Source organism: Anser anser (assembly GCF_964211835.1).
Source record: "Anser anser genome assembly, chromosome: 6".
NCBI classification, from domain to species: domain Eukaryota; kingdom Metazoa; phylum Chordata; class Aves; order Anseriformes; family Anatidae; genus Anser; species Anser anser.
In genome coordinates, this window is record NC_139726.1 from 24,716,333 (window position 1) to 24,937,675 (window position 221,343).

Here is a 221,343-nt window from a genome sequence, read left to right on the forward strand (position 1 = left end):
CGTCTTGTGCTTGGATCCGTACAGGCAGCCACTGCCAACAAGAAGCCCTGTTCATTTCAGACATTTCTGTTGCTCTGTTAGCAGGGCTGTGGTCTAGACTTTAGATCACCTATAAACCATTTAAGTATATGGACGATATAAAAGTTACAAAATCAGATTTTTAATTACCAGAAGTCCTTTGGAATAGGCACACAAAGAGTGTTCAGCTGCAGAAAATAATAGTCAAACTGACAAACCTTTGGATTCCTCTGTTCTCTAAAGCAACCATTAGAGGCCAGCCCAAGTTACTCCTCTCAAACACTGCTTCCCTCCCAGAGCTGGAGTGTGCTGGATACTTCCCAGATCACAACTGCAAACACACAGCATCTCTGCTTCTCTTTCAGAGCAGGACACAGGTACACAGTTTTAAACATTTGCAGCAGCTAATCTGCAGCACAGCAAAATAAGAAGCGAACAAAAGCCTAGAGTCTTTCTGTTGTAGTTGGTAAATAAAACATCGCATTTGGGTTTAATCCAGATTATGCCTCAAAACATTCACCCTTAAATAGATTTCAATTTTTTTTTCTATTCTGTATATTCATTATTATCCTTATTTTTATCTGTGACCACTATGCTTTTTTTTTTTTTTTTAAATTACATTTTCAGGCTTCTCTGACAGAGCAGGGCCCCAGAAGTCATTAATAAACTACAATATCCCAAGTGCTGAGCTGCTGCAAAATCTTGTAAAAATATAACCTGCATTTCTGATTTCAGGTTTAAATGCAAGAAGACAGACTTTCCTCAAAGCTTTGCAAAAATCTCTTAAGACTCTCCATTTAAAGAATCTACAAAGAAGTTCTAAAATGTGCAAAACAGTTTGTTGCAGTAAAAGGATTCAACTTTTAATATAATATTCATATTTTCATTGACTATTTTATTAGCAATAACTATCACCAATAATAAATTATATATATAGTAGTTAAGTATAACAATGTTATATCCAACCACAAGGAAACTAAACAACCTAATAAAAACATATGATGATTTTTATATTATTAAATGAAAAAATTAGCTCTTCTTGTTGGTAATGGAAACAGGTAGCATACAATTATTTTCCAAACAATTCAAATGTAGGAATCATGCTTTCTTTTTTATTCTATTTACACATAACAAAGCAGAACATGCACTCGCTTGCCAAAGAGTTTCACATGTATTTTACTGGGGAGGGAAATTATTTCACCATGGTTTTGAAAGCTCAGGTGTCTGTAAGCCATTCTGTTGAACATCTACTTTCTTTTATTGATCTAGAAGCTTTTGGTTGTTCAGAGAAAGCAGGAGGCTGCAAAAATGTTAGCATAGGGAAACAGCAGGTGTGGTCACAGTACTTATGAACTGCATAAAAAAAATAAGCTTACTGTTGGCTCAATCTTGATTTTGCCATTTCTTAAAAATAGCTATGAATGACAATACACAGAAGCATCATGTAGGGTTTTTTATTATTTTATTTTTTATAAGAAGAATAAAAATAAGTAGCTTTACAGTAAGAGAGCTGCAGTGGTGGAACCTTGTGCACAGGAGAGAGGAAAATGTTCTAATCAGCTTGACGTATGCTCCCATCCCTGGTAGAGCAGCAGGGTGATAATCCTTTCCTGTGCAGCACAGGAAGATATCAGTTTCAATCTGGACCTCAATATGAGAGGTATAATGGCAATTCAGAGCCTGGCGCTGATAATTAGGGAGCTGGAGGGACTGATTTTATAAGGAAATAGCATTGATTAAAATTTGCATTTGGAGCACTTTCCCACAAAGGATCACAACTGCTGTGCTAGTGTTAGACCTGCATTTTCAAAAGCAAGCATGAATGGGCTGCCGTACTCCAATGGACTCTGGTACTCAACAGCTTTTCTGAGCAGGTGTCGAACAAAGGCAAAGCCTGCTGAACACCCTTGTGCTAAATAGTCCATGAAGAAGTGGAGGGGATGTAGTTGAAGCAGGAGACACATTACTTCTATTTGTGAAAACACTCAGACAGCCCCTTGCCTTTGTTTCCAGCCAGGTGCTCCAGATTTAAACAGCTCAAGGGCTTAAATATAGGACAGGAGTTGAAGGATCACTAGGGTTGTATAGGCACTACTGGTACTTCGGCAATCTACCTTGGAACCACTAGCAGAAAAAAAACAAAATAAAACATGCTTTCTACCACTACTTCCCCCAAAACCTCAGCCAGAAAATTAAATAAACTTGGACTCAATATGAATGGTGTGGCAATAGATGAAAGCAAGCAGAGAGAAAGAAATGGCTATGAAAGGCTTGAGTGAACCCAGAAGGAACTGCAATTCAAAGGGTAGTTGCATCAGCCACTGGCTGCAGCATCACATCCACCACTAAAAGTACATGATGCAACTGAAGAGAAGAATATTGCAGAAAGTGTGATTACATATAAGATATATCCACACCCTTAAAAAGGGGAGTGAAAGCCACAGAGAAGTTTCCATGATTTTACCAAAAAGCTATTGGAAAGACAAACTCGTCTACAAGAAGGATGAACTTGAGAAGGAGCTGATGAAAATCCATAGAGAGGTTTTATTTGGGATTCCTAATAGTGTCATCATAACACTGTGCACTGATAAGTGCCTGAACTTTTGAAAAAAAAAAAAGGGGGGGGGAGGGGGAAGGGAGGAAAATAATTCCTTTTGGGAGCAGCCAAGCTTCTGACACATTTGTGCCCCCTTGGTTTCTCCTACATGTGATCTCCTCCGGACACCAGTAAATACCCCCAGTACCTTCCCATCTTCCTACCCTTTCTATGCAGAGAGTTGGAGTAGAAATGTTAAGATTAGTGTAAGTGGAACATAGATAGGAGTGCCTGGAACAAAGAGCAGGAAAGGATGTGCTGGTAGCACCCAGATGAGCAGGTCTTCAGGATCCAAGCACCTTCTAAACATACCCAAGTTAGTAGGCAAAGGGGAGTGAGTAAATCCTGATGACTCACAGAGATGGGACAGGATGGAGAGGCTGATGACTTTCAGCTCCTAAAGGGTGTATAAAGAAAAAAAAAAAATCAACACATGGATCTCATTGAGAAAAATGGAGAAACTGCAGGAAAAACTCAGCAGACTAATCTGCTCTGCTAGCAGAAGCAAGGAAGCAGTATCTGCTACAAAAATTAGAAAGGGATTATAGAGTCTTTATACTGGTTTCCACCGCTTTTTCTGTGGAATAAGTAATTTGTGTTAGTGGAAATGAAGACATTGCAAAGCATGATAAAATAACCTTGGAGGAGCAGTTTTCTTCAGTGAGATGGGTCTTTATGCCTATACGGCTATAGGTGACTAAGGCACAAGCACATATAAAGAACATCTAGCATATATAAAGAGTGTGTGTTGCCTCTGCTGACAAATATACATTGCTTTTATTTTGAAACATTCATGTAGGTCATTGCTCCAGTGAAATATATATTTCAATAATAATTTTCAATTCTCTCAGGTTCTCATCATTTAACTATTGTTAATTATTTGGCAATTATGCTGATGAAAGGTTAAAAATGATCGCAGAGCCATTTCTTCAGTCAGGGAAAGGAGAAATGGTTTAAAATTAAATCCTTGCAGTTGGTGCTTAATGGTAATGACATGCTATTTTTATATTATTTGAAGTAACAGATGATTACTTAGTAACTTCGACACTGGAAAATGGGCTAGAAAAGTATGGTGATCTAAATAACAGACAAGCATTCTCTGATGTGAAATTAGCACACGGTAGAGGCCATTACAGAAGTACAACTTTACTTGTTATGAAGGTCATCAGGACCTTTGCAATGTGAGGTTCATAGTTCTCTGCCAGAGTCCAAATCTAAAGTATGCAGAGACTATAGATTGACTTCAAAATCATAACCAAACTACCAGTAACTTCCATTAAGCTGCAGGTTTTTCTCCTGTTTTTTGAAATTTAGCATAGTTCAAAGAACTTAACTATGATATACAAATCCCTCACCAGTCATTTCAAGTTACAAAAATGAAAATACAGTCTATTTCATTTCTCCTACAAGCAGTTGCTGATATCCAGGGTAGACACAGTGGCCTACATTTCATGCTTTCTTCCATTCTTTAAAGGAAATTTGGAACAAATGAGTAAGGCCTTACGTCCGTAAAATGAGTAACTCCAGAGTATTTCAGAACAAGAGCAAGAAAGCATGTAAAAGATGTTAGAGGTCCCTGTGAAGAACATCATGCCACGCCCCCGTGCTTGGCCCAAGGAAGGCGCAGCATGAACATCTCTGCTATCTCCATCCCTCACCCCATGGAGGGAGAGAGGGAGGGACGGAGGGAGGGAGGGGATGCTGCCTCCTCACACAAACTGATCTTTGGCTGCGAGTCACTTGTTATCCTCCTGGTGCCTCACAGTAGACGGTATGAAGTCATCACTAAAATGCAAGCCAATGTTTTAAGGACTGCAGAGACATTTAATGTAATGGTGGGTGCTGTAAACAACTGCTAGGCAATTGATGACCTCCTGTTTATTAGAAATAGCTAAAGCACTTGTTCAGGCTGTAATAAGAAGGGAGGTGTTGACATATATAATTTAAACAAGAACAAATTTGAAGATTCAGTGATGCCCTGCAGCCTAGGGAAGTACATAGCAGCATAAGGAACTTCTCCCACTTTTCTGAGCATTTACTAGTGCTTAATATCCAAATCTGAACCACAAAATATTTCAGAAAATACTACACTTACGAAGATGGGGGAACACAACCCCTGTCAGGTTTTTCCTGACAGAAAAAAAAAAAAAAAAAAGGACTAGATTGATATTTTAGGAGTTTCAAGTAAAGACCATATAACATATACCCTAAAACCTATATAAAACTTATATAAAACAAAGGGAGCTAAATATTCCCACTTGTAATTGACAGATGAACTCAAATATTAGAACAGTATTTCATGGAAGGGGGAAGGAGGAAGTGGGAACCAGGCAACGGTGTAACACAACCAGTAGCCACTCCTCCCCAGAAGTGCAAGCAGACTGTAAAATCCTTCTCTTTGGTTTCTGGTGCTGGGTCCTGCAGCTCTTTCTGTCATTTTATAGTAACACCTCGGTCATGTTATAGTTGTCAGGAGAGGGGATGGTGTTGCCCACACTGCTGGGGAGCAAGGCCACAGCTCCTGAAGCTCTGTGGGTTCAAACAGGTTGTCCTGTACTGATTGTGCTGGTGTTTACCTCGGCTGCCCATGGCCCCAGAAGGCCTTTGCAGTTCCAAATTCGTGTAAGTAGTCACTGCAGCTCTGCTAATGGCGCCTGCTCCTCAGCCCCTTCTGCTCTCTAGCCAGACTGTGCACAGGGCTTAGCTAACCAAAGGAGACATTAAACGGACTTCCTGTCTTGCCTCGTCAGCCGACACCTTTTGCTCACTAAGTCATATTTACGTGAGCTAAGTTGTCCGGACTTATGCTCAGTATTGCAGCTACACAATTTCTCTTGCATTATTCTATGCCTGTTTATTACACAGAGAAGTATCTCACCTGTACCATCAGCAGCAAGCTGCATGTCTTGGAGCCCACCCTTTGTTCCTGTCCTGCCACCAGATGTCGATGTCTTCCTCCTCCTCCTCCAGAGTAAGGGCAACTCTGCCCTTTAGGCCACAGCCATCAGGATTGCATTTGTCTAAAATGAGAGAAGATTACAGCTGATCTTCCTGGCTCTTTCTTGAAACAGCAAAATAAGAAATAAAATAAATGGCTTGACTGAAACCTTGTAGGAACATAAATTGCAGCGTAAAATAAAAAGTCAGTTTGGTCATAATAGTAGGCAGAACTTATCATTACATTTCATTTCTTTTAATGGACACTTTCTGCTGTATTTACAGGAACAGGGCAATTCTTTTTAAGCTGAATTGTGTGTGTATTCCAGTATGATTTAAACCGGTCATGGCTTCGGGGTATATATATTTGAACTGCACCACACCCTTCCTTTTCTGTTGTTTTCATGTCTGCAGTGACCAAATTGTGATCTATAACTCTTTCCAGTGTGATTATAGCACGTCTCCTTGTTTCAAAAGGACAAGTATGTCAGCTAACACAAAATTTCTCAAATCTCTGACAGGTACTTTTTCAGTTCTCTCCTTCTTCTCAATGTTCATCAACTCTGAAGACATAAACAGCTCTTTCCCTCATTCTTGCTGGCACTCAAAAAAAATGTCCATTTTCACTTTAGAAATCATTCTCACCTGTAGGGATTTTTTGTTTTTACTTTTTGTGGGACTTTTTTGGTTGGTTGGTTGGTTTTGAGATATGGCATCATTAGAATGGGAGTACTTTACCATTTTTATTAGCAACTTATCTGGGAGACATTGTACATCCATAGTGGCTGGTAAGCAGCACTGTTCTGGGATCATCTAAAGCACACAGCTGTATGCAGCAGTTCCTGCTGGGGTTTTTACATTATTGAATTTATCTGTGTAAACCTATGCTAGAAGCCATCTTCCAAACAAGTCCTCACCAACAGTACATGCCAGTAGTCTTTGAGGGTGAGATAACGTCCTAAAACTTACCACATTTATAAAAGCATACAAAGGAACAAACCCATAATTTGGGGAAAAATAACCCTGTTGAGTCCAATCTTGTTTTGGCTCTTTGTTATCTTAAACTTGGCATATAAGTGTCCCTGAATGTCCTCAGACCTTCCAGATTAGCACCACTGGAAAGTAGGAGAGCGTGAAGGCAGTCAGTAGCAAAATCCCCTTTCCCTACACCCTCACACTGGCCAGAGGCAGGTAGGAATAGCTCTGAAATTATCCTCTCAGCCCCAAATTATTGTCTAAACACAAACTGCTGGTCAGCACTTTGAAAGAGGTGCTATGTGCTGAGAGTAGCTTTTAATCTCTTTCTGCCTGCATACATCGTTCAAACAGCAATTTCAGCTTGTCTCCTAACATATAAAGCTTGACAGACTTTACAGAATAGAGTGGTGCTGAACTATTTCAAATGCCCACAGAACTTCAGTTATCCCTCTTGCTCTTCTGCAATGATGAATGCTGTTGAAAACAGAGAGGCACTGGTACGGCTAGAGCAGGCAGGCACCTACTGCATGCCTGCAGGCAGGAGCAGCATCACCAATGATGTGCTGACCGCAGGGTCCAATCAATAATCCATGGCAAAAGCATCACAACCTATACAATATATCAGGGGATTTGACAGCTGGCAAGTGGCATTGCTAGCAGTGGGATGCGTCGATGCAGATCTGATTTTGGAAAACTTTGGAATGTTTGGAGGTTTATTTTTCAAAGCCTCTATTACGTATCCACACAATAGAAATTACAGAATTTTTTAAATGCAGTCATTTGTATTGCTCCATCTCCATAAAAACATATTTTCCCCCAAAGTTGAAACAGTGGAAATGAAATGTGTTCTGATCTCTAGTTGAAAGTGAACATTAACATACATTGTATTACCATTGAAAGGATTAAAAATGTACATAATAATTTCTACAATTTGCAAAGAGTAAATTAACATGTGTCAGAAGACTTGTTAAGCCATATCTGTTAAATAAAGATATTCTCTTTCTCCTCTGCCTAATTTCTATTCCTCTATGATCCAGTCTTTCCCACTGTTGCACAAGTCTTCCTTCTTTCACTCCTATTCCTCTTTTTGTCCACATCTTTTCCTCAAATATCTGCTGTCATCATCATCACATATATTCTTCCCTGACACTACATTTTTTCTCCTTTATTTCTCTGCTTCCCAAACCTCAGAGTTGTGTCACCTCTTTCTCAAGTCCCTTTAAAAATATTTCCTTCTTTGCCAGCTACCTTTGGGCCTCACCTAAATCTCACTGCTTAGGCAGCAGTTCTTTCTTAGGTGGTAGAGAGGTACTGCATGCTGGCAAGTTGAACTCATGTATACAAACAAAGAAAACTCCAATTACAATCTTCAGTTGTAACAGATAATTTAAACGTCACACTAATTAGGTTTTAAGGACTGGTTCCTGACAAGTGCAAAGAATCCTTCTGGACGTCCCTTCAATCACTTAGCATTTGCTTACAGTCTCCTTACAGTGCTCAGAATTTTCTCTGGTAAGTGCATCATCTCTCTGAAACTACTGGCATTTCTACAAATACATTTGGTCATGGAATGACAGCCGCAAGCAATGCAGATAACACTCAATTAGTAGGAAACTGCAAATAATGTGCTTGTCAGACACCTCCCAGTCCTGTTCCCTTTCACTGAATGTTCAGGCCAGGGAATATATTTTTGCCTCCTCTACTTTTCTGTGATTTGCATTTTCATTTGCTAAGAGTATTAAAATGTCTTATTTATCTTGGACTGCAGCATCAAGATCTTTGTGCATCTCATTCCCTGCAGAAATTTCCCAGGCAAGTATTTCCCCACTGCACCTATTTGTTAAACAAAGGCAAAAGATTTCTCCAATGAAAAAAAAAAAAAGAGGGGGGGGGGTGCAGACTGTCCTCAGAGAAAGCCAAAATCCTTCTGAAGAATAATTAACGTTCTGGATACAATTCAACAGAACGCCATTGTGTGTGTGAGCATGTGTTAACAAAAACCAGAAGCTTCACAGCATATAAGCCCTCTCTTAGCTGATTGGAATAACCAGAAAAAGACCGGTTCAGTGCATTTCAGGGTCTTTAGCATATATCTTTAAGCTCTCAGCCAGAATTTCTGGAACCACTTATATATCCTCTGAGAGCCCTTAAAAATTATTCCCCTCTTCCAAGCATTGGATTCTTGAAGGGTGGGGAGCGTGAGCGAGAGACATTATTATTAGAGAAACACAGCTTCAGCCTGAACACTGCCGTTGGCAATGTGTTTCAGATGATACATAATATATTCCCTTAAGCTAGTATTAGAGGTAGGTCATTATTTTGATACCTCTCTTGTAGCAGGAATACAAGCAGCCAGCCACCACTTCGGAGCAGAGGTGAGGTGCTCATAATGTGGGACACTCCACAAGGGCTCGCAGAGAGGGAGGACTCTGAACTGAACCCTACGTTTAAGTTCAGCTTAACTATCTAAACTAATTTTTAATTTGCTTCCTGTTATGTTGGCTCAAAATCATCAGTGGGGGAGTGCTGATCTGAAAGCTGATGCAAATGAAGCTTTCTGATTGCTGACTTTTCCCTGTGTGCCAATATTCTCTGTGGTTTTACCCCATTAGGAGCTTGGGTAAATAGTTTATGCAGATGGGTTAGCTCCCTGCCCATTATTTTCCCATTCACCTAGAGATGAAATTCCTAAAGATTCAGGCCATGGGGCTTAAACGTGATTTTATGAAATAATATTTTTCTATTCTAGAATAATACCTGTCATAAGGAAAAACAAAACAAAAAAATTACAGGAGTTAACATTACCACAGCCACATCCCAGTGTTTTTTAAAATCTCATTATCATTCCAGACTTACCACAGTGTTGGTGATACTTCACAGAGGTGCAAAGTTCTTCAGCTGAGTCACTGTTATCAGATGTTATGTTCACTATGAAAACGAAGAAGTTTCTGTTGATTCAAGGTCAGGCAAGTCCTACCTCTTGCTGCCTGGCCCAGAAAGTGCTTTTAAGATTTACACTGGTCTGCTGAAGTTACTTATGACTGAGCACACTTTCTTCAATTTCCTCTGGCATATATACGTACTTACTTTCCTTCCCCTGCTTCAGCATCTCCATGAGACATGAACCTGCTCCTCAGCATCCACCCCACCTTGGTCCATATCACCAGCTTTCTGTGTAAAGAACCACGATCACCTGGGGCATCCTGGGCTGACAAAACATACTCTTATTCCCCCATTGCTTTGCTCCTTTTAGAGGCATACCTGTGACAGTGTTCTTTTTTTTTTTTTTAAAGAAAAAACACAAGTAAACAAAAAACACCTAGATGATTCTGGTGATTCTATTTAGTGTCCTTCTGTGCCACATGATTCTTTTTTAGATCTTTTCCACTCATATTTTTTCAATCCAATTTTGACTCTGTAGCTTCTTCCCTCAACATAAGGCATGAGCTTTAAGTTGTAAGCCTGTCTTAAGTTCACTCATTGTAGGGATTTTTCTACCAGGGCACACTCTTTTTCAGCTGTTACATTATGTACATTCTCTTTCCTTCTCCACAAACACATTGAGATTACTAGTTGCTTTGTCTAATCTTACCTTTTCCTATCCACTCAGCTCTATAATCAAAGGTGTCTGAGAAACAACTGATCTGACTCCAGAAGCAGGGTATATTTGATTAGTTAGTGCTATGCAGTTATAGCTGACTCATCCAGAGCGAGTCTGGGGGATTTACGGGCTCAGTTCAGCCTGTTGAAGTTTGTACCACACCATCTTGCACGATATATGGGTAAGTCCTCCCTCCCCCATACAGTACTGCAATGATAGCTGTGCCTTGAAGTCCTTTACTTGGACAGCAGACCCTTCTCTCTGCTCCAGTGTGAGCATTGCTTTTCTGTAGTTGTCTCAAAAGGGTAACCATCTTCATTTTTATTTTTTTATGCTATTAAAATTTGGACTGATATATCTGGAAGGCCACCTGGTTCTCACTCCAAGATCAGCATTAAGGGGTGCTTTTCCTTGGAAATATTCTTCACTGAGTTTATTAAAAGTGTTGGCTACCACTAGCTATTAATTGGGGCAGAAAGATGTACCAATACACTAATCTGAGCAGTAGGAATTAATGGGAATATGAGTCCTCTGCTTAGTAGAGTTATCATAATGGGAGCAATTCTAATCCCTCTTGAGCAAAACTGGATTTAAGCCAGTTTAACCAATACACAAAAGACTCTGTAACTAATTAGCAGGTCTTTGTAGAATCCAGACCCCAATAAATATTAATGTGATGTCCTAAAGAACAAGCATTATATTCCTGAATCATACATTTATTAAGTCAAGATTTGACCTTTTTGGAGATTACACGGGCAAACTCCTTCACTCTCTGCAAACACAGGCAAAAATCAATCTCCTGCAAGTATACGCTAAAAAAATCCAAATGCCACATCCTACATTTAATGGACACATCTGATTAAAATGAATACAATAAATAAATACATAAATGGAAACCTCCTAATCCAGCTACAGTAAATGAAACATTAACACAATACACACATCTTTAAAATGCCATGCATTAATGTTGAGTAATGTCAACTATTACAACTATTTTGTTCCTCCCACGCTAAGAGGAGAGTCTATCTATACATAATTACTGCTAAAAAGAATCTACATGGAAAGCTTGCTGCAGGTACAAAGTCAAACATGTCAGAATTAGTAAATGCTAAAATGAAGTCTATCAGTAGTGCAATCATTCTCTATTATGTATGCATTCTGGTATTTTCCTCCCAAATGAATGATCAATGTGATTTTAGCTTTTATTCTTTTTGTGCACCAGCACAGTGCTCTGACGCAGAGGAGGAAAAGATGGCAGAGGCAGCTGCTGTCCCCCACATGGACCAGTTGGGAAACAACCACTTGCCACCCCATGGGCCACAGATTGAAGTGCTGGTGGTGAATGGGGGAATTTTGCTTGGTATGGGGCCTCCTCGAGCTCAAACAGGTCTGTAGTGCTCAGAGAAGTGATTTCAGAAAGGACAGCCATGATACTCAAGTAGCAGATGGGCTACCTACAAGGAGCTGTGCAAAAGAGTTGGTGGGACTTCATTTTGCCGCGTTAGCCACCTACACTGCATTCCCATAAAACTTTGGAGAACACTGTAGGCTAATCCAGTTCCCTCCAAAAGCCTTTTTCTACAGTCAGCTGATATAATGAATACATGGCTGGAAACATCTGGGATAAGAAGCATCCTCTTTTATCAGGCCATCATTATTTTCAAAATTACATTGATGTTACTGAAAAATATTTTTTTACTCAAAAACTAAAGAGCATCATAGTAACAGATACGCCTATTGCACATCTGCAGCAGTACTGCAAGAGTTACTTAGCAACCAGTAAGATTTTTCTTTCCTGACAGGACAGAAAAAAAAGAAAAAACATGTAGAGGAAGAGAAAAATTGGAAGCAAATTGAGTTGAATAAAAAAAAAAGGAAATACTGTATTAACATTCAGCACACATAAGGATCTGGGTATGCTTCTGCTGTATGAACCAGCAATTGCTGCACAGCATTAACTCAACCTATGCGTTTAAAATCAAGGACCAATCTAGTTTAGATTTTCCTATCATTAAGAAGCATTATCTACCATCTTCTGACTATATTCTCTTACCTATATCATATTACAGGCGGAAAGAGGCAGAAAAAAGACAAGTGTCACGATGACTGAAATTTCCATAGGCAAGCACAGCTCCTTGCACTGCCCAGGGAAGGCAGCCTCACCTGGAGCAGAGTTCTGCGGGCAGCAAGAACCACCCCGAACCTGGCTGTGCCTTCTGCTGAGCTGGAAACTGGCTGTTGCATACGGAAGAGGAGAAGCACATCTGTGCACCCTGCCCTAGCTGGCTGGCAGGTGTTAAAAACCGCTGGGGCAGATAGATGGACAGAAACACACACATACACCCCTCCCTTGAGTGGGTCATCCTCCTTCCTCACTGCTCCCTACCACCTCAGGCAGAATTTAAAAGCTGCTTTGATTCACTTCAAACAGTGAAGATTTAATGTACATTCTGGCATGGAGCAAACTTAATGAAATTTCTATACATTAACTGATCAAATATAATTTTTTTTTTTGGCCTGGCTTTTATGATTTAGGAAGGAACAAATCATAGTCTGAAGGAAATTACAGACTTAATTACTGAAAGTAATGGTGCTATGAATAAGCATTTAGATTCTCAGCAGGAGGTAATTACATTTATGATAGTTTTGAAAATTTAGCACTGCAGCTTTCTCTATAACACAGCAGGGTTTCATCAGGATGCTATTATATATATATTACCTTCCAAGGCAATAAGAGTCTTAAGTATAAAATACCAGAGACCAACATTCCCTTCGGTACTTAATTATTACATTGTTTTTTATGTTACATTTGAGCAAAGATATTAGCAGTTAGTATTTATTGAACATTTTCTATGGAAAATGTTGATCAAAATAGAGTAGTATTTACCTGATATTTCCCACTGAAATACTTTTTGTCAATAAAAACTAAAAACTCAGTGGGTTTTTGTTTTCATATTTGCTTGCAGGTAAAACCATTTCAGGACAAAGTCCCTCCAAACTCTGTTAATATATATATCTATATATATTTTTCCCCACTAAAAACACTAGAAAAAAATCCAACCTGTTCTTCCACAGCATTAGATGTGGTGCAGGTCTGCCACCATAACATTTTACATTTCTGTTAAACAAGTCAAATTCAAGAGAAATTAAAGGATTTTTGCAAACCATCAAAGGAAGAGAAGGGGTTGTGCACTGGGGCCTTGTTAATCTGAGTTTTCAGTTAAGCATCCACCTTTTTAAAAGGCACAACAGAAGGGCCATGGTGAGTGGTGGCCACCAAGACCACAATTGCAGCATCTCTTTACTGAAGCCTGTTTCACCCTGAATTCTTGTATTTGGTATCCCTTACTTGTACAGCAAATGTTGTTGTTGTTGGTTTGTTTTGCACAGTGTTTGACCTTCCTCAAGCAGGCCACTTTCTTTTTACAGCACAAGAGGAATTGTGGCTGTCAGAGCTAGGCACACCAGTTTCAGCAGACCTGAGATGACTGTAGGCTTTGTGAAGGGCATGGAGGCACCATAAGGAGCAGATAAGACACTGGAGCTGCTTCTCTGCTCTGACCATTGAGCGAGACAACTCATGCGAAGGAAACCTGCCCTACAGTAACTCAGCTTTCAGCATGCTGGGCAATTTCTGCAATCCAAGCATTTTGTGCACTTGCACAATGCTACCTTGCCTTGCCTGGACACCCCCATGAGCTTCTTCCTGAGCAACAAACTCATCAATGGGGTTTGTGGGCTCCCAGTACATCCATGCAGAGCATCCGTGACACACCACATCTCCAGTTTCTGCAGGAGAAGATTCCCCTCTTGCTGCTTCCAAACATTCCCAGGCAAGGAAGTATTTTATTGTCTAACGATGAGCAGTGGAAGAGCTGGCTTCGTTTTGGCTCTCTGCAACCATCCTGATGTACATTTTCACCTGCGCTTGGTAGAAGGATCTGCTCGACTAGGAAGTACCAGTATCAGTGCCTGCTTGCTGCTCTTAGCCTAGTCTGTCACTGTCAAAAGAGACTCTCCTTGCCTCTGAATGTGATAAATCACAGATTTCTTTGCAGTTTGTCCGTGAAGGCAAGGGAAGCCATACAAACTTGCGGTGAAGTGGGAAGTTCTGACTTACAGCAAGCAGAGGAGTCAAACAGGACTGCAAAAGCTTAACTGAAGATATGAGAATTTTAAGAGGCTCACATGGGTATCAATGCATAGCCTTCTTTTTTTTTCAGTCTTTTGAACACTGCAAGAATTGCCACTTTGTCAGCATAGGTCTGAAAAGCTACTGCACGTTCTCTGTGGCCATGGCAAACATGAAATTGTTGCTGCCAGCCTGAACAAGACAGTTCAACTCCTCCACTGCAGAAGCAGCAGCAGGCAGATTGAATTTCCATAGTGATCGTAGTCCTGTAGACTTCTTGACACTTGAGAGAGAGACCTTTCTTATGATTGTTTCTTTATTCATATTACACCTTCACTGTCCTTCCAGTAGGATAGTCACAGGAATGTTTTATTTTAAAGAATTTCTAGTTTCTCTTTTTGTTACTTGCAGCTAAATTAAGTTTTCTGTATGAATCCTGGAAGGCCTGAAATTCAACCGTATGCAATTCAAAGAAAATGGAAATAGACATCCATGTAAACAGGTAAAGGAGTATCAGCATCCTGGTGTGGACCAGGTGCTCTTCCTGGGCTCATGGAGCACACCAGAGGCTTGCAGTTCCAGGCTGGGATTCTGCCAGACATGTTTAAACCCAAGATTAAAGGGGGAAGGAAAATCAGCTACGTGTAAAGTGAGAAGTTCATTATCTCTTCTTTCCCTCTATGTGCCTCACTCCAAACCTTTAATTAAGGGAAGGATACGATAGTTTTTTAAACTCCCCTATTTTAGACCTGCTTCTTCACCTTCAGTGATTCATCACATTAGAGAGACTTGCTTATAGAGCAAGTAACTCAGAGAACAGCTAAATTAGCTAAACAGGCTGGCCTCTGTCATCAGGAAGGAATGAAAGTGACCTTTTGAAGCATGGGACCAGGCTCATAGTTACCTGTGGCCATACTGAGGCGGCTGCACCATGCTGCAGGGAATGCAGGACAAAACGTGGCTCCTCTTTGAACAGTGTGGGTGGACTACTCATGCATTAACTCCTGCTTCTTGGGAAGCTTGTTGCTTGTAAACCCCACTAAGAGTGTTCAGAACAGAATGATGGCAAGAAAACAGACCAAAACAGGCTTATTTGGGCTCCTTCAGGAAAAAAAAAAAAGTTCTCTGTGAGGTCCTCAGTAGGAAGACAGACCTTTAAGCCTATCACCTACACAAACATCTGTATTCAAGCAGCAGCCAAAGCTAGTTTCTAGGCACCAGAACAGTCCTGTCTCCCCCAGTCAAGCCAATCTATTTCTGTGCTATTTGCTTCTGATGCCAAAAGAAAAAAAAAAAAAAACAAAAAAAAACAAGATAAGCAAATGATATTGCAGCCTGCTAGTGTAAGTTACCAACTAAAAGTATAAAAATTTGGTAGAGCTTTTCTACCCAGGAAGTATATACATTCAAAAACAATGATGCGATTTCAGCTTCATTAAGTCAAGAAACCTGAAATTGAACGTGAATTATCACAGTGAGAGATGTGTCCAAACAGCTTGATTTGGACCAAAACCCAAACAAGTAACTGAAATGAGACTATTTCCCAAAGAATCAGCAGAAGGACAACTCTTGAGCTGTGTTATCAGATGTGCTGTTTAATTTCTAACAAGCACTGACTGCACTTCAAACCAAAACAGGCTGCAAGAACCAACTTTTCATATAGCACGAAGGCTTGCAAGTGTTCAGGCAGAGGTCTGTCCACAGGACTAACTATCTTAGGTTTTAGTTTTCAAAAAGTCTTTAGAACGAGAATCACTCTTTAGATTGATCAGGCACCAAAACAGTAGAATCGATACTGATTAAAAATAATAATAAAAAAATGCACCAAAACAATAGAATCAATACTGATTAAAAAAAAAAAAATCCATAAAGTCCCATTTTTTAATCCTCCATTCACTCTGTGACTGTGGTCAGAGTGAATAGAACTCTAGGTTGCAGTGAAACCCCAGAAACTCAAGGGTTGATTAGGCATTTTTTTTCCCCCTGGCCTGCCTGATAACTTCTTTGCTTTTCTACTGCAGTGCCACAAGATATATATATATATGCACACACAAAGAAATCTGACAACATAGCGTTACTATCTATGAAAGACAGTGTACTGATCGAACTGCTTTCTGCAACAGGCACTGTGCCTGGGTGAAGTATTAGAGATCTCATGTCAGTTCAACTCAAAGAAACACGACTTGCTTAACTACTCTTTAAATATGCATTATAAAAACGCAGAAGCTCTACCTTGCTTAGTAAATATCCATCTTTAGATGTAATAAAGCTCTTGATAGAAAATTGTTCCTGTTACCTGTAAGTGACAGTCCCTACCTGCAAATGAAGGCCTGTTTGGAAAGGTAGCAAGGGAACAGCAGAGGATCTGGTCTTCAAAAACTCAAGTATTGAAATAAATCCAATTTTGAAACCTAACACCAGCCTTGAAAGATAAGAGATCCTCTTCAGAGCTGAAAAATAAAAAAAAAATGATAAATGCTAAAAATGGTTCACAGTTTCAGTGAGGAAGACACATCTTGAGACAAGTGAGTGAGGGTTCACAGGAGGGCATCATGTGGGAGATACAATCCTTTGCTATTTTTTTCTTTAAAAGCACAGTGCTGGAAGGCTTAGTGAGTGAGCTTTTTAAACAAGTGAGTGCAAGGTGCTGGGTCAGAGAAAACATCTACCCAGGCTAAGGACCAGCATCTCTTAAAGTAACCTGAACAATTGCAGAAAAAGTCCAAGAGTGAATGACACCTAAAAGCAAGTGGCACCAATGTGAACTAAGGGGTAAAGATGACAAGATCTGATCACTCTAGAAGCCATGGAAAGAACACATCCCCAAAAGCTGGATGGGCAAAAGCAGACTGATCTTTCTGTGGAAGAGAGATGCAGACATAGCACAATAGCTACATGCTAACAACAGAATGGGAATGCCATTTCTATTACTATTATTCTCTGTTTGTCGTATTCATTTTTCCTCCACTTTTTTTTTTGTCTTCCCATATACCTAAACTATAGGCTTTCTGGGGCGAGATCATCATTTCTGATATGCATGAGCAATAACAAGCACAGTAGATGCCTGATTGCTGGCTAACATGACTTGCAATACAAATACCCAGCAAGAAATGCTGGGGTAGATTAAGAGTTACCTATCAGCACATAAAAGATAATAATGGATGTTTGAGTCTTGCACAGAAGTTTTGCTTACCCAGCACTATACATTAAAAACAAGACTTACTATGTTAGCATTGAACCTATTTTCAACCATTTTTATATGTTTTGCTTAACTTAAACCACATTTCTTACCTGTTTAAGCTTGGCTAGAGCCAAAGTATTCATCCTTTCACTTGAGAGGCTGATGAAGACCTTTGTCCCTGCTAGACTCAGATGCTTTGTTACAGGCACAAAGAAACATCTCCTTGAAGGTGTTTTAACTGCCATCAGTGCCTGTGAAGGTGAGAACTGTGGACTCATAAGGAAGTTCTGAGCTCCAGACATGAACGTTTCTCTCAAAGTTAAACTGCATGAAAAATACGTACCCAGGGTTTCAAAGAAGTAAAATGTCTGGAAGAGGACGCTTTTAATTGACTGTCCATTCCTCTTACTTATCATAACAACATTTCACTGTATCTGGGACAGATACTGCATTTCTCAAAGCAAAAGTGACTTTTGGAAACTCTTTGTTGTACAGCCAGGTGGGATTGCTGATGAACCCCATGGTCTTCTTGGAAAAACATCAGCTCCAGCAGCTACTCTTCTAGTGTTGTTCTCAGTTTTGCTGTTAGTATTCAAGGGATAGTTAAGTTCCCTGCATTCCAGATAGCCTTTTCAGTCAGTGCAAAAAACTGTGTAACAAATTTCTTTTCTTTGCAAGGTTGACATTTATAAAGACTTCACAATTTAGTTCAGAGCCATTCCATTTAGTAGACTGGTGATTTAAGCCTTCCATGGCAAATGAATCATAAATGCTGAAATCTAGCTCAACTTTAGTTTTACTGTTGTGATAGGCATCTGCACTGAACAATCTATAAATAAAAGAATGTGAGAGACTATACATCATAAATATTTATTTCCCAGTTTATGTTTCCCTATCCATCAGATAGACCTGTGACTGAGGCTGAAAGTGTATTTGTGACTAACACTTCTAGCAGCTGCAAAATGAGCAGTGGGGACGTCTCATTGTCTTTATTAATTTAGAGGTAGTGGGAAAGTGGGACCAAGTTTCTTAAAACTGTGTCCCAGTGGCTTTCCTGACACATTTCACAACATGAGCTAGCCAGCTGTTCTCATTGCCTCTGGAGACAAAATGAAGATGGCTTTTGATATCAGTGTGACTTCTGTCTCTGTCAGAGAGCCACCCCCACAAGTGAAGAGCCACTCAGCAGTTGCTGCCCACAAGCCCACATCCATTCTGCACTGCCAGGTACGTGGCAGGAAAAGCAACAGAAAGACTACAAGAGGTAATGTTTAGTTCTCTGAAGTCTTGAATAACTAAGATTTTCCAAGAAAAAGTGTATCCTTGATGGAAATGCATTCACCTACTACGAAGGCCACAAGCCCTTGTCATTATGCAAGCAGTTGACACTGTAAAATCATTAACTCTAGAGCCTTTGAGGGAAAAAGGAACAAATATTTCACTCAGTGCTCTCAGTTTCTGCTTTTTGCTGCAGAGTATTTTTAACAGCATTAATTATTGTTTGGTACTTGCACTTGAAGTGTTCTCTATGAGTCAGGCTACAAGTTAACTCACACTAAATAATAATACAGAAGCAGCCAATTAGTAAAAGTGCATCAAAGCTCTCTGTAATACAACTGCACTAGTGGCTGATATAGGACTTTTGATTTAATTACTGGGTCTAAGATGTCAAATGATTGAACAAACCAGCAAATCAATGAACCGTGCATATACAGACTATTAAAATCTGTAGTGGCAAGGGATCTTAAAGCACCAGTCAACACATTACTCTGCAGTGAGTCATTTTTGGCAAAAGTTTGCTGAGAGGTTATGAAATCTCTGATGTAGGTTTTGAGAACAAAGCCTAAGCAATCAATGCCAATGCTTACTCACCCAAACTATGAGAACTTTTTCCCCTGATGTCTAAATCTTCCTTCCTCAAATTTAAACTTGTTACCTGTCCTGCTAGCCTCAGTCAAAATGAAGAGCACTTTCTTCCCTCCCTTTCTGCTGCAGCCTGTTACAGACTCTACCTGTAAGCGCAGAGGGTGCAGGGGCTGGAGTGAAGGGACCCCCTTCCTGTGTGGTGCACACAGCTCCCACCGCGAGTGGCAGCAGGTCTGGGTGGGATCTGCACCACGTCCAGTGATGTAAAGAGCTAAATCAGCCCTGGAGCCACAAATCACTGCAAATCCCATCCCTGCTACCCAAGCCTCTGCAGGGGCTCTTGTTTATTCCATAGATGAGAGCACTGGAATCCAGGATTGCTGTCATTGAGGCTTGATCAGGTATTGACCTTAAATATGACTCTAAATTGGAAATACATGCTTAATTCTCCCCTTACTTGTAAGCAAAAATAACTCTTGCTTTGGCTAGAGCTTGTTCAACTTGCCTAAGATAGAGCTTGGCCACTTGTGCACAGTCTTCGCTTGCATGTTGTGAGTATATTGATATTTTATTTCTTCTTCACAAACTTTAGTTTGACCTATTTAAATTATACAATTTGGAAAAACAAACCCACAAACATTAGCAAGACAAATTATAAATAAGACAAAAGAACACCTCATATCTGGCTTTTAAAGCTTGGGAGTATTGCTCTAACAGGAGGAAAATTACTGAGAAGTTGCTGGGGGCAGAAAATGTTTGAAAGGTTACTGCTTGCTTTCTTTTCTAGCAGAGTCCTGAAAGTGGAGCAAATGCTGACCTCTAACTGTGGTACTGCAAAGTGAAAATAAGGACATTCTGACAGAAAAATGGAGCTGTGTGTGTCAGTGTGCAAGTCATATTATTACCAGTGCCCTCAGATAATTAGATATTTCAATTTAGAGACCCATAATTTAGATGAAGAGTCTAACTTCTTAAAACAAACAGATTGAACAAGAACAAACAGACAAAAAAAAAAGCCTAGCACACAATTTAAGGTAACAGAAAATATGGAATGGGGAAAGAGTCAACCATGAAATTTTCAGAGATATAAAAGAGAAAAACAACTTAAATTTCACTTCTCCATGAAGTATAAGCTATTACATTTCTTAAATGAATGTTCAATCAACTGAGGAATCTCAAACTGATAGCTCTGTTGTGCCCTTAGCCCTAAGGATAGCAGGCTGAATGCAACCCCAGCGTTTCCATTTACAGGACACATGACAAGAGATGGAGAGGATGATACTCATGGCAGTGTTACAACAGCCTCCATTTCCATGTAAACATCTCCCTATCTATGCAATCTATTAGCAGACATCACATGGGAACTAGGAGCTAAAGTGAAACTTCTGAGGTGATTTCAGAGCTGTTTCTATCAAGCAAACAGAAAATAGCATACAAATGCAGTGTGCAAAAGAGACAAGCTACCGAAAGGTGCCAAAAGCCTTTACAGTGAAAGAAGTTGTTCTTTGTGAGGTAGGATAGAAAACTGGAGTGTTTGGCAGGTGTGTAACAATGGTGGCAGACTTCCCTACAGAATTCATTCACAAAACACAAAGATTATTTTTGAAGAATAAAGAACACAAAAAAAGCATTAACACATGTCTTCAGTAAAAAGGGTTTTCTCAGGGATCATACCTGGGAATGGAACTGCTGGCATAGTGCCCTAATAGCCTCACAGATGCAGCCTGGCAATAGAAGAAGTGAAGGGGAGCATCCCCCAGCTCACTGGGGCTGCCTGCGGAGGCCGTGGTCTCCTCCCCAGCACTGCACCGCAGGCTTGGGGCTGGCTCCCTCCCCTGCTGCAAGGCATGCACTGGCACTGGTAAGCCTTGCAACTTCTACTCTGAACAGGGGTTTTTCCTCACCAGATTCACTTCATGAAGCGTTATCTAGAACACCCTATTTATTACCCTGAAGCTCGTATTCCCGGTTATATTGCATGAGCAATGCTTGAAGTCACTTGAATGGTATCCAAGGAGACAACTTTACCCAGCTAAACTAATTGGTCATATCTTATTGCTATCTGCACTTGCTTCTAAATAGACAGTAACTGATCCCAGAGAGCCCATTACAGTTTCTTTATACAGAATATTTTATAAAGATACGCAACACATTTATTAGAGCTGGTTTTGCTACTAAAAATAATGTCGTTAAACTTCTCTACCCCATTCACAACACATTATTTTCCACTTCTTGCTGTCAGGCTCCGGCTCACATTATGCTCCCACTGGATCTCGTTTTCCTTTAGTGTCAGTGACCCCGATGTCACCCGTGTCCTCCCTGCCGCATTATCCCCGTTTGCCACCAGGTGTCATCAAACCTCCCACCAGCACCGTGGCTCTGCTTACTGTGGGATTTGGGAATTTTGGGGGGGAAAAAGTGAAATCCTCATTAGCTGCCAACGCATTCACACAACAGTAAGAGGGCCACATTTCTGATTTCCCCACTCCTTTCTCTGTTTTGCTAATGTTTGTATCAGAGCAACAAGATGCAAACAGCACCCTCCAAACATGCACGATGCAGGTGGTTAGCATCGGCTCACCTAGCATTTGTTATGATTTTCTCCAAAGCCTGTCTGGACACACAGCACTCACCAGCAAGCCTGGAAAAAGTCGTGTTTGTGTCCGTCTGTCCTGGCATTTCAACAAGGTGTCAGAGCATCTACATCTGCATCTACAAGGTGGAAAAAGGTGTGAATTGAAGAGGCACCAGAAGGGACATATTTATTCAGGTTTCACTTTAAAAGAAAACAAAACAAACAAAATAAGAACCCCACAACTCTTTGTATATGTCCTCCACCTCTACCTCCCCAAATCTTTGCATTTTCAACAAAACCTTTAAGTGTTGCTTCTACCAGTCACAGTCTAAGTGTCCCTTTCTGTCATTTGTCCAGTTCTTCATTTCTATCCTTGTTTGAGATGCAGGGGATTTTATTTTTTAAGCCATCTGGACCAGAAGCTTGAATAAATTACAGGCAGTCACCAGGGCTGTTAATCAGATCCCTGGTACAAAACCATTACCTGCCAAGTGTAGAAATAAACCTACCCTGAAATCCCACAGGGATGGTAGTACTTGCTGCATACTTGGGGGAGAAAGGACCCAGCCCAAGGTGTGCACATCATCTATCAGCAAATTACAGCAAATACAGAAAATTACACATTGCAATAAAGAATTGTGTCACCAAAGCTTCCAGTATCTTTCCAAAAAGCAAATCAGATCCAGTACGTAAATAAATTATGTATTTCCCAGTCTGTTACTTTGTTTCAGCTCACTCAAGACAAAACCTTTTCATTGATCTACCTTTCCTGCCAGGCCTTCTTTTTAGATTTGTACCTTTCGAGAGAGCTGGACTGGACTGGATGTTACCCAGTGCCTTTCAGCTCAGCTGCCTCCTGCCCAGGTCAGCACAGATTTTGTTTTCTTCCTGGATCTGAGGGAAGCACCCATGTCTTCACTTGTAGTTATTCTTCTGTGAGGCAGTTTGCAGGGTCTCTTTCACTTATTTAATAATAGGTAATTTCACTTATTTAATAACAGGTAGAAAGAAAATAAATTAAACAAGGATAAGGAAAATTGCAACCTAGAAACCCTCTCCTTCTTTCCGTGCCTGTGATGCCCAGAATTGCTCACAGAGAAGGCAAACACACCAAGGAAGAATGATTTTGGGCGAGTTTCCAATATCTACAGAAGTCCAGGCAATTCTGGCTTTGTCCTGTGCAAGACTTACATGAAAATCAGGCTTTGCAGGATTCTACAGAATGAACCTTCTGTTAAATATAACCCATAGATTTCACACAGAACTGGTTATTATTAATATCACATCTATTTGACCTAGATTCAGTAGAGTGCAAAGTGCTACATTTAACTTTTACAGTAAAAAAATAATTAAATTGAAGAATCAGTCACCAGGCAATTTCCTATTCAGTTCATTTAAAGTCAGATTCTTGCTGCCTTAGAGAACATGAGTTATACTACTTTAAGTTTTCTTTATGGACCAAGATCAGAAGTGTTGTGAAATTAGGCATAATTGGGTACTGGCTGATGAGTCTGAATTGGCATATAGCATACATATTGAGACAGATGCACACATTTACATCCTCTTTGAGACTCAAGAACACAACAGGCAGGAAGTGCTACCAGATGTTATGGATAGCTCAAAAGATTGGGCCTCAGTGGACACATACCTGCTTCTTTCCTACTTGGGCAAACACTCAAGGCCTGGAGTTGGCAGAGGGATCATTGGGCTGCTTCCAAAGGATATGTCTGCTGCTATGCAGGACCTGCTGTGTTAGATGTGGTCTGCAATGGGTGACTAACTTTTGCAATCGCAGTGTTTCCATTTCAGCTGTGTTGCACCTCTCTAGGGTGCTTTCTTTAAAAAAAAAAAAAAGTCTGGGGTGTAACAAGTGTTGTACAGGCTGCTTCAAATTTTATTCCTCTTCAATCATCAACTCTATGAGTTATGTTAAGAATTTGTGTTGAAAACCTATAATAATCTAATTAGGGATGTTATTTCATCTTACATCTAACTAATTCTCCAGTTACAGGTTCTCTAGGTTTGCACCCCCCCCTTTTTTTTTTTCCAAATTGCAGTAATTACATTCAGCTCAGAACATTTTCAACAGAAATTCAACAGAAATTCTTAGTATTATGAAGTATAAAAATTTCATATTTTCATCATGAAATATATGTATCTCCATTGTTCAGAGACTTTAGCCCAGTGTAGTTTGGATCCAGATTAAGATATATAATTACAAAATTAAGGATTTGCATTTTTTTTTTTTTTTTAAGTTTTTGGTCCATGACTGATGAAGTATGGAAGTTTTTAATGTCTTTACAAGATACCATTACAAGATGTAACTTTTTACTCTATACCGTAGTTTTGAAGTGTCTTGTTAAGTTCTGTGGAAAATGATTCTGTTGACTTGCAACAGTAAACTGAAGTAAAAAAGTGTTTTGTTTACTTATTGTTTTAATGCTGCTAGAAAGAAGAAGATCCTTCTTATTAATTAGGAATTAATAAATAGATAATATCACCATCACTAACCTATGCAAGCCAAATATCATGCCTTCTTAAAAGTACACAGAAACAAGTACATGAATCACACTGGTCTCCTGTTATGTCAAGCTACAAATAACCTTGAAAACTGGATTTTTCTCTTTATAATACCTGCACATACTTCCCAGAGATCAGGTTCTGCATGGCTCCACATTCTCCACCAGAAGGAAACAGCCCCATGCAGGCTAGCTGTAGAGTCACAAGTTTTGGAATAATTTCCAAAGTTCATAAAAGCCAAATATTCAAGGTTTCCAGGAGTCATGACTCAGCTGGTTAAAGAGACTGGTTTCACCCTTTCCTCCTTGCCATTATAAAGCCACCTCCAAAGACAATAATAATTTTAAAAAGTGATGTGATCTCCATTTAGCTCTTCTAGCTCTTCCATTTAATAACAAATAGTGGGTGAGGCTAATTTCCCATCAGTAGAGTGACCTGGCAGCTGGTTTCACAGGCTGTTTTGATTCAGTCCTAGTAGAAATGCCCATGGTTTCCCCTTTGCAAAGAATCACCAGCTGTTTTTAAGGCTGTGGTGTTTCTTTCCATCAGCAGACAGTAATAAAAACTCTCTGTATCACAATTATATATGAATGAGATACTCACAGAGTTGAAATTTTTCTTATTTTAAATGAAATTAGAAAGAAAGTAGGTGATCTGTTGAAATGTATTGTTGTAAGAATTGCTTGTTGGAAGCCTCCAGACAGGTAGGTTAGCATTGAGTAAAGTCCTCTCCTTGATGGCCCACTTTATAAAATCTATCAAACAACTTTTTGGTTTAATTCTTTAATTAGATATTCTTTAAATCACAACACAGAAGTGCATTGCAAATCACAACTGAATTCTTGATTACTCAGAGTGTAAAACAAACATTGGCGATGTGAAAACACACCTTCACAAGCACATTTTCCTCCTTAAATGTGTGAGTGCGTTGGACCTCTTTGCAGCTCACAAACCACACCAGTGCTGTGAGAGCTCCCTTTCCAGTTGTGTCCCACCCTGCCCACTCTCATTTTTAGAAGGAACTCTGGTTGCCTCTTGGCTGGGGGAAGGAGGCAGGAGGCCCAGACACAAGAAGGGCATTTCTGCTATAGGGAAGGAGCAAGGCATAGGCTCCGGTGCTCCAAAGGATCAACTTTTTCAGGTACGAAAGGGGATTGCTATAGCCTTGTCTTGGTGGCAGACAGGCAACAGGAGGCAGACCTCTCGTCCCTCTTACGTCATCCAAACCCCTACTATTTTGTGTTTGGCAAGAGGTAGGCTCATCCTGTTCAACCATGTCAGCCCTCTGAGCAGCTCCTGTGAAGTCAGGCAGTGAAGACCCATTTTTCACTCAGCCTCTGCAGAAGATGTTAGAGAAGATTTTAAAATTAGAATTGCTTGTGAAAACCTGATCTGGCACAGTTGAAACCAAGAATTAACTTTGAATGAAGCTGCCACCTACCTTCCTGAGGAGATAATATATCCGAAAAAAGGAAGAGTTTGCAGGCGTCACTGGACCTTTAAAGCAAGCATCAGATCTGGCACAAAATGGGCTTAATGCAGTCAAGGCTGACAGAGCTTAGATGAAATGAGAAGGGTCATGGCTATATTGTCCTCTATTCTTAGGTGTTCTTATGTGCTAAAATTGACATCACAAAATCTGCTGCCAGTTTTAATCTCCCTGAAGTTGTGGTGGTTCTTTATTTATTTATTGGGGTGGGGGCGGGGGGCGGAGGTGCATACTGGGAGGTAAGGGAGAGATGGGAGGTGGGTTTTTGCTTCTGTAAGTGGGCTGTAGGGAGGATTTTGAAGATGGACTGTTCGGTGACTTTGTTATTTAGGGGCCTACTTTCAAGATCAAAAGCAGAATGGAACAAAACCTCATGACTGGCTAGAAAATGAACATGGATTTCAGTCACAAATTGAAGGATGGAGCTTTGCTGGGAGACATGAGAGCTGATACTCAGGAGAAACAAGTGACGCAATTTGATGTGGTCAAGAAAGGAGCTGGAGAGAGGATCAAAGAGTCAGCTGATGCAATCAGAAGGCTAGGCAAGATGCTGCTGCAATAGCTTGAGACATAAGATGGTGAGAGCTTGGCTGGCAGAAACTGGTCCTTGAACAGTGGGAAAAACCTCCCTCTTACAGCTGGAGTGGAGGAAGTGTCTGAACAGAAAAATGACTTGGATGGATTGCTCAGTGGAGAAGGCTTAACCAAAAATGGCATCTTCTTATGAGCATGAGAGTTACTGAAGGAAACACAAAATCCTGAGGAAAAGAAACGGAAATATTTCTTGCTTAAGAAGAACCATTTTGGGGTCTGCAACACAGGAGGGGGGGGGGCTCATTGCCAGAAATATCCTGAAAAACAGGCATCAGATTTAGTGGTCTGACAATACCAACAGGTTGCTGTCCATGTTGAGCATTTATATCTGCCAAAATTACGTTGTACAGCTTAAGTGTAAACTGCAGTCTCTGAAGAAGAAGCCTGTGTGCCCTGGTAACACTGGCTGCACCTAGCCCAGGGAAGGAGATCACAGCAGCTAACACCTCCTGACTAATGCATCTTCCAACACCACTGCAGATAAACAATTTAATGTAAGACTGACCTGAACTTGGCAGCACCCTTCCTGTTGCAAGAGACTTCACCAAGGTAGACGTGGCCATCCTGCCACTTGTGCTGCCCGTGTTGTGTGGCTGCAAGCCTGTCTATGCCTGTTCCTCTCCTCAGTACAGCTGGTGGAGAGGGGCTTCTGTGCAAGTGGAAGCGGTATCTGGTTTCTCGTTTAACAAAGACACAGCAGAGCCCTGCACATACCCAGCCTCAAGTAAAGGGGATAGCCCGATTTTGCCCCTTCACACAACATATGAAAATGTCTTATGTTGATGGGATTTTTTTTACTACTGTTTACTTCAATTTCGTAGGAATCACTGTACCTTCCACCTAAGCTGTGATGTTAACACATCACCTTTGCCATTACATTGCATGTAACTTAGACAAATATAACTAGGTGGCTAAGGTGTGAACTCCAACTTCCATTTTTGTTCCATTTTCATCTGGTTTGCACAATAAAATCACAATATTTGGCTACATTTACTTCAAGGGGAAGAAAAGAATCAGTTCTGTTTATATGGTTATACAGCTCTGGATTTGTTTTCAGAGAGAACATTTCTGAGAAGTGCATTTACATTAAAAAGCACATCTATGTCCTGCAGATTTTGCTGACCAGAAACTCCAGACACAGAAAGCTGTCTCTAGCTTCTGTAGCCTTTCTGTTGCAATTCAGAATCTTATCTGCATAATTCAAAATATTACCTGCATAAACCTGTGCATATTCATCGGGTTCAGCTAGCTGTAGCCTTACTGCCTGTTGCAGTGTCCTATTATAATCTATCCTCTTGCTGCTACTTTGCTACATTGCCAACACATCCTTTAATAGTCCATGTCTAAAAATCATGATTAATTTTTATATAAATCTTTTATTATTAGGTCTGATAGAGTGTGAAAGAAATATGCAATTAAAATCCAAAACATTCCCTTGCTCCAGAACACACTTATCCAGAGCTAAATGCAGAACCAGTTAGTCCTGGTGCTTGATGCAATAATGGAAGTTGCTTGGCTGCAAACACATGAAGTGATCAAAACTGGCAAGAAATTTTTCAGCAAAACATATTTCAGGTTAAAGTGTTTCATATCATCTAAACAATTGATGCTCTGTGAAAACATATTTGTTTTAGCAAAACTTACCAGGCCCCAAAACACACCATGTTGCAATTACTGCAATATCCCTTCTTCTAGACTGAAAAATACAACCTCAGACCCACCAAAACCTAGCCACAAAACTGCAGAAAAAGTAATTTCCCCACCCTGCCACTTTCACTCTTACCTTTCCACTTACATCCTCCTTTAAGCTCCCCTTTTTCATCCCGTTGCAGATAAGATGCTTTTCTTCATTTTGTCAGCATTTCATAGCCAGTCCCACTGTGCTGTGAATGCTCAGTATATTCAGCACCACAAAGTTCAAGGGTTTGTGACCTGCTGCACTCTGAGCTTCCCCAGGGATGGACATGGCAATAACCTGCCTGGGCATCATGGTCCACTTCTACTGTGAAAATTTGTTACTTATATACAGCCAGAACATCCCTTCCTGATGCTTGTGACTATCATCACCTCTCACCCTTTATGGGCTGCTCCAAGAAACCTCTGTCTCGCTTCTCTGCAACCACCAACTGGACACCTGGGGACAGCAGCCAGAACTGCCATCCCCAGCAAACCCATCTCACCTCACTCTCTTGTAAGCCACACGTGCGTATCCTAACCATTGTCCTAACCTTTTATACTTGCTCCTATTTGGCAACATCTGTCTTGTGACAGGAGCCCCAAACTGGACAATGACACCAGGCGCAGCTTCAAAAGTAACCAAAAGGAGAGTTGCCATGTCCCTTAACCAGCCGGCTATGGTTTTGCTAACGCAGCACAGTTTTCAGTTAAGCCCTGCTGCCACAAGGGTGCAGTGCAGACTTGTGTTCAAGTTGTCCACCACAAAATTTGGGTGTACCCCCACCCTGTCCTGCAAAGCTCTTCTGTGGTGAAGGGTCCCCGGGCTGCAGTATTGCAGGGGTAAAGCTTTCTCTGATGGAGGACCTGGCGTTTGTCTGGAACCTGTCCAACCGTTCCTCCAGCTTGCACAGATCCCTCTGGACGGCAGCCTTCCCTCCCAGCCCTCTGCCTGGGAGAGCCTGCACCCCTCTGCGGTACGACCCACACATTTGCTGAGTGCTCTCCATCCCGTTGCACAGGTTGCTGACGAGCATGTTGTGCCTTCCTGAAGGCGAAGTAGTGGCATCCCCATCTCTCCCCTCAACAGTCATCTCATCACGGACAACATCAGGCTGCCCCGGCATGATTTTGCCTTTGGTAAACCCATGTCAGCTAGTCCCAAACTATTTGTCTTCATAGGCGTGGATCCTTGGATACTCCTTGCTGAACTTTTGAAGACAAGTATAACATTTTGTGGTCACTGGGGACCTCCCTCAATGGCAACCTGTCAAAGGCGACAGGCTGGATACAGCCTGCTCCATGCCTCATGCTCAGCACTAGTTTGCTCTTGGCATTCTGCAGCACGTGCAGGTTCACTGGGTCTGCACAGTGCCTAGCACCACACTGCAGCAATACAGATAAATATGACTAGGATGCTAAACCAAAGAGAAACATTTGTAAGTCAATCTTACTTTAATCCCCAAACATTACATCTAAGAATTTAAAATACTTAAATATATACACTTTCACCTGAAATGCTGCTCTTTTCAATAAATACTTGGGAATGCTTAGGATGCCACTTGAAACAACAATAATAAGAAAAAAAAAAAGAAAAACAGTTTAAAAATGTACTAGACATAGTAAGAAAATCCTCATGACCACTGTGACCAGAAGGTGACAGCTGTGGAGATTTACTCTCCAACCAAGCATGAATAAACAGTACAGTACCTCACTTATTCAAGGTGACATGTACAAAAGATATATGGTGGGGCCCACTGGTTTGCGGCCAGGTGCATAAAGATAGTGAAATACTTTCTGCAGAGCTTAAAACAACCATGTCCTTTTTAGATACAAAGGTGACAAATTCTTTGCAAAACTTCTGAGCAAAAAATTTATAGGTCAAGAGTAAAGGTGTAAAAATAAGGTAATCTTTTTTAAATGAAAGAATCTCTTCTTACAGGAAATGTTTATTAGGTCATCAGCACGTGGACTTTAATTCCCAGTGTAATGTTATCATAGGGGTTCAGGTGGTGATATGCACAGAGTAGTGCGTACACTAGCTTCTGTCTTCTTCTGCCATCTGACCAAACTGAGAAGGAAAGATTTTTGTTAGTTTTCTGAGCTGCAGAAATGAGAGGCACACAAGTATCCTGCAGCGGTCACAAACGATCTTATTTCTATTATTTGTCTTAAAAGCATTTATCTGTATAGGCTACTGGACACACCCTCTATTTGATAGCCCTTCCAGAAATCTTTTGCAATACAGGGACTGTGGTTCAGCCACATGCGTCAGCAGCAAAGAAACCCATCTGATGTGCCTGTGCCTGGTCTGAATCCTCTGTCTGTTGCAGGAAGATGGCAGTGCCAGGTGACAATCCCTGGCTGACACAGTGCCCACTGTAAGCCTTATTCTGGTGGCACAAACTTGACTTCGTGCACAGGAACAACTTGCAAGGCAGAGGTGGAGCAAGCACCCAGCACCAGTGCCCCTTCACACTGTGGCCGTTCCTGCAGTGAACAGACCTGAAGTAACAGACCTATGAGGGGATCAGACCCTTTTAACCGAAAAAATCAGCTCGTGGTTTGTGCATTCCGTGTATTTATTCAAAATGGCAACTGCACTGTAAATACACGTTTCAGAACTGTTCTTTGTTAAAACAAATAAATAAATAAACATAGCCAGCTACCTGTGAAATTTCACCTCAGGAGAAAACATCCTAATGGATCAAAAAAGCAGCTGATGGTCTTTGTACAGGTATGACAAAATCTTCTCATTTAGAGCTCATTTCCAAAATTCAAGATCTCAGCAGGCATAAGGGGAGGGTTTGCCATTTATCTTCTAATTATTATCTCAAATGCTCAATCCTGTGTGTCATGGACAACACTTTAGTGGCAAAAGGAGCTACAGTACACAAAATGTAAGTTAACACAGCAAAGAGTACAAAGGGCTTTGAATATGGCTCTGAACACAAGTCCTCCTTGGGTCACAGTTGCAGTCTTTCAGCTCTTTGTGTGGCACAGGTTAAATAATTCCACTCATTGCTGGATGATGTGACAGGGCGTTTCATTCCCAGTGACCTAAATATTCCTCTCATGAAGGATATTATTGGAAACAATCAATTGTACAACAAATCTGCATATCACTGCCTAGTCCCCTCCTTAGCACAGGTTTTCTGTATTTTAGATGGGAACATTTTAAATGGCAGAAACTTGTAATTATTTTCAATTTCTCATCAACAATAGTAAGTTATAAAAAGCAGGCAAAATAGTGTTTTAATTCATGGACAACATCTGTTTCCTGAACATCCAACTAAAATGCATGCTGCTGTAAACATACCTCGTGTCCAACAGAAGTCAGCTCCTCGTGCAAGGCACTCCTCTGGAAGCGCCGAGTGGTTGAACCTGACTCCATCCGAGCATGAGTTACAAAATCAGACACAAACAGGTGCACGTGGAGGAGTGTTTCCGTACCGCCTTGTAATTCTCACTGACTACAGGATTAATACAGCCATGGCTGCTTCCCCAGAGGACGGTAAAAGCCTGGGCTCCCTTTCCTATCCATTTGTAGGTTATTCTCCAGCCAGTTATCCTCTCATACCACAGTTGACTGCTCCACTGAATAATGGAAATTGGGCAGAATTACATTTGCAGAAAATGCTCTCTAATATGTTGCAACTATGAGGTATATGTTGGTTGTAAACTCTGTATTGCAAAGTACCTGACATTTTTACTCCTTGGCCTTTGTGGACTTGCAGTGATACTGTCGGGCCAATAGTTAAGTCTTTTTACTCTTGAACTCCTTACTTTTCACTTTGTAGTTACGAAGGAAGGATTTTTACAGGGCAGATGAAGCTTTTCAGCAGCGAAAAGGATCATTTCAAAGCTTCCCCAAACACCTGTCTTCAACAGCCTGCTGCAGCAAGCAGCTGCCTGCTCTGCCCATGCTTCAGAGCAAGTCCTGGCTGCAAAGCAACCTGCTCGCAGCCTCAGGTATGCCCAGGCTGGCTTTAAAGTTAATCCTTAACCTCATCAAGAGATGGCATAACCATGTCACAGTACATTGGTGGTGCAATAATAAAAGCCATAATCACCAACCTGGCTCTCCTGCCTCTTTCTCCAACCCTCAGATGTACTGAATGTTTACAGTCTTACTGCAAAAAAGCCCCAGAAAAGGCTGTAACAGGATGTAGCAAAGCAAAGAAATTAAGACACTAGGGAAGTAAATACAGGTTCTGTAATTATACTTTATTGCAACTCCAGTGCTTTGCTTGCTCCTAAAGACTCCTTTAGCTAAATTTGTTTGTTCCAAGTGTTTTCTTCTGTACCAACAAATAAACACAAAAAGCATGTATATTTTCCTTATTATTTTATTGAAAAGATACATTTAAAAAAATACACAGACATTTTACTATTATGGATTGCAGATAAAGATGCTCTAAAAGTTAATTCTATATATTTTTTGTTCCTTTCTTCCATGTTTTCCCCCATTGTCACATAATGACTTCAGTCTGAGTACTGCATATTGAGATCACCTTTATAAAAGGGTTGGGGAGGTAAGAAGAGAGGAGGGGCATTACTGCAATATATTCAGTAAACAGATAAGACAGTCAATTATAAATATTTCATGTTCTGTACATTATTGCATTAGGGAGCCACAACATTATGCAGCATCGTTACAAAGGAAACTAGTTAGAAATGAAGAAAGAGGATATTTACGTACAAATACATGGATCCATTGTCTTCTTGAACAATGCATGTGAGCTGTGGTAATGTGCAACTGAAAAGCTTTTTTTTTTTTCTCTTTAAACATTGCTTAGCAACACCAGTGAGGAAAAAAAAATAAGTTAAATGAAAGTAGCAAACAAGTAGTAATCTTAACTATATGTTATATGGCTTTCTAGTTTTAATCTCTCTAAATAAAGTGTGACACAAAAGAATTAAAAAACAAAACAAAACAAAAACCTTCAGCGCTGCATTGCTTTCAAACATCTGCACAGAAACGAAAAATCTTAAAATCAGATGTGATACATCTTTAGTACTACACAAGATACACCAGTACTGGGGCCTAGGACAGTATACAATCCCTGTCAACAAGAGCACGTTGAAAAGAAAAGGACACAGTTCGTTTTTGAGATGTTACCCACGATCAAGCACTTGGCTGATCTATCTTTTTCCACACTAGATTATATCCCATTGGTTTCCAGAGAGCTATTTACACAAGTGTGAGTGAGGAAGACCCTAGTTTTCAAGTCTGCCAGGAAAATATTTTACGTTCCTTGTTTCCAAGGTGCGTCATACACATTGCAAAAAATAATAATTAATAGATACATGAATCTTTAATGATATAATTTTATGAGCATTTAATTTTTAGTAAATCACTGTCTATTTGGATTAAAAGAGAGAGAGAGAGACTGAGAAAGAGAGCTGTCTAGACTCCAAATGCAGTACCATCAGTGATGACTTTTATGGTGCGGTTGGTTGAGGTGTCACGCCAAATGGCATTTCAAAAGAGAAAGACCCCTTGCTCGCTTTTCTTTCACCCTTTCTACTGGCCATAGGTATCTCCTGTTTACGTCGATCAAATCAGTACGGTGCAAAAAGTATCGAGGCAGGTGTTGCACGGATGGGACCGTGGCCCGGCCGGAGGAGAGCTGGGGGTATCGCCGGTGCCTGGAAGAGGGAAGCGGAGGGACGGGGAGGGAGGGACAGAGCGGATGACACTGCCGCAGCCGCCGCCAGCGGAGAGGAAAGAAATGCAGGTGCCAGAGGCTTGATCATGTCCTTCTGGAATGCAAGTTTTGCCTGGAATAAAGCAAACAAAAAAGGTAGCGAAGTACATTTCTCCCCACGACCATTCATAGGGGAAGAACGAACCCTGATGCACAGAGCCTGGTGTCGGCTGCTCAGGGGTGTCACCCACACTGCCCTCTTGCTCTTGAGGCAATTAAAGCAACTAAACTATATTCCACAGCACGCAAATCTCAAGAGTAGGGCAGTCAGGCAGGTTCAGAAGGGAGCATAATTTGCAAGTGAGCAACAATAAATTACATAAATCATTACTGTGTGAAAATATATACATATATATATATAAACACAACTAAGACTTCAATGTAAAAAGTCAAGTTTTTCACTTGCAAAAATAAATTGTAGAAAAGTCTAGTGGTCAGACTGGGAAGCTGATATTAGTTCAGCCATCTTTTTACCTGCTGATGCAGAGCTGTTCTTATCAATACCCACACCCACACACACGTTTTAAGATCAATACCCCATAAAATTTTTCTGAAAAAAACCTATCACTCAGCTTAGCTTGTGGTGAAACTTATCACTCAGAACTACCTTGTGGTGAAAAAACTAACCAGAAACATATACAACACAGTTTCACTGAAAATGGTAGGTATCATAATCACATACATGTTTGTGGGGCAAAGATGCTCACATCCTTCCTTTGTTAGTGGAGGCCTTTGCATACCCGATACATTATAAAATGGTGCACACAAATGGGGAAGGTTATTGAATAGGGAGACTCACAAAAAGCCCTCAGCATTTTCATTTGCCTCTATACAATTAGAGAGACCCATTAGTAGCTCAGCTTTTAAAGGCTTTTGAGTGCTTACTCTTGCACACACACATTTGCATGTCTCTTTTTCCAGCCTATGACTTGTTTTTGCACCATAGATGGCATGCACTTTCCCCTAATGAATAAAATACAGGCTGAGTCACGAGCAAATAAACATACAATACGTGTTGTGCTGCAGCCAGCCTGAACTTGAGCTGCATTGGACTGGCAGAGCCAGCTTGGGGAATTCTTGGAAATGCAGGTGGGTGTGAGAGGGGAACAGCAGGGGGCACAGAGGGAGGCGAGGTGCTTTGATAGTCAGTGACAGACACTGCCCAAGCATGCTGATAGGCAATCGATTCTCCTAAAGAACCAATGACTCTTTTGCAGCAACATAATACATCTGCTCAGCCCTCTGCTTTGCTGCATAGAGAGAATGAGCATTAGTATTTTTATATCTTAACATCATACGTCCTTTTCCCTGACTGCATCCATCATAACTGAGAGTTATCTCAGGTGCCTGGAAAGACAGAATATATATGTTTCAGACTTCAAGAAATGCACCAATGCAACAGAGCTGATACCTTTCCACAGGGCATGTGGTTCACATTCCACATCCCACTGATTATTCCCTCCTTCCTAGCAGTAAATAACACTCCCAGAGTTGTCTGCATGCCTTTGATGGGGCAGACAGCATACATAACTATCTTCAAATCTGATCGCAGCACAGACTCAGCCTGCAGGGGGAGAAGCTCTGTGCAAGTGTCAGGTCTGTCATGCTCCTGTCTCTGTGTGGTGGGAGTCCCCAAGGTCACAAATTCACACAGACAGTGATGAGAAATAAAAATACTTACTGCTAAAATACTCGGGCTGCGCTGCAGTTTGTTGTAAGGACTATATTTAGGTTTCATGGGCTTTCCTGCAACTCTGTCCTTATGCCTTCGGCTGGAAATGTGCTGAAATAAATATCCTCACATTTAATTAACTGGTTAAACATTTTTCAACTTTGAGTTTCAGATTGATTTATCAGCAGGGTATGCCTAAGCCCCTGTTTGTAAGATAAAGTAGGTTCTTTAGAGAGAGCAAAGATGAGTTTTGCTAAATTAAACATAACCATTTGGAGCACATCAAACAGAGAATGAGAAACTAATCAAATACAGCAAATTCTGTGATCCAAGACAGGCTCTGCAAATTATTGGTATTTTGGTTAGTACTTCCGTTTTCTACCTGAGGAGCTTTGAACTAGGCCGAGCTGTAATCACTAGGTCATAAGGATATTCAGACATAGGAGGCGAACTTCAGTCTCTCTGATGCTGTTCAGTTGCATAAATAATTCAATATTAACTGAAGGAAGAACCAGTACCCAGGGATATGTGTACACCATGCAATTTAATACTGTCTTAGAGATAACTGAAATAACTGTGAAGGAGAGCACACGTTCACACAGCACAGCACAGTCCAGTTGGAGATCCCAGTTTGGGCATCAGAAACAACAAATTTGTATTGCATTGCTCTGAACCCAGGGTTCATTGGCTTGGTCAGGGCAGAGCTGCATCTTCATGCAGCTATGCTGATATTGCAGCACTAATGATAACGTTGCTCCACACAGTTGAGACATATCCCTGGTATTACCCTCCCACTGACTGTCCTAAACCAATAGATTCAAGTCACATTGTCCCTCTTGGATTCAAAGATTATTAAAAAATATCCCAACAGATTAAACCAGAACCAAAATAGAAATTCAAAGAGCCTCGGCCCAGGATTTCTGGTTGTTAGGGGACCAAAGTCCAAACCTCTTGAGCCACAGAAAACTTTTAAACTAGATCTACTGTGCTATTCATTGATACTGACATTTTGTCCACCTCTGTTTACAACTCCCAAGTCACCCCTCCCCCCCCCCCCCCTTTTTTTTCCCCAGTTGTAACAATTAGGTGAATTCAGTGGATATTTAGAAATATTTGTGGGCTGATGGAAAAGAAATACTTCATAAAAGTTCATTTTATGGCAAAACATCTTCACACAGATCTGTATCCCACCTATAATATTGCAACATAACTAACAACAGATTTAAGCCTCAGACACACACAAACTACCTGCTTAAGCTGAATTTCTGAATTAACATGGACATCGCAGATTTCACAATGAAATGTCTTGTTCTGCAGTCCTGAGCCTTTATTGCCGTTCTGAACCTTCAGCCGGGATCCAGGTCTAGGGTAAGACTTAATGGGGCCAGCACCATTTCGAGCCTCGACCATTGTCTTGTGCTTGGAGCCTAATGGGCACGCAGATTGAAGATGAATTAATGATCAGCATCATACAACCTTGTCCATTAGCCATGGCACTTCTTGTAACACATTTATTTTCAAGACAGAATAGTCAGAACTACCACAGATCAGGATTAACAAAGACCTTGCTTTTGGTCAGCATTGTTCCCACTTCCTCAATCCAAGGGGAAGCACAACAGACGAAGCATTTGTACAGAAAGGAGTTGCAGGGACACTGGGCTGCTGCTCCTGTTTAGGGGCAGCGTGTGGCTGCATGGCCTGGTGTTTGCCAAAACCCTTCTGACAAAATCCAGAAGCTAGTGGATCACAGCAGGAAAAGGGCATTAGCCAAGAGAAAAACCAGAGGGATCATTCAAAATCTGTGAATTTGTGACTAAGCCAGCAGCCACAATACAGATGGATGATATGTGGAAGAAAAGAGACTGCATGACATATTGGCTCTGTTACTTGGATTAAATTTTTTCCCTGGACTTACCCAGGGCCAGAATTCAACCTTTGGCTTTAAATGTGGGAACTGATAAACAATCAATGAGGAAATACTTATCTTAAAGATTTCCCCTGAATCCATAGTATTTTGGAGGTCCTGGTCACCCTGAAACTTGAGGTGTAAAGAAAGACTATACTAACCAGAGACAGGAGTTTTCTGGATTAATCTCTTTGACAATACTTTTATGCACAGGCCATCATGGCAATTTCTCTAGTACAGGTGCCTCGGAAATAAATCTATACTAACTTCTGCTGAAGTGGAGGAAGGCAGATTTAAGAGCAGCACATATTTCTAAAAATTTTAATAATTAAAACAGAATGGTGACTGTGGAACCATCCAGGAAGGTGTAAAATGAGAGACTGTACAGGCACACAATTATTACCACAGCTTGTCATCAGAGGTGGTGGAAGTGATGGAGACTGCAATAAGTATCCTCGATTTGGAAGAAGAAGGCTGCTTTGGCCATTTCAAAAATGGATTACAGCTGTAAAACCAGCTTCAATGGTTTGTTAACAAGCTTTACATCACCAGCACATCACAGAGCAGCCAGAGTACATTAGGGATTGCTGCTTGTGGCCTTTTAAAAGATTTATGAGAGGAATGAGGAGAGCATAGCTGATTCTCAATAATCCAAAGATTCTAGGACATCTAGGAAATTTAAGGAGCCCACACTAAAAATCGCAAAAATATCAAATAACAAAAGTTACTAAAAATTGTGCCAGCAAAAAGCAGACACCAGAGACAGACAGCTCAAATATGAAAGAGATAGATAGATAACTGACATTTTAGAAACCTTGGTGCTACAGAAACCACAATGGAGATATCATGGAATATGATAAAGTAACATGAACTGTAGGGATATTGTCAGCTAAAAGCTTACAGAGTACTTGACAGACAGTTCTAAAATTTATAGAGAGCTTTACTAAAATATCAAGCATCACACATCAAATTGCCATTAACACAAAAGTTTTAGCAACTTGCCATTGTAAGTTTTAACTAAAAGACTCTTCAGTGAATTCTGGCTACCACAGTATCAGAAAAACAGCTTGTTACATTGTTACATTTTTTGGAAATTAACACAAAACTCACTCACATTGTGTACCTACTCACCTGTATTGTGCGCTTCTAGTTGTGACAGGGAATTTACAGCCACTTTGCATAATGAACAGTAAAGTAGTTTTTTGGCCTTTTCCTCTTCTGACTCAGACACTGTGCTAGGAGCCCCATTTGTGCTCTTGGAGGATGACGCAGGTGTTACAGGTGCCGCTGCCGCCGCCCCAGGCTTTGGAAGAAAAGCACCCACTTCTGTACTGGAATTCTGACTTGCACTACTGGGTTTTGCTTTCCCTTTGTCTTCTAAAAGAAGCAAAATATCTGTCAAATATGCTGCGCACAAACAATCATAGAGCAATAGTCCTGTGGTTTTAGTGAAGCTAACACAACAGGGGCCTAAGTCATCCAATTTTATACAGGACAGCAGCATCCTTGAAGTCTTGTTAAAATCCAACCACAAAATGTGTGTAATGACTTTCCTGCTTTTAAGTTTACCATTACCAATGACTTCAACAAAGTCATGCCAGCTGCTGTTGCTGTCATGCTGCAGCTCTGGCCAGCTGAAAGGAGCCCAAGAAAGCTCAAAGGCAGCCAGGGTTAAAGACTGAAGAGTGCTTAGAAACACGTGAGGCTTTGTACTGGGGATTACAAAAATACTCCTGAAAAGCAATATATTGCCTTTGGAATGGCTCGAATTTCTCAAAGTCACTGGGAGGACACTAAAAGGCTCCTGCACTGTCTTGACATATGATATCCTTCCTTTCAGCTAGGGTTGAGTATGGTGCTACGCTATACACATGAGCACAGCTGTTAATATTTTTAGATTTTTCCAAGAACAATTCCCCACACATCCAGAGATCTGATGGCTCCGATGTGCATTCAGCAAATTCCTTTATCACTTCACAACCATGAATCAATAATCTGTGCTCTTATGAGACAGGTAGGCATGTATTACTTCATTTTACAGATGGTAATCACAAGGCAGAGAGATTAAATGTCTTAAATGTGCCTAAAGAGGAACTTTGAACCAGAGCCAATATTCAAATTGTCCTTGCCTATGTGTTGTCTACAAGAACTCATTGCATTTTAAACTATTCAGTTGCAGTCCTCCTGACCACAAGCTGTACTGGTACCAGCTCACTTATAAAGTACAGTGGATGAGAGGGGGAAAAGTGCAGTGTTGCTGGTATGAGCAGCTCTGACAAAATGGACACATGAAATGAAAGCCTCAGACTGGGACCTGTTGTCACTCTGAACAAACTGCCACCATCAGTGGAACAAAAGATCACAAAGTTTCAATTCTATTAAATAACACTGGCATCTGCTAATTTGCATTTTAAAGATATATTTTTTTTAATATATAGAAAAGGACTGTAGATCTAATTTTATTAAAGACCAACCAATATCAGCCTAGACATTGAGATTAATGCAATATCAAAGGCCAGCTCTACATTTAGGATTAATCATAGTTCCATCACTTGCAGCACAAGCCCAGATAGGACATGATACAAAACATATAGGGTAAAGTGCGTAAAGTAATATGTATATGATGATGCAGACTAGCATCTTCTCAAAATTAACGTTTCTTTCTTGTTTTATCAGAACAAATTAGAAACTCATATAGCTACATTTACATTGTATTTTTTTCATACACATCATTTATACTTTATACTTCAAAACATTTAATCTGTAGTGAGGAATACCACAAATTTATCAGTACTGTCATTTCTCTAAGTCCACAAGATGACTGTTCCCTCTACTTCAGAGAAGAAAATCTGGAGAGGGATGAGAAGAGCATTTCTTATTCATTCACCCACAGCAATTAATATTTAAATGGCTTTGTATAACTAAAGTAATGTCCTTAGTCGTTCTTTATGACCACTGCTAGATTCTGCCTTGACTTACATGACAGTTTCTTCTGGTTAAGATGTGACATTTTCATGTCCTTCAGATTCAAAAGAACACTAAAGTATTAAGTAACTGCAACAGGAACGAATGTCTAAGTACAATCACATAACAGCGACCTCTTCAAAATTACTTATATCGCATCTGAAACCTGTGGCATAGTTTAAAATGTGTTGAACTAATTTAAAAGCTAGGTTCTATTTTGAACACTCAGTTATTTTTAAATACGGCTCCTTGAAATATATGTTTACAGCTACCAGACTCTGTTGTAACATCACTCTGTGCATCACCGCAATGCTGCGTTACCAAGAATTCTGAAAACAGGATTGTACCCCCTACAACAAGAAATTGAGAGCGCATGTGAACCACGAACAGGCATTTTGATACTCAAAATGCACGGGTTTTGGCATATTTCCCAGAAGTGCATTGCATTACATCAATTTTAAATTGTTAAAAAACAGCAGAAAGGAAATTCTAATAAAAGAATTGATTATTTTTTAAAACAGCTATAAAAATACTTTGAAATTACACAATATGAAATATATAGGACATAAAATGATCAAGTATGAAGCCTGCTATTAGGACTGAATATATGATAAAGCCAGATTCTGAAAGTATTTTGATTGATAATGTATGACAAAAGAAAGTGATGTTAAATCACAGTTCATAGACTATTCAATTTTAATGTCACTATAGTAATCAGTTACATCTGCAAAAACCTCAAACAGCATATGACTTGTGAGTGTTCATAAAACAGAGGGTTTTGATAAATTACATCTGCTAACATGCTAAATTAAAGAGTTTTCAGTATGGAAAGTTCTCAGCAGTGCTAATATCTACAGGGAAAGTGTTCTGAACTGCTGCCATTTGTGAGTTCACATTACAGGATAATAAACTTCTTGTTGTTGTTCTATGTGATACACTGCCAGACTGCAAGAGGTATCATGTCCAAATGCGTGGGGGCCTGAATCAAGCAGAGGAAGGTTCCTTGGTATTTTGCCTTTCAGGCCATAAAAGAAAAATACACCTGCAGAACCACAAGCCTTATGTTAGTGTATATATAGACTATACTTCTGCTTGGTCTGTTTTATGTTGTTTCCCATGTTTTTTTTTTGTTTTTTTTTTTGATGTAAGCATACATACTTGGTGCTTTTGAAACACTCCCTGGAGACTGAGATGGGCTTGCTCTGGACAGAGGAGCCCAGCAGAGAGGGGTGGCCCTCACTACTGCCCCACATGCAGGCACTGCACAGGTTTCTTCTGCCCACAGCCCCCAGCCTCCCTGTGCAACCCCTCTGTTGCACAGAGGAACAGATTTGCAGTTGTGGATTTTGCAATTAAGTGCCTGTAAAATAGGATCCTAAACAATGGAGAAAGATCCATTTTACATAGGTCACCAGTCACCGTCAGAGAGTGACAGCTTTCCATTGCTGAATTTAAAAGCTGATTGAAAAATGCTAGATTTCATTTCCCACTTCTCCTCACTTCGCCAGCCACCATTAAGGGATATTTAGTTCTGAGGCTCAAATGCCAGCTGATGTAGTACGTCAATATTTAAAATACTCCCAAGGTTTACAGTGTTTTCACTCTTCATAATACAAAGCAATTCTAGAGTACATAATGCGTAACGGGATGACAAGAAAACTTCTGGAAAACTAGAGAGAAGTTAGCAGCATCCAGCTGGGCAAAATTCTGCCAGTGTCTCGGCTTTTGGAAAGAACTAGAGTTCACATAGTAATTCTTTCATTTGGAGAGCTTCCTGACACTGATCAGCTCCACGTGGCTGTGTGTTTACAAGGAGAGATACATGCCTCTATTTAAGTTGATGTTTCCTTCCACTGTTGTAAGTGCTTAATGCAGTGGCTTAATCTTCAAAAGTTGTTGTAATTGGAAGGTTATTAGACAGTTTAACTCCCACAGAAAGTACAGTGAGCTAAGTGCATATTTATCACTGCAGTGGGTCAAGAATTGCCTTTTTTTTTTTTTTTTCTGCCTTCTAAATCAGAAAATTGCACTTCCCCAAATGGGCTTTGGATAATAGCTTATTGTTTTCAGTCTACAGAATTCAAAACACCATTACCTACAGTTTTGTTTGAGACAAATGCCTACCAAGTATTCAACTGTGCAAAGCACAGGAAATGCAGATCATATGTATATAGAAAGCAGGACGATCACCATCCTACAGCTCCGCAGAAGGGAACTGGAATCAGAAGACCCAGACAGTGTCAGTCTCCTCCCAGCAAGCTGCAGCTGTGATTCAGTCTGACCCAGGGTCAACTTGAAATGCCCACATCGCAACTCACATGCAAGGAGTCCATCGAAAATCTAATTCATACTGTTGCACTGTACTGGACTATGTTCGTTTTCCACACAGAAGGCCATATTTCATCCGTGTTAAATTTCTGTCTGCCTTTTAATTAAGTCTGCCTTTTCCTCAGGACTCCAGAGAAATAAATCAGTGGTTCATTTCGAGCTCTTACTAAAGCCTGAATTTATTTTGAAATAGAGCCCAAGGAAAAAATAAAGCAAGCTAATTAAGTATTGCTTTGGGCTCAGTAATACCAATGCTCTTGTTGCCTACTTACATTGTTTCAATTCTGCTTTGAAGTTGTTTTCATATATTTGTGGTTGTTTGCCTCATGTCTGCATCAGCACCATGTTAAAATTCAAAACTTATATATTTATTTAGTAGTACCTCGTTTTGGCTTTACGTATCCAAGTTAGAAAACAGCTTAGGATAACATCTGACAGCCATAAATCTAACTGGTTCTAGCTCCCTGCCAGCCCAAGTGATGTACCGCCCTGTGTAGTTCATGCGTCTCTCACTACTGTTGCTGTCACGTAGCTCAAGAAGGGGCAAAGCCGCTGCCATACACCTTCTTCCCTGTGACACTCAACCTGCATTTCATTTGTGCAGTTGTATCCTCTCCTGGTTCCTAATAATGGCACATCAATGCTCCATCCCCACGCACAGACTGACCATCAGTGCAAGCCATACAGAAAGCAACACAACTTTTTTCCCCTAACCATTTCATCATTTCATTAAGCAGTTTGGTTAACAAGGTACTTTTAAGAGAATTCACTTTGCTTACTTTGTAATTTGTCAAGTGTTTATAATTTTATAATATATATATTTGTACTTTAGAAATTTGTATTTTAAAATGATCTCTTACCATACTAAAAAGTACCAATAGGTCTTGCTTTTTACAGCAAGGAAATCACTTTTTTTTTTTTCTCTAGAGTGTGCGATGATTTCCATACACATTAGACAGAAGTCTTCACTTGGAATTTATGATGAAAATATAGGTGCTGTTTTTAATGGAAAAATAAATTAAAATTCATGTTTCTTAATTCAGATTCCTAATAAAAATAAAAACAAGCAGAATTATAAAACTCATGTATAAACCTAGAAATCTAAATGATATAGGTTTTCTGTATCGATGATAGCTATTTCTACTTACATCCTACAACATGCCTACCTACAGTTTTTATCACTGAAGATGCACAAAGTATATCTGCAATAAACTTCTGCTTCACAACAGCTTGTTCAAATAGCAACTGAAATAAAATTTACAGGTTATCCAAGATTTAGATTATGTATGGGAGACACCTGCAGGAGCCCTATCCATCACATATGCCAAAAGCTTTTAGGTAGAGAGTTCTGCTACAATCCTACATTTTCTGCCTGTACTTAAATAAATCTGCTCAGAAGTAATAATATATTATTTACTGAGAATACATTTCTCTGTGTGTGTGTATGTATGCTTCACGCCTATCTTTGTTACTTGGTCATACCTGGCATCCCCCAGCTGAGCAGCAGCCCTACACAAACTACTTACAACCAAAACACAGTACACCAGTTGTAAAGTGGCCACTGCTGCTCTACACAGCCCTGCACCAGAGCTCTTTTGAGGAATTTGCTAATTTCTCATCCCACAAATTGAGATTTGATTTTATAAAAGATTATATTATTATTATACAGATTTCACCTTCTCATACAACAAAACATACTTCCAGCCTGGAAAAGAGCATAATGGAAAAAATGTTTCTGGCAGTCTAGATATTTTTGATTCTCTTTTATAAAAGTAAGAAAATAGTAAATACTTGAAATACTTATGGTCCCTTTCATCTTGAAGAACCTAAAAGAAAGAGTTGTGCAATTTCCAGCCTCAAGTGGCTATGTTAGGAGACACACATGGAACAAACTAAAGCACAACTTGATCACTGAGTGGTTATCAATGCCGTGCTACCAGAGAACAGATGATGCATGGTTAAGTGCAAAGCCTCTGGCAGTATCAGCCTTATTTACAGCTCAGTGCTCCACCACATCCCTGCTGAAGGAACAGCTTTTAAGAACTTGGATAGCTTGATGATTCTTAACACCTTAAATTAATTTCTGACTATGGAGTTTCCTATGGTAACAATAACAAAAGTGATTTCTGAAAGGAAGGGTTTGTGTTTTATTTATGGTTTTCACATCTTTGAATAGCTTTATGTTGTCACTAGAAATGAGGTGCAAAGAGGTACGACAGCCCTGAGTTCACATGGGCTGTGTGACTGGGCACCGGTATTAACCTGAAGTGCTTATATTTTAGACTATTTGAGACTTTGAGGTAAAGCAGGCATATCTCCCAAACCAGCAGAGCTGTACTGAGGGAAAACAGCTTTCAGGTTCTCCCTGTAATTTCAACAGCTCCAAATGTGACTATGACTATTGGGCTGCATTAAACAACCTTTGAAGCATTCAGTGATTGCAGAATGGGACAAGGAGATCAATCACATTGTCAGACTGTTGTATAAAAATTCTTTCCCTTATCAAGTGCATACCAAAGGTAAACTAAATTATATTAATTACATCCATTTACAATCCAAGAATTTTTGCTGAAAAACTAATAATTGTTGTTAAATTGGTCTCAATAAAGACAGAGTAAAAATGTATTTATTGAAAGATAAAATTCTAACTCAGTTAAAACTTGATATTTTAGATGTGACATGTGACACAAAACTAAGTGAAACTTAGTTTCTTCCTACTCTCCTTTATAAAGCCACTGACAATGCTGAAAAGAAGCCAGTTAGTTGGTATTACTGCAGCTTTTCATTTGACCTTGCTGTTCTAAGCTTTCTGCACGTAACAGCAAGATGGTCCCCAGACCAAATGATCTGCAGTTTAAGAGCAGAGATCACAGCTGCAGACAGACATATATGAAATCACAGGAGACAGAACAGGTCACCAATGTACGCATTGGTGTGGCAGCCAAACTTTTCATAAGCTTTCTTCTGTTTTTCACTCCATCACAGAAAAAAAAAAAAATCACAGGTGACAGTAACAAAAGTAAGTTTGGCAGCTGTTTGGAGGAAGATCTTCACAAACAGAAGGACCAGAAAAGGTGCAAAGCTGGTCACAATGGCTGAGGGGTGGCAAGTGCAAGTCAGCACCTTAAAAGCACACTACAACAGAGAAACAATGCATGGAGAGCTTTGAAAGTGAAGGATTTGAAGAATTTGGAGAGAGAAAATCAGTAGCTTTAGTTCAGGGGATAAAATGGTGAAATAACATAGAAAAGCTACTGCTCTCCTGCCACTGAGAGTCCAGGAGTATCCCTGCAGCATCGCTTCTGAACATACCTGGCTTTGACCTAGCTGCATTTGTCAAAGACAAAGAAAATGATGCCACTATGAAAATGGTAAATTATGAAAAATGTTAGTAAGAAATAGTACAGGGAAGAAAGAACTAGATGTTAAAAGCTGCACATAGAAATACCGTAACAAAATTCACTGTATTTAAGACAAAAATACAGAAGTAGAGAGAAGTAGAGAGATAACAATCAAAGACGTTGCAAGGCTGTCTGAAATTCATAAAAGAGATGTTAGAAAACCATGAGAAAATAAAATCAATGTGGGGAAGGCTTATTTAGCCACATTGTACTTGAAGGATATACAAATCCTAGGATCTACCCTGGCACATAGGTCTGGAGCAGAAGACGACAATTCACAAGTTATCATACTGGAAACAATATTTAATTATATTTAGCTTAGTTCTGTTTGCCCTGAAACAAGATATGGAGGGAGAAGAGGATCAATGACTGAATTAACAGGAGGACAAGAAGGGCCTTTCTCAATCTATCAGCAGAAAAACTCTACTGAATAGAAATGCAGACAATAGTTCCAGTAAAATAAAAAGCAAGCATCAAACCATTGTTCTTCACAGAAAGTCTTATCTTCTGCTGGCTCACACTGTTATAAAGGAATAAAGGATGCATTTAAACAATTATTTATCCTTTTCATGAAGAAAAAGATGAACACTGAGTAATATATGCCATGAAGACAATAGAAGGAAAGCAATTAAGTCACTGGTGGTCACAACCTTTACAGCATTTGCAAGTGCTCCATCCTGCAGCTCATCATCACTCAAAAAAAAAAAAAAAGCACAAAGAGCATTAGATTATTTCTTGACACTCATTAAGACAGAGTTAGCTAACTTTGATAAGGGATTTTTAAATCTTTTTTGTTTTATCTCCACATTTGCTGAATAATGAGACTCTAATGGCTGTCAGACAAAATACCTACTTTCTCACCAGTTGTGCAATCTACTGAGAAATGAGGCTAAAAAACCCGTAGGGCTCTGTTCTAGAAAAATTCCGCTGCAAACCTACATGCAAATCAGACAGCACAGAGTATCCATTAACCCTCTGGTTACCTTTAGTTTTTGTAAAATGCTCTTCCTTGTACCTCAGGCCTGTCTGAAAAAAAATGGCTAGGTTTTATATAATGAAAGGTACTTACATGAAATAAATGGTTGACACATTCTAAAGAACACCAATTTTATTTCCATACAAAGATGAGAAACAAATGGAAGCTATAAATATAAAGCTTTTCATCTGAAGCACAAATGTGCACTGAAATAAGCTACAACATATTTTGTTGAGATACTGAAGCTACATCAGGAAACGTCTGGATGGCTCTGCAATATTGAGTGAGCTCTGTAGCTAGCCTGATTATTTGATTAACTGCATCATTACTCTCCAACTGGCTGAACTGAAGTATCATTTTAATTTCAGAAGTATTGCTTGCTTGGCTATGGTACAACAGTGATGTTGATACTTAATTTCTTAGATATTTTATTTCTGAATTGGCATAGCAAAGACTCTAGGGAATTCTTTTACAAAGGAACCTGTCTCTTTTTCAGAGTACAAAATAAATTTGCAACTAATTGGATTAAATGTTATAAAGGTTTGTTTTAGAAAATTTGGATGCTCCTAATTCTCATGAAAGTGGATTGCTGAGAATCAGAAAATACTCAGAAGTCCACATGGTTCTGCCACTGCAAAATCTTGACCTGCAATATTTATTTCTGCACCTACCTGTACAACTTCTTCAACAGAGAACACCTGCTGTTCCAACTACTTGGTGCCTTTGAGATGACACTACAGTGTCACCTACAGTTTTTAGTCAATTATTTGCATACTTGCAGACATTTTTCCATACATAAAAAACTTATATTGAAGTAACTGTGCAAAAGTTATGGATCAACAAGGAAGACTCACATTTCAAACATTTCTCAGTTAAAGCAGTATTCTTAAAGTGTGAATATCCCATAGTTTTGCATTCTTCAGTACTGTTGCTCTGACTTGGTAAATTTATTTTAAAACTATCTTAACCTTTCATGTTTTCTAGGGTATGCCAGTCTGTACTGGCTGGAATGGAAATAAATTAAAACAGACTCAGAAACTATTATATAGTTTGGGTAAAGTTTGAAATATAGTATATGACGTGATATTAAAAAAGCGACTTTTACCCAGGGGAGAAAAAAAAAAAAAGAAAAAAAAAGTTTTACCTGGTAAAAAATTTACCTTATCTTTCTCTAACACCAGAAACCTATTGTGTTTTGTAAATATTTTATACTCCCATTACAGACTGCCACACTTATTTTACTAATGCAGGAATGCAAGTTTTCCATAGTACTTTATTGTCTTTTACACCTTTTAATACTGTAGGTATATTTAGAAAAAATAATATTCAAAGATTATAACAAACAGTATATTCTACCCAGACATCCTTCACTTCTTAAAAATGCTTTGGGTCATCTCCTCAACCATAAAATTAATGTTATGTCCACCATCTATGAATCTGAAATACATTACTAGAAACACATTGTACTTGCAGCTTGTGCTTAAATAATCTTAAAATTCTACCCACAGCTGCTAAAGTGCTTTGGAACTCAATACAAAATTTATGGGTGTCTAAATAAATTAATCAAGAAGAACGGACATTCTGCATGCAGGTATGTTCTCATGGGCCTGTGTCTGAACTACTGACTCACTACTTGCCTGGGCAGATCTGCCATTGAAGCCAACTATGAAACACTCATCTTCATTTCAGCTAAATGACATCTATAATTGTGCATTCTCACTGATTTCAGTGGCAGGTTTGCCTGAAGACTGCAAGTATGTAGTCATGTCCTCAAGATTTGACCAAAAAATTGCATATAACTTGCCTAGCAGACATGCAAGTTGATTTACTCTCCTTGAAAAGAAAAAAAAAAAAAAAAAAAAAAAAGATAAGGAAATAAAACACAACCTATTGACCATATATACATTTTTATGCTATATGAAATGTAGCATGTTTCTCACACCAATTCAATAATGCAGCAGCTGTAGAATTAAGGTTGGAAGGATAATAAAAGAAGTTTTCAAAAGACCTATTTAACTGTCTGATGTGCCAGCCAGGGATATTTTTGCTTTTGTTTTCAATTCTGGATTTCTGAACAATTTTGTATCAAAACCAACTCATCAACTTCATGGTCTCAGTTGTCTGTCACGCCCTAGCAACAAGCATTTTTTTTGAGCATTGTATTCTAAATGCTGCCTACTTTTATGTTGCATAAAAAAATAAGTATGACAAATATAAAGATGAGTAAAAACCACATTTACCAAAAAAAATCTGGACACATTATTGATGTATGGAAGTTGCTACTAGACTAGACTGGCTTGTAGTCTTAGAGGTCTTTTCCTTTACTTAAATAGTTGGTGAAAAAATACAGGAAAAAAAAAAAGGCCACCAGTAAAACTATTTTCCTCCCTTGTAAGTTCATGTTTTCCAGGATAAAAAGGTTCAAAAATAGAACATTTACTTCATTTAGAGGCTAAACCAAAGCATCCTGAAGAAACAGTATTGGGTCTTACCCATTGTTTTACATTTGGAGACTAAAGTCACTCAAAGCCTGAGAGAAAAGAAAGACCTTTAATTCTCAAATTTTAGAGACTTGACACAACCTCCAACTTTGGCACAACTAGACAGACAAAACTCCATTCAACTACTAACTGCATGAGTAATCGTCAGCATTCTGTTATTTATTCTCTGATTATGTGGGAAAGCTAAATGTCTGGCATCAGATGAACAGTCTAACTTCTTCAGCAATATCTTTCTTCAGTAAGCTTTGGGGAACTATTAGATGTCTAATTTAAGTCCTACTGAGAGTAAGAGAACTTCCACTGATTTGAATTTCTTAGTCATCTAGAAACAAACCTCATTCTTAGATCCCAAATGATTTTTTTTCTTAGGCAAATAATACTGTCATTCGCCATCAGAATAACTATCTTGAGGTGACAAAGAAGGATATATCATTTCTCTCTTTTGGAATTTTTACAAAATCTCATTCCAAAACCTTCGCTTTTTAAGATTCTTCTGGATCATCTTTCTTTCTACTAGAAAATTGCAAAGCAGATGACTGACATTGGTATCTCAATCTTACACTCGCTTTTTGCTAGCTGCTTCTTTTACTCTCGTTTTCCCTCCTTCTCCACTTCCATACCTGAAGACTTGAGAACTCTTGTAATATGTTACATAACCAATTATGAATAAAGAATGATGTCATACATACTATTTCTGCTAGGTTAGGGTCATTGTGCCACCTCTAGCATCCTCTATGGAAATATATATTTAATCATTTGCTAGTATATTGTGACATTCCATATTTATCTTATCATTCAATTATCATCCAAAAAAAATTTGGATATTCAATAGGCACATCATTAGCAGAACAAACAAGAAAAACAGATGCCCGATATAACAAGAAAAGAGTTGCCAAGGGATTCAATGTACATAAGTGGATTCTTTAAATGACTGTATACATATAGCTAAAAACAAACAAACAAAAAAGTAGCTGAGAACATCCCTGGGCTCTGCTCCAATGACCAGTTGTATCTGTAGTCACTCTTGCTTAGCCCAATGCCTATCTTTACCTCTACACAAAGTAAGAAAAAATTGCATAATTTTAAAGATGTTAATGAAAAAATATGCAAAAAAATTCCGTTTTTTGTAACTGGAATAATTTATAGTAGTATACTGCCTTAGTGATTTAGGGCACATGAACGTTCTGGCACACAGCAAAGCACACAGAGTAGTATTTAATCTTACAGTATACTTTTAATGCAAAGCTTCTGCTTTTAAATAACTACAGGAGAAAAAGCTTACCATTTCTTCAAAACAATCTTCTGCTTGCATGTATTTCTGATTTATATAATGACTGGAGAAAGAAAAGATTGACCTTTTCAATTTGAACAGAAATTGGAGCAGCTCAACAATGTAATTGTGTCAGTCACAGAACTTAGTTTTTCAGTTAATTTCACCTATAATCAGTTTGCAGTAGAGGTGCAGAATTTGATCTGTGCTAGTTAATATTATAGGCAGACTGAAGAAACACCTGAAGAACTCCTTGGAGCTCCTGGAAGTCATCAACACCAAACCATGCAGAACGACTGCTTTCCCATTTAGCTTGTAAGAAGACACACATGGAAAGATGAGGCTTGAAAATCCCATTTTGAAAAAGTATGACCAGTAAGAGTGACAGGGAAGAAAGTGTTTCAAAAATTCAAACCTAATAAAATGGTTTCTTGTTAATAGACTTTGATTTTCTAATAATCCTTTTGATTAAACTTTCATCCTACGTGCATAAACCAAATAGCAACGTCCTGAAGTAGGTGCTGAAATAACCCACCAGAACATGCCCAGAGACTATTCTCTACTAAATCCAGTATCAACATTACATGTGCTACTGACAGTATATTTAACATATCAATACTGATAATAAAATGTTCATGTAAATGCATGCATGGTACTTGCACATGAAACAACAGCATACATGTGATGAATTTATGAGAATTCCTGAATTCCGTTTTAGATTATCCACCACAAAAGCACGGTGGTCAAGCAGCAGATTCTATGTTGTGCCTTTATATCTATTTTGGGGATGGAGTTTCAACAGGTGGCAGTATAGAGCAATATAGAGCATTTTTCTGAGGTTTGTGAAATGTTTAATGAAAAGAGGACAAAACCTACCATCCTCAGAGAGCTTCACAGAAAAATACCCCTGGAATGACTCTCCTTGGTGGGTGAATCTGACTGAATTTATCTCTTAGAGCTGACCATAAACTAACTTCTTTAACATAAATACGCCCGTGCTTAGCTATCTGAATACACAAACACAGATGCATTATTATTTTGTAGCATATAATTTCAGTAGAATTCTTTATGTAAGCATAAATGTGAAAAACTGATGAGGTTTTTCAGTAGCTTTTGATGGAGACTGGACATAATGACAATCATCTCAGAGAGGCATAAGAAAAAACCTCTAAATATGACTTGTTAATGTTGATGTACAGCAAGCCAAACAAATCATTGTCACGTTCCTCTCCTTCTATAGCCTCTTTTCCACCAAATTCAACTTCATCACAATATAAGCAGTATAGACTTTGAGGTCTGGATGACTTGGGAACATTACAAAGGATTAAATAATAAATACCCTAGAAACATCCCAAGTGTTGAAGTTCTTATAATGACATCTCTATAACAATAGCCTAGAATCCCCCAGAACAGATATACTACAGATAGCTGTGGAAGCTGTATTATCTCCTTGCTCTTTTTATAAGATTATTGTGATTTAAAACAAACAAAGAAAAAGTTTATTCCTTTAAAATAAAGTCATGAATTAAAAATAAATATTAAGGGTTTTTTTCAGAATTGGGTATCATTTTTAGGATACTCCAAGTACAGAGATGTATATGGAAAAGTTTAGTCTGGCAACTCAAGCAACATGACGAAGGGAGTGTCCTGATGGTAGGCTTGTGAAATATGAACTAAGCCATCCCATGGGACATTACATCTCATTCATAGTTGATGAATAAATAGCACTGGTAGTTGGGACGCTGAAGAAATCCAATGCATCGTAATGTGCCTGAGTAAATGTGATTCAACATGTTGCACTCTACTAAGGAATAAAAGGAATAAAATATACAGGTTTATTTTCAAAGTGCCCACAGAAAGCCCTCAATGAACTAAAATCACTGGCAAGACCTCGAGGTCAAATTTATTTTTATTTTTTTTTTTTTGTCTAATAAAGCTTGTAGCTACTGGTCCTATCTAACAGGCTAACTTGTTACCATATGTCTACATGACAAAGTAGTACTTACGTCTATCAATTTGTCTAGGTTGTTTTGAAAATCTGAGCTAGCCCACTTGGGCAGCAGACACTGTACCATGCTTTAGCATGCTATAATAACTGGAGTAACTCCTAAAAGACCCAGCTGGATCAAGAAACTGGCAAACGAGGTTTCCAGTCACATCCCTTTCTTGCTGTCCTCGCCATACACAACAGACCAGCACAGGACTGCTCATATGCTGGAATATCATCAGCACGACACTGAACTGCTCATTTAGCTACTCTGAGATGCAATTACAGAACAAAATTGTAGTAAGAGGGGCCAGAATTTGAAACAGGATCTAGAATTTAGCCTGACTAGGTGCCTGATGTTGCAGATGTACCAGCTGAACAAAAAGGACTTTTCATAAAACATCCAAAGGGTCCATTTGTAACAAGTCCCAGGTAGCAGAGCCTGCTGATCTTATATGAACAAGATCTGAACTTGAAATGCCCACATATATATATATATATATACATATATATACACACACACACATATATATATAATTTCACAAACAGCTCTCACTGAAAAGGAAAGAGATCATATACAGAATGGCTCAAAGACAAAAAAGGCTTTATTTTTAAATTCTGAAACCTGTTTTTGACTTTTTAGTAGGTTATAACACTTGCATTTCATTCTTGATTTTCATATCAAAACAGAATTCAAAGAAAGTGATCCTGCATCGTCTGCTTCATTTTGAACAATTTATTTTGATTTAGAAGTGTAATCAAAGAATTCCTCTTCATTTGATGAGTAAATAGTGACATTTTAGTCCATTTATTATCATAAGCATTCCTGAGGGACTCATCACTGTAAGCATCTAGAATATGCTAGACTGGAATCACAGACACCCATCTTCTGTTGCATTCTCAGACCTATATTTAAAATGCACTCTGCATATTCTAAACTGTGCTATGTACTTGTTGCTACCCCCGCCCTTTTCTAAAGGGATGCATTTCACTGGAAATACCTATGTCCACACGTGTGTACATTACATTAACACAACATTTTTCAGCCTAAAGGACTTGACAAACTACTGAACAGTGCAGACTTTATAAAAAGTTTCTCCCTCATACACATATATTTCTGCTTGAAGCCATCCTTAAAATCCTGGGTCCCACAGGGAGGGAAGGTAATCTTTGCCCCACATGAAAGAGCAGTTCACAGGCTTGTTAATGCTGCCATCCTGTAACTATCTCTCAAAGCAGCCACGAAAAAGCTTGCAGTATCACAGCACTCATCTTCTAGCATATGAAGCTGTTCCATAGCTGTTACTATACTTGCCTGGGGTGTTCAGATAAACTGGGAGACAAGTTTGGAAAGGATACCCTATGGACATCTCCTGTTTGAAAGTACCCATCAGGACAAGTAGGCATAGCCTAATAAGAGGTATGGGAACAACCACACTGCACCCATGCCTTTTCCTTTTTCTCTGCTGAAACAGTGAACAGGATAAAACAGTGGTACATCAAAGTAGTAGTAAACAAGTATTTTCTAAATGGTGAAGAGTTTTGTGCTTAGAAAATCAGATCACATAACAGTCTGAACACACCTGAATGCAAAACTTGTGCAATCCAACCCATCAGTATATCCACTTACCTGAGGCTGCAGCAGATTCTGCATTACAGTACTATGGCTTTATCACTACATTTGCTGATGATCAATTTACAGAAGTTATTTCTGAATCATATTGTATTAATAACAGCAGTAAAGATCTCTTTCACACACACTAGGAATCGTCATACTCAGACCAAGTTCCAGAGTTTCCCCTGCCCATCTCTCTGCAGGAGCTCACATTTTCCTGAAAACTCCTCAAAATACCTTAAACATTAATTTAATTGTTGTAGCTCTAACAGCAGCCACACTTCTCAAATTGAAAGGAACAGCTGTAGAGAGACCACTGCATCATAAGATGTGAAAAATAAAGACTGGATGAACTGGGGTCTTGTGTTTGATAGATTCATCACACCAGATGAGCTAACACTGAAATTATTTTTCTGGTTACTACTGCTCCTGAAAAACAGCATGACATCTAAAATATTTATGTCTGCCCCACAGAACAGGTGGCTCTGTAGCAAACTTGACATTTTATTTCAATATATAGTATCTGCTCTGTCTGGAGAGCTTTGGGTCAGATGCCAACAAGTCACTCAAAATGATAGCACATCAAAAAAGCTGTGTCCTTTTATTAGCAGACCTATGTAATGTAATAGTAAATTCAGTTTATCAGTGTACTGTGATACTCCCTACCCATTCTGCGTTAATACCAGCAGAAGTGCAACAGGTAATAAAGGAACACTGGAACTTAAGTCTCTTCACTTCTTAGCTTCTTATTCTCCTCTTCCATACTCAGTGAACGGACACCAGGAACGACATTTCTTGATGAACATTTCTGAGGAACTTAGCAATGCTTCAAAATACAACAGTTAAAACAGTTTCACAAGTGGTGGGATTTAATTCCCTTCCTTGATTCCATTTAGCTCCCATCTTCTTCCTGTACTTATAATGCACTTTTTTCAGGCCTATGCCACACCCAAACGACTCAAACTGAAATCCCCCAGCTGAAGGCAAATGTAGTGCCAGGCCAGCCAGTAAGACAAGCAAAACAGAGCTCACTGCAGCTTCTCTCAGGATGGAGTATATGTTAAGTCTTCTATCCTACCCAGTTGCCAGTTTTCACCATACTTCTGCGAGTTTCTTTAACACCCCTTCATCTCATGAACTTTTTTACATGAGGCAATAGAGTCAAAGTTGTGAAGACTCTGCAGAGCATGACAAAGATAAGAATAGATGATATGACTAAGTTTCACTTCCTTAGGAAATCAGGATGAAAATACCATGGCCACAAACAGAAATTAAACTCTTAGTATTAGATATTATTTTTGTTTTTAAGAAAAACTGAAATATACCTATACAGTGAATATTTGGCAATAATCCATTTCTCAAAGAATGAAAGCTGTGTTAGAACATTCAGAAATAAATGAACGGAAAAACACACACACAAAACAAAAAACACCACCAACAAGAACAAAATACAACCACCATGGCATTGATTCCCAGCAGCAACATAGTGATTCTTCTTGCTGAAATAAGCATTATGTTAAAGAGCTAAACATGTTCAAGAACACTTTCCCTTACAGAGGCTATTGTTCATGTGCAGCTAAACAAAATTATGGTTTGGTTTCTTGTCCATAGCTCACTAAAAATTCCTGTCTCCAAGCCATTCCCCATCTCTGCTACCAGCACTCCATTTGGATGTGGAGAGTTTGTCACTCCAGGTTCAGCGTTTTGTCCTCCTAAACATCCCACCTGCAGCCTTATAAAGAGCAGCAATAGGCTTTGAGCAGCCCGCCCTTCCCAGGCAACTCTGCTGTTCCCCAGGCTGGAAGAAAACATATAACTAAATCACCACAGAAATTTATTTTGAATGTAGAAACACTTGCAGTGGTATAGTCCAACAGACACAGATGGTAATCTGTTTAATTTGTGTTGAGTAATTAATAACATGTAACAACATACTGTCAAAACAGGGGCAATATAACAATATCAGGAGCAGGTTTCTCTTGTTGCTTAGATTATTTTATCCTCTCTCAAAAACTGAAAATAGAGGAGTAAATGATTTTAGATATATTGCACAGAGAAGAAGAAAATTAAGTCAGGGATAGATCTTACAGACTGGCCTAAGAAACACATGAGACAGCCCTAGACTTAGAGAAAACAGTTGAAAAGGAAAACAATAGAGTTGGTAAAGATACTGCAACTTGTGTTACTTGGCCATCAGCCTTTGGCACAAGCAGGGCAAGCAGTGCATAACACAACTACACAGCAGGCATTCCTACACAACAGTTAATTCCTCTGAAGTTTTAACTAAAATCTTCTTATTAAACAGTTGTCTGAGGTTTTAGTGTACATCTGGAATGGTAAGCTGTTTTAACTAAAGCTATTTTTGGTGTTTCAGAGTGTAAAATATTTATCAAATGTTTTAAATCTCTTCCTATTCAATAGTGCACATTTTATTTAGAGCAGACGGTACCTTGCAACTGTTTTATAGTAACTTGGCTTGTTCCCCTGAACACATATCATTGCTATCTCACTCAAATCAACGTGTGATTTTCTAGGTGAATCAATGCAAAATTTAGCTCATTGTTAAGGAACCAAATGCAGTTTTGCTGCTGTGGGGAGAACAGGACAACAAATACCCATGGGTGTGGAAATAGTTTTGTTCTCTTCTTTCTTTCTCTCTCTCTCTCTTTTTTATTTTTTATTTTTTGGTCAGAGAACTGTCTGTGCCAATCATCCTATGGCATCCGAGTCAAGCTCAGCTCTTGTGAAGATAAATGGATGCCAAGGAAGCAGCAAGTTTATCACAACCAGATATCAGACCAACATTTGGGTAACCCACAGTAGGTGCTTTCTCCTGGATGACAAGTACAGTATTTCAGACTGTCAGCAAGTTCAGGAAATTCTCCTGTTTCACTCAGTAACACAACACTGACAGAGCAGAAAGTGACTCAACTCTACTGCAATTAGTGTTAGTGATCTTCCTCAAATTACTGACATGGGGGAAAAAAAAAAAAAGTGATGTTAAAGAACTAATGAGCTGTGGAAATCAGGAAATATCTGTGCCATAAGGCTTCACTACATTTCCATGGGTGTGTTTCTCATTGGAGCAGTATTATTCTATTCAGAAAGGAAAAAATTCTTGGAGAGATTTCTTGTACCTCAGCTAGAAATGTACATCTATTGCTATTGTCACATGAACAACATAGCTTATAGGAATAAATTTGATAAGAGGGTCTTAACAGTTTAATAAGAAACACCAGACTTTAGTGTTCAGAGACACCACATATCACAGATGTGGGGAAAAAAAACCTTTGACAGCATCAAAAACAATTCTGTAAAAGAGAACATAGCAAATAGTTTAGAAAAGACAAGTCATGGATCAGTATCATGCAATCAGATTCTCTCATACAAACACCAAAAAGTAGAAAATAAAGAATGTATAGAACAAAAAGTTTTCATTGACCTGATTTGTCAGAGATGTTGGCTGTGACTGGCGTAGAGCAGCTTGTGTTAGCCTTTGCGCTGTCCTTGGAAGACCCAACTTTTGGTTTATTTTTCGTTGCCTCTAGTGCTTTGACCTTCTTGGCATGTTTACTTCCTTTGTAGTGGGCCTCGGCCTGGCTCTACAAAGGAGAACAAATCAGGCTCACTTTTTTCTGTACTTCTGTATAACACAATGGACGACAAGGCAGAAAAGTGACACTTTCAATAGTAGGCACCATGTTATTCCACTTGAAAAATTTTAGTAGCTTTATACCAGTAGTTTTCCTAGATGTAATTTCTCATATATTCAGATGACAGGATTTTAATGAACAGTTTGTGTTTTCACTAACTAGGAAAAAGAGGCCTCAGGATTAAATAAAGCTCTGCCACTTCTAATGTCATTCTTTGCTTCCATGCTGCTTAAAGATTTAAAGAGCTATACAAATGTAAACAACACCAATTGAGAAAGATGCTACTCAATTTTCATGTACTGTTCCCTAGTCTTTATTGCTTTTAGTGTGTAGATGTAGATGTACCATGCTGTAACATGATTAAATAATCCATTTTTTAACTTCTGTTTGATCTAGTACAAAAGTCAAAGTATTTCCATCATTACACTAACAGCAATTGAAACAGTCATTAATAACAATATGACTTCACTATTAGATCAAGCAGAAAGGGATAAAAAGAAGAAACACCATACTTATAAACTTCAATAGACCCAAGTGAGACACAAGAAATGAAATATTTATCAGTCTTGATTGTTTTATAAATTGCCTTGCATATTTTTTTTTCCAAAGACTAAGAAAATTGGAACCCGAAGGACAGGAAGTAGGTAAGCTGATATTTATTATTTTCTCTCTACTGAAGTGTTGTATATATATAATGTATTCTTCCAGGCTGCCCAAACAGAACAGCAGAAATATGTACTAAGATGCAATGTTTACTTCTCCTTTGTCATCAAACTATCTATAGAAACTAGGTCAGTGTTTTTGAAGCTGCACAGCTAAAGCTAGACATATACATAAATGCTTGTTTTTTCAGTGATTTTAATCCCCTATTATTCTTCCTGACTGTATATTACCATCTACCTTGACAAGTCAGGCCACTTCATTAGGTGCAAACTAAGGAACTACATGCTTAAGCCAAACCCAAAAGTTTGGAAATTTCTGCAAATGACTTTTCAACACTTTTCTCATTTGCTAAGAAATTAATTCACTAAAAATGGATAAAGAACACAGTTTCATACAAAGCCTAATTTATTTTCATAACATTTTACATATTGCTATAACATTTTACATATTACTATTTAGCAATAAGTTTGTATTTTTACTATTTCCAAACAAGGTTTATTCAATGATTTGAGACATACTACTATGTGCCTCTATTGAAGGTTACATATTAACTATAAAAGTTAATATTGTAGTTCATTTCAATGTAAAATGGTCAGAGAAAGCATGCTACATGTAAAAAGATGACCACACCTTGGCACCTGGCATATAACAACATCAGTGCAAGGAAACTTTTACTATGTTCATGCAAAAACACATTCTCACTATGTTATTTAGTTCATTGTGTTAAATGAAACAAATTACATGCTTTATAAAAAGCAACTATGGAATCCAAACTTCTTAGAGATTATAAAGAGTGCTGTCATAATGAGGAAATTGTCGTAAGGTCAGCAGAAATAGGCATTACAATACAGTCATCTTGGGACAGCATGTTATATATATATATATATTTTACACAAAGGAGTGAACGAACAGCAGAAACAGCTAAACAGCTGGAATAGACCATAGAACAGACAATTTTGTGGAGTCTTCACAAAAATTATATGCACCATTAAAAGTGATGGAGAATTGCAGTTAAAACATAGGAGTTAAGTTCTTACATACTGAACCTTTGTGATTATATACCCTGTGAAACACAGTGCTTTCTAACTCAAAAGGACAGTGACATGTTGTGGCTGCATTTTTTTTTTCAGTAGGTTTCAGTAAGCAAGCATTCAGTAAGAAAAGCTCCTATATAAGTTTTACTTTGAATTCCTTTGAAATTGAGATTTCTAATCTTCATTAAAAACCAGTAAAGGTTCTACTCATCAGTTGCTATTAAACTATGTGACAATTTAGAAATCTTTGAACTATTAACATATGTACAAGCACAATTTATATATTATAAAGAAAAACTACATGGCTATACCACTACTACTACGTGCACTACTTAAAGGGACACTTCTCAACTTCTGGGTTGGAGCTCCTCGGCTCCTAATGAGGTAGAGGAGTACAAATTGTTTGTATACTGTTCCATCAATGTGCCTTAAGCATGAACAGGAGCAAAGTACCATCACCCTGTCTCTTTCCACCCTTGCTGAGCTTTGTTCATTTCTCTTCAGTTTGCTGTTGCCACATGATGCACTAGAAGGAGTGTCAAACACCAAAAAAATTACATCAACTATTCATGTTTTGCACATATGCACATGCTTGTACATATGTACAGAAATTGAAGCTAAAAATTGAGGTGTATGTAAACCCTTTTCATTCTGATACTTGCAACTTTAGAAAAAAAACAGTAAGTACAAGATTTTCCACTCGAGTGCTCTCAAGTTGATGATGTCCCTTTAAATACCCAAACTCTATGCTCCGTGCATGTGTGTGCTGTTGGTAGGATTATATACTCCCTGAGACCAAAGCTACAACATAGGAGACATAGGTGCACTCAAGAGAAAGGCTTAGTAAGTCAAATCCTTGATAATAAGCCTTTCTGCTGATATTTGCAATAACAGTGACAGCAATATCAGTCAGAACCTACTACAGTCTTTGATTCCCTTCATTCAATCCTCATATAGTGTACATGAGACCTGTTGAAAACAAACAAGCCCAAGCAGAATTAAAATTAAGATTTCCTCAAACACAAGTGAAACCTCATGGAATGTGGTGAATGGTTTCACTTTTGATTTAAATTTCATAATTATCATATTTACATCATCAGTTTCATAGCTGTATATTATAAGGACCGAAGGTACTGCAGTGGCCATCTAAATCTAGCTTCTGAAAACACCAGCCTTTCTTTCCCAGAACTTTTTGAACAAGCCGATCATCCTCCAGGGTGGGGCAGGGAGTCAATCTCTGTTTTAAAGTTGCTAGGGATGAAATAACTACCTCAGCTAAATTGTTTCAATAGTTCACCTCATCAGTTAAGTACACGCTATTTATTTCTACACTGAAGTTGTGTATTCTCAAATTCCAGTGGCTGGATTTTGTTAAACCTTTGGGTCTTAGGCTTTTTAAACACATGTGCATGTGCATTTCCATGGCGCTGTGCATGGTAACACACAGATACTTTTTTCAAATGTGCAGTTAGAAGAGCATCCCTTGAGGTACTGAAGCAATATTTTCTAACCCCTCCAGAGGCACCTGAAGTTCAGAGCTTGCTTATTATCCACTGTGAGATGAATCATTGGATTTCCATTGCTTTTTGGTAACTAAAATGCAGAATCAACATGAAATGGTGTTTCCTGTTACTGAATTACAGAATTTATTGCTCTTCGGAGTTTTCTGGAGTCACAGTAAACACAAGAAAAGGAGAGACATGGGAATCCGAAGTTGGAAAGCAAGTTCTGATTATTTCTGGTATCAATTATTCTAATTATTAATGTCCTGGGCATTACTAATCCTAGTTTTATAACATATTTGCACAGCTACCACATTATAGGCAAACTTAATTGCTCAACGTCCCATTTAAAACTTGTTTCTGGCACAATACAGCAATATATTACAGGCTACAACCTTCTGTAACATGCGACTGAAATATTAAACATATCTTTGGAAAAAGCCATGACATTTATTTATTTATTTTCAGTTAAGACAAGAAGCTGAACTTTTATTTTCATTTGATTTGACAATCCAGAAGTTCTGCACACGCAAGTTTTAAAAGACACATGCTGTATAAAAGAAAGGTAACTTAAAAATTTTAATGATAAAAAAAGAGCAAAATTATAAGTTACTATTACATTCTTTGGAATAGAATATTTTAAATAGATAATGAATGTACATTTTTGATCAACATTAACACTAAACTAATAACTAACTCATGCAAATTCTGTATAATCAAAACTATATTTGTGAAATAAAAAATGTTGAAAACAACAGAAGTGTTATTTAGTTTCTGAAAACAAGAGCTCTAAAATTAGGAAAAGTCAAAATAAAATAACCTTAATGGATCTCACTGCAGTCATGTATTATGATGCTTTTTAATTGCATAATAATTTATTACTATATATAGGGCTGCATTTACTGTATAGATGAATCAATGAAGTAGAACAATTATGTTGATGTCATTGTGCCACAATTCAATATTATTGGAATATTTATTTTTTCATTTAAAAAGATCATTACATTTGTTCCTTATATTATCAAAACTAAATGTCACCATTGAACTTGCATTACTATTATTATTTTAAATGAAATGCTTGCTAGGTCAAGAAGGGCAGGGTTTTTTGTTTGTTTAGTTTTTGATTTTGTCTGTTTGGTTTTTGTTTTTTGAAAAAATAAAATAAAATATTTCGTATGAAAGAACTCTCAATCTAAAATGAAAATCTAATTTTCACTTGTTTCTAAAGCTGTATGTGGTCTACTAGCTTTATATATAAACATTTCTACATTTTAAAATTGAATCCTCCTCATTATTAGAAATTATAGGAAGCCATCGGGTACTGGCTAGGAAGTTTAATGAACAAGAGGATTTTCAAGCTACAATAAATGTGGAATTAAATAACAGAATGCAAAATATGTCTTTGTACTGACACAGGCCAAATTCCACAAAAATGTTCATGCATCTGTCTTGCATTAATATTTGATCAACAGAATGCCTATTATAAGACACTAAACAAATGTCTGTTTTTAGAATATCATTGCTCAGTGAAAAAGATGTGTTTTGAGTTCCTTTGCAAATAGCTTAGAATATACTCAACAAGGACAAAAATACGCAGTTTTCGCCTGTGTTTTTTTCAAATTTCTGTACCTTAAAATATTTGCCTGTCCACTCTTTAAGCAATATTGATTATCTCCATTCAAACCCTTTAAATAGTATGCAAAAACGAACAAATCGTTAAAACTTTTTTTTTTTTTTTTTTTTTTTTTACCAAGTTTACAAGGCTAAAACACTAGCTGTAAAGGTTAATGACTTGGTTGTAAGGACAAGCTCTTCCTCTCAAAAATATATTCCCTTGAGACATACAAATCATCCAAATGTCACATTTTACTCAGAATCTGAAGTTACTTGTGAATTGCTGCTTTCAGCTATCAATTATTAAGTTTAAAATCTAAGCATCACGACATTCATCTTCGAGACTACATACATTTGCTATGATGTATTGCCTTATATACTAGATTGCATCAAATAGAACATCAACAATGCAAATCTTCATCTTCTACACCTAAACATGCTTTCTAAGAAAGTGTGACTGTCATTAGCAAATAATATCTCCAGTAGCTTTACTTTGCATAAACTTAAATATATGTGTATATATAGAGAGATGTATATAGAGAAAGATAAAGATAACCAGGAAACACACAGATCATATAGATTCATTGAGAGCCATATTACCTTCAAGAACCCTTTAAAATTCTGCTAAGTACAAAAGTACAAAATGCAGTACAAAAGATGACAGAAAATTACACCTGTCTGGAGCAGTGACTGACAGTATATTTGAAATCAGCGCTATTCATTTTGACAGTTCACAACTGACTGAGTTTGAGAATCTATTTGCTGTGTGAATGACTAATTAACTGAATTTATTACTACATAGAGAAGAAATATTAACCTACCAGATCTCTTCAATGACAACCTGATGCACCTGAAATGGTGTTGAAAAAATTTCTCATCTGATATTAAAAATAGATGTAATTGAAGAAATCTGTAACACTGAAGTATTCATGCTTTTGTTACACCAAAGCTGTGTTATTTTTAAAATTATATCTCCAAAACCTAATTGCTCCAAATAGTAAGGTAGGTTACTACTGAAACAGACATGGAGAAAATGCAAAAGCTGTGAAAATCTGCCATGTCATAAGAAAGCAACTAGTCAAACTTAGTTTAAAGCTCTGTTAAATAGCTGTTTTTGAACAGAACTTTCAGCACATTATAACCCTGCACTCTGTAATCATGCAATATTTCTGTCATGTTGAAGCTAACAACTTTCATCATTTTGTCATTTCTGTCTTCAAAACAGAAAATTACCTTCACGAGTTCCTGAGATTTATGCTTTTAATTACCTCCTTTTTGCTTCACTACTCTTCAAACCCAAAGAATCAATATAAATAGTTTATTTATAGGAAAAATGTAAAACATTTGACAAAAGATGATGACAATTCTGCAGATTTTTATTTGATGCTATTGATTATTTTATGTGTTATCTTTTTGACAGTACAACTAATCCATTCAAATTTGCAAAGTTAACATTTGGTAACAGTAGCCTAAATTTTTTTTTTTTTAAGAAGATCACTGTCATCACATCATTTTTATTAGCTATAAAAGCATTCAATAAGGTGACTGTCAGCATCTCTTAATGCCCAACTGTTACATCTGCTTTTTCTGATCCGCCCACAAGGTGTTTTTTCCTTGGTTTCTGAGTCTTTGCAGGCAATAACAAAAAGCAACACTGATTTAGAGCCATCAATCAGAGAGCACAACATGTTATACAAACACATGTTTATGTTGATGAAATGATATCTTATCAACGAGGTGTTAACCTAACTGGCTGCATCACAGCCAGGAACCTTTCTACAAGAAAGGGAAAGTGTGCATTGAGGGAAGCACATACTTCTTTTAGATGTGATCAACAGATGACAAAACTTTTTCAAAAGGAAAACAACAACAACAAAAACAGCAAACAAACAAACCATGTGGACTGCTACTGTAACATATTTATGAATTTTGAGTACAGATGGTGAGGAAAGGGACTGGATTAGCACTGACAGTATTAGCTAGTGCCCAAGCTCATAAGACTCTGTGGACTATTAATACAAATAACAAGGGAGAAGAGAGCAGGGGGAAGCTTCTTGATTTCTATACACAGAGAAAAACAATTTTGCCAAAGCCTAACAGGTATCCTTGCAAGCATGACTTACTTTTCTCTTACTGCTGCAATTTGCAGTGCCAGACACTAGAACAGAGCATAACAGAAAACTCAGGTACAGTCTGGCCAAAGCTCCACAGCTGCTGAAGGGACTTACTGCCACACAGCAGCTGCGGGAGATGCTGCAGACTTGTCTGGTGGCCAAAGGGAAGAGGAAGAATGAGCCAAGAGTAGGCAGAGAAGAAATCTATGGAGGACAGTAAACAGCCATCTTTCCCTTGCCCTGTTGCCTCTGGACCTTTTATAGGTACCATAAAGATACAGCAAACCTTATTCAAACTGCTTTTTTTTTTCTGCCAGAATGTCTGCAATATAAATAATTAATATCAACAAACCAGACCTATGAGGTTAATATGAAAACTTATTTAGCAAAGCTTATCTATAGTCTATATAGATATACCACAGGTTTGGAAAGAATCCCAGAATTCTTAAAAGGGAAAGAAAATAAAAGAAAACAAACAAACAAAACAAAACAAATTTTTTTCAAAGGTTAAGATACATTTTGCTTGCTCTTGGCGGAATAGTTTCATCCCTTGCTCTGGTGGCCTTTACATGAGAGTAAGATCTGACTCACCACCACAATCTGTTCCATGAAGAGGACTCTTTCTCTTCTGCTGGATGGTGTCTGGTGGTAGTAAATGTAAATGAAATATTTCACAATTTTTCTGAGCTGGATTATTAACACAAAACCAGAACTTGAACTTTACTCAAATACTGTATTTTGCTGAGTGGGAACGCATACTGTTTCATCATCGTATAGAAATTAAACAATAAAAATGGTGTTAACAAAGGTTTTAATGCAAAGATGGAAACACCTATGTCTATTATAATATACTGAAGTGAATCCAACTGCAACAATTAATAAATGTTATTTTATTTTATTTTAAACAGTTTTCTAAAAAAGGCACATTCATCTGCATAACAGAATAAAGTTCATGCAGGCAGAAATCTATATCTCAATTCTGACTACTCTGATTAATCAGTCTCATCAACTACCAATCCTCACATTGATATCCCTTTTAAATTGATATTTCTAACTTAATCCAATGCCATTTGACTTCCAGTACTGACCATCGTAAAAGTTTGTTTCGGAAAAAGCTCCCTGCTCTATTTTGTCCTCACTTTTTTTCTCAGTTCACTTCCCTTCATGGTTGACAACCCTACTAACTTCCTTTACTTCTTTTTTTCTTTTTCTTCCCTGGAATCATACTCTTTAGGTCAATTAACTTTCTGCTACTTCTTTAAATGCTACTCTCATAACTAAATTCTGATCCCCACCTCCACTGAAAAAGGGAAAAAAAAAAAAAAGCACAGTTAACAAGCTGAAAATTTTAGAACAGATTTTAAAGTTTCTAACAAAAAAAGCTCTCTACACTTAAAGTGTGACACTCTGCTGTCCCCTCATCTGTGTGAAATTAATTTACATTTCCCCTCAAATTACAGGTCTCTCTTTCCACATCAGCTCTGTTTTTATAAAATAAAATAAAATAAAAACTATTCAAGCAAAATATTTGATTTTGTCAAATACCATTCCATTCTATTTTAGTTTCCTTATTTTCACTTTTATGAAAATCATATCAAACCCAAATATATTAGCCAGTCCCCAGTTAAAGTAGCTCAAAACGTATCTGGAAATGTTTCTCTACATGAATTATTAAATAATTCATGACGAAGAATTCATAATGCATTCAGAAAATTTGATGTGTTCTTGTATTTTACTTTTGCAAATTTTCTTTGAAATATATTAGAGTAAAGCTTAACTACCAGACACACTGTTAGGCCCACTGTGCCATGCGAGTGTCTTGTGCTGCAATACAGTTTTAACTGTCTGGTTTTAACAAAAGAACTTTAAGTACTACTTTTATACTGTGTGACAAATACCTGGGCATCTCTCTACAAAAACTGCATTTGCAAACAACTTGTTATGTTCTCTGAAGGAATAATACTGAGTGCCTGAATGTATACCAACAGAAAAACAGGTATGTAAATTTGATTCTCTTTAATTGAGAAAGACGTGGTGTTCCTTAACTCAATCGTCTGCCCACTGGCAAAGTTAACAGCATTAATTTCTAAAGGTTCATTTGGGAAATGTTCATGATTAGTATTAGTGCATTTGCATAAGTGCTGTACAAGTAAAACCTATAGCCTCTGCCTTCTAGTAATGGTACATAGCAGGGATGATGGAAAAAAGGACAAAGGGGACATAGAGTCACACTGACAGTCATTGGTAACATACAGAATCTTCCTTAAATTAATTATATATTCAAGCTATAGCATCTTTCTAGAAAAGATGAACTACATTTGTTTTTCATATTTTCTACACAAACCATGCCTACCAAGTCTCTTCATACTATTAGGTGTTCATTCACGTTTTCTTCACAAGCTTACACAAGCAAAATAGCATAAGTAGTGAGCAACCAAGGATTTATCCTTGTTCTGCTTTTACTAAACCAGTCTTACAGTGTAACATACCCTTTTGTTTCCTCTGTAAGTCTAAAACCTATCAATTATTCTATTTATAAATCATTGGAACTAAACTCTTTGGTTTTCAACTCTGTAGGTAAACAGTTAACAGTTTGGACTCACCTCAATCATTTCATAAGTACCCTTTCAACAATTTACCATATGCCAAATAAAAATTGCATATATTGTTCCTGCATAATTAATAAATTATGATGGGCATAAGTAGTAGAAACTGGAGTCAGGTTCTTGATGTAATGTTCTTATTATCAAGGCCCTGTTATACAAATGATTTGTAACAGAGCTTAATTAAAAAAATAATGCTGACCACCTTGCAACCTTTTTCCTATTTTTCCTTGCAACCTATTCTCCTAGTCTTGCTATTTAGGCTTTGCTTCTTTGAAACAAAAAGAAAAACAATGCATGATTGTTTTGCATGAAAAACAATGCATGTTTGAAAAACAATGCATGATTAACAACAAAAAGAAATCCAATATGACTATGGAGAAGAAACAAGATGAGGGACAGAAGTACCACTGACAGAGGTCACTTTTGACCTCTGAAATCTGCTATTCCAAAGTCAAAATATGATCTTCTGAAGAGGTTTAAAGATCATAAATATTTTCTTTGCTAACCAAATTAATATCCTGTTTCAGAAAAGAACAGGGGAAAGAATAACCTCACCCCTCACTCCCCCCTCCAAACCCCATATGGTTGTTCCCTAAATTACCTTTTGAGATTTATGAAGCAGAGACAAGATACAGAAGAGAATATCTTGAAGAGATATATTTATTTCCCACATGTATTGACAGATTAAACTCCAATGCATAGAAAGAGTATAGTTGGAAGAGTATGAGTCAAAATTCATTTCGGTTTTGAAGGAGGATAAACTGGTCAGACTAAAACTACACTAAGTTTGCATGCAGATCTTTTCCTTTGGCTTTGCTTTTAAAAAATGTTTTAAAATTACAGAAGATTGGAAGATCCTAAAGAATTCAGTTAGAAACCCTCTAGCAAACTGAAAACTCCCAGAAAATTTTGCTTCTCAAAATAAAGAAAACATCGCTTCAACATTAGGTATGTTTACTCCTGGAGTGAAGACAACTTATTTTAAAATGTGTTCCATCCCTGATATTAGACTTTATCCTCCTGCAGATAGCTGCAAATCCCTGCTTCTGTTTCTGATGTCAGGACACTCTTTCTTAACAAAGCTAAACTAACAAACACACTAACAGATGAAAAGAAATCTGAAACCTTTGCAATTTACTGTGTTAATTTAATGGGAGGCTGAAAAACAAAAAATTGACTAAGTCAGAAATATTTTGGTCTATTGATCCAGACCAGTGAGTACCCACAATGTGAAAAAAACATTACAGGCAAGGAAACCAATTTTCTTCTCACAGACAAATATCCACTACTCATGCAGTAGATAGAGCACTACTGGAATCAGGTCAGGAGCTTCAAACACCATGCAGCTGAAATTCATTTAGGAGGAAAAAAAAGAGTAAGAAAACTACTTAATAGCTATTTTTTGTCATTTTTATTTCATTTGCTTGCATAATTTAGGTCAAAGGAAGTTCAAAGGAACAAAATGCCCATCAACTACAAGGAGCACGCCAGCCTTGTAGAGCTAGAGGAAGGAATTGTAACTATGAAGTGGATGAACTGCAAATTTCATTCTGCAGTGTGCTACGCTCAAGAGTTTGATGCAAGTTATCATAATTTGATGCCACCAGAAAGGGTTTCAAAACATTCCTATAATGTTGCACGGTGGAACAGATCCTCTGAAAGATTCAACAGATACTATGGTCACAAATATCTGACTGCCTTCTCCCCTGTCCCCAGACACATTATAGACTGTAAAGACTGTTCTACACCCCAAATAAAATTTCACATTATAAAAGTACCAAAAAGAAAAACACAAGCAAAGGGCCCAGGTTTTTATTTTTATGAAGGAGGTTACAAGCTAAGAAGGAACTATGCATCATCATTTCAAGGCGTAACAGCCACAAGAAAATACTTGTATTTTACATTACATGCATGTAAAAAAAATCCATCAAGAGATTACAAAAGAGTCTCCAGAGCTGATTGGAAAGGGCATTATCTCTGAAATTATGACAATGCAGATTATCACAGGCTGTGAGGGAGGAATAATATTTAAATAAAATAAAATCTCACACAAGAAAAAAAAAAAGGCAACACACACATAGATGAATAACTCTCAAGGTTAGAAGACTGAACCTGGAGAAAAGGTTTAAAATCTTATGTAAGCTTCCCAGGAGAAACTGAATAATGTCATGAAAGGCTAGACAGCTTTTACAGTAGAAGTGCTATTCTATGAAAACTCGTTATCCAAATATTGCTGTATGCTCTGGTTATGAAATATTTTTGAAACTTTAAGTATTTTCTAGTACTAATAACACTACTAGAGTCTCAGCACATTCTAAAATCAAATTTCCAGGTTGCTTATGAATGCCCCGGTAAAACAAACTGCTGTAGAAAATAAGGAACTGCTTTTTATCACTACCAGCAGCATGGTCGTGATGCCTCATCCATTCTTAAAACCATCCATTGCAATAGGATTTTATCTTCTAGTAGCTAGAACAGGGCATTTTGAGCATGTTTAGAAAGAAAGGAGTATGACAGAGTATGAATACAGCCACCCCAGAAGAGGGAACAAGGCTATAATCTGACATGCTCTTGTGATGTCACCATTTGAAGCAGAATACAATATGCACTTTTTGTTCTACCTTGTGAGCAAGTCTAGATAGGAAAAATTGCTCAGTTGGCAGATGTACAAAATGATACACTATTTCATCTCTTTTTTGTTTTGTGCCACTGAGCTGTGATTCAAGCTATCTGCCTTGATATACTATTGTCCATCCAAACGTCACTGTAGACGAAATGAACAACTCCTCTAGGGACAGGACCCACCAGCAAGAGGGACCCTGACCTCAGAAAGAGAGGGAAGAGAAGAAACAGGCTGAGCCACCTTCTCTGTGACAAAAGAAGGCTCAACTCAGAAGCAGAACTTTATTGGTTTCTTGTTTTAATCAGTTAAAGTAGGTATTTGGACCAACAATCAGAGCAAAAAGATTTTTTAAACTTAAACCTTAACCTTAAAGAGAAATGACAAGTGAACTAAATAAATATATAAATAAATAAAAAGACTTTTGAAATCTGTTAAGTAGATATTACCACTTCAAAGAAAGTTTAATAAGCTTGTGAAACGATGACAGATTTTTGATTCAGAAATCAATTTGAAGGTAAGACTGCAATGCTTCAAAATCCTTGCCAGCCTAGACAAGAAAGTCAAACTGGGGAAATCACATTACAAGTCACTTCAAAATAGAATAGTAGAGGCAAGAGCAAGAAAAGCAGAGCAAAAAGTACCAATGCTTTATTGTGAAACTCCAGTAGCACCAACCACTCAGTAGCCTTGAGGAGCTGTCTTCAAACTATTTTAGACTGAAATTATGATAGCAAAATATTTAATATTCATGCATCACTTAAGTAATAGTTCTTACACTTGAGAGCAACAAAATATCTGAGAACTTTTTGGTTTTAATAGCTTAATAACATTAACAAAGTTTCTAGGAACAAATATATACTTTTAAACTGTCAAAAGTCGTAGTTTCATTACACTTTAAAAAAACAACTTTTAACATTCTTGGATTTCTTTAGTTTTCAAGCTGCTTGGGAAAAACTAACTGGATATATTATTAAGCATACCAGTCAATATACACTTTTGGAGTGCCCTTTCTTTCTTTTGAATTACACTTCAGGAAACAGTTTCCTTGAACCTTATCATACTTAAAAGACAGCTAGAGGTAAACAAACAAACAAAAACGTTACTGGAAAAGGTGCCCAAAACCTGAAAGAGTTCAAAGCCAGGTTGGATAGGACTTTGAACAACCTGGTTTAGTGGGAGGTTTGGGGGTTTGGAACCTGTTGATCTTTAAGGTCCTTTCCAACCCAAACTATTCTATGATTCTATGAAACCTGGAGACATTATCAGAAAGGATGTAGGAACAATAGGAAGAAGGTATTTCTTTTAAAAGAAAAGTGGGTATGACATTAAGATAACACATAGTTTGTCTGCTCCTTCTTGAAGGTTACTGGATTATCAAATAGGGTATTGTCAATGGATGTGATGATGTATATCATGCAGTCTTTATATCTGGAAATACAGAGGTGCTGTTTCAGTGTATGTTTGACTGAAAATCATGCCTAAAGATTTACTGTTTGGAACTTGAGAAAAAAGTACAGCCTAGTCCTCAAATCCAAGAACAAAGGTGCGTGGTAGCAGTCGGCACCAGTCACTCAGCTGGTCTGTTTGCCTTGGCAGTATCACTCTCAATCAATTAGTTAAGGTTATGTGTGAAGACCACTACTTTCCAGACACTTTCAAGAAAAATGAAGAACAATGTACCACTACAGACTTCCACTCTGAGTGGGCAAGGTATCACCCCATCAGGTTGAGCAGCATGTATGCAGAACTATAATGACTTACTTTGGAAAAAAAAAAAAAAAAAAAAAAAAAGAGGCTTGGATTAATTATACAAATTGTGACCAAATAGAAAAGGCAAGGGGTGGGGTGGAAGGGATGAAAACAGCCAATACTCACATCAGAGTTAAAGCGAAGCTGGCAGACATTACAGGAAATGACTTGTTTCTTCTTTGGGGGAACGGACACTCCAAAGGTATGGTTTATGACTGCTTTTTGCACAGGATCCATCTGGAGAACAAACAACAATCCATTTATAACTTCTCAGGGCAATATACAGTAAAGAAAAAAAAAGTAACTTTCTACTGGAAGCCTATTCTTTACTTTTTTGAGATAAACAAGGGGAGATAATATTTCAGTCCTCATAATAATTAGATTTAACACAGGTTGGGGATTTTGTAGCCTGCCAGAGCTTATAAAAACAACAACAGGCAGCTCCATCACTGCTGCCACCCCCAGGCTACCAAATAACCTCTCCCCAAATCCTACACATCCTCCACATTCTCAGGGCCTGATAGTCACATCTGAATTGCAAAGAGGCCCCAAAAGCCTCCCCATGTTACCCAGTGATTCAACAGACGTTATGAAAAAACAATTTTGCCCTCTAACAAATCCGTGTCATTTGTCTCTATTTGTTTTTCTGTTCAGTGATAGATATCATCAGTTATTTGGAATATATTATCTCCTGGAGATTTCTTTGTCAGAGAAAGTCCTTTGCAGGCTCCATTAGAAACATCATTTGCTTAGAAAATGATCACAATCTCCAAACATTTCTATGCAGAACTGGTGAGTGACAGAGTCTTTGGTAAGACTGCACCAGGAAAAAGTAACCAAAGTTACCACAGTTCAAAAAACATTTTGACACCCTGAAAAACTGGAGATAAGTAAAGCACTGAATATAATCCTAAATTTGATCATTTTCACAATTTGGAAATGATTACATCTCTGCTAAATACCAGGACCACTGCTGAACACTAGTTGAGAATATCCTCAAGACTGCAGAGAGCTCTGTTAACTATACCGGCATGGGGGAACAGCACTGGAAGTTAAAGAACGGTAATAACTGCTACTGCATTAAGGTCTCAATTAAGCATAATGTCTTGTTCATGATGCAGTATAGATAAAGATTAAAATGAATTTTTTGATTCAAAGATTCAATCATTTTTTCAATTTGTATAAAATAGTATATCTGGAGTGATCTCACAGCTGACACTGCTCTGAGCAGGAAGTTGGACCAGGTGACCTCTGATGTCCCTTCCAACCTCCATCATCCTATGAGCACTTGTGCATGTGTGGTCTTACATTTTTAAATTAAGATACGAAATAGAGTCTGAAAAGGAAAGGAGGAAAATGGCCATCTACAAGAAAAGATAAATGCTTATTTCCCAACCTTGTCTTTAAATCAGCACAAGAGAAAATAGTTCAATTTGCTTGAAAGTTACATTTTTCTGAAGCTTGTTTTGCAGTCACAGTGATGATTTTTCCTTTACAGTACTATTTTAAGAAATGAAACCTGGCTGTTTAATCTTGGATGATACACATCACATATCTGACAGCAAACTGACTTATAAAAGGAAAAAAGGAAGTTGAAGTTAATGATTTATTAATTAAAGAATTATAATTTCAAGTTAGCTGCTTCCAGAGTTTCTAAACCTGAGAATAAAGATTGCAATTTTTCCTTGGAACAAAACCATGCTTCCAGAGAAACCTGCATTAACAAGGATTTTTTCTGCATATATGCACATCTACAAACAAAAATGTAAGAAAAACCTTTTGCATCATATCTGCCTAAAAATAGATTCTCTAATAATCCATTACCTAACATTCAACTCCTACTAAACAATTTTATTTTTTTGGGGCTAAGGCTACAGTGGTTTCTTGCTAGATTCCTCTTAAACCAAATGCGTGGTTTTGTAGATGTTATTGCTATCTAATTTTTTGGAGATAATACAATTTTTAATCAGCTTTTGCCATTAAATTCTGGACTTCATTGCCACAGTGGTACTATGTTAAGACAAACAGCTACAAAAGTAAAAATATCATTTAGAATGAAATAGTGAATTATTAAATGACACCACAGTGTTGCTACAATGAATGCGATAAAGTCTAAAATAAAAACTGAAATAAACATCCTTATTTCGTGTTTCCTTATGGACTACAGTAACAGTTCAAAGTTTAACAGTTTAAAATAAAACAAAAACCCTGTTTCTGACTTGTTTCATTTACTGCATTCCCCCGCATAATATAGCACAATTATACATGCAGATTAAAAATTTTTCATCATTCATTTTATAATAGATATGTTATTTGATACACATTATCACATTTATAATATATTAAAAGATTGCTGTATCATTAGGGAACAGCATTTTTTTTAAAAAATGGCACATGTTTTACTTCTCAACTTAACTACTAATTGCTAGATCAGGTAATCTAGAACAAAAAAGTAATGCTGAAAAGTACCTCAACCATTTGAAGTGTCTGAGTTCAGTGAGAAGTAATAGCAAAAATACCTACTAGTGTCTGCAGTCCCATTTAAAAAAAAAAAAAAAGGAAAAAAAGAAAAGAAAAGAAAAAGAAGCAATGCTCAACGATTCCTCTGTGTGTTCCAGATAGCAATCCACAGTGCTAACATTAGCAGTCATCAGTTCAAAAACATACAAGGCAGACTATGCACAGAGTCCCAGTTTCAGACAGATGCAGCAGCCCAAAAACAAACTCTCACAAATAACACAGCTCGTGCTGCCTCCAGAAAGTACCACTAGGGCTCCCCTGGGAGCAGCCACTGATCCTTCCCCAAACCAGAGCCCCACATGTAGTCGCAATTAGAATTCAAGAAGCACAACCTATTAACAATTAACAGGTTTTAAATATATCAGAAACTAGGGTGGATTACAGCATGCTGGAAAAAAAAAATAGTATCTCTCTGTTGGAAGATTAATGCTGCAGGGTAAACTGATCTCAGATTACTAAACAAAATTATCCTCTTCGTTGCAGGGAGGGAGGGAGTGGGGAAGAGGGAGCAAATTATTTATTGAGGTATGTATTAGGAAATGATGCAGCACACTGAGCAGTTGGGAGCACCGGTATTTAAAAAACAGTTCTATAAAAAAATAGTAACTAAATAGCTATCACAAATTCAAATAAAAACTTGCACTATGCTGTTTATGCTAAAGAATAAGTGAATAAATAATTGGCTCTAGTATCCATAAACAAGTTTAACAACCTTTTAGTCTTGCTCTCTTAGTTCAGTTCATTTAATAAAAAGTTAAATTAAAAAACATCTTTCCAACAAAGTTGGATATACTATTGTTTTGCAATGAGTCTGCCTAAAACCATCTGAACTATTACAATGTGCAAGGATTACTATTACAATGAGCAAGGAATCTGTACTGGTTTCAGCAGTAATCTCCTACTAGTACTTCTTTTTTTCCAGTTTCAGAATATGTAAATGTAAGAGACATCTACAACCACTGAGGTTGGTGACAATGACTTTTGAAGCACTTCCAAAATGCTAATGCAGCAACAGACAATCGAAAAGCATAGAAGAACATAGTAGCTAACCTCTACTGCACCTCCACCTCATTTTGCCCCCTGCAAACAGCCGTATGCAGTCATTAAGAGAAGAACAAGAGCAGCACAAACATACATGGCGTTTCCCTCAAATATATCATTTGCATTTGTCCCCGTACTTTTTCCTATCAAATTTTGCAGAACCAAGTATGTTTTATGTGTATTTGATAAATCCCAGTGACCTTCTCTTCAATATGCTTTCCCAGACACTCCCTAAACATTAGAAAACTCCACACTTTGCACTGAGCTCCATTCCCTACAACCTGCTGTGTCAAGAAACAATTTTTCTTCTTTAAGCCTGGCTCCATACAACTCATTTTTCTAAGGCCTGTACCACATACAAAATTGTATCTGTGTTGCTTGATCATTCTGCACATAGACGTTGTCCCATTCCTTGGGGCATCCTTGCTGCCCTTCTCAATTCTAACAAATTGGTACAAATTCTATCTAACTTTTCAAAATGCTTCATACATTACTCAGGGTGGATCAGAGCTGATCTCTGAGCAGATGTTTTTCACAGAATTCCATATCAAAAACCCAAGTTCCCACTCCCAAGTGAGAATAGCCAACTCATAGCACATTATTTTGCATGTGAAGTTTTGTGAACTTTTCCTTCCATGTACATCACTGTATATTTATCTAGATGGAATTTCACCAGACATTTCTTGTGTACATTCTCAGTCTCATTACAATCTTTCACTTTTTTTTTTTTTTAATCTTTGTTCTTACTACCTTGAAAAGCAATTTCCCCATTAGAAAACTTCCTCAACTCAATGCTTAAGTACCTTTTTGGCTTGCAGTAATCCTCTTATGCCAGGTTACTCAGTTTTCTTCAAAATCTTTGCTAAGGAGCTTTGTGAAAAATCCTTTGGTAATTCAAAATGTCTCAGTCAAAACATCCTTACTCACATGTTTGTTGACCCCTTTTGAACATGCTTGTAAAGAAGGTTTCCCCTTTAAAAAGGGGATTTGTAATTTATGATTACAATTTCCAGATAGTTTACAGTATGAAGTGTCCTCTCATACTATTCTTACTAAGGTTCCTATTAATTTGCTTGGCAAAAATATGTCATCTAATAGCTTACATTTTCCACAGAATGGATTTTAAGAACTTGCATTACATTTCACACGATTCAGCCCTCGGGTACAAAAGCATATACGAGCTGTTACACACTATCATCGGTAATTCATTTTATCCTTGAGTTCTGTTATAACACTTGCTAACAGAAACTCTCCCTGCCCTATTTTTTTTTTTTTCATGGTACCACAGATTCTTCTTTTGTGCCCTTTGGGAAGCAATCCAGACTATACTAAGAGACATCAAAATAGGCACAAGAAGGAGGGGAAAAAATTGAGCAAGGGCATCAGGAGAACTTCTTCCATTAAACTGAAGTTCTTGTTATTTTAACATGTCTCTACACATAGCAGACAGCACAAACAACATCTTGTAAGCCTCAGAAATAACTGTACTGATCCTGATAAGAGGTAAGCTACTGCAAACAGAAAGGCTAGGTATCATTTCTGAGCCTTTTGATTGAATAAGTTGACACTACATTGCAAGAAGAGCTGCTTTTTGTGATATTGCAAACCCAGAATACTTTCATTATTTTTTGCTCAGGTGCAATCTCCAATTTAAAAGCTTGGATAAACCTAGATGTTATCTGAGCTGAAGCTTTTGGTGCTTGCCTAGTATCTAGTTAATAACAACGCAAGCTGCTGATAAAGTAGCAAGGCTAAATTGCTGGTTAGACATCTACACTTGTGATGGTCCATTGATCTACATTTGCCATTTCTACCTAATGACCTACTCTCTAAGCTTTCAGTCTGTTCCTGATCTATTTAGCTATTAATACATGGTAAGCAAGTGTCATACATACTATTGCCACCACTCCAATGAAAATCTACACCCAAAAGCTATCTTCTCATAACAGCAGCAATAAAGCCTCCGTTTCATGGCAGTGGAACTCAAGGATCTCCAAATCAAAGTTTAAAACTGTGACTGGGAATTTATGCCCTCCACTCAGTTACCTTCTATCATGACAACTCTCAGGTCAAATCTAAAGTTGTCTGTTAGAAAAACATTTGTAAACAGAATATTGATAGGTGGCTATGAGAAATTTAATGAAGTATCACTTAAGAAACTTCTGTACAAACACTGACAGTGGCCCTAAGGCATACTGTGCTGTTTTACTCTGACAAAATAAAATTTTTAACCGTATGTGGAACAAACTGATAATACAATCCAGTGCTTCCCTCTGGCAATCAAGGGGAGCAAACAGTGACATATATAAATTACCAATGCAGGGCAGCATCTAAACTAAATTCTGGGATTTTTCTAAACTGCTGGGCTACCCTCCTTATGAGTGTGCCTTTAAAAAAATATTATAAGCAAGTACCTAGGCAAACAGCAACAAACATCCTGCAGATCAGATCTTCCCAACATCCTTCTTGATCATGAAGCTGTGCTGACATGGGCTCATTCTGTACTTGAGCTCAAACTGTCAGGAAAGCTGAGCATGCTGCTATCATGGAGAGTGGTGATATGCTGAAGTTTAGCATTAATTCTGCCATATACACACAGCCTTCTACCACAACGGTACATATAACGATGACCAAAGCAGTTATGGAAGTGAATAGCCATACTCAACAGAGCACATAGTTAAAATGTCCAGCACAAAATCAGAAAATTCAGCACTGCGATGCAACATTTGACATGATTAGCAATCCCAGACTGTCAATAATCTGTTCTCTCCATGTTTGTGATGCTTTTGTCACAAGAGAGAACATATTTCTCATTGGGCTAATGCGAAGAGTAATATACTGTTCAAGTGGACACTACACTGTTTCACATTTCCTTCGTTATTTTGCATTACCAGGAACACCTGCTAAGGCACACCTCTTACTTTTCTTGAGGGAACTCTGTCAACAGTGCCCATGTATCAGCCCTGCTCAGCTAGCACAGAGCACATCCCCAGAGATGTACTTCTATACGGTGAACATAGAATCACAGAATATCCCGAGTTGGAAGGGACCCATAAGGATCATCAAGTCCAACTCCTGGCACCGCACAGGTCTGCCCAAAAGTTTAGACCATGTGACTAAGGGCGCAGTCCAATCTCTTCTTAAATTCAGACAGGCTTGGTGCAGTGACTGCTTCACTGGGGAGCCTGTTCCAGTGTGCGACCACCCTCTAGATCATGTTGTTTCAATAAAACCTTTATTCACATGAATAACTCTCAGGGTTCTGACACTGCTTCAGAGTGTTGTCCAAGACAGAAAATGCAATAACATGCAGGTCTCCAACCCCAACCTCCCCACATTTCTATCTCAATGCTCATCGCAATGTTCTGGGGTTCAAAAAATCAGACAGATGTAAATGGCTAGTAGGTGAGCCAGGGGAGAGCTCTTTCCAGATTGTCTGCAGCTGTGTCAAAGATTTGAGCAAATATTTAAATTAGAATAGAAAGAATAACGAACTTGTGACATTATAGTTTTTTGCCATAATCCTGTGGTCTGAGGATTGCTCTAATCATACTTTGTTGTTTAACTACCTCTCTTTGTACTTGCACATCATGCATATATATATACATATACATATAGCATGAAATTTGGATCTTACTGAAGTCAAACCCAACCATATGCAGGCTGCATTGAGTCCATAACTTTATCATGAGTGTCTTTGGAGCAGCATCTCTCTGTTTTGTTCTTTTTAAAATTCTGAGTAGGTGCCTTTTCCTAAGCTCAGAAATACATAAGCCTGGACTTCTTGCATTCACTGAGACAAGGCAGGCTGCAGGGACTAATATCTCCCTTCCCTCCCACATGGTTCCCAAAATACAGGAACAGCATTGTACTCTGAACACAAATGTCCCTGAATACAACTCATCACTGTGTTTGCCTCTTCCCCTCTCGATCAATTTGGCAGCAAGCTCCAGCTTCCCCAAGGAAAAGAGTGGCTGTGATAGCCGTGACCTCCGCACACTACTACTAGTGAGGGAAATCAGCCTGAAGACATTTTAAAGCAAAACAAAAATCTTGTTGTAATTCAGTTGCTAACATGTCAGACACTACAGATACCCAGAAAGAGTTGTTGAAATAACAGTGAGTACTTAAAAATTAAAAAATAAATAAAAAGGAAAGAGAAAGCTTTGGAGTTTACGTTTCAACATCCTTTTTAGTACAAGACGACCAAAAGCGCATTCAGAGCTGGGAACAACCTTTTATGTGTTAAAAGAGATGAAATATTAATAAATACAGCTTCATCATTTTCCTTGTAGAGGTTACTGTTGAGCTAATTTCATTTTTGAAAATTCTACATTATTTCTGCCAACATAGCTGCAGGGCTGGAACCCTTGGCTTGAGACATTGATTTTCTGTCTCCTGCCAGCGGCAGTTAGGCTCTCCTCCCTGCTTTACGTCCACTCCTACGGCATAATGCAGAGTCCCTTAGTGTACTACCGTCTTGCTTGTTCCCCTTTTGAAGTCCAGCCTGTACTGGAAAATGAAAAGGGGTGATTCTCTCTCTGTGCCTGTATCCGCAATCACACAAAATACTGAAAGCAACATCTACAGCAATTTACAGATTTGTTTTAGGTTAGAAGAAACCATTACATCTGATTTCCTGAGAAATGCATGACAGTTTCTCACACACTGGAGAGCTTCAGTCCTTCCTATTACAAAGTCTGATAATGTGTGGTCAACCAGAACCTAATTTTTTTTTTTTTTTTGGGCGGGAAGGGGGGAACATGACCTTGATTTAAAAGTTTCCAACTAAGATAAATTTACAACATCACTGGGGAAGCAATGCTAATGATCAACTATTCCCACAGCTAACATCCACACCGTGCTGTGTCTGTTACAAACCACTCAATCTAGTTGTGCCTCACTCAATTAGATTAAAGGGCACCCTAATGTCTGAATGTGTAGGCACTTGTATACACTGCAATCAGATCAGCTCTTAACCTTCTCTTGGATAAATCAAATAAGCTGAATTCCTTAAGCCTCTCATTATAAAAGCCTTGATTCATTCGATAGTTTTTCCTCTGACTCCTCTTCAGATTTTCAATATGCCATTGAAGTATAGGCACTAGAAGTGACAACAGTATGCTCAAATACACTCTCTCTTTACCTACTTAATTAAATCTTACTTCTTTTAACAAGAAATGCATTCATCTTCTTTCCTCAGCATCAACTTGGGAAGCATAGCCCTACATCTTTACTGACAGGCCCATTTATTCATCTTGTAGGCTAGCACAAACAATTTTGCTGTATTTTGACCTAGTCAGGGTGGCGGAGCAGGCTGAAACACCACCAACTCTGGGAGTCGGAGCAGAGGCTGCTTTCAGTTGGGGTTTCATTTAGAAAGTCTAATTCACAAGAACTTGTCTGACTGAGCTCAGGAGGCCAAGTATGAATCCTGGCCTTCTCAGCAAAATTTTCTCTCTCCTAAACCAGTGCAAAATAGTTGCTTAGAATAACATAAACAAAAGTAAAAATGTTCTACATTGTCCAACTGAATTAAAACCAGGGATTTCCTGATCTTTTGCTCTTCTGTTAACCCTGTCTTTGCATTTCTTTGGCTTAAATCAAGAAAATCAAATATTAAATAAATAAATAAGTCATGTAATTATTTTAATCTCTCCCTTCCCTTCTCCCTATATAATATGATATGATTAAGCATAGAGATCAAAAGAGAATTGAAAAAAACATATTTTCATTCTCTTTTTACTATCATTTTTTTTCAGTGCTAGGACTATTCCCTCTTATTCCCTCTGCCCTTTCTTCCTTTCACCCATGGATATATTTATTGTACATTAAAAATAAATTCTGGTTTAGAAAACAATCATTAGGAGAGCCTTAAAAAAACTGTTCTAAAAATTAAATTCCACTGCTGTTTTAGAAATTGTTGTAATTAAAAAATAAAAATAAAAAATTATTATTAAAATATTTGATGTCTATAGAAAGACAACCCAACAAAACAAAGAATTGGTAAGGCACCACAGTAAAAACTTCTGAATTTGGTCTCGGTTTCTTATAAGGCTTATCCACAAGTGAGGATACAGGTACATAAAAGGACTGAGTTTGCAAATGTGAACACCAAATTATGCTGCTGGCATCATTTAAACAGAGGATGCCTCCGTTTAAAATAGGTTAAACTTATGGTAAAAAAAAAATGGTTAAATTTCCTGCTCTGGACAGGAGTGGAGATTCTTGTAGTTGAAGTAAATAAACAGAAAGCTGCTCAGCATGTTTTGGGACAAAAGCAGGGACAAAAGAGAATTCCCCCCCATATGCAAATGGGAAACAAGGAAAAAAGTAAATACCTGAGGTTTAATGCTTTGTTTTATACTAAACTGAACCAGCTAAAAGAAATCAGCAGCTTCATTTTCAATGCATTCAGATTACTCCTTTACCACCATACAAGCCTTTGCATCTGTAAGATGAGTTTTGAGGACTATGACAGACCAAAATTGAGAAAAAGAACAAAGTACAACCCCACTGGCTAAAGCAATACTTAAGTGATATTACAATTTCCCTTCCATTTGTGATTCTAGTGGCTCCAAAGTTTAACTGTACTTGTATTATTCCTCTCAAAAATGTGGAGAAAAAAAAAAAAGGCTGAAAGGTCTAAATAACATGTTTACAACTCTTCAAAATCCTCTGATGGAAAACGCTATATAACTGGTATTTATTATTAAGGCTGCTGTTATTCAGAACACTTGGCTGTGTTAAGCTAAATGAAAAACACTACCAGCAACATCTTCCTTTCAGATGCAGAAAAAAATAAAAACATACTACTGTATGAGACATGCTGGAAATCAAACCAATAGCATACCCTGAGAGCACAGCTCTTCTTTTTACACTGTCTATTACCATCTGACAATAAAATAATACAAATAGGTAAACTAATATGAAAATTACCTTTCAGTAGAATCCTGACAAAAGATTCAAGCCTAGGAGGTAGTGGTCAGAAAAACTTACATAATGTGTGGGGTGAGCAAGATTCCTAATTCTTGCTTTCATCTTTGAGAATGCCTTTAGACCTCACCCTTTTCTTTTTGAGGGTCTGCTTTAAGTTTTGCTGGCAGTTCTCTTGTTCCCAGCCTGTTCCAGAACACCAATATCACATGCACATAAGAGGTATCCTCGTAGGTAGATATGAATTTCTTCCACACTTCTGAACCATGTTAAGAGAAGTTAGAGCCAAATTCATGGCCTCAATCAATTCTTTGAACAGGAAAGAATAAGGACACAGGAAGCCTAGTCTTCTAAAATGAATTAGCTTAGTTACCTTTCACATACTAAAAATATGTATCTAAAAATTGATAAATTATATGTATATATGCATTTTAACATAAATGTATAAAATAGCTGAATATAAATTAGAATCAAGTCAGAACTGAAAATTTCTTATGTTAGCTGACAACTGTCATCTACTCTCCCCAGTAACGAATAAAGCTTTCTTCACACAAAAAAACACAATAATGTGTCTGTTTTCTTAATCTTATCAGTACCACACACTACACAAACAATTTTTAAAATGCTTTTGATTAAAATAAAAGAACAACGCTGTATTTGCATAAGAGTCTCTAAAAGAGAAATCCATTTCTAACCAAACCTGCCCTGAAAATTAACGCAGAATCAAAATCTGATTGTTTGTATTTGTTTGTAAATCTAAGTAAATGAGATACAGAGTAGGCAAAAGGAAAAACTGGTCTTTTCTAATACATCTCATTCTCTTTCCATAGCATTAAGTTGGGGTACCATATGAAGTTTGTACGTATCCACTATGGGATCAGACAGATTGTGTATGGAGAAGACCACGTTGAAAGCCACAGCTCTTGAAATGAGCCCTGCTCAGGTAGTTGAAATGGCTTGGTCAGGGCCTCAGACCTGCGTACCATCAGCTTTCAGGAATGCCAACAAAAGACAGCTTTCACACTATGACTCTAAATTGCCATACACTATTCTTAAATTGCTGTAAAACTGAGTGCATTTAAATTAAAAGACCGGCAGCTATACCCACATTCAGAAAGAGAGAGTACAACAGCCATTAATTCTTGGCTAATTCTTGTCATTTATTAATTAATCACTTCTGTAATTCTTACTTTTTCATGGTGGGATGCAAGCAAGCTGTAAGTGAGGGCAGGAATGCTGAGCAGGTACAGCCAGCATGCCACACGAGCAGGTGCTTCTGCATTCAGCTGACACATCAAGAATCGAGACTTTTCTAAAGGTGCTGTGGATTCTTTCTTAGGACAAGAGAACTTGCAATTAGAAACTACTGAAATCTCTGTAAGCACAGTGGTGAAACACACGCTCCCCGTTTGTCTTAGACTGCAATTTTGCAACTGCCTGGTGTGAGAGGAGACATTTGCCTCACAGTCCATCTTTCTGTGGTCTAATGTCTGAAATATTTATGGTTAATAATCTTCTTCCTTTAAACATCTTCCTTGTGTCATGAAGACACTACTAACTTAAGAAAGCAATTCAATGAAGATAAAGGCTTTTTGGCTACACCGTGTGCTGACAAGGAGAAGGAATACGTACTCTGGAAGTGTCAGGGAGACTAATTCCCAGCTTTCTGTAAAGACAGATGAAACAGGCAGCCAAGGAATTGATCTTCTGAAGGACTCAGGAAATGCTAGAATTTGTATGCAGAAACTGTAGTTCTTTAAGGAATTAGGCTGGTGACCTAATTACTTGTATGGACAATAACAGAAACAGTGGAACAATTCAGGAACCATTTTTCAAAAACCACACCATCAACACTGAACGCCAGTAAAGCGGTAGGAGAAGGCCAGCGTGCTGGGGGACATCTGCTTCTTGCTGGTGTGTGGCAATGCATTCGCTCCTTAGAGACAAGGCTTCCTATCTGGCTGCTGAACTGGGAAGTTAAAGAACCAAGCTTATCCATCCAGATCCTGCTAGAGAAAATGCAAGGTAATGGGAATCTTCAAACAATTATTAATGTTTGAGGAGAATCACCTTTAAAGACAGTCTATTATTTTAGATAAGATTTTTTTTCCCGAGAATAACATGCATTAGAGACTAGAAACAAGTCAAAAAATATTTATTTAGACTCTTATTTAGCAGAGAGTTGCTCTTTGAAGAGATTTCTGACAGGAGCTAAGGAACCTACATCTTTAAACTGAAATACCACAAACTGTAAAACCTGTCAAAGAGTGAGTGACAACTCCCTGCTTTTGGCAGCACTACTCCCTCCAGCGTCTCCCCCCCACCCCCCTTTCCACATACAGACTTGGTGTATCTTACCAGGTGTGTGCTTCCAGCTCAATCTTTTTTGAAAGTTTCAACAGAAATAGCTCAAGTACTTTGTGGGAAAAATACAATGCTTTGAATAAACATTTTTCAGGGCCTCCAAAGACTAAGAAGAATCTTTCCAGAAATTCATACCACAGTTGAAAGAGGTTTCTGATGATTTGCATCAGAGCCATAGAAGGACAAGGAGAAATCCCTGGCTTGCTGTAAAAAGACTAAGGACACAAAGGGAAGGGGCAGACACTGCCAGAGGAAAACTGTGTCACAGCAGCAAGAATTAACCCAGGAACACAGCAGCAGCAGCCTGTGCTTCCACAGTTCAGGCTTTATTATGGGGTTCCTGAACATCTTTTCTCTTGTGTAAATAACTCGGAAAACATGTATTAGTCTTTCTTTTTTTTTTTTTTTTTTTTTCCCTCTGCCATTCATAAAAGGTATCCCTCAATTTCTCATATTGTAGTTTGGATGATTTTGGCTATGATCTGGAAAACGTGCACTGTACAGACTACAGAATAACTGAAGGTAAAGGAGGAGCACTTCTAAGTTCTCCACGAAGGACCAGAGGAAAACCTGAGGAGCTTTGTGTGCCTGCACTAACTATAAAAAAGGGCACATAAGAGGCCTGTTAAAAAAATCTTGCCTTTTTTCTTTTTTTAAGAAAAAAAAAATCAAAACATAACCAATCCAGACCAAACCAAGCATCCAGCTACTCCACAAAGCACTGCTTTTAAATTATTTACTTCAATTTCTTTCCTGTGTTGTTAGGTAATGAGATCAAGGTATTGCTCTTATGAAACGTCACCTGTTCTCAGGAGCAGAATATTTCTGAGGGAGATGAACAGAGCAGGTTCCGTTCCCTTGGCACTGCACAGAAGGGAGAAGGGGAAATGAGAGCACAAGGACAGGCTGCATGGGACAGGGGACAGTAGGTAATGGCCTGGCACCATCCAGTTGGCTGCACCTGGAATCCGCTCCTCCTGTATACAAGCCTGAGCTCCAGTGTGTACTTTGGCATGGCAGCAGAGCGCTAAGTGGCTGAAATTCAGATCCTGCGAAGGAAACAGAAAGCTCCTGCACTGCAGTGCAGTGCCAAAAGCAGGAGAGGCTCTTGGCACGCAGGATGAGTAGCGGGCGATATAAGGCACAGCGCTCTGATCTGCTTGATTAGGGGGCCCTTCAAATTTGAGGGAGAGCAAACGAGAACTAGAGAGGTAGCAACTAAAAATGAGGGACATAATTGAAAATGCAGAAGAGGAAAGAGCAAATTAGTCCCTGCCGGTAGTCTTCTTGGGTACAGGCCAGAGATACTTAGTCCAGGCAAGGCTAATGATGGAGAAAAGACAGAGATATCTGACTACGTTACCAGTCAGCTCCTCTTTCCCTTCCTGTAGCCTATTCCAGCTGGCTCACCTTCCCTGGCAAATGTAAAATACTTCTGGTCTGCTTTGCAAGGGGAGATCTGAACTCTAATGCAAAGACTCAGCATAACCTACTGGAAGAGAAATAGACTCTGAGGCAGCAACCAGGCCACATTAACCCATGAGTCCTCTAAACTATGAAGGCACAAACCAGCATTTAGAAACCAATTGTGGTCTAGTTAGATGGAAAATATCTCACTAATGTGAATGCTACAAGAGATACTATAATCTTTGATTACCCCTGAGGCCATAACAAACTTGGAAGGAAGCATATGAATTGCTGATTATTTTCTATGATGATAGAATCTCAGAAATTGCTGATACTGCTTTTGTGCAGACCGACGGGTCCCTGGCCGCACCACTTCAACTAAATTTGAATGAAGCAGTGCTGCTCTCATTTCAGGACAAGGTAGAATGTGCCGGAGTTTTCAGGGCTATTTTTTTTTTTCCTAGGGACTATACATCTCTTATAGGGAGATACAGGCAGTGATCATTCAGTTTGCTTTGTAAAATAAAACTTTGCTTTCATCCATTTTAGCTCATGCATAGATATAACCTTCTGTGATGTGACCACAAAGCATATTTTCCTCATACAGTCCACAGAACGGATGACATAATAAAATGCATCAAGAATGTGCAGAGAAAGACTGGAACAGAAGATGAAGCTCTGTGGTGAAAGTCAGTAGTGTAAAATACAAGATTGCATTATAATAGATGCACAATGGGGACCTAATTAAAACTGTGTGGTAATCTTACCTTTGATTTTCACTAACGTTATATACTTGACTTTGAAGTCTCACAGATCTTAACATGTAATCAACGTGCAAGATGTTACATGTTAAGGAATCATTAGTCTTTTTTGCATGTTAAAGACCATCTGTATTTAAACAATACCTTTTTGCACAGCTTCCGTTCCAAATTAGAGGTACCAATTTGGGAACCTCCTGGATCCCACTCTGCTATAAATAAAAAATATTCTAAGTCATACTAGCCAAAAATTTGATTCAAGCTATGCATTTCATGCAGAGGGGTACAAGTAACTGAGCAAGAGTTTACAGAACGTGATGCCAGGACTAACATGCTGTCCCCATTGGATCTGTTGCTGCAGCACTTCTGAGAGCGCTCCTGTCCTTCCATGCACCAGCCCATGTTCAGGCTGTGACAGCCTGATCACACTTGTCCTAATCTGACAAAACTATTTGCCGGTGCTCCAAAAAGCCCAGGAAAGAACAGAGTACCTGTTCTGCAACACTTTGCTGCTTGGAGTCCTTTATTCTGCACTCAGAAGATCCCTTTCTGGCTGATGCATTGAAATAAAAAAAAAGCTCCCTTCTCCTAAGGAACAAAGAAAAATTCATTTGGAGCATGAATTGCTAAGTGTTATACACACATCCGCATTATTTTTAGAACTACTGCTGATTTATGAGAAACAGAAGGGAGGCATCTTAAACTAAATCACAGAATTCTGTCAAGAAAATAAGATATACATAGGGTATTCTTTCCTTTTAAAAAATCCGGGTCTGCTCAGCATTTTATCTGAAAGTACCCCATGTGGAGAGGAGCATGTGATCAGAAAATGTTCACAAAGAAAATGGGAACACTGATGTTTCATCCATAGCACCACAGATGTTTTCAGAATTGAAAACTGTTAAAGTTAACTATATAAAAGGAGGATTTACCCCAGATTTTAAATATATTTCCATAAATAAAGGAAGTTATTTTGGAAACACGGTAGGGGGTGTTCCTTTAAACATGTTTCTATTTAATATAATTTACCTTATTCTTCATGACCTGATAGTTGCAGTATCAAGCTCTTCAGCAGAAACTTTTCTTTTTCAGGCCATTGAAATTAAGTTAGAAATCACCTCCTGACAGGGTTTAGAAAAAACACCTCTGCATCTGGCTGCAACTGAAAAATAAACAGGTTGATGCAGAGAAGTTTTCTCTCGAGACCACATTTCTTTATTCCACCTTCAGTGAACAGTGGCCCTGGCATGTGCTGGCGGTCCTCTCAGTCCTACCAAAGGCAAAGAGATTCAGAGCTGCATGCCAGAGGTGTCACTGTCCACAGCCCTTGACAAGTCCTCTTGTGAGTGATTAATTTGTAAGGCAAATGATGGTGTGTATGTGCATGTGTGTGGCAAAAGCTCTTCCAATACTCTGGTACTGCACAAGAAGAAAAATTAAGGAACTTTTGAAGACGCATACATCATGGGTGAACTGATTTTTGGTTGTGTTTACTCAAATTTGATCTTCTGGAAAAGGATTTTGACTTTATTATATTTATTTATTTACACATCTCCCCTCCCTCCCCCCATTTGTATTTACTTGGATAAAAAGGAAAAAAAATAAAAGCATAGAAATCTACATTTACAAAGGTTGTGCTAAGTTAAAAAGAAGGGAAATGTATGACAACTGGCGTTCACTGTGCCTGTCAGAAGATAACCATGAATGATTTAGTTTTCCAATGAGTTATAAAGTCCATTATAAAAGGCTATTAAGGAAAATCAATATGTACAAGATAAATGGTAAAGCCTGTGAATTAGAAATAGTGTAGTGCTGAAATACTGTTCCTCCAAAAGGAGAGTTTAAGAATGTGGTGTCTGTGGTGCATGACAGTGTGATTTTGGATAATTATCAAGAATTCCAAGGGAGGAATAGAAGATATATGCCAATGACCCCAGGCTTCTCTTTTAATAAAACTCATAGAAGTTTGGAGAGAAGTGGCAGGTGTGAAGGATAAACACTCTGGCAATTAGGCAAATAGAATGTAACCTAGATAAATGTAAGCTAGTGTACATAGGCAAAAACAGTCTAAATATCCAAATTAATCTGCCTCTAGAGGCTACAGAAGCTCAGAAATTCAATAAAAACACCAGCAAGCAAATAATGGTTGACTACAACCAGAGCATCCCTAAAGAAAAGGTTCTCCAAGACTTTATGTACACTTCTGTGAAAAAGCTCAGCTATAATACCAGTGCAATTGGAAAACAGACAAATCAGTAACAAAATTTTCAAATGCATTAGACAAAGGAAAATGAATATGAATTGCATCATGCCCAGGAGATGAGAATGACACACTGCTGTCTTAAACTGTATTGAGTTTTGACTCCTGCACTTCAAAAATACCTGGATTTTTATCTTTTCTCTCTTTGTACACAAGTATGTTTATGTACCCCCCAGATCTGTACACATGAATAACCTCACATCTCCCACAAACACACAATTTTTACATGCCTGTTTTGTAATGAATTAGTAATATTTGCTATAGTTTATAAAATAAGTTGGGCTGCTGACATTTGAAAGAAGCTGGCTGATATGTTACCTCATAACCATCCCACAGCACCACGTGCTCAAACCACAAGGCCTGTCAGCAAAATTTATTTGCAAGTCAGGAAGAAGAATAAATCCTCTTGCTGTATTAACTTCAGGCAGAAGGCAAATTTGCAAAGGAAATGTTTGGTGGTGGCTCAGCTGATCGCTGCCTGCTGGCAGTGACAGTGCTCCCCTTCCCATCCCTCCACAACAACAGTGACTACCATGATGCTCTATAGTTCAGGCAATGGTCATGGATGAGCAAAGCATATTTACTGACTCAGCAGAAATGAACCGGGGCAGTTTTCTTCCTGTTGCTATTAACTTACTGTTTGTCGACTTGTTCTATGCTGAATTAACTCCACAATCAAAACTGAGTGGCAGCATGTAAAATACTAGTTTCAGTGCACTCAACATGTTTAAGTCAGTGGAGGATCTAGGCCTTACCTGCCAGTCCGGTTTTTCCATTAGCTTTTTTTTTTTTTTTTTTTTACTGCTCATGGAAATGTATACGCCCAGGTAAACACCCAAAACTATTCCATTGCTCATTAAAGCTCTACCATGGGGCTTTTTCTGTGTGCAAACAACACCCCCACAGACCAAGTTAAAAAAAAAAAAAAAAAGATGGGGCCCATTTGCAGCAAGAAGGTTGGGTAACAGCCTGAGACTTTCACACGAGGGAACAGTAACCATCACAGCACAGACAAACAGGGTTCTACTAAAACTAGGTTTGTTTCAATACTGGATGTTAGAACTGGCTTGGAAAGCATTACAGTGAAACTAAATGCAGAAGCACCTTTACTTACTGTGTTAAAATTTGGGAAGAATCCAACAGCAGAGCTGCTGTCCACGGGGAAGGGCATAAAGGGTTTGATATCCAGGGAGGGCTGCATCATCAAGGCAGGTGTGCGCACAAGGGTGGGAAGCGTAGTAGTGCCTGCCAAGAGCAAACAAAACCAGGAATTCATAGTATTCTCCTTTTCACGTTACACACAGCATAGCTATCTGTTGCTGACACAACCGCCAAGAACAAATAATGCACAGAGGTAATAAAGTGGCTCTGCAGGAGTTAATATCATTAAAAGAAACCTATTTCCACACACTAGAGATGAGGCAGAGCACTTCCCTATGGCCATGCATACTCGGAAGCTGAAGAGGAGACATATGGTATATAAATCACCCTGGCAGGTAGAATAAATCCTCCTAAAGCTGAAGAATTCTTCTGTGCCAAAAAGGCCAGGATGGGCGCCCATGGAAGTCAGATGCTTTTGCAATTCATGGTTGCCTATTAGATCAGCTAGCGCAGGCAGTACATGCAAGCTGAAATCCAGAGGTCTGTTTCCAAATAGTGAGCTGCGTGTTTGTTTCTTCTTCTTCTGGTGGCTTCTGTAACTATTAGGTGCTGCACAAACATCATTTCATATAATATATATATATATTTAATTCCTTCTGTTTTACAGTGCAACACAAATATTAGAAAACGGACAACAGATAATCAGCTGGCACACACACGAACTCTCTACATGCAATGCAAATCAACATTTTCTTAATTGGAGCACAGATCTTTCTCCCAAAAAGTGGGCTTTCCAGAAATGCACGTACTGGAATTGTTGCTGTATACACTTGAGAATCACTCCCCAACAAGATCCCAAAGGAATGTGAAGGCACAGATGTCCAAACATTCATTTATAACTAGCTGTTTGCCCTATCCACACGATAGCATGCCTAGCACACTGCTCCCAGCTATGCCTGTGGGAGTATTTTTTTCCCCCTGAAATCATAAAAAAAAAAGATTTCAAACAATATTTCCCTGCACTGAAATCAAAAATTAACTAAAAAACAAACAACAACAAAACTCAGATGCTCCTTCCTGGGTTGAATAAATAATTCAACACAGACTTGAGCAGGCACTGGAACACAAGTGTCCCATGTCTTTACAGGAGGGTGAGTCATTCTCTGCCTCTCCTCTAGGTCCCTTCTGCCAGAATTTCTCCATCATTACTTCCCTCTCCTGCTCACCAGTGGCCAGCACATCAGCCAGGAGTGTAACAGTTCTCTTGGGAGCTTCTTTGGTCTCAAGCAGAGCTGACACAGTAACTAAGCTTTTTTCTCATAGAAGTTGTCTGAGCTTTTTAAACTCAGTCAGGAGGGGAAAAAAGGAGCAAAGTAAACCAAGCAGTTTTCCCTCTCTTCTCCCACAAAATCAAATAATTTGCATCTGCTTGCAAGATGCCAGACAATCCACATGGACTGCTTAAGTACCAGTCTTCCATTAAATATCTCCCTTTCTTGCTGTTAAGGACATGCAAAATTCCAGGCAGAGAAATTTTCCTCCTTTTTCATCTCATTGCCTCCACAGACATGACTTCAAACCTGTAGTTTCTTCTTTCTATAGTATCTGAGAGGAAAGCAGAGTTCAGAAGCCAGATGGGGCTGCATGAATTTATTGGATAGCCAAACACTTACAACTAGCCCTGAGCTCAAATTTTGTAGACATTGGAGACACAGTCAATTTGATCACAGCTGCAGCATAGTAAACATTGTATTATGGCCTAGCAGATGAGTAACAGGCTATAATCTATTCTCTGTTTCTTCTACAGGCAAAGGGTGAGGATAGCAGAAAGATGGGTCATTGACAACTATGGAGAGAAAACTGTTGGACACCATCCCAACTGAGCTGCACAACTTGAACGGAAAAATATGCTTGAGATACACTATTCCAGAATATTTTCTCTCTTCTCCTACCCTGATACTTTCATAAATGCTAGTTTTTTTCAAATCTTTAAGTCAGTTAAACCCTGCATTCTGCATGAGCCTGTGTAATTCACTGACACTTGTACTTAATTAAGTCAAAGCTTATTCAAATGGAGTCACAAATGTCAAAAAGCTAAAGGCTGTCTAACATGCCCATAGTTTCGACTCCATATCCATAATGAAAAAAAAAAAAAAAAGCATCAACAGGAAAGCAGCATCTCAGAGGATTTACCCAAAGAAAATATCTTTGACTGCAAAAATAATGATTATTTCTACTCGCTGATTCTGAAACAGTACCTTTACATAATTTAGATTTCAGAATTGTACTCCAACAGCAGCTACACTGTATTCAATTACCTAAACTCTGTAAAATGCCATCATCATCAAACTTCTACAAGTTTCTCTTTGAAGTTCAGAAGCAATTAAAGATGCATGGAGTTAAAAAAGACCTGTCCTCTCTTTGCATATATACACTTCAATTAAGCTATGAAGCTAAACATGAAGCAATGAAGCTAAATATGGTTACATCTTTTAACTAAATTTTACAGAAAAAAAAGAGAACAGAATACAGTTAAATTGTGACTGGCATTTAAAATCAGAACTAAGCGAGGTTTCTGATGCTATATATAACTGAGGTATAGAAAACATTTGGCATAAAAATTTTAAAAATTAAAAAACTATTAGCATCCTCTGCTAAATAATGCAATCTTCATTGTACGCCTCAACTGAGTACAGATCATTTAAAATACATCTGAAATCTGCCCACAGTTTAGCAGCCCATGGTGTTTCTGCTGCCAGCATAATACATGACCACTAGATTAGGATACGTTCAGAGCCCCTGTGGAACAGAAAACATACACACCTACCAGATTAATTAGTGTAAGCATTAATAATAAACTTGTTCGCTTCTGTTTTGCTGTTTACTACTCCTACTATTGCCAACCATATACCAGTAGTCCTGTTTGACTGAAGTTCGATTTTCAGACCCGCATCTGAAAGCCTCTGGAAGAGTGATCAGGTAAGGATGACCCGAACTACAGGAGGAAGCACTTCAGGACAATGATCTGATCCAACAGAACAGGGCATACTTTTCCACTGGCATTTCTTCCAAAGGTCAAATAGATTTTTGCCATCCCTACACCAGGTCTGTATGCAGACCTGAGCTAAGCAGGAATACTGGCATAAGAAAGATGTAGCTGACAAGCTTCATTATCATCATAAATTTAACAGATGTTTACCATTTCATTAGCATTTTAATGATAAAGACAATTTACCATGTCAAACACAGTTTGTTTTAAACTACTTGTGAGTCTGGCATAAATATAACTGATCTTTCTTGTAAATTCATTTGCTGATTTCAAATTTGTAATTTCTAACCTTTTTTTTTTTTAAAAAAAAAAAGACAAAAAACTTCATTTGTGACTACCACTGTGGGAGATACCTAAGCACAGGGGATGAAAGCAACAGACTGCCAAAATGATGCACCAAACCTCAACTGATCTGCTTTATTGTTGTCTAAGAGAGGGAAAGCAAACTCATCTGATCCAAAATGTCTCATTTTATAAAAAAAAATTTCTTCCTCCTACACGTCTCAAAAGCAAGTCCCTGTGTAACATGTTCTGTTTCTCTTTACCACATACACATGGCTTCACGCACTCTGAAACTCAGTGGGACACTGAAGGTTTTACAAAGGTTAGGCTTTGTCATCTTTATCCAAACTTGATCCGTGTCTAACAAAAAAGGCACATAATTAAGCAATGAAATCAATATTTTGGAGGAGGCATTTGTTAAGTTTTGTGCCGGTCTCTCCCATGGCAGCACCAGCGAAAGATGAGTTACAGCCAGCCTGGCAGGTGGCAAAGGGGGTCCACGAGTCTCCAGCAACTCCCCTGCTCTTCTTTTCCTGCTCCACAGAAAAGCTGCAGAAGGCATAACTGGCAAGATCACAGTTGAGGCAGAGGCAAACACAGCTAGCTTCTGCCACCGGTCATCCCTCTCAAGAGAGGTGTCAAGTCCAGTGAAATCCAAGCACACAACTGCTCCCTTTGCACCCCCCGAAAACTACTTGTGAAAATATTACCTCTGATTTTCTCTTGAAGACCATTTTCTATCACATACAAACACACAAAAACATGTAACGCCTGCACATTAATTCCTCTGATTTGTGTCAGTATTAGACTATTACACATATGCACACATACAAAATCATAAATCACTCATCTAAGACATTTTGTGAACAATTTCAGCATATTTAAATAAACAAATTACACTTTTCAAACTTGAAAGCATGGTCTTGGAAAGCTTTCACTAAAGGTCACTGTAGAGAAATCTAGGGCCATATTCAATTCCTTCCCATTTTTAATTACTTAAAGATGTTAATACAACACTATGGTCCTCAGATCCAAGGAAGAAGTCCACAGTCAACACAGGAGCAAGTGGAAGAGTAACCGAAGTGCTATCAGGACTGAATTAAAGTATCCTGTCAAAAAATTTCTGTGGACTGGACAATCTGCATCCACTTCACATTGCATGTGGTCATCTTTGTTTAACTTGTGCCCAACACAGTATTGGGTAAAACATCAAAGGCGCCTCATCTGAGTTATTAACACCCACCACCACTTACACCAGTTACACCGAAGAAGTTTCAGTTTAGGGACAGGACATGCTGGCTTTCTCATCCTTGAATTGTCTGACCATTTTTGGCTATAAGGAGCCATCACCCTCTAGAGCAACGTTTAGTTGTCTCACCCAGTCAGGGAACCGTAGCAACATGTGAACAACTGATGGGATGGGTGAGTTCTGGGGTTTCTCCTCCCTTGACCTTTTTAGCGAAGCATTTTTCAGACACTGCTTGAGCCAAAAGTATCCCTTCTGGGGGTGGGGGTGACAACTTGTCCCTTTTGTTTTGCACGTTGGCTGAATTCATTATGGATTGCAACCACAGTATGCACAGTCACCCTGCCTTTATACTTCACACTGTCATCTCAATTTACAGCTTTTTCCTTCAAAGTTCCAGAAGACTTAAGGCCGAGCAGGACATGTTTGAAATGTTTCATGGAACAATTCTGAGAGAATTCTGCATGCATTCACCCATAACCTTTATCTGGGTCTCTACAGCTTTCAGTTCAATTTATTAATTTTGTCAGTGGAAGCTTTGAACGTTGTCAGAAATATTTATTTCAGCATGTGCCTCAAAAACCATTTTATAAACAGGTTAGAGACAAAAGTAGTACCTAGGCTTTCATAACAAATAAAACTCTCTTCAGCTCTATTGCCTGTGCCGTTAAAAAAAAAAAAAAAAAGCCAAGCCTACACTTGCTTTTATGCACCTTTATGGGAAAATTGGTATAATTACATAATATTTCAAAAAAGAAAGTAACACCTAACTACAGGAAAGCACCCCATTAAAAAAAAAAAAAATCAATAGGTATCTTGCCAAGGATCCAATGTCTCCATTTCATCATGCCCCAGACCTAGCTACATTCAATACCATTATTTTTTTTCACCATAAATGAGAGGCAAAATCAGTCACTTGAATGTTACTGTATTTTTTAGTTTTGGTATTCGTACGACATCTGTCACCACAGCACCTACCATATCTCTCTATATTGAACAATAAAATACTAGTCTTTTTTCCTTCTCAAAGTTTACATGATTTAGGAATCTTCTAATATTGCTTGTTGTATATTGCTATACATGGGCATTACAGAATGTCATGTGCTCCTCTTCACGCATAAGATAATCTGCTAAAAAAAAAGTGGATTCCAAGTAAAATACTCCTGAGTTTCTGAAAAGCAGGTGCTAATATCAAAATGCTTAAGGTAAAAGCTATTCTAGGATGCCATTAATATTCATGAAGTTTACGACATTCTCACCTCTTAAATACAAAACAATGTGAAAAAATATTGCATTTCAATCATTTTTTAGAGAATTCAATCAGCAAAACATTGATTCCTTATAGTATAAAATTATGATAAATTAGATTTATGATATCCATAGAGATTCCATTGGGTTGAAAGTAAAGTAGTAAAGAAGAGAGAAGGCCACTCCTTCAGCAGCTTCCCTAACAGCAAAGTAACATGATCCTAAAATATGTTCTCTATCCAGACAATGTAACTTGTTTTCAAAAATACCTTGAAACAAAACCCCAGTATGTATGAGATATGACACAACCCCCAGTTGACAATAGGAAAAATGCTAAAAACTTCTGTGTCCCCAGGGCACCATGCAGACTAATTCATTAATGAATGAGGATGCAGGCCCTTTGAGGGTTGATATGGTTATCACCAGAGCTAGTTACTTACACATCTTTTAAAACTTGGAATGCACTGAATTCATACCTCAAATGTTATTCAGAAACCAAAGAACCAATCAGACCTTCCACTGACATATTAACTGATTTAAACAGAACAAATGATACACCCCCATCCAAGTCTGACAACTAAAAATGGGTACAATCCTCAAAGATGTGTGGTTTTTTTTGTTGTTTGTTTGTTTTTTTCAGAAGCCACAAGGAGAGACAGCAAGAACTGGTATAGAGCTTACAGCTATTCAACAGCATTAAGCAAGAAGCACTCTGCATAAGCATCTTAACACAAGTTATCAGAAAGGATTAGCCCAGGCCTGTGTTGCAAAGCAACATATGCATACAAAATGACATGTCAAATATTTTCACTCCAGTCTGCGTTTATTTTTTCAGTGGTTGCTTCAAAAAAGCCAGAGGCATTTGACGCAACTTCACTGCAATGTACAAATAACCTATATAATGCACAGTTTAAGATCTTTGTGCTCAAGTATGACCTATCTAAGAAACATGTCAGATGATGAAAATAATTCTGTCCCTACAAATTAAAATGTGATTTACAGTATGCTTTAAGTTACTATTTCCATTATCATCTAGAAATAAATGTATTATTAAGACAAGCTAACAGAATTCCATATTCTCCTTTTGTATAAAATCAGATACCGTGAAATGAAGTATTTCTGCTTTTCAAATACATGTAGGATTCCACTGACTAGGTCAATACCAAAAATTAATTGAAACTTGATGCTGCTGAAATGAATGGAATTTCTGCCATTTCATCAATCCAAAAAGTCAACCATTACTTACTTACCTAGCGTTGATGATTATATATAGCTTATTTACAATCAGAAAGAAAAGAAGTATAGCTATATATTGCATGTATTTCTTAAAAGGATTCTAAAATAAAAACATAAATCTGACTGACTTGGAATCACTGATTTCTGTGATTTGTTAATATTCCTTCTCCAATGTTTTATGCAGACTAAATATTGTAAATACTATACATAAGCTTGATATGAAGGCAATCATAGAAAAGCTGGTATTTAAAATCTCTACTGTAATAATAATAATAATAATAAATAGAAATACATTAATATTTATTCTCCTAATCTCAACATCTAGTACACCAAAATCATGGAGAACAAATAGCGATGTTTATCAATAGTAGGGGGTGGGAGCATAGAGGGATAACTATAGAAAACTGTAATTTCATTATTCTAGAGACATGTAGATCAAAACATTGATCAAGAAATTCTTACTCTCCTTGCAGTTGTACTGCATTTCTAGTAGTTTGAAATAACTAGAATCCCTGTAGGTTTTATATATAAGATAGCACAAAGATGGAATATGCAGAGTAGTCCAATAATTAGAAATTGAACAGACTACCTTACATTTTCCTTAAATAACTTACAATTACCTGCTCCTAACTTTTGGGAGAGCTCCATCCCTCCCCAGGTTTACAGAATGTGACCCACACTAGCGTTCTTTCTCCTTTTGCCTCCAGTCTTCCCTGTATTCTTGCAGCTGAGAAAGGAAACACTAGTGCAATACCCAGCTTAAATTTTACAGCACTTGTGTTACATTGCTCCACACACTTTTTGCAATATTTATATTCCCAAGTCAAATGAACTCTAGAAGTATTATACTAGTATTAATACATGTCTGTTCGGACTGGCCCCTTCTCCAGCTTAAGCAATTAGGTAAAATAAGGACCATTCTTCACTGATATTCAGAAGAAACATTCTAGCTGCAGCAGAACCACAATTTGTTATTATGTATAGGCAGTATGGAAATATTTGTCATTAGTAACTTAAAAGAGCTAATTTTCTTTTTATAATTTTCTAAACCAAACAAGATGATTTGTTTGACTGAAAAGCGGAGTGGCTTGTTACATCTTAACACTATCTAGTTCAGTAAGTTGGATTTTACTCTAAACAAACAATGACAACTATTAATAAATGCAATACTCCTGTCTGCATTAAAGTCAGCTAGAGTTTTGCAGTCCACTCCAGCTTGTTTTTCTTGGAAACTCCTGGCTTGTTCAGACCTCTCCCTCTGGTACCCACGGCCTGAGCAACTCTGCCCTCTCCTCTGTTCCTACCTGGTTCTGGGAAATGCTACTTTGGAGTGGTTTTCTCTTTTGAAGTTGTCCAAGTATGACAGAAAAAATAATAATAATAATAAAAAAAAAGCTGTTTCTTTTTCAGCTCTCTTGCCATTTATACAAACAGAGATCTTTCTGAAATCCTAAGGATCTCTTTTGTTGTTTTACTCAAATCATTTGCCCCCCTTGCATTTTCCACTCTCCCAACACAAAGGTGCAGTAAGAGAGCACTATTTGCTTTTATGCTGTCATCCCTAATGAAAAGAAAAAATATCACCACCAGCCTACTGAAGCCACAATCTTGTCCAGAGCATGGGACAACTTACATCCCATGCTTGTTTTTATTGTTGTTTACTTTGTTTTGTCTTAAATGCGTGTTCTTGGGTGCTGGGCATTGAATTGGTTAGTGTCCCAGGATGAAGCACAGTAACTATCTCAGGATCTCAACACAGTAACTAACCTGTGCCAACAGTTTATTACCATGCCAGTACAAGCACAAGTGCTTTTTCCCCTTTAGAGAACTGCTGTATAATGATGAGCAACCTCTTAAAATAAGTATCTTAATCTAGAAAATGGAAAAATTATTAGGGGAGAGTATAAAAGTATCCTTTGATTTAACACAATATTTCCTTACAAACTGAAGTGTCCCTCCTAAGGAACAGCTGTAAAAAAAGACTCAATTTACACTACCTTAAAAGTTCCATAATACTGGGGATAGAACCTGGTTGCAGTTTGCTTTCTAGAGAGTGAATTTCCCCTACACTTCTCATATGATACGATGTTTCTCAATACCTAGCCCTTTTATCCCAAATTCTGACACCACTGAGCTCATCATCTAATTCTTAGTGAGGCTCAACACAGCCTTTCCTTCAGGACGTCCTGAGTTGCTATCCACTAACAAGTGTATCAAAGGGAATGCTGATGGGTGACCATTTTGCTAATGCTCACATAAAGCCATCACACCTTATCTTGTACATTTGGAGCATTTATGTCTGCAGTTGGCTTCTTTCTCCTTATTCCACTTCAATACCCCAACACAGCAGCTTGGCAACAGTGTACACAAAGTTAAAAGGGAGTCTAGACCCAGAGGCAACCTCACAGATGTGTCTAACCATTTAACCAATTAGACAATTATCAACTCTCTTAAAAGTCATCATGGCTCAGATAATTTCATGCTTCATTTGCTTTTCCCACTTTCTACACAGTCACCTCTAGAAAACTCGGTTACCCAAGTTGTTTCTAGTTTTCCTTTTCTAAGATCTTCTTTTGGCATTGCTCCCTAAATGTCCATCAGGTAAAAGATTGTATCAACAGGTAATACAGATTTTTGAAAGTGCTCTACTGAAACTGTCTGCCATGGAAACCAGGTTCACTGATGAATAAAATTTAGCTTTCTGTCCAATAAAAAATTGTCAATGTTTCAGAAAATAAAAGTGCTATAGATCACCAGTGCCTTAGAGTATTCAGAAGCTGCAGCGTTTAGCTAAGACCACACAACCATGAATCATTTTAGCAAAACAAAAGCATAAAACAGACCATGCAGTCCCAGTTCCCACTGCTAATCGGTGTCATGACACTTACCTTAGTACCCAGGGCTACAGTCCACCTCCACCGCAGCATTTAAACATACACACAGCATGAGACTCAGAAATAAATAATCCTTTCATTTCAACATGGTGCATTTGTGATGTTGGGTGCTATGAGACAGTGGGCAACCAACAAGTCCAAACAAATCAGGGCTGCTGTAATTGTGTGCTTAGCTTTAATTCCCCTTGAGGACAGTGTTTGCAACATGACTCCAGAGGGAGGGCAGCCTACTATTGACATCACCACATCAAATATAACCTGAAAGACTGACAAACTGTGTTTCAGTGGCACCTTTCCTGTTATTATTCTTGTAATTAAAGTTAGAGGTTACTGTTTTAGACGGCTAGCTGGCTGCTACAGAGCTGTATCTTTTAAATAGGTTCTTTTTATTTTATATTTTTATTTTTAAAAGAGATAGTGTCTGTTTGAATTTTTGAAAAAGTTAATAAAAGGGGACCTTGGAGTGCAGGGTTACAGAGATTCTGCAGGGTCATGAGATTCAGAACAACAGAGTCCTCAAATCCTGGCTCTGCGAATTAAGGAGTACTGCTTTACGTATTTTCAAAGTTGGGATTGATGAATAAGTAAAAATTTGAAAATCTATAAAATTATAATACATGGTATGTACCCTCCCTTACATGGGAAGGAATGAAGGCAATAGATTTAAAACTAACAGATCTGGTAGCACAGATCACCACACTGGTAACGTTATGGAACATTGATTAACGACTGGCATTCAACTAGAAACATTTTCTGCTTTTGGAAGTAGCAGTGCACCAGCTCTGCCAGCGATATATCATAAAGAGTTTCAATGCTGTTATGTTTTCAAAGATTGCATGACATGAACTTGGGCAACCCTACCCTTACCTGCATTCACAGTCAAAGAAAAAAATAATGTGTATTTAACAGAATGTTCTGTAAAATTAAATTGAGATTGGACCAAAGAAAAAAACTTTAACAATATATTCATTGACTTTCAACAGAACTTCAGATAGTGTAACTCTGGAAAAAAAAAGTCACCCCTAACTTCTCAAAGAATAGTATCACTTTAATATCACATTTCATAAATTAAATCTAATTAATCAAATAATCTGAAAATAAACAAACAGAAGATAATAGTTGATGTGAAAACAGCATGAAAGCAGTTTTATGAAAACTTCCATGCAGCCTGCATCTACTTTCCATGACCACACTTGAGCAGACTGGGCAGCCCCACCACCCCTCCATTCCCAACTCTTCCCTTGGGCCAGCACAGCGAGTCAGACCACCTGGAAACAAACCAGCAACAAAACAACAACAGAGAAATTTGCTTTCAACCAGACCCATGAACTGATTAAACTGAATCCACGATAGTGCAATGGAGAGTACTGAGATGGGGGTGTACGAAAAATAAGTGTTGTGACCAGTGATGCTTCTCACTCCTACCCAGACTCACCTGAACTGTCCCTCAGCTTCCTGGCAGCATAGCAGATAAATTTAATGCCTGCCAAACTGTTTCTGGTTCTCTCTCTCAGGACAGCAACTGTCGAACGTGGCATTGTTAACTCATAATCAGCTTGTGATATGCAGCAATCCTTTTCTGCATTCACAGAGCAGCGATCCCTGCTTGTGTGCCCTATTGCTTATTACTCAGATCCTGTTCTCCTTTGTATGCTTTGCCACAAATTCACTTGTCTGCATTTTCAAAGGGAAGATAACACATTAGTTCTTAAACTCAGTTTGGTCCTTCTCCTCTTTTAAAAACACTGTGACCCATCTGGTCTCTTTTAATGCTCTGGGACTTCCTCTTCTCTTCACAAGTGGTAAGAGCTCCAGGATTTCCATTAGCGCAAATGTCCCTGTACAGCATTTGTCAGATCCAGCATTTTGAAGATCCCAGTTCATCAAAACACCAACTCGTTCTTACATTGCAATCTCCCCCTTTCATTTAACTTCCCCCCTTCACTTATTAAGATGACCATCATGTTAAAACAATTGATCTTTCTAACACCAATAATGCAAAAATGGCACCACGCAATCCCAGCTTCTTGACTTCCTGACATCCACATAATAACAATCCAGCTTTTTCCCTGGTGTTTTGTAAGCATTGTAAGTGCATTTACAGAAAAACTTCTTAAAGTTTGATGCTTATTTCAGTCTCATTTCTTGCTCTTTTTTTTTTTAATTTTGTCCTATACATTCATATTACTCTTTCTTCATCATCCTTTGTAATTTGAACTACTTTTCATTTCCTATCTATACATACAGTCTTTGTGCTTGAGTACACAAAGAGCTTATATTTTAGTAAAATTATCTTTGCTGCACTTCCTGATAATTTGCACTTGTGCTCTTATTAGGATGTCTTTAAAGGAACTTGCAAACTCTCACAGTAAGTTTGATAAAAGAAATAGTCGGATAAGTGAATCTTGAAGAAAAAAAAAAAACAATCCTCTGTGCAAAATTCCTTTCACTACCAGTCATTTCAGATACAACATTATTTCTTTTAATAAATAGACATAGTAGTATTTTGGTGCATAACTTAACAGGAAAGAAAATTAGGTAAGATGTCTATTCTGTTCTTATGCCTATTAAGAATATAACTCCCTCTTATCTCTAAAACATATTTTCACTACCTTAAAATGTAATATTTTACTCTGATTTTAAAAGCAGCAAGCCTTATTTAACATTTAGTTTCCTCAGTGCTAATAAACTGGACAGATCTAAGCAGCATACAGGCTTTGGCCTGCCTCCTGGAATGGCTAGAAATATTTGCCTTGTCCATTCTCTTTTTAACCCCCTGACTATTTACCGAAGTAAAGATCAAGCCTACGATTCTGAGAAGTAAGAATGAAGCAATGCACACTCTTACATGCATTTTTCTCTGTTCTGAACTTTACTTTGCCTGTATTAAGAAATAGACCACGTTCCAAATCACTGGTCTTTAAATTCATGTTTGAACCTTTTCCTTAATTCTCTTGAGTGCCATGCACATTTTCTCTTGCTTCATACTTAGTTCTTGGCAAGACTGAAGTAATGGAGGCTTTGCTGACTGAAAGGCAATACACATTAGACACAGAAGAAAAAAAAATCTATAACATATCTCTGCTCTTTTCCTTTTAATTACATATATTTGCTATTGAGAAATACAGAGGGAAGTAAAACTACTTGTGTACCTGGAGGTATAATGTGCAATGTACAAAACTCCAGCAAATGGTCCAAACTTGCATGCGTTACCCTGTTGTGAATCCATCATCGTTCCTTTTAAGTCCCCAGAGTCACTGGAATTAGCAGCAATACAGGAGTGAAATTTGGCCTATTAACTTGAGCAGGAGGAGCTCTCTGTAGACACACCAGCTGACAGGCCAGATGCTATACCTAGCATTTCGCAGTGCAAAGGAGTAACAAGAGGAGGTACTAGGGTATTTGTTAGCGCACTTATACATTAACAAAAACCGCTACATGCTATTCATTGGCTAATACTTCCTAAGCTGCTGCACAAAGAAACCCAGCAAATACGTGGGATACATGAACACCGAATGGAAAAAGGGAAACAGCTATGATACCACAGAGATCACAGCATCTGCAGCAGGAGTACCACAGCAACAAGCCATGCACAACGACCTGTAGCCTGGGGAGACGATCACAGCTTACACCCCTCTATCTACCGCTACATATTCTGTACCACATGCTGCAGCTTCCTCACCACACTCTCTTTCCATTGCTTTGCAAACATCCTGAATCACAAGACCTTCTTGCACTAATAATTGCCACAGTAGCATGCTAAACTGGGCAAGAGAAGTTTGCAAAGGTAGAGATGAAAGACTGGTTCCTTAGTTAAGGCCCAGGTTTATACATTCCTGTGGATACAGCAATCATGGTTTCACAGTTGCCTGCATTCCAGAATGGGTTTAAAATATGCTGTATATTTCTGCAATAGAACAGCCTTTCAGAGTGAAACCATACTCCAGAATACACTCACTGCTGTATAATCTAGGGAATCGAACCAATCTAAACCGAGTCACTAATTCAGGAGCCGGGGTTGATTAAGGTAATTAAGAATTAGGCTCTGAACTTGCATTTTCAGAAGTACTCACTGGAGGTCAATCACCTACAGAAAGAGCCCGTACTTTTAACATGGTTACCCCCAACAGATAGCATGAGTAATCTCCCTCTGCCTCCACTGGTGGTAAGTACACCCTTAGCATTTGTGTCGTTTTCCAGAATTTTCAAAACCATTCTCTGGAAGGATTTGATATTAGAGTCTGCTTGAAACTTGTCCATAACTATAGTATATGCTTTTGAGCACAGGAAGAAATCAGGCAACTAAATTTACCATTAATCTGCTTTTATGTACTCTAATCAGAAAGATTGGGATGGCATAAGTTGCTTCAAAATGGAAAAAATGTCCTTAGGTATTTAAGAAATTATAGCCAGAGTGCAGAAGAGAACAGGAAAGAGAAGAATAAACCCTTTTTTTTTTTTTCTCAGTAGTAGAATGTTTACAATAAAGACAAGTAATCTACATCTACCCCTTTAAGTAACACATAATAAGATTTTTACCTTTTTTGTTTTAATTGTAGGTCTATTTCACTAGAAGTTTTGCAAAGACAATTTCTATCTTACAGCTTACTGCCAACACAGCAATGACTACCTCTACAACACTTTTTCCCAGGACATGAATTTCAAACATCTTCTATTAAACAACACTTCTGAAAATTACACAAAACAAAAATGAGTCATGCAAAGTGAAACTTAATCCTCAGATGTCTTTTCTATAATAGAAAAACAGAAATGTATGTAGCATATTTTAAAGCCCTTATGAAACACACATTTGAATAGAGATCAGTGACCAATACCTCAATTAAAAAGAAAGAAACAAAAACCCCTTGTGTTTAAACAACAGTGCAGCCAGAACAGGGAAATAAAATAAATAAAAAAAAAAAACTCACCATTTTTTTCCCCCCAGATTTAACACCATTGATTTCAACAATGAACATAGCCATCATTTTACAACAAAACTTAAGGAAAAATGTCTTCTGGCATATTTTAAATTCATTTCCAATATTAACTGTGAAATGTTCATCTTATGGGGTAGGATCTCACAGTATTTAATCTTGGCATCCATGATGAAGTAAAGGCAGAATGAACTCAAGCTGGAAATAAGAAGAACTTCTAAGAGCAGCTGGACTCCAGTGTGGTCAGAAGAAGAAAACTTCAACAAGATTTGAGATTGTAAACCACTATGCCTACATTAACAGGGGTATGGACAGGATGAGCTTTGTCCAGTATTTCCATTTCTGTATGTGCATATTCAATCATAACAGTAGAGTAAATCTGTAAATCAATCTAAGACCACCTGGTCTTCATATGCAGGGATAGGTACAGATCATAGATTGATAAATCAATCTATTAGGCAGCTGTGCAGAACAAAATAAGACAGACAAAAAACTACAGAAAAGAAAAATATCTGGACATTCTATGTGAAATGTTTTTTATTATTATTATTTATTTGTTTGTTTGTTTTTCTAAAGATAACCTTGGTTATGTAGCAAGAAATATGAAAAGGTACACACAGTAAAAACATTTGATATGTTTCCAAATAATACTTGAGTTGCAAGAGTGAGGGACTAACCTGCCAGAGTAACAATTAAGGATAATGAGGGAAAAGCCCAGTTCCCTCTTCTGCATAAAACTATCATGTGTGAAGCCTAATAACCTGACCACAGCATGAGGGACAAAGCTCAAAGAATCAATATACATTTTCCATGAAGCAAAAAATTATTGGTCCCTTACTGACAATGCTTACTGTGTTAAGCAGCGGGTACCTTTCAAATTGAAAAGGATTTACAAATTGAAGAGACTGATATAAGAAGCAAGCTGTGGAAAGTCTAGCATATATAAAGAGTTACATATGTATGTGCTAGTAACAATACACAACAGACAGAGAGGCAAGGGGGGACACTGGGTATCAGAAAGACTAGTAAAGAATTTTGGAAAGGTTTGAAAAATAGAACTGAAATAAAAGGACACACATACACACGGGTTTGAACATTGGGGAAAGTTTCTCAACACCAAGATTACTCTCAGTGACATTTAATGTTCATGGTGGCACTCTCTGAGCTGAACCAGACCGTGGAAGTAACCTCCCAAGAGAATTTTGGAGTCTCAGCAGCACACACATCAGTATCAAGACAATAAAATAGTGTTATACATAAAGCAGAAGCAAAGCTATATGGACAACTAAAGGATTAAATGACCACCAAAGGATACAGAGACTGCAGACATTAAAGACAAATTACAATAAAGATATTTACAGCCAGTGTCATATACTTTTCTTTTTTTTGAAGTATAAACATGGCCTTGATTGATTTCAAGGAGACGGTGTCTTTCAGAGATAGTTTTATCACAAATTCTAGGTAATAGATAGATACAACAAAATTTAACAGAAGCAAACAAAAACACAAACATATCCTACAAGTTGCATCAGTGATGTCCCAAGTGCAGTGGATTTTATCCTGTGCAGACCACAGCACAAAAGTGGGTCCTTCCCGCACAAACAGGATTGTCAAAATCTTAACATCATAACATGAAAGCATATAGAAATACCTACTTTTTTTAGTTGTACATAAAAAAAGAAACTTTAATGTAATGTTTAATGTCATGCATTTATTTTGTATCTGAAATTTGCGTTTTTGTTTTCCTGTTGTACTTGCACTTTCTTGCATTTTAAATTGAGAGAACAGTATAAACACTAATAGAATCACTCTTAGAGTGATATATCAATTCCCGCAGAAAATTAAAGCGAACAAAAACTTTTCACATCTAGACTTCTGTCAAATATGGTTGTTGACAACTGAATAGTTTAATAGTGCCCAACACACTACTTGCAAATTCTGGGAAAAGAAGGTTGCTAAGATTCCCTCTCACTCTGAAGGTGGAATTTTCCACTTTATAAAATACTATTTTTGTCAAAGCAATTTGTACAGAGTCCTGCTACCACCATACATGAAATGGAAAGTTCCACAGCTGTAATGAAACTGGGAACTTTTGTTCATGGAACACTTTTATTTTCATATTTTCATTAAGGACAAACGTGTCATAGTCAAGAACAGGGTTTCTTATCTGTGCAATAAATATAAAGAAATTACAGTTTTATTCACAAATATAAGTTGCATCTGATTTTAAATGTTATTTTTCCATAAGACATTTCTAGCAAAGTTCATGATAACACATCGTAAGCACAGCTGCTCATTGCCTTATACCCACTGTAACAATTTGTTTGCATGCAAGTTGCTGAGAGCTGAATCAGAGAAAAGCACAGACAGCTTGCATTTAGGGACATTAGGGTTTGTGCAAGTTACAAAGAAATACATTTATTAATTTATTTTTTTTTATTTATTTATTTTTCCCGGGGTGACTAGCGACTTTCAGCCATTATTACTAGATACATCAACAATCACTGCAAAATAGGACTAGACAGAATATAAAGAAGTCATCCAATCCATCTGAATAAAATGACACCTTTTGATAATCTGGCAAGAATTCTGCTTAAATCTATGGCATCTGCTCTACAGTATTTGAAAATCTCCTTACTATAAAAAGTACTCAAAACACAGGGAAAATAAGTAAAGGTAAGAAAAAAGCTGACAGAAGAAAAAAGTCTGCTACTGGCTCCATGGTATTTAGTGTGATTCCTGTGCACGTGCGCAGCTCAAAAAGAGTTAAAATCAGATCTTTGAGACAGATCTTAGTGAACTCTAAAGAGATATCCATTAAAAACTACAAAAATCCATAAGATGTCTCACATTTAAAAGAATGGTCAGCAGGATTACTTGCTACTTACTTTGCAAATATTACATAATGACAAGCATCAAGATCTTGCTTACAGACTGGAACTTCAATTACTTGCTAGAAAATTTGGAGAAAAATAATCAGAGTGATTATTTTTATTAATTATACAGATTAATTGATGGAGTTATAACAACTGTTTAGGCATTTCAGTGTTCATCCTTTGAGAGCAACTAGATTAAAAATGTAGTCAGGCATTGGAATAGGTTGCCCAGGGAGGTGGTGGAAGCACCGTCCCTGGGGGTGTTTAAGGAAAGGTTGGACATGGAGCTCAGGGACATGGTTTAGTGGGTAATGTTGGTGTCTGGGGGGTAGTTGGACCAGATGATCTTGAAGGCCTTTTCCAAACTTAATAATGTTTCTGTGATTCTAGATATTGAGAGATCTGTTCTAATACCAGTGAAAGCAATTTAGCAATGTGGTCCATCTTTCCTTGAAAGTCTGGAATTCCACTTCTCAAAGTTTTGCTCACACAAGAAGTTAGTTTCAAAATTATACATACATTTTTGACTTGCAAAAAAATATTCCACTGGTGATAAATCGCAGAAAAATGAATTGTATGCAACCTTTAGTTTTCAGAAGTGTTTATAGAAATGGATTTAGGAAAAATAGCAGCTTTGTTTTATAGGTTAAGCAACTTTCTTAGGGAATCAGATTTAACAGAGAACTTATCAGAAGGGAAATACTCCCTGGAAGATTCAAACAAAGAGGATAGGATGGTAACAGGATAAAAAATGTCACTGTAAGACAAGGTACAGAACTAAGCCTGAAGTGATAATGATTTAAAGCAGGCACTGCTTGGCTTGGGGCCAGCCTGGAGTCAGCTGGTGGCCTTCAATTCCTCCTGGCGTACACAAGACAGACATGCAGGTGTATTTGCCACTATTACATATGTAGTTGTCTTTCTCAGGAAACGAAACAGGTATAGAGAAGCCTCTACTACTTAGGTTATTGCTGCTCTGCAAATGGAGACTGTCAATCTCTAGTGTTGCTGTTATCTTGTCTCTCATGAAAATAAAGTTAATTTTTCTAATTGACTACAGTCCCACACTTCCATCAGCTCATATTAATTAATCTCATCAAAAACACGAGAGCACATTTGCCTACATTTATTTCAGTCTCATTTAGATTCCCTCCATTCTGCCTTGTTTCTTTTACTGCTGAAGAGACAGATGAACATACCTGCCAAAGGAATGAGGAGGTGGCAGCTCTTTACCCTGATGTCCAACCTCCAAAGTTTAAAAGTGAAAATGACAGAAACCTTGCCACTTCTGAACGTCCTTGCAATGCCGTTCAGCTGACAGTCAAGGACTATATAGGTTAGTGTTTCACTTTAATTAAGAGTTTTATGAAAGTCTAATATAACTGGTAACTTCAAAATACGTGTTATTTAATTTGAATTATATACATGCTTCAGGTTTATCTACAAACTTTCAAAACCAGAGGTCTGTTCAGAAAGTTTTTGCAACTGAGACAAATGAAAACAAATAAGGAAACTGAGCTTGTTGAGTGGAAGATGAGGCACAAGCAGCCCTGAAAGTTTTGTTTTAAGAGTATCCCCTCTCTCACCCCCACTACACCCCCCCTCCAAAAAAAAAAAAAAGAAAGCAAGAAAACCTTTTTCTGTTCATAAGGCAAGGAGACAGTGAGAGCTGGACATGTTTCTTAATGCAAACAAGCAAAAGTATTTGAATAAAACAAAGCTAAAAAAAAATACTGTATGCCTTTATTAAGGAGGGACAGAAACAGGTGTAACTGAAGCCATGAGTAACCGAGGACCACATGAATATCTGTCCAGTTCTCTGAAGTCTAAAAAAGACATCAGATGGTGTTTTGTGCTCTTGTTACTGAATGAAGCTGTTCTGTTTATCTGTGTGAAATGAGGGCTTGTGTGATGCTGTCAAGTCAGGCTCCGAAAAACACCTGGTTGCAATCTCCACTTTCCATCTTTCCTGTAGAGTAGAAAAGCCTTCTTTGATAACAGACAGCTCAAATCAAGAGCCCTGGATACAAGAAATGAAGTGACACCTTTACAAAATACAGTGCGCTAACATGACATATTAACTGGAGAAAGTAGCATTTAAATTCAGCTAATTTAAGACTCCAGAAGGTATTTTGGTACATGCTGTATTGATGGCATATATTTATATTAAGAGGCAGAATTTCCACAGTACATCTCATCACCAATAGTTTAAAGAGAATTGTCAAATATTGGACAAAAATTACTTAAAAGAATAGTTTTATTTTCATTAACTCATCCATCATTACTTTTGTTTATGAACAGATCTCCTCATTCAGTACCTCTCAGCTACATAAAAACTACTTTAATTCCAATTCTCTCAGCTCTAACATCAAGCATCTTTCTTAAAATCATTTGCCTCTCACAGCTGGTTTCCAGCACTAGTCTCAGTCTGATTTACTTAAGGCTTTTTCTCCAAGAATGATTTTCAATTCTACATGTCAGTAAAACATCCAAGCTCCTGGGACCATGGGGCTGAGATCAAAAAGTGGTAATAACTCCTCCTAGTCCCCTTTTATTTTATTTATCTGCAAGAAAAGCATTGCCTTTTCTTTTTTACATGCTTCCTTTTTCAGATCAACACTGAAACTAGATGAGAACATTAACCTTTAGCTTTTACCCTCTTTAGGAGCTTTGTTCTCTATTCCATTGACAAACTGAGCAGAAACCTTGAGCTCTCCTCTTGAGGTGGCACATATTGTATATACAATGAGCACGCAACTCATGCCATTACAGAAGGCAAACCACAGTTTCCTGTTGAATTTTGAAACAGTACCTCATGCATAATTTATAAAATCTGCTGATTGCATCAACCTTACTTTCTGATATGCTTTCTGCTTGAAAATGTCACATGCAATACTTCTGTCATAGGTGCAATATCTATTACTGGCTGTATGTGACCCTGCACTGGCATCCATTTTGTTGTTATCAACAATCACTTGAACATTACAGATATTTATTTTTATTTTTTTTTGGCTGATAACATCACCTACTTCTTTGTTGTTACTCTTAAAGTTGCCATGGAAACAAAAGAACAGCTGAATAGCAATTTTAATGCTTGAGAAATGCTTATTCTTTAGTAATAGGATGCTACTTGCCGGTATGGACTCTCAGGGTTTAATGGAAACTATTATAAATAGTAACTTTTGAATCAAAGCCTTGCTCAAAAAAAAAAAAAGACAAAAGCCAAAAAAGAGACTTGTGTTTCTTCCTACCCACCTCAGTTCTAGTAATAATGAACTGATGTAGAGGAGATGATCTCCCTGCTGTGACACAAGGCATCAGCACGGGAGAGTCCTGCTCCCTATCCTGAAGGAGACAACAGTTGCTGCACAGAGAAACAATGCTTACCTTTTCTCTCCAAGTGTCTCTATGTTGCAAGTAACCTCAAAATGGAAAAGAATAAGGAAGTTCCATACTTCATCTTCCTCACCAACTCAGGTAAATTGCTGCTCCATCCCAGAAACACAACACGAGCTATGAAAAAATCAAGGATCCTCTCTTTGAATTAATTCTCTTAGCCACACAGTTCTCCTCTTTCTCTAGCACAATCCTTCCTACACAGAGTAGGAAGCTCAAACTAACAGCTGAGTCCTGCTGCTGTCTGCCCATAATCCACGAACTCACATAACCGTAAATATTGCCACTGATGGGAACTGAGCGCGCTCAGCCCCTGGATACTCGGCGCATTTCAGATTCCTGTCCTGGATGTCCAATTCCTCTCATCTCCCTGCAGCTCCTGAGCAGACAGAACACAAGGGATCAGCATGAGTATCACCTGAAGCCTCTTCTACCTTAAATCCTGTTGTTAATCAGTCAGAGAATTTGTAGAGATATTTATAAGCAGCAGAACATGACTGGTTTGGTACAGAGACAACATGCAATACAGCAGCGTCTTGCTCTGCAAAGCCAACCAGTAGGCAACATGCAGCTGTCAGGGACAGCTGAATGAATATTTTCCTACGCAAGAGCTTTTCCCTTACCCTGCTGACAGTTAGCACTTGGCACTGCTGCCCCTCTCCCAAGACCTCAACAGCAACAAGAAAACAAACCCTGCCCCCAGGGACTGCAGGCTGATCCTCTCCCAGCAGCAGGAGCAGCTTTGGCTCCTCGAGCTTTGGCCCCATGAAGACTGAGGACCTTCCCTTGGTGTGCAGGATAATAGTCAGGAGGAAATATTCTAGCAAGGGAGCAAGTGCTAGAGGAGACAATGATGAGGAAGACTGGGATGAAAAATGTTTATCTTTCTTCACCAGACATCCCTGCAGAAAGATGGCTGCACACCCTTTCCCAGTCACTGAATCATCTCTGCCTTCCCTGCCTTTGTTGCCCACAGCCCTGACTCCACACTTGTTGCTCCTCTAGTTTTTACAGAAACCTTCCTGTAAAAACCCACAGAAAACCCACAGCTTTCAACAATGCCGTCTCTATGTCAAGATGCATTCTGTTGACACCTGGAAGATCACTTCACACTGAGGATTATGATACTTTACCTGGGTTGGACAAAATCTGCTTTAGCTAAGAAGCCTTGAATTGACTTTGGAGCTCAGGGAAGCAAAAGCATTAAATGTTAAAACATGAAAGAACATGCAGGCTCTGAGAGCAGAGGGCTGTTTCTCTTGCTTGGGAATTTCCAGCTGAGTGAGAACCTTCTATTGATAAACTGGATTAAACACAGATTGATTCTAGTTTTACAAATTCTCTGATTAAAGGTGTTTAAAGTGGAAATAAAATTCTGAAATAACACTGCTTTTTAGTTCTTTTGAGCCAATACTTTTTTTATTACTTTAGGGGGAAGAGGAGAGACAATGAGGAAATAAATTCTTCTCACAGTTGTTTAACATCTCAGACACTTGCCTGTAATGCTAAGATCTAAGGGACATGATGCAAATGATCACAACAACAAAGAGGAATGAAAACATTAAGAGCAACTTTATCAAAAAGAGAGTGAGACCACACTCCACATACACTCCTGGCCCACTCCATTTCAGTTTCATTATTCCAGCCTCAGTTTTGCCTAAGCAGATCCTTGTTCTAATCAAGGAGAGATTGCACAGCCTACACAGGCCACCTTTGCAGACACCCAGTGAGAAAGGAACTCTGTTCTTATAATAGGCTGTTCAGAGGCATCAACAGCCCAAGGACAGAGTGCAGGTCTGCTCTGGGAGAGCTCCCAGGGGAGCACGACCTGGGTATCAACCCACCAACACCGCAGCAGCTGCTGGTTCCCAAGGGGCCTGAGCGATCACACCGGTCTTGGGCTCCAGGCAGAAAAATAGAGCCCAGCACATCACATCTAACAGGACCAATCCCACACCTCTCAAAGTCAGAGATGGAGCCAGAAGATAAATCTGCTAACAAAATGATGTGGTTTCTGGTCTGATGGAAGGGAAAGAAGTTCACTCACCATGAAACAAGGTAAAATTCAAAAAGAGGAAAGACTGGCAGCCTCAGCTTAATCCTATTAGCATTTTTATCAAATATGTTTGGAATTGTTCCCATCTTGGTAGAAGATATTCTCTGAAACACGATTTAAAGAAATGCGTGATGGTGCACGAAATAAAAGGGCTTCAATTTAAAGGGTTATATGGAAAGACCATGCTATTATGAGGAAGACTTTCAGCAAAGTTTGTTCAGTGAAAAAAATCCAGATGGAATTCAAAAAGAAATAAAAGAGGAAACTGATAACTTTAGGGTCACATTGTATTTGAGGACTGACATATATTCAGAAATTATGAGGAACATGAGAGAATGAGCATTTAAAGTATAATAGCTATTCACATAATCTGTGAGACACGCTGGTCTAGCATCTATGTGAAGTCTAGCTTAATTCAGTTCGTTTAAGGAAACTGGGAACACGGGGGGGCATAACTTACTCAAAGTGAGAGGTGTTCTTTCACCTCAGACATGACAACTACGTATGAAAAAAGAAAATCAATGCCCTGAGATAAATTATAGACAGTTACCTTGTAGTGGTAGAGGTTTGCCTAAGATTTCAGCTCCTATATTTGTATTTTAAGTATCTTAAAGCAGGACAATGACTGGGTTAGCTTGGGGTGTGGGAGAAGGGTACTCAGACTACTCAAGTGCAGAGGAAGAAAAGCATTTAAGACAAAACAAGTGGAGGTCAAATGCATGAAGTATTAGAAAGGATCCAATCAAACTATGAGAATGAAGAACAGTGCAGAAATTGGCAAACAAAGATCATTGGGAAACTTCTAGCAATAAAGACAAAGAGGAATTAACTGTTTTCTTGCCATATTAGTTTAGTACTTTCTATCTGGGCCTTAATCAATGAAATGAGTGACTCCATGGTGTGCAGGTACAGACCTGGGAAGCCTTTCTGTCCAGAGGTTTGGCAGAGAGGAGCCACACTGCTGCTCACAACAAGGGGCTCTGGGCAGAAGCTGGTAAAGTGATTAGAGCATCCATGCAATGGCCTCGCAGCAGCTCACATGAAGAAACTGCTGCCCTTCCAGTCAGTCCACCTCTCCCTTTGTTTCTCATGGTGCAATCACTCCAGATGCAGTTTAATGGGAGTTTGCATATTTTCTCAGAGGTCAGCATCGGGTACTGGGTTATTTATGTTCCTGGTTCCTTAGGGCATGACAGTATCAAGAGGGTTTTCAAAATTCTTATGAAAGGTTTTAAAATTCCACCTGGATTTTTATTCATAATTGGCAGTATTATATAATTTTTAAGTACAGAATGACTCAGAATTGGATATAAAATACTGACTTTATGACAACTTTGTTATGCTTCTTAATATTTCTTACACTTTCCTTGCTCTAGGGGTCTAAGATTTCAATCCCTGATGTTTGGATTTACAAGTAATAATTCCTCTCTTTCATGTAGAAGTCATTCCTTTGTTTAATTTTAAAAAGCAAAGACAGTGCTGAGATCCTCATTTTTGTTAGACTTGCAGGACTACCTCTCAAAGCACTTCTCAAATAGCTGTAACAGAAGGATTTCGCAAATCTTACAACTAGTCCTCTAAGAGCAACATAAATCCCTGTGCTTTATAGACTCAGCATGTTAAATGTATATGGATGAACATTTTCTATGTAGACCAAGAATTAGAAACTTTTATTTTTTTTTTTGTTCTGTGGTTAGTTTTCCTGTAATCAGCCCACTCTCTTCTTCCACAAAAGCTGCTCATTCTTTTAAACTCTAAGATCTATTCAGATCTTGTAACATATATTTGAAATATTAAGGCTATTACTATACTGTAGTGATACTGGAGAAGCTAGTAATAGTTTTTACTTTTATTTAAATCTTTTTATTCCTATCCAGGAATCCAGATGAATTTTGTTGTTTTGTTTGCTTGTTTGTTTCACTATTATTAAGTCGTAATAGAATTCCATCCCTTTCATTATACCATTTCTCAATGGCCAAACTTGAACAGGGACTCAAAAAGTAAACTGATACTGTTATTAATATCCCAACAGCAGACAGCTAAAAGAGTAAGTTGACACCATTTACAGCTGCTGGAAGTAAGCATTTGGCTAAAAGAACTTTCATGTAATCTAAAAAAATATTTCAAAGCACCATATATACACAGAGTATGCCACTAAAAGTAATTGCAAGGTTACTGCATACAAAAGAAACATCAATAATCAAGTGGCAGAACACCAAACATCACCTGTGTGAACCCAGCAGCCAGGATAGGAACCACAGACTAACACGATCACAGGGAAAGTGATATTCAAAAGGTATTTACAAGCTCTCTAAATAAAGACAATTTTGAAATAAAATATTTGAATGATGTAAGATCCTTAAATGCAACCAGAGAGCACCATTTCTAATGCTGTTACTATGATTAGTTTAGAAGGAAATTAGTATATGTAACCCTCATTGTAGCACAAATGTTTGAGGAGTAAATATTGTAAGCAAAGAATATTCCTTAATCTGATGCACTGGGACATAACCATGAGTGACAGGATTGAAGAAGGAAATGAATGGTATTCCTAAGGATGAATACTGGGAAAACCAGAAGGACAACTTGACCAATAAAGCAAAAGGAGAGCATCCCATGAAAAGGGTGGGAAAGCCAAATGGCTTAGTACTTCTGCAAGATCGGAAAATAATGAAGATGGTGAGTGTAGCCGATTTTCAGATATTTTAATATCAATTTCACTTATGTTTCAATTTTATTTTTAGTATTCAACTATCAGATGAGTTTTCAATGTGATAATTACCGTAATTTTAAAATTTTAAGAGCACAGAGCCATGGAGTAATCTTGTAGTCTCTAAAATTGCTGATTATAAAGTATATATTTTACTATTGAGTGCATTCAGTGAAAAACTGATTGATTTTGTTCTACAGCTGGAGTTGAACTCCATCGAAAACCACACATCACTCCTGGTGGATGACTGCACTCAAGATGCAGAACCAAATGGAAAATGACCTCCCTTCTAAGATTTTACTTCTCTCTCATTTAAATCAGATAAATACCAGATCTTGAAGATTTCTGAGCCTATTTCTGTTCTCACATATGCTCACGTCCATGAGATTATTTTGATTAACCTCACAGGATTCCCAACAGTAAAAAAAAAAAAAAAAAAAAAAAAAAAAGATAAATTAATTAATTAAAACAAAACAAAATAAAGCAAAATAAAACAAAAAATAAATATACGAGAGAAAGAGACAGAACAAGCCAGTCAGAAGACAGTTTCAGGTGAAGCCTGTGTCCCACACCACACTGATCTGCAGTACATAAGGCACCTGATACACCACGGACATGCTAATCAGCACATCAGAGCTGCAATACATAACTTCAGGAACTAACTCCTCATTCCACTGTAATAAGTGGCAAAAATGCCAGCAAAACCAGAATTAGAAGCTAACAATTGAATGCTTAGGAATAACATTTACAGGAAAATGGAAAACACAGTGCTTCTACTTCATAGCCTGTCACATAGCACAAACTATAAGGACACTGGTAAAAAGGGACACTTCACCACTTCACTCTGTCTCCAGATATTCCCTGTATCTTTTATTGTTTGAACAGCTACCCTGTCAGTGCCATCAAAATCCCACAGGCACAGAAATTATGGAGAGCTGGGTGATCACCAACCACATGAAGTTTAAGAAAGGCAAATGCCGGGTCCTGCACCTGGGACGGGGCAACCGTGGCTATACGTACAGGCTGGGCAACGAGATGCTGGAGAGCAGCCCCGCAGAGAGGGATCTGAGGGTTGTGGTTGATAGCAAGTTGAATATGAGCCAGCAGCGTGCCCTGGCAGCCAGGAGGGCCAACCGTATCCTGGGGTGCATCAAGCACAGCATTGCTAGTCGGTCGAGGGAAGTGATTGTCCCGCTCTACTCTGCACTGGTGCGGCCTCACCTCGAGTACTGTGTGCAGTTCTGGGCACCACAGCACAAAAAGGACATTAAACTGTTGGAGAGTGTCCAGAGGAGGGCGACGAAGATGGTGAAGGGCCTAGAGGGTAAGACATATGAGGAGCGGCTGAGGTCACTGGGCCTGTTCAGCCTGGAGAAGAGGAGGCTGAGGGGGGACCTCATCGCAGTCTACAACTTCTTCACGAGGAGGAGTGGAGAGGCAGGTGACCTGTTCTCCGCAATCACCAGTGATAGGACCTGTGGGAACAGTGTCAAGCTGAGGCAGGGGAAGTTTAGGCTGGACATCAGGAAGAGGTTCTTCACCGAGAGGGTGGTTGCACACTGGAACAGGCTCCCCAGTGAAGCAGTCACTGCACCAAGCCTGTCTGAATTTAAGAAGAGATTGGACTGTGCCCTTAGTCACATGGTCTGAACTTTTGGGCAGACCTGTGCGGTGCCAGGAGTTGGACTTGATGGTCCTTATGGGTCCCTTTCAACTCGGAATATTCTATGATTCTATGAAATTACTTTTTCAGTAAAATTATAAGATTGAATCTCTATCCTTATTCCTCAATCTTTTCAAAACCTTTAAACAATTTGAATGTCTCCTTTTATGTCTATAGTGCCCTTAGTTTCCTATAGCTGTAAACATACCTAGAGTCAAGTCTCTCTTCGCACCTTCAGTGATAACCCTACTCTGCTCTTGACTGTTTTTTGTTTTTAGTTCAGCAGCCTCACTGCTTCTGTAATTCTCTCTCTCTACCATAATGCTCTTGATACTTGTTCTGATGTCTCTTATGTTCTTCAGTTTTTGACAGCACAGTTAAAAAGCAAAACCAACAAAAATAAATAAATAAATAAAACACAGGAGTTGCAAAGGGATGATTCTTACAAAATACACACTTCACCCGTACAGATTTTGTTATCAGCCCCAGCGATTGATTCACTCTCATCGACAACTCGAAAGCTAAGTTTTAAAATGCATATTCCAAACACCGTAACTAACAAATCCCCTATTTATAAAGGAGCACTTTACCAAGTTTCCCTTAATTCTAGAACTTTGGGCTACCTGAGAGAAAATAGTCTGGCATTTGGATTAAACTAAATGAAGCTTCTTTGTTTTGCCAGAACATGGGATGGGAAACAACACGGATTTATGGAGAGCTTTAGCTCTGGATGTTTTCTTTCAGGACAAATTAATGAATTCTTAAGAGTTTTTATTATTATTATTATTGTTATTTCTTTAGGACTTACAGCCTTTTTTCTTTTTTAATAAGTGAATAAATCTAAGTTCCTAAGTTAATGTCTTATAGTTAAATTAATATTCATACATCAAAGCGGACAAAACCTGATTTCTAGTCAGGGGCAATTTTTCTATGATTTACTCATACACACAGTTCTTTGGCTGTCTGTCAGGAGATAAACTCACCAACATCACAGGGCTGCTTTCTTGTCCTATTGTGCTACTATCTGTCATGCCAGAAAGCTGGCAGTAACTTTTCAAAGAACTTTTCAGAACTACTTTTAGATCTATTACTGACATCGCTACCTAAGTTTCAGCTGTGCCACCAGGACATGCTGACAGTCATTAATATACTGTAACTCAAGTCACTAAAGAGCAGCTGTTGATGTCAACAAACTGATTAATTTTTAAACACAGGACAAAGTACGTGAATCAACCAAAGAAAAGGCCTGGAAGTTATCATCGAACAATCTCTGATCTATATAATTCTCCTAAATTCAAGCAAAACAGAAATAAAAATATTAAAACTCATTCTTAAATAGCACAGAACTTCCAAAATAGATAGGAAAAAAATGTTTCAAGATTTCTGGGAAAAGCATAATTCTTTTGATATTTTAGCTATTTTTTCTTGGATTAAGAATTAGATGTCTTTTCATAATTCTTCTAATTTTGGATTAAGCATCTAAGATTTATGCTACAAAAATCAAGAAACAGAACTATATGTGTTTTTCTATCTTTGTTTTAAGGTAATTTTGGATGTTGCTTTTTATATCACATTTTCATAGGGCTAACTCATTAGCCTCTTCCCATAACTATGTCATTTAGTCCTCTAAGTCTGGTTTCATGAAGCACCTCATTTTGGAAAGATCCACCAAACAGACTGCTAAACAAGAAACCTGATAAATGAACCACATAAGATTGAATGGGCAGCCCTTGTGCATCCCCAGTGGTGGTGAAAAGAAAGAGCCTTTAAATTCAAGTCCAACAAGCAAAAATGACCCTCATTTTTGGTCTATCAATACAAATGTGTTTGATAAATGATTCTGAAAATATATTCTTAATCTTTGAACTACAGCTAGTATTTCATCTTCAGCAGTACAACTTTGTATCAGGGAACTACTTTTTCCACAGAAATCATTATCAGCTTGTATCCGAATGCAAATTATGAAATTGAGTGTTTACTATTAAATTCCAAAAGAGAAAATTGAAAGTGCTTGTTATACCCAGCAGCTTAGTCAAATACTTCTTACTGTTTTGTCTTCGATAAAAATTTTTGTTTTCAGAAATATAATCACCAGAGTTGATTGGTATTTAGTGTCCTTACGAAAGTTCCAAGATATTTTTCCTTCAAGATTGTATATAACAAGTATAGCAGCTAAATTATTAATGATCCTCACCGTGGTTTAATCTTCCAGTTAGAATTTAATTAAGTCTGAGGAAAAAAAGTACAAGAAACCTATTGGTTGATTCGTGCCAATTAAATGCCTAAGCCTTTCACACCTCCTTGCATATGCCGGTCTTTGCTTTCGGTCCACTCTCTAAAACAACACTAAGCAGCCAAATTCACCACCTTCTTTTTTTTTTTTTTCTGAAGTCAGCTGCTAATGCAAAGGCATTTCACAAACACACGGGCAGCCACAATGTTATGTTGTGCTATTACCACAACAGAGAGACAGAGGTAACATGAGAGTATTCCTTTGCATCTAGCATGGTGTCTCACCATGGCAGACGCTGACAAAACCTGTATTACTAAAGCTTCAACTAGTCTATATATGAAGCTGTCTTTTCATTTACTAAATTACTGATATTTCCTAAATGCAGATGACAGAGATAGATGAAAACGATGCTGACCACTCCAGAACCTCCAGCCTCCTATGATAATATCCGTGAAATGTTTGGAAATGACCACACCCTTACTATGTATGGTTTAAAACAACTTCTAATACCTGTTTAATATTACTATGAAACCTCATGTAAGAAACCAATCTGAATATTATGACAAGTATAAACTGAAATTTGAGCAGTAAGAAAAGCAGACTAGAGAAAATAGCTTAAAAAGCCAATCTATTAAATTGGTGTAATTGTGTTGACAAAATAAATTTTACATGAAGACAGAAGGAGATAATATTAGACCATTACCCACCTGTTCAGGTCTTTTCCAGGGAGACCTGATAACAGCTTTCCAGTACCTAAAAGGGGCCTAAAAGAGAGTGGAGAGGGACTCTTTATCAGGGAGTGTAGTGATGGGAGAACTAGAACTAGAAGAGGGTAGATTTAGACTAGGTATAAGGAAGAAATTCTTTACTCGGAGGGTGGTGAGGCACTGGAACAGGTTGCCCAGAGAAGCTGTGGATGCCCCATTCCTGAAAGCGTTCAAGGCCAGGTTGGATCGGGCTTTGGGCAACCTGGTCTAGTGGAAGGTGTCCCTGCCCATGGCAGGGGAGTTGGAACTAGAAGACCTTTAAGGTCCCTTCCAACCCAAACCATTCTGATTCTATGGTTCGTAGGATCTCAATCTGCAAACATTACTGATGTGCAACATTTGATATCAGAACCAGTCTACTTTAAATCTACTAACGTTTAATATTCTATTTGATAGCAAATCCCTGCAGGAATACCTCTTACATACTGGCAATAACAGTGATTCTCTCTATAACTTCATTACATATCATATCCTGACCAAGAAATATTTTGGTTCAATGCAAAAATGAGTACCACACACAGCTTTTCCAGACTGCCAGCCCTTTAACTAAGACACAGCAGTTACAGTCTCTTCCAACATCATAGAAACAAATAGACTAAAGTGCAATACTCATAAAACAGAACATGACTTGGATCAGCAGGAAGCAGCATGGCTCAACTTCACAGTGCTTACAGAGACAGGCCTCCTGATAAGTCAGCAAGAACAACTTGCCTAAGAACACTGTAAGGCTGTATCCCTAAGTGATTATGCACAATGTAAAAGCGTAAAATTAATTTAAATATCTGGAGTCCAAAATAGTCATAATTCTATTTGAGCAACTGTGTTATTTAGAAGGATATATTGTATTTTGCTTTATTTACAACAATGAATTAAACCAAATTGAACACAAGTAACAGAAGTGTGTGTATATATATATATATATATTAAGAAGGGATGCGTTATTTTTGGGGTTTTGCTTAGCCTTTTCTCAATCAGGATAGGTTATTCTATAAGCTTAAAACAGACACCATCCAAGTTATTAAGCAATATGGTGTTTTAGTGTAATATCATAAAGTGTATGACTGAATGCTTTCATGAGCAAGAACAAGAAATGCTGGTAACAAGGAGCAAAATATAGTAGGATGAACTTGAGCATTCTTTTGTGTTGAGCAAATGCCTTGACATTTAACAATACATGTATTGTTGAAAAATTACAAAGAGCAAGAGTTCCAAAAGAAATTTTCTATACTCCATTATGAAAACTCTCTTTCTTCAGGTTCCCAATAAAATTTGGAAAGAACAATCTGATTCTTTAGCCATCACCTTCAGTTTAGTACAAAGCACAGCTTCTCTGAGAACATAGATTTTAGTCTAAATACTTGTAAAAGTAGAGGGAAAAAATGTTTAGAATCTAATTTAGCTAAACATGAAAACCTCAATGTGCATTCTCTTTTCTCTAGTACCACACAAGCACAACCATATAAGCAGGATGCTAAACAAGAAAGCAATACCAGATAGAGCTCTGCAAAGACACAAAGATCTGAGTTGGCCAACTGCTGTTTTTTTTGAAAACAACATAAAAAAGTACCTTGTAAATGCTGCTGAGATGCCTTATCTCTTGTGGATAATTGCATTTATCAATGTTATAACAATTATTATCTCTTCAAGTGAAGGAATTTGCTTTATCAGGTAACCCTGGACACCGATTTGGATCTGTGCCCAAACAGCATATATAACAGTTCTCTGGGTAGCATTGCCCTTTGAAATGTATGTCTGAGCTTCATTTCTCATTGGTAATAATGGTTAATGAAATCACCAAACAAAACAAACTTCAATCACAAAGACTAGAAAATTATATTGGGTTTCATAATATGAGCTGAACTTCACTTACTGGCTTGTATTATTACAATAGGTAACACATTTAGAATAACTAGGGGGTTTGCAGGGTACTTTTTATTATTAAGACCATGTTTTTCAGTAGCCTATAATCTGTCAGTCTGACAGCTGAAATTTTCCTTGCCTAGTTCAAATTTTTGTTATCATTTTAAATTTTAACTCTCTTCTGAGAACACATTAAAAATAAACTAGAAGGCATACATGCTTAAAAAAAAGAGAAAAATTGATATATAACATCCAATTATGATTACCTGATAATCTCCATTGTTTAGAATTCTTAAACCTTTTGGGGAGGACTCCTCACACTTCTGTTGACTACAGATATTTGAAGAGTCTCCTGTGTCTGTCCACCTGATCTTTGATCTACTGACAAAACTTCTAAAGAGTTACAAATCATCAGTTCTTACCCTCACCATTATCCCAGAGAGACTTTAACAACTTTCCAAAAACTCCAGCTAATCTCAGAAACAATCCTGCTACTCTAAAGCTCATGTCATACCTTCAACCTCCACATACTTGGTCCCCTACAACAGTTGGAGCAGTGAAAAAGAACACCAGGGTAGTGAGCAAAATGTCCACTCTCAAAACTGAAATTTAGCACAGTGTCTCAATACTTTAGCTACCTGCCCTCCTTCCAATGAACAGGTCTCCTCAAGGAGTAAGGGGGCAGGCAGGTCTTTCTCTCAATAATTCTTTGCACATAGCACATGCTATTTACAATCATTCCTAGCCACAGAATTTAGGGAACAACATTTTTCAGAGTCCTCACAGTAAGTATATTGGAAACGAAAGGAACCAAGACAGGTTTCACTTCAGGAAAGTTCCTGGATCCAGCAACCTCCCTCTAGAATTGAAAAATTTCATCTTATATTGTCAGTTAATATTATCAGCCCTACAGCTGAGACAATTACAAGTATTAAATATACTGTTTGCGGTCCCCTCTTGTCCCTTTCTGGTTGCACTGAGGTAGGCTGTGTTCTTGCTTCCCTTGCCTACAAGCCTGAGAACATGCCCCTGAAGTCACCCAGCACAAACAGAAATAAATATCACAACAAAGGATTTCAGGAAGATACAGGTATATCATACAGAAAGAAACCATGCCAAGCCATATCAGGACCAGATTGTTCCACAACTAATATATGGAGTCTCACAAAAATGCAAGTGAAAGACCTGATCAAAATCCCAGGAATTAAACCAGAAGAAATCTGTTCCAAATACATTTCTAAACAATCCCTTGCTTTAATTGCACAACTCCAAATCTCAGCCAACAAGGTTCTGCAGAATTCAAGCCAAACCCATCCCCAACCGTACCCATCTTTAACTATAAAGACAGTTGTTGTTCACAGGGATCCTACCTTCTTTTACCAGCTAAACCAAGTTTTGTAGGAGAGAGTACTGCTTGTCTTTGTGTCCACTACCCTATTGATTGTAGTGTAAATATTAGGCTTCCTGCTTGTGGAGAAACTACTGCAAAGTTTCTTTCAGTTCTGTTTGCACATTTCAAACTTGTGCGTGGTTCAGAACAGGGAAGTTTATGTAATGTTCCAGAGAAACAGCAGTACATCACGGCTCATTTTAATTCAGGTATGAATACATGACACAGATGAATTCACAAAACGCTCCTTTCATCTGAAATTTAAGTAGTAACCCTTTTCCCCCTGAAGGTTTAAGCTGCTTTAAGTGACGAAATGATTATATTTTCCTGTTTCTTTAAAGCAGTACTGGATAGAAACAGCTTAGGATGAATCTTTCCTGAATTTATTCAAAAGAGAGCACACCATCAGCTATAAGGATATTTGAATAAGTCAATCCAAAAGATCTCAATGTTCTCTGCAACTCCAGAATGTGACGATTTTAAAGTTTGCTGGAAGCACTTTAGTATTAGAGCACATAAAAGCATCTTTTCCCCAAAGGCCAAATTTTCAAGTACTGAACAAAGCCAAGTATCTACTTGCAGAAATCAAGAAATCTGTGTGTGCACCTGGAATATTCACCTATCTAAACACAAACCTATGACACAAATTTTATGTGCATGCTGCCGTTTAGTGCCCATCACTGAACATCCTGCTTAACAGTAAGGCTGGCTTCATCTTTCCTACAGACAGGGCTTTTTTTAAATTACTGTTATTAAGAAATATCATTGGCAAAGTCACAGTGGAGTACTTATGTACTTCTGGATTACCCTTGCTATCCAGACACCCATCGTAAGCCCAGGGTCCTGTTCAAACACGCCCTTTTCTGCCCTCACTGCTGCTTCATGCTCCTACCCTTGCTAAAATTCACATTATCTTCCATGCACAAGTTTCCACGTTTTATTGGGTTTCCTCTTTCAGTTGGGTCTCCCAGTTTAACAGAGCTGCATGTTCTGTATAAAGCAGTTTTGATAAGTTAAAACAACCTTTTTGTTCTGTTTGTTTCTTTGTTTGTTCTTTAAACTTTCTGCACAGACAGAATTTGCTCTGCAGTTTTCATCGCACTGTAACTGTCCCCTAAGGCTTGATACCAATTCTGGGACTCTCACTTCTCTCCCTCTGCTTGCAAGCCACGTTGCCAGGACAGTGTCATCTTGGGCTTGCCAGCTGTTGGCCAAGAGCAGCAGACAGCCACTGCCTGGCCCGCACAGACCACCCAGCACCTAGACCTCATCTCCTGGGAGCAGGCAGTACTGAGATTTGGGGCTGTCTGCACTGCCCAGCAGCCCTTTGCTGCAAGTGACAAGCAGCAGCCTTGCTCGTGTTGTGGGCCGTCACTTGAGCCAGTGAGAATCCGCAGGTAAACATGAATCTTGCTGTTACCTTGATAATGGTAGTACACAGGGAAGGTCTGACCAGTGATCTTAAATAAGCATCCTGAAGAAGGCATGGAAGGCTCCAAGTTCAGAGAAAACAAATACATTTCTAATACAGAATGCTGAAATCACTGAGCAAGCAGTAGAAACAACCAAAGGGGCAGATTTCTCTCAGACTTTGCTGTTAAAACCTTCCATAGCACACATTTCTTCACAACACAGCAAATTATCATCATGACTGTGTCTGAATACACAAGATGAGACAGGGAAGCAAAGGTCTAGAAAAATCAGAAGGCATTTCCCTACCACAAACACTTCAGCACCCAAGCTGCAATACTGTGGTCATTAAATGAAACGTGAGCACAATGTCTCGGGCACATATGGAGAGAGACCGGGCAAGGCATAAATGCTTACGAAATAGCTATACTTGCAGTCCTGAAGCACCTACAAACATGCAACTTATTTTGCTTAAATCTGTCCAATTTAAAAACTACACTAATCCTAAACCCTTAACAAAATCATCTCCCTAGGGCATTTTCTTGCCTTTAGAATGTTAAAACAAGAAGATGGTAACCAAAAATGATGGTCAATGGACACATGTCTTTCTCGGCAAACTGAGAGAAAAAAAATGTTTTAAAAACAATGAAAGCCTATGAAGCCAAATTTTCCACAGCCCAAGGATGATCATACACAGAGCAGGGAGTGTTTTATAATGTTCAATTCACTGCAAATGAGCATTTCATCAGTATTTATTTTGATATCTGAAAAAAATACCAATTGCATTCCTCCCGATAAGGTTGCCTTGTATGAAATAAAAATGTTTTCTACAAGGTAATCTCTTAACTACAAGCAGGACTTTGAGGATAGAAGGAGAGAATTTATCTGCTTTCAACCTAACAAGACATCCTAAGAGGAACTTTCTGAAAGCATCATGCACATTTTTAACATTGCTGTTAAGCAGTACAGTGAAATCTGCAACGTATTAACATTTCATAAGCTCGATAATTTGAAGCTGTTCTTTAAAATACACAAGAAGGCATTACCTATTTCAAATGTTATTACTATTTATGGTTGTTGAAACTATTATATAACACTGTATCAGTCAACAGGATTTAGCAGCATAATACTAAAAGGAAATTAAATACATTCAATAATCAGGCATTAAACTTTTATGCTCAACTATCAGCATGTTCACAAGTAAGAAACAAATTTATTTTAATATTTAATATATTCTTCCAATGGGCTTACTAACAAGAATTTTCATTTATAGCCTTCCTTCAGAAAATGTCATGATTACCATCTTAACAAGGGAAAAAAAGAGAGAAAGTTCAAATGCTGATTTTGGCATTTGTATTTCTCTGATGTAGTTTACCTAAAGATGAAAAAGTATCTAGAAAAATAGATCACAGACACTCGCAAAGCTAATATTTCCTAATTCAACTACCCAGCTCCTAAACTATAGCACACAATTACAGCTTTCACTAATGGGTTGCTATTAAAAAACAAATCGGCAGAAACACTGTGTGCATTTTTCCTTCCGTTCAGCCGGAGCAAGCATACAGTGTTCTATTATGCAGCTAGGTGAGACAGCTTTCAACCTCCACATGGTATTACTTACCCAGAAGCATGTTTCTCATCTACAGTTAGTTCAGCAAAATATGAAGCTCTGCACAATAGATCTAGCAAAGGGAACGTTCCCACAAACTCCTTTTTTGACTCGGGTTGAGTTTTGAGTAGGGTTTGAACTCGAGCTGCTAAGAAATATGCCTTGCCCCATAAAGCCGCAGGGATACTTTACTTCACTCTCATTGGTGAATGACACCTCTTCAGACTACACCGAAGTGATGCAGAGACAGTCAGTAGCTGGTGCCACTTTAATTTGAGGTAACAAAACCACAAGGGGGAAAAAAAAAAAAAAAGCAAGTCACCACTACATTAAATTTTTAAAGTGGTATATTTTAATAAAGCTGCCCTGAAACTGCTTTTAGTTAATTGCCTAATCTTTGAGCGAGGCAAAAACTCCTTGCAGAACTCCTGTGTTACACAGGGTGTTTGGTTACACAAAACTAAGTGTCTAAACAGTAGGCTAAATTCAGGTTCTGCAAAAGCGAATGTCTGATGTTACCACAGTGCTTGATTACCTCACAGCTGAATTTGTCTCATTAGATACAACATGCTTCCTTTAAAGAAATATCAGCAGTGAGCTGGTTTGAGATTTTTTAAACCTGGAATTGCATGGCTCAAAAATCACCTCCAACCCTAATTTGAACATGGAATAGAAATGTTCAGAATGCTACTGCTACCATGGTAAGTACCGCAAGTCCACTAAACCCCATGACAGACCGGTTCTGTGCAATCACAGTTAACCTCTTATTGCAAAAGCAAAAGGCAAGACACCTGAAAGCTGGGACTGGAACAATAAATTGCTAATGGAAAGAGGTGTCCATGCCCTGGATCATCTTGCTTTGGGACGTGCTGTTGCAACACATACACAGCTGTGGTCTGTACAGAACTTCTGACACCTCAGAAGAATGCTTCCAAGAACAACTAAATCAGTATGCTTGAAAAAAAAAAAGTTTATCAAAACAAACACCCACACTCACGCACCACCGGGAAGTCCAAGAGCATTAGGGACAGTTCTTTATCTGATGCAAATTTGTGCAGTTGTAGTAAAGTCAGACAATTCCTCATAGTCAAACTGAGGATTATGAAACAAACTTCGTATAGAACCCTCCCACTTCAGTGCTTTGCCTTAGATGTACAGAGATAAGAACTACTTAATTTCCCTGTTTGCTTTTATAAAAATGAGAGGATGGGATGAGAGGGAGAACAGGATTTTTAAAAGCAAACTGCTTGGAACAAATTAACTCAAACCTAGAAATAATAGACAAAATGTTTCTGAACAGATTCATTTTGTATGCAGTCCTTCATAAAACACTGTTCCAGTGACAACACCCTTCTTTAGGCTGTGACTATTGGTTACTCAAAGCAGCACACATGAAACTTCAGCCTAATCTTCTTATTGTATTCTAGAGCCTCCCACTCCTCATCCTCTCTACTAAAAAGCAGCTTACTTCAATAATTACCTGTCAACATGAATTGGCAGCAATTACTTGATTTTGTTACATGTCCTGAACTATTTGGTACTCTTAAGAGTCCCCTCAAATTTTTATTTTATTTTTTATTTAAAAGGAGGGACATTGCTAGTGGTAACAATCTCAGAAAAAAAAACAGTGGAAAAAATGAATCAGTTCTGACATAAAAAGGCAAATAAAAATGAAACCCAATTAAAAATAAACCCCTCTGATTCTAAGCAAATCTTGTGATCTTGGAAGATGTGACTCATTCTCATTGCGCACTTGGGATTGGCAGCACCAAAACTCTATGAAACTTTATGTGGATTTTATATAGACTCAGATGACTTAGCAAGATGACCAGTATTCCCAAGTAAATACTACATTCTCTCATGCTGACAATAATACTACTACTTGTATTTTCTGTGAAGTCTGAAAGCTTTTTTTTTTTTTAAGTACACCGTAAACTGCAGAAGTGTTTCATACGTTCCATAAGCCTGTGGTATATTTGTGCATTATAAGAAGACAAAATGGCAAGGACTATATGCCCCTGAACCAGCAGGCATGCTTCCCTGACTCCCTCCACTTGTTCAATGTCTGTAACCTCTCCTTTTTGGCAATGCTTGATAGCTTCTTGTTAAAGCCATCACAACGCACTGGCATGCTCAGGTCCAACCAAGTAGCTGCTTCAATGCACTGTAGCTCCCTTCTATTTCCCTTAACAGCACACAGCAGCTGGTCTCTCAGAGACTGGCCTTCAGTTGAAGGCACACTCTCAGGACTCACTAACCACAGTTTCAGGGTTTTGGCCTGCCCTCTAGCTCACATTAAAAATGTGATTTCTGGGACCAGACAGTCTAAGTTTTAACTCCAAATCGCCCCTCCCTGCCATTTAAAACACATATTAACTCCCATCTACTCCTACTAGCGCCCACTGTCCCACAATTGTGGAGGTCCCTTGATTATTTTGGGGCTTGACCAGGGCCCTTTGGAGATACCCAGCCAGTGCCGGTACTGATATGGCTCCTCCACACTGCAAGCGCGTTGGCCTGCCGGGGGTGAGGAGAGAAGCCAGAGGAGAACACTTTCCACTTGAGCACCAGCCTGAAGCGGTCATGCAGCTACTGTATTATAGATGGTGCTAAAGAGCTAAAGAAGGAACAAAGGTTAGGGGAGGTGCTGGAAGAGAAACTAAAGAGAGAAACAGTGGAATACAGAGGAGAAAGATGAGGGGAAAAGGGCTTAAAAAAAACAACACAGCATAGTATGTGAGAGAGGAATGGAATAAAAGGCAAGGCAAAACGTTATTGTAAGATAGCGAAAGGCAGATAGGGAGAAGTGAAAAGAAAGCAAAACCATTAGGGAGAAATGAAGGTAAAAAAGGCAAAGAACAATGGTAAATGAAATATGACAAAAATGAATGCATTTTTTCCCAGCTAGCTATCAGGTGCTGACCTTCCACAAGATAAGGCGGTACAACATTCACTGCAAGCCTGGTACCTACTACCACAAATCTCATTAAAGGAAAGAAAGCATGCACAAGAGCATGCACGCTGGGACTGCAGAGCAGCAAGAAGATAAGCAGCTGTCGAGCCGCTTATCTGAGGGCAAGTACACTCAGTACTTGCTCACAAGCAGCTCCCATAGCCAAGAATGAAGAGCTGACAGAGAGCTCAACTGGTAAGATCCTCAGGTGGTATCTTTTTACCAAAGTTAATGCTTTAAATTTCTACACACACCCTGTGTTTTCCTGGCATCTCTCATGTGTCAAGGCTGGAGAAGTGATACTTGAGCATTTGTAATAGGTTACTTATTATCTTTGGCTAATAAGTTTTAATAACAAAAGTAACTTAGAATCCAACAATATCTACATAAAACATGGTGTTTGAACTTCCATTCTTTCTACTGCTTTGATACAGACAAGTCTCCCTAGCAGGCTGTGATATAACAGGCTTATATTTTGGCTGATGCTTAGAAACCTGGAGAACTGTACAGTCAGGATGTGACTGAAGCAAAATGAACAGTGTATGTAGATGTACTTTACTTTCAGCTTGAGCACAGAGCAAGTCATCCTTCCAGAATTCCAAAATTTAGCACTTGGGACTTCCATAGAGATTAGTGTCAAACAGTAATAATAGCATCCTGCTGTCAAACCCATAAGAGGGTTCTCTGCATGACTGTGCTTAGATCCTTTAGGTTTAGTCCTTTGTTTTCTATGCATGAACAATTCTTCAGGTTTGTTGTACTTGTTCTCAAGGTTTTATCTTCAGTGCAACATCTACTAATTGCATACAGAAGTGTTGCAGAAGTTTTTCACAAAAAAAAATTGACTGCAGCTGCTACATCTAGTAATTACTAGTAAGTTCTTTTATGCTAAGTTTTTGACAATATTATTATTGTACTACCCATCATGATTCTTAACCCTCATTTCTGTCCACCAAATATTTTCAAATATATATGTTGAATAGAAGAATGTTAGTGTTAAGATCTTGATGAATTCATAATGAAGACAGATAGATGGAATATTGCAATGCATACCAATGAACTGCAAGTACTCTCCAGAGAGACTGACTTAAACCAGCACCTAGTATAAGAAAAAAAAAAAAACCTTTGTTCAATAAAAAACACAACTATCCTACCTCTTATAATAAAGGATTCACACCCATGCTCCAAATTCTGCTAAGTATAGGAAGTACCAAATCACACACATTTTGTTTTTAAAATTCAAGGCAGGATTCAAAGCAAAAGCAAGGAAGGTAGCTTCACCAGGCAACTGTGCAAACCTGTCACACATGCATGGGTTTCTGAAGGTCACATTCAAGCAGCATTTTCATCCAATGCATTTTATGCAATCCCTAAGAATCATCTCAATTTGAAGGAGCAAAACAGAAGTCAGGAGACTGGCAGAATAACATGATCCTACTGTACAGACACACAGGAACATGCAGGAGACATTGTCAAGCACAGATAAAATTTTGACCTAAGATAAATATTTGTCATTATAAGGTCCAGATGACAGCAGACATTTCAGAGTCATTCCATTAAGTAAGTACTTCCCTGCAGTCAGAAAACAAGAATGACAAATTTATTTTCTGCTTTGGATCTTGTGCTACCAGGCACTGGAAAACAGAAACTTACACATGAGGTACATCAGATCCCCTTACCCCCTCCTTATTGCAATAAGCACAGATTCTGAAAGACTCATAGTCTTCCAGTTCTCCAACTCAGTTTGCACTGGATTTCTGTATAACCTTCAGAAAAGTTTAGAATAGAAAAAAAGGTTATACTTGAAAACAGCAAAATTTTAAGTTGCACATATATCTTCCCCAGCTTTTGCTTCCAAAATTCAAATAGATATATATTCATCATAATGTTAATGATAAAAAGAGTTCATAAATAACGTGAATAGAGGGGAATCACAGAGCTTAACTAGCTACAAGCTAGTCTATACAAAATTCTATAAAATATCCCTTGATGATTTTTAATTTTATGTATTACAGGGATGCTGAGAGGTGTCAAGTAGACATTAAGCTTCACAATACTAAGAACTCTGCATACAAGAATTCCTGACCTAAGAGATTTCAATGTAAGTAAGCAGTACCAAAAAGGATACAGATGACAAGTACATCAGGTTTTCTATGTAATGAATTAAAGCATCTGTGACTTTCCCAAAGTCAAAAAAAAAAAAAAAAAAAGTGCATGATATGCCCTGCTATATAATACCAAATCTTCTCTGCTATGTTCTATTCTGATTTCTATTTTTTTTTAAATGACCTGTTCAGACATCTTTACTAGAGCTGGAAAGCAGTTATCCCATCACAACAGATAAAAGCCAGTGACATTGTTCCTTAAACACAATCAGCTTTTTTAGAAAGTGATGACACAACATTTAAAGAAAGAAAGAAAAAATACACAACCACCACTAAAGCTTAACCATTCCTATGCCATTTGCAAAGCACTTTGATGCTGAGGAAGAAGCAACTCTCATGCCCTAGAGATTCCAAATTGTGGTGCAAAGGATTTCACGGTCAGGTTGGGGAAGCTATTTGTGCTTGAATGAAGGCATGAGTGCTTTCAGGGCAAAAGAAAATAGGAAAAGGCAATAGGAGACAGGGATTCAGACTACTGAAAGTACCTCCTACAACTTGTGCAAGGGCAGGCATATTGTGGCATATGGTGATATCAGAAAGAGATACTGTCTCATTTGTACTGAAAGTATTTGACTCTGCCATCAAGAATACCTTGAAAGGAACTCTATCTTGAGAGCCATCCTTTCGTTTGACACCAGAAATATGAAAATATGGTAAAGGCTCTGGGAGACGAGTATGCTCATGACTTTTTTTAATCAGCATGCTTCTCTCTGTTGTTAAGGGATAATGGACTTTAGCAAACCAATCATCAATTCATGGCATAAATGGAAGCAGAGTAGGTTGCAGTCGCAGAAATGTCAGATTGATGATAAAAAATAAGAAAGACATTTATACTGACATGAAAATGTAAGTTTAATACAGCCTTCTAAGCAATTATTTAGTTTGAAAATACATTCAAATCCTTCCGATGACTGTAAGAGGCTTAGGAATTAAAAAAAAAAAAAAAAAAAAGAAACATACTGTTTCTGAGTACTATTATGCCAAAAAGTTTAACATAGACAAGAAGTATCAAAAGACAGTTTCTTATGAAGCCATAAAAAGAATGAATGACACATCCAGGTGTACTATACTAAGGGCTAATAGTTTAAAACCCCATTAATCCCATTTTAAAGACAATCTCATAAAAATTGCTCATTTGCCCTTCTTGCCTCTCTCTGTAGCATTTCAGAACAAAATTTTAAATTAGAAGCAGCAGCATAGCAAATGTAAAAAAATAAATAAAAACAGCTGAGGCAGTGATTTTTTTATTTACATTTTTAAGCAGATAATGGCATATTGATCAGTTTAAAGTTCATATTTTTGGCAGGACTGGTCTTTTTCATAAATAATACTCAGAATGGATAGAGCAAGCCAATGACTTGTTCAAATTTGTACTAGTAATGGCTCAAAATTACCTTGTGATATTTGAGTGCTGGGTTATGAAAATAACAACATCCTGATGCAAGAAGGAACAGAAAAGAAATGAAACCATGTAAGGAACTACCATCCCTAATTCACAGGTTCACTCATTAGGGGAATTTATTGGCAGACTTATCTGAGACATTAATGGTTGTTTCTGCTCAGATTTTGCATTCTTTTTTTTTCCCCCCCTGAATGGACATTCTCATTTAATGGCAGGGCACAACAGGAAATTTCCACAGATGAAAATACTTCTGATAAAATACAGGGCTGGAAGGCTATACAGTCTCATCCTAATCTGGGTGTTTCAAAAGGATTCAAGTATGACATAGTGCAACTCACTCAGCATTTGTGTTAAGCTATAGTTGTAAAACAGATGCTGAGAAAAGTCTCCTGCTTTCAGGGGCTGAGTTGCTTAACTGGCACAATCCGAGAAGCACAATTTCCACCCCTGCTCTGTAAATGTGAAGCAAGACGTCTGTTCTTCTGTGGACTGTGTATTGGCTCCAATCTTCTCCCACACAGCCTCTCCAAATTAGAAGGGAACTGCACATTCCCCAAACTCCCTTCCCTTCAATCCTTCCTCTCCATTTGCCACTTTCTCTGTTTTCCTGTTCTTTGTCTTTCCATCTATCATTTCTCTACTTAATTAGCACTTAATTGCACTGTGTGCAGCTATGATGATACTGGCCTCTTTGTTTGCTCTTCTTGTACATTGAATCCTTTTCCTTTTTGGTGATGCTCAAGTTAGCAGCTATTTTTTCTGGGTTTGCACTGGATCTCATACTGCAACCTTAAAGTATTTCTGCAGTCCACCAGAGCAGTGATACCCACAGCTGGCTGGAGTGAAAAGCACACTCCTACCCCGGCACAGCTACTTTGCAGGTCATGGGAAAGGAGAAAGCTGCAAGGAACAGAGACACCCAGCACATGAGAATCCATGTCATTGTATTTTGGAAGTGGAAGATGTGGCTGAGAAGTAGACCAAGGGCTCTGCGCTGCGGGGTGAGGGAAAGTGTCTGGGCTTAGGCAGCTGAATGCCAGTACAATACGACAGGGTCTGTTGTAATGAATTCCCTCTGAAACAGACAGATGTGTGCTACTCTTCAAAAAGAACAGTCTCCCCCAGAGCATGGTGACAAGTAGTAGCTCGTTTTTATTTCTGCCTTAGGTGTGAAAGCCAATTAAACTGCTTAACTGACACAAGACACTGAGTTAATTTTTCTTGGCAGCCAGCCTTCTCTTTCTACAAAGCCATCAAATTGTGCATGAGCTTTCCAGAGATGGCATCTGTACAGACGCATCAGAACTAGAAGCAGATTTACACCTGTTAAAATCCATCCCCAAAGGTTTGCAGGTTCACAGATGCACATGGTTGTTTAAATGTCTGTGAGACTCCATAAGTATTTATATCTAATACGAATACAAACATATGCTCCTAAAGCTGTGTATGAACAAGTGTGAGATGTACAGAAGGTTGGCTGAAAATTTCCAGGCTTTGGATGGGAGCAGAAAAACCACCCTGCCTCCTCCCAACCCCCAGGAACAGCACCGCAGGCCTGGACTCACTGTCAGACCTCCACCCCTGCACTTTTGATGGAAAATTCCATCAGTTTGCACTTTAGCATCCAAAGCTTACGCTTCTAAAAGCATCACATGATTTTTGTGTAAGGTATGTTGCTACCAGCCCAAAAGCTCAGTATTTCAAAATGAAGTAATTGCCTTCTCTCTGAATCATGTTATGTTCAGTAAGCTTTTTGCCCAGAACGTTATTTGCAATATATGGATGACATCCTCTCTTTCCAGTCTGGATAAAGAACTAATCTTGCAATGTTAACCTCTAAGCTTCTTATTGATACCTTAGCTGCCTTTTTCTACATGCATTTAGGTATGATTATTTCCTCCAGGGAATAGGAGACACACCTGTTTTAGCCCTATGGGACAACCTGCTCACAGAGGATGCCCTTCCTTCATCAGAGTATTCACTTGGCTAATCCAAGTTCTCCAGGGACATTTAAAGCACTGATAGCAGTGAGGTCATTCCAGATACCTGTTATGAATTTTTGAGTAATCTAATTTAATTAGTCATCTGGGTTTGCTCAACTGGAATGGCATACATTTTCACAGATTTCTTAAAATGAATTGCTGTGTTCTTCAACAGATTAGCACTGCAGTCTGCCACCTCTTTGGCAAAGTACCAACATATTGCAATCCACGACAGGACAAATTTATGCCCATAAAAATATAATTGAGTTTTTAATTGTCATAGAGAAAAACAGATAAGCACCACTTTTTTTTTGAATGCAACAAACATGAATATTCATTTTTTCCATCTAAATCTCATTCAAATTCACTTATTTCAGTAGTGTTGTTATCTAAATAAAAATAGAAGTGTAAAGCTGTTTGACTAATCTTTTCCTAATCTGGTGATCATTCCTGAGGGCTATTTCACTATTATCTACCATTCAGACCAGTTTCAAAAAGCCTCTGAAACTACACAGAAGCAGAAAGAAATTGCAGATACTGTGTCCTTGGATAACTGAGTCAGCTGTGTCTGGGACTTGAAGTCCTTCAGCTGCACCTCAGCTTAAGTCTGAGCTACCCTTAAAAATAAAATAAAATAAAATCACTACTCAAGCTTCTTTAAGCAAATGTTGCTGAAGCAGTGCAATTGCAGTTTTGCCTGCTTATCCAGTACTAATTCCAGTTACCATGATAGTCTAGTCCTAAAAAAAAAATATATGGGCAAAACCTTATAACATGGATGAGGCTTACATCTGTCCTACTTGAAATGATACTACAAGGCAGATTTTGTTTAGCAAGTCAGTTCCCTAGGGAAGCTTTATGCATTGTCACAGAATGAAACACAGATAATAAATGTATAGGAACAGAGGAACTAAGAAGAGCTGATCGCCATGGACTCCACAGTACAGTCCATACCTCCTTTAGCCAGACAGCATTTAGGCACCTAACAGGGGATGAAGACAGTTTAAAGGAAATTAGAGACAATTACATTTTCTTTAAAGCATGTGAAGGGGGTTTGGACACTTTCCTTGAAGAAGTACTCAGGATAAATCAAACCTTGAGAGGAAGAGTTGTCATCAGTACTCTCCAAATGTACCCGATAATTCCTAGGTCCCTTTCTCCAGTAACATCTGGCCTCACGGGCTCAGTAAAAAATTGATACTACTCAATATTTCCTTTTTTTTTTTTTTTTAACTATAAAGCTTAAGTTTAGAGAAGTAAATTTTAATTGTCTTAAGCAGAGGACCACTTAACTGTGCATGAGTCAGTGTTTAAAGCCTCCTCATCTTGACAGCTGTAGAACTGTACCAAACACCTCAAAAAGATAACTTGCACCAAAATTATTATTAATATTTCTGAGATAACAGTAAATTAATTTCCATGTCTACTCCAGCAATCAAATAATGATGATAAAATGCCCTATCCCTCTTTATTTATATCAAAAAATTCCCATATCATTCTTACTAACTGCTCCAAAATTCCTTGGTCCAGCATCAAGCATCTGATAGGATCACAGTGGAGGGTTCTTCTTTTATGTCCACCCCCATCCACCAAATGCAAATGAGTTCCTGCACCAAGAGCAAGAGGATAGAGAAACGAGTCTACAGGACCTGTTAAATGCTGTACCGGGCAGCAGATGGAGCCAGCACCTACCTACAAGCCTAACAGAGGGACATTAAAGCCCTACATTCACTTGTCTTTAAATTTGCCCTGCAGGTCAGGCTGGCAAAGCAGTTAAGGGTGCTTCCAGCATATGAATTTGGGCCTGAAAAGTCACCTGCTTCTCATCTCCCCAGACTTTCTGACTGGTGTAGTGACTCTCTGTACCGCAGCCCTGCTATTCTGTGCTCTACACTATTTCATGGCAACTCCAGGTCACTACTTCAGTGGATTTGTACTTTACCTGGGATGTTCTCTTTCAGGTCCAAGGAAGACATGAGCATCTAGCAACAGGGCTGCACAGAGCAGCCTGCAAGGCTAGGGCACCCTACCTCCTTTCAAAGGTAGATGAATAATGGTGGTCTGTACTTTTAAATTTCATTTTCACTTCCTCTTGCAATACACAAAAGTATGTTTTGCTGGGAATGGATTAGTTAAGTGGTTCAGGCTTGCTGACTGCAGTAGTGCCAGTTAAAGTACTTTAACAAGTGCCTGCACTCAGCAAAGGGCAGTGGGAGAAAGGAGCTCCCTCGCTCCTGACCAATCTGCGCTTATTTAAGAAGAAAGGTATAATTTTACTATTCCTGCATTTTTCTCCATGCCTGTTGCTCTACTGAGCATGTCATACCTTCTTTCATTTTACCAGTTTCAAAGGAAAATTTAACTGGTACACAGTAGTTAAGCAGACTTAATGGGAGATGAGCAGAAATGGTTGACCTTAGGATAACTCAGACTAAGATTTCCTCTTCTCAGTTTCACATTCTGTAGGTAAAAATAACATCTTTCTTTACTATGTTCTTCCAAAAATTCACTTCTTAGAGACAAACTCAATAATGGAAAGACTGACTTTCGTTGCATATTTTTAAAAAATGGGACCTCTAGAGAAAGTCTAAAGAAGGGCATACAGGTAAAGAACCATTTCATTTTTTATCTCAAGTCATTAAAAGTAGTTATATTTTGTATACAAGAAAATAATTATCTCAGGAAGATGTATAGGATTGAAGATGTATACAAGGCAAAAATAATCTATATAAATAGTAATGCACAAAAATAAAGTTTGTGTAATTACTCAGATTGTTCTTAAAATCCTACAAGTCAAGAACTTTTAGTCCTTCAAAATCAGAGAGAAGACAGACCAATATCCATCTTGTCACAGAGCATATTCTCTCTGCAGTGGGTTAACCTGCAACCGTGGCCATTCTCAAACATATCACGAGACAGAGATGGGTCTCTCCTGAAACTCAGAAAGGACCCTTACATAAAATCTTTGTACTCTTCAGAAATGAATTGGACCTGCAGCCAAGCAACTTTCTCCCGTCATTGTAAGCAAGTGTCAAAGAATAACAATAACAGAACTGTGAAATACAAATATTTCAACACTAAGAAATCAGCTAAACAAAAATGTATTTTATTTCTGGACAACTCTGAACAGAATAACACAAGTAAACTCCTGCCTGCCGCTCCCGGACAGCTCACATCCATTTGTATCAGTCAGCATTACTGGCCCCTGACAAGAGAAAAACTGACTAATGAGACAAGTGTTGCATCTATACCAGAGTCAGATTTAGATCTGTACGGAAACTTGAGATGCAAAGAAAGGCCAGAGCAGCTTTGTCTCAATCCTTCATGTAACCTTTTATTTTCATTGGAAAGGCTGACCAGTTATATAGTTAAATGAAGACTGGCATCAAAATATATCTTCCAACCTCACATCTCCATTTTGAGGTAGACTGATATCCTAATTTTTCCTTACAGATAAATGGACTTTTTTTTTAATTATTATTATTATTTTTCCCAACAAGAACATATGTATAAAGAAAGAAAGAAAACAGCAACCATGTCTGAAAAGACTGGCTGTGAATCCAAACACAAAGACTGAAGAACATCATAACCAGCCCTGGTCATTTCAACTACTTTCTGAAATTTCAGTATGGAACAAAAACACGCTTAATCTTAACCAGTTTTGCAACAACATATCATAATAAAGTTTATAAGTATACATACATGTGCTGATCATGAAAAAAATGTGCTAAAAAAGTCACAAGAATGGTAAATTAACACTTATCAAAGAGTTTATCTCCTGTTCACTCTTTTTTAAAACAGCCATTGAAACTCTGCAATGACTTCCACAGTTCAGCATGTACAGAGTTTCTTGCTTAAATTCCAAGTCACTCCCAATATATATAGTACAGTCCATAGGAAAAGAGCCATTTTGTCTAGTAATAGATGGGAGACCTAAACATAACATTCAGTAAGAAAGAATTCATATCAATTTTTGGTATAATACATCACTATGCCACAATTTTTCGTCCTCCCTACCTTACTGGTAGGAACTTTATTACTGCAATTTTAGTTACCATTTTAACTTAAATAATTTCCTCTTTTTTACACGTTAAGATAAAGCAACATCATAAGACAGACCAGAAGAAAATTGCAGCTGAACCTCAAAACCTCTACTACTGTTTATGTCTCTGTGCAGATAAGAGCTTCCCCCCTCAAAAAAAAAAAAAAAAGAAAAAAAAAGATTTTTTGTATGTGTTTTAACCCAAAGAATCAATATTGCTGATATTTTTAATAGATCAGAAGATATATTATTTTATGTTGCCACCAGAAGAATGAAAAGGTAGTTACAAAATTGTGAACAGAGGAGGAACTAGAACAAGCAAGAAGAAAAATCGCACTGGCTTGAGAACAACTCAACTATGTATATATACATATATATATATATATGTATATTAACCTAGTAATTGCTCTTGCTTAATGCAGTATGACTTCATCATTCTCCAGACCAGTCTTGATCCCATGCAGTTGAGAACCATGGACACACACAGGTTCCTATAAAGTATATATCACTAACAGGTAACACGGACTAACAGGATGCTCTTGAGTAACTGTAACCACACTTAATGAACTCATTGCAAATTTTATTTAGCCTTGATTTGCAGCAACAAAATTGTCCTGATGTGTTTTTTACTGTGTCAATTTTTGAATTATTAATAGCAACACAACAATAAATCAGATAAGAAGCAAACCCTCAGAACTCCAGCAGAATTCAAAGCAATACATCCTGAAAACATGTCATTCTTGGGGTATGCAAACATGGAGACGTACCAAGATACCTAAGAGGTTTGGGCAGCCAAAGTATCACATGACAAGCAACAGAAAATAAACTGTCAGACTGATTCTGTGCAATAGTGTAAAAATTATTTCCATTCAAATGAACAGCATATTGAAAGGTACATCAAACTGGAGACATTTCGTGGTTGATAATGAACAATTTTATGTTAAGAGTTCATAAGCAAAGTAAGCATTGGACCTATCAAGAAAAACAGAAATATGCATCAACTCACAAGTCCCCGGATAAAGAATATTCAAGACAAAACAGTTTATGATATTGAGTATTCACTTTAATCACACCTGCCACTTCACCTCTGCTTAACATCACTAGCACTCAAATGAAAAACAGAAAACTAAGTTCTGCTAAATATTAGTTCAGGAAATGAGAGACTGGCTGATCAATACAAGAAACTAACTTAAAATTCAGACGTCTCAGACATCTTCAAGAAATAAACCAGTGGATGTTGATAAGATCCTTCCAAACATCTCTGCACCAATAACATGCATTTACTAAGGGTCAAGTGTTTACTGGTCAATGTTTTTAAAACAGATATTAATATTTATGAGCTTTAATATTGTTCATAATAAATGGATTTTTTTTTTTTTATAAAGAAGCCATCACATATTGTTATTAGATGCTCAAATCCTAGGACTAAAGAGAAACAAATTATAAAGAAAGCAGGCTTTTTTTCTCCTTTCTACCTTCCATAAATATTTTTAATTTATATTTTATTTCTCTTCCTTGCCTACACAATAGAGGACATGTTTAAGCATGCTTAGCTACCTTACTCAAAAGGACATTAATGCTTAAGTTCCCAAGAGCAGACATATTTTCATAACTTAAATTCATTAAAATTAAAGGACAAAGCTCAAACCACATTACATATATATATTTTTTTTTTCAAATTGTTATTATATATTATGTAGTTTCTGTTTTTTCTCAACTTTTTAACAAGAACAAAACAGTTTGTGTTTTAACATAATTTCCCCCTTGTTTTGAAAAGCTTTCCATGAGAAAACCCTCCCAAAATGGGTAATTCCTGGTCTGATCCTTTCTGTCAGCTACATGTTTGAGAATCAGAGCTGCTTTCACTAAATAACGGAACAGCTGAATAAAAATCCTGCTCATTTAACATCAAATATTCTGAAATGCTAAGAGTAAAATTTAAGAAATTTTTCACATAGCAGCCACTGGCAAAGTCCACAATTATGATAAAAATATGAGATCTATTTTGTTTCTTTCTTTTTTCTTTTTTTTTTTTTAATCACGAGTCTTCATTCTAAAACAGATACAATTGTTTGAAAATTAAAATTACGTTATCCCTTGGTGCTTCTTGATTTTACAGACTACTATGACAATTAACATTTATGAGAGCACAATGTTTTCAGCTATAAAATGCCCAGTATCCAACTTCTGTTAACAGCATTGTGTACAAAGGTGAAGTTCAGCGTTCCACGTGGGAACTGAAAAACTGAAATGTATCTTAACATTAACTACAGGAAATACAGCATATTCATTTTTATGTCTGAAGTCACAGAAGCTGTGACAATTTTAAAATCAGTTAAGGATCTGTCACAAAGATCATTTCCTCAGATGACTCTGCAGCCCTAGTTTCCAAAAAGTGGAACGGGTTCCTTGCCAGATAGATGTATCTGCAGATATGCTTAAACATGTTTGGGCTCAGAAGCCACACGACGCATGCCTCAGTGTGAAATAGCCTGGGTTTTAGATTGTTATGAGCCCACTCCGCTTTCCCCTGCTCCTCCCCAAAATGCACCTTCTTCAAGAATTTGTGTTAGGTAAGCTTGTTATAGTTGCAGATGACTTCCAGATCTTTAAAAAGAAAGTATATAACTTAACACAAATGAACTGCATTTCAGTCTTGATCAGATCACAAGAATACAATTTCATTGTTTCTACACCCATGCAAATTAAAATACATATTAAAGATTTAGAGAACAAACAAAATCTTAGTCTTGTTTTTCAGCTCCACATTACTTTTCTTTCTCCTTGAACGGAGACAAACAGGACTGTCCTGCAAACTCTTCAGTCAAGTTTAGAAACCATTAACTCAAGCTACAAGGTCATCAGGATAAGAATAAAATCAATAGGATTGTCCTTCTGGGCTCGTTTCAGATATGGCTAGGAAATCCCTACAGTACTTTCTTCTCCACACTGGTTCCTTTTTATTCAAATATTTACCCTGGTTGTAATTTAACCTATAGTTTGTTTTGTAAGGTGTCAGTGTTCTGGTTTTGTCTCTAGCACAATTTCTCACATCAAGGGGGACTGAACTGCTGTATGGCCTATACACATCTAAATTGAGCTGAGGTAACCCACAGCTTGCTGAAGAGAATGAAAAATATGATCTTCACACTAACGGAAGATAGTACTTGGATATTGAAGTTATTTATGACCACCATTATAAGCCGAAATGAAAGTCTATGTGAAGTTTGATGTTATTCATTGAACGTAGTAGCAGAAACAAAACTATCCTGAAACTCAACAGACAACAACTCCAGCATGAGGCAGGGACTGGACTCCATATGGCTGACCAGAGCCACCACAGCTCGCTTGCATCAGCTGCTAGTGGAAGAGCTCTCATCAGACACCAAGGAGTATCAGCATAGCTTATGTTTAGTTGTTGAACAGAAACTTCTAAGGCCCTTTGCAATTAGGTCTCTCTCCCACCAATCCTTCCACAAATAATGTGAGCATCAACTCATTTGTCTTGCAAGCAGATAACACCTTATGCCACCCCTTATCCTGGAAATTCCTGTCCAATGGCCACCCTGTTTGCCATCATAAACTTTGTAAAGGATTATTTTAAACAAACTGTCATCTTATAGTAGCTAAGTAGATGGTTTGGGAGAGAATTAATATTTAACCTATTTATATTGCACAGCTTTTGAAAAAGCAACAGAGATACATATCTGGGTTATATATCAGGTATTTTCTAGATCAACTTGTTTATTTTGGCCTATAACCTTGTTCCTTGCCTTTATCCGTGAACCCATGCTTCCCAAGTCTGGTTGTGTAGTACCCTGTAGATCAGTATCATCTTGGGCACTTAACCTTAGGGAGCCAATATGCACAGAGGGGACACATGCAAAATATATACATAAATATATACATATATGTATTTTTTTTTTCATCAGGATGCTGAAGTTACTGTTGCAAACATAATACACCAAAAGCAAGAATTTCAGGAAAAAATTAGGAAGACTTAATAGATACAGTCAGGTGTAAAACTTTACATTATTTAACTCAAAGTTGTTATCTTTACTCTAAGGATTCCTCTCACCTTTAAAAAGGGCATAGCCTGTAACAATGGAGTGCTTACTTAATTTAATCTCATTTACTTAAGTGCATGTAAAAGAGTTAAGTGTGCTAAAAAACATACTAATAAACTCTGGAAATTCAAATGAAAACAAAGCATAATGCATATGAATGAATTCACATTTAACTTATATGGGAAAGTATATAGCATGATAAAAAAAACAATTGGTTTATCAACGAATAAACTTTTTCAACAGCAACAACTGCAAGGGAAAAAAAAATAGGTATTTGGATACCACTGAAACGGTATTAAAAGAGAATATGTATTCAAAATTTATTTCATAATTATGGATGAAATTTAGCTATTTATTCCAATTCAGTGACAGGCATGTATTACACATGTGGCTGGAAAAATGACAAACCTATGATATGTAAAACTCTAAAGCTCAGAGTTATAAATATGGTGAAATAATGGAAATGCCCTACTCATATTTATAACTCAAACATGGATGATATTTAAGTAGATTAGTACTATACAGAACCTTTCAGTCACTCCCCTTTGGTTTACCTGGATTAATGTATTGTAGATTTATTTATTTTAGGAATAAGAGCAAAAAATTTCTAAATGTTATGAAACTGATCAGCCACATATCCACTGAATACATAAATCTTACAGAGGTAATGAGTTAAATTTCAGTACCATAATCATAAAGCCTGAAAATGTTCATAAACAAAATGAAATTTCCAAAATAACTGCACACCTAACATTGTGAGGATTTGGAGCAAAAAAAAAAAGCAGTTAATCTAAGAAATATATACTTGTAATAAATGTGAATATTATTTATGGAGAAAAGAGGATTACTAGGAAATATTCTAGGAAGTGTGCAGACATACAATTTCTCACAATGTAATTTTTGTGTATCTTACTGTATGTGCAATGATAAACAAAGCATGCAGCAGTGCTACATACTTCATTCACATCAACTCAGAGCAGACATAAGACTAGTTATTTCAAAATATAATGAAAAATTTAGCTTTGAAGTTCCATTCTTTCTTTTGAAATTATTCAACACAATAAGACTGGGTACAACCACAAGTCTGTCAGTAAAGAATAAAATTAGATAAATCTTTCTTTTTTATCAGCTACATTCAAAATTTGAATGTTACTAAAGAAGAGAATATATTGACTGAATTCGAGTAGTACTGCCAATATGTTTAGACACAGTAACACAAGTTGAGGTTTATTAGGTATTAAATATACAAACTTTTCCACTTTACTGTAGACACGCAATCTACTCTAGCATTTATTTATTTAATTAAGCAACTTTGACAGATTAAAATAGACAAAATCTAGAAACACATTAAAAGTCATTCTCCATCAATTGTGTAGAGCTTAATAACATCAATAGCTCTTTGTATAATTTTTAATGAGAGCACATTTCAATAAAATCACATTGGAACTTTACTTAAAAATGCAAATAACCTACCAAAGTAATAAACACAGAAAAAAGCTCACAAATAAAAGGATGTGGGTGATATTATCTGAATTCAAATAAAATTAAACAAATTCCAAGAAGTCTCCAATAATGACACATTGGACCTCAAATTTTCCACATCTAGCTAAGGATTTGCGAAAAAAAAAACAGCTGGAGTACTTGACTCATCTCACAGAATGTGCCTGACTGTTTGCCCTTGCTGCAATGTACAATCTAAATGGTACTCTGTACCAGTGGTGAAGCTCCAGGGTACAAGAGGTTTGCATTGGTTTTACTGCCTCTGAGTCACTGAATAGAAACTTGCGTTTAATTATAAAGCTTGAAGACAGTTACTTAAAAACTTAAGCACATGCTCAAGTGCTCTGTTGGATTGCAAACTCAACACCTTGCCACACTAATCCTTGCTGAAACCAAAACATATGCCACTTAGTTTAACCATTAAGCTGATATGCACAGGATGAACTAGCATACAAGTTTACCTTGAGTTTTCCTGGCTTTGTTAATTTTGCTTCAATCAGCAATATGGATATTTAAAAAAAATAGTTAATACTGTTTTTTTTTTTTCTCCAACAATAGCCTACAAATGAGTTTTCAGAGAAAAAATAAAAAAAGTAATAACAAGAGCACTTCACATTGATGGATGAATAGAGGCTCACGTTATTATGCAAGAAACGCAGGTGTTTTGTTTTGGTTTTTTTAGCATAGATTGTAGGCCAATTTGCCCTGTGGTATCATTGTTTTTTCTGATAAGATTATCATATTAGTCATTCCTGTGGTCTATCACAAATAAACTTAGCTAGTGATTGAAAAATCAGGACCTAATTCAGCCATGAACCATAATTTTGCATTATTATATAGGTTTCTGCCAATTTAATATTCATATACTAAGATAGTTTAATGTTTTCCACAGGTGTTTGAAGACAGTCCATTCTGTCTAAAAGCAGAAGTTTCAAGCTCCTCAACTCTATTCTTTGTACACTACCACCTTGAACAGGGAAATCAGGAACACATTTCTGGAGTGGAAATTGTTTCAAGACTCCTACGGGATAAAGCAAGAAACCTTCCCTGAAGAGTGCTCAGTAGAAAGCAGCTTGGCAACATAAAACTTCACAAACCTTTCAAATCTCAGAGGACCAAATGCATAATACTAGATTTGGGGTGCATGGATCTGTAATTGCCTCAGAGACAGATTTTAGAAACTAATTAATAGTAGTAGTTGGTAAAACTTATTGTTTATATTCTTGTGCAACAGCTAAACAATGCTTTTCTATGACAAACACTCTGTGATTCAGCTTGAGTTTCCTGAAGTGTGACTTGATCGCAGCTACAATGGTACATTTCTTCACAGATCTAATTTTGCAAGTGATAATTCTCCTTTGATCAGTTGCTAAGTTGAGAAGATAACTGAAGGACAGGGAATATCTGAAATCAACTACATGGGACACGTTAAAAATACAAAGAAGCTATGTAAACAAGAGCAACCCATCTTCTTTAACAAACTCAGAATAGCAGTATTCCCCATAAATGGACTACAAATGATCAATGCCCTCACATTAGGGGCAATACCACCATGGTGTGCTAATCATGAACACCCTTGCACAGCCATTGGTGGGCTAAGCTTAATGACATGCCAGAAAAAGAATGTGATGAATTGACAGTAATACCTACTATGGATGCCAAATTAGCCTATCTAGCTTCTGTTTTCAACATCTGAAAAAGACAAAAAAAAAAAAAACAAAATCAAACTTCCTTTTTTGAACTATGCAGTGTTGCTGCAATCTCTTGCTCTTGGAGAAGGAGAACGCTCTTCATCTAATAAACTAAACAATGAAGGCAGTCACTTCCTTTACAAATGCGGTTGAGAATCATCTTCATCCTTCGGATCAATGATACACCCCAAAACTGTCAGTGAATATCCACTCCCTCCATTGAATACATCTTCATTCACAAGGGATACTGTCTGGAAGGAGTTTTCCTAATGGCATATACAGATCTGAACCATTCTCCTCCAAGATGCTGACAACCATGGCCATTTCATCATTCTCAACTGACAAAAACAAGAGTAAATGAGAGTAAAAAACTGAGAGTAAACACAGTAGTTGAAAAGGGCCATAAAGGTTACTGGGCTAAAAAATAACCAAAGAACAAAACCAACCATCAAACTACAAAACAACGCAACCCCAGTGTCACAAATACAAGACACAGATACTTAAACTTGTTATTCCTAAAGCTTCCTCCTGCCAGGCACCCCAGAATATCTCATACACCACTATATATTTAGTTCATAAAACCTTCCTTCCTTGCAGTTTCTTTCTGTTTGCAAAAAGGAAGAACTGCATGCAACAAATGCTCAACCCATCTCAAAGTAATTCTGAGGGCATTCAGTATGATAGTGATAAGTGCATAATATAATGAATAGAATGTATTATAATTTTATGCACACTTGTTTACCTTACATATTAACAACCCAAAGGTAAATAGAAAACAATTCTAAAAAAGCAGAAAAAAAATCTTATTTATGGCTACAACACACAACTGAGAAAAATGATTATTCTGAGGTTACCCTAGAAAAGCACCAAGATTTGTGCTAGCTGAAAACCCAAACTATGGACTTCCAAAATACTTCCAGATGTTTCTCCAGAAAGATTATTTTAGTAATTTATGTCAATGTCACAGAAAGCTTGCCATATTTTTGAACAGCTGTAATTAAAGCACTGCAATTATGTTATGAAAGACACTTAAGTAATACATATCTCTTAGTGACTTGAACTGGTATGTCTTTTCCACTCTTGCTAGATGCTGTAGTCCTGAATTCCCAAGCATATTTCCTATGCTTAGACATAACAGGAAATAAATTGAAAGGAGAACCAAATAATTTATGCCCTCATTATGAATATGCACAACTCTGAACTAATTGCAATTCACTGAAATCATCTATCGTTGCTTAGATGACTAGCGCAGTACTTCGCCAGCCTCTGTTTCGTAGTCTGGAATTAACTTTAGTTATTTTTGAATTCTGTGTGTGTGTATATTACACACAAGCATATATATCCCTATAAAAGTATAAATTGAAACACTGCAGTTTTAACCCATTGGACAAAAGACTAATAACCAAATCATTCTGAAAATCAAATCATGCTTTGAACAATGGCTTTAGTAATAGATTAGGTCATGCCTTTATCCTTGAAAGCCCAGTTATGAAGAAATACACTTTGAATCAATTCCACATGCCCATAAAACTGTGTGCAGAACTTGATTTCTTATTTTTAAGTTCTGTAATACTGTACTCTGCTTATTTCCAATATCTCCTTGGGATATGTTCTTGCACTCAGGTATTTCCTTGAGTTACATTCACGTACTTTAAGTGTTTTCAGTTTCAGACATTGCTTAGACTTGCTTCCCTTTTCTGTTTTTTTCATTATTGAAATGTTCAAAAGCATTTCAGAAGTTTCCTGTGATACAATCTTTACCGACTCCTATAAAAATAGCACAGTTTTTCTTTATCCATACCCCTTCCACACAACCTCAATCTCCTAACGTTTGAAAGAACCGTGTTCTTCTTCAAACTGTTTAGATCTTATTTTCTTTTGGTGTTTAAGATTTACTACCTGCGACATATTTTATTGCCTTATTTACTGGCTTCAGTGGCTCATTCTGGGAAAGCAGGCAGATCAGCTACATGCACCCCTAAAGACAACGATGTTAATGACTCCAGCTGATGTTTCTCCTTTTCCAGCCAATGGAAATGTGAGCCCTGTTCCTGCAAGCGGCATGTTTCCTGAAGCAATGCCCCAGCTCACTCCAAGCGCTCACTACCTGGAGCAACGCCAAATACATACCCTGGCCTGTTTCACAAGACTGTAGAAGACTACACTCAGTCACCTAACAAAGAGAAGTCATTTATATTTTCCATGAGCAGGACTGTTCGACATAAAACCAGGTGAGATGTGAGAAGGAAAAAAAAAAAAAGGTTTATTGTCTCCGAGAAAGTGGCTAAAGGCAAAGATAGCTCAGTAACAGGAAAATAAAAATCTGAAAGAGTATTTCCATGAAGCCTTTCATTTAAGGATCCCCAAGTCATTTAAAGACATTAATTCACTTAGCCTTCTAACACACCATTTCTTTGTTCACATAGCACTGAAAAAAATCAATATGCAAGCTTTTGCTCACAAATCTGACATGCATAAAACCAAGAAAAAAAGATTAAAAAAAATGTATGTTTTGGAAACGGTTCAGTTGCACACATCATAAAACACCCTAACAAAGCTAAATTTCCTTTGTCCAGCAATACAAAACTGGCCATTCAATCATCACTAAATAAACAACAGAAATGAAAATTCATGCAACAAATACCTGTGACTAAGAAATTTGATTCCTTCCTTAAGCAATGAGAAAGAGGTGACAAACCTCAGGGAAACTATCCTGGTACTAGCTCCTTCCAATTACTGGGGCATCCCAGACAGACTGTGTAGACCTATCAGTAGTCACTCCAACTTTCTTGATACTCTTGTAGATACTTACATTCTAAGACACATGGACAAAATATTTAACACCATCCCAACATCTCATGGTGAAAAAGCACTTTAACAGCACTTGACAGATGAAAAGAATGAACAGGCAGTGTACAAGGACACTGACTGCAATGATCAGCTTACAAACATGCTTTAAAAACCCTTAAAATATATGCAATTTTATGTTTATATTTCAACTGAAGTACAGAAATTTAAGATTCAGCAAGCATAAAATGTGGACTCTGTGCATTTATCACTGAGAACCTAGAATCAAGATGCTGAAAACCTGGGCATGAGCAACATACCCCAGACAACACAACCCAAGGTAGGGTCTCTGATTTCTTCCTCTTACATTCTTCATAGCGAGAAAATCACTTGACTTTAGCAGAGTGATCATTCCTAGATTTATTTTTTCTCCTACTTGCTATACTGTCTTCACGCATTATATTTCAAAGTAGATTTTAAAGTTTGGGGGATAAAAGTCTTTCCCATAATTTTATACAAGTCTAGCATAACAAAACTGTGAATTTTAAGACATGCTTGCAATATAAATAACCACTTGATTGTTATGGCATAAAAGACAACAAGCTCTGAGTAAAATGCCTCTCATTTATGATGATGATCATGACTAGTCCTATGCCAAGACAATCCTGAACACATTTAAAAAAAATAAGAATATCACAAAGAAGTATAAAATCTTTTTTCAAGTGTTTTTTGTTGTTGTTGTTATTTTTGCCACAAGGCTATATGAAGAATTATATTTTTTTCCATCTTGAAATCAAGATATACAGTACCTCCATATGTAAGATTCCCTTAATGGACATTCACTCGCAGGTATTTTGCATTATAATTTACAATATCCGTTCTGGTTGGTTTTTTTTGTTTTGTTTTTAAAGGCATTTTATTAAGCCTCCATGCTCCACATCCTCACCAATTCTTATTACCATTTTGATACCCTATGGTGAAGCTGACAAGAAGCACTGTAGATATGACAACCAGAAGCACAGAAATCTAGCAAGAAATTACTATGCAAATGTGTCTGGGAGAAGATAACATTAATAAATATTTGCTGACGGGCCTTTTGCTCTAGTAGGTGGCACATTTATAATGAAAACTTAACAGTAGTTTAAACCAAAGACCAGAAACCTCAGATATACTTCTGGCTGATGGATGACGAAGAAGAAGATTTCTGTGTATTGTCATTTTAGAGGAAGCAAGCCAATCTTACTACCTGAGATGAAAATATTTTCTTTCCAACCTCTCACATTCTATAATTTATTTTTTATTTTTTTTGTAAATAAAACAAGTCTTTTTGTTCAACAGTTACTAGCAACTTCCAAAACTGCGTATTTCAAAATACTCAGATAATCTCAGAGCTGAAACATGGAAGCATAACAGGCAACATTAGGTCATTTTTTTTATTTTTTTTTTTAATGGCAAAGTAGCTATTTATAAAAAGCTTTATACATGCTAAACTTGAGTTAATTCTACAGCTAAAGAAATGTACATCACAGGAAAGCATTCCACATTTTGACTTCACTGTAGAGAAAAAACTGTTCTAAAATTTGACACAAAATAAAATAGAAGGGGACAAGATATTAGCAAGTGATCACAAAAAGAAAACATTTAGTTCTCAGTTTAGACTACAAAGTGTAAGAAGATGTTTCAGAAAAAAAACTGGCCTTGGGTAACTACTTAACCACAGCAGGGGGAACCAGAGGGAGTGCTCCTATGGCAGGAAAAAAGGAAGCAATTCAGAAGTGACCAATTTTTACCAGTCAATGACATGCAGAAGAGAGAACTGCTTCTATTTTAGTTTGAGTGGCTCCACACTAGAAAATGCTATAAAGCAACTTCCTTTTTTTAATAAACCCTAACTGTGATTTTCATTCTTAAAACAACAAATTGCAACATAGTTTTGGATCTATTCATGGCCTGTACTCTCAAAATCCTTCCACCCTGAATGAATAGAGGTACACATATGGATCAGGGGTCATCCCGACACCGAAGCATAGGCTTAGGTGAACAGCAGCTTATTACATTAAAAGGTCAAGTTTGCAAGCAATACAGAATTCACAGAAATAAATTCCTACCAATGTTTTAATTTACAGAGCATTTTCACTCCTACTTCTGTGGGAGAAAATTTGGTAACAGAAAAAGGACATATTCTGTCAGCATGCCCTTTGGAATAAAAATCCTGAACACCAATTTGCAAGGTATAGAGAGATTAGCATTATGCATTACAGCCACAGGCTTAAGAGTAAGCCTGTTAATGGGGACATGTTGTCCAGGCAGTTTTGTGCAATTAAACTGTAAGCACTACTTTAAGTAAAACAGGAAGGAATTAGTCATCCAAATAAATTAGTATGCTTACGCTGTGCCTCCACTCCTCCCACAAACTACAGAAAGAAAGCTTTGTAGATGGATGGATGTGGGTGCTGTGGACACACTCCAAACGAGTTGAAGGCATCCCAAGGATAACAGTCTGAATATCACACAGCATAGTATTGTTCCTAAACAATACAGATAAAATGGGAAAAGACAAAAGATAACAGGCCAGGTACTAGTACTGGTGTACTGAAAAAGACAGCCTCTATGAAGTTATTTACATTGTTGGACTGTGGATAATCTTGGTTTCAAAGCTTCAGGTAAAAATATATGCAAAACTTCTGTCAGGTAAATCACATGCTGTGTCTTTACAAACTGCCTAGGAAACAGGCAGAAGATTCTGTACTCCCTATTTTCTGTGTCTTTACTGAAGATATGCTTTAGATAAGTCTTTGAAATTAATACTGATAAAATTATGTGAAATATTAAACATGATATAATGGAAATCCAACTAAAACTAAACTCCCTTTTTGATATTAAGCTTCATGTGTCTGAAAAAAAAGATGAAACAATGGTTAGCATAAGTTTAGGTGACAAAAGTCACTGCACAATCATGCATAAACACCATCCTAGGTGGTATCAAGAAATGGTCATACAACTGCTGCATAGCTGTTGTTCCCTATTTAACATACAGAGCTAGAATGGAGGCTAACCTCTACAGAAGAGCAAAAGAGACTGGGTATACCACAGGTGGGGGATTCAACCTGGAAAACAACTGTCCTTTCACAAGTGCTCTCTGAGAAAAGCTTGAGCCTGCCAGCTGAAAATTAACTGCAGGAGAGGAAAGAATAGCAAAAGTCCAGAAAAATCTTAGGAAAAACTGGTAGCATGCTACTAACTTGATACTAAGAAAAAGAGCTTTATGCACACAGTTCTGGCTGAAAGAGTATTTGTTATTGGTAAGAGTACATCATGAAGACTTCAAAAAACAGGACCCACCATTCTGCTATTGTGGAGGCAAAGCTGTCATTTTGATTCATTAGAGAGTCCCTGAGATCACGGATGCAAACCATGTTATTAAAAGAAAAAGGTAATAGATACTCTTTCCAGATGTTACATGATTTGTGTTTGTAATTGCATGCTTAATACAAACAGTACTGGACTTTAAATCAAGCTACCTGGGCATTTTAAAAAGAGAATGTATCTCATAGGCGATTTAATAGTAGGGAAGAAAAGGCACCTCACAGCTTATAATTAGAAAATTCAAATTAGAATTAAAATGAAATTCTCAGCTACAATGGTAAAGGATTCTTTAAACAATTTAGCAGTGTAACAGATAAATTCATGAAGTCCTGAAGTCCTCAAGTTATTTAGAGACACATCCAAGTTCAATATGTTCTAGTTCAGTTGCAGAGCTATTGGACTTAACACCAAGCACTCACATATTAGGGAAAGCAATTTCTTCTATTGAAGGAATTAATGTGTGTGATTATTTTGTCTGTTACTGTACAAGAGATATGGCTAGGTGATTCCTTTGGTCCTCAAAATCTTCCAGCCCCATTACGCATTTGATTTTGATTATACCAGAAGAATCAGGCTAGACCATACATGGGTTACAAATTCTTTGACTTCCAAATATCTTGGTAACAAGCTCACTTTGATCCGTGTAACAGGAATCTTTTCCTCATTATTCACAGTTAATTGGTATATGTCCCTTCAGACTTTACTTGGCTCTGGCAGCAAATTGCTCCATGCCACAATGGCACAAGCATTCAGCAACAAGAACAAAAGAAAAAGAAAAAAAAAAGAAAAAAAAGATTGTCCTGCTTCTTGAAGACAGTGGTTCTACAAATGGTACTGTGTGTCTGCACTGTTACTTGGTTTTGCTCTAACACCTGAAACCTTGAGCTTGCAAAACAATTTCTACTGACCCTAGAACTCTATTAAAGGTAGGTAATAAACAACGGGTTCATGCAAATGGCCTAGAAAATAACATAGTGAGGTAGAGGGATTTCAGTTTCAGGATAGGTAGCGTATTTCCAATAGGACATTAGTTTCTTGCAGATTATCACCACTCATCAAGTTGCTATTTTGATGTATTTTATGATGCATCATTTCTAGCTACATTTTGTGACCATTCAAGATAAAAATTGCTATTTTTTCACCCATGTTCCACGCATGCTCTCTATGTTATACATAGGCACCTCGCCCAGTCTTTCCAAACCCCTGACATTTTTCCAGCAGCATGTCTTTGCCTCAGAGAGATCAGCACTGAACAAATGAGGCATATCCTCTTTCAGAGGGGCTGAATCAGTTCCCTTCTGCACAGTACACAGCTGTCAGTCCTGAGAATGAAAACCCCTGGTGCAGGAGGGATCAGGCTCAGAGCAGTCAAACAGGCTGCTAATCAGCAACCAGCAGAAAGAACACATTCTTGCTCTCCACTCTCTAGTTATTCAATTAATTCATGAAAATTCTTGTGATTAGCATTCTTATCTTAGTATATTTAAAACAGTTAAAGTAACTTTGATGCATTGCATCAACATTGCAAAAGGAAGACTTGAAGCAACCACGGTAATGTGCTCACTATCAATGTAACCCCAGGTTTTCGAATGGGGAGTGCAGTAAAAGTACAAATACTAGAATTGAACTTTATTTGCACAGTTTATCCACTTCAAGTCTGGAAAATCATAACATAACTGAAGCAAAACAACAGCAGCAGTAGCAGCAACAACAAAAATAAACAAAAAATGACTGCAGTTAGTCTAAGACAGGTTATGGAATGACAGATGTATACATTCTGTTTGGTATTTATGCAACAGAGATGCATATTATGATCATAAACATGGCTTGTCTTTGCCAGAGTAGATAGCCCAGTGCAATTAAGTGCAAAAGACAGGATCATTATCTACTAAAACCTGCTCTCTCCTTCTGCCATTGGAGTCTTGACATGAAGTGTGACTGAAATCTATAACTTAAGCTTCATATAGGTCCATGAATTTCACGGTGATGCTTAGTTTTCAATAAATTAACAGTCCTTCAAATGTATTTCCTGTATATAAAAGACCACCACCTAGAAAAACCTATACTAACAATCAGAGAACTCCACAAAGCTTCTCTTTGAAAGTATATAATTTTTCAGTGAAGGTAGCTGGAAGGTCTACTTGAAACAATAATAATAAAAGTTAAATCATCTGACAAAATTATTATTTAGTAAGCTATTCTTAACCTTTTGAATATTGTTCTATTTAAAAACATATCTATTAGGCACAAAATGGACTTCTAAAGAAAACAGACCAATTTGGTACATTAAATTGCATTTCTAAACACAGATAAGAACGTGAAGTGCATCATATTTATTCAAATACTAGTCTTTTGCTATACAAATATAAAGCAATACAAAATACTTAAAAATCAAAACACTTGTGTTTTTCTTTAGAATTATTTTTCTGATAAGTTGTATACTTCCTCAAAACAAATTTTAACTTCCTCTACAAAGTTTCCCAGATTTCTTAAAAAATATATTTAAAATTAACAAAAACAAAAAATATACTGCAAAATTCATGCTTTCCAGCCATTTGCCTATTCAACTGTGATCAACTTCATTTCTAGTTTACAAACACTGAACAGAGGCAAAACTCGAGGATGCTCAGCATCCCCCACCTTGTGGGGCAGAATACTGCACTGCTGCACCCCTCACATTAGCTTCACTTTCTGCAGACAGAAAGATGAGAGACCACATCAAGCTAGCAGCCAGGAAGTGAAAAACAGAAGAAAAAAAAAGTGCGTATCTCTTAAGTAGTATTTCTTTACGCCTATCCCCCCAAATACCACATTACTTTGCATCTTGATATCATGCAAAAATTCAAAGGTGGAATTATCAGTGACCAGAAGCTGTATTTTCTTCTGACCTAATTCAAACTCCTATTCATGAAAAATACCCAACATTCTGTGAACACTAACATAAATATATAATGTTATATGCAAGAATAATCACCACTAATGTCTCAGGCAAAGCATGCGTGGGAGTGTAGGTGACTTTAGAAGTTTGGAGCACCCTGACTCAAGTGGAGCTGCTGTTTCATTTCATGCATCAGGATGCAGCAACGCCTTCTGCTCTCACAAGCGTCTTCCTCTTATTTTAATTTACTTCTTAACTGCTACATCATAAGTAAAAGCTCTACTCTAAATTTCTCCATCTTCACCACCATGCACATTAACATCTTTCCAACAAGTGAGCATAAGTATCAAAAACATGAGGAGCCACGTGTTCAGATTGCAGAGCACCATCAGAGGAGCATGGAAAGCCCTACTGTTTATAATCCATTCTTGCCATAGCATAGCTCATTCGCCCCCTTCTCAGAAGACTGTCATAAACTTGGGCATGATCATTGAATATTTTTGTGAACATCACGATAGTTTTGAGTAAAATCTGATCAAACTGTTTGTAAAATGCTTCTGAATTTATACATGTTTATAAATTAGAAAATACAATTAAATAATAAATCGCTTATGAAATTATGTCCATTTAAAGATTTCTTCATAATTGCCTAATAGTTTGAATACATATTTTCAAACTAATTGTTCTCCAAGTTAATTTTTTCTCATTTTATCACTTCACTTCTTTGCCAGTGGGTATCTTGATATACTTGAGAGCAACAGGATGTTTCTGCCTCAACTGAGTAACTGCTAGTGAATAATATGAAACATCCTAAGTTCCAAACACTGCCAATTTGCAACAAAAATCTTGTAGAATTTGGGAATTTATAAAGCATCTAGATAAATAACTTTGTCACCCAAATATTCCTGAGTGAATATTCTCTTACAAAGCATAACTAGCTAACAGACCATTCATTAGTTGCTAAATTATTACTTCATTGATTTGGATTTTAAGCTTCATTGATTATTCAATTCAGAAACGTTACCTACAGAATGATTCCAACAGCACAGATACCATACTGTAACAATGGTTTCAGTGTAGAAGTCTGCTATGTAATTAAGACAACAATATCAACTGAAATCTTTTTTTCCCCAACAAAAGTAATCTGAAGCAATCTCTACAAGAAAGTCTTTTGACTTGTTTGTCTAGATGAAGAAAGAAAGAAAAAGAAAAAAGATCTTCCCTGGAAAGAGAAATGCTTGACAGAGAAGATAAATTACTAAAGCGAGCAAATGCTAGCATATGATAGATAAAATGAAAAAGGGACTACAATATTTTTGCTTGTTTCTGCCAAATCATAACTTGTTTCTATCAATAGTTCTTAAAAAATCTGGTATTACAAATCTTTAAGATAAACATTCCTTTTAACCATGTCTACAAAAAAAAAAGGGGGGGGGGGGGGGGGAGATGGTCTCATGATGATTTAATCCCCAGCTAATAAACTTCTGGTGCTCAAGCTTTGGCTTTTCTGAAAGTCTGCACCCTGCTCACCAGCTAGAGTGACTGAAAAGCTTGAACATTTCAGAAGCAAACTGGGTACATAGGTGCCAACTGCTACTTACTTTTTTTTCCTTAAAGAGATCGCTACAATGATTGCTTAATATAGGGTGAATTTTTGCTGTTCAGGACCTTACCAGAGACATATCAGGCTTCAGTGGTACCACTAACAAAGCTGGCCACAATACACTAATTGCAATTCCTAACAATAAACTTCAGTGCTTTCCAACTAGTCTGCTTTTTCTTGATGAAGTGATTTCTGTGACTCTTTATCCAGATGTGCCACTCAAAAGCCTAGAAATCTTCCTCACCTCTTTATTTTCTCCATGGTCTATTTAAGCATGTTCTGCTGATTAAAAAAAAAAAAAAGAAATAAAAAAGAAAAAAGTGCCGCCTTTTCTACTCAGTCCCAGAAATATGATTTCATTCTACCTATTATGAAACAAAATGTTTCAGGATGTCATCATTGTGAACACTCTAGGCTGAGTGAGAAGAGACTGCACATATGTGAAAATTTAGAATCCAGTTTGAACAAAATGAAAAAAGTTTTTAGAACAACCTTCATGGATTTCTAACCTTCCCTGCCTCTCTGTTTCCCCTCATATGAAGTATCCTAAAGAAGGGAAATGGAGGCCCCTGGGTGGAAGTCACAAGCTTCCATATGATAAGTTCTGACTTCTGAATCATATTCTTGCAGAATGCTTGATGAGAGCAGAGGGGAAACAACAGTAATGTTGTACTGTATTAAATCCCACTACAGAGAACTACATAAGCTAAATTTTATGTATAAATAAATAAATAAAAATGAAGGCAGGGAAGAGCTCCTGGGTAGGTTCTTGGCTCAAGAACAGGTTCTAACCAGTACACTAGGGACTTGTCTTCTGTCTCTTCCTCTAACTCAGTAAGAGTATAAATAGCACCCAACTGAACAGCTCTACCACACCAGAAGGAAAAAAAAAAAAAAACCAGCCACAAACAAGAACAGCTCAGAATTCCCTAGACCTGTAAACACCTTTTAACCACCAGTCTTTCAAGAGCAGGAGTTCAAGCTCACACATATTTAGCCAAACACAGATTTCGTATGCTGTCCAAAGCAACTGCAGAAATGAGCAAGTGGTATCACCAAATGCATCATGCCAAGAATTCTTATCCAGCCAGAAGTCTGACATTTTCACGTTGCTTAGCAAGAAAAGTTTACCCACCACTGATATGCTTTCAGTCATATCTTTTTACTCACCTAACTCCTAAAACACACTGCATGAATCTGAAAAATCTCAGTCCTTAATTTGAAGAAAATATATTTCCCTATTCAGAGTTAAAAAAAAAAATCCTCTCCTCCCCTACCCCCCCCCAAAAAAAAAAAAATGCACACCTTTATCGTCCCCTCTGAAGATCTGCACTGATCATTCGCTGTCAAAAACTTGCCTTGGGGTAGGTCCAAGACCTACCCAAAGCTAAGGAATTTTGCCTTTTATCTGTCCCAACTGCTGGTGTCAATACAAAAGCACCCTTCTTATAGCCTTACAGATCAAAAAGTACCCTGCTTTCCCCACTTCAGAAAAGAAAAAATCCTTATAGGAAAAAAAGACACACATGAAAGGAAAGTTATTCAGTTCATTTTCCCATGAAAGACATGTTATAAGCACTGCCCAGAATCCAGCAGCTCAGAAAGCATGTGAAAAAAGCACACAGTTTCTTGGCTGAACATTCTGGACGAGACCTCCAGAACATCTCAACTCCCACCTTGCTCCCCAGCCTATCGGCAGGGAACAACATGCATAAACTCCAGCTTCAGTAGTAGGCTTCAACAGGGTTGACACAGTGAGCTACAGTTCTCAGTTTACTCTTCTCCTCTGGCAGGCATCATTGATGACCTTCACTAAAAAAAGACAAAATCAAGATTTCCACAATGTGCTTGCCTAGTTTCAAGTTCCAAAGTCAAGTCATCAACATGGAATTGCTTACAGCTCCAAACCACTTCCCCAGTCATTTTCTCCTTCTAGGTGACAGTATCCTCTTGTCCTTCAGAGTCTCCTTGTAAGTAAACTTGCAGTAGTGAAGCTGCTATCCCCTAAACTCTCTCAAACTGTAAAAGATCCCATACATTAACATTCGTGTCTTCCAAAGGAGAAGAAATTGAAGCTACAGTGCCATGTGAAAATTGGCAATCTGATACAGAAATGCTCCCTTTAGGCAGTAGGGCGCCCTACCAGGAAGTTAAGCAGCTTCGTCCAGTGTAACCAGCACTCTGGATCTCACTTCTCTCATTACTTAACCGATGTGAAATGGCAGGAGAGGAAATGTGCGCCAATAAAGGCACTTGGAAGAGGATCTCTGAAGCTAAAAGCACCTTACATGCAACAAAGTCTTGGAACAGAACTAGCCAGCTTGAAATGTGACAAGCATATATTTATAGTGAAAAAAAGCACGGATAAAAGAATTCCACAAAGAATAAAAGGACAAGGAAAGGCATTCTAGCTGAAGTACTTAAATAAAACAAGTTTTATATGTCATGCTAGTGACATGTCACACATCGTTTTCCAAATGTTCATAACAATATTTGATGCCTGGTAGCCTTGAAACACGTGCTAGAGAATAGCAAGCAAATTTATTCAAAGGTCCTAAAATGAGAGCAACCATATTTTTTAAAGCTGTATAAAGAACAAGCTGTCAGTCTGCCTCTATTTCATGACTGCAGGATGCTCCAAGTCAACACAGCTTTGAGAAAGGAGGAGCTCTGTTGAGCTGATATTCTGCTGCACCTTCCAAGTGACTTCTGCAAAGAGAAGTAGTCTCCATAGTTTCCACTTTTCTTCTTTCTCCATGATGATGGAAGAATCAAAAACTGCTACACCCACTTAAGTTCACTTCTTATCAGGTATAGCTTCCAGCTACTCCTTTAACAGAAAGGTGTATCAGTAGGTGATGAGAATCTTTCCTCAGCACTTAGAGAAGAAGTCTACCACTTCTAGAGCCCACGGGACCTTCTATACAAAGTGCAGTCAGATTTTGCCCAGGGCCGACAAATCGGCAAATATTGTATCATAAAAAATGCTCATTACAGGATCAAGTCAAAATTATGGAAATCCATATAAAAGCAGCGCAGTCTAAAGTTACCTATTATACAGCAGAGATTAATGTAAACTGGACAAAGCAACCCAAAAACAGTCTAACACTGTACAACGTTAATCACCTTAATCTTTTACTGTGGGTAGCTGCTATTAAGGGAACAGTCTGTAATCTCACAGGGTTAGAATCTCTCCCAAGAATGAATATGGCTAAAAATGTTACCTCATCAGTTTACAAATTACATGTATTAAGGAACATTTTTTAAAAGTGTTTACTAACAACTTATTGAGACTCCTACAAGTTTCCAAATAAAACCTAACATGCTCTACACTTCCATTCTAAAAAAAAAAAAAAAAAAAGTCTCTCCTGAATGTTTAGGGTGTTTCATACACTTTTGACAACTGTATTTTGTCCTTGATCACTGAATAAGCACACAGAGCAAAACAGCATTGATGGATAATAAATTTCCCATATCATGAAAAAGTTTATTGCAAAATGATTAAAAACCACTGTATGAAGTGTAAGAAGGTGACAATTTAATATCTTTATGTCATGGTCGACAAACATATGCTTAGGAATGTTATCTATAAAACTATAAAAGAAGTCCAAAATGTTAACAGGAATGTGAGTAGTTTAGGTCACTGGGGACAGTTATCCTTTATTAAAGTCTCTCTAGATCTCCATCACCACCCACTTTTGTTGGTTTTTGTTTTGTCTTTTTTGGGGGGGCAGGGGAGTGTGGGGTAGCTTTTTAAATTTTTCTTAATCTCCAAAGAACACCTTAGCAGGAGCTATCAGCTTTGACAGAACACCAAAATTCTGGCAGTGAACCATAAATTGACCATTACCATAAAAAGAACTGCTAAATGAGAAACCATGTGCTCAGTATAAAACTAATTTCATGCTTTCAAAAGCACACAGTGGCTTCTAGCAAGATAGTGGCCCTGGGACTTGCAAAGACAGATTGGCTAATACAAATGGTGTGTGCTCCTGATGCAGTCTGCTTAGCCAAGCTTTACATGTACTGGCAGTAAATGGAAATTCTCGAATCTTCTGTCAAACAAATACACACTTATCTATAACTTTAGAGCTGAAAGCTATAAAACAGCTGCCTCATAAATATATTTAGCAGGAAAATGCATGAGCTGTCCTAGTTCCTCATAAAAAAAAAAAAGAAAACAACAACTAAAAAACACAGCAGTCTTTACACAGTAAGTATAGACATTTTTAGCAAGGAAAAAAAATAAATGAAAAAGTATTTTTTAGCATCTTCCCTACTTTTATTAAAATAATTACTATCAACAGATGCAAACATAATCATAGCTGGTCCCACGACAAACTAAAAACATTAACATAACAGTAATGCTTAACAAGAAACTGAGTTTAATAATTTTGTGTGTTCTACAGATGAAATTTCAAAAAAAAATTTTTTTTTTAAACAGGTACAAAGTCCATTTAGGTTTTGATAATGCTTCTTTAAAACTTAAAAGATTTACTACTAGAACTTCACAGGCTACCTTTAGCACACTATCTGTTCCCTTAAATAAAACTTACTGCACTAAATCTCAAATTTAACTGGTTAGGGAGAAGTGACAGTAATTTTATACCCTTCTCAAAGCAAGCTGTCAGTGAATGAATTATTGGAAGCTATCCTGGGCATGACAGGTCATAACTTTTAATATTAACAGTGACAGACATATACAACACTTCGAATCCAGTATACAATTTATTTCCTTCTTCACTTTCATAGTTTATCTGGGAGAATTCAGCAGCTCTTATGCTTTACATATCATTATAACTATAATTTGATATTTAACAAGCCAGAAAGCAAGCTCTCGTAAGAGGCAGTTAGTCACACTGTTAATTAGCTTCTTTCTGTAACAATAATACAGCATCACTGACATGTTCCAAAAACATTTAAAATGCATAGGAAGTCACCAACTGGAAAGATGCCCTCTGCAAACAGCAAGCAAGGAAAGGGAGCTTGCCACATACTTAGAGTTACTTTGAATACTGAAATAAGAAGAGAACAAAACTATGTGTTATATATCTTGCCATTTTTCTTATCCTTTCCATTGGAGTAACTAAAATACAAATGACATGCACACAGAAATACTGCCAAACATGTAATCATCCACTACTAATACCACATCACAAAGCAATTCAGTGAAGTTTAATAATAAAAATCATGCTCACCTCTACTGGGAAGTCCACTCCACATTATGGCAATACTATTTAACCAGCTCAAATAGCAACCAAGTTACGTAAACAGAACTTCCAATATGTGACCAATATGATCTACGGTGCTACAGAGCCTTTGCTCCAGCCCTGCTCTTCTGTGACAGTGCACCGGTACACCAGAGCTGGTCCAAACCTTCCCAGATGCTGGCTTATTGCATTGCTCATTGAAAATCCTTCACACGCTGGCAACATTTTAGGGAAGGACAAGCACACTCTGAGTCATTTTGTAAAGAAAGCAAAGCAATTTCAGTTCTGTATCTTCATGCGTACAGAAACACAGAGCACTGTCAAAGTAGAAGTCTGAGGTGAATTTATGCTGAGAAACAGGCAACCTAAGCCGTCATTATCAATGCATGAAATCAGCTAGTGATCAAATTCAAACAAACCATAAAAAAAGGGTATGATTATGAAAGGCTCTACAGATTCAGCTCCGAACCATACAGAAAGCAGAATCATCTATCTAGCCTGTGTAAATGTTAAAAATAGCTCTGTCTTTTCTACAATGAACACGAGACAGAGCAGAAGCAGTAGCCTGTATTGTGGTGAGCTTCGTTACTGGGAAAAAAATCTAGCAATAAAAATTAATGATTCCTTACAGCTTCTGTAAGTAAGATTAATTTACAATTATACAGATGAACAAATAAGTGCTTTTTAACCATGTAACTGACAAAGTCTATTAGCAAATATCATATTTGTTTATATCTAAGGAGACGCATAAATACCTAGATGAAGAATTTCAGAATACCGAACCATCCGTACAATCCGGCAGATCAAGTATTCGTACAAAAAATTCAGCAACTAAAAGCATTACATGAACATTGCCTTTGCTTTTAAAAAACAACAATATTTTTTAATTACTTACTATGAAAAATCTCCATGGCTTATTAAATTCATGCTCTTCCTACTCCCACAGAGCCCTCCCAGGGTGTAAATCCTTGTCTTTTCAGGTACTTCATGCATTTTCTTTCCCAAAAAAGGTAAGAGGGCATGTGCCACTGTACACACTCCCACCCACAAAGATTTTAAATGCACCCTGTAGTAAGAATCAGATGTAACCATGAAGAGGTTAAGTTTACAAAGAAATAGAAAGACACGGGAGTTTTTATTACAATACCTGTATAGTTATCCAAATATACTACTGTGTCATGAGACAACTATGAGAGAAATTTTGGCAGGATCTGTTCCCAGATTGGGATACTTACCGCACAGAGTATCTGATTTACTTTTCCAAGATAAAAACAGTAAAAAAAATAATAATAATAATCAAAAAATACACACACACCTCTGACTTTATTTTATCGTTTCAGTCATGCTTGTATAAAATCACTGTTGGATATACACACTGAATAAAAATGACAACTCCACACGTAAAGAAACCATGACAAGTGACCAACCTTTTTTTTTTTTGGTCCTAAACTCTAGAACATCTGATTATCAAACATCTGAAATGCTGTTTCTTTACGACAACGTAATTGCTTCCTGAAAAGAGGTTAAACTATCCAGAAAGGAATTCTGCAGAGAATTTTGATACAAGAATATATTTATGCACACTCATGTATCAGGGACTAGAGTAACAAGTAGTGACTGTAGTAGCCAATTTTATTTTGAAACCCTTCACTACCCATTCCATCCAAAACAAATCCCCCCCATAAACCATTTTTTGTCTATACTAGTCATATAACCAGCTTGCTTACAAGTGTCATTTATGTGCTTATTGCCTCCAAGAGAATGATGTAGAGACTACAGATGGATAATTGGTCTGATACCCATTAACAACTTAAAAAAAGATGTTTTTTTTTTCCTTTATTAGAGCATTTTTGAATATCTTGCTTTAAATCAGTTTACCAATTACTTAAAAATAAAAAAGTAAGAAACACCTCAATGAAAAAATAGAATTTTCTTGAAGACTACTAATGACAGTGGTAGTAATCTTTTTGTATTACCTTTACCTGTACTTTCACAGTGCAACTACTCAAACACAGAACAAAGTATTATAGATACAGTTTCCAGCTATTAGCAAACAGGAGACCATCTTTCACATCAGCTCTGTCCCTTGGTATTCACTCCCATCATCATTTTCTAAGAAGTATCAAGAGCACCAAAACAATACAATAAAGGCCCCTAATTTCAGAGCAACTAATTATAACTGTTGTGAAAGAAAAATAGCAGCCAGATATCATAAATGTATCTCATACTGTAAGAAAAATGTTAACTTGCATAATACCATGTATTTCCTAAGGAAATTGTGGGAGATCCTCAAGATGGGAGATAACCGTCTACCAAATGCAATCTATTTGGAACACTGAATAGGCGAAGAAGTCAATATACATTGCAGTGAGAAGGGGAATACTAACACAGTTTCTCAACAGCTCATGAATCTAAGTTACATTACAAGAGTATAACATTCCCTCCCCCCCCCCCCCTTTTTTTTTTTAAATTACATCAGAGGGAGGTAATGGTCTTGCTTTCTATCGAGACCCTAATCTTTTCCAAACAGACAGATTTTGCCCAGAGTAGGACACCAAAGAGGGGAAGAAGGGGGAGGGCACCTCTCTTTCATAGGGGAAGCAGGGGGACAAAGCCCCCAGATGCCACCCCATTTTGTGTCTCCAGCAGCTGACCAGTCTCTCAGCAGCTTTCTTCACACTCCTTCCCAACAGATTGGGTTGTTGGCAGCAGACAGAGAAGGCAGAACAAGTGCTGGCCTTACACAAGTCTAAAACAGGTTTGGGAATAAGACAAGAAAGAGTAAACTCACAGTGCTTTCTAATATCCTCCTCTACACACTAACTGTATAGCTACATATGAAGAAGTTTAGGAGGACTCAGCTCACCAACTTTTTCAAGTTACTTTGGTTGCTACTTAGCATTCCTCTGAGTACTCACTAGAATAATTAATAAAAATCTTGTGTAATAAAAATCAGATTATCCTTGGGGTTTTTTTTTGTTTTTTTTTTTTTTTTTTGAAAAAGGACAGATAAATGCTGACAAGAAATTTGAGGACCTAGATCAAGAGGCTTAAAGCAAGCAAAAATTTTGTTCTCTGTTAAGTTCGCACAAATTTTATACGGCAACTAATCTACATGGCAAAAAGCTAATCTGGGCCCAGCTCAGGATTCAAATCTACGTACAAAGCCAGTCATTTAGGATCAGGTTCCGCTGACAATTAAAATCAATGAAAAATTTCACTGAAATAAGAGTAACCCACTGCAGTTTCATTTGGTTGTAACAGACCAGAGTTTAATCTTTGATTTCTGATCCTCATCATTGATCACGAAGTTGCACTGACATAGTCAAGGTGAATTCTCTCCAGTTTCACAAAGCAAAGAGTCTTTCTCACAGGCATCAGTGCAAATATGGGTATGTAGATGGAATATTTTCAGAGCCATTTCCTGAGGTTTACCAATAGCCACATTTTATTTTTCCTTTTTCCAGATAAAAAAAAAAAAGTCAGATGCTTAGAAAATTAGTTATTAATTTAAATGAGCCCTTTAAGAAGGTGCTTTTCATTTGAAGTAGCTGAAGGCACTGCCTGCAAGTTACCTGTATAGCCCATGGATCCTTTAAAGGATAATTCAGAGCACTTTAGCTGTGAGCCTCGCTGCCTCCATTGAACTGAAATGATGCCCAGACTTCCCACTTAACATGGCACTACACAAGGAGGCAAAGCAGATCTATTCTCTATTGCCAAAAGTGTGTACGTATGGTGGGGGGACCCGACACCCGACCTCTCCCCACTGCCCTGTTCTCCTCCCATGCCACGGCTGCAGCTGGGAGAGGCCCTGGGGCCCAACCTCCGGGGGACTGGAGTGGAGCTGGGGGAGCAAAATCAGTGCTCAGGAATACAACGGAGCCCCTCACAAGGCTGGCACCGCAGGCACTGCCGAGCAGCTCGCCGCTCTTAGCACACACCTCTCCCTTACTAACAACGGCTAGCGGAAAGAATAGGCGCCGAGCATGGCGCAGGCTGCAGCCCCCCCTGCTGGCCGCGGGCCCGGCCGCCGTCGCCGCCCACAGAGGAGGGAGCCCCGGCCCAGCATCCAGCTCCCCCTGGCCTTGCAGCCGGCCTTCCACGGCCCGGAGGAGGCGACCCGAAGCGGCCGAGGCTGCGCCGCGGCCTCCGAGGGCTCCTCCGTCCATCGCGGGGCCGCCGCCGGGGCCAGCTGCGCGGCAGCAGCGGGCCGCAGCCCGAGGCTGCCCCAAAAACACAGCGCTTCCTTCTCCGGCCGTAGGAAATAAGTGAAGGGACTCCAGGTCCAAGCTGCACCAGCAGGTGGATGCTTGATTTTCCCTGAGCTGCCAACTATTGCCTTCTGGCAGAAAGCTAGCAGGGCGTCAGAGGAGAGGGAAAGGCCTTTGGCACGGTGCTGCAGGGTACTGTCCCAGCTAGGGCAAGACAGGAGGTGTATCAGAATTAAGGTTGGAAAAGACTTCCAAGATCATCTGGTCCAACCATACCCCTACCACCAACATTACCCACTAAACCACATCCCAAATACCACATTGAACCTTTCCCTAAACACCCCCAGGGACAGTGACTCCACCACTTCCATGGGCAACCCATTCCAATGCCTGACTGCTCTTTCTGAGAAGAAATGTCTCCTAATTTCTAACCCAAACCTCCTCTCGCACAAGTGGAAGCTATTCCCTCTAGTCCTATCGCTAGTCACCTGCAAGAAAAGGCTGACCCCCAGCTCCCCACACCTTCCTTTCAGGTAGCTGTAGAGAGCAATAAGGTCTCCCCTGAGCCTCCTCTTCTCCAGACTAAACAACCCCAGTTCCCTCAGCCGCTCCTCACAGGACTTGTGTTCCAGGCCCTTCAGCAGCTTCATAGCTCTTCTCCTGACACGCTCCAGGGCCTCGATATCTTTCTTGTACTGAGGCGCCCAAAACTGAACACGGTCCTTGAGGTGCGGCCTATGCACAGCAGAGTACAGGGGAACGATCACCTCCGTGGTCCTGCTGGCCACACTATTCCTGGTACAAGCCAGGATGCTGTTGGCCTTCTTGGCCACCTGGGCACACTGCCGGCTCATGTTTAGGCAAACGTCAACCAACACCCCCAGATCCTTGTCTTCTGCACAGCTTTAAAGCCACTCTGCCCCAAGCCTGTAGCGTTGTCTGGAGTTGTTATGGCCAAAGTGCAGGACGCGGCCCTTCACCATGTTGAACTCATCCCATTGGCCTCTGCCCATCGGTTCAACTTGTCCAGGTCCCTCTGCAGGGCCTTCCTACCCTCTGGCAGATCAACACTTTCCCCCAACTTGGTGTTGTATGCAAACTTACTGAGGATGCACTCAATTCCCTCATCCAACTGATCAATAAAGATATTAAAAGGGGTAGGCCCCAATACCCAGGGGAACACCACTTGTGCCCGGTCACAAGCTGGATTTAACACCATTCTTTACAAATGGGTATTGTCAGTTGCAAGGAGAGCAGCAGAGGTTCTAATCCCTGGCAAAGTGCCATTGTGGTAGTCCAGCCCCTCACTTCTATCACCAAGCTAATAAAAATGAGTAGTTAGATGAGTACATCAAATCACCCAAACCTTTAATTTGGTCAATGAAGTTCTTGATTTGGTCAAATCAAGGAAATGGTAAACTTTAATTTGTGTGCAAGATAAAGAAAAGCAACTGTTGAACTTTCTTTTGATTGTTTTAATTTTAAATTGCTGTGGAGTTATTGACTTGTACAGGCAGGGTAATGAAGCTATTTCTAGATTCAGTAGTGGGAAGAGAGGGAGTCCTACAGAATCAGAGCATGCTTTTTGTAAATACATGTTGCTAAATACCTTTTGAAATTCTATGACAATTTTACCCTGATTATAGAGACTAACTTTTTAAGTTTTCTCTAAAGAGATATTTGGACTTTAAGTATGTGGACACCATTATCTATATACTGTAGAGTATTATTGCCAGGACCTGGAATTCCAGTTACGTAGCCTTAGTAAGTTTTTCCATAAGGACCATTACCTATTACTGAAAGTTAAAAGCAGCAAAGTGGGATTAGATCCATAAAACACAGTGGAGGTCAACAGTTAAAAGGATGCTTTATAACATCCTGAGGCCACCCGTCACAGAGAGGACCTTTGAAGAGGAGGGATATAAAAACATGCTGAATGACCCCTTCGTGTTCATCCCTGTTTGCAAGGAAGCCCACCAGGAGCCAGGGAGGTTGGAGGCAGCAGTGGTGCAGAGATCAGTTCTGTTGCACAGGTTCAAACCAGTTCTGGCAGGTCTATAATCCTGGTCTCTGTATTGTCAACATACATTTACAGGCACATATATTCAGAAATACCTTATTTTCAACAGGAATTTTATTCATTTCACTTTCATTTTGTGAAGACAAAGGAAAACCCCCACCATAGATTAGCAGGAACCTTTGCAGAAAGCTTCCTGTGGCTTGCTGAACTGCTCACCAACTGGTTCGTTAGAAGGGTACTTAGTTGTAACAGTGAGGTATGAGAAGGGCTATTTGCTTTCTTCACACGTGGAATAAAGTCTGTTCGTTGGTGAAGTGAGAGGAACAGAATTGTTCTCTTACCATCTGCACCATTAATTGTTTACAGTGTTAGCCAAATAAATGGGAAAGGCAGACTCCCATTACAAGGGCTAATAACACTCCAGAGGACGTGGATTAAAACTAAGCCTGAATAACATCAATTTATAAGAAAATAAATTTCTACTTATTTTTGAGAAGCGTTCTTTGAGAATGACATTTTGGTAAACATTGTTCCCCTACTGTCTCTTAAGCATTATATTAAACTGTCTATGCAATTATAGTAAACTGCATACGCAAGGCATTTTTTTTCTCTAAATGCTTACGGAACTAACATCCTTCAGCTATGAAAACAGCATGCCTATTTCAACATGCACTGGGCAAAACAGCATAGCTAGAAAGTAAGTGGGATGCAGTCAAATACGCAGTTCAGGGAACAAAGCACACTGCTAAAAAACACACGAGTTTTAACTCCTGTGCCATATGGTAACCCCAAAGTGTGCGTTCCAGCAAACTTAAAATGTTCTCAGCTTCAGAGCATTCTCCGGGCAGCAGTGCCAGAGCATCAGCTGCAATCCCCAGGAATGACTGCAAAGACATCGGGCGCAGGTGTCAAGCTAACAAAAAAGCAACAGAAAATATATAGTGCAAACATTTTAAGTGTTTTGTATCAACACAGAAAGGAATTTAATTGAGAATGTCTCATTCAAAATTAAGATATTTTAAGAATGCACAGAACTAAATCATTTAGGTGTTTTTCAGTAGGCATTTTTTAGACCACAGGACTTGCATAGTGATACCCTTACACTACTTGGTTCTAAACAAAGCAAAAGAAAGAGTAAAAAAATAAATTCAGTTAAAAAATCAAACTAAAGGAAAATGAGACATTTTGCATTTCCATTTTTATTTTTTTTTTACTTACCCTGTACTGAAGTTTGATTGTTTCAATACAAAAAAAATCAAAGTAAATCTCCCTCATATGGCTAATAAAAAAAAACTAATAAAAGAAATACAACTTTTCATGAATATTTGAGGTCTGTTACTTATCAATACTAATGTACTAACAGTTAATATGCAGCAGCATTTGCTTCTTTGAGACAATAATTCCTTAGAGCTGCAGCATTTTCTTGTCTCAGAAACAGATAGTATGATTTGCTATACCTCTTTTAATGTGACATGTAAGGAATGCTTTTTAAGATCAACTTTGGCACTTTGGGATTTTAAAGAAAAAAAGAAAAAACTACCTGAATGCTGTTTAACAAAATAAACAGAAAGGGAAAAAATATCTACTTCAACTATCAGTAAGAAAAGCATCCTTAAAATGCTCTAACAAATTTTCTTCAGTGTTTTTGGAGCATCACAGAAAAAGGATAATCCTGCAGCAAAATCCTTAAACACAGAACATCAAAGCAACTGACTATCTGGCATACCAGGACCCTTTATAAAAAGGGAAGGAGAGTTCCAACATCCTTTCCCTTACAACTGTACAACTTCAAAGTTATTTGTTTGATGTGTTCAAACTCCTACATGCCTAGAGAAGCATGGAAATATTACATTTTTCTCAGAACAGATAACAGTGATAACAGCTAAGTCTAACACTTGAAAAAAACTTTTTAAGATGTTATGTACACCTTTACATACTGCACGCCAGGTGTACTTTGCCCAAGCATTTGGGACCTTTGCTTTGCCCAGTAAATAAATACTATTTCAAATTACTTTTTCACTTGAATGAGAGCAATTAAAACTCAGACCAGTAGAAGCAGAAATGATGAAAGGACCAGGCCTTTCGTCAGACCAAGTTGGAGCTTTCCCCTCCTCTTCCCACCACTATATTCCTTTAAACATTTCTCCTGCACATACAGCATCCTTCCAGAACTTTGTTTTTTGAACAAAAATAGATGACAAATGCGTGACTATTAGAAGCCAGGACAGCTACTTTTAAATAGGCTATAATCTCAACTACATATGGCCCAACCCAGTCATCAATCACGCAGTGATGTAATACTGCCTAAATAAAATTGGCTTCACAGGAGAAAAAATACAGTAGTAATTCTGAACGTGACAAAATATTAATTCCTAGTATTAATCTGTATTAAGCGTAATAGTTATTCTGGGTTGGGAAAGTAGAGCTTAAAAGCTTCCTCAAATTTCTTGACCGAAACATAGCATCTCCTACTGATCATTTACCTGTGCTTGTACTTGCAAACAAGGTGCCAGGAGCTGTACTTGTAGGGAGTTTTCCATTATTTAACTGCTTCACTCTTTTCAGGTGAGACTTCCCATTGTAATGAACTTGAGCTTGTGCTGCAGAGTTCAGCTGTATATTGCACACTTCACAGAATGAAAATAGTATCTTCTTCTTTTCTTTGCTTAATTGATAGTCCTGTCTGTCATTCCTCAGTCCCTTTTCTTCAAAGCCCCACAGAACAGCTGGCTGATTCATAATCCCATCTTCAAAGACATGGTCAGGACTTAATGGACGCTTCATTCCTACAAAATAGACAAAATTGTTACTGGAAACCGACTAGTAATGCTTAATACCAAATTGGCATTTCTGTTTTCAAAATGCATGAACCAAAGACCAGTTCCAACAAATAAGGTTCCATGTTACAAAAGTATCTCTTCATAGAGAAAAGCATGCATTGTGACACCTCAGAGCTCAGAAATAAGGTGAGCAGTATCTCACACTGTGCCAATGGCAATTCACGTACTCTGTTACATAAGCTATTTTAAAACAGGTTTATTACTGCCTCCCTAGAAGAGGTTAAGATCATCTTTAAATTTATTTCAACTGCCTCACTACAAACTGGTTCCAGAGATTTTCACTTGCCAGTGCCCATAGTAGTAACTGCTGCCCAAATACAATAATAATTCAACCAAAGCAATGCCAACATGATTTTCTTGAAACACTGTTTGGAAGACAGCATATTGTTAAGACTAATGCATACTTTCCACTGTTACTTACACCCAAAACTTAAGCCTTCATATGAGCATTAAGATGTCTATAAAAGGCCAATTAAGATGTCTATAACAGACTTTCAACTCCTTCATTATTAAAGCCGTTACACAAAGAAATGCCAACTCAAAGTTTCTCTTTGAGAGCTAAACAAATGCACAGTAAGTGACAGCCCGTGGACAACAACCCAAGAGCCTGAAATATTCACTTGTCCCTAGAGAATAAATCCTCATCACGATAAATGAACCAAGCTGCACAAAGAATATTTTATATAAAGTTTATATATAGTTTATACTAAACAGGTACGGGGGAGGGGAGTCTCATTTCTTTAAGGTTATTTAAAAGATCATTTTTGGAGGGATGGAGTATTTCATCACATTCCTTACTCTAGCCCATGCTTAAAATGTTAGTATTTGTACTAACTCCTCCCCAGCCATGAGTCACTTATCCAGTATTCCAAGTAAACAGAGCTCAGTCATGTATCTGTTTCATACAGCTCACAGTTCTGCCATCAAACAAAATATAAACAATACATTCATTAAGATGTACATCAAATATTAAAACCAAAAACCATTATTGCAGGTTCCAGGTACCTAATTGCTTTTTAAAACAAATACAAGTGGATCCTGAAAACCTAGGCTAGACGCTGTCACACTAAATCATTTAAGCATAAGTATCATATTTCAAGGCAAGCAACCAAGATCCTCGACTCAGCTGAGCTTAAATGACATTTTCATCTGAAAATTTAATCTGCTCAGAGCTTTGGTATTTGTTACTTTTCAATGTATTTTTAAACCATAAATAACTTCCCCCTACTCCCTTTGTTCTTTTTTTTTTTTATTAATATTATTTCTAAAGCACTGCTGTAGTTTCTTTCTCTAAAGTAAATGGTTCTGGAAAAAAACATTTTTATATCACTTTTGTTTTTAGATGCTACTAACATACATATAAATGAGTTAATAAAATAGATAAAAATCTCGGCTTGTCAGATTTCTCATAAGTTTGATTGCGGAAAGCAAATGGTAATTCAATATGTAATTCAGTAATTATCTCGATAATTCAGTGAAGTTTAAGCTCTTTATGAAACTCCATTAGTGGGGATGTATTTAAAACTGGCAGAGGGTAACGTCTGCATTAGGAAGTGGTGGGGACTGGAGGACAGATTCACAGAGCAGACAGCTGGTGCGAGACGCCTGCAGCAGCACCACCACCTTTCAAGGAGGTTATTTTGGAAAGCAGCAGCCTGGCGCTGAATTAGCCCACAGTCACTGGAGCAGGGGATGCACACACTCCCGGACTGCATGTTTTGGTTTAATTTCACATAGAACAATGAAGCCTTTCAGTTAGTAAAACCTGAGACTGCTCTGCAATATAACCAAAGCAAAGCGAGTGGGGAAGATGAGAAGTCTTCCCTTAAAAGTGTACTCCTGACGTGACCCAAACTGTTTTTTATGTAGACACACCCAGAAAGAACAACCAAAAGCAGCAAGGACTCGAACACCGCACCTACACCCTAGGGCAGCATCCCAGCTGCCAGACAAGCAAGAAAAATAATCTTCAGACCAAAAAAAATAAAAAAAAATAAAAGAAGCCATGGTCCAATTTTATTCCATCTGTGTTTTCTTAAAAAAAAAAGTCAAACTCACTTTTTTCTAAAAAATATTGTCTTGACAAACAAGTTATACTGGAAGCAATACATTTCTACTAATTTAAGAATTAAAAACTACAAGCTGAAGTTTTAAAATAACCCGGGCTGCCTAGAGCTCCATGTCTAAGTTAAAAGGCGACCTGACTGCAGGTAGCACCGGCCTCCCGACAGCTGCTGGAAGCAGCAGATGCAGAGCACTTCAGAACCAATACCTGTACCGAGCATCTCCAGCCTCGGCTTCAGGAGCGCAAGCAGCTGCATGCTCTGATGGGTCCGATCCGGGAGAGGACCCATACGTGCAGACAGAAACCAAACCCTGCCAGCCCTCAGAAGTCCGTCTGTTCCCACGCAGAAATCCCAGCCCTCCTTTTCCTGGGATTTGAGACCTGAACATTTGGCACAGCAAAGCACTTCAAATAAGGTATGATGTAGGCAGAGGCAAAGCTGTGCTCCTGCCTGCTGCGATGAGCCAAGGGGACCCCATGCATGCCCTGAATGAGCGGACAGGTTGCTGTCCCACTGCACAGCTGGCTTCAATGACTAACTGGGGAACCACTGCACCTCCAGAAACCGATGCAGGCATCTTCCCAACCTGTCCTACAGCCAAGAGTGGTTCAACACACTATGAACATGCAGGCACAGTCACAAAACACCGTCCCTTCCTCTCTCAGATTGCTCTTACCAGAGAGAACTGCTAAAGTCTTTCCCATTTCTGTAGGTCCCATTAAGTAGTTGGCATTTGTAAAAGGCCATTTACAATTACACTTCAAAATACAGACAGGGACGATCTATATTTGAAAAGCCCTAAACACTTGAAGTGACGGGATAAGAAGAAATTGTTGGTGACAAACATTCACTAGGATTTTACTGCAGTAATACGGTTTCTACCGTAACTGAACAGTTTCTATGGTGTATATATTTGTCTAGAAAAAGTTATTACATGAAAGGTCCTATCTGTCTTTAAGAATCTGTCTCCTTTCTTCTTTAAAGTGAGGGTTGAAAAAACACCTTTTAAAATCTCTGCTGAAACATCCTGGCTCTAGAGTACATAGCACATGTACAGTTCTGCATTGGGTCGGTGTAAGAATCTCAGCACGAATGCAGATGTATTTCCCAAGAGATAGCCTTCTAAATAAAGGTTACCTGAATGTTTTGCGCTTCTCTGAAATAAACTTGTACATTAAAAAAAAAAAAACAAAAAATGCACAAACATAAGACTTCAGTATTCTTCCTACCCTCTAAATTTCCTAGTCACTTGAATTTATGCAAGCAAGCATCAGCAAGTTTTCTTTTTCCTTAAAAAAAAAAAAAAAAAGCCTTTTACTGCAGACAGACTTTGAGGAGTTCTGGATAGTATTTGTTCTCACTCAGCAGGAGTCAGATATGAAATGGGGCCAACTAGTTCCTCAGGCTAAGCTGAGGAACTCAGCACACTAACACAGCTCACTAACATTATCATGTAACAGGAACAGCTACCTGAGACTGCAGTCAGTGAACTGAGAATTACGAGAAGTTACATGATCTTTATACTCTGTGAAATCAAAAAAGTCCGTTTAGAGTAATTGCTATATATGGGACTGTGAAGTTTTTAGAAGCAGGTTTAAGACTAAACAGAAGACTATGAAATCATTAAATGGGATAAAAGATGGAAATTATCATATGGGGAAAATACAACAATAGATCAGGGCTTCCGTGTTGGTTAAAGTCTGGCCAGATTTACCAGTTGCTTATGTTCACATTTAATTCTACATAAATATATATTTGAAAATTAGAGTTTTATAGAAAAGATTTTATAGATATTTGGTGAATGTGTGATCAAAAAAAAAGAGTAAGTCCATAATTAAGAGAGGATATATCTATAAATATTTTCATACTAATGAGCTTTATTAGAGCTGAACATAAAATTAATTTAACTTTAAACAGTGATTTAAGTGAGCAAAACTCTCTTCTGTAATGCAAATATGCTGTTCCTACTACATGTGAAAGATCGCCAATTTCCATGTGTAATTTGCAATCTGTACACATAGTCTTCACTTAGAAGCCACAGAAATCACTGTTCTTTCTGAACACACATGAAGACATCTGCACAACTCCACAATTTGTACACAAACATATCAAAATAGTGAGCTTCTAAACCTGCAGTATACATGCACAAAAAAAAAAAACTATAATAATTTACATACAGGACTGTAGTTCAGGAGACATATTTATTCCTGCCCTCAAAGAGGCCAACATTTTGGGCACTTTTCCTAGATGAAAACAAACAAAAGGGTGTGGGCCCCAAACACAGCAGAAGGCACCTTTTGCTCCGTTATTGTTGCCACAATACCTGCTACTTGCCTCAACCCCTCACTTACCGAGTCCTCCTTTTGCCTGTAACTGGGTCTTAAATTCTTTGCTCTGTGTAAGGCAATGGAGTACATTCGTTTTAGAAGCAAAGGGCTATAGCTCAGAAGTAGACGTATATTTTTGGCATTTATTATTTACTGAACAAGCCATTAATGCTTCCTGTTTAAGGCTAACAAATTTAATTTGCTTCTGCGAGGTCCTACATTTGTATAACCTGGATATAGCACAGTATGGGCCAAGTCTCAGCAGCAACCAATGGATAACATCCACAAATTAACATGTTCCATACAAAAAGCACTCTGGAGTGGCACACATATTGCCAAGGCAGTGTCATAGCACTGTAGCTGTATTTACTCAATTACTTAAATGACTAGACCCAATTAAAAATTGAAAAGCAAGAACCTGAAAACAGGAAAAAAAAAGAGGAAATGAAGAACATCCACATATGTTAGGAAACATCCAGCTGAAATCATCCAGAAAAATCTAAGTCCATAAACGGACTGCACGGCATATTCATTTTTCACATTTCCTTGAAAGTCTGCTTCTTTCTTTTGCAAAACTAAGGGATTTTGGTCTCCAACTTAGGATATTTTATGAATCTAAGTACAGTTTCAAATGGATTAATTTTTACTCTGATTGAGGTCATGTGAGGAGCAATGTGAGTATAAGAGCTTTTAGGTACTTGAGGTACATTGTTACCAGACTGAAGTCCTCCCCCTCACATTTCATCCTCTGTGTACGGATCCATCCAATAGATTCTGCAAGCAATACCACAGCAAGAATAAATTAGTGATTTATGACACCACATTAAAATTCTTAGGTGTCATGAGATACCATGTTTGGATTTCTGAAACCACATCTTCTCAGCCTCCTGCAGCTAGCAGAGAAATCTAAGCATGGACATCCTTTGTATTTGAAGCTCAAGGCAATTAGCCTTTCAATTTAGCTAATTTACTTTTTAAGCAGAGTTGTGCTTTCAGAGGAGCTACAAAGAAGTATTATATATAGTACACTGCTGTAGGTGAGAATGTGCAAATCTTCACTCAAAGGAAATAAGCTTTTGGTTATCCTAATGAATTAGTGATGGTTACATGAAGCATTCTTTTCCTGAGTGCTGGTCTAAACTTTTGCAATGCCTATTCCTAATTAGTTCATACTTCAAAGAACCACTATGCTGGAAATGTAATGAGAATGCCATCCGTCTGTGGATCTATGCCAGGTAAGCAAAAGAGAAAACGTACTTTAACAACTTGCATATGGGCAAAGAGAATTTTCTCTATTACCCTTTGCAAATAGTCAAATGAGTTATGAAAGATTCAGGAACAAATACAAAAATTAATTGGCTTTTTATATTGCTACTTTTCCATAAAGGTTCATTCAGACAACTGGGAAGGAAAAAAAAGGAAAAAGGGAAAAAAAAGGAGAGATCTAAGACAGTCTTGTGCTGTACACCTCTTAGGCACTTCCTATGGGGAAAAAAACTGTGTATGCAGATGGACCAGTGAAGCCTGTGTGCCTAAGGAGCTGCTGTCTCATAGTGGCGTAAGTATGATTCCATAGTTCCTCAAATCTGCCATAAAACACTCAAAAAAAAAGTTCAAATACCTCCAGAGCACTGTCTAAAAGAAATTCACTAGAGCTGCTTTTGAGAAGTCTTATGACCTTTCTTATATTTTTAGACAGTATTTCCCAAACATAGATAAACTATCGAGAGGCATATGGTTTGCACCATCTGGGCAACAAGCTCTATTGGGATACTGTGGTGAACAGCATATGTATAGTGCCTTGTGCTCAGTATCCTACAGCGTTAAAAAAGCACTAGAGACTATTTTGAAGCCAACCTTGAAAAATCCCCATATGTTTAAGGGACCAGTTTCCTTTCAGAAGATATGTTCCTTTTCCTTTTGGTACAAATCAAAACAGAGAACTGCCATGTTTAATCTTTGTCTTGCTCTGAAATTCCTCAAGGAGGCATCGTATTCTGCGATGTCGCCACCTGTCAAGCTATTTATTACCCCATCATATACATCCCATCAACTCTTCCCTACTTCCTTCATCTGCCCGCAAAGCACACAACGCTTGGTTTCAAAGTTAGAATAACAACAGAATGGGTCAGGAAAGTAAGTAATTTTTTATTCCTTGTGCCAGATAAAGAGTAACCAGTTAATCATGCACATCGCCCAAGCACAGTTAAATAAGGTTTCAGCCTACACGTATTTTGATGCTGGTTTATCAATGGGAATAGTAAGTCAGCTTGCTATTCCTGTACATGAAAAGTTTTGAATGGTGTAGTATGACAAATGGCTGACAGCCTCCTCACTAACACATTTCAGGATATTTAACATTTGAACGAGAATCTCTTTAAACTACAAAAACAGATGGTTGTTTCTCAACACAAACATTAGCTGTTCAGTACAAGGTAATTCATAAAATTGAAAACATTCAAGTAGCTAGTATTTCGCTTTGCTTTACCAGCCCTGAAATTGTCCACTTCAAGGAAGCCTAAAATTAGACCTGCTGTACTAGACCGGGAGCTCAGCTAAACTGGAAATAAAATCACTCTGGATTTAGATTATCACAGACTGCAGTTGTATGTATCCATATCTGTAGCTACCTCTAATTACAAGGTTTCCTCTTCAGCCCCCATACTCAACAGATTTCTGGCCTTCTTGACATTAACAACGATAGATTTACACATGGATTTATTTGCCAAAGAGATGTATCCTGCCCTGAAATGACATAGCTGACTGCTGCCAAGAAGGTTAATCAAGTTTGAAGTCTAGGCAGCTATCTTGGATTATGCTTCCTGAAGAACAGATAGTTTTCCAGCTTGCTGTATCATGATTTTGCTCGATGAACCATTTGACAAGTTGATATCTACTTGTCGGAAACCTGTCATTAAACAATTATATTTTTAGTACATCTGTATTAAGTACCTTTACCTAATTGTGCAAGAATATGTAAATACTCAAAGTGTCTAACCTGTGGTTGTATAGCGCATCCTAGGCTTTTTATCCTCCCCTTCCAAGTGTATAAATCTACCACAGAGAGTAGACCTACCAGTAAAAAGCCTACTCAGCTCCCTTAGACTTCTTTACCGAGCATCATTGATTGTCAGTATCAGGTCATATTTACTTCTTATTTCATCCAAGAATTCTAATCTTTTATCTAATTCTAATTTTTTTTTATCTATCCAAAATGCAAATACTCTGAAATTCTAACACAACACCCAGAAAGGAGGGGAAAAAATAAATAAGACTTAATAAAATTAAATTAAATCACTTCCTTGTTGGCCTAAGCCAGGATTAAAACATCTTGTGTACCAAAATGCTCAGCAGCCAGGAGAAAAAAAAAACAAAAAAACACACACACCATGATGCTCTTAAAAGGTTAAACATCTGAAAAGTACAAGTCATTTTAATAACAATGCTGCCTCCTCAAAAGTAGATCAAAGTAACAAAATTGCTTAATTTTCCCCAAGCAGAAATGAAGTGAATTTTCTTAAATGTACCCCCCAATTTTGCCTGTTTTCACAGTCTGCTTACATGAAACTAGGGAACATCTTATTTTATTAAATTGGTAATTGATAAATTGTATCATATTGTCTCTACAGATTTTCTAAGATCATTTCCTATATCTTTGGGATTTTATGAAATTGCTGGATTGAAGTGTTTTCTTGCATGTTAACAAATATTGCATCCAAATACTCTTTTAAATCAAAGGACTCCTCTTGTATTCTTCCACAGAAAAAGCATCTACAATGAATAGCATAAAACACTAATTAGATGCAGATTTTACACCAGATTTTACAACTCAAAAGACCCAAAAATAAAGAAAAATAAAGAATATATAGTTTGAATCTGCCCTCAGTAATAATCAGAAGGACCACAAAATTAAGAACAAATTGCTTTAAGATGTTTTAGAATCATATCTTAAAACATAAGAAAACTTAATACCCCCAATTTAATAAGTTACTTAAATAATTGGAGAGTTGCTACAAGATACATGGTACTTCTGGTGAAGCATATTTCTTTTATAAAGTTAATTTTAGGCATGAACTTGCAGGAATAAAGATCAAAACCAACTGACATAATGGAAGATTCCCACAGGGTGTTTGTACCTGACTGTCACTTCATCTTGCTAGAGCACAATCACATATAAGGCGTACGCAAAACTTTGGTCACAGAAAGCAAAAAATCATTTCCTACCTTTCTTAAAAATATCAGGAATTCACCTGAGCATATAAGGAAGCCACAAGAGAAAGCTAGGAAGAGTAGGTGGCCTTTGTGTTCATATAGCAGAAGTCTGACAATGGCAGGAGCTGAATATAATTTGTACTGAAAACCATTAATTCCGCATAAAGCCTGGCAATGCTGCAGAAGGGCTCCTGGACACAAGAGCAAGAACTTTGAGGCCTGTGTGGAAAGAATAGCTGTGCATGAACAGAGAACAAGCAACATTCAAAAATAGCACGAGACTGAGACACACCAATTTGTCTGACTGCAGTAAGACTATGAGCAAGACAAAAGAAAACCCTGCTCAGAACAGCAAGTGTGACCTGTGGCAGTGAAGGCCGGTCCCGGTGTGCTCCTCAAGCGATGGTCTCAGGTGAGTCACCCTGAATAGACTGTCAGCTTCCACGTAAACAACTGATTCTCTTTTGGAACTAAAGAGATATTGGAAGCAATGTTTCCTTTTCATAAAAGGACAAAGAGACATGACACGTTTTGTCTTAAACTACTTAAGAGTTATGATCAAGTTATAAGAGAACCACCCAGCCGGGAAAGTGACAGCCTGTAAAAAAGCTGAGGGATCACCTAGTTTGAAACCATCTGCAGGAAGTGGCAAGGTTCAGGTTGGCTCTGCCTTGAATGTACCCCTGCACTTTCCATTTTCTGTGTTTGAATGAACCACAGCTAAGCACATGTGGTGCAGACATCCAGCACGGAGAGGCCCCCGGCAGTGCTGCAGATACAGATCGCTCCCTAATTCCGCCTGCTGGGCAGGAAGAGGCTTGCACAGACGTCTCCTAAACTTGAACTGTCGGTCACCTCGGGCTTAGCAACTGCTGCTTGCAACATCCATTCTCACTACCTATCCTAGTCCACACTAAAATACACGCCTCAATTTATAAGGAATGAGACACCCTTTTACTGGTTTTGCTGAATTAGCGTATGTGTGCACTTCCATGCTTCAGATAACCCACCCTGCTCTCCCTTCAATTCTTCAAACCACCTATTTGAGTGCATTTGCTCATACAAATTTGAAAGACAAGCTCTCCTTATTTCTTCACATTTCTGCAAGCATAACCATACTGTTTCATTTATTTAATCGGTAGTCAATAATCTTTTGGACATAACTCTAACCTTTACTTTTTATTTTTAAGCTGAAAGGTAGTACTTGAATTTAGAGCTCATGGGAGTTTTTGTTTGGTTTTCTTCCCTTTTATTATTCATTAGTGCGAATTCATTAGATATTCCAAGATCTAATTAGATTAGATGCACCAAGTATCCTGGAAGTACTGCAAAAAAAAAAGAATAGTCAGGTCAGCTATTTGAATCACCACGGAAAGTGACATTTTGTTGAACTTCATACTCACTTCAGCAAATACATAGACCAGTGAAGTGTGAATAAAACATGCTTTAACACACACAAAAAAAACAGATGTCTTAACTGCAGTATAAAGCAAGTTACACAGCAGATGCAGATTTATTCTTTTCAAAGATATTTATATTCAGTACAACCCAGAGCTTCCTATTGGCTTCACTATCTAAGTCTAAGTAAAGAACTTGTCACATAAGTGACAAGGGACCCTTCCAACCAAAACTGGTCTAAATAGTATTTCTCAAAGCATGCATGTCAGGACAAAGACGTTTAGTGCATAGAGGCAGGAAGAAGCTGAATGAGGAAAAGTTTGCATGTGTGTATCTCCATGGTTCACCCTTGTCTACTCACATTTTCCCCTTCTCACAGAGGGGGATGCACAGACACAAGCGCCAGATATGTGCAACTCCACTCCTGCATCTGCAGCAGAAAAGTGGGCTCTTTCCCAAGTAATTTTACACCTTTGGGTCCAAATTCTGATTGATTGAAGTCATCCCCTTCCTTCACCCATCCACTCAAATTATACTGTCAAAGCAATGACACATTTTATTCTGAAAATTTATGCTCATTAACAGCATCAGGTATGATCCAACAAGAGGCATCTATCTAAATACCTCCTCTGACACCGTGGCTAAGAGTGAGAAGAGTTAGTCTTATCTCAGAAGCACCAATAAACACTAAAGATCTACCAAAAGTGCCATGCAAGTTCACCATCAAAACTAACAAACTATGGAAGAACCACCTCATACCCACCCATATGCCAGAGAGAGACCCAGGGCACACAAACTTGTATTTTGCTGAATACTGATAACATAAGGTTTTTGCAGTGCTGACTGCATACTAACTACAGTACTAACAAGCAGTGTCTTCCTTCGGACATTTACAAACATCAGAATGCTTATTCACGACAGTCCCACATATCATCTGCCATCCCAGATGGTGACTGGTGGGATGCTGATTTTGTCCTGAGGCAGTTACCACCCACCAAGACAGTATATGCAGGGCTAAACAAAAGCAAGTGCCATCTGCTGTCAAGTTTGTAAGACTTTGAGACCTGCTAGGTTAGTTTATTTTAGATCAGACAGGTCAGGATGCTATCGCTCTCCAAATACCCAGTAAAAGAAGGGTAAGCTGTGCTGTAACAGACATGCAGTAAACCTCAAGAACAAGTTACAAGGTGTTGCCGAGCCAAGCAGCAACGGATTCTCACTGTCATCAGTGGCAAAAGGCTCAGACAGCCCACAAGCTTAGAGGGAACTGGAGAGAAACTGAGACCAAAAAACACGATTAAGTTCTGCAGAACTTAGACTTCTTTGGCCTCAAGAAATTTTTAGATATTTTCATTCTTGCTGACAGGATGTTTCCTTGCATCTCTCTACTGCTGTCATTTTGACAGCTGTTCTCCATCTTATGATTTCTTTCCTGTTGTTCTCCTACCCTCATATCTCTGTAGACTCTTCTCATCCTACTGCTCGTGTGCTGTCACACTATATACACATAGGAGAAAGAAAAGACATTTAAAAAGCAGAACCAGTGTGACATCTTCTGCCTGCTCTACAAACTTCCTCTAACTCCCTTCATCTGTCACATCTATTTATGGATGGTTAACAGAGAATACAGCAATTTCCCCAATCTGGGACCATTAAACATTCAAACTACATAAAATAATGCTACACATTCTTCTTCAGTCACCTCATTAAATCTCATTTTACACTAATGAATAATAAAGACCTAAAGAAAGTAGAGCAAACATGAAGAAAAAAAAAGAACATCAACCAATGCATTTTTCTTATATATTTATATATAAGAAATATATATATATAAGAATATATATAAGAAATATATATATACACACACTTATATATATTTAAGCCACTAGGTACATGAAAACCTTTCACTGAGGCAGGGAATTGTGCAAGCGTACAGGTTATATCACCATCTGCACAGATGGAGAAGAAAGCAGTGCCTCAACTCACCCCTTAGGAGCTGGAATTTCAAAACACAGCCAAATTGCCTGTAAGTCGTTAAAATCAGAAAAACAGGACACAAAGGAGATGGATCATAAAAGGTCAGTACTGCACAGTAATGAGAACTAGGGGTTGCAGAGGTCTCTGTGGGAGCCCAAGGCTGTGAGACCCCCTGGCGCTACAGCCCACGCTAGCGTCAGCAGGGATGCTTCGGGAAGCCCAGCAGCAGGTACTGCAGGCAGGTGCCTCCAGCCAGCACAAGCACATTGCCGCCTCCAGCATCCACATCATGCAGGGCAGAGGCAGGGCAGAAGAAAACGCGTCAAATGGTCACCTTCAAGTGGCAGCTTAGCTCTTAAGTAGAGGCCATCTGAAGACAGAAAATCTGGACTAGTACACGCAAAGAGAAGGTTTTGTTGTTTCTCTCCCCCCACGCAAGCAACTAAAGGCAATGGGGGCACAAGGTGGAATTTCTCCATGCCCCCAACAGAAAGTTTGCTTACTCCTTGAAATTACTGTTTGCATAGGTGTCAGTCCTGCACCACCTGAAATCATACCTTTAAATCAGACTGCTTCCTCCACTGCAGGGACCTCAAACACCCATTTATGCACCCTATTGCAGCTAAATGTGTAACACACAACTTAATAAAGTGGCCGCGTAATCATAGTGTGATTAAAACTCAATTCCACAATAAAGTTATCTAACACAAAAAGATCTGACAAATAAAATTACACAACTCACAGTTAGTTTTATATATCCTGCCAAGAACAAAATTCTGGTATCTCCTTAGGGATATAAACATTTTTCCACCTATCACATTACAACTATGTATCCAAAGTCTCCAGAAATCCATGCATACTGCTCCCATAAAAAGTAAAAATGTCATTTTGAGAGGGGATAAACTTCTGATGAGGGCAGTCACACTGGAAATTGGCCATTAATCCCTTTAAATAAATATAACCCCCAGAAAGATGGAAGTGTGAGCAGAATATATATTTTTTACACTTGAAAATGCTGAGGTGCGCAATAAGAAGCTTTCACTTTAGCGCTTACAACTGAAGTTATCCTTCAAAAGCCCATTTTACTCTCATGAGATATTTCTCTCCAGTCATTCACTTTTCAAAGCCTTTTGCAACTTTAAGATTGCAGTAAAGCTGACTTTTATACCGTTTCAGTAGCTTTTTCTCCCTCATCCAATCTGTCTCATTCCTTGGAGACATTTGGTGTTTTTTCAATTTCCTCAACACTTAATTAAGAAATAAAGAGAATACTCTTTTCGTGATGTATAGACAGTGGGCTTACAATACATCCTTGTGATAAAGAATTCCTCCGCTAGATCACGCAACTGATGAAGACCTTGCTCTCACACTAGCTTACCTAGTTGACGTGTACTGCAGCTACACTTTGTTGAATAACTGATAATAGGGAACCGAACACAATTTCTGCTAAAAACAGTTTTAAACATAGCTTTATTGCCTTAAAAGATCCAGTGGAGTAAATACGCCTCCTGTACTGACATCACCAATATGGTATTTTGAAACACCAGGCATTTGGAAAGGTTCACTTAAGAAAAACTAATTCATCAGTCTGATGCCTCTCTTACTTCTGACACTCCACTAGCCAGTCCATGGCTGCTAGCCCTCAAAATTCTCATTATTCAAAAATACTCTAAACTGCATCATTAGCCATTTTTCTTAAGCCTGGCTCAGGCAGTCATAAAAACCCCTGGGAACTCTAATTTTTTTTAAATATCCCTCTAATCCTTGCAGAGAAGACTGGAAACATAAACCCTAAAGGCTCAAAAACTAGAAGGGAATTAAAGAGAAACCAATTTTAGTTTTCTCCTAGGACCAGACACAATATTTTTTGAGTGTTCAGAAGTGACAATGTTTCTGGCAGCTAAGCGGAAGTGTTGCTGTCCTCTTAGCCATGCACTTGATCAGGTCCCGTATTGCTGCTGCGTTTTATTGCTGTAAAACACACAGGACTTAAAAAATACCTTCAAGTCCGGTCCTCTTAAACCTCAGCTTTTATCATCTAGCATCATGCATAAAGCCAATTCTCCTGTACTGGGACATTAGCTCCCCCTGTTCCCACTAGTAAGCTGCTCCAAAGCAAAGCTCTGACAATCAGATCAGTCTGGCCATACAAGGTTTTCATGGGTCATCTCCTGATGCTTGTTCTGGGCCAGCATTGATTGCTGGTTTAAGGTTCCTCCTTCCCTGCTATGTGCAGGAAAATAAAAAATATTCTCTGATGTATTTTATTTAAAAAAAAAAAAGGCAGGTGTTTCCTCTTCCCTCATGTTACCACAACCTCCCCATTCTCTTAGCCTTTATTCTAAAGCCAAGGAAATCTCCCCACAAAAAATAGGATTTCCCTTTCCCTGATCAGAACCACTCTCTGCACCCATCACCCATCTGAACTCATTAACATCAGCATTCACATCTGCTCCCTAAATTCCAGACGAGGACTCATCAATACTGCAATTGCAAATTAGTGCTTCCTTATCCCTAAAATCAGGAAGTTCAGGCATCACCAGTTCATTTACCAACATACTTGTAAACAATATACAAATCAACTTTTGATTTGTTTAATCACAATTCATTAGGTGTAGCAATTAAATAACTGGCAAGTATCAGTGAGAGTTCTCAGCTACTGTAATTCATTCAGCTTATGCTAAATGACTGATTCAATCAGTAACTGAACTGTCAATTAAATGACACTTTGTTTTTAAATATTTATCAGTCCTTTAGCTAAGATGTACAAACAAAGTCCAATTCAACCCTCAGCAGAAACAGACTGCCATTTTTCACAGGAAACCACGTGGGAAAGCAACTCTAGTTCCAAGACTCAACAAAATATCCTTGCAAAGGAAAGGATATTACAGATGTACCTTCCACAGGAAAAAAAAAATCCAAATACTTCCCCTGAAAATCCTGGTTTGTAGCCAGTTTTCTCTAGAAGTGAATCCATTTAGTCAACATATTTATTTTTCAGGAATTGCACAGCCATTAAATGGCATCCTGACGACTTGCTTCAATATTTTCAAACAAGCATCACAAATGCAAAGATGAAAAATAACTAAATTTTACAGAAGTAACTTTTGAGTTTTTAGGTTTTTAGTTTAGTTCTCCCCCCCCCCCCCCCCCATCTGCTTTTGAAGACTTTCCCACAAATTTAAACTAAGAAACAAAACTGACACTGAGAAGTTAGGTGAGATGGCAGTTTTGGTTTCCCAACACTTTCAGCCAACAAGGTCTGTCATTCAGAGACCATTCTTGAACTAGGCTGATATTGCCAAAGTCTCCTCAATCCTGTTAATGTCTTAAGTTGGGTCGTCGGCTCTGGCAGCAGTTCTAGCTGTGCTGGAGATGATCAACTGGTATTTTTCAGGAAATGGGACTGTACCCTAAACCTTACTCTCCCTCTTTGATATATGAAAAATCTCTTTCCTAAGAAAAACAAAGGAAACATGTCAAACAACAATGACAACAAACAAAGGAAAAAAAAAACAGGCACCAAGCAATAGGGAAAAAGAAGCATGCTAAGGGCTAACTCAACACAGTTGTAGATACTATAGCAGAACCTTCAGACACAGTACAACTATATCCTGACAGTGATCAACCCTGAGGTCTTGGCCTCTAAAGATATTCAAGGGTCACATTGGACCATGACAAATTTGCAGGATAGTCACAAAACAGACACCATTTGCATGTTACTAAGTTTCTCGTTGTGTAATTGCGGTCTAATTTTACATTCCTAACACTGCAAAAATTCTCAAAGATAATCAGCGTGTGAAGAATGGCAGCAAGCTCAAGTCCACCTTTGTGTTTGCTCAGCTTTATAAATGCCAATAACCAAACAATTTACACACCTAATCACCCATAGATTAATCACAGTCAAGGTGTCAAAAGCCATAAGATATGTTCACTTGGTCAACACAAGAAACAGAATACAGCAGATTAGTCTGCCCTGTCTTGATGCAGACCAAAGTTCTTGCAGAACTCTTGAGCAAGCACAACACAACACCATTACAGCACACTGCTACTGCTGGACCAAGCATATACAAGCACGCATGCATCTATATTATATAAACAACATACAGGCACCTTGTCAGATTCTCTCACTTTACCCTTTCCATGAAGTAACACTAAAACAGACATCCAGTTACCCTAATGCACAAGCCAATACTTAAATAGTTTCATCTGCGAAGATGGCATCTGCAGTTTATTTACCATTTACTGGGAGCCTGTTTTATCCAGATTTTCACTGGAGGAAAAAAAAAAAGAAAACACCCTTGCATTTCAAACACTAAGCAGTGACTTCTACATTTATATGAGAACAAACTGAAATAAGAGACTTCACAGGGTCCAGACCCAAGAAGAGGTAACTCATAAGTTCTTTGTCATGATTTTCTAAAGACATTTCAGACTGCTATAACAATGGCATTCAAGGTCTCCTGTAAATGTGCAGTGAACAATATCTTCATGGTTCTGCAAAGGCACCAGGTAAAGGTTTCCAAACTATATTTTGAATTACACCATAAATCCAATGACAAGGTCCCTACCTACTTACATTTGCTACACCATTAAGCATGATTCTGAACTTAAGACTACATCAAAAGAACAAAACACAGCTCAGCTACTACTAACTGCATTTTTGCTCTCAAAACAACCTGTAGCATACTGCCAGCTCCTGCCCTAAGGGCATAGGTTATCGGGATTATCTGGATGAATCCTGAACACTAGAGAAATGGTTTAACCATGCATATTTTTTTATATACAAAATTAGGCATGTAACTATCATTTTAAAGGACCTATACTCTTCTTCCTATGTCTGAGTGCTTGGAATGTATACAGTAATTTAGGACCATTTGATCTTTTCTGTTGTTGACCTTCCCAAACCAAACAGGCAGATGGACCAGGGAACCACAAAGCCAGATTACTTTCCTCCTGCAGTCATTCATGTGATTCCTTTAATGAACACGCTTATTTCAGGGTATGCACAAATTCTGCAGGGAAGACTTAACAGAGAACCTGAAACTGTGTAATCATCAGCTGACTTTCCTAAGCCAATTCATACTAACAATTTACTGCAGAACATTGAAAGAAAAACATAGCAATTTCTCCTATGTCCATAAAAATCATAGCGAACTCATTTACTGAAAGTAGGATAGAAATCTAATCAAAGAAAGCCATATGGAAGAACTATATTCTATACAGAAGTAATGAATTATATTCCAAATTAATTCTTGTGCAAGAAAAATAGTTGGGAACAAATAAATCAGGAGCCTAAAACTCTGTCAGAGAGTGAACTCATTTGGGAAGTACAGCTGTTGTGCTTTAGAGATTTGGATTAAAATCCATCATTATCTTTCAGTTAATACTCTTTCACCAACCAATCAGCAGTCATATGGTGTTTACCAACCCTGGTCACTTAACCCACTTGAATGGCCTTTGTGCTATAATTTGTACTTCAATACAATCAGATTACTTCTAATCTAAATGATTTGTGTCCTTTATGGGACAGATAAACACTAATCCCAAGGTTCCTAAAACATTGCAAGCCTAAACATTGCCAGTATGACATTCAGTGTCTGCAGTTTTAATGGAGTGTTTCATTCAAATTGGAAAATATTTGATTTGATTGTACTGACCTTGCATTTTAGATGCTTGTTCCAGCTTTCTTATATAGACAAAGAAGAATCATCAGCAAAAAAGAACACTCAAATATACAAAACCAGCAGCAAATAATCATTATACCGATACTTAGGCACTACTTTTTGATCAAGTTATTTCACAGGAAAAGATATTTATTCTTTAAAAGTAGACTAAGCAATGAGAAACATTTTAGAACTTCTTGCTGAGCAAGACATTACACGTGGTAACAGCCCACAGTCCCCAGCTCTCGATTTAAAAAGCCCTCCTTCTCCAGAACACTTTTCCAAAGATTCAGCAGTTAAAACGTCCCCTATCATTTGTGTTCTTCAGTTAATCTTGAGTGACGCTTGAAATAAATTGCACTACAATGAGAGTCTAACATCCAATTACATTTGCCAGTAATACGCTTAGGCTCTGATCTCATGCAGGTGGATCAACGAACATGTGACAAACTTCCTAGAAAAGGCGGAACCCACAGATGCAAATACTTTTCCACGATTGGAACCAGGTACATCAGTGTATCTGTAACCTCAAAAAACACCAGAGTTGGGAAGAAGAATACAACAGTTCAGTAATAACCTCCTGGGGAGGGCAAGTATGCAAACACCTAAGTACATAAAGATATTATCAGTGTTATGCTATCATATTCACACAACCGCTAACATACTTTTTTTTTTTTAACCTAGAAAAATGGGTAACTACAGAATATCATCTTCTAAAATAATTGATTGCCAAATTAGGCAGGGATAAGTGTACCTGAGAATTGGATAAAAACTTTCCCAAGAAAAAATTAAGATGCTGGAAGACGTGTACAGCATCATAGCTAGCACCTTACGTGAATCTATACATGTTTACTTATAATACTTCAGCACAGGTGCTTGTATTTCATTTCAGCTAAAACTCTTTCCTAGTTGATGGACTAAACTAGGAAGAGAAAGCCCAGTTTCTTCTGGTATCCCGCTCACAAGCAAAACAGCTCTCAGCAGTAACTTCAGCCTACCCTGTAGCAAAGAGTAAACAAATATATGCAGAGAAGTAGGAATCACCACCACTGTCAAAATTTTACTGCCAAGATGTGAGCCCGACACGTAAACCTTTAAAAAGCCTCCATCTACGTTTGAAAGGAGTGATGCAAATCTTGTACAGCAAAACGTAGAGCACAGGATGGACTGCACTATGAAATTTTCCATTCAGCAAAGAGTACTTACTTCCAGGATTACTCTGCAAATGGTACGTACCTTATTCTACTTTGGAAATGGCCCTTTCGGCATTCCTTTTACTTGGGGCAAGATTCCTATTATATATCATGCAACCGCCTTCTGGAAAAGCCTAGCAAAAATTACAGCTTCTTGGACATTTTCCATGTGAAGTAACAAATTCAGAAGTGCTGGGAAAGCCTCTGTAATTCTGTAATTCATTTTTAGAATAACCAAAACCATTAAAACTATAAAAAATCCAGAATTAACTAATTTGAATTTACAGAATTGTAGTTAAGAACATCAGAAACACCGTAACAAAGATGTTATAAAGGCAAGTATTCCAAAACTAACAGAAACATAATTAGAGAAACTTCTGGCATAAGAGTAACAGAGCACACAATAACCTCTTTTGACACAAAAGTTACTGAAGTAGACAAAACAGCCACTTGGAAAAAAAAAAAAAAAAAGCTCCTCAAAAGGCCTCAGCCAACAGAAGTTGTTGGCCTGTTGAGGGTTTTCCACCCTATTACTGGAATTCACAATATACAAGCCATAATAGAATACTATTCCAGTCAGAATATCACAAGTCATGCTACGATACTATTTCTCTCAGATTAAGAAAAAGTTAAAGCTAGATTGAGAATACATGTAACAACTACATTAAACTAAATTTGAGCAAGAAAGACCACATGCTCATTTCTATTCCTATCTGCTATTTTTCTGCTTTACGGAAGGGCCACATTCCCTCCTCGCTCCAATGAATTGGATATGTGACAAGGAAGCAAACAACCGTAAGTCACACCAACATGGACTTTTACATCCTTGCCGTAATAAATGAGAAGATGCTTATAGTTGCTTTCTCCTCCTCCCCAGCATACTAGTCACCTAGCTAAGGAAGGCATTAAACAATTGGAGGTGTGAACCCAGCCTAGCTTTCCACTTCGTTAAGTCATATATCATTTTTTACATAGGAGTCACAGAGCTATAAATCATGTGAGACAGAATGAGAACTAATTAAAGGGTCAGCTAAGCACATAATTTTGCATTGTTGCACATCAGAGAGCTTTAAAATTGGCTATATTTTCTGTAAAATATTATCAAATATTACAAGACATTTCAAGCAGATAGTTATTATTTTTTTCCCTAAGAAATGGGCACTACTATATAAAAAACATCAATATTTAATTTCCTAGCATGGGAGCACCATGAAACTCCAAGTCAACCTTTTGTTTCTTTTTTAATAGCAGACTTAACTTTGCCTCGCACACGTGTAGCGGTGAGTCTTGAATACAGTGCTTGAATGAAGTCTTTTTTTTCCTGTTAGACCAAGCTTTTATGCTTTTGAAAACAGAAATTCAAAATCCAAGAAATCTATACATGTACTAAGGCAAAGCATTAATCAAATGCACCTAAATCTAGCAGTTAAACTTAACTGTGAACACTTCAGGCTACTTACAGAATTCCTTTGCCTACAAGCTATGGTTTATTTCAGAAAAACAATCTATTTCCTGAGGCCAGATTTCTAAGTCAATACAATTAAGTGATACAACATTTTCTTTGAAGGTTAGAGGTAAATCTATTGGAGACATGTTAACTGAAAGAAAAAAATTACAACCCAAGAGGGCTTTTAAGTATGCATAATATTACTGGAGCACCTAGAGTCTCCGTTAGTGGGCAAGAAACTCATTATACCAGGGTCACATAAAAATAGAGCATGGGGATGATCCTCCAAACCAGAGCGCATTTTCTCCAGGGGATTTTTATATAGGTATGGATATGTTTTATTTTTATTCCTTCTCCATTTTCTTTTTAATGATGTAATAATTGCAGCTACTGAAGAAATTCATCACCATCAAATGCAAGAAAATTCATTTCAGAGGTTTTTAAAATAAATATATTCATCAATCACAATAATGCATGACTGCAAAGCATAGTCAAGTGCTTATATAGCAGTCTTATCTGTTTTCATAAATTTGCTTTCCCATCAAATACTTTAAAATAAGGAAGATCAAATATTTTTCCACTCTGAATGTGTACGCAGGATTCATAACTTAAAAATAAAGGCCACTCTTTTATTCTACTGAATAAAAAAATGCATTGGAAATGTTTTAGAAATAGTTTTACTTCAGGTTTAAATGACTGGAAATGGGGCTCACAGACATTTTTATTAAATATGGGGCAGCATCCATCTGAATATTTGCATTTTACTCTGATATCCTAGTGAGTGTCTCGCCACTCTTCTAATTTTTAGAGATGGGTTTCAACAAGGAAGGGGGACATGGATCAGATACACAACTAGGCCAAATGCTAAGGTCAACAAGCCATCACAGGTGGCAGGAAATTAGAAAAGTCAAGAAATACAACTGAAGGAAAAGACCAGAGACCAATGCATTATGCTGTGTGATGAGATGACAAAGAGGCAGGCTCAGAGGATAGCCAAGACCAGGAATGGCAGGGAAAGGGGCAGAGGACGGCACAGGCCACAGCAGTGGTGCCCCCAGGCCGAGCCAGGCCACCAAGCCACCGCTTGCTCTCCCACGCTCTTTAGTGCCTGCCCCAGCACTTCTCGCCTCTCCTGCTGTTGATGCCTGTTGGCACCCCTCCTCTTGCTGCCCACACTGATCCCAGCCTGAGCCAAAAGGAGGGCAAATCCAGCCCCATCTCCAGCCCAACCCATCCTGCCTGACCTCTGCCCCAGGAGACATGAGTCTAGGCTACCCCAACAGCCTGGAGACTGCTGTGCAGCCTTCAAAAACTCATGAGACCCGACTTCTGTGCCTGACGGGTGGAACAAAACACCCAGTCACAGGCCAGTCCTTCACCTTATTTTTCCCAGGCCTAATTCCCCGAGCCTGACTGCAACAAGTTCATCCAGGAAAGGCTTGGCAGGTGTGATGTTTCCTCAAAGACTTGGCATCACCCAACAGGAAGGCCTCATGGAAGCCAGGGATCTCACAGATGCTCTGCTCCCCTCCCTAGCCTCCCCACCCAGCAGAATAGGGCAACTCTGTCCACCCGCTCCTGCTCCAATGCATTACAGGGCAAGGGTGACCTTCAAGCGTTCAGGATCCCAAGCATCCTTGAGGAAGTTTCTCAGATTCACAATATCCTAATAGCTCTAGCATGTATTTGACAGCACTCTGGTAAGTGAGCTGAGTTCCGCTGATAGCTTTTTGGAAATACCATGAAATACAAATCCCAGTAACAAACATTCTGGAGGCAAGAGTGTGACACTGCTTAAAAATAAATTATTGTCCTTTTTTGAAAACTAGCCCATTCAGAAATGCAAGCTGAAGTGACCAGTTTAAATAGCATAAAATAATCCTTTGGTCCAATGCCAGCATCTTCGACCTTTAAAGATATTTTAAAGTATATGTATTTGTTGCAGTAAGTCATTGCCATGAAAAGAATTTGAGGGTTTGCACAACCTGTCAAGATGGAAGAATAAGCATGACAGCAGCATAACAATACACAACACCAGTGGATTCAACACATGTAGTCAAACGTACATAATCAGAAACTCAAAACTTTGATGCAGCATCACACAAAACATGATCTCAAGCTCTGCAAAAACAGGAGCCACTCCACAGAAAACCACATTAATATTACAAGCATATTTATACAGTAGTAGTGCATGAAAGCAAATCTGCCAAGACCCCCAATGCTCAGCATGAAACAAGCTGTTGACTCCAAATTCCCCATTACAGTTCCCACAGTTATCATAACCACATGGTAAAATAAGCCTCTGATTAACTGTGTACAGCACATGGAGCAGGAAGCGGCCACAGTGCTGCATGCAGAGATTACAAACCCCACACGTTCCTTTCGGCCACAGACAATTTCTGTGTCATGTCATCTAGTGCTTAAAACCAGCATGCAGGTTTTTGTGCTTGCTTTTTTTTTGTTGTTGTTGTTCTCTAAATCAGATTAGGATAAAGCTTTCCTCTGAACAAGGTCAAAGTTTTCCTGTCCCTATCCATACCTAGATGCCCATTTTAAACATGGAGAAAAAAAAAATCAATTCCTTTCTACAAAACTACAATACAGAAACTTGATCAATATTCTAATTTACAGTTAGGGAAGAAAAATGAAAAGCTTTTGAGAGCTACAGACAACACAAAATAAAGATCCACAGTGTTCCTCCAAGGGCAGAGGCTTTTCAGGCTTTTAAACTGCAACAAACCACCACTAGGTTATATGAACAAATACTGGCTGATGTGAACTCAAAGAGTTAAAAACAATCATTACAGCATTCCTGTTTTGTCTCACTCTTCTTCCCCATCCTATTTGTGTAACACAAACTGTAATTATGAGGGGACAATTGGTACTCATCACATTTACAGAGTTAAAACATGGCATTATAACAGTGTTGAAAATATAACCAAATTATGAAGTTAACTATATAATCAAGTTATGATATTCATTCCGTCAACATTTATTACTGATCAGTGCAACTTTCTTTGATGTTTGCTAAAGTTCATAAAGCTTTATTTTCTGGTTTCTTAAGCTATTTTTGTACTACTCTCGACTTGTAGACTAACCCACATGCTGAGGAGAGACAGCAGAATTTGATTTGAAATGTTTTCTCAAATCTGGCTGAAAGAGAAAGAAAATGCTAGTGTGGGCGGCTGTTGTCTAGCCTTTCAAGAATATCGCTGCTCAAGAGCATCTGCCACCTGCCTGCAGTGAAGAGGCTTCACATACAGTGGTATTAGACTTGCTCAAACTAGATCAGTAAAACTACAGCAGGCTCAAATACTTCTACGAGAAGAGCAATTTCTATCAAAAAAAAAGTTATTCGTTTGCAGAAAACATTAACTTTGAGCAGTTTAATACAATATAATAAGACAACAGCACCAAATGTCACTACCCATATTGTTAAAGCATTCCATGTTCTTCTGTATTACCTATGGGACTGGAAGTGTCATCATCCCACTTTGACTGCCCCAAACTTTTTATCTCTAATAAGATTCTGCTGCTTCTGAAAAGAACATTCTGTCTAAAAGAACATGCTGAAGTTTTCCATGCCGGGATCTAATGAAATAAGAGCAAATACCAGCAAACAGACAAAGCATGTCAAGCCTAGCCTCTAATGCTTCTCCATACAGTAGTATGAAGTTGATTTCTCCACTGCGTCAGTCATTCCATAACATCCAGAAGCTACGCTCTCTACCTAAACGTTTGAAAAGCACTGATGAACAATGAAAGACTTCCCAAGATTCCTTAGGACTGAATCTAGGGATTGTCTAATTTGCTTTAAAAAAAAAAAAAGGCATCAAATAGGCTTTTTAAATTACAAGAACACATTTCCCCTCCTCTCACAGACCAGAGGTCAATCAAGACAACCGACATAAGTCATGAGAACAGCTACCTCCTGGGGAAAAAAAAAAAAGACAACAACAACAAAAAAAACCTGCCTCATTTGGTGTAAACTGCCTCATTTTGGTGGTGGAAGCAGGGGACCACAAGAGAAGAGATTCTCCCAAGGTTAAGGCACCTGAACGCTGCAGTGCAGAATCTGTCTGTAGCCTGGCCTCTACCACAGAACTGCTAGTAATGCTAAGAAAGTCATTTAAATCAAGCCCTCCAACAACACTAATTGTGCACCGCTTTCCTAGGAGCCAAACTTCCTGAGAGCTCTAGTTTACAGAAGTGCCGAATGTTTGTGCTTCAATGCAAGGCAACAGAAGCGCTGCCATGAACACGCACTACATCACTCTGAGCATTGACATACCAGCTTCCACGACTCTCCAACAGAGCATCTAACGCTGCCTCAAGACCTCTCTGTGCCAAAATTCCCTGTCCACACAGGGGGAAGGCCACCCATTTACATCATGGAAGTGTTGCAAAGATTATTTATTTAATTTTACTCTTTGCAAAGCACACAACTACTACAGGCTATGCATCAGCGAGAAAAAAAAAATCTTAAGAACAATGTTTGATTGACAAGCCACACACCAAAAGATCCAGGGAAAGCCATTCATCAGTAATCCAGCATTAGCTATCCTGCTCACGATGCCTGGTGAGAGCCCCACAGAAAAAAAACAAAAATGATTCATGACTATATGCACCAAAAGGCTCAGTTAAGGTTGTACAGACATTTCTGGTGTTTCCTTATTTTCAAATAGCTAACTTAGCAACTTCTAAGTTCTGTTAATGCTGTTTGACGTCTAAAATACAGGTATGCTCATTTCACTGATTAGCAGGGGAGTAGTTCTGACTATGCAGAAGCCCCCCAGTCTACCCAGCATGAAGTTCTGGTGCACAGCGCACTAGCACTGCTGAAAAGACTGCAGAAATGGACAGAGGTAGCATCTTCTTACATAAAGCTTTGACATTGATCTATAAGGGATTTTCTTAATTAGTAACATGCATTAAAAAATCTCATTTTAAAAGAAATATGAAGTGCATCTAGGCACTTACATGCACCTGCAATTCCAAGTCAAAGATTCACCATCCAATTATTAGCAGGTGGCCAAAGGAAGAAAAATTAAGCAATTTTTTTCTTTGTCATATGCAGTCATGCAAATATAGAGACTAGGTGGCTTATATTCTTCTGCTGTCTTATATTAGCATTTCCATTATAAAATCCCATTAGGAGGTTCCTATACGTTCTTTGGAAGTCTTGCTGACCAGGGCAGAGTACAGGCACTTTAAGAGTGTTTACTTAATATCCTCCCCAAACTCATCTTCTCTGTAATAAGTCCTGGTAATGAGTCTCTGTGCTCAAAATTATTGTTTTTCCCCTGACTTTGGAAAACAAGCTCATTTTCAAAGCTCATAATTGTGGTAGAAACAAATGAACACTGCAAAAAAGTAAGCCAAGCTACATAAAAATCACATTATAGTATTTTTCTTTCTTCCCATTTTGAAGCATACCATGCTAATGCTGCCTGTCACATCATTTGTCCTTGAACTAATTAATGTTTGAAATTGTATCAGATTGTAGGACTAAAGAGACCTGATAGTCTACAGTATTCAAATAAGATGTACTGAGAAGTGTCAAATTAAAACTCAACACCATGAACTGTTAAGCAAAGCCTCCAACCATACGCTGAACTTCTCGGTACCTGTGCAAGTACATACAGAAAGAACAACGTGGCCTACAGCCATAATCACACATGCTATAAACTCACGAGATCATACAAGCTTGGTAATGGTGAGCAGTGTTAAAGATTCAGTAGGTGGCATCCTCTGCTGGGAGTAAGCACACCACCAGCCACCATTAAGTAAAACAACTTTAAAGCACTCAGCGTTACAAGACACTGGTTCTACAGTGTCAGCATTTTGGCTGCCATGCCACACCAAAGACCTCACAAATAAGAAAAATACCACGGTGCCTTAAAAAAAAAAAAAAAAGTTTTAATGTTATATGACAATTCAGGCTTTACTTAATTAATTTTACCTTGCTTTCCTGACCTTCCCCTATCCTTTCCATCAGGTAGAAGATTGTTCCTTGGTACCTGCCCTAAGCAGTTACGTTGTCTTCCTTTACACACAAGGCTTACCTTAGCCTTATCAGGATCACCTTCCCTGCCACACAGCTGCAAGTGAAGGGGTGAATGTCATCATCATATTATCACAAAGTGGGCTGGCTTTGGGATTTGTGGTTTCTTTGCAAGAGGAAACTCTGTGAGATGTCTCAGTATGATTCACCCAGCTGTAGGAGATGCAATCACCCTGCTTCACGTGCAGAATGAATGACTTAGTTGCAGATACGCTCCAAGTCCCTCCCATTTTCAGCACTGGCATCTCTGCACCAAACAGTTCTCCGATAGAAAGCCGTGAGTAATGAAACACCGTCCGACATATTCTAGAACCAGAGCATTTTACCAAAAACACAGCCTATCATCCTGTCATGAGGTAAAGTAACCTGGAAGAAGGTCTCAAAAAATCATGAACCAAGATGGGTATTTATGCAGATCCTGAATTTCATATCTGAACATGCATTGCACTTGTTTGAAAATTGAAACCTGTTTACTCCCTGCTCAAGACAGAACTGCAACATTTTAAAACCTACAAAAGGTAGTTTAATGAAAAGACTTCAGGTTGTAACGTAAGGTGAAAAGGACTTTGTGTGTCTAACATTAGTACAAACAAAGGCAAAAAAAATATTTTTTTGCTAACCTCCTCCCCTTACATTCCCATATTATAAACATTTAACACCAAAAAAATGTTGTTGCCAATAAAGAAAGCATTATAGGGTAATTTGACTGAGGAATGAAGCATTATCAATGTTTCCGTAACAGACTAACTTACTCATACCCAAATAATCATCAATAAAGTAAACAGTGCAGTTTAACTAGATGTGCATTACCACCTGTCCTTATAAGATCTGCCTGGCAGTCCAACAGCAGCAAAATAGGAAGGTGCCAGTATTGGTAAGCGAAGGATTGGAACTGCACTGATATAGTTAGATTGGTTTACAAGTCTTCTATATTTACAAGCCTTGGCAGCTCAGGTTCTCTAATGAATTTTTAACATGTCAATTAATATGTTTATACAAAGCAATGTCAGCTTTAACTCATACACAAGAAAAATCACAGTTGCATGCAGAATGTACAACATACGTGTTAAGAGGCTACATTTCACTATATAGAGATATTGAAAAGAATTATTGCAGACAATCTGATGAGAATGCATCTAGAAAAGAAACAATAAAGTTGCGGAAGTTAATGGGCATGATTCATCACTCTTGGAAATATGTCAGCATCAAGAAATGTGAAGTGTTGCAGGGCATTAAAAAAAAAGCTTTTTGGGGGGGAGGAGGGGGGGAAGGGCTGGTGGGTTTCTCTTTTGGGAGAGGGGAAGGCACAACCCCCCCAGCCTCCTGTCATTAAAAAAAACAACACATTATACTGAAACAAAACACCAAGTGTTTTGTTATCCCATAGTTTATAAACTTACTGTTGATGCCAAGAATTAAGCATTATTTACTTAATAACATTGACTTCCACCATGTGCAACAGTATTAGTGCTGCAAAACAGTAGCTGGCGTTCTTTCTCCAACAATGTGGAATGCAGTCAAATAACTGCACTGTGAGACATGATTTTTGCCTTAATTCCCTAGTTTACTCTGTACATTACATAAAATCAGAAAACATGACTTAAAAATCCTTACAACACAATTTTTCAAGGTGTTTTAAATGTTTTTTTTTCAAAGATTTTTCTTTAAAAACATTTTCATGTGTTAAGTAAATACAAAAACGAACTTCCCATAGAAAGATTAAGCATGGTCTCTGGAGCTGCAGTACAAAGAGAAATTTCACCTCTGAGGAGAATCAGGGCATTTTACACTTGCACAGAAAATAAAAATAGAAAATAGCCCTTCAATTAAGGCCAAATTGTTTCTGTAAAGCTAGGCAAGCAGAGCTTCTGGTGAAAATCCACCAAGCAGCTAGTGGGACGTTGCGATCACACCGGAGAGTGAAGTTCCTGCAATTCCTTCAGCTCACTGTACAAATTCCCCTTTCAGTAGCTGGAATATGGTAGCACTTAGTATCTGCCTCTGCCTTCCTTGCATCAGAGGCAATATAGGCTCACATCTGATAAGATATTCCCATTTGTGTCATGATGGATGACATACGTTAAGTACTGACTTTCTAAAGCAAATACAAAAGTTACAGAACTATTTATCTGCTACAAGTTCATATTCAAGGAATGTTATCGGGTTTAAAGCATGTAACAAAAGTGATAACAGGATTTCAGAATGCAAGCTATTCAGATTGCAAAGTCATCTCTTCTTTGTATTAACTACAGATGACTTAAGCTTCGCAATGTATTTCAGCACACTAGAGCCAACCTTGCACTTAACTTTTGTCTCTGTTACATCCCAGCACAGCCTGTCAGATGTTTCAGGATTTGAGGCTACCACAGCTGTTCCATATGTTCATTTTTAAAATAACACTAATGTCTCATTTCATAGATTCTCAAACTCTTTCAGCAAATATTCTCAAGCCACAGTCCCTTGTGATAACCTGAAGAGCAAAGACTGCAGTGACGCTTAAGCATCTGTTATGTTTTATGCAGCAATCCTCACTGCTGTTCGAAAACTAAGGACTTCCAAGCTAATTAGCTAAGAAACCTACACTCCCCCAGAAGATTATCTTCCACAAGGCTTTTTCCTGCTTTTATACCATCTTATCCCTGAGCAAATGTAGTCAAGTAGGAAGACATCCTCTCAATTAAAACTTCACTGAAGAAATCCAAGAGAGGAAAAAGACAGGAACGGCGAAGAGCAGTTGCTCAGGAGAGGCTCCCGTTGGGGCGATCACAGCCGTCGCCACCGGCACGGAGCCCAGCGCAGACAGAACAGAGCAGCGAGGGACAGCTCCCACCACGACGTAAGCAGGGAAGATGACAAAGTCTTCTGACACTGTCTGGTTTTTGCTAATACTTTAAAGTTTAACCAAGCACCCATTATATTATTCATCAGGGAAAAAAAAAAAAAAGCAGCACAGGACCTAGATAACTTAATGAAGATATGTAAGAAGATTGTTTCTTTTCTGATTCCTTACCACTTTACAGATTATTTAACAAAACAACAGAAAGAAAAAGTTAGCATCGCCAATTTCACAATTCCCAATTTCACTTCTGCCTGCCTGACAAGAATCACACCAAACCCCACTCACTGGAGAAGGTGCGAGATACAGAAAAGCCATTCAAATAGACCGAACACCAGAAGACTTAGGAACAAGTCTGTGGCCATAGAAGGACACCCTACCACCCAAAAAGCAGAAAAAGGAAAAAACACCTCCCTCGCCCCTCTCTCTAAGCAGTCTACTGACCTGGTGAGCTGCAAAGAGCAGCAAGATGGCTTATTTGGGAAAGGAGAAGCAGCATAACCCATTCACACCCGCCTAGTGCCAGCTCCGAACCGCACAGAGAGGCAGCTCGTTCTCCTCCTCAGCAGCCCCCGTTTGGGAAGGGAAGGCCAGCGGGGCTGGGGGCAGCTGCTGCCCTGAGAGCAGCAGCGAGCACACCCTGCCTGCCCTCAGCTGCCCGCGGGCTCCGGCCACAGCACCCAGCGTGGGCCTTCAGCTGCAGCCCAGCGCCACGTCCCACCTGCCCGCTGCGAGGATGCCGCACCGCATCCAGTTACGTTTCATTCGGGCACAAAAACGTGCAGGTTCTCGACAGTAACAGAGGGCTTGTTTTGCACCTCGTTTTTATACTCTGTGAAAGACATCGCTGACATAGCAGCAAAGGGATGGAAACAAAACTATTTGCTATCTTCTCCCTGTATATTCAGCGCTTTGCTGCACCTAAACTTTTGCTTTGAAGATTTAAACTTGAGTGCTCACAGCTTTGGAAGTGCCAGACTTTCCTAGCATCCAAACTTTTCTATTCACACTTTCCTTCTTATGCTCAACAGCAAGATTTACCCTTAAACGCCAGCAGCAGAGCTCCCTCCTTTCTTTAGGGGCCAGCACCCAACCGCAGGCACACGGGAGCGTTCACCGCGGCCCGACACCGGGCACAGCCCCGCGCCCACCCTCCCGTTCGTGCCTCGGGACGGAGCGTGCAGGACGCCGGGCTCGGCGCTGCAAGCAAACCACCGCCCCGCAGGGGCTTGCGGCGAAGACACCTGGAAACTGACCACGGGCAGCGAGCTCATCCAGGGCGACTCCTGGACGCAGGTTAATTCCGCCTTCGCTGAAGAAACGCCCCGGTCCCAAAGGCGAAAATACGCGCCCTGCTCGGACCCCGACCCGTTTAGCGGCGCGCCCGGCATTTGCTAGCGGCGGATTTGGGGCTGCGGGGAGCCGCGGCCGCCGCCCCTCACCTGCGGCTCCGCCCGCCCCAGCCCCAGCGGTGACATTGAGCAAGGTCCCTGCCCCGCCGCGCCCGGCCCTTACCTCCGCCGCCGGCGAGAGAGATGCGGCGGGGCAGCCCCGCTCCGCCCGGGCTGAGGCGAGCTCGTCCCAACTCCGCCGGACCCGGGCGGCTCGCCCGCTGCCGCCGCCCCGGCGCATGCGTCCGGCGGCCCGGCCCGGCCCCGCCGCCCCGCCTCAGCGGGCTCAGGTGCGGGGCGCCCGCGGGCGGCCGCTGGGCGGTGAGGGGGAGGGCCGGCCCCGGCCCGCGCTGAGGGAGGAGACCTGGCCCCGCGGCTCCGCTGAGGGGCGAAGCGCCCCGAGTCGGGGCTTCTCCTGTCAGAAGGGCCACGGCTGTGCCCCGGCAGCATGAGCTTTCCATAAAACCCGCGGAAACACCATGCCGCCCGCTCCTCCTGCCAACCCTCGGCTCCTGCCCGTCAGGGCTGTGTGTTTGCTTCCTAAATTATGATCTTGGGCGCCGAAAGCCCACCTGTGAGCTGTGCAAAGCGGCTAGCATGAGCAGTAACTTGTGGTTTGTAAACTGTGCAAAGCCGTGTCTTAAATACAAACATTACCTTAGAAAACATCTCTTTTACAAGTACCTAACACAAATCACAACAGATGACAGACACATGAAAATAAATACAAACTTAAGTATAAGTACTTCTATAATATCGCCTTTTATATATCCCTTCAGGAGAACGTGATCCAAATGGCGAGGGAAATCCTCAATACTTAATGTGTTTGTTTCTCTTCAGAAAGGAAAACAAAAACATTTAACATTGATTAGAGAAAACTTGCTTGCTGCATCTTAATTTCAGCCTTTGGAGAACAGCAGTGCCACTCGATACTGTTAAGAATTGCATCATACCTTGTTTATGGTTCCGTGTTCAATAAATGACTTCATAGTTCAGGAAATGTTCAGAGTTTGAATTAATCATCCTGTTAAAACATGAAATCTGAGGTAAATACCCTTTCTTCTGCTCTGTCACCTACCACAAACTTCTTGCTTAGAAGAGATCTGAACACTAAGCATCACTAGCTGTTTTTGAAAGGTTTGCTGGTATCTCCTACAGAGAGAAAGAGAAGCTGAGAACATGACACATACCTTTTTCTTTTCTTTTTTTTTTTGTTTGTTTTTTTTTTCCTCCAGAAATTCTGAGTTTGTCTGAATCTCTAACGGCAGAACAGACGACACAGTGGGAAGAACCCAGTTCTGAAACTGGGAACACTAGACTGCTTAGAGAGGAGCTGCCAGTGTACGCAACCCCTTCAGTAACTCAGCTCACAAACAAAAAGATCCAGGCTGGCAGGATTTGAGGTAAATCAAACTCTAAACTGATTATCCAGCACGGATGATCCATGAAAGGAACATCCACATATGATCGTGCACCAGCAACATCCAACATTTTAATATTTGTTTATCTTTTATCTATCTTTTTGCCCCTTTCAAGACAAATTTGCTGTAATCTAAAGCAAGAGTCTCCAAAATGTTTTCAGAAAGCTCCAAATATCTAACAAACTGGAAAAATCAGAAAATTTCCCTTCATATCCAACTGTTAAATCCTATTGTAAAGAACAAGGAATATTATGTTCATGAAATATTATTTTTCTATGTAAGCAGCTGTTGTGGTTGCCATAGAGATGTTATTCAATCTCAAATTGGAAGGTGGTCTACAATGGCCATGCATCATATTCCCTGTTAAGATGAAAATGTTTAAGAACCTGTGTGAATTCTGTAACATTCTTCAGAACAAATGTACTTCCATTTAGTAGCCCTGTGATTTTTTATTTTTATTTTTTTAAATGACATTTCAGTGAATGCTAGCCATCAACCACGTACAGAGAGATGTAATGGTAGATAGATAATTGTATGTAGCTTTGAACAGTTTATGTGAAAGTGTATCTTGGATCTCTTTGAATGAACTGGTCTCTTCAGAAACACCATCATTTAACCCATAATTGTAAGGCCCTTTATAAAGCATTTTGTTTAAGCCATTCTCCATTGCTCTGGAGTAGACTCCAGCTCCCTATCAAATGCTCTACTTTAGAAGATGGCAAAATGGTAAGGATGGAAAATTTTAAACTCCATGTGATCTGCAGTATCGAAGTGTCATGTCTAATTTTTGTCAAATGCTGAAATCATGCTGGAAGTTATGAAATGACAGAACTGTTGTACAATTAGTATTTCTTAGGAGCTGAAGAACACCAACCAGTTGTAAAAGTGTTGTGAGCAGCAAAAAGACTTTTAACACAGGAGAGCTGGTGAGAAGGTACCTGGCCTGAACCCAGAGGAGCCCCCCAGAAGGGGGAGGGGGGTGTTTGCTCCATTCCCACTGAAGAGCTGCATGACCCAATTGCAGAAGGAGGCCAGGGAGAAAAAGAGGGTGGGCTCTTATCCTGAGTAGTGTAAGAATGTGCAGAGAAGGAAGAGGACATGCATGAATGGAATTAGAATTGCATTTTATTATTTCAATTTATTCAGAACTTAAAATTTCTGTTCTACCAAAGCAAACTGAAAATCTGCTGTTTTTTAAAAACATTTATCATTCAGAATAGATTTGATATGACATGAGTGTGTCACTTAAGGGAGTGGATCCATACAGAATGGTGCATGCAAACAAACCCCTTAGGGATATCTGCAACACAAAATTGGTTAGGGAACTCCCAAGAGCTGGAAAATATTTCCTGCCAAACCAAACAACAATATGAAAGGCCAACACCAATCTGTATCAGATTAAGGGGAGAGGTCACCACCGGAAAGTTTAGAGCAACCCTTACAGGCATGATATACCCTGCAAGAGCTATAGTACAAGAAATCCAAGTAACATTTTCTCTTTTCTCCAGAAAACAAACAAACAACCAAAACAAAAATAACAAAAAAACCCACCAAGACAATTGCTGAGCTCTCTACTCTAAGCCATTTTACGTATATCAAAGGCCTGCTAATAATTATGAGAAAACCTTCCTTACTTGACCATTGTACTTTTTGTGAGAATTAAGGTTCAATAAGTTTCTATGCTCATCCATTTTGCAAATAAGCTGTGCATCTAAGTACCACAGGGCATTTGAAGTATGAATATAGGCTTTATGTTATTGGTGGTCTATGCAAAATATGAAATTAGTGTCCTAATGCTCCAGATGGGGATTTGTCTCTGGTCATCTCATAAGGCCAATGAAAGGAAGAAGAATAAACTTTTCCAAGGAATATTCCACAAGTTTCCCTCTGCAGAAATACACCCAAGTGTTTCCAATTCTCCTTTTCAAGGGCCCTTTCCAACAACCTGATCAATGTTAGCCTTTGTGGGAACTGTTTCAGTAACAAAGATTTCAGAAACAGGGAGACCAGTTGTAGAAACAAAGAACACAGGTAGAGTCAGTTTGGTATTTCTTCTCTGTCAAGTACTAACTTTTCGTATAATGGGAAAAGTTTCTAAGTGTTTACTTCAACATCTTCTTTTCCAGGCTAATTGGCCTAAGCTCTCCAAAGTCATTTTCTCTTGACTGTAACTGATGATGAACACCCTTCAGTGTTTGCTTTGCACTCTCCAGTTCCAAGACAGCACTAGCCTTGTTGCTACATAGAGGTGAAGAAAAACTTAACGGAGAGTTTGCTCTTCACTTTCAGATTGTTGTACTTAGCCCTGCTTATTGCTTAGTTTTGCGTGTGTTTGCCATATTAATGGTCTCAACAGCATATTCAAAATAAAGATACTGGATTGTTATTCTTATTTTTAAAACACATTTCTTCACCAAGTTCTTCAAGATGGTGGATGGTATGTGTGCCTATGTTAAGCAACATACATGCCATTTATTGGTGTGTATGCATACTTTCCTAGGAAATAACACGATGCAAATTTGAAATAAGCATTGTCTTCCCTTATTTACTTTAGTTTTACACTTTTTAACAGTGTGAACGTTAATTACTTGTCTTTGAGCCTTTCATCCAAATTTTTTACTTGTTGGAATGCAATAAATATGTTAATTTTTTATGGTTATCATATGTCTTTAGTAATTATTTTAAAACATCTACCACAATACTCTAAAATTTGGCAAAACCAGAAAATAATTGCAATGATATCTAAAGCTTCTTATTTAGACCCATCTTTAGTTTAAAAAAAAAATTATTTTTTTCCTGAAGATTTCCACCTCATTCCTGTGATCTTCAAAATTAACATTTGTTGGAATTTTATGAAAACACAGCGAAAAACATGACCACCATCTTCCCAGCTTGGAAAAGTATGGTGAAGAAAGCCCCTCTGTTGACTGAAGCATGAACTGCTGTGCCTGAATCCATGCCTCTGTCCCTAATCACATTGAGGTCTTTCTGGTGTTTTCTCACAATGTTGCTTCAAAAGACTAAGATTTTTCCCTACTGGCATGCAGTTCCTTGTTTCTCTCCTGATTATTTGTTTTTCATTTAAGTTTTTTTTGAGTTGGTTCTGGATCAAGCATTTATTATTATTTTTTTTTAAGACTTCTGAAACTTCCTTGACTTCCTTACTCAATTTAAAAAGCACAGCTGTATGCACATCTTGAGGTAGGTTCCTCTAAGCGAAGCTGACATTTTATAACCAGATATCTTATATGGCTATTCTCTAGCTTCCCTGTTACTGCCTCTGGGGATACAATCCCAGATTTAGTCAGATCTCCATCTGCTTCTCCTGTAAAACAGACAAAGCAACTACTTAGCCACCTTGCTACTTCCTCACCAGTCTATCTTTGTTTTTTAAGTAGGGCAATGGTTTAGTTTGTTATTCTTTTCTACCATATTGATATTCATCCATATTTGATGCAGTCCTTGTTACTTGATTCTTTCTGCAACTTGCTATTAAGTCTTTACTGCTGTCTTCTTTATTTTCCTCACAGAATTCTAAATTCCCAGTGTCTTAAAAGTATGTTTAAAGCTCCCAATTGTCCTCTTAGCTGCTCAAAGATACCCCTTTCTTCAACTTGTGTCTGCTAGCTCTAGGGACTTCAGTATCTGATGAATTTAGCTTGGTGAGGTTGCTTGCAAATTATCTGCGTTATTCAAAATTATGTGATAAATTGTTTATATGATTATACTTTAGTCCATGAATTACCTGCAAATTATTCAATCATACATAACTATGCTGTTCATACTGTGTGACAGGTCAGTTAGTTCCCATGATACTGTTTTTATTTCCTTGTTGCGTGTTGAGTAAAATTACATGGATTTAGACTGTAAGGTGTTTGGCACAAGGAATTGTTTATTATCTGTCTACACAGTGCTTAGAAAATCACATTTATGAGCTATTTTTAGGGTTGTCTGCACACATTCAATATCAATAATAAATAACACACACTTCTCAGGACAGTTGTAAATGATCCTACACAGAACTTTCTGGCTTCGTTTATATATTCACAATTCTTTTCAAAATCACTTGTGAACAAACATTCATGTTTTGTACTAAGTCAAAACAGTATAAAAGTTACAAATCACCAATAAATATTTTGCTTTACTGAAATAGCCACATCTGTACTTCATTACTTTTCCAGCTATGTGAAATGTTTTTATCTTTTTGCAGTACATTCTTTCTTTGAGAAACTGAAGTAGGAAAAAAAGTGATCTAAACAAAAACATATGACATCTTACCAAGCACTTGGAAAGCAACTAAACTCTTCCTTTCAGTCACAGTCTGTTCTAAGAATGAGGGCTCACTGATACATATTAAGACTATTCAATGTTATCCTGTCCCCAGAGAATATCAGCTTCACAGATAACATGGAAACTTATTCCTCTGAATAAGTGACTTACTGTGAATGCTGGAAACCTAGAGAGTTCATAATTTAGAGAATAATTCCAATAATACACAGGAAAAATATTTGCAAAAGAGTTTCACATGCTTTAAATTCTAATTCAGATCAGGGAATAAGATAACTCCTAGACAGGGAAGAACAATTGGGTAAAAAAAAGTACACTAGTAATATAGGACTTAAGAAGCTGAAAACCAGCAGAGGGAACATCTGAAAACCTCCTGGTGAAGTATCCAGGTAGGCTAGCCAGATGGCATATTATTTGTTTTCACTACTTCATTTAACATGGAGACAAACTGTTCTTCGGCTGAAAAACAAAACCAATTAGAATATTTCTTTCCCTCAGTGTTCCTAAAGCAGCCTCCATTAAAAATCACCAGGGATTTACAGATAAGAGCTATGCAGTTTCTCTTTTAAAGTACAGGTGAAAGATCAGAGTCACCTCCTGAGCTCCCATCTGTTTTTAAAAATAATACTACCTGCACAGCATACAAGAGATTAGAAACTGTGAGAAAGACAGCAGAAGAAACTTGAGTTAGTGTTTTTTCTTCTGTCACTAAATTAAAAAAAAAAAAAATCATGCATGCTCATGTATTGGAAATTTTTTATTAATATAAAAATAGTGCAACGAACTATGATTCCAAGAAAATCTGAATTGAAAAAGATCATTCTTCAGCTAAAGGGCAGTGTCCTCTCTAAGAGATCTGCCACTTCAAGGACAGGCAATAAGCCAAGCATATATAGCATAGCTTTGCCTCTTGTCCCCTGATGAAAAAGTACAAGATACAAAATCCAGTGTAAATGCTAGTGGTTTAGATCACATGGGGAACTAGTCATCTTCTATCTTGTGCTGTGGACTGAAAAAAGTACCAAGGATAAGAGTAATCTTTTATTCTTTACATAGCCAAAGCTTTCATTGGAAGAGTTAGTCTGGCGTAAAACAAGAAGAGTGATGGTGAATGACAGGCTCCTTTCTTTACAACAGCCTCAGGACCTTCTCTGAAAGATGAGAATAAAAGAAAGCAATATGAAAATGCATTACAATCCCTGATTGCAAATACTTGAATTAGTACTACTCCATATGAAATCTCAGTGCACCATCCAGAATCACACAGTAAATAACAGTCCTTCTAATTAATCTCTGGAGAAAACTTCTCTAGTGACTTCAACATGAATAACAGGATTTGGCTCTAACTATAGGTCTGTCGGTATCTTCAAAAAGCCTACCAGTGCACCCTTGGCAGCACAGGTGATACTAAACTAAACTGGTATAGCATGCCATAAAAGGTCCACACTGGAAGTTTGTGCCAGCAAACTCTGGAAGTTCGTGCCAGCTGTGTCTCTTATGACATACTGACACTGTCTCTGATGACATACTCTTTTAGACATACTCTTCTGTCTGAAAAATTGTGAGTATTTGCTGGTTTGTTGGTTGTTTCCCCACACACCAACAAAGGGTTGCATATTGAGACTTCTTTCTCATGTAGAAACTCCTCTGTTTCCATATTAAACCTTTTTTTAAATACAGGACAAAACCTGAACTTAACTTAAATAGCTTCCTCCACACAAAATCTGAATGCAAACCAGGCCTAAGAATATTTAAAGTACAAGCTGCAGCTGTGCTCCTCTAATTTCAGCAAAGATGTGACAAATTATATCAATGGGGTGGATGTCTCGTAGAGCCTCTGCATGATTCATATGGTTCAGTCTGCAGGGCACAGTACTTGGACACCTGCAAGGGAATGCTTGTGCCATAAGAATGGCATGGGATGAGAAATGAGGGTGACCAAGAACAAGACTTTGATTATTTGGATTTACCATTTTCATAGTTTTTTTTTTTTTTTTGGCCTGCACATGTGTATTCAGTTGAGTCCCAGAAAGTTACTTCTGCTTAACTAGTAGGAGGAATGGATATATTATGTGGACAAACAATTTTTGAAATACACAAGGATATCATGAAGCATTGAGTCTGCGTTATGTTATTGGTTAAAGACTAATATTGCAATTAATGAATTTTACTTGGCAGATAATACAGTAAAATAAGTTTGGGAAACTTGAATGAGTTCAGCATTTTAAGGATTAATTTTAATACACAGACTTGTAATTACATTGTATATTTAAAAGAAAAAAAAAAGAAAGAAAAATGCAATGCAATGTATAATTAAATAATTACCTATTAAATGCACAGCCCAACAGATTTACAAAATTATACCCTTATAACGACCTTATTTGCCACTAAGTCCCACAATAATTTTCAAATAATGAGTCTTTCCTTAGGATGTCTGTATGGGTCCTGTGCATTAAGATGTTAGGAGGAGATTAATTCGGACTAGAAATCAGAGCAACACTTCAATTCTGCATCTGATTTTCCCAGGGTTTCTAACCCAGCTGGAAAAAAAAAAAAAATGTTGATAGTTTTCTTTTTTCCCAGCACATTTTCTTTCATTCACTTACTCACTCATTCTATAGAAAAAGACAGCAATAGATACAGCTTAATTATATGCTTAACAGATCAAAAGCTGCCTCTGTATGATTACACAGTTCAAAAAAAGAACAGTCACCAAAATAGTAGCCACCAAACCAAACTACATCAGCTGTAACCACAGAGGAGCACATCAAACCTCATGTGTATGGTACAATCTGCGCTACCACGAGATCTTCCTTCTCTTTAAGAGGGAGGCTTAACATGCCCCCAAAAAAGCGCAGCTTCAGCACAGTCAGAAGAAAACACAGAATGGGCACTCTCAGCTCTCAGAAGGGAAGTGCTTGGACTACAGCTGCAAAAAAAAGTCGTACCTCGTTTTGTTCTGGCGAACTTCTGAGCACCAAGCTCCTCGAATAGCAGTGCCACGGCTGGAGCAGAGAGGACTCTGTGACATCCTTCCCATCCCTGCCACAGCCATTCCTGGGGTCAAGGCTTGCTGTAGGGCACAGGGGCCTGAGGCACTTGTACATGATGTGTGCCAGATACTGTTTCGCCTTGCAGCTAGTAAAAAGTATATCGTAGTGTTTCTATCTCATGAAGCCTCTGTGGGCTGTAGAGTAAATGTCTCTCCTGGGTGCTGTGTGAGCCAGTGTCAGGCTATAAGGAAACACAGCAGTAGTCCCAGGGATAATGACGGGGCACGGGGATCTCTGGTGGCTTTTCAAGACCTGTTACAGGATTCAGAGATTTTGTTAACAGATTTACTGCTTATGCTAGAAAGGGGGGGAATAAATTCTCCCTGAGCTCTTGCCATGCCCATTTCATGGAAACTCTGAGGGGACACGAACTAATATTCTGCTTTCCACATAGGTAAAACTACAAAACTATAGATACAGTTTACATAATAAGGAGGTTTTATCAAAGTTGGTCATTATGTTAAGAAATAAATTGAATGGAATGTGAATGACTTCAGGGAAATGAGCTATTAACTTACAGGCTATTTTATCAGATGATTCACATGCACTCACTCTTTCCCTCTCCCCTCCATTGTAAAGGTGAAATGAATGACTAAGTTGATAAGGATACCAGCAATTGCGGCTGCAGCAGTGCTCAGCAGAAATGAAAAACAACCTTTCTTGCACAAACAGTCCAAATATATTATGAGTAGGGTTTCTGACATTTGTACAGCACAGACAACTAGGAAAGAAGCAAAATACTGTGTAGTCCCATTTCCTAGTAACAAGAAATCCGTATTTGAAACACATGCAGAGAAGAATGAATGAATTTTCAGCTCAGACTGAGAGGAAGACAACGTGATGCTCTACTTTGAGTTACACCTACACAAAGTCCCTCTCACACAATTTTAGATCATTAGGGACAACTTTCCATACTTCTTTTCCCAACAGTCACAGGAAATAGCCTGTTTTGGAAATACATGGCAAGCAACTGCATGGCACAGACAGGCTGTTTTGTCTCAGCAAATGAAATGATGTATGACACGGCTGTCTCAACTGACAGCTATCATGCCACAAAACTGCAAAACCCTCACTCATTCCTTTTGAAACTTTAAAACTAGTCAGCAGACTCAGTGTGGAGAGTGGCTCACCACAAGAGCCTGCCTTTATTCTGCCTCTACAGTAGAATGAGGAATACTAAATGAGCAAGTAAAAAGCAATTTTATCAAGAGCCCTTTGTGGCTGCCCACTGGCAGCTCTTGCTGCGTGGGCTGGTGGCTATGGAAGTGAGGGGTGTCTGTGTGTGACCCTAACACCATGTGCTCCCTTCCCATTGAATAATATATGTCCTTAACAAAATACCCCCCACCCTAATCTCTTTGGAACTTTGCAAAGGCAAAGCTTATAATCATTGTTCTGCCTCCTTCTATAAGAGAAAACTGTTCCCTACTGGGGGACATGCCCCCCTCTCCGCGTGAAATCAGGCTGTATTTTGAGGCGGCTCCATACCTCTCTCTTGCAATTATGAACGTGTGTTTCCTCACACCACGTGCCATCATTCAGATTACTGACAACAAGAGAAAGTGATAGGAAACTAAAGAACCTGAATTAGTTGTAAGGAGACCACAGTGAGCTGAAAGTCTTTGCTGACAACAGCATAATAATGAACATTAGAAGCAATCTGGTGAATTAGTCATACACATTTTTGGGTAGCAACTGTGGAAGAAAGACCAGAGTTTCACTGTGGACAGCTCAGTGAATGTCCCTGGCCAACTCTCAGTGACTGGCAGCAGGCAAATACACAGACTGCCACAAAGTCAAAAAAAAAAAAAAAAAGACACTGAAAATACAATGTCATTTTGAAAATTAGTGGTATGGTCCCATCAACTGGAATGCCATGTTTGATGACCCCAGAGTATGCAGCAGAATCACAAAGGCCAGAGTGAAAGAAAGGAGAAGAAATAAAACTGGTAATAGGCTGTGGAATAGGCTTCCCTCTGAAGGGAAGCTGTGAAGAAGTGTTTACAGACCAGATGAATAGAAATGCACTTAGCACTGGACATCTGCAATAATGAATATTATACGGAAGAGAAAATGAGCACTTCTTACCCTATTTCATAACAGGAGAGACACTCAATGAAAATGAAAACAACACATTTAAAACAGATTACAGCTTTTTTTCTCTTAATGTCGTGGATGATCCCATAATAATAGTCTGAGAGATTTGTGGCATCTTCTTCTGAAACACTGGCTGATAATGAACTAAATATTTCAGATGTAATTCAAAACAGGGTGGAGCAGAAAGTGCGTTAATATAAATAAAAGGGGCCGGCTAACAATGGGAGATATCCTTCCTTCCCCCTTTAATTTATTTTCATAGAAAAAGATTATAACGGTCTTAAAAGAACAAGGAGAGACTGGAGTCATTAGGAACAAGGAAGAAGATGGAGTAAAAGCCAATGCTAGGGTTCAAGTGCAAATTAAATTTGTCATTCAAAATGAGAATTTCAGACTGATGACAGCTGCCATGCAAGTAACCTTGAAAAGCTCTCCTTCAACTGATATATAGATCGTTAAAATGATTGGTCTTCACTCTGTTTTGTTCATAAACTACAGTAAAACTGTAATTTTGGAAATAAAGCCTTCCTATAAATACTGTGAAATGAAGAAAGTGTTTGATTATATATGCGCCCAAAATGAGGCAGACCTCAAGCCATAGGTTTCTGCCCTGTGCACTAAAATCAGGCAGTGTTGCTTACCCCATCTGCGGTCCCAGCCATGCAGACCACAGGATGCGCCACCCGTCAGCCACTGCCGCTCCCCAGCAGCCTTGTCTTCAGAAGCATGCTGTTCTGGTTAAGCTTAAACTTAAATAACTCCTGGAAAGGAAAGTATAATTGCATATATATATATATATATATATATATACACACACACACACACATACATATAATGTCAGAACGTGACACCAAAACATACACTAACATTGCTGGTATCTGTAATCCCACCTGTTGAAATGTCTGACATTAAGTACCATAAAAATAAACAACTTTCCAATTTAGCAGCATTACGCTATATCATACACCACAGAAAAACCATAGCTAATGTACCACATGCACTTTGTTTTCCCCAGGTGGACTTTGCAATATTAAAAATATGAATATTTGGCACTGTTTAACACAGTATAGATTAAAAATACCATTTGGGATCTATTCAGATAGTATGGCGATTAAGCTCTTTACAAATAGCTGAAATTTATTGCAATGAACTGTCTTAATTGACACATACAACTAATCTTAAGCTCTTATGTAAAAAGAGAATGAAAACAGAAGATTTGGTATGCACCCGTGTGTATTTATGCATAGGTACAAAACTAAAAACTAAAACACATTTTTCCAGTATGTCTGCCTCTCTGTAAATAGAGCACTAAAAATGAAATGAGAGGAAAGAATCACTTTGCTAAAATGAAACAAACTGACTTGGTGTAAGCAGGGATGAATTTAGCCTGAGGAACACTGTGGCTGGGTCCTTCCCTGCAATGGGCATAGCAGCTGGCTGATCCTCCCACTTTCTCTACATAGCCATAATCATATAAATGGGCTCAGCAAGAGAGGAGGAAACGATGGGCTGTGAAGCACTTCTGGATGGCATCTCAAAGAATTGCTGTTTCAAACAGGTATAGTGATCAAAACAGGCTGATGCACCACCTTTCCTCTACAAAGAGTTATAACAATTTTTATTTTTTTTTTTTTCCTGTGAGGGGAAGAGAGGACAGGAAGGAACAGGGCTGCAAAGGGGCATTTTTTTTTTCTTTTCCAAATGCACTTTTTCAGTTTCTCATTTCAATTACTGATCAAGTAAGTCATTTGGCTCCAATTTTTTCTTAAGCACTTTTGTGTTTCACCTCTGGTGACTCACAATAGAGTGTGCAGCACCAGAAGAAGGTGCCCTGTGAACCTCAAAGAGCGGCAGTCTGCAGACCAGACGCCCAACCTCAACACCTGAACAAAGGAAGCATATTCATTAAAAGTACGTGTCCCCTTTGAGGTAGTCCTCACTTCAGTATTCTTTCCTCCCATGAAGCCACAAAAGCTGCCTGCACCCCTGCATAATGAGATATAAAATATTTAGACATCTTTCAACTGGCTATTTCTTCCCTGAGATTAATGCAACTTTCTGCCCACCATCCAAGTCCCGCGACGCTGACATGCATTCACACAGGCTAGCAGAGGAGAGCAGGGTAGAGGGACACGTAGAGCCATAGAATGGTTTGGGTTGGAAGGGACCTTACTGTTCCAACTCCCCCGGCCACCTCCCACTAGACCACGCTGCTCAAAGCCCTGTCCAACCTGGCCTTGAACACTTCCAGGAATGGGACATCCACAGCTTCTCTGGGCAACCTATTCTAGTGCCTTACCATCCACATAGTAAAGACTATCTTCCCATTATCTAGTCTAATCCACCCTCTTTCAGTTTAAAGCCATTCCCCCTTGCCCTATCACTACACTCCATGTCAGAGTCCCTGCCCAGCTTTCCAGCAGGCCCCCTTTAGGTACTGGAAGGCCGCAATATGGTCTCCACAGAGCCTTCTGTTCTCTGGGCTGGACAACCCCAGCTCCCTCAGCCTGCCTTCATAGGAGAAGGTGCTCCAGGCCTCTGATCATCCTTGGGGCCCTCCTCTGGACTGGTTTAACAAGGTCCATGTCCTTGGCACAGTGCGTCTCACTCTATGCCACACAAAAAGTTAGCCATGCCACTTGGCCGACCATAGGCCTTTTCAGCCAGCCATTGTACTTCCCTAAGGACCTCTCTTGGGTTGAACACAGATCCATCCCTGCCAAGATAAGGCAGACTGTCTTTAGAAGCTGAAACATGAGGCAGCATAGCCTCTGTCTGACCTAAGGTGGTTACGGGTGCGCTTACAGACATGGCCTCTGAGGTGCTATTGTCAGAAGGCCCCACAGGAAGATCAGTTCTGGTGGCCAGAACCACCCAGAAGACAACCTTACAGCTTGCTCCTTTGGGGCCACCCAAGAACCAACAAGCCAAGGCCCATCAGCATTGCGTCCACTCCCCTATGGCAGCAGCACCCCCAGTGAGCACAGCACAGGCCTCGCTCTGCCACCAGCACCCTGCCGTTGACCACCACTTCTCTAGGGAACTGGAGCCTTCTCTCCCAGCCCCTACTTCATAGAAATGGTGCAGCTTATTTTCCTCTTGAGGAAAAGTTACAGTCCCCACTTTATTTTATAAAATAGTGGAAAAAAGAGAACATACAAAGGATAGAGTTTAAAAGTAGAGTCAACATGTGGCAGGTTATTTTTTTTTTCTTAATGGACTTGTCTGTTTACAGTTTAACAAACCGGTTTACCAACACAGTGCAAGGTTTTAATTTGCCATCCTCCTCCCCCCCTTTTTTTTTGTTAAAAGAAGTTAGAAGCAAATGCTTAATGATAGTCATAAGGAGTAGAAAAGAAAAGAAAATTTCTAACTCCAGTCACAGCCAAATTATAGACTTGCTTGAGGAAAATACAGAAAACTAAATATAAAAAGCAAAGCATCTCCAAGTGACCTTGTTTTTCCAATGTATAAAGCAATATTTTGCTTATGCCACTTTTAACCTTGTAATATATGTGTTATGTGGTTTTAATTAAAATGGTCCCTTGTTTTGCATTTTGACTCCATTTCTTAGAAAAACATTTTGACTAATAAAAAGTTTTTCGAAGAAATACTAGTTTCTGTAATTGAAAATATATTGAAGGACAAGCTTCCCTGTTTGCTGCACATTATTAGAGTAACTGGAGTCAATTGTCTCTGTTGACATAATGGATTCCCGCTTTTTTAAATTCTCCAAGAAAATTAGCCTTCTGGTTAGGCACATTTCCTTAATATTGAAGTATAATTCAAAGTAGTTTAAGAATAGTCAACGAAGATGAAATAGCGTCTTTATTTTCATAAAACTGTAAAAATATAATGATAGGGAGGCTCTTAAATTGCTCCCAGAGCTTAAAAAAACAGGCCACCCTAGCTTGCTTATTTATTAGGTGGTTAATATGTGCTAAGCTATTTTAGACTATTCCCTGCATTAAAACATTAAGAAAAGTTATGTTATTGCAGTCTTAAGTAAATTAAATAAACACCATACTCTTAGGTTAAAAGAATGCACTTTATCTAATTAGCATTATGAGTAATTTTCAAAACTGAATGTAACGTTCAATATGTATGTGATCTGTTTGCAAACTTCAGTTAATAGGAGCAAAGCAAAAAGAAAAACATCTTTGTAGTCAAGTTCACATTCTCATGCAGTACTTTGGAGATGAACTAGCTACAATTTAAGATGGCAATACTGCTTTAAATATAAACTAAAACCACTTTAGAAACCATGACATGTTAATGACTTCTCTAAAATATTTTTAATAAGCAGTAGATATTTTTGTCACAAAAATTTATCTAACTGCTCTTATACTATTAGATCGCATTTTGGTGATTTGTGTAACAAGACTATCTAAACAGTCTGGCATAACATTTTCACTCTTCTCTGGGTGAAGAGCACTTGTGACTGAACCTTGCGGCTCGGTAAGACTGAAGTAGGTCAGCATTCAGTTTACCTGTGAGGCAGTCAGGTAGTTATCAGAACATGGCCCAGATGTACCTGAATTAGGTGACTGCTGACAGCAGAGGTCTCTATACAAAGTCATAACCAGATCCACCTGCACAGAGCCACAGCTAAACTAATTCAATCCCACTTTTAAGTAACACGGAATAGAACAGTTGAGCACAACAGTTAAGAATACAACACAATCTGTACTTCTTGAAGTCTTTTGGCCAAAACTGCTGTTGAAAATACAACGTTGAACTCTAATATAGACTAGAGGCATGAGTCACTTCATCACTGTGCATGGCCTAGTTAGCTAAAGAAAGAAATCCCAGGATCACTGTGGATCATTCAGCTTTACAACAGTTGATAGACTGAAAACAAGCAAACCCACTGGCAACTTCCCCCCCAAAAACAAAACTCTTACATCACTATGCACCTCCTGGAACACCTCATTTTGAATATTATAGAGCATATTGAGTTCTTTACCTTTGTAAAGAACGTAGTAGAATAATACCAATAATAATAGCAATAAAAAGGCAGGAAGAATGATCAGGCCTATGAAGCAGTCCCACATGAGAGATTAATCAGATTAATTTTAACTTCTGGAAAAGAAATGGCAGAGAATAAACAGCTTTAGGTCTACAAAATCACAAGTGAGATGGCAAGCAGGAAACAATTACACACTTATTCACAAAACAAATCAGAAGGAACCAAATGAAAGTGATCAGACAGAAGCGATGAGACCTACTTTTACCTGTACTGTACAGGTAAATACTGGAAGTCCTGTCACAGGATGCTGTAGAATCCTCCCTGCAAAAGCATTGTTAAGCCACTTTATGGATGAGGTTTTATTCAGAGATGGACATAGAGCCTCTGGCTCAGGAAGCAGCAGCCCGCTACTAACTGGGAATGCCTTCTGTATACTGACCCACGTCAGGACCACGGCGGGGCTGAGGACACGTGCGGCCTTGCCACAGCACGGCCATTCTTCTGAGCACCCATCTGTCACCAGGCACATGTTGGAAACACTGCTGCGTTACTGCTTTTAGGTAACTTTAAACCACCGATAGTAGGAATGGTAAAGACAACAGCTATTGTTAATAGCTCATTCTGTTAAATATCTATTAATATTTCTGGGAATTAAACCAAAAACACAATAAATTGTGTATGCAGCAAAGACCCCAGCTCAAGTCCTAACATCACTCTGTCCCTTTTTTATCCCTTAGAGAGCCTAGTATTTTATTAGCTATATGAAACAAAAAAAAATTGAAATGTTGCTTAAGCTGTCATTTCCTGATCAGCATACCAGAGATCAAATGAATATATATTTTTAAGCAAATGAGGTTTTGTATTTTCACACTTACTGTTTTAATGCATTTCCATTTATTACAGATGTAATTAACAAGCTTTTGTAACTTGTACAGAGTATCTGAAAAAGCTATGGCTTCATAAATGTTATGCTATTAAACCCATAATATAGTAAGGGAAGTATTAGTCTAGATAAATTAAGAGTCTACAATTATTAAACCATTATGAAACACAGATAATTTTGAACAACATTACTGGACAACTATCAAAGAAACAATTATCAGCATAATTGTTTTAGAAAGCATTCTCTCATTAACTTTCCTTGGAATTAGCACAGATTTACAAAAATGCACAAGTCATTTTAAAAATGAGAAGCACAACAGGAAAAAAATAACGAAAAAACACACTACAGTTTAAACAAGAGGTACCTCTGATGCCACTAAAGCATTTATAGCTATGCGATTCAACATGATGGAAACTTTGATTTTTCTCTGCAGCATGAATTTATTTTCCATGCTAATCTTTTTGACTGGAAATGTTTTACTACATGAAAACTGGCAGAAATAAATTCTGTTAAATACAGAATAAAATAAAAAGTGTCATTTTTCTTAGAAAAAATGTTGTGACAAGCTTTACTCCAAACTAATCTATTTCCTTAGGAATTGTTCTGATTTCTGTTATTAAACAGCTCAAATGTATTTCTATGATGTTACAGATGATGAAATGATTTAGACGTGAAATGTGCAAATTTTCATATACCCAGCAATTGTGTTCATTTTGCTGAGTGAAAAAATGCAGTCTTATGGCACCAATTGTATAATATACGACTATCACTTCTGTCTTTCCTACTAACCATGTCTACACTATTTTCTATTTCACTCCAGAAGACTTTCTGAATTTTCCTTAGCTAGTGATGAAATTTAGTCTTAATTGGATGATTTTGATTCTTTACTCAAACAATGAATGTTACTTGCTTCAAGTGACTCCAGATAGAACAATTTCGTTATAACTGATTTTTTTGGGCCAACTTTGCTTCCAATAAAATTTTACACTTCAAGCCACACAGTTCAAAGTGAAAATAAGATTTGAAACACCTTTTGTTTCTCTTTTTTTTTTTTTTTTTTTTAAATATATACACTGGGAATTACTTTCCTTAAACACTTCCCTTGTAGAGCTGGAGTTGAAGTCTTTATAACTTTAAATCAAATTCATAGTTGAAATCCCACCCCCCCCCATAAGATCACAAGTATAACTAGCTCAGGATGTTACAGTATTAAAAAACACTGTGAAAAGTAACACAGAACAAGTTGACACACTTTCAAATGTGACATTTAAAACAATATTGGTTTTCCAATTTTTAACTCCAAGAAAAAAATAAATCAATTGAAGTTCTTCGTGAAAATTTTGGCCAAACTTGGTTCCTTGTTTATGAAGATGAAAGAATACATAACCCTAGAAAGCATGAAGTGTTCATGCTGATGTTTCTATTTTTTTTAAAAAAATCCTCCTGATATAACATTCATATTGTAATCTTACATTTTTATGTTCATCACACTAGCCTCAGTATTTCTGATGTTTATTTAACCAAGGTTAAAACCCAACATTTTTATACTATAAAAGTTAAAATCCAAATACTTGAAACTAAGTGACAAAAACACCCATTTCACTGAGATCTTAACTGTTTTATTCACAAAATAAACAACTTCATCTTTCCAAAGGAGAAATTTAACAGAAAGACTCAATGCAATAGCTATAAAAAAGCAGTACGGAAAATTTGAAAAAGTCTGATAAAATTTACAAATGCAAACTATCACTTTGTACAAAGTCTTCTTTTTAAGAAAGTTCAGTCATAGTTCTTAAAATACAGTTTTTAACAGCCCAGAAATGCACATTTATTTCAAATTGGTTAGGTATTATTTTCGTCTGTGTGGGGAATTCTCTCTACGTCTGTCCTCATTTTTTCTTGATTCTCTGTACTGGTCAGAATAACGGTTGTGCTTCTCTCTGTGTTTCTCTGAACCATTCCTGTATCTGTCATCTTGTTCTTCCTCTCTTGGACTTGAATTATTATAGGGTCTCTCTACAGATTTAGATCTCTCTCTTT

The 221,343-nt window shown here is 38.2% G+C and overlaps 1 protein-coding gene and 2 long non-coding RNA genes across 14 annotated transcripts; all 3 read right to left on the reverse strand.

Annotated features, from left to right (window-relative positions):
* Positions 1-622: 622 nt before the first annotated feature.
* On the reverse strand, positions 623-22,364 carry LOC310901408. Its single transcript, XR_014585791.1, has 6 exons — positions 21,943-22,364; positions 16,579-16,712; positions 9,386-9,457; positions 5,493-5,634; positions 4,710-4,744; positions 623-3,011 (listed from the first exon to the last, which is right to left on the reverse strand). It is a non-coding gene; the product is annotated as an uncharacterized lncRNA (long non-coding RNA).
* A 344-nt stretch (positions 22,365-22,708) lies between these two features.
* LOC310901407 lies at positions 22,709-26,052 on the reverse strand. Its single transcript, XR_014585790.1, has 4 exons — positions 25,846-26,052; positions 24,519-25,741; positions 23,533-23,720; positions 22,709-22,846 (listed from the first exon to the last, which is right to left on the reverse strand). It is a non-coding gene; the product is annotated as an uncharacterized lncRNA (long non-coding RNA).
* A 6,442-nt stretch (positions 26,053-32,494) lies between these two features.
* On the reverse strand, positions 32,495-203,312 carry ZNF385B (zinc finger protein 385B). Of its 12 annotated transcripts, none has more exons than XM_083840906.1 (9): positions 202,718-203,312; positions 171,660-171,962; positions 90,451-90,581; positions 72,177-72,287; positions 57,935-58,094; positions 38,582-38,827; positions 36,793-36,971; positions 35,554-35,655; positions 32,495-33,945 (listed from the first exon to the last, which is right to left on the reverse strand). In XM_083840906.1, the coding sequence occupies exons 1-9, from the start codon at positions 203,052-203,054 to the stop codon at positions 33,727-33,729; spliced, it is 1,788 nt and encodes a 595-aa protein (XP_083697032.1). In that variant the 5' UTR covers positions 203,055-203,312; the 3' UTR covers positions 32,495-33,726. The 12 variants fall into 12 exon arrangements, with proteins under 12 accessions (XP_083697032.1, XP_083697036.1, XP_083697041.1 ...); XM_083840910.1 differs by lacking the exon at positions 202,718-203,312 and adding an exon at positions 202,459-202,683; XM_083840915.1 differs by lacking the exons at positions 171,660-171,962; positions 202,718-203,312 and adding exons at positions 111,590-111,715; positions 127,309-127,399.
* Between the last annotated feature and the right edge of the window lie 18,031 nt (positions 203,313-221,343).

Coding starts and splice junctions, on each gene's coding strand:
- ZNF385B (XM_083840906.1), bottom strand. CDS start 203,054: ATGGAAAGCTCATGCTGCCGGGGCACAGCCGTGGCCCTTCTGACAGGA. Junction 72,288..90,450: donor TCTTCCCAAATTTTAACACA/GTAAGTAAAGGT, acceptor TTTGTTCTCCAG/ATGGATCCTGTGCAAAAAGC. Junction 33,946..35,553: donor GCAGCCCGAGTATTTTAGCA/GTAAGTATTTTT, acceptor GCTTTATTCCAG/GCAAAACTTGCATTCCAGAA.